This window comes from Carassius carassius, chromosome 15 (genome assembly GCF_963082965.1).
Source record: "Carassius carassius chromosome 15, fCarCar2.1, whole genome shotgun sequence".
Taxonomy (NCBI): domain Eukaryota; kingdom Metazoa; phylum Chordata; class Actinopteri; order Cypriniformes; family Cyprinidae; genus Carassius; species Carassius carassius.
The window spans coordinates 14,224,085-14,425,950 of record NC_081769.1 but is presented as its reverse complement, the minus strand read 5'-3'; the positions used below and the strand labels follow the sequence as shown (position 1 = coordinate 14,425,950).

The 201,866-nt window shown below is 37.5% G+C and overlaps 4 protein-coding genes and 1 pseudogene across 6 annotated transcripts; 3 read left to right on the top strand and 2 right to left on the bottom strand.

Annotated features, from left to right (window-relative positions):
• The first annotated feature begins 802 nt into the window (after nucleotides 1-802).
• Nucleotides 803-12,943, top strand: slc6a19b (solute carrier family 6 member 19b). Its single transcript, XM_059567513.1, has 12 exons — nucleotides 803-1,094; nucleotides 2,895-3,035; nucleotides 3,282-3,419; nucleotides 3,503-3,684; nucleotides 5,298-5,408; nucleotides 5,500-5,612; nucleotides 5,752-5,880; nucleotides 6,313-6,469; nucleotides 10,644-10,848; nucleotides 10,979-11,138; nucleotides 12,333-12,495; nucleotides 12,611-12,943. Exons 1-12 carry the CDS (start codon nucleotides 896-898, stop codon nucleotides 12,860-12,862), a joined length of 1,950 nt encoding a protein of 649 aa, XP_059423496.1. The 5' UTR covers nucleotides 803-895; the 3' UTR covers nucleotides 12,863-12,943.
• Nucleotides 12,944-14,205: 1,262 nt separating this feature from the next.
• On the top strand, nucleotides 14,206-21,253 carry si:ch211-254p10.2 (solute carrier family 40 member 1). Its single transcript, XM_059567512.1, has 9 exons — nucleotides 14,206-14,751; nucleotides 15,791-15,894; nucleotides 16,796-16,863; nucleotides 17,048-17,207; nucleotides 17,712-17,827; nucleotides 18,011-18,137; nucleotides 18,469-18,723; nucleotides 19,119-19,781; nucleotides 20,808-21,253. The coding sequence occupies exons 2-9, from the start codon at nucleotides 15,792-15,794 to the stop codon at nucleotides 21,065-21,067; spliced, it is 1,752 nt and encodes a 583-aa protein (XP_059423495.1). The 5' UTR covers nucleotides 14,206-14,751; nucleotide 15,791; the 3' UTR covers nucleotides 21,068-21,253.
• A 1,686-nt stretch (nucleotides 21,254-22,939) lies between these two features.
• Nucleotides 22,940-26,267, bottom strand: LOC132158191 (serine/threonine-protein kinase pim-2-like; annotated as a pseudogene).
• A 1,051-nt stretch (nucleotides 26,268-27,318) lies between these two features.
• On the top strand, nucleotides 27,319-85,718 carry LOC132158188 (rap guanine nucleotide exchange factor 5-like). Of its 2 annotated transcripts, XM_059567510.1 has the most exons (26): nucleotides 27,319-27,644; nucleotides 31,840-31,905; nucleotides 32,292-32,398; nucleotides 33,717-33,838; nucleotides 34,054-34,222; nucleotides 38,587-38,668; nucleotides 43,745-43,796; nucleotides 44,697-44,767; nucleotides 54,107-54,232; nucleotides 63,555-63,685; nucleotides 64,316-64,416; nucleotides 74,445-74,523; nucleotides 75,305-75,449; nucleotides 75,697-75,794; nucleotides 77,933-77,963; nucleotides 78,691-78,769; nucleotides 78,919-79,068; nucleotides 80,010-80,107; nucleotides 80,612-80,728; nucleotides 81,869-82,047; nucleotides 82,336-82,426; nucleotides 82,624-82,674; nucleotides 82,910-82,997; nucleotides 83,214-83,278; nucleotides 83,508-83,562; nucleotides 84,371-85,718. In XM_059567510.1, exons 1-26 carry the CDS (start codon nucleotides 27,516-27,518, stop codon nucleotides 84,487-84,489), a joined length of 2,601 nt encoding a protein of 866 aa, XP_059423493.1. In that variant the 5' UTR covers nucleotides 27,319-27,515; the 3' UTR covers nucleotides 84,490-85,718. The 2 variants fall into 2 exon arrangements, with proteins under 2 accessions (XP_059423493.1, XP_059423494.1); XM_059567511.1 differs by lacking the exon at nucleotides 54,107-54,232.
• A 1,261-nt stretch (nucleotides 85,719-86,979) lies between these two features.
• Nucleotides 86,980-162,433, bottom strand: si:dkey-233k19.3 (dynein axonemal heavy chain 11). 2 transcript variants are annotated; one of them, XM_059567508.1, is made up of 82 exons: nucleotides 162,091-162,433; nucleotides 161,798-161,941; nucleotides 161,348-161,544; nucleotides 160,540-160,729; nucleotides 160,360-160,459; nucleotides 160,015-160,226; nucleotides 158,779-159,012; nucleotides 158,478-158,645; nucleotides 157,756-157,872; nucleotides 157,404-157,541; nucleotides 157,204-157,328; nucleotides 156,919-157,114; nucleotides 156,684-156,788; nucleotides 156,201-156,596; nucleotides 155,785-156,117; nucleotides 155,267-155,521; nucleotides 154,941-155,110; nucleotides 154,586-154,808; nucleotides 153,948-154,064; nucleotides 153,699-153,785; nucleotides 153,439-153,597; nucleotides 153,266-153,349; nucleotides 153,005-153,163; nucleotides 151,586-151,708; nucleotides 151,384-151,506; nucleotides 145,695-145,919; nucleotides 142,021-142,112; nucleotides 141,773-141,899; nucleotides 140,983-141,132; nucleotides 140,152-140,385; nucleotides 137,905-138,036; nucleotides 137,499-137,659; nucleotides 136,911-137,067; nucleotides 136,501-136,646; nucleotides 136,304-136,420; nucleotides 135,283-135,421; nucleotides 135,106-135,198; nucleotides 134,830-135,024; nucleotides 134,645-134,722; nucleotides 134,084-134,216; nucleotides 133,830-133,957; nucleotides 133,524-133,672; nucleotides 133,277-133,427; nucleotides 133,061-133,192; nucleotides 132,595-132,768; nucleotides 131,497-131,701; nucleotides 130,887-131,052; nucleotides 130,672-130,774; nucleotides 127,526-127,765; nucleotides 127,276-127,437; nucleotides 125,470-125,663; nucleotides 125,216-125,378; nucleotides 123,307-123,430; nucleotides 121,779-121,921; nucleotides 121,497-121,658; nucleotides 118,665-118,898; nucleotides 117,432-117,578; nucleotides 117,230-117,343; nucleotides 115,914-116,057; nucleotides 114,283-114,465; nucleotides 113,719-113,820; nucleotides 113,462-113,596; nucleotides 111,415-111,588; nucleotides 110,887-111,122; nucleotides 110,666-110,788; nucleotides 108,753-108,957; nucleotides 108,177-108,341; nucleotides 107,774-107,914; nucleotides 106,751-106,921; nucleotides 106,188-106,310; nucleotides 104,908-105,101; nucleotides 104,626-104,774; nucleotides 104,423-104,550; nucleotides 103,603-103,830; nucleotides 103,234-103,425; nucleotides 101,677-101,796; nucleotides 98,555-98,797; nucleotides 95,874-96,056; nucleotides 88,203-88,318; nucleotides 88,012-88,124; nucleotides 87,797-87,937; nucleotides 86,980-87,723 (listed from the first exon to the last, which is right to left on the bottom strand). In XM_059567508.1, the coding sequence occupies exons 1-82, from the start codon at nucleotides 162,304-162,306 to the stop codon at nucleotides 87,476-87,478; spliced, it is 13,398 nt and encodes a 4,465-aa protein (XP_059423491.1). In that variant the 5' UTR covers nucleotides 162,307-162,433; the 3' UTR covers nucleotides 86,980-87,475. The 2 variants fall into 2 exon arrangements, with proteins under 2 accessions (XP_059423491.1, XP_059423492.1); XM_059567509.1 differs by lacking the exons at nucleotides 110,666-110,788; nucleotides 110,887-111,122; nucleotides 111,415-111,588; ... (60 more) ...; nucleotides 161,798-161,941; nucleotides 162,091-162,433 and adding an exon at nucleotides 109,281-109,428.
• Nucleotides 162,434-201,866: the final 39,433 nt, after the last annotated feature.

The following is a 201,866-nucleotide window of genomic DNA, read 5'->3' as shown; positions in this document are numbered from 1 at the left end:
GTGAAAAATCTATATGGAAAATTCCTTCATATTAACACAGTACTTTGGACCCCATTTTACAGACTTTTCTTAGAGTCAATAATTTTTTATTTATTTTTTTTCTTGTCCTTCGATCTTTATCTTTGCAGTAAAACCTTGCACTCGCCCAATATTTGCACTAAATACCTTGATGCAAATCGGTAAAAACATTTTGCCATTTCTTTTTCATTTTTCTTTCTTAGCTTTTTTTTTGTTTTTTGTTTTTTTACCAAACTCACCACAATCTTAAGAAACAGAAGTTGTCATCCCTCCTTCATTTCTATATATCTGACTAAGAAAAGACGTGATTTGAAAGTGGCTGATGAACACAGAATGTAAGTGTTTTGATAAAATAATCAGTTATTACACGGGAATTACAGGAAATAGTCACAAAAACATCATCCCTTATCAAGTGAACTGCTTTAAATGACTCAATGAAAACTTGATTATACTGCGCGCTGAATAAATATATTATCTGTCAAGTGACTTTTTTCCTACTCTTTGTGTGCTGATGGGACTGTTAAGGATCTTTGACTTACCTCCAAAGTGCCGTAAAGATCATTATCTTTAGTTATCAACCCCAAGAATGGGTACACAAAGACATGTACATGTAATCAGATTCTCAATCTCTGATAAGACATTAATTATTGCCATGCACAGAGTCTCAGTCACAGCCCTTCTTTTCATATTCAGCTGACAGGCCATTTTCCCCATCTTCAGGACAGTCCGTGACTCACTGGCCTGGTGGGACGATACCAAAGTTTACTACATATACTAACTGCATCCACTCAGACAGTCCTCATCTCCCACAGCTCCCTGCTGTCGACACCATCAGAGACTCCCCTACAGATACCCACCGCAGAGAGCCCAAGAGATCATGAAGCTGCAGCTGCCAAACCCAGGCCTGGAGGACAGGATCCTGAGCCATGATGAACTGGAACGGCTGGAGGTGGAGGAGGCTGGAGATAGACCCAAGTGGGACAACAAAGCCCAGTACATGCTGACCTGTGTGGGATTCTGTGTGGGTTTGGGCAACGTCTGGCGCTTCCCCTACCTGTGCCAGAGCCATGGAGGAGGTGAGTGCTTGCTTGGGCTTCGGAGGGGCTGAATTGTGGTGGATCTGTGTTCGAACCATTGAGAGGCTTTCATTCCTATCAGTTTAGAAATGAGGTGGACCATTATGTCAGATCTACACTCTACAAAAACATCTGTGAAAATAGGGCATTGTATTTTCTATATTCATTTACAGGTGTTTTACTGCATTTTTTTTTTTCTACTGCATTGCGTTGTGTTTTATATTTAACAGAAATGTCTGTAAAATTTATGGATAATGTGGTGCCAGGAATTTTTCTGTCATTTTAACAATTGACAGTGTACATACCAAAAATAATTACATTGTTAAATTAAATGTATAATAACTGGTTTGAATTAAATGTATACTAAATATGAGGTTGCTTTTTAGCTAGATATCTATATCTTATATCTGTCTATATCAGATATTTTCTATCTGTTTTTTTTTTCTTGCTGTTTTTTTCATAAGTGGTATGCAGTAACTTTTCACATATCTTTCTTTATTTTATTTTATCCCTCTGGCAAATCTAATTCAGCATATCAGGCCAAATTAACATTCATTGTCATCATCTCAAATTCAGGTGAATAATTTTTTTTTTTTTTTTAGCTAGTGTACCAAGAGACATCTATGAAAATATGAGACATTTGATGTGTCAAGTAAACAAAGCAAACAGGTCATTTTTTTAAATAAAATATTTTCAGTGCATATTAATTTGTTTAGGAAACAAATTTTCCTTAGCAGAAAATATTTTAAAATATATGTTTTACAGAATACTATTCATATGAACATTAACACAGTTATAAATTTAAATCAGAAACTGTATTTGTTGAGTTAAACAAAGGATTAGAAAACTTCTAATACTTCAATTATGCAATAAAATGAACTAATGAGAATAAGTTTTTTTTCTTTCCAGCTGAATAAATGATTCATTAATCACTTATTTATATAAAAATTATTATATAAATTTATATTACTTCTATTATTAACTTCAACAATGCAATTATTTAAAACAGCAAAAAATTTACACCTTGTAAAAGTTTACAAGAGCTTTCAAAATACTAAAATACTCTTGCTTTAATCTATTATGGTTTTACAGTAGAAAGAAAAACTATAGTGACTATGTAGCTATATTCATTAATATGGTTATAGACTTTGATTACTATGGTATCAATTTGTGTAAGGGATTTTCTTTTATGAGATGCTATCAAAAAGCTTTGGCTCTTAAAGCCTCATATTAATTTTCACAGGTTTCATGTATGCAACTTTTTTACCACTGACCTCAGCCCAAGGTTAACTAGACAGCGTGGCAAGATCACGTCAAGTGAGAACTCCTTAAGGGTCACAGCATGCCAGCCAACCATTAACTCAACTGTTGCAAAAAATGGCTGACAATGGCATCTGTTCCAGAAATGACTTTGCTCCTTTTAAGTAGCCAAAAAAAAAAAAAAAAAAACACACCTAATGGATTTTTACATGTAAATTAATTTACAGCTGAGTAACTGTATATTGTTAATATAGCCTATTATTTTATACAATGTATTAAAGGCATAGTTCGACAATTCTGTCATGAATTACTCCCCTATAGATGTTCCAGACCTGTATGAATTTCTTTCTTCTGTTCAACATAAAAGAAGATATTTGTCCCCATTGACTTCAATAGTATGAAAAAAATGTATTTGTTGTTGTATTTATAGAATATATTTGAGATTATGACACATCTGTGGTGCAAAACACAAACCACATGATGTGACAAGTATCAGTGACATTGTACATGCTAATGAAAATCATATTTCTTTTCTTTCAGGGGCCTTCATGATTCCTTTCCTAATCTTGCTGGTTTTTGAGGGAATCCCTCTTCTCCATCTGGAGTTTGCCATCGGTCAGCGGCTAAGGAAAGGAAGTGTTGGGGTGTGGAGAACTATTAACCCCTACATGCTTGGAGTTGGTGAGCTCAGTATTAAATATCGTATTAAATATAGAACAAATAATAGAAATTGTAGGCAAAGAGATGGGGTTAGTGTTTTATTTTTTATGATTATTATTTTATATTTTGAAAGAAATTTCTTTTTAGTAATAAATTGAGTAAAGACATTTCTAATTTTAATGGATGAATGAACGAATGATAGATTTGTAAGTAATGTGTCCATGTTGAGTATGTGATCTAAGCAGGTTACTTCCTGTTCTGTTGCAGGTATTGCATCTATGTGTGTGTCGTTTCTGGTCAGTCTGTACTATAACACCATCATAGCCTGGGTCATGTGGTACTTCTTTAACTCCTTCCAGGAGCCTCTGCCTTGGAGCCAGTGTCCCATCAATGCCAACAGGACAGGTACAGTATATGTGCACTGTGAGGAGGAACTCAATTCTGAATGTGCTTTTAAAAATGCTACCATGGACATTGATTATGGGCAGGACTGGTTTCGGAGTGTGAGAGGAGCTCACCTGTGGACTATTTCTGGTATCGTGAGACTCTGAACACCTCAGCAGCTATAGATGAGACGGGAGGTCTGCAGTGGTGGATGATCCTCTGTCTGATCTCGGCCTGGGGAGTGCTGTACGTCTGCTGCATCCGCGGAATAGAGACAACTGGAAAGGTAGAGCTGCTCTAATAACAGCACTGATGGAAAACAAGAATATTTTAGAATCTGAAACAGATTTACAGTTTATTTAGTGTGTGTGTGTACAGTATGTATACTGTATACTGTGTAAAAGTCTCAGACCACTAGTATTTTCACCAAAAAAAAAAAGGTTTTAAATCAGTTATTTCTATTTTTTGCTGTAGTGTGTCAGTAGTAAATATCAGTTTACATTTCCAAACATTATTTTTGCCCATAATTGTAATAATCAAGTGAGATTTTTGTTTGCACGAGGAGTCTGACAGCCTTTGCAGGATTCTTGAAGCATTGTGGAGACATATATATATGTATGTATGCATATATGTATGTATATATATATATATATATATATATATATATATATATATATATATATATATATATATATATATGTATGTATGTATGCATATATGTATTTATATATATATATATATATATATATATATATATATATATATTCATTTATTTATTCATAACAATATAAGGAAATATACTGTAAAATAAAATGCAATATATGAATAATACATTTCCATATATGCAAAAGTATTGCTTATGTTTTACACACACACACACACACACACACACACACACACACACATATACACATACATAAGTTACTATACATAAGGAAATTGTCCATACATACATATATATATATATATATATATATATATATATATATATATATATATATATATATATATATGGACAATTTGGTCTTTTCTTAAAGGCACGGGTTCCCCAGTACAACAGGCTGGACAACCATTCAAGGGACGTGGATAAACTCTTCTTTTTAATTAAAGAAAAACATGGTTTTTATTACCAAATGATCAATATACTCAAATTTAACAAAATTTTATTGTTAAACAAAATATTTAAATGTTATTATTTGACTACAGTGTATTCTACACTCATTCAAATTTTATGAGCAGTGCATGGGACATAGCAAAATAACATGCATCCACTAACACAAATAACACTACATAATAACACTAATAATAATTTCTATAATTTCTATTAAACAATTTCTATAAATAATTACAATTAAAATCAAAATAATCAAACTAAAAGTCTTAGAAAAAAAATGGGAATGTGAAATTAAATTATTGAAATATTAAGTTAAAATCTCAAGGGGTATTTCAAATAAATATTTTACATCTAAGGAGTTCAACTAACGAAAATGTTGGGAAGCCCTTTGCCTATCTGTTATCATTAATGGTCAAGTAAGACTTTACTCAATACAGTTGTCAAAGGTTATACCTTTTTATATCATGAGAATGCTATAAATGAATGTTGAAATAAAGAATAAAGATTGCAGTGATGTACTGTAAGGAGATATGCTTGTAAAAATGTTCAGCACAGAACAGCTTTACAGCTTTACAGCTCTTGTGAACAATTAAGCAGACAGTTTTGCTTTAACTGTTGCAATAAAAAGGATTATAATTCCAGAATGTCAAAGTGTTTATTGCTAAATCAAGAGCCACAAAACATAACGTTTGAACTCACTGTACCATACATAAAGTATCAGTCATCAGATATGATATTCAATCTCACATTAAGGTTGGTTTTTCTCTCCTCTTTTCTCTTTAAAGGCTGTTTACGTGACGTCTACATTGCCATATGTAGTTCTTACAATCTTCCTGATCAGAGGACTGACTCTGAAAGGATCCTTTGATGGCATTAAGTTCCTCTTCACTCCAGATGTGAGAGTCAAAATCAAACAAGTTCAACTTTCATAAGTTATAATACACATAGTGCTCTTCATGAAATGCTAAACTGTGTATCTGTTTGCAGCTAAACGAGTTAGCAAACCCAACCACATGGTTAGATGCAGGTGCACAAGTGTTTTATTCTTTTTCTCTGGCTTTTGGAGGTCTCATCTCCTTCTCTAGCTACAATTCTGTGCAGTAAGTTCATGGTTTAAGTGTTTTTGTGTATTGAGGCTGCTTTTACACATATATACATATACACACATTTAATATACACAACGTTTAATGCAGACACCTCAGTGATTAAGAGATTAATTATTCTTTCTCTTTCCATCAGCAATAATTGTGAGCAAGATGCAGTAATCATCTCCATTATTAACGCCTTTACCTCAATCTACGCTGCCACTGTCATCTACAGCATCATTGGTTTCAGAGCTACAGAGAGATTTGATGACTGTTTGAGTGGGTGAGTGTTTCTGTCACAACAATATCATCTGACCTTCTGTTTTGGGAAAAAGTGATTCATGACAATTCCACAGATAAGTATGAAGACATTCACTTGATTGACTCAGCTGTTGATATTTTGAAAACCCTTTTTCATCAAAAGACTGTATTGATGTATTATGTTACCACATTTACTGCAAAAGTTAACTATGCACAATATTTTTACAGTATTTGTTCATCTTGAGTAATGTTATTTCTACATAAACTAATATTTTACATTTAACATGTTATTTTTTTCATGATATAATTTCTTAAACATTTATAAAATATAAATTAACCAATTGTAATACAAATTATTTATGTTTGATACCTAACACATTAACTATTCTTAAAATATTACAATAGTGTTATTTAAACTCCATTCTGAAGCACTTATCTTAACTTTGTCCTGCAGGAACATCTTGACTCTTCTGAATACATTTGATCTGCCAGAAGGAAATATCACTGAGAGAAACTATCAAGAGGTTCTCCACAGCCTTAATAGTACAAACCCTGATATCATCAGCAGCCTCAATCTTAAGACCTGTGATCTAAACAGCTTCCTCAGTGAGGTACAGTATACAAATGGTTGATACCACCTTTATATTCCAACAAGTTCCTCCATGACCAACCTATACTGGTGTAAATATTTACGTCTCTAAAAATGAAATTATTTTGTTCTTTCTGGGGATAAAATGTGGAATTATAGCCATTTGTATTAAAAATTTTTAAATTCAACATTAACATTAAATAAACAAACTACTATATAGTTTTATATATATATATATATTGTTTACTATTATTATTAATAGTGAATAAGAAATAAAGTTACAGCATTACTTAAGTTAAAGTTTAGGCATATGCTCCGTAAGATTTTTACATGGTATGACTAAAAATAGTTACATTTTGAAATTTAATTTTTACTGTTTTCTATCTGAATATATTTTAAAATTTAATTTATTCATTTTCAGCAGCTACAGCTACAAAAGAACAGAATTTATATATATTTATATATATATATATTTATATATATATATATTATATATATACTTATAAGTGTTTATTTATTTATTTTTACAAGTTTACAAGTATTTTTACTATTTCTACAAGTGTCACTTCCCTGATGATAAAAAAAGCATATGCTGGTTAGGTATGTTTTGAAGCATGGTAGTTGGTTAGCTGGTTTAAGCTGGTCTTTAGTTGGTCATGAGCTGGTTTAAGCTTGTCCTGAGCAACTAGCCAGCAACTAGGATCAATTTAAACCAGTTCTTTACCAACTAAGGCCAGCTTAAACCAGCTCAAACCAGCTAGCATGCTTCAAAACATATCAGGTTACTTGCATAAACCCATGTTCTCTAAGCAGTGAATGAAATGCTGCGTAGCTTTATACAATGGGAACACCTCTCAGGTGTGACGATTATCTGAAGGCGGTATAGAATTACGGCAAATGGTGCGAGATACCACCCCTACTTCATACGTAATTGACATAGACCTGTGCCATCTTACCCCTCAGATTTTCGAAGAAGCAGGATGATAGCATGAGAGCACATGGGTTGTGTAAGTAACCCAAGACGTTCTCTTTCATAGGTTCACTTTACGCTGCGTAGCTTTACGCAATGGTAACGATATACTACACACGCCAAGCTACCACAATGTCAGGTCTGGCCCATTACAGACCAGAACACTAAAACACAGCTGACTCAAACAGAAGAACCTGGGAGCCAGGAACTGTGTTCACATCAGAGTATGTAAGTGGAGTGAAGTGTCAATAATTTCCCCTCAGCACTTCAATCACTTCAATCACTCCGCTCCAGGTTCACCACTTCTTGGTCCCGCTCCAATCCATGCTCACTTATCTCAGAAACACCTCTTCACCTTCACCCTTCACTCCACGGCTAAAGTATTTCAGTATGCTTGAAATATCACAGTTTTGTTCATAACATATAAAAAAATGTAAATAACAGGAGAGTTTAAAAGTGGCTTATTGGAACACTAGTGTGCAAAATCTTTTCCTTCCACATGACAAGCTAATAACATGGTTGTCAGCATTTAAAGGTATAGTTGCGGTGCAAATTTTGTTTGTGATGAAAATAACAGTACGTTTTCATCAGTTATTTTACCTATGGATCGATCCATTTCCTACAGATTTCTGCTCATTCGAAATCGGATACAGATGAAGTAGTACTGTAAGATTCAATTTTTTTTTAGTGTATTATTGAGAAAGCGATTGCATGTTGTAATACTTGTTTAAATCATGCTTTCAGCTGAAAATATTTAGTATCTAGAAGAACAAACAAATTCCTTGAGAACTATAACTTCTTGTTCATGTCCATTGTTGTCATCATAGCCTTCACATTATTTCTGATTTGAGTAATCCATCTCTATCAAGCTAGCTAAATATGTTTAACTTGTGAATTCTTGCTTTATATGCAGTCATATGAGGGGCCATTGGCAAGAATTGCACTTGTGATGGAGCGGTTGGTGGAGCTATTTTGGAGCGAGTGAAAACCAATACGCTCCGAAAAATCCACTCCAGTCAAAACCACACTGCTCCATTCCACACTCCGCTCCACTCACATAATCTGGTTCACATCAAGGCTATAGAACCTCACAAAAATATGGGGAGAGGACCAACCTGCCTCCATACAAATATCTTCCAGGGGAACCCCTCTAAACAAAGCTTAGGAGGAAGCCACCCCTGGTGGAATGAGCCCTGGTGTCTAGAGGTGAAGGCACCAGCAACACTCCAGCAACTGTATGGATTGGTCCACATACATCTTCAGGGCCCTGACAGGTCAGAGCGGATGAAGATAACCATCCTCACACAAAGAGGAGGGAGAGAAAGCCTGCAACACTACCACCTGTGAACGAATGCCTTGACCAGACCAGGAGTATACTGAATGTAGGGCTCACTGAAGCTCAAAAGGAGGCTCCAGCAACCGCTTCAGGACAACAGAAAAGGGAAACTAGCCTCAACGTAGACTCTCAGGGTGGTAGAGGTTGCTCCAACCGAAAACTTTTCTTGCAGAACTCCAGCACTGAACCAACTGGGCAGCTGACTGGGTCCACAGCATGAGCCAAGTATCAGAATTCAAAAACCCTCCATTTGGAGGAAAAAAGCTCCTAGTGGAAAGGACCCTGGCACTATTAATAGTCTCAGGGACTCCATCCGAGAGATCAAGGGCTAGGGGCAACCTCAGATCGGCCATAACCACAACTTTCATATCTCTGGACGTGGGTGCCAAATTCTGCCTTGGGAGCTGACTCAATAGGTCTTTCCTGATTGGAATCTCCCACGAATCACATTCCAGAAGGGGGAACAACTCAGAGTACCATGTCTGGGAAGGCTAGAACAGGGCTACAAGGAGAAGGCAGACTCTGCACGTCTCTAACCTGTACAAGACCACTGGAATGAGCTTGACTGAAGGGAAGTGTATAGTTTCATGTCCGGCCAGGGGTGCGCTAGTGCATCTGTCCCCAGAGACGTAGGGTGAGAAAGAGAGAACCGAAGGGGGACTGAGTTCACTTCTGAGATGCAAAGAGATCCACCTCTGCCACACTGGATTGTTCCCAAATCTGTGCAACCGTCCGGTGGTTCAGCATCCATTCCCCCAACTTGAATTCCTATCTCGATAAAAAGTCTCCCACTAAGTTCAGCAAGTGGGACTTGATGCTTTCAACTCGAGCAGGAGCCAGATGGGCCTGCATTAAGATTGAGTCCAGACAGACCCCCAAATATGTGGTCTGCTGAGCTAGAGTGAGCACGCTCTTCTGGCCATCCATCCAGAAGGTGGAGAAGGAAAGAGTCCCTGTGACGAATCACCTGTTTCTTGGAGCTTGCTAGAATGAGCCAGTTGTCCAGGTAGTTAAGATTTCGGACCCGCTGGAGCCTGAGTGGGGCCAAGCAGCATACATACACTTGGTGAACATCCTTGGGGCCAGTGCTAGCCCGAAGGGAAGAACCTTGTATTGGTAAGCCTTTTCCCCAAAGGCAAACATGAAGAACTGCGTGTGCTTCTGAACGACATGAATGTGGAAGTAGGCATCCTTCAAGTCAACAGTGATGAACCAGTCCTCCTCTTGGACTTGGGGGAATAATGCAGTAGAGGGAATAATGCAGTCTGTGTAGATCTAGAATAGGATGCAGGCCCCCATTCCTCTTGAGGACTAGAAAGCACCACCTGAAGAAGATTTACTTACCGTGGTGGTCATCATCACTCATGTTGAGACAAGAGCATGGTGGCTGGCACCAACGAAAGTACATTCCACTCACCACTCTGTTAATAATATTCCACAGATGCGGACGCTGAAGTGGAAAGAATATAAAACTAAAACGACAGTGAAAAATTGTCCAGAAAAAATGCGAGAAGTTAACACTTCTGAAGAGAGGAAAATCTGAGGGGTAAGATGGCATGTATGCAGGTCTGTGTCATTTGCATATGACGTAGGGGTGGTATCTCGTGCCATCAGCCAATTCATTGGCATGATTCCATATGGGCTTCAGAAGATCGTCACACCTGGGAGGTGTTCATATTGTGTAAAGCTACACAGCATTGAGTAAACCTTTGAAAGAGAACATACCTAACCAGCATATGCTGTTTTTTTTCAACAGGTTTTTTATCAATTGAATGCATATTTTTTTAATAAATGTAATATTTCATTTCTTTATTTTAAAAGTAATAATCCCAAATATTTTAATACAGCATAAAGGAACAGAAATAATCCAGTAACTTCAAACTTTCACAGGGTGTAGAAGGAACAGGCTTGGCCTTTATTGTGTTCACTGAGGCAATTACCAAGATGCCACTGTCTCCACTGTGGTCTGTTCTGTTCTTCATCATGCTCTTCTGTCTTGGCCTGTCCTCCATGTTTGGCAACATTGAGGGTGTTCTAGTTCCCCTGCAGGACCTGAAGGTCTTTCCCAAAAGCTGGCCCAAAGAGGTCATTTCAGGTATATATAGTAGACATACTTTGTGACCATCATAATACGAAGAATTTATTGCAGATTTTACATACCTCCATCTAAGTGATAATATGGTTTCAGAAGTAGTTTAAATTTCTCCCTTCATTGTTCAAAACAGGGGTAACGTGCTTGGTGTGCTGCCTGGTTGGGTTGATATTTGTGCAGGGCTCAGGGAACTATTGGCTAGCCCTGTTTGACAGCTTTGCCGGATCGATTCCTCTCCTCATCATTGCTTTCTGTGAGATGATTGGAGTTGTGTATGTTTATGGAATAGACAGGTAGGTTGGAGCCTAAGTTTAGCAGGTAAATTATATTTAAAAGAAAATAAAAATTTACTGAAAATTTACTAACTTCAGGCAATCCAAGATATAGATGAATTTGTTTCTTCAACAAAACAGATTTGGAGACATGCTCACCAATGGATCCTCTGCAGTGAATGGGTGCCGTCAGAATGAGAGCCCAAATATCTGATAAAAGCATTATAATAGGGTCTTCACAAGACATTAATTGATGAACTGGAGTCATGTGGATTACTTGTGGATTATTGTGATGTTCTTGGCAGCTGTTTGGACTGTTGTTCATATTATACATTCATCTTCTCATATTATATTTAAGCCATCTTCAAGAAACGGCTAAAAACACATCTGTTCCATCTTTACTTGACCCTCTAATACTAGCATTCTCTATTCTATTTCTATTCTCTCTACACGCACTCTTTACAATACCACTTGCACACATACAATACCACTTTAACACTTGCACTTTTTACAATACTTGCTTTCTTTTATTTTAAAAATAGAGCCTCTAACACTAGTATTCTCTATTCTTTGTCTGTTCTATGTACTTGTTTTCTTTTTATTTAAAAAACGATCCTCTAAAACTAACATTCTCAATTATTTTTCTATTCTTTCAACCTTTTAGTAAAAAAGACGCCCTCAAACACTAATGTTCTCTATTATTTTTCTATCTACTTGTTTTCATTTTATTTAATATATATATAAAATAAAAATAAGAACTTGCTACGTGTACTGTGTTAGGCTAACCGAGACTTGTAAGTCGCTTTGGATAAAAGCGTCTGCTAAATGCCTAAATGTAAATGTTATTCAGACAGCACCCATTCACTGCAGAGGGTCCATTAGTGAACAAGTGATGTAATGCTAAACCAAATGCTTTCCAAATCTGTTCTGATGGACAAAAAAAAAAAAAAATGTTTTCCTACATATCGGATGGGCTGAGTATACATTTTCAGCAGATTTTCATTTTTGGGTTAACTCTTACAAAACAATATGATTAGAATTGGTTATAGGACATAGATGAGTTACATCTTAGTAATGCCCTTAGAACAGTTTAACCACGTATCAGCAGTTCATGGATGTTTTCACGGTGACTAGACAATGCATTTATGACTTTATTGTTCAGATAAAGCTCACCGAAATCAGCCAAAAGTGATGTTATCTTCTGTTTATGAACAGGTTCAATGAAGACCTGATATTCATGATTGGACATAAGCCTAACATTTTTTGGCAAGCCACATGGAGAGTCATTAGTCCCCTCATCATGTTAGCCATCTTCATCTTTTACTTCTCCACCATTGTCACCAAGGAAATCTTCTACATCGCCTGGGATCCAGAATCGGTGATTTACAAGTTTAATCAATTGTTTAACATAAACTGATTATTGTTACAAAAAAAAAATAATAATTTGGAAAGCATTCATTTGGAATTTATTAAATGATCTTTTTCTCATATAGGAAAGCTTTCCAACTCTAGAGAAGAAGCCATATCCATCATGGATCTATGTAATAATCTTTCTCCTGGCTGGGATCCCTAGTTTGTCTGTACCCGGCACTGCTGTTTTCAGAGCCATACGAGAATACTGCTGCAAGAAACATTCCAGTGCCCCAGTTCAAGAAATTGATTCTGTATCGTATAAAGTTTATATAGAGGATGTAGACCTGAAGTCACAAAAGTCACAGAAATCTGACCAAAAATTCTACACATGAGGTCCAATTCAAAGTTCAGTAGTTTTATACATTCATAGATTATAAAAATGCCTTTTCCAAAACTGATAGAATAATGAATTTTTGGGGGTTTTTTTGCCATTGACCCTTAAAAATATTTTGTCCAAATATTTGTCCAAAATGTCACTAGAACGTTCAAAAATAATAATAAAAATAATAATAATAATTAAATTGCTCATTATATAAAAAAAATATGTAATTAAAAAGATATGCAAAATTATCATTTTGTGCCATATTTATTAGTTGACTTTTTTTTATATATAGATATTTATTTTTTCTAACAAATAATGGCAAATAATTTAAACTTTCGACTATATAGAAACTTTTTTTTGACTCATTTGATTTGACCCAATCATCTTTTTTTTTGGCCCCAATACAACTGTTTCACTGATTTTGAGAGGAATATAAGGCCATGTTTCTTGCAAGTGCAATAAATATTTATCTGTAATAAAAAATAAATGCATTTGTCTCATTGCATAATGTTCTCATAATGTGATTATTATTCATACTTTTTGGATTCAGCCATTAGGACAGTACTGTACATTTCTTTTCATTGATATTAAATGAAATCCTGCAAACATCAGGCTCTGAGACACCATTAAAGTGCCTGAGGTTGTTATTAAGAGCCCTTATAATATCAGGCATGTGTATTTATTTAGATTACAGAGGAACTGTTCTCATATCAATAGGTTGAAATGCAAAAACAGAACAATTGTAACATATTGCTTCCTGGTGAAATTTAACACCAGGCAAACATACTGTAAATAGATGAATAATAAAAGAGTAACCCATTAACAAGACTCTCCTCTAAAAAAAAGATGAAAAATGTGTTGTCAGACTCAGCATTTACATTAAAAAGAGCATGAAAGTGTTAACATCAAAATGTGTAAATTATAAGTGGTCCATTTTAGATATTTTGCTTTTCTAAGTACGCATGTTTTCTGAGCAACATAGTAAGTAAAGCACATCTGTTTATGGTGGTCAAGATAATAGACATGTAGCAGCCTTTTAATAACGTGCAGATAAGTTCCCATTTTTTATGAAACATCTGGGTCACTTAATCCACTGTAATTTGAGATGAATTATGTTCTTCTTTGGTCTGACAATAAGTGGTAGACTATAACATACATACAAATGAGAAACAACAACAATACAATTACAGAAGAATTTGTAGGTCAAAATTAATAGATATATAGCAACATGAAAACTGATTCATTTGATAAAGTATGCCAGTTTTGGACTTTTAAATGTATGTAAGTGTGCTGAGATAAACAGCATTCATTATACATATATTATATTATTATATTATATATAAGTTAATAAGTTAATTTGATGGGTTCAAGGTGCAACATGCAAGTTCAGATATTGTTCGGATTTCTATAATATGCTCATTGTTTAAACAGCACTTTGTGAATTACGGCCATAAAATCTGGTTTGACTGATTATTAATTGATTAAATATGTAATCATATCAGGGCATGGCAATAAAAAGGAACATATCAAAATGTAAACATCAATGTTGATGTGTTGAATGAGCATGTCAAGTGTTTTATTACTATATGATTTGAGTGACAGGGTGTTTTTTTTTTTTTTTGTGGTGTGGGGGGTGAACGGTGACATTGTCCCCCTTCGCTGTCACGTGCTGTGGAATATGCTGGCTGCCTTTGTCAGCCTGTGACTCGTTCTGCTTTTCTGGCAGTTTCATACAATGGTGCCCTCATGCACTATGATGTTATCAAGCCCCTCACAGTACGACTGCTGGAACTCAGGCCTGCATGCAAGCATCCTTACCTGGGACACATGGATAGCACAACCTTGAGACACAGCAAGCGCTCATAGCAGGGAGGACTCAAAGGAGGAGTCAAATATCAGGTGATTTTTTTTCTCTAGTTGTCTTTTTTTGGCTTTAGTATTTTAATATTATGTGTAATGTCTGGTCTTATAAGCTTGAGGTCACACTGAAAGTCTGGGAATCACATTTTGATTTTAAACTTAAAACTTAAAAAAAAAAGGTTATGATGCAAAATGAAGAAGAAATCTTTCATATTTTGTACAGTTTTATAGGTCAATCAAATTTGTAATATGTAGGCTATCATGTGACAGTCTTTGGTTCTGTTGAAGCTCAAGATGCTCTCTGGTTCATTTTCCAAATCAAATTCGCACTCAAACCATGATTATATATATTCCTCAAAAAAATCCTGAAGTATCACAGTGTCTACAAGAATAATAATTTTTAAATCAAGTTTTCAACATTAATAATAATTACAGATGTTTCATGAGCAACTAATTTGCATATTAGAATGATTTCTGAAAGATCATGTGACACTGAAGACTGGAGTAATGATGCTGAAAATTCTGCTTTGCTATCACAAGAATGCATATATGTTTTTTTTTACATTTATTCAAATTGAAAACTGTTATATTAAATTGTATTAATATTTCTCAATATTACTGTTTTGACAGTATTTATAATAAAATAAATGCATCTTTGGTGAGCATAAGACTTCTTTCGAAAAAATATTACAAATTTGACTCTAAACCTTTGAACGGTAGTCTATAATAACTGAAATCAATTCATGGCCATGGATTATGCTAAATAAATGACTTATATTTAATATTGTACTATGTACCCAGTATTTATTAGATGTGATAGAAAACAATACACATATTTAATAAGTGACACATGATTACTAAACATTATTTATTATTCACTAATGATTGCATATAATTTAGGATGCTTATAATTATTTTAAATATTTTGGTATTTTATTTTTTAAACACGTTTGCATGTACAGTATATTAAGCCTCATTGTAGTTCATGACAACCATGTCAAATTTTAAGCATTTTTAAGCAATTTATGCATTTACAATCTTTTACCCTGATTCTAATACAGTCATGCTGTTCACACAGGATGTCTCTCAGAACAGAGGGGGCCCAGTGTGGTGGTGTTGCTGTGGAGTTTGACGATGATAATGACAGAGATTCACCTGTGATCAAAGCCAGGAATATACCACGTATGTTTCTTTACTTGAACCAAACTATTTATATTGGACAGGTTTAATGCTTCAAACAAGTCAAATATCTGTGATATTTCCATATAACTACACACTCAGTTTCTTGACAGAATATGCAAGGAACAGTTCACACACATTTTGAGTCAATATTTAGTGAACATTCTGAGTCTTTTTAAACCAGCTTTCGTGAAACAAAAGAGGAAGGTCGTGCTTTTCCATAACACCAAAAAGAAGGTACAAAAAGCTTGATCTATTCAAGTGTGATATTACAGTTATACTGTACTGTATATATGTTTATTGTTTTGGGCTACAAACTGATTAAAATTGAATTACTGTAAATCCAGCCAAGCTTTTTATGTTTTTGACAGTTTGTGAGGAAAATATGTAAATGTCTGATTCACTTTAACTCATTCACAAAATGGTTTTCATGAATCAGAGTGATCCGGCTCTTGAGTTTATGGTTTATGAGACTAATATAAAATCCTATGTCCCCATTTATCACAATTATATGGAACGCCCAACGTAAATCTTCATAATTTTTTACTTTTGTGCTCCACTGAAACAAAACACAAAACAAAACACAAAAAACAAAACACAAAAGACAAAACAAAGCTAAACACAATAAACAAAACAAAACAAAACAAAACACAAAATACAAAACAAAACCCCAAATACGTTTAGAAAGTAAACAATCCTTTTGAAATTTTAAGGTAATGTTTATTAGAGTGTGATTAAAACAATGTCGTGATGATATAAACAATAGTGTGATTAAAACAAAAAGAGAAACAATAATCTGCTATTTTATATTAGAAGATGCTTGCTGTCTGGCTTTAAACAGTATATTATTCAACAACAAATGCACATACAAGTAATAAATCTTTCAAAACTGTTTATCTCATAGAATCAGCCCTCATCTACCTCAAGGGCCCCAAGTTCCTCATCTATGTGAGCGGAGCGTTATCTATGTGGGTAAGGAGCTGTTTTCGTATCTGCAATGCTGGCACTTGGTAAACAGGGCATGAGCTCTGGCACACTATTACAGTAGTGTTTTTACAAAGTATTTTTCATGATACTTTGAGGACCACACAAAAGATGTGAATTATGATATCTCAGGTATGATATCTTGAGCTGATCATGTGTTTTCGCGTGCCAGGGTGATCGCATGTGGCATTTCGCCATCTCTGTCTTCCTGATTGAGCTGTATGGGCATAACCTGCTGTTAACTGGCATCTTTGGACTGGTGGTGGCCGGATCAGTGCTCTTATTAGGGGCTTTGATTGGAGACTGGGTTGACCGCAACCCGAGAAACAAAGGTGAAAATCCATTATGTACTGTATTTATGGCTAAAAAAGAGAGAGACATATGTCATATCTGATTTATTTACTTATTTTGTAATATTATTATTTTTTGCATTAATATATCATAACTTTTCATGACAATCAAGTACCTTCCATATTCTCAAGATTAAATATTTCCCCATTTTAATTATTATTTAAATTGTCAAAAAATGTCATTAATGAAACTGATTGCATTAATGAGAATCGTCATGAAAAAATAGAAGAAAAAAACTAATCCACTAACTAAATTATTATAATATAAAATATAAAAAAATATAAATAATAATAATAACATCAGGTCCTTGAACAGGCTATAAAATAATAATAAAAATATATTGATATATATATATATATATATATATATATATATATATTATTTTGAGAAGAAATATGACAGATTTTTTTTTTCAATGGATGAAAGTATTTATTTATTTATTTATTTTATTTTAAGTATCATAATTCCTCTATCCATCTCAACAGTGGCCCACGCATCCCTATTCATTCAGAATATCTCAGTGACCATCTGCAGCATTGTGCTCATGTTGGTGTTCTCATACAAAAAGTGGATTGAGGAAATCTGGGATGGGTGGCTAACTGTAAGTCCCTCTTAAACTGTTTGTACCCTAAACATGTGTCATAATTATGCCCATTCAGAGTGCAATTATGTGTTCAGAGTGGCTCTGTGTGCCTACTGTCTCTGGCTAGTCATTGCTGAACATAAGCATTCCTGCTGTTATGACATAGCATAGTAACTTATTGCATCACACAACTCACACAAGGTGGTTTGTTATACGGTGGTGATCGTCCTGGCAGATTTGGCGAACCTCGCCAGCACAGCTCTCACCATTGCCATCCAGAGAGATTGGATAGTGGTGATCACAGGCTACAACCGTGGTCATCTCGCAGGTATGGCCTATACTTCTGTTAGCGTAATGCTAATCTGTGAATTGGAAATCATAAGTGTTTTAAAATTTACCAATACAATGCAGTAGAAACTATATATTACTTGCAAATAAACATGCACTGTATCTTCTCTACATAGGTAGCAATTCCACATGGTGCACAAAAACACTCCACACAAGAGAAAAAACTCAACTGATTTCAGCAGAGTTTGATGCTAGCATGTTGCTAAGCTAACAGTGCAATGCTCTAATAAGACTACAACTACCATGCACACACAAATATTCTGTAGAAAAGAAAAAAAAACTTTTTTGTGTTTTGATTACCTCCCTGATAGGAATGAATGCTACAATGAGACGGATCGATCAGGTGACCAACATCCTGGCTCCACTGGCGGTGGGTCAGGTAATGACCCTGGCCTCTAATGTGGTTGGCTGTGGCTTCATCTTAGGATGGAATCTGGTGTCCCTCATTGTAGAGTTCATCTTCCTCTCCAGAGTCTACCGGATTGTGCCAGCGCTGTCCGCCAAACCACCAGCTATGGAACATCAAAGCTATTTAGAGAAGAAAAGAGAAAGAAAACGCTCACAAAGTAATACAAGTTTCAAACTCATGAAATATAATGTACTGTATATTTAAAGCTGCCGTCAGTAGTTCAGTGTGCATTTTAGTCGATGTTGCAGTTATCGTCTCATACTGACACCTGATGGTGTGGATATAGCCTATTACAGAAAATTTTCAAAGATTGACATTCATATGACTAATTTTTAGCAAAAAAAAGGAAAAGGCAAATGCTAAATGTGGGATTAATAAGATAGATAGATTTAACATTTGAAGTGGAACAAAAATGTTCATAAACATTGTTTTAGGACAACTTTGATGAAATGTTTTGATCCACTTCAAATGTTGACTAGTGCCGACGGACAGACAGACAGATTAAATTACTGATATATATTTCAAATCTACAATCCATCTTGGTTTGTTCAGGCAGGACCTCAGCGTGTCCAGCTGCTGCCATCTCAGAGGAAAGCACCAGCTTGCATTTACAAGAAATAAGCCGAATCCCAGTGTGCCTTCATCGGCTGCGTGGGCTCCTCAGCACCTGCCAGGAAGGATGGAGGGCGTATTACAGACAGCCTGTTTTCTTCGCCGGCCTGGGCCTGGCCTTCCTTTACACCACAGTGCTGGGCTTTGACTGCATCACCACCGGCTACGCCTACACCCAGGGCATCAGTGGCTCGCTGCTCAGCATTTTGATGGGTGTGTCTGCTGTGGCGGGGCTTCTGGGTACTGTGCTTTTCACAAAGCTGCGCAAAGCATGTGGCCTGGTCAACACAGGGGTCATTTCCAGCGCTCTGCACCTAGTTTGCCTGTTGCTTTGTTTGTGGTCCGTGTTTGCCCCCGGTAGCCCCATGGACCTCAGCATACTAAATATAGGGAATGCATCAGATGTGGGAGGGATGACCGGAGGTCACCAGAGGCACGGATACCCACTGCGTGGAGGCAGCAACCAGCCTCTGCTGCCAGACCGTTCCTCCATTCACTGGACCAATAACACTGTGCTGTTTGAGAACGCGCCAGCAGGGACTGAGCCAGAGTCTTACGTCTCTATCATCCTGCTGTTCCTTGGAGTCATTACAGCTCGAGTTGGTGAGTAGATGCCTGTTTTGTCCTAAAATATAAAAATATATAAATAAAGTAACAAAAAAAAATTTATTCACCATTGTTTATATTTTTGTTTTTGTTTTTTGGGGGGGGGTCTCTTATGCTCACTAAGGTACTTTTTATATTTGAATATATTTTTTAAATGTAATTCATTCTTGTGATGGTAAAGCATTTCAGCATCAATTCTCCAGTCTTCAGTGTCACATGATCCTTCGGATAACATTCTAATATGTTGATTTTATCCTCAAGAAACATTTCTGATTATTATCTATGTTGGAAACAGATATGCTGCTTTTTGTGCGTGTGTGTTTGTATGGAAATTATAATAAAACACTTTTCAGCATTCTTTGGTGAATAGAATAAAAATAGAAATGAACAGAAATAGAAATAAAATAGAATACAAATAGAAATCTTTCTAACAATTTTTAATGTTACATTTGATAAATTTCATGTTTAATCTTTTTCATTAAAATAATTTATATATATTTTATATAAATATTTTATATAATTTTATATAATTTTGATCTCAACATTATGAAATTTTTCTTAAAATTCTGAAAAATTTGAGATATAAACTCAGCGTTGCGAGATACTTGCAAGATACTCTGAGAAAAAAAAGTCTTATGCAAGTTTGTTTGTAATTGTAAGATACAAACTTACAATGTTAAAAAGAAAAGTCCAAATTGTGAGAAATAAACTTGGATTCGCAAGAAACAAAAAGTCAGAATGGTGTGATAAAAATTCGCAATTAGCTTTTTCCTTTTTTTCAATTCGAAATTAATGTCTGCCAAAAATCTCCCAATTCTGACTTTTTTCCTCATAAAACATGGAAATGTTATTATAGAGATGACAACAAGTCAGAATGAGTAAAGTAAGATTATTTCTGGTTCTAAAATGTCACTCACTCACAAGAATCGTACGCTAACTGATTATATTACACGTTATATCACCATGACGTGTAACCTAAAATAATATATGTTGTGGTGTTAATAAGGTGTTGGTGTTTTCCAGGTCTCTGGTCCTTTGACCTGACAGTGACTCAGCTCTTGCAGGAAACCATTAGTGAATCAGAGCGTGGGGTGGTGAATGGAGTCCAGAGCTCCATGAACTACCTGATGGACCTGCTGCACTTCATCATGGTCATCTCTGCACCCCAGCCACAACACTTCGGCATCCTTGTCATCATCTCCATCCTGTTCATTTTCACGGGACACACCATGTACTTCCTGTATGCCAGGAAAATCAAGAGGAAACCACGTACAAACACATAAGCGACACAAATCTCTCTTGTGAATGTGTCTCAATCCCTGCGCTACACCATGTGTTAAGATTCACTTACACAAAACGCACTGTATCCAGCTCAGTACATTGAAAAAAGCTGTCGCAGTGATCTCTTCGGAAGAAAGAAAGGGTTAGGCAGCAGCGTAGTACTCAGGTGAACATAATCAGGAAACAGCGCCTCCTGTTGACAGTCAAAAGAAACACCATCATAATAAAATTCGTACAGCCAAGCTTTCCTGGTTGTTAATAAGTGTCTTAAAATGCACATTATTACAACAAGTACATAACTGAACATAGCTGACACAACATGTTCTCATGGATTATTAGCTAAGTAAACACCTTTTTTTATAAATCTCACATTTGTCAGCTAAACAGAAACCGGTTTTTAATAAAACGCCAGTAAATGTCTTCTTTTTTCCAAGATTACTTTTGAAAATTGGCACTTAGCACACAAACTACAAATCTCGTCCAACAGACAAAAGCTGCTTTTAACAGCATGTAAGGGGAATAGCTCTTTTTATTATTTGTGCTTTTGACTGACTGATTAATCTTTTAGTTTTATCCCTAACATTTCAAGTGATAAATTAGTGAGTTTTAACAAGACCGTGGACTGTATCTGTTCACCATTTATATAAGTATTATGTCAAGGTCTTTTAATTGACTACTTTAACTGAGTGTTACTTTTGAGTTCAAAGTGGATGAAGACAGAATCTTATACCTCAGCACTTAACTGTTATGTTCTGAACTCTAGCTTGAACTTATTTGTGGATAGTAACTACAGAAGTAATGGTTAACATATATGTACAGTACTCAGACTGCATTGCATCTGTTTCAATTGTGCTAATAATCTATTTTATGGATTATGAAACACATTTTATTTCTCAGATTATTTTTACTGCTGATGTGTTATGTTAAATGTTGTTTGAGGATCATTTAAGTGTCAAACAGTTCAGTGACAACCAATAAAACCACTTTCAGAAGGAATGCCTGTTGAAATTAATACTAAATGTGGCTTATCGTTCTGTGTATTTTGTTGAAATATATACTCCATCGAAAATACTTAATTAAAAAAAATATACTGTACATAAGGTTGTCATGACCTTATATGTGACCCTGGACCAGAAAACCAGTCTTAAGTGTAAATTTTTTGAAATGGGGATTTATACATCATCTGAAAGCTGAATAATTAAGCTTTCCATTGATGTATGGTTTATTAGGATTGGACAATATTTGAACAATATTATTTGACAATCTGAAATCTGAGGGTGCAAAAAAATCTAAATACTGAGAAAATCAGATTTGAAGTTGTCCAAATGAATTTTTAGTAATGCATATTACTAATCAAAAATAATTTTTTGATATATTTATGGTAGGAAATTTACAAAAATTCTTCATGGAACATGATCTTTACTTAATGTACTAATTATTTTTGGCATAAAAGTAAAATCAATAATTTTGACCAATACAACGTTTTTTTGGCTATTGCTAAAAATATACACCAGTGACTTAATACTGGTTTTGTGGTCCAGGGCTACATATTTCAAAAGATTTGTCACACTATATATAACTAGTAAGGAGCTGCAAAAAAAATTAAATGAAAATTTCAGTAACTAATATTTGTCCCAATCTATACATTCACTCAAAAGTAAATTAAAAATGCTAATTATACAGACAGTGAATCCTCTATAATGAACATGATTTCACTGTCTATATTTTTTATGAAACTGTTTTTTTGTTTTTAGGGACCTAATGGGCAGGTTTGTAATTCTGTCCTTTGTCCACCAGATGTTCCTAAAGACTACTACTACTACTACTACTACTACTACTACAAGAAAATACTTGTTTTTGTGACTTTTCCATATTGTCAACAAACATCCTCATTTGAATTATAGGGAAATAATGGAATGAGAAAAGTGTGGTATGTTTATGTGATGCAGTACTTTAAGTTCAATGGCAGTGAACATGGATGATAAACCAATGAACAAGTATTAGACTGTATGACTTTTAATTCTTAGTTAATTCTTCAGCAGATTATGAATAATATTGTCACTGTGAACACAGCCACTTTAATTAATTCATATTATGACATTTATTGTTTACTTTAATTGGAGATTGGTGCAGGACCAGGGCAGCTGAAGACAGTTTATCTGTCTTGTTTATCTATTTGACTGCTGGCTATGAAGATGGCAGTGACAGGACAGGGAAGGCCTTGGGCTCTGGTAGGGTCCATGACAGGAACGTATGACCTATGGCACTGTGACTGTGGTGGCCTGAGACACGGATATCTGAAACTGGAATGAGAGGCTCAGCAGGCAGCAACAGGACGATCTGAGGCAGTCCTAAAACTAGTATCTGAGTGGAATGGAACTCTTGGTCTAGAGCAGCCTGAGACAACAAGAAACAGGGAGCTCTGAAACCAAGGGAATGGCTTTGGCAAGGCTCATAACAAGAACCTATGGGGGACTTGTGACAGGAACATCACTGGAAAGGAGCTCTGAAAATTGGACAGACTAAGAAAGGGAGCTCTAGAACTAGGCTAGGCTAGCCTAGCTATAGAAGGGAGCAAAGAAAGTTACTTTCACATGAAGTTTAATGATTTCCCTAAAGACTACAAACCTGACACACTGACACAAACCACTCTGACCCAGGAAGCCCAAGACAGGGAGCTGTGGTACCAGGGCACCAACTTTGGAAGAAGTGTGATCTCTGCCACTTGCTCTGGGGCAGAAATCTTTAGGGCAAACATATGCCCTTGGAAGACAGCAGCCTTGGGAACCAGCTATGACTAGGGCCAAACAGATTGGAACATCTTGGGATGTGGAAGAAGACAGGCACTAGCTCTGAAGAAGCTCAACCTCAGAGACAACATTGACAGGAACATGTTGGGGGCTAGAACATGGAGCTCTGGGGTGAAGTCGCCTTGCTTGTTGATTTGACCAGAACCTCTGGGGCCATGGTAGGGGTCTTAGGGGCCGAAGCCACAACTGCAGAGCCACTCCATTGGTTCCTGTCCTTTTCTTTTACACTGTTTTTAGTTTCTCCACATCTGTGACCTAAAACAAAACACATTTTCAGAAGTGAATCAAGTATTATTGAAGCAAGTATGATTTAGCTGATCTTAGGCTTAGTACCTTGAACCAGTCGTGGAGAAGAATCTCTCTTAATCGAAGCCGCTGCTCTGGCTCTTGCTGGAGACAAGAACTAATCAACTGGCAGCATTCTATGAAGAACAAATGTAAAAAAAAATGTCTGATTATTACTTTGAACTTTACACTTTCTTTCGGATCATGTTGTTCTAAAATATCTTTATTCAACTTGCTTCATGAAAAGCTCACCTTCGGACAAGCCAGCTTTGGAGAAGTTGTTTGCATTGATCTTGTTCAAGTCATCAACGTTGGGAAAATCCCCACACACCAGTGCGAACAAGAGAACACCGAGGGACCAGACTGTTGCTGGCTTCGCATTGTACTCACCCTTCTCCTTAAACTCTGGGGGGGCAGTACTGATCAGTGCCTGGAGGAAAGTGATTTTGAAACATCTGTAATTTGCAATATCTAAATTTTTCTAAACATCCATTAGCATTTGGTGCTACAGGTACATGATTCACAACAATGGTTCCAATTTTATGGCTTGAGGTATAATACACACCAGCGAATATCTTGTAGGCCGATTTCTTAAGGAGGTTGCCACACCCAAAATCAATTAGCTTGACTTCATGGGTATCCTTATTAATGAGCAGATTTTCAAGTTTGATATCGCCATGTAGAACCCCACGGCGGCAGCACATGTGAGCAGCCTGTGTTGCCTGCCGCATGACGACACAAGCTAAGCCTTCATCAATGCTGCCTCCGTGGCCTTCTGCAAATTCAAACAGGTCCTCGCAGGGTGAGGGGCGCTCCATCACCATAACATAATGGTCATGCTGGTCCTGCCAGTCCAGCAGTTGGATTATTTCTGGGGCCTCTGTTAGCGAGGATTTGCAGTGCAACCTCTAGTGGAAGGGGCTTGGAATGACCCGGCTAGAGGAAATACATTTTTTATGATGGTTAGATGGATGTGGATTCCCAAATTAGGATTCAGACCAGTATTTCACAAAATGATCACAATGGCAACTTGTCAATTGAAAAATCAGCTATAGTAATATGAGATGTTTTACAGTAAATTGAATAGACAGAGGGAAAAGTAGAGAACACAGCCTACTTACGATACTGATGTATTCAACATTCTCCGTCTTTGCGACATATTTCACTGCTACCTAATAAATAAAAGAATAAACAGATTGTTAAATTTTTTTTACAATTAACATAAATGCAGAGATAAAATTAATCCAATTTAGATTATTAATCTGCTAGCTAGATAATGTAAACAAAAATGAAACCTTAAAGCCATCCTGCAGACGACTCCCTTCATACACGGCTCCAAAGGTTCCTTCACCCAGCATATCGCCAATCACATAGTGGCAGGAATTGATGACTAAAAACAGGGTTATTTGAAATATCAAGCATTGACTGCAGTATTGTCCGATTCTTATTAAATTAATAAACAAGTGACAATAAAATGGCCTGATATTGTATCAAGTGTGTGTTGTGTTATTGCAGCAGTAAACTTACCTTCAATTTTCATCCTTCCATTTTTCTCCAGCTGCCATGTCAGAGGTGATACAGAGACCTCTGTGGAACTAACTGAAGTTTGGATGACATTGACGCTCCAGTTTGATGTGGCATAGATTGGAGTCTGGGCAATGTCGTTGCTCCAGTTGAAAGGGGTGTGCCGGACTGGAGTCTGAGCGATATCAGTACTCCAATCAGAAGCTGTGCGGACTGGAGTTTGGGTGATGTCAATGCTCCAGTCTGACGCTGTGTGTACTGGAGTCTGTGTGACGTCAGTGCTCCAGTCTGACAGTGACATGGTTCATGCTGAAGTCAGGCCCACATAGATGTTCCAGTCAGATGACGTCCGGGCAAAATCACCATTCCAGTTCGATGCCGTAAAGACTGGAGTCAGGCGGGCATTAATGCTCCAGGCAGATGCAGTATGAAGGACTGGAGCCTGGGCAATGTCAGCGCTCCAGTCTGATGCGGTATCAACTGGTAATACTGGTGATTGGAGGACATCTGCATCAGGATGAACAGCAAGATGTTCTTCTACTCCAGGAGAGACTTCAGGGTCACTGCCTGAAGGTTCCTGATGATTCTGTAGTGAATTCTGATCTAATGAGGGGATATAAACCAAAACATTGTGTTAATCAAACAATATTAATTATTAATTGCATATTGCAGGATACTCATTTTACTGCATCTAAGATGTTATTTAGAATTTAACTTTTTGGATCCTTGTTCATATTCTTAAAACATGACATTTACCATCAGGACTTCTTCTAGGTGATACTGCTTCTGCATCAGTACCCTGAGTCTCATCTTCACCCTGAACTGAGCTGGCCTTCCTGCTGTTTTTTTTACCAGCTCTCCAACAAGAGCTCCACCTCCACAACCTGAACCTCTTTTTCTTTTTCTTAGAGGTGTCCTCCTGCCTCACTTTCTTATTTTTCCCATAAACATCCTCCTCTCCATCACCATCTGGATGTGAGTGGGCTTCCATCAAACAAGTGAAAGACTTTGGCTGTGTACCATGCAAATTGTACACACGGCCAAAATCTTTTTCTGCCTCTTCGCAACGAGAGCTACGTTGACCCATTGATGTCGTGATTTAGCAGCAGAATGCGCAAAACGAGCGTTGCAGAATTTTTTTTTACCTTTATAGAGTTTTTATGATGTCACAATCTACGTTTAGAACAACTTCCTTATTCTATGGAGCCTCTCACTGTCACGCGGAAAAACATGACGTTTCAATCTTCTCGTGCAGCTCCAAGCTCCAGTTTTAATGAAAGGCGCAAGCCCACAATTATTAATTAAGCGAATATTACACGCTTTGTCATTTATCTATTCGACTTCAAGTCGAATACAAGTAGAAATGATGTAGTAGAATTTACTGAGGATCATACAAAAACATGCGTCGCTTTATTATTAATTAGTACATGGTTGTTACACCGTACTACTGCATTTAATGTCATTCTGTAGCATGGATTTTAAGTAGTATCATAATGAGACATCCAAAAATATCCGTTTACCACAGTGCCATATTATGCAGTTACAAAAAAATATTTTAAATAATTGGCAACAGCTATCAGGGATCTCATAGGTACCACCCACTCAGGTCACGTGACATGTAACCTTTTTCAACCCCACACCTATGTTTACTCACGTGTCTGCCATTGTCACGGTGTCTGCTGTGTGTAAACGAGCCCTGTACTGGTTATTCAGTAGTAGAGGACTATCGGTTTCATGTGCACACCTGTTGGTCAACATTCGTCACTGATTTCTATGTGGGAATCCGAGCTTTTCACTTCCAACCTGTGCTGAACTTGTCCTGGACTTGGAGATGGTGGACGAGAGTCCAACTGTTTCTTTTAAGGGTCTCATAAGTAAAGTCCTTGAAGATAACAGGAGCAGAACTGGTCCTCCTCTCTTACCGAAGAATGGCTCTCAGTTTAAGAAGAACCTGGAAGTTGTAAGTGTTTTAAAGCTTATTTCGCTTGCGTTGTGGAACATTTAAGTGTAGTATTTGCTTAAAATTTGTTTTGGAAATGACTCCCAACAGTGACTTTGAGAACAGCTGAACTAATTCATCTCATTGGACAGGTTGTAATATGAGATTGGTTAAAGGGAAACCAGTTGGGTGGGATTTTAAACCTTGAATGAGATTTCTTCAACTCAAAGAGACAATGCCAGTGCAAGAAGATAATTCAGATATTTTATATGTAGCCGCATAACAAGTTGTTGGTACATACAGTTAGTTGGAAAATTGGTTATATGTAATGTATATGTATTGTAGAATAGTTTGATAGGGTCTGTAAGATTATTTTAAAATATGTATTTTATGCTCACCAAGGCTACATCTATTTGATCATGACTAGAGCTCAATAGTAATATTTATATTTAGAAGCTCAGTTCAAAAGTAAAAATGTTTTGCATTAAAATGTAATTTATTCCTGTGATGGCAAAGCAGCCATTACTCCAGTATGCAGTCACATGAGCCTCTTGAAATCATTCAAAAATGATTCAGAATCCAGAATCCCTTAATGAATATATATATTTATATACATACATACACACACACACACACACACACACACATACACACCGACACACACACACACACACACACACACACATATTCTGTTTTGATTTGTTGATGAATTAAAATAGGGACATAAAACTAATTATAGTCATAGTTATAAAGAAATTTGGAAGAAGTATATAATACTAATAATACTAATATTATATATATATATGTGTGTGTGTGTGTGTGTGTGTGCTTCAAACGATTAACTGTGATTAATCACATCCAAAATAAAAGTTTTTGTTTTATATATATATATATATATATATATATATATATATACAGTACAGACCAAAAGTTTGGAAACATTACTATTTTTAATGTTTTTGAAAGAAGTTTCTTCTGCTCATCAAGCCTGCATTTATTTGATCAAAAATACAGAAAAATTTGTTAATATTTTTTATATATTATTACAATTTAAAATAATTGTTTTTAAATTTATTATACTTTAAATTATCATTTATTTCTGTGATGCAAAGCTGAATTTTTAGGATCATTATCACATGATCCTTTAGAAATCATTCTAATATGATGATTCATTATCAAAGTTGGAAACTGTTCTGCTGCTTAATATTTTCTCAGAACATGTGATACTTTTTTAGGATACTTTGATGAATAAAAAGTTAAAAAAAAAAGAAGCTATGTTTTTAAAATATAAATATTTTGTAATAACAATATACACTACTGGTCAGTAATTTGGGGTCAGTAATTTTTTAGTTTTTTTTTTTAAATAAAATCAATACTTTTATTCAGCAAGGATGTGTTAAATTGATAAAAAGTGATAGTAAAGAAAATATATTATTCGAATTTTTTTTATTTTGAATAAATGCAGTTCTTTTTAACCTTTTATTCATCAAATATATTAGACAGCAGAACTGTTTCCAACACTCATAATAAATCAGAATATTAGAATGATTTCTAAATGATCATGTGATAGACTGGATGTTACATGTGACACTGAAGGCTGGAGTAATGATATTGAAAATTCAGCTTTGCATCACAGGAATAAATTTTTTTTTTAAGTATATTCAAATAGAAAACTATTATTTTAAGTTGTAATAATATTTCACAATATTACTGTTTTTTCTGTATTTTTGATAAAATAAATGCAGGCTTGATGAGCAGAAGAAACTTCTTTCAAAAACATTAAAAATAGTAATTTTCCAAACTTTTGGTCTGTACTGTATGCATATATATATATATCAGTGGTGCACGGGTTGATCCAAAATGAGCTGTTAACCGCTGTTACGAGTCATCCAAAAATATTTTTAATGATATTTGGGTGGCGGGCGGTCAGGTCGTTCAAAATAAAGATGCCAATTAAACCTTTGTAATTTATATAGTACCAATTTTGAAATACGTAGGCCTGCACTTTATTGGCTGAATAACTGGCGCGATTATAGAGTGACCACCTGTCCCGCTTTATGTTGTACTGTACAGCAATTTTACCCTTTGTCCCGCCTCACGTAAATTCAGCATCTGTCCCGCTTTTTCATTCGACTCGCCTAATAAATACATGGATACGTTAGTCGATAGGCTGAGTCGTACATCAATCAAACTTTTGCAGTTGTTTAAAGATTGATATATATTTTAATTTGTTTTGTGTAAATTGTTTAAATTTAACCTCTGATGTATTTTGAATAATAACTCATTTTATAAAATATAATAAAAATACTCCTGAGATTAAATGTCTTTCAACCTATGTATGTACAAACTGAACCACCTGGGTCTTATAACTGGTGGTGGTGGTGGTGTACCAGTGGATAAGTCATGCCTTTGGTGTGAGAGACCCAGGTTCGAATCCACTGTGAGACACCTGACCAAGACACTTAACCCCTAGTTGCTCCAGAGGCGTGCGACCTCTGACATATATAGCAATTGTAAGTCGCTTTGGATAAAAGCATCAGCTAAATGAATAAATATAAATGTAACTGCGGTCCTGAAACTGCAACCGTTGCTATATCATCCAGTTCGGTAGGTGGCGTTGTCACAAAAAACCAGGGTCCTAAAACTGCAGCCTCCAGCTGTGCAGGTCAGGAACATAATATTGGCAGGTTAGGGCCGTTCACATATTGCGTCTTTTGCGTGCTCAAGATCATTATTTCAAATGTAGGCGCGCTATGCGTGGCCACGAAAAAGAGAAGATGCACTTTTAATAGCGAATGGACTGCAACATACTCTTAGTTAAGACCTGTAGATGGTGCAGCAGAGAGAGCTTTTTGCTTTTTATGCAAAAGCAGTTTTTCTGTGGGACACGGTGGAGAATACGACGTGAAGCGACATGGTGCATGTGAGTACCACAGAAAAAAAGCAAATCATCAAGAAACATGCAAAGCAGTGCAATCGTTTTTCAATAAACAAAGTTTCGGCAGCAGAAGTGATGAGTATTTATCATGCCGTACATCACACACATTCATATCCCGACTGCATTAACAAGTTTGCCCCAGTAATTCTTCCAGATTCTGAAACAGAAAAAAAAGCTGTAGAAACTTTGGGTGATATTTTATTATCCTGTAGGCTTTAGCCTATTTAAGTAATTAAATTAATATAAAGGGCTGACACATTTACTACTTTAAAAAAAAAAGTCAGGAAGCGGGTCGGGTACAATATTTTCTTTTCTTTCGCGGTCCGAGTTGCGGGCGGGTTAGTTGAAAACGTCGGTCGGGTGCGGGTTGTTTATACATTGACCCGCGCATCACTGATTAATCATTTGACAGGATTAATATATATATATAAGTTTTTGTTAATTATATTTATGTTTTAGAAGTACATGTAATTTCAGCTACCTGAAAATTAATAATGATCAATAATATAATTCCAGTATTACATTTAGCATGTTTTGAATTTGCAAACAGTTTTTTTTTCACAGAGCACTATACTTTTCCTAAAGTAAAGTCAAATTTAACATCTTTGACAGCTGTTTATACAAATATAAAAAGTCTAAAAATAATTCTAATGCCTGACAGAATAATAATTAGAACTAGAGCAGCTTTCAGTTCATCACGTGTTGCTGATCTCTTCATAATGTAATAGTATTAATAAATGGCCCTGTTGTTTCAACAAATTCTAGACGTGGGGGTTAGAACTGATGTTTACACTGACAACAAAAATGACTTCACTGTGTGTTTCCCCAACAACCCACATGAGTCAATTAGCCAAAGTACACAATGAGCTTTCACTACAGGCTGCTTCGCTTTTTTTTTTAAATTTTTTTTTTTTAATGTGGTTTCTTTGGAGACACAATTCTGTCAGCTACCTGTATATTACACAATTCTGTTGCCTGTGTTTTGATAATATAACATAGCTTTTATTGTTCATATGGTCATTTTGTTGTGCAATCTGTATGTTCTCGCAGGTCTTATCACTGGATGTTTCAACCAATCTGATCTTTCACCAAACTGACATTTTGTGAAAAAAAAGTGGTTGAATCGGAAAACCTAGACATGATGTTGACATGAATGAATGTTTTATGTAATCGTCATCGCTGATGTTTTAAGATAAGAAACAGAAGACTAAGTGTATTGTCTCAGGACAAAGAGCTGTATTGTTTTTTAGATGTTTAACCTCTTTTGCTCTCTGTTAGATTATATCCCAGAAGCAGCCACCTGAGTCCATCTGCTGTTCAAATGCAGGACAGACTAGACACAAGGTATATCAGGCTTTTACCTCCTGTCATTGCTCTCAGCCGTTCAGTGACCTGAAAATCTGATTGTTTCATGGTGTTATAGTGTAATTCATTTGATTGATAGAATGGAGTTATTGTCATCACTTGTTTTAGGTTATATAACTGTTAAGATACAGCTTCCTAACCAAATGGGAGATTGAGATTATTTAACACACATCCTGGTAAAAACATGAAGAGTATTTACACAGCTCATGTTCTCTATATATTTGAATAAATAGTGTTTAATAATTTGTTCATGTTTAATTCTGACCCTCTGTTTCCTGTTTCTGTCCTGACAACGTTATCTAATTTTATTGTCAAAATCTTTCTGCTGTATCATGACTTAAGAATGCTCCCTATGTGTTTTGAAGGTTTGTGTGAATAATGTACCTTGTGCTGGCCGAGCACTGAGGAATGATTTCTTATCCAATGGCCAGGATAACTGGAAAGCACATATTAAACTGGCAAGAATCATCAGGTAGGCTTCACTGCAATAATGTATTTGTGGTTATAAAATATGGCCATTCACACCAAAGGCTGATAACTATAGCTATACAGTTTAACCTTTGTACACTGTTGGGTATTTCAGAACCATAAATGCTTAAACTACATAATCATTCACAAAATTATGGCACTCAGAAATGTAGACCTTTAAAGTGAATTATACATAAAATGATGGGATTTTCTATAAACTAGTGCTGTCAAACGATTAATCGTGATTATTCACATCTAAAATACAAGTTTTTATTTACATAATTTATGTACAGTATGTGTACTTTTGTATATGTATATATAAATACATACACATGCATGCATATATTTAAGAAAACTGTTGTACTGTTGTTTATACGGTATATTAAATATATTCATTTATAATACAAATTATAGACATAATGACATAAATGTATATATTTTTAAATACTATATAAATATACACAGAACACATGCATTATGCAAACAAAAACTTTTATTTTGTATGCGATTAATCATTTGACAGCACTAATATAAACATGTAAATAAAATTATTAGAAATTGAAGCAAACATTAAAAAGCACCATAAATCTAATTCTATAACTATAGGGAAGTCCACACCACAGCTACAATATAAACATAATGGCACAGAGGAATGAAAGCAATGGAATCACTTTCAGAACAATATTTTTCCTGTTGAAATATAAAACATTGACAGTCAGTAAGAATTCACCTGAATATAAGGATCCCAAGCATTTAAAACAGTGGACAACGTAACTGTAGCATTCTATCATAATAAACAGAACATTAACGTCTGTTTAACATTATCGTTATAGTTATCGTTTTTGATGTAAATGGGCCTTTAATTTGAAGGGTCACATATAGTTGGGCCCAAAATCTTGACACTGAAAATGTTGAAATTCATAAACTTTCAATTTAACTTTAAATCTTAACCAAATAAAATATTATGGGATTACGAATAATCTTAAAAGATATGTTATGATATAAAATAAGATACATTTCAGATTCAAAACTTGATTGTACAAAATACCACACATCTTTCATCAGAAAACTATTTGGAAATACAGCACATCACCCCATCTTGAAATATTTAACTTAAGACTGAGCAACTGAATGGAATTTACAAGTTTATTTACCAAGCCACATTAACAAATATTTTATGAATCTATATATTTCAAAATGTACAAAAATGTAAAAGTGGTTTATAAATCTTTTTTTAAGCAATATTGGCCAGTGTTTATTTACTGAAAGCATTATTATCATAGTTTTATTTTGTTTAGTAAAATGTTTTCCTATATTCTCAGGAGGACATATATTGGTCTAGAGCTTGTGGAATGGCTGATGGATCGTTGTGATTTTATCCAGAACCGGACGATAGCTTCCAAAATCTGGAACATTCTCCTAGACTTTGGCATTCTACTTTCAGGTGCATAGACATACTGTTACTGTGAATGACTGGATCAGACGCACAAGCATTTGCTGTAGAATTTGGATGATTAATTGATTATATAAAAGCACTACTGTATGTGCATATTGAATCTGCAAAACAGCCTGGCTCCCTATGAGGTGCCTGAGCAGAAAAGAAAGTCTAGACTGCTTTGTGTCAGATGTTTAAACCTGTTGTTCCCTTGTTGTGTCCAGTGGAGCAGAACAATGTATTTGAGGACTCCAGGTCTTTGTACCAGTTCACCTTTGAGGAATGTGAGGCCCAGAGCTGTGATTTCAGAAATCAGGTCAACTGGACGAATGCAGTACATCTGCTGCTGCAGCTGGTCCCATACGTGCAGCTCCGCGGTGGGACCCAGAAGCGGTGAGCACATGTTTACACATAAAGCTTAATGATAGTGCTTTTTCTTAGGTCGAAGGTCATTAAGTATCTTGTCCCACAGGACTGTAAAACATAATAGCTTTTAATTTAGCATCCAGCGCTAACAGAACGTGCCTAGACCTGACAACAACCTTTATTGATTACTTTAGCAGAGCTAAACATATACAAAGAGGCTTTTAATTACTATGTTTGTTGTGATTATTTACCACTTGGTTTGTTTTTCTTGCCCTGGGATCCAAAAGATTTTTTGATGCAGGCTAAAGTTTTACATCTGTTCTTGAATCAGCGCCTTTCCCAGTGGACCGCAACGTTTTTTTTTTCTTTTGTTAGTTGGAACTTTCACAACTTTCTTTGAATTAATTTCTAATTTCCTAAATTCAAATTAGAATTGTAATTCTAGTTCCTGTTTGCTACCCCTGTTCAGATTTAATACAAATCTAGGAGTAGAGTGCTGCAAGTCCTAAAACCCAGACATTAAAAAGATATTTTATTCTAGAACACAATATCCATGAATAATACCACATTTCTTTGTGAACTCTCCATGACACTGTGACTCATTTACTAAACAAAATACTCCAAACAATCCCCATTCATGACCTTGGATGTCATTAAAAATAAACTATGCAGTTGTTCCTTATGCTGGGTTCCTTCTGATATCTGTACAAAGACGTGAACAAGCTGTTTAAACCAAACGCATCAAAGCGAACATTCTTTCACTCCATTTGTCCTACTGATGAGAGACTCAAGCACGTGGACTGTGTCAGAAAGTGAACGCGCTTATGTATACTGTATCCAGTGTAGACAAGATACCTGCAGTTATTGTAATTTCTATTAGCATTTGACGCGATTTGACACTCATGTTCATGTTATTTACATTCAGTATGCGAATGCTTTCACTGATTGCAATCACCGATGTTTACGTTCAGTAGAGCACGTGTGCATGCCAAAAGTAAACAACGCTCATTATGTTTACAATCAATATCTTAATTTGTGTACCGATGATGGTGTTCTTACGGGTTTGAAACAACATGAGGGCGAGTAATTAATGACAGAATTTTCATTTTTGGGTGAACTTTCCCTTTAAGCAACTGAACACCAGTGGGTGGGGCCTATGGTAAGAAGATGACTATTCGTCGATGTGTTGCTCTGGAGGCGGTGTTTATGCAAATGTTTGTGCCTGGGTGATGTCATCTTGCACCCCAGATCCAAAAGCAGCCATATTTGGAGCTTGATTAAATAAATGCTTTGTTTATAATGAGGAGGATATTTTAAGCTATACAACTTGCAAGATGTTGTAATGGTATAAATACCTCTTATATGCCAAAAGATCAAGGCAAATTTGATTTCTTATGTCATTACCCCTTTAAGCTTCAAAATTCATAAAAGTTGTGTTTACTCGTGAAGACACTAAAAATCAAACGTTTTCTTATTTTCTGTAATAATCTAAAAGGCAATGGAAAAATCCTATTGGCTTTCTTTCAAGGCATCAGTTAATACACATCACTTTATTGGTTAAAATGATTAGGAATTAGAAACATAGTGTTTTCTTTTTCTTTTCTTTTTTTAACTTGAGATTACATCTGCATTTGCGAGGATGAACTGTCTCTTTAAGACACAAAATTACAGTAGACAAATGGGGCTTGTCATAATCTGCAAACTATATTTTACAAAACCAATGACCTGTAATATGGACAGTGCTTGTAGATGATTGTAGGGCTCATAGAAAATGTAATGTATTGTCATCATTCAGGATTACTCCATAAGCATACTAATGTAGTAACGTCAGCTGCAGTGCCAGCCTTCACCAGCAGATCTCGTTGTGAGAGTACGGGACAGATGAATGATTTCGCTCCAGGCTCTGTCTGTCTCACTTTCAGATATTCAGACAGACCCAACCTGTTCAGAGTGACCTCTCAGAGTCTCATTTTGACCTTCCACTGTCTGTCAAAGCATATCTCATCACTTCTCAGACATGTCAGTATAAGATGCAGCCTATCCGTCTGTTTCTTACTGCCTCTGCACTTCGGTTTGTGCTGTTATGCTTTGTTGACTTTTCATAACATCTTTTAAAAGTTTTGAAACATTACTGATAGCTCCTCAAGGAGGTTTAAAAGTTCTTACGTTTTTGGGTCTTTAGTAAGACAGCTTTTTCTCTATCTTTTGAGCTTTTTATTGTTATTATTATTATTATCATTTATTTATGAAATTGTGTATACACATCCAATAAGACCAGTTACACACCTAAAAATCATCTGTCAACTATTGAACCTGTCTTTGTCTGTGTCTTCTACCCACAACATACAAAAGGTTTAGTACAGAGCCCTTTCAGTTGCACAGAAGCCCTGTCTGCATGAGAGCCAGCAGCTTACAATTTCTAGCTGTTTAAAAAAAAAATAAATAAATAAAAAAAAAAATATATATATATATAATGTATAATATATTTTTAAAAGATAATACACAATTTTCTTTTTAAATACACAAATCTGTTTATATGTTAATAATATATGTCATAATAAAAGATTTTACATAACATTACAATAAATATTAAATGTAACCAAATTACTTTTTTTACCTTTAAAAATAAAATGTGAAAATTTGTAAAACAAACCTTTTGTCAAAAATATACTGTAATATATGAAAAAAAGTAAATTATTAAATGTAAAAATTATATGTAAAAATTGAAATGTAATATATGTGTAAATATATATTGAACAACATTTAATTAATCTACCCTTTAATAAAATAAACAGATACTTAAAACTGTCAAATTTTAGATAATAAATATAACTATAAAAACGATATTAACATGACAAATGTAAAATTTCACACACAAAAAATACTATTCTTTATAAATTAAATTTAACATTTTATTAAAAAAAACAAATTCATAATTTTTTATTAAATTAAATGTAACATTGCAACTTAAACTATTTATATATCAAAATGTATTATAAGTATAAATGTTTTAAATAATATTAAAATAAAATATAAAAAATTATACATTAAAAATCAGAATGTCAGAACATCAGGATATATATATATATATATATATATATATATATATATATATATATATATATATATATATATATATATATATACATATATATATATAAACTGGGTCCAGTTAAAATATTGGCAGGACAAGTAAAACTCTGAAAAAGAACTCAGTATTAAGTCTTGTTGACCTCCAATGAGACGTGCAGCTCTGGTCTCACTCACCCAGATCAATGACGTGTAGCACTTTGGTAAACACGTAATCAGGAGGTCAGGGGACGTAAATGGAAGTTGAGCTATAGGTCGTGTCCCTCTGCATCATTTCCTGTCTGCTGGGACTGGGAAAGTTGGTCAGATTCTGTCCTAATGGCTTTGTCTAGGCAGGATGTCCATCTTTAGCGAGATCAAACCTGTTTTTAGGTCCCTCTGTCTGCGCCTCCGTATGCCCTGATTAAGCTCAGTAAAGTGATTTTGATTTTAGTATTTGATGTGATTTTTAGAAATGTTTATACCATGCAGTAAAAGCTAGTAACATATTTTACTTTACATCTTGTGAGTGTAAGTGTACACATCTTAATCTGTTTTAAGTACATGATAAATTACTATTAAAAATGGAGGAATAATGTGTGATACTATTAGTTTAAAATAACTTCTGTTTGAATATATTTATATATTTATACTACACGCTTCAGAGTCGCATGAAAGCATGCTCGAATCATTCTAATATGCTGATTTAGTGCTCAATAAACATTTATTATTAATGCTGAAAAAAATGCTTAATAATTTTGTGGAAACCATGATAAAAAAAAAAAAAAATTCAGTATTGTTTGATTCATAGAATGTTTAAAAAATCAAAAGAAAAGTCACACTACAAGACACTACCTGAAGTGTGTGTGTATATATATATTTAAGGTAAAATTATTGGTTATTTTAAGACTTATTAACACTGTCATAATGGATTCTCCCTTTTTTGCATGTTGGTTACACCACATGACTTTAATCTAGTAGATAAAAGTTTTTCAAATAAGAAATAATTATGAAAAACTATGCCAAACTACTTGATAAGCATTTCCTTTTCTAAAAAAAAAACCTTTGACTTTGTCCCCTAAAAATATCTAAATGAATTTCAATTAAGAAACTAAAACAAGTTCATACTAGAAGAAATTGTATGTTTAAAATGACATTTTTAAACACATTAAGTGTTTACAATACAAAAATTATCCAGACGGAAGAAAAAAAACTATTATTGATCCATTAACGTAGTACCATGTCCAAGGAAAAACAAAAAACAAAACCGTTCAGATGACTGATGTTAAAGTGTTATAACAGTGTTTTATTTTGTTCTATAGCTATAAAGAAGATGCCCAGAAACCATCTGATGTTTGTAATCCAGTTCTTCAAATGAGAGCATTGGAGCATCTCACTTCAACAGTAAGACAGCTTTATCTCTATCTTTTGAGCTTTTTATTATTATTATTATTATTATTATTATTATCATTTATTTATGAAATTGAACTGAGGATACACATCCAGTTTCACACCTAAAAATCATCTGTCAACTATTGAACCTGTCTTTGTCTGTGTCTTCTACCCACAACATACAAAAGGTTTAGTACAGAGCCCTTTCAGTTGCACAGAAGCCCTGTCTGCATGAGAGCCAGCAGCTCTACTGTAATGACTGAATCAGTACATTATTGTGGCCATGTGGTGCATGCTTAGCTTCCAGCTATTAAGGTAATGTTGCTGAACCTCTCCTCAAGGTGGCCTTGTGCACCTGCAGTCACCTTGGTAACAGAAATAGGACACTTCCTGTGATTTAGAGAGGATCGCCATTTGCATCGGACACCCTGGGAAACTGATGATGCTCGCTATAAATTTCACCTGAACCTTTGCATTGCTGTGTTCAGCTGAACAGTTGAGATGTTCAGTTTGATGGCTTAGTCAGTTAACTGTATCTTTAGCGTGTAGCTTGTGGTGGTGTTTAGGACACAATGTACGCATAATCAGTAACTATAGGATTTAGAGCAAAACCTAATAGTAAAATCAACTTGGCAAAAAGATGCCATAGTGGTTTGGCAAAAGATAATATTTATGTCAAAGCACTGAATGCATCAAGAAGTGCTGCATGGGGTATGAAATCTCGGTGCTCTTTGGTTGTATGGGATAGTATATATTTAAAAACTTGAACTCCAAGGCACTCGAATTGTATAGTGAAAAGTTAAAAAGCCTTCATTGCATCACTGGCTTTATACAGTACATTAAAACTCTTTTGGTGAGAGGTACATCTATGCGTTACGGCTACAAGCCTTCATCAGGGTGTGTGTAATCAAAATCATCTCAGTTCATTTAACAGCAGTTAATTATTCAAATTAGAAACACTTGGTCACTCTGTGTAGAGCAGCTAGAAGAAAGAAACACATTTCAAAGAGCAAGTCTTACACAATAAAATAGAAAAGAAAAAAATGTTTTTGAACACTTTTTACAAAAATGGTACAAAGTCTAATTCACCATTTAAGCCTGGTAATGTAGTTGCTTTCAATGTATAAATCCAGAAAGACTCTCTCTGTAACAACCTTTTAGCCCTATCTCCTCCTCTTATAGATTTCAGGAATATGTTCAATGCCTATAATTTTTAATGTACTTGGACTACCATGATTCATATCTCTATAATGTAGGACCATGGGGTATAACGGATTGCAGACTCTAATTGCATATTTATGCTCTGATAATCTGGTCTTTAATTTTCTTGTAATCATCCCTATATAAAAACAGCCACATGGACACTCCAGCCTATACACCATGAATGAAGTATTACAATTAATGAACGATCTTATTTTAAAATCAGAACTAGAGGATACATCTCTAAACACATCAGTCTTAACCATATTATCACAATGATTGCAGTTACCGCACCTGTAATTTCCTACACTTGAATTTAACCAAGTATTTGATTTCTTTGCGGGAAGATGGCTTCTCACCAATTTGTCTTTGATTGTAGGTGCTTTTCGAAACGCAATTGAAGGAAATTCAGGCATGACTTCTCTTAGATAGGGATCACTCATAACTATTTGCCAATTACTTTTTATAATTTTCTTAATTCTGTTTGCCTCTGTGCTATATTGTGTCACAAAATAGACTGAGTTGTCTTTTTCTTGTGATTTTTGTTTTTGTCTTAATAGCTCATCTCTACTAATATTTTTTACTTTGTTGTATGCTTTATTAATCACCTTATTTTTATACCTTAAATCCTATACGTTCTTTAAATCTTTGAGTCATATCCTCTGCCCTGATGTTAAAATCGTCTTCCCTTTCATATTCTATTCAACCTCTGGAACTGTCCTACTGGAATGTTCTCAGTCATCCATAAAGGATGGGAACTGTCTGCTCTTAGTATAGTATTTCTGTCGGTTTCTTTTCTGAAGATAGTAGTATGTAATATCCCATCACTGTCTTTAAGTATCTTGACATCTAAAAAGTTAATCTCAGTGTGTGAATACTCTAAACTCAACTTCAAATTAATATTGGTATTATTTAGATATGTGTGAAAAGCTAACATATCAGCCTCTCCATATCAATATGATATCATCTATATATCTGCCCCACCATTCAACATACTTCAAATAAGGATTTGAGAATCAAAGTCGGAGAATACAAATCTCTTTTCCCAAAATCCCAAAAACAAATTGGCATAACTTGGGGCAAAACATGCGCCCATAGCTGTACCTTCAGTAATTGCACAGGAAGATGTTACCACCTGCTGGGCATTGCTGCCTGTCGCACCTCCTCCAGTGCCCATGGGTCAGCTGCAGGGTCAACAGCCAGAAACCACCATTCACCAACGTTTCGCTCCTTTAATTCTGGAATGTCTCCTTTAATTTGTTTATAGAAATCATTTTGAAAGAAGAAGATATTGTTATTCAATGTCCATTCTGCTAGCTGTACAAAAAAACAAGCAGGTGTACTTTCAACAGATGATCTCATATCTAGGTAATATGCTAACGCTTCCAGTCCATCCTTATGGTCTATGTTTGTATATAGTGACTCTACATCTATAGTCACCAATATAGATGATTCAGTAATTTTCACTTTTTAATTTTATTCAATACATGAGTAGTATCTTGGTTAAATGAAGGAAGTTTACAAACCATTGGTTCTAATTTGAATAATTAACTGCTGTTAAAAGAACTGAGATGATGTTGATCACACACCCTGATGAAGGCATGTAGCCGCAACGCATAGATGTACCTCTCACCAAAAGAGTTTTGATGTATAAAGTCAGTGATGCAATAAAGGCTTTTTAACTTTTCACTATACAATTCGAGTGCCTTGGAGTTCAAGTTTTTAAATATATTTTTTTATAATATTTATGTATTTAAGTTTAAGATGATCACTTAGGTTTTTCGTTTTATTCACAGATTAATGTGTCGAACATAATTAATTTATATGCCATTGTCCAATCCTAAGAAAGTTCCCATGTCAGTTCATTTGAAAAATGAAGCGGATACTGTGGTATATCAAAAAAAATATGTTTGTTGCTTTTTGTTTTAGTTACTGAGCTGTGGAAAGGTAAAAGATTGTAATAAAGATTGATAAAAAAAAAGTACTGTAATGAGCTTTTTCTAAATATTTTATTGTGTGTGGGTAAGGAGTTGTTTTTAAGAATTTGAGATTACGAATACATATACATCACATGAAAGTGAAAATACTACCATTCAGTTTTTAATCAATGAGATTATTCATTCATTAATTAATTCATTTAATTTTTTTTAAAGGAGGTCTCTTCTGCTCACCAAAGCTGCATTTATTTGATACAAAATACAGCAGTAATATTAAACAGCACAAGTAATACGATATTAAGTCTTTGTAGCATTGTAAATGTCATTATTGCCAATCAATTTAATGCAAATAAAATTATTAATTGCGTTAACTTCTTAAAAAACAAAACAAAAAAATTCTTATGGACCACAAACATTTGGATTTGTATTTCTCTTTCAGATAAATGCTGTTTTTGAACTTTCTATTCCTCAAATAATACTTGAAAAAATCATTGATAATAATAATAAATGTTTACTGAGCAGCAAATCAACATATTTAAATAATTTGTGAAGGATCATGTGACACTGAAGACTGGAATAATGGCTGCGGAAAATTCAGCTTTGCCAACATAGGAGTCTTAGATCGCTGTGGTATATTTGTAGCAATAGCCAAAATACATTGTATGGGTCAAACTTATTGATTTTTCTTTTATTCAAAAATCATTAGGATATTAAGTAAAGGTCATGTTCCATGAAGATAGTTTGTAAATTTCCTATTGTTAATATATAAAAACATAATATTTGATTACTAATATGCATTGCTAAGAATTCATTTGGACAACTTTAGAGGCCATTTTCTCCATATTGTTATTTGTTTGCACCCTCAGATTCCGGATTTTCAAATAGTTGTATCTCGACCAAATATTGTCAGATCCTAATAAACCATACATCAATGGAAAGCTTAATTATTCAGCTTTCAGATCATGAGCAGAACACTCTTTAATGTTTTCATAAAAACACTCTTTAATGTTTAAATATTTGCATAATAGCAGTTATTCCTTGTGTATTGGCCAGATTCATCCTTTAGGTACAATGCTATTGTGAATCAAATCAGGAAAAAAAGGTGGAGACAAAAATCATGTTCCCACTGTAAATGATGTTCATGTACACCGTTTAATTCTTTAGGTTTTTAGTGGAAATGGTTACTTGGTGCCGATCATTTGTATTTGGCCTGTGCAGGGTCACAGTGGCACGGGTCCCAGTCCAGCTCTGTTTATCTTTGGCCTGAGTCTGTACACTCAGAACAGGGGCTGTCACATCGGATGGCCCCATAGGACATGTAGATTTTATGGGCCACTAAGCACAGTTAAACAACTCCATTACATACCTGGTTTACCAATGCACAAACCTCCCCTGGTCAGACAGCAGATGGACTTCTCCTCATAAGTGACTGATATTTCCTTTCAGATGCTTGATGGATTGGATACATTTGTATTCATAATGTGCCGTGTGCTGTGGGATTTCAATGCAGAGTCTCTGCCTCAGATCACATGGATTTGGGAAGAGTGCAGTCAGATCACGAATAGACCACTTGAAAGTTTTGAGCTAAGTTTTTATGGATTCTCAAAGGAATAATACAGCAGTTGGGAAATCAAAGGCAGGCCCGCTTAAAAGAATAAGTAATGGTGTCTTTTTATCCCCATGCTAAAGAAAAAACTTCCAAGTATGAATCAATTTAGAGAAGTGAATGTTTTCCTCTGTAAAAACAGCGCTGAAGTTCAGTGCAGCACATGTTGAATCATAGCTTTAAAGTAGTATGTGTATCTTCAGAAACTGAAAAGCACAGACCCAGAGAATACAGTTTCCCAAGCAGCAGCATGCTTGTGATAAAAGGCTTCTGTAAGTTTTGAGTCCACTATATCTGAATGTTTGAAAGAAGAACTAACCATACAACGAATTTATCTTTTAATAGGTGCAGAATGAACTGTTGGCAGCTCTGGCTCGTAAGACACAGACTAAATCAAGTAAGGATTATTCTGTGTCACTTTTTTATTTGGCTTTTCAGCATTTTGTTTGCATTTGAGCATTGAGTAGCTTTAAGTCAGCTAAATGAATAAATGTAAATGTAAGTATTTGTCTAGATTCTTTGCCTATCAGCTGCATATATATAAATGTTTTTCCTCAGTGAACTGGTTTTTAGTTACCACTCAGTTAAAGCTGGGACTTTTATGTCACCTGTGGTATTTGCCAAGAATACAGTAAATGACTAATGGTCAAAAAAGATGTAACACTTTACTGTAAAATTTAGTTTGTTATTAAAAATGAAATAGTTGATTGTCATTGATAGTTCTTGAATCGTAATATACCAACTGAAGTAAACAAATTGACCTTTACTATAAAGTGTAGCCTATTTTTTTCTTGGACACTTTTTCTTAGGTGTTTCCTCTCACACTAAACTCTTATTAACATGCCTAGTATATGCGTCTAGTATTTTCAGTTATAACCAAACTTTTCCCAAAGTAACCCTAAGTCAAAATTAATTTTTGTGGTAATAATTAATATAAATAATATATATTATACTTTTTATACACATATTAGTTATATGTATTATGAATTACTGTATGAATGTGTGTGTATATATATTTATTTATTTCTGTTAATGTTCATTTTGTTTCAAGTAACATATTTTTATGTTTTATGGTTTTAGTTAACAATAATAATCCTGTATCAAATGGAATCCTGTTTTAGAGATTACTATAGTATAAAATTACCATAAAATGATAGTAATGTTGTTTTTGTTAATAGTGTAAGATGGTGTTCCACATGAACTGGAATAAAAATCTATATTGCTCCAAAGGAAAGCACAAAGCCAGACAGTCCATCACACCCCCCTGGTTCTCAGCTGTAAATTTCTTGTTTTCCAGTAATGGAGGAGAGCAGTCCACAGCACAATACCAACACCCCAGGATCCTCTCCCAGTCCTGCTGTGCGCAAGGTAATGAGAAAACAGATTCCAAGGCAACGGCTTAACATTGACAGTGTGTGTATGTGCTGGTCTGCATGTATGTTTTGCTGAGCTCAACAGCTGTCCAGGTTGTCCAGGGCTGTCCATATGTCCCCTGATTGAGCACCGCTTTCCTGCAGCTCAGTCATCAGTAGAAAGCCCTTGAACCGGCAGAAAGAAAAGGGCTTGTGATTGGAGATAGATGGATACTCTATACTGTGTGTCAGGACAGAGCCTTGTGCCTGACTGTGAGGTTCTCAGCTTTTCCACAGTGCAGTGTAATAGCTGATGGTTCACTGCAGCACATCTGACGGGACTGTGATCAAGACAACAAAATAGCAGCGCTTCACAAGGACAAATAATGTTTCAAAGGCAGCGCTGTACAGATTGTAACATACACCATCTTGTCAGAATACTATAAGCCGGTGTTTTTCAAACTCTTTGCTTAAAGCGGCAACCCAACAGAGAACCAAAATTGTTTATCGTACAAATGTAAACAAAATGTCTTTAAAATCAAACACAGGAATGTAGTAGTATTAACAAAAACTGCTTAGATCCAAAAATATTAAAAATAATTAATATGACATGGGCTAAATAGGAAAACGGCACAGATTTTTGGCAGCTATAAGCAATAATTATTTCTGTTTTTAAGCCCATACTGATATATTAACCCATGTTATATATCAAGACTTGCCTTTTTTTTTTTTTTTTTTTGAGGACACAGAAGTTCAGATATCTTGCTTGTTCATGCTTGTAATGACACAAAACATCATGTAGACTGGAAAACTGTATAATTTTAACAAATATAGTCCTATTGTGAACCACTGGGGTAAAGAAATTATGGCTAATGTGTTTTTTGTTTGTTTGTTTTCAATTGGTAGGCACGCTAAAAGAAATTATGGCCAGTAAATGTTTTTTTTGTTTTTTTTTAATGGGAAGGCCAACCAGAAAAAATAAATAAAAAATATGGCCAGAAATTGTATTTTTTTTTTTTTTTTCAGTAGGTAGGCCAGCTAAAAGAAATTGTGTTTTTTGTCGTCTTGCCTTGTTGTCATACCCCTGGACCTGTTTTGTTGTGTTTTCTGTCTCATGTGCCCCCCTTGACCCAGTTTCTGCCTTGTTTGATTGTGTTCATTTGGTTCAGGTGTGTCTCATCAATTACCATCGTTTAGTCCGGTATTTAAAGTGTAATCTATCCTGTGATTTTTTTTGTCCAGTGTCATCCATGCTATTTGATACGTGTGTGTTCCTGCTTGCCCTGTGTTACCCCTGGTTTTGGATTATTAAAGACTGTTATTTGTATTTCTCCTACATCTTTGCGTTCCTTGACTCCTCACAGTAGTGAGAGAAAGAACACCGGACCTACAAAAGAAGTTTATTTGTGTGTTCCCCTCTGTTTGTTTTCCGCATTTTGTTCAGTGTTTTGTTTACACTTTTATCCCCATGGATCCCTTCGACCCCTTCTCCTGTCTAGGAAATCTCCTCCTCCTGCTGGAGCAGGGTGGAGAGATCACTCGAGGGCCAAACCAGACTGTTTCTCTAAATCGCCCATATAACCAGCTATCACAGATAATGCACTTGCAGAGCACCATTGTCCGAAGATGTCCCTCTAGCAAATTTCACTGCCTTCCCACTGTGCGGATCTCAAGCCCGAGCCCACTGTTGACAGAGAGTCTGAGACCGCCGCAAACACCAAGTCATCACCGCATGGAGTGACAGAGCTGAGGATTGCTGCGGTGCCAGAGCTGATTATGATATCAGTTCAGGTGCGAGAACCAGCTACAATGCCCACCACGAGGGAGAACGGTAAGACATTCTGTTCCTGAGTCAACCCCGTTGACTGATTTACTCCCAAGCCCTATGATGACTGCAACTACCTCCTTCACCTCAGCCCAAAAGAGGAGAATGAGGAGGAAAATACTGTTGGTTCTAGCCCCTGGCCAGAGTCGAGAGATGGCTCTAGCCCCTGACCAGAGTCGAGAGAAGGCTCCTGTTCCCACATCTAGCCAAGAGAGGGCTATTGTTCCCACGTCAGGCCCAGGAAGGACCTCAGATCTCAAATCAAGCCCAGGGAGGGCTCCTGGTTCCACGTCCAGCCCAGAGAGAGCTAATTTTACCACATCCAGCCCGGAGAGGCCTGCGGTATCTGTGTATGGCCAAGTGAGGGCCTCATTTCCTGAGTCTAGCCCAAGGAGTGCATCTGTTTCCATGTCCGTCCCAGAGAGGGCTCCCATTCCTGAGTCCAGCCCTGAGCGGACTCGCGTCCCTGAGTTCAACAAAAAGAGAGCTTCAGTTCCCGAATTTGGCCCAGGGAGGGGTTTAAAGCCTTGAGATCCCGAAGGCACAGAAATGCTCACCTTCCCTCCTGCTTCTGCCTCCTCCACCACTGTTGTCTTGCAGCCTGCTCTGCCAGTCTCCATCATTGGCGTGGCCGGAGAATCCCTTGCCTCTGCCTCCACTCTGAGTTCCAGACTCTGCCTCAGCCTGTTGACCCAATGGCTCCACCATGGCTCCTAGCTCCCTCCTCTCTGCCGTGGCCCGGCAGTCCATTGGCTCCCTCGTCCCTCTGGCTCCCCCTTGGTCCGTGACTCCACTCCTCCAGCTGGGATTTGTCCCTCTGTGCCTCGGGCTCTGTCAGGCTCCTCCTTCCCTTCGGCTCCTCCTTAGTCCTCTGTTGCTCCGGCTCCACCACGGCCTTACGGATTGCTGCCTCCGCCTCGGTTCCCTGAGCCATCTGCTCTGCCTTGGCCCTCCAGATCCTCCCTGTTGCCCTGGCTCATCGGCTCTCCATCTGTGCCTTGGGCTCCTCCACCACCTGCTCCGCCACCATAGGTCTGCCCCATGGAGTCATCAACCCTTCCTCCACCATGACTCCTCTCTCCGTGGCATGGGTCCAAACTGGTTCCGCCTGCTCCAGTCCTCTCCTTTCTCCGTCTGGTACGCCCAGTCTCCTCCCATTTCTTCCTTGGCTGCCATCACCCTTCCGGGTGTCGGTGCTATTCCTGAGGCTCCTCCCAAGTTCCCACCCGTCCCTCACTCTGTTGTTCAAAGAAGGAAGGCATAACTTTATTGTTGCTGCCACCTCCACCGCCATGTTGAGATGATGCTGTGTGTTTCGTTTGTGAAACTAATACTACTGTTTGTCCTTCCAAAAGAGGACACGACTAGAATACACAACTGTATTTACAACACTGTTCCAGAATAGTTCAACCCAAATTCTCAGATGTTTGCAGCACATTTTATGTAACTGTTTACTGATCCTGGGAGAGTAGACTACAATGCCGGCTGTTCTGACTCACAGTCTAGAAGTACGTTTTCATATTTAATAGTGATGCACCAATCATGATTTTTCATGGCTGATTCCAGTACCGTTTTTTTTTTATGTTTGTTTGTTTTTTTGTTTTGTTTTTTTAGCAAGCAAACTAGTTGATACCGATACCGATTTCTTTTTATTTATTTTTTCAAGCAACAAACAAGAAAGAAGTTTTCTACATAAACAAGATGTTTATTTGGTATTCAACAGGCCAAACTGGCTTTGGCTATTGAAAACAATAACTGTAACCATCTGAAATTAACGGCAGTAACTGCGCAGTAAGTAGCCTACATTCAATACAAACATAGATGGTACAGACATCAGCATTTAGTTTTTGTTTTTAAATTGGGTTGAAACTACATAGAACTGGCCTTAAATGAAAACATTAACTATAACCATGTGAAATTAAAGGCAACAACTGCATAGTTCTACAATCCAAACAACACAATCAACACACATGCAAAAATTCAAACAATCTTTCTTATTCGGCATTCAGTATTTGTTTTAGTTTTTACATTTGGTGAAACTAAATAAAGTAGGCTATATAAATAAATTATTCCAAAATGTTAAATCAAATAATGTTTAGTGCGAGTAAAACAAAGATGCTACAGCAGGTAATTTTTAAAACAAATTAGGTGACTGTAATTTTAAAGGTCCCATGACATGGATTATTTTCTTTTTTTTAAATGCTTTTTAATGTTTCCTTAGGTGTACTTATATTGTTAGTATGATTTTTACATTTAAAATTTAGAAATAAAAAGCATTTTTTATATCCTGATATTAGCCGTCTGGCTTGAATGCTCTGTTTGAAGGGGTGTGTCTGCTGTGAGACTCCGAGTAAACGACAGCTGTTGTGATTGGCTGACATCTTTGCATTTGAAATGTGTATTACATGTGGACCCCTCTCAAAAATATATATATACTACAGCTGTCGAGATTAACGAATCGTGGATTTGTTGATTTATATAATTACTTTTTCGATCTTTTCCCATCACATGAAAGGCTGCAGTGATGAGCAGCATTGAATAGACAGAGTCTGTTTATCGCGTGAATGCAGGGATCTCGTCATTATTGCAACACGTTTTCTCTCACAAAATGCTTTCACCACAACTAACAGCAAACACATGAATACAGTAAGAGCTTTGTTGTGCAGCATAACAGCGTCATTCGTTGTAACGGCAGTTTATGTGTGCAGTGTGCAGATATACTCGCGATGTGTGAGAGCTCCGAAAAAAAGGGAGGGTTCTTTGATCGCTCTCTGTAGTTAAATCACAATTTAAATAACAGATTTGTTTCATGCTACTAAGAGAAACAACGTGAAGTTGATCGTTTAGTCACTGGCTTGATTCACTGATGCATAAAAAGTATTAAACGATTTAGAAAGAAAGTCTGTGTGAACTTGAATGATTAACTACACGTCAGAAATCACTGATCACAGATCAGGCATTAATGAACACTGTTACTCAACTGTTTGTGGCGGTGCTGTCGAATCCATATCATAAAAGTCTGTTTGTAACGCCTGTGCTGACATTGCGACTGAATTATATGTAAATATTTGGGCGGGCAAAGCAGAGAAAGGGGAGGTAACATTTCTCTTTACAACGTCACAAAGAGGAGATTCAAGATCAGCCCGTTTGAGCTTCCGTTTTCTCAGAGGCAGAGAAAGCAAAAACCTCGATTTGCACCGATTAAAATTTTTAGAAACTTGGGGACCACATAGATGCAAGGGGAAGTCATATTAATGTTAAAAAACCTCAGAAAGTGAAATTTTCATGTCATAGGACCTTTAAGGTAAAATACAAATAGTCATCCTATACAGAACTGACGTTTACTTCTGGCCTTTCAAAAGTGCATACAAGTTCTACTTTACAGAAAGAAGCATTTCAGCTTCATCACAGGTTAGTCTGTTTCGTTTCTCATCCAATACACGAGAAGCTGAGCTGAACCACCCTTCATTATCTACGTTTGTGCAAGGCAAGGGTACGCTTACGCAACTTCAGTGAGCGCAGGAAAGTGCCTCTTATTTGTGCGCGAGTACACCAATGGCTGACTGTTTGCTTCTTGCTGTCTGTGCCTCAGACAGGTAGCTCTGCATTTCCAGTGCTGTACAGCTGCCTGTGTTCTGCGCACAGATTTTCGAAATACTTCTACACAAATAACATGATAGCAAATTATTCCAATGGAGTCTGTGCATGCGGGCGTACTTCCGCAAAAGCAGTGTTAAAGCGCTTGTTGTTTGTAGTTTCTCCGAACACAAATGCAGACATGGTTTTATGTTTATGCGGCACGATGCAACGTGTAAAAAGATGTTATAAGTCATTATAATGTGAAATCATGTCCCCATTGGATGCAACAAATGCCTCATTTATAATGGGTTTTAATGTTTTTATCTGGTCGCTCTGGGACACGGCATCACAATATGGTAGGGGCATAACATTTCCATCACATGATTGAGGTATTCAGTCAATCACAACGCACAGCTGGCCAATCAGAGCACACCTCGCATTTCAGAACGATGAGCTTTGTGAAAATCGACACGTTTAAAAAAGGCGGGGCATGGAGAAACAATAATTTACACTAAGTGGAAAATAATGTGTTTTTCCTTAAACCGTATAAGCACATATCATTACACCAAATAACGTTCTTTTTAGCAACATCATATGACCCCTTTAATGATTGTTAGTTAAATTCAGTGCTGTGTTTGACCCTGTCGGAACATGCCTACAACCAATTTTTGTGTCATGACCCACCTTGAAGACTGCTGCTGCAAACCGTGATTAGTTTTTAGTAGGGGTGCACCGAAATTTCGCCCGCCGAAAATTTTCGGCCGAAATGGCATTACCGGTTTCGGGCCGAAATAAAAAAAACATCCGAAAACTTAAACCGAAAATGAATGTCACCCGCCCCTCTCATCCGTGAGCAAGCGCTTAGGTTTCACTCACGGTCGAGCTGTTATCACGTGTCTGCCTATCAAAGATTAAGCATGTCAAAGGGCTGTCACAATCAAAAAAAGCTTGTCACAAAAGCTGCACAATCGATCGGACCAACCAACACAATTTTCGAAAACGAAAATAGGGCATCGATTTTAACAGCCTTCTGTCGCAGCGCGTCCAGCTCGCCACTATACGCTCGCAGCGAACGCGCGTCACACAGCAGCTGCAGGTTCTGACACACACACACACACACACACACACACACACACACACACACACACACACACACAGAGCCTATTAGTGCATAATATCAATGTAGCCTTCAGTAATGTTTTTCATTGATGTTATGGCAGTCCACATTGCTGACTTGTGCGCGTCTCAAGCGCCCTCTTTACGTTCGCCCTAATGCCTGTTTAGTTGTCGGTGGATTTGCCTATATTTGGCGTTGAAAAACGGATCAACGCCAAATATAGGCAATTTACTAACGATTCAATGAACACTTTGCCTATGTCTCAAAAATCGAACAGGATATTTTTTTCACAAAAGTGACAGCCCTATACGAGAGGACACCAAAGTTGCAATATGTAGCATTTCAATAGTTCACGCTTACATATAATTAGCTGAGGTATGGAATGCGTATTTGGCGTGCTGTCCGGGGAAGGGCTCCGAGCTCGGGAATGGCCCGAACCTAGAGTACCCCCCCCTTCCCCGTCTATTTATAAAGTGAACTTGAAGTGAGGAGATGGGGTGGAGGAGGGATGCTGATAAACCGTCAATGGATAGAGGTAAGTCAGCGATATTTATACTATGGGATTGATTACTTGATTATGGTCCACCTGTGTTGATTAGGCTAAGTATCTGACGCGCTCCTCCCGAATCTTACTAATAAAATTACATTTGTTCTACAAAAATCTCCAAAATTGTGGATTTTTTTTGCACAATTTTTAAAAAACTATTTTATTTGATGGAACATAAAACTTGAAGAATAATTATTATTTATATTTATTGTTAAAAATATTTTAATTTTTGTTATGTAACTGTTAATAAAAGTTTGATTATTATATTGTGATTTTTCAATTCAGATCCATTAAATCCAAGCAATATATATATACGTTTTTAAAAGAAGCCATTTTCGGCTTCAGTTTCGGTTTTCGGCCAAGTGCATTCTAAATTTTCGGTTTCGGCGCAGAATTTTCATTTCGGTGCATCACTAGTTTTTAGCATAAAATGTGATCTGATTTTTTTGTTTTTTATGTCTCTAATGAAAGACAATGCTCTATTAGCCTGATTGTATTTGAGAGTTCCCATGAAATTTGTTTTGTCATGGTTGGGTCTCATCTCAATAGCTTATCATTTTGCCTTTTTCTGGTAATTCCCACTTATCAGTTTTATGCAATTAGTAAAGTTCAATCTAACCCTCCATTGTTTTCTATATTCATTGCTACACTGCAGTGCTAAAGAATGTCAGGGACTTTGCTTGTGTCGAATTTGTCCAGGATGAGGTATGATTCCTTATATAGCCAGCTGAGTTGATATGGAAATACTTTAGTGTGTTCAGAACAAATTCCTCTCTCCTTCTCTTACTTCAGAGAATGAGGTCACAGGTTTCTTCTCTGGATGTGTGGTATTTGCCATTGTGTTTAAATCTAAAGAGCAGGAAATCTAAATAGAATGGATCCTCAATTAATGCATTTAGTACTGCATTTAGTGATATACTACTATTTAGTATGTTTTGTAGGTTTTTCAATTTTTTGAGGGGAACTGAGTTTATAAATAAAATCACCATATCATGAATTGCAAAAAAAACTTATTGGGAAATTGGATCATTTGTTTGGAGATGTTGCTTATATATTTGTGTGTGTGTGTGTGTGTGTGTGTGTATATAATTAAAAAAATCTTAGAATTAATAAATTCTTAAACACCTTGGAAAGAAAATGAATTTGACTTAACCATTTACTATTATTATTATTATTATACAGATTTTATCAGAGCTGCTGCAAAAGCACAATATATGAAAAACTTTTGCCCACAATATGAATGTCATTTGACGCAAAAGACAAATCAGGTGGTTCCATCAACATGCAGCACAAAATAAAACAGGAAATTGTATCATAAAGACAGTCTCCAGATTATCATGACTGTGTGTAAAGGTCAGGAAGTTTCTTAAAGTATCAGATGGTTTGACCTTTTTATGACCAGGCAAAATTAGTTCATATTGTAAAATGTAGTGTGACTCGTAAAAAAGGTCATTATATTTATGTATTACCAGTTCATAGTATTTATTTAAAAAAGTGTTATAAAAAATATATTTAAAAACTTTTATTATCCTTAATCACAAAATGTTATTACTTTACTTGGTCACGTCGCATAACCTTTGTAGCATTACTACATTGAAATTTCTATTGAAAAAAAACTTTTTTTTTTTTTTTTCCTCAAAATCATATGAAACCAACAAACATACTAAGAGTTCATTTCTAAAACTTGTACATGTGTTTTAACATAGATTTTCAGACAATTTTTCACTTTCTTTATTGTGCACACTCTTATTTGTCATTGTCTCATATAATATTTGGATGGCACTTGACCTTATGAATGAATCACTTGTACCATTTTAGTTCACATGATGGGTAAACCCATCAGACCCCATGCTGGCCTTTCTCCCATTTTCTGGAGATTGCAATACTTCCTATTCAGGATTGGAGGGACTGCCAGATGTTTCCTGGTCGCCCCCACCCTGGCTATGTGCGTAAGAGCAAGAGAGAGAGAAAGACAGAGAGAGGCAAAGGAAAGAGAAAAGTCAGGTTCACTCTCCCCCTCAGGCAACACTGTCTCTAAGGCTTCACTTTTTGAAGCTTTCCCCCTGACTGGCCACACGCGTCTGGAGCTCACTAAACCTTCAGGACTAGCGTGACAATCTCAGCTACCTCAGAGTCAAGGGCTCTCAGTCTCACCTGAGTAAAGACACAGCGAGACGGGCTGTCAAACTCTCAGTGACTTTGAGAGCTCGCTGCTCGCGTGTGTTGCAGTCTCATGGCTTGGGACTGTGGCCTGAGGTATGTGTTTTCTGTGTCCCCTGCACTGCAGCAGGGCCCTGGAGCTGCTACACGCGATAGAGAGGATATCAGTCGATTGGAGATGGTCCAGAGACTGGCCAAGGACGGATGCCGCCTTCTACACAGCCCGCTCAGAGCTGCCGAAAGGCCTGCTGAGGTGAGGTGCAAAATAACAGTCGATCTACATACACAGTGTTGTTATTGGTTGTTTCTTCAAATTTCAAAATTTATTTTTCTGAACCAACAAATGTAATTCCTGACACAGTATGTTTCCAATTTGGGATGTGAAATATTAGAATAAAACACCTGGCTGATTTGTTTAGCCAAGTCTAATTTCATAGATAGCATTTTATATATCCACAAGTTTTGTTTATTTTGCTCTTTCTATATATTTTGTTTTTTTTAAAACGAAAATGATAAGGTCTGTGGTGAAAATCTAGGTCTGCGACAAGGGGAAAAATTTGCATTCAAAAAGTAGCAAAAATAAAATAAATGAAATACAATGAAAAAAAATTTACCAAATAAAATTAGGAAGATCTTGGATTATTTTGGTAAAAGCTTTCTAAAATGTTAATAAAATAAACATAAAAATGAATAGACATAAAATGCTATATTTATAAATAATAAAGTTATGTATGTTCGATATCATGCATGCTGGTTTTGTCTTTTGTGCAGCATTTGACTGAGGATTTGCTGTGTGTGTATTTGTTTAGAACAATTAGTATTATAATAACCCTATTGTTGTGGTTTATAAAGCAACACCCTTACATGTTAATATTATCTTCATTTCAATGAAACGTCATTGTTTGAAGTCCCCTTTTTCAGGGAATCTGTAATCAGATCCGAAGCTATAGTGCAGGAGAAACTTTCTAAAACCAAAAAGGGCACCAATCTCATGCTATTCTCTGATTGGTTGATCCTACAATAGCCCGGGTTCGCCTCTTCCTGATAGTGGGCCGCCACTCACAATGACAGGAAGAGTAGACGTGAGCGCCATAAGGTTGCCACAGCCAGTCATTCCTCTTGCACTGGGTGGCATATTTCTTTGACCTTTCTGAAAACAAAAGTAGAATTGTCTTTAATTTGAATCATAACCATCATAAAGAACTTTAATTTAAGACAAGCCACTTCTTGTCGTCATGTATTGTCATATTCAAAATCCTTTGATCCAAATACTTTTTGAGTTTCAGAAAATGTCACAGTATTTAAGGCTGGGCCTTATGAGTTTTCAGCCATCAGGATTGGCTGGGTTCACTCTGTGTTATCAAAAATATTAGATTGGTGTGACAAGAAGATACAAATAAAGATAAAAAATTATATGTAGTGATAACTTAACATCGTTATTTGTAATGGTATTTGTATTTTTTTGTTTTTCTTTAAAAAGAGCTTATTTAAAACCATTACTTGCTAATGATTTATACCAAATAACTAAATAAATATGTTAATGCTTTGTTTTTGAATATTGTTTACTTAAAAAATCACCCTGCATTAAAAAATTAAGTGGTTAAAACAATATTTCCTTCATGTTTTCTAGTAAAAAGTACCTAAACTTCCTTAAAACAAGAAGAAAAATGCTTTCTGCATTTTAAGAGATTTTAAGATTTGTTTTAAGTGCATCTTAGTAAAGAGATTTCTGCATAGTTTAATATTCATGTGATTAAAGATGGTCCGACCCATGAATGAAATGATGCATATCTATTCAAGCCACTTCTAAAATGAAATCCCATATGATCCATCTTTTCGTTTGTTAGTTTGTTTTATTCTGATTCATGGACAAATTCTTTATATGTTTGTAAGCTGAACAGTTCATTCTAATAGTTGTTTTCAGATAAATAAAAAAAATCAGCATCAGGCTAATGAAACTGAACTGTGTTGGTGTAAAAAAAAATATATATTTTACGTATGCCGTCCAGTCGCTTTCGACTTGTCATGAACATGCCTCAACACAGCAGATAGCTGTGAGACAAAGACGGGATGCGAGTAAAGATGTTGAACAGAGAGAAGAGGTCTGCTGTTTGATAAAGAAACCATTTTACAAGTGCATACCACACATTTTGCTTGTGCTTTGCTTTCACTCATGGCCTCAGTGATGTAATCTTCGGTGTTTAATAGTATGTGGAGCTTATTTGCAATGGCAAGGACATGGATAAAGTAAACTAAAGGCTTTAAGTAGAATACACGCTTTCAGTGTTCTGGTCTGTAAGTCAGTTTATGTGTCGGTTTTATTGGGAACCAAATGCATGAATTTAATTTAATGTTTTTTTTTTTCAGCAAGATACTGTGGGTCTGATTCCTAGGCACACACATAATGTATTTTTAATGAAGAATAATGCTTGTTATTGTTTTTTCGTTGTATGCTTTAATCTGTTTGTAGTGGGTTTGGTTATAGATCTGTATCCTATATCTATGTAGCCCTTAGGAGCTATAAATGAGATATATGAAAAAGTATGTCTTTTTTGTTTATTCCAGTAGGAATTATGGATGCCATCGCCAAAGCTATGTCAACAGACCAGGACATGATTTAAAATATCACATTGTCTTTTTGTCACTTACGTAAACACAGCACTGTTCCAGAGGCTTCTGCTCCTTGTTTCTGTGACTGAAGCATTTGCAATTTACATAACTGCACTCATGCAAGTTTCCATAATTCTTTGCAGTGTTTTTCATTTCTTTTCTTTTTTTTCATTTTGAAAGAGTGTGGCGACCTAGATTTTTCAAAACGTAATAAAAGAAATTTAAGAAATGGATAGATAGAGGTAGAGACATTTTAAGCTGAACCTTTTTCCTCTAGACAAGTTTGTCTGTGTAATATTTTAAATGGCTAATATATTATATAAAAATGTATTACAGTGTGCAAAAAAGGAGCAGATAGATAGATAGATAGATAGCTATGGCCACAGAATCAATAATTGATTGTATAGAAAGACCTCCTTTTGGCACAAGCATCCACAGACCATTGAGAATATGAAGGTATCTGATCTCTTTTGTTGCTTGATGTTACAAAGCAAAAGTCTGAAGTGACAGTATAAAACAAATGCCCCGTCGGAGTAATGTCACACACATGTTGTCTTGTGACAGTCTTTGAGCACAGTGGCTTTAATAAATGCATTATAATCATCTAACCCTCTCATATGCAGTATATCTGTATGAGGTGACTGGTTTTGTTGCTTTTGACTGAAGCTTGAAATAAGAGCGGCCCCTGTATAATCACAGAACTGGTCATCAAGAGCCAATCATGATGCATGCAGTCACTTCAGAAGGGAACGGGGGAAGCAGGAGACCTTTTAGTGTGATTGTAGTGTTTCTCTCAAGTCGAAAAGAACTTTCCTTGTGGAATATGACACTTGCAGTCTATAGTCGGGGAGTCGTGGCCTAATGGTTAGAGAGTCGGACTCCCAATCGAAAGGTTGTGAGTTCGAGTCCCGGGCCGGCAGGAATTGTGGGTGGGGGGAGTGCATGTACAGTTCTCTCTCCACCTTCAATACCACGACTTAGGTGCCCTTGAGCAAGGCATCGAACCCCCAACTGCTCCCCGGGCAGCATAAATGGCTGCCCACTGCTCCGGGTGTGTGTGCTCACAGTGTGTGTGTGTGTTCACTGCTCTGTGTGTGTGCATTTCGGATGGGTTAAATGCAGAGCACAAATTCTGAGTATGGGTCACCATACTTGGCTGAATGTCACTTCACTAGTCCAGTGAGATTTTGCTGTTTGATGGTTCCTGTACCCACCACTTTCCTTTTTAACCATCAACTGGATTTTAAATTCAACTTCCAGAAATTGTTTGCATGTTTGTTGTTGGTGAAGTTTACTGTCCTTATATAATGTTTGCCAATGACAAAAAAGAGTGCCAATGGTAAAGAGATAATCTAGTTTGAAGTCGTACACTTTCTTGTGTACTATGTAGTATTTGTAGTTATGTTGGTTTCTTTTATACTATTCTCAAGAAAAGTTTGATGTCATTTGGTGTAACCATAGAGTAATAAATAACAATTATTCTTTAAAGGGTGTAATTTTAGTTTACACCAAAATGAAAATTATCCCATGTTTTACTCAAGGCATCCTAGGTGTAAATGACTTTCTTCTTTCAGACGAATCCAATTGGAGTTATATTTAAAATTCCCCTTGCTCTTCCAAGCTTTACAGTGGCACTGGGCGGGTGTTTCTTGGTTTCAACAGTCCAAAAGAAATCAAATAAAGTGCATCCATCCATAATAAAATGTCCCTCACACGGCTCTGTGGGGTAAATAAAGGCCTCCTGTAGCGAATCTATGCATTTTTATGAGAAAAATATCCATATTTAAATGTTATAAACCCTTTTCTCTGATTTCCACTAACTGTTATACGTGTAAGCCGTTCCGGGAGGATGATGTAGGATACATGTGCAGCGCATGACTGTGAGATATGCTAGTCTTGCAAGTTTGTTTACAGAGGTAAATGAAGCAAAGAAAAAACAGTCTCCACTTGGCTTATATCGAAATCCTCTGACATTTTTCTTTACAAATCCTCATTTTGAACTTGTAATTCGTGAAGGGCGTTTTGTTTTGCTGTCTCTATTCCGCACTTTCGCATTTGTCACTAATCTTCGCTGCATGTGGTATGCCTACGGGGAAGTCGTGGCCTGGTGGTTAGAGAATCGGACTCCCAATCGAAGGGTTGTGGGTTCGAGTCCCGGGCCGGCAGGAATTGTGGGTGGGGTGAGTGCATGTACAGTTCTCTCACCACCCTCAATACCACGACTGAGGTGCCCTTGAGCAAGGCACCGAACCCCCAACTGCTCCCCGGGTGCCGCAGCATAAAAAAAAATGGCTGCCCACTGCTCCGGGTGTGTGTTCACAGTGTGTGTGTGTGTGCACTGCGGATGGGTTAAATGCAGAGCACAAATTCTGAGTATGGGTCACCATACTTGGCTGAATGTCACTTCACTTCACTTCACTTATGCGCTGGAAAGGCTTCTGTCTACAACAGTTAGCGGAAGTGAAAGAAAAGTGTTTATAACGTTTTAAATATGTATATCTTTCTTACAAAAACACACCCATTCACTACAGGAGGCATTTATTTTCCTCCCGGAGCCATGTGAGTCACGTTTTATTATGGATGGATGCGCTTTATTCGACTACTTTTGGACTGGTGAAAAAAAAAAAAAAATTATAAAGCTTGGAAGAGCAAGGACAATGTTTTATATAACTGGGTGAACTAGCCCTTTAAACTTTGAATACATGTGAGTGTACACATCTTAACAGAATAGCTCACCCAAAAAAGATTTTTGAGATTTTTTACTTTTTAAGAAATGACATCATACAGGTTTGGAACGACATGAGGGTGAGTAAATGATGACAAAAGTTACATTTTTGGGTGAACTACTCCTTTAATTTTGACATTTATTAGAATGACTTTCAAAATAATATCATTTACTTTTTTGAATTTGACATTTTACGACCTAAACTAACCTTGACTTGTCATAAAAAGGTAAAATTATTTTACATTTTAAGACACTTATTGAGCTTGACACACAGTATTGAGTGTCTGAAGGGGTCTTCTCATTTCCTTTTTAACATTCTTTTATTTATTTATTTTATTTATTTATTTTGGTCATACCATATGACTTTGATTTGGAGAAAGGTTTTTTAAAATGATATAATTTTCATCAGGACAGTTGTTTATGAAATGTAAAATGAATTTGATTTTTGCTAAGCAAAATTGGTATCACAAGACTAAAATGTGCCTTTACATTTACTATCCCTCTGCAATTTTCCACTGGTGAAATACAGTAACTTCAATAGGAATCTATGTAATTTTGAATTTTTGCATGAGGATGAAAGACCTTTCCACACAGATTTTGCAACTGATTCAGTTGATCAGTGAATTTGCCTGCCGCATTGACCAACAGAAAGCTGCTTGGTTTGAAAGTGACTTCTGTGTGACCTGTGCTTCTTACATCTACATTATTAAAAAAGTGTGACTGCACCTTTATGATGAAAACTCCTACTTTTTCATTTTCATTTGGTTTTATCTTATGTTGCCTCTGACATCAAATACGCTGCCACTGGTGCCCATTAAAAAAAATGCATGCAAATGGATACTCAGTGGGTAGAAAGAAAAGACGCAAATAGTTTCTTGCATCAAACAGGTGTAGCTCATTCAAGTTTGCCTCCAGCCCGCACTGATGCTATTAAAGCTGAAGAAGGTGGCATTTTAACAGCCCTGAAGTTTCACTTCACTTCCAGGTAAAGCCTTAGCACATCTTAATGCCACTGAATACCACATTTCAATCCTACGTAATGTTCCTCTGCCACTACTTAAACGTTCAAATTTCCTCCCCTGGAGTCTAGATATATGGGTAGGACTTGTTTATGATACGCTGCCATTAATGAAGCTTTTTGCCAGGCCAAAGCCAAGCAGAAACTTCTGCCTGGGGAGATGAGCCTGAGATTGTGGCTTTTTAAATGTAGTTAGTGCTGATCATCATAAGTGTGTGTGGGGGTTGCAGTGTGCACATACACGTGTGTGTGTGTGTGTGTGTGTGCATGCAAGATTACTGAAGGCCTCTCAATGCTTTAGTGCAATTGGCAATTAGAGCAGAAAAGTGCTGGTCTTTCCAGCCTGTCTGTCTGCCTAATTACGGCCGCACACGTGCCACATTGACTGATGTTCTGTTTGCTGTGGTCTGGGGACAGAGAGCATCAGCTCATTAAAACACACACACAAACCCTGAATGAACTATTCATTAATTACTGCTAACCTGAAATGCGCTTCTTTTAGTGTATCGTTGTAATGAGGATGTTTTTGTAGAGCAATGGCGAGATCCCGGTCCGTATGTTGTTGGCTGAAGCATTATGGAAGGCGTGAGAGGTTCACACCCATGTTTACACACACCAGTGAGTCACGCCAGCAGTTCACATGCTGGCTAAACTATAGCAAACAGACCATTTATTGGAGTTCAGAGTGGTTTTTAAGTATTAATATATAATCAAAGGTTCTTCTGGCTTTCCATTGCAGAGAGTTTATGAGGGTCTTTCGTATGGTTTAGTCTGCACTAGTAAATCAATGTTTGACCACCTAAATTAGCATTTTGTATACATAATTCTGTACAGCAATCGTTATGTCTGATGTAGTGGATTGTGTTTGTACATGTCTGTTGATTTTTGAGAGTATATGAATATTGAGTGTGTTCAGAGAGCTGTGTAAGATGAATAACACACAGGGCAAAGTGACAGGGCTTTTACAGGATAGTAACACTAAATGTTGGTTCCCAGAAATTCCCTTCATACACACACGCATTCTGTATACACACATGCACCTACAATATATATGCATTGTCCACTAAAAGTAGGCTATTTGACACTAAAGCCCCAGTTAAAAACGTGCATATCCAATTTGTCATGGGCCCAAATGTATTTTTTGCAACCCTGCTAATGTTAACTAGCTATCTATAAATATTTCATAAAAAGGCCAAGAAACAGAATATTCTATTTTCATAAAAAAAACCTATATATATACAGTACAGACCAAAAGTTTGGACACACCTTCTCATTCAAAGAGTTTTCTTTATTTTCATGACTATGAAAATTGTAGATTCACACTGAAGGCATCAAAACTATGAATTAACACGTGTGGAATTATACATGGAATTATATACATAACAAAAAAGTGTGAAACAACTGAAAATATGTCATATTCTAGGTTCTTCAAAGTAGCCACCTTTTGCTTTGATTACTGCTTTGCACACTCTTGGCATTCTCTTGATGAGCTTCAAGAGGTAGTCACCTGAAATGGTCTTCCAACAGTCTTGAAGGAGTTCCCCGAGAGATGCTTAGCACTTGTTGGCCCTTTTGCCTTCTGTCTGCGGTCCAGCTCACCCCTAAACCATCTCGATTGGGTTCAGGTCCGGTGACTGTGGAGGCCAGGTCATCTGGCGCAGCACCCCATCACTCTCCTTCTTGGTCAAATAGCCCTTGATGCCTTCAGTGTGACTCTACAATTTTATAGTCATGAAAATAAAGAAAACTCTTTGAATGAGAAGGTGTGTCCAAACTTTTGGTCTGTACTGTATATATATATATATATATATATATATATATATATATATATATATATATATATATATAGTCATTGTGACAATTATAGAATTATTGTTTATTTATTTATATTTTGCATATAATTGAAAATTATTGCCTGTCATTATGAAGCTCACATCATCAAATGATGTGCTAGTATTTTGCCTTGGTGATTCAGAGTTGTGGATATATACTTTTAAATCTCTTTCATAATACATGATTAGTTTATATTGAATCATGTATCATGTTGCAGGTCGTTATGAAATCACCTATAAGTTATTGCAAAGGTCTGTGGCATCTGCAAACAAATGTTGCTGTGAAAAGTCATAATCTTAGTTTTAACAGTATTTTTATTGCTTTATATTTAAAGGGGTCATGAACTGCCTTTTTTATTTTGTACTGTTCTCTGAGGTACCCTTATAATGTTGTCAAGATTTTTACATCAGAAAACATCAAAATTAAAAGTAATAATTGCCCCTCTATATTTACACTACATTTGCTAATCAGTGGGCGGAGCCAAACTGGCAGTGATGTAGAAGCAATCATTGATCATCTTCTGCGGAGGTGGTGCTTATCTCCACTATTACATTGAGTAAAACAATCCAAAAGCTGTCGTTTTGGCAGACTGCCTTCAGTGTTACCAGTTTTTAGGCGCTTTTAGTTCTAAAACGTAAATGTTTTTATAGTACAATGACCTTTTATAAGTGAAAAGGTCAAGAGAATTTTGGTTTCTCAGATCATGACCCCTTAAATACTTAAAATAATATATTTTTTTGTGAAGTGTGAAAAGTCGCTTTGGATAAAAGCATCTTCTAAATGACTAAATGTAAATGCGTTTCTTTTTTCTGCTGAACATGAAAGAACACATTTTAAAGGATGTTACTAAGCAAACAGTGCCAGTTCCTACTGACTTTCACCCTATTTTTGTCAATACAATGGAAGTCAATGAGAACCAAAACTGTTTAATTACCAACATTCTGCAAAATATCATCTTCTGTGCTCCACAGAAGAAAGAAATTAGATTTGAAGCAATATGAAGGCGAGTAAATAATGACATAATGTGTGGACTATCCCTGTTCAAATATGTTTTCATTATACATATACAGTCAACAAACCAGCTCACCACTCACAACATTTCAGCATAGTCTGATTGCAATTCATGATTATGCAATATCAAATAACCAAATTAGTGTTAATTAATTCACTTTTTCCATTGAGCAAATCATTCAAATATAATTGCAGCCTTGCGCTTACAGTAGCATTGTGTTGGGTCACGATAAAACGAACCCATTGAAAGCCTCCGTTTGATGTAGGCTGTTTAATTTAAAACTGTATTGTGATGGAAATCAGGGGAGGGAGACAGACATGGACGGGAAGACAGGGAATCTCCTTGGTGATAATGTAACCCCTCCCTCCCTCCCACAGCCCTCCAGTGACGTAGCAGTCCGTGTGTGTGAGAGAGAGAGGAGCCACGAGGTGCTGCTGCCTCAGAGGACGACGTCACCGAGAGCTCCCCCCTCCTGCTCTTCCTCCTCCTCCTCCTCCTGGACTGGGAGGTAAGCAGTCACACGCCCGCTCTCACATGCGAGCGGTGCTTGAGAGCACACACACCCTTTCTCTCTCTCTCTTCATTTCTCACTCTTGTCAGTCCGTCTTGCATGTAATCTGTCCAGCCCTGCCTCTTTGTCACTTTATTTTTATCTCTCATCTCCCCTAAGTCATTTTCTCTGGCATTCAATTACACACGCACATACTCGCCTGAGGATGTGCTGCATTGCTGTGCGCTCTTTCCTATGGATCCGTTTGGCTTAAACTAGAAGCTCCAGAGTGCAAAGAGGGGGACGTCAGGCTGTTGCACGAAGTCTCCTCGATTCCTCCAGGTCAATGTGGTAAGTCGGCGCTGATGCTGACATGGGCAGCAGGCGTACATTGGCCCCCGACCCGCACCTGGACGGCAGGATAATGCCGGCCGCTTTGGTGGAACAGGAGGAAGATGACGATGAGGACGAGTCCTCTGATACCAGCAGCGCCGACCGAGCTACCGTGCCCACGTTCGACGTGCCGTATTTCCGCTACATTGATGACGAGGGCACTGAGGAAGAGGGCGAGGAGGAAGGCTGGTGCAGCAGTCGCTCCCTGTCCTCCATCGAAGAGGAAGACTCCAGTGACTCTTCTGTTTCCCACAGGTACACTGCAGTGCCCGCCGCCCCCGAAAAGGTTCTGGAGCATCTGCTGGGCCACCTGAGGCTGGATGAGGAGCAGAAGAGCCCAACGAGCAGAGAGACAGGTAAGCCGTGACCTTTCACCTCAGGGGTGACACGCATATAGAGTCAGGTGTTATCTGCAGACTTTCTGCACTGGTTTTAAAGCAAAATTTGACAGGTGTTTATGCATTCTACAGACACAGGTTCTGTATTGGCCTGATTTTGTTAATTCGTGACTTCGTATGAGTGTCAGAAGTGTTTTTAGTTCTTCATAGAAATCTGAAACATTGTTATTATTGTTAACCAAATCTAAAACTACTCAAATTTTGTTTGCGTAAATATATATATATATATATATGCATCAGCAATGAAACCATACAATGAAAGTAGGTTTCAACAGAGTCTAATTGGTTTTTGGCTTTAAGTTTAATTAAATGGACAAAACAGTTTGAAATCTTTTCAAAATATCATATTTTGTGTTTTGCTGAAGAAAGAAAATCATACAGGGTTGGTATGTCATGAAAGTAGATGATGACAGAATTTACAATATTTTTTTTGGGTGAACTGTCCTTTTAATTACTCTTATTTTATTTAAGAATATTACTGTAGATCTAAATCTAGTACCTGGACTATTCAAGACCAGCTGGAATCCTACAAAAAATGAAGAAAGTGCAATTTTTCCCCCCAATCAGCGATGCACTTTAAATGTTGTCGCGTGTGCTTCAAACAGCAGTATATTTTCTGGATCTACTTTTAGCTGACTGCCCCACTATATTCTATCCTGCTGGTACTGAGTTATTATCTCCTGCTGGCTTCAGTGCCCTGCCGTCATGGATGGCATGCTGCACTCCATGTTTAGCTGCCAACAATTAAACAAGGTGTTTGAAAAGGGAGAAAGTAGGACTTCCACCTACTGAGATGTGAATTATATCATATAAATACTGTAAATTCTTGAACGATTATAGCGTAATCATATCTGGGTCATACTGTGTGATGTAAAACTATAGTACCATTGCATGTAATATTCTGCCTGCCAGGCTCAGATTATTTTTCATTTTCCAGCAGGAATGGTTGTTGTAAAAGTATTGATTTGGGTTCTCCATAGGTAACAGAACATCTCTGTAGCCCCAAAGCCATTAGGTCTGGGTCAAATATGGAGTGAAACTGTGGGATTTGTTAATCTTATAAAGCATGCTTCACAGTAATGTTTTGAAGCCGAACAAAGAAACATTCATTTTTTCAAGATTATTTAAAAGTAGTTTGAATGCACTCTGCTTTGGTATTCTAAATTGCTGATGTTGTGTGTGTTAGATATCAAGCTATTATGTCTCTCAGACTGGATTAAAGGAATGAGTAAGTGTTCTTCCCCTCAAAAAAAGCCTCACTCTGCGGAGACTAGTCCCCCTCCGTCTGCATGGCCAGCCAGTCCAGCAGAGTGAGTTCTAACCTCATTAAAGACATTGATAGCTAATCGCTATAGTTCAGATCACTTCTCTGTTGTGTGCAGTCTGGCTGTTTAAATCCTGCACTGCTGCTGCAGTTCTTCTGTTTGCTTTTAATGCAATTCCAGACCTTTCCTGCACTGCTGAACACAGGAGAAGATGTTGTTTGTACAGTAGAACCAGACCACTTATCCTCATATAAATGAACAAAACGACTGTCGTGGAGTGTGAATAGATATTTCATCCAAAAATATAATTTGTTGTTTAAATTTTCATTTATTCACACTCATGTTGTTTCAAACATGTATGACTGATTTTCTTTTGTGGAGCACGTGTTAAGGTGAATAAATGGTGTTAAGGTGTTTTTTTTCATACAATACACGTAAATGGGGTTTCAAGCTCCAAAGAGGACAAAAAGCAATATATGAAAAATACTTTTTTATCTTTTTTAAGACCCCTGTCACTTTCACTGCATGTAAATGAGCAGCTTGGACATTCTGCTAAACTTCTCCTTTTGCGTTCTACACAAGAAAGCAAGCCCATACATCTCCCGAAAGATATAAATTAATTTTGTAGTTGAACTATTGCTCTAAAAGCTTTGTGCTGATGTACAGTAGTACACCTCTTATCGTCACCATTCTATTATAAAAAATAAAAAAAAGATTTGTAGGTGTTGTCAGAATTAACAATGACATACTGCTTGTAAAAAAGGCTGCCATGATCTATGAACTGTCAGATGAAGTGGATTCACTCCTAACTGCCTGGTAAGCTTTATTCTTCTGGGAGGGTTTTGTCCACCCTTTAAAGCTATTATGGTTTAAATGGTGTGACAGATAATAAATTATTTTTCTTTTTTTTTTATGCAATTTTTTAAATGCACCATCATTGCATTGGCTCAGAATGCCTTGTGATCCATGCATAGATTTTCTAAGGCTTTTAGTGTGTCTGTGTGTGTCCATATTTCTTTGTTTTATGTGTTCTTGTGAACAGAGAGAGACAAAGAAAGAATCAGACAGACAGAAGGAGAGACGGAGATTCCCAGAGGACAGGTCTCAGGGGAGAAGAAGCTTGCCGGTGTGTTATATGGGATTGTCATGCTTGCACTCCCCTCACATTTGTAGGGAGTTTGATAGGGCTCAGTATTGATTTCATACCGCTTCTGATGTATCCATCAGCTGATCCCATATGAATTCTGTGTATGCATTCTGCAGGACAGGCAGCTTCTGAATACAAAGGGATTTAAATGTTTGTTGTTTAAGGTATGACGCCGAAGGGAAGCGTCCAGTAAAAATATCGATTCGTTTATGGAGAGCAGAGGTTGTTTTATTGTTTTTTTTTCCAAATGAAAGGTATCCAGCCAGCTGTATCTCCCTACAGAGCTGGAGCTGTTGGCATGTTTCAATGCTAGTAAATACAGAAAACAAGACGATTTGAAATGAAAGAAAGAAAGAGAGTGGTAGTGGTTTGGTACTTTTATGTGGTTCAATGCCTTTGTTTGTAAAAAAAAAAAAAATATTTTATGGTTACAATATTACTACAGGGTTTAATTGGGAATAGTGATTTGTTTTTTGTCATCTGTTTTCTGCTTTCAGTCTGCTTGTTGTTTGCATGAGGGTTGAAGGATTCCAGGAGAATGCTGCCCGATAGCAAAGAAACAGAAAGAAATCAGATCAATTTCATTGCTAATTCGTCTTTTATTATTTCGGTGATAATGTTTATTGATCCTCAAGCAAAGAGGATAGATCGGTTTATTGTATTTTTGGATTCTAGCATGTGTTTGATGAATGAAATGTTTCCTTTGTGTCCAATATGGACCGTTTTCTCCAATAATTTTCAGTTCCAAAAGTCTATTTACTGAACAATGATCTGATGTATCACAATGGTAAAAGTTCCTATATGAAATGCAGGTAGAAATGTTTAAATTGTTCATACAGCGATAAAGAGAAACTTATAACACTCATTGGGGTCTAAGAGTCTAAGACCACTTTGAAAATCTGAAGAAAACAATATTAAACAGAGCGTCTTGGAACATTTGGTTTTAAAACCAAAAATTGGATATGACAATAAAAAAGATAAAAAGACTAAGAAAATAAAAAAATCATTATATATATATATAATTTTTTATTTTTATTTTTTTTGTGTGTGTGTGTGTTTGTGATTAAAAAAGTATACTTTTATTCAGCAGATACATATTAAATTGAGTAATATCTGTTAATAAAAAGTGACAGAAAAGTCATTTATATTTTTCTAAGATTTCTATTTCAAATAAAAGCTTTCCTTTTGAACTTTGTATTAAAAAAAGAAAAAGAAAAAAAATTATGCCCATCACATTTTTCCAAATAATTATGAAGCAGCACAACTGTTTTCAACATTAATAATTACAAGGAATATATCCAATGTCTGCTCAAAATTCAGCTTTAACATCACAGGAATAAATGAAAATAAATATCATTTATATTTACATTTTTAAATATAAACGTATGCAAAAGTATTTTAAATTGTAACAATATTCCACTATATTACTGTTTTTTTTAATAAATAAATGCAGCCTTGACGAGCATAAAAAAACTTTTCCTTTAAATTAAAATTGCAATAATATAATCTGTAGTAAAAATATGAATCAACTTCTCATTTAAAAAGTAAAAATGTTTAGATTAACATCTAGATCAGGCAATGATGTTAGTAAAATGTATTTATTGTTCTTAAACAGTCCGATAGTCCTTCAGGAAGGGATGTAAATTGGTTTTCCCTGATCCAATATCTTCTACTCGTGTCTTAAATGAAGTCAATCAGCTGAGCAGCGCTCTGGTCAGATCTGTGTTCAAGGCCTGCTGAGGGTAATTGGCGAGCTCTGGTCGATGAGCGATAATCAAACCTTGACCACATGGTTGAGGGAGAGACTTGTGGGAATGGCTTCATTGATGATTATACTGAAGCTGAGCTCACACCAGAATTGCTGAACACTCCCACACGAACCCTGAGCATATTGGGCCCGAAGCCGTCAGAGCTTATTATCCATGCTCTATGAGCATGATTTATGCAAAACGGGAATAATTTGAGTAAAACCCTTCCTCCAGACATCAAAAACAAAAGGAGGGGAGTGAGTTTGTACGTGTGCTTTTCAAGAATGCTGGTTAATCTGGTGCAAACACTTAATGAAAGGAAGTTGTTTAAAGTCAGTCATCTGTCTCATTTTCTTTTTTCTGCATGATTCTGTCAATAACATAAGCAGCTGACCGGGTCTGTGCCTGCAAAGCCATGAACCGTACCATCCCACAGCTGTCCATCAAAGAATCAGACAGCAGCTTGTTTGACCTCCAGGGTTTGCCGCTGTCATTGAGGTGGTCATTAACTTCAGCTTTTTTACATCATGTTTTCAAGTCAAGCTGACATAGTCTGTCTGATGTGTGGGTGGAAGAGCTTGAAAGAGCTCAGAAGATGCAAGAGACACCGAGAATGTAGTCAGACCTACTTTCTCACTGTGAGAGGAAACACAAAATATTGTTTTTATTCCATCATTTGGCCAAGGTTTTTGCAACAAAATTCTCTTGCTAAACAATTTATCATACAATGAGAGTTTCCAGATGTTTCAGTATTATAATGATTGCAAATAGCATCTTCTCAGGAACTTTTAGGATGAATCTCATAAATGGATATAACCATTAAACTTTTTGTAATTTGACATTATTGTTATCATGATGGATGGTTTATGTATTTATTTATTTTCATGTTCTTTTTCAAAGAATTCTAGTTCAAATTTACATGAATACATTTCAAACAGTTTAAATAAGTGTCAAATTTGTGTGAAAAGGCAGAATTTTTTTAAAGGTTATTAAATAAGGTTAATTTCTTTTTAAACTAAATCAAATGTTACACTTTGTGTTATGGAGACCTGGATATGACCTTTATAGACTTTGTAAGAGTTGTCTCTGACTTATCTCACTGCACTCTTTATATCTTATAGACCTTATGCGAGTTTTGTGCTTGAACTTTAGTTTTTGCGGTATCTCTATCAACGCTGTTGAAGAGTAATCTGGTGAAGTGAAATGTATTATTGTAGAGTTAATGAGTTATAGTAATGTTTGAAGTGGATGTCATAATGCCAGTAGACTGGGAAGATTTAAAAATGAGCAATTGATTCATACATTTGTACGACCTTACCTTCATGTTGTGGAAATACAAATGGAAGACAAGACAATGAACAAAGATAGTGCTGAAAAGGGGCGGGGCTACACAAGGGCTATAGAAATCGGATTGTAAGTTAAACCTACCTTCTTAGTAACGGTCAGTTTATTGGTTTGCTACATGCACAATTACCAAAAAAGTGAAAAAAAAGGCTTTGCTAGAGAAGTCAAGTACGTCTAATCCTTTGCTGGTCTTGCACTTTCTCATGGCAGGAAAAGTGGCATGTTGAGCTGTATGAAGTCCTTCTTTCTTTAGATAATGAAAATGCACCAGGTTTTAGTGGTAGCTGAAAAAAAAAATTGAAGTAAAGTGCGAGCGAGTTTTATTTGCTGCTGCAGAGTGAGAGTGTTAATGGGAATTTTTGTGAAAGTGTCTCTGCGAATTAGTGTGTGTACTGTATGCGTGTGTGTTTGCATGGAGCTGCTGATTGGATGATTGGATTTAGTTTAACTAGTTTAGCACCGCTTCCAGATGCACAGCACAACAAAACTAGAGCATAAAGATGCACTCTTGCAGTGTAGACAGTTTCAATGATTACAGTGAGACTGATCACGCTTTGTTTCTTCAATGGTTTGCAGAATAACAAGGTGTGAGTAGGAGTGAATGTCTTTTTCTGTTAAAGCAGTTTGTTTGAGGCTATCATTTTGGGTTGTTAATAATTTAAAGCTATCTGACTGCTTCTGAATTCCAATTCTTTCGTGAAGAATAGACAATACAAACAATGTTTTCGCAGGTGTAGAAAAAAAGTACACGCATACTATATTCACCATATTGGCATAGATTGTTGCTAATATTTTCATACCGACACCAAATCAAATCTGACAGTTTAAGTGGTATTATGGGATAGCTTTGTTTTGCTTTATTCCAATGATTCAGTGATGATTTCACAAAGAAATATTCAAGTCGTGTGAGCAAAGTGTCCCCTCATTGGTCAGAATATCTAGTTCACAAGTGCTTTTCTGAATTTCTGAAGGTATCGACAGAAGCTCTACTGTAAATGCCTGTGCCAAGATGAAAAAAAGTGCAACAATTTGATTCTGAACTACTAGGATCCCAAAATAAGCAAGAAAACAAACCTAATTTTGAACTAAATGTGAAAATGACCATAGATTATCATGACTACTGTGTTTTCTGAAGTCATACCCATTTGACAAACTCTGTTTTGCATTCTGTCGCAGTGTTGGAAAGTATGCATATTCGGACACAGTATCTGTCTGTGTGTGTGCATGTGTGTGTGTGTGAGCGAGCGAGCACCATTGGCGGTGGTGTGTAGAGCTGCTCGCTTTAGATTACCATAATGATGCAAGCAGTTCAGTAGAGCAGAAAGCATAAAGCTCAAGGAAGTAAGTGTGAAATTAAGGAAGAATTTACAACTCTTGCCAATGCAGCATGCTCACACCACACAGCCCACAGGAAGAGTGTCACTAATAGGATTTACAGCTTATGGAGGAATCCCTCTGTCGCTATACACTGCTTTAGAAAACACTCAACTCATTCATTATGCTCTCTTTATCTCCATTCCACCCTCCTTTCCTGCTACTTCGCTGTCTGGGTTGCATAAGTCTAATTTAGTGGTAATTAGAAAAAACATCAGACTGTCTTAAATCTGACTGTGAGAAACGGCTGCAGTCTGTTAATTTGGCTCTATTTAATTACATTTACCGGGAATTCTAAGAGCTACATTTATGCTAACCTTTTACTTAGAATTTACACACAAAATCACTTACACTTTATATCTCCTCTGATTTTTAATTGCATAATAATTTTACACAGCTTACATATATACGTATATATCAATACTTTGTTGAAGAACCTTTGGCACCAATTACAGCCTCAAATCTTTTTGGGTATGATGATGCGACAAGCTTTGATCATCATCTGGCAATTTTGTTTTTAAACATGAGTGTCTTTTGAAGGCTTAGAAATAATTCATAATAATGGTTTGAGGGACAAATTACCAGTTCATATTTGATTTTGGTGATAATGTTTATTGATCCTCTAGCCAAGAGGGTGAATTGGTTTATTGTATTTTTGCATTCGGGCATGTGTTCGGTGAATGTAATGTTTCCTCTGTGTCTAATTATGAGACATTTTCTCCTATAATGATTAGAACTCCAATTTAAAGTGCCAAAGTCACTTTGAAAATCATTGAAGCACAACATCAGGTTTTGCTCAGTGTTGTTACATTTGTTAAAAGGTGTTCGGAACAGAAGTTTAAAGCATCTGAATTACTCACAAGCCAAAACCAGATTATGATGTGATGTGTGATTCGGAAGCTTAGACGTAGAGATTCTGTCGATCCGCGGATCAGAAGAGAATATCGATTGATGTCTGCGAGAGCGAATGGTGAAATTTAGATTCCTGCAGAGCAAATTAAAGTGGATTGAACAGTGAATGCGCATCAGTCATTACGGCCTTATCAGAGTAATAGTGTCATTATGAGAGTAATAGTGTGTTTCAGTGGGATCAGCAAAGAGGTCAGGCGTATTAAGGGCCATTTAATGTTCTACTCTCCCTTTCTCTTCTTGTTCATTTTCTCTAGATTTTGTCTCTGTGTTACTAGCTGTGGGGATATAGTGGGGATGGTGTGTAGAACTGGGAAGAGCTCAGTAACCACAAGATGCAAGCAGCATTTTTACCCAATAGCAAGAGAGTTGAGACTCTGTAATATGTTTGTGACTGGTGTCAAAGTCATAGAAAGTAGAAAAGTTCTCTTCTTTCTTGAGCTGTGTGGAGCAGTGTGCATGTTGTACAAACAAAATTCTTAGGTATACTTTAAATAATGTCTTGCTGGATATTCACAAACATAGAGTGGCCCCAAAAAGTAATTGGATACTTGTAAATCTAAAATCATTGGAAAAGTAACTAAATATTAATATATCAAGTGTCATTTGCAAATTAAATTAGGTATTATTATAATAAAAAACAGTAACAGTAACAAAAAACAATTGAAAGAAAACAAAAATGAAAGAAGTCTTTGCTAACCAAGGCTGCATTTGTTTGCATTTATTTAAAGTAATATTGTGAAATATTGTTACAACTTAAAATAAATTAAATATTTGAAATTTTATTATAAATAAACTGTCACTTTTGTAAGTAATGTGTACCTGCTGAATAAAAATATAAAGAGATTATGTCATGGTTTCCACAAAAATATTAGCTGACAAAATTGTTTTAAATATATATAAAAATGTATGTAAAGCATATATAATGTACAACAAGAATTATTATTATATGCAATATGCCACATATAATTAATCCTAATAAACTTTCATCTTTATTTGTTTTGTTATGTATGTGTGTGAAATGTGTTTTTTTTTTTGTTTTTTTATAGTGCTGATCAGATCTGTTTGGATTCTATTCATTCATGAAATATTCTACTGTGGCTTTATAATACGTATTGAATTGTTGTTCTATCAAGAATTATTGCCTGTTGGTGAAATAATGGAAACGGAAAGAATTCCTGCATTTCAAATGGGGTTACAACAAGGTGAATGATGAAGGGTTGTTTGTCGTTTCCAGAATGAAATAAATCTCTTTAACAAAGGTTACACAGCATATGGTTAAATGTGGCCCATTACTTTACACAGAGGAAACGTTCTGTCGTTCTGCGAGGCAGATAAGGACTGCCACCATCGCTCTGCAGTGGGATTAAAAACATTTAGCAGTCTTGCTCAAGGTCACCATGCACCGAGCGCTCGTTCCTTCAGTCATACTTTCACAGCGAGATGATGCATGAACAGCGGCACCGAACGCTTCCAGGCAAACACAACTCTAATTAAAGTGGTGCAATAGCAAAGTGTCATAATGTAGGAGAAAGGAGGTCAGGAGGAAAGAGAGAGAACAGAGGAAAACAAACAAGAGCACATGTAAACTGCCTGTTGGGTTTGAATTTTTTATGACACCACACACACCAGAGCCTTAACGTTTATCGTCTCAATGTAGCTGCAGTGTTAAACTTTGTTAAAAAAGCAGGTTTTAAGGAATAGATTGGCCCAAAATTTAATTACTCCTCTTCATGTCTTTTCCAAAGTGTATAACCATTTTTCTTTCATAGAACATTTTTTGACAGAATGTTCAAGCTGCTCTATTCAATACAGTGAAAGTGAATGGTGACTACAGATTTTCAGCAAATTGTCTTCAGTGAATTATATTTAGTTATAAACACACACAAAGACATTTGATGACTTGAAGACTTTGACTATAACACTTCAGTCATATGAAATGATCATTTGATGCTTTTATGTTGTGTTTTTGTCTTTTTCAAGTCCCATGTCTCTTTATTTGAAAAAAAGCAGCATGAATATTCTTCAAAACATCTCCTTTGTGTTTCACAAGAACAAATAAAACTGCAATGACAAGGACGACCTGTTCCTTTAAATTCCTTAAGACGTTCTTCATTATGATATGCTTCTCCAGAGGTTTTTATGATTTTGTGTTGTTTTCTTACTAAAATGTGTATTACATGTTCTGTTCATTTTCAGAGAATCTATTGGATGACTTCCTGTTGACATACCCTGTGTTCATGTCCACCAGTGACCTGTGCCAAGCACTACTCGGTCAATATCCTTCTCATCAAATGAGTCATTGCTGATGCTGTTTTTGTTATAATAGCTGTCTGCTTTCATTTGTAAAGGTGAACTGTGTTTACAATACAATATTAACAACAATTTAAAAGTTTGGGGTTGGTAATATTAATGTTTTTAAAAGTAGACTCTTATGCTAACCCAGATTGCATTTTTTTGATCAAAAATACAGTAAAAACTGTTATATTGCAATATATTAATAATTATAATAATATATTTTTTATATATATTTTTTCTGTCATGCAAAGCTGACTTTTCAGCAGCCATTACTCCAGTCTTTAGTGTCACATGATCCTTCAGAAATCATGCTGATATATATATATATATATATATACTGTATACCAACACACACAAAAAAATAAAATAAAAAGACTTTAAGCATAAGACCTTCAAAACTAGTGTCCAGTGACGTGTAGTGTATATAATCCTCTGTCATGGATTCTCTATAAGGTAATGTCAGATGATCTGAGACCCCCACGAAACAATAAGCAATTAATAGAACTGTACTGTGACCAAGCAGAACTATGTTATACATGTTCTTTTACATGATCTTAACAACACAACCTATCTGGTGTTAAACCACTTAACCATTACCACGCTGTTTAGCCGAGGGCATGCAATTAATTCTCTGTTACTGAACCCCTGTTAATTTAATACAGAGAATTCAGCCGCAGGCGTTTCCTCCTTCCTCTGAACTGTGTATCTGTGCAGTCTAGTGTGCTGGAATAGATTTGATGCCTTAACTGCTCCTGGTCCACCTATTGTTCAAAGAAAGGCCGGATGAAAGAGGAGGGGAGAGACACTCTGCTTAGGAAACGAAAAGTGCTGCACCTGCTGTCCCAGTGGAGCTCGCTGTGCGCAGACCTGCCACGGGACGACGAGCACGCCAAACTATTCCTCAAGGTACGGATGGAGAGAAGGGAGGGAATTATTTTTGGAAATACAAAAATGCCACCACCCCTACTGCTCTTGATTCCTTAATGCCACATAATGAGGACAAGATCGTGAGATTATTGCTGGTTTCAGAGGATTTCGAAATGCCCTCAGACATTTTCATTATCATAAACTGAATGTGAACATGTGAACACCAATCCGGTTTACATTTCCCATTTACAACCTAAAATGTCAATCTTGTGCTTCACATTTGCAGACTCTGTACAGATATGTTCTGGATGATCTCTATGAGTTTCCCTCACTGGAGAAGGATCTGAAAGAACTTCAGAAACTTCTACGGATGCAAAGGAGACAGTGAGTCACCTCATGATTGAGTTTCATGTTCATAACCGATTTCTGGGAAGCTGGTAGATATTTTAAGATGCATTATTTATGTTCGCACAAATACGTCCTTTATTCACCCTCCTAAAATCAAAATGAGAGCCAGAAAAAGACAGAGCAGTGTTCTATTAACTCTCATCTACATTTTGAATAAATCAAGCCGGAGAAGTTTTTATCCATGCAGCCATTTTTCCAGCCCAACTTGACATGGTTTTCCTCGACTTCCTCCCTTTGAGTGTTCCCTGGGAGACATGATGAGAAATAGAGTAACAGAGAGATGATAACGGTACGCAGAAGCTCTGCTGTGTGTGATCCTCGTCCCACAGTCTGTTGACAGATGAAACCCTCATCAGTCAGTCCCAGATGACAGATTTTGTTGTGGGTGATAACTGAGATTTCATTTGTTGAAAATGATTTAAAAGACTTGGGCTTCTTTTCAATATCTCTGAGCATAGATTAAATGCAACTAGCGGATACATCCAAGAATCTACAAAATGCACATTATTTTATACCAGAAGGTAAAGACAGACAATCTTTGACAGCAATAATGACAAAATATAGCACCAAGTACCGCCTTTGCCCCCTTTTTTATTTAATGCAGCTACCATACTTCTAAAATGACTATATTGTATATTAAAATTATTATAATTATTTTATATTTGCTTATTTAAGAGTTGCACTTTTACAATACAATGTGTGCCAATCACTGGCTGTCAGCTTATTGTAATATTAAAAGATAAATTTTAAATGCTATTATTGTTATTATATTTTAAAGTAAATCATTAATTGTGTTGCAATACTGATATAGAGGTGTGTGTCATAAAAGATATTCATTTAATCACTGTAATCACTTTTCTTTTGAAAAAAAGTAAAATAAGGGAATACTCTTAAATTTTACTGTCATTTAATTACTGTTAATTCTACTGTAATTGGATTAAATACTGTATAGACTGTAGAACAATTATGTATATATAAAAAACAACGGTAGATTTAACATCAAAATCTAACATCTAATGTTAAAATGTATGTTTTTTTAATGTAACCTTCTCCCTTTAAATACTTTGGTCAATTCAAGAATAATTTATGCAGCTTTATGCTGTTCATTTGAAAGAATCAAAAGAGCAGTTTCATGTGCTCAACTGGTCAAGGCTGATATGGTATTTAGAAAGTATTTAGTAATAACTAATGCATTACTTATTAAAGAGAGTAATTAGTACAGTAATCTAAATACACTGTTGATGTAACCAGTACTTGAAATATATGTATATAGGTTTATAATGTTTTACTAAATTATTGTATGTCTGTATTTATGTAGCACCTTATGTAGGTCCTGTGAGGCACGACATTTTGACCCACTGTATGTCCACACATGTAGTGGAATGACAGTAAAGCTCAACTTGAACTTAATACATTTTTTAGAGTAACTAACACAACACTGTATGTGTGTGTGTGTATACAGTACAGTACAGTGTTGAGTTAGTTACTCTAAAAAGTAATTAATTACTAGCCTGGACCGTGTTTATGCAGTAACTAGAGTAAGGTCAGGGTCCTGCTTCTTTAGTGCATAAGCTTTGAACTTTAATAAGAGAGAATTAGGAAAGTGGCTTTGTAATATTCAGATCAGGAGCGAACAGAATGAATAAATTCTGCTTCGCATATAAGCTCTTATCCAATATTTCTGTTTAGTAAGCAGAAGTCCTGGCTTTGACCTCTCGGCTATACATCACTCGCCTGCTGGTGCTTGGTAAAAGGCCAATGATTAATTAGAGAGGCATCAGATGGGGAATATGGAGACTATAAAGCTCCCTCCGATTGCCCGTTTTTATCAGGCTGTAATCAGAATGAGGTGTGCATGGATGAGGACGCTGCACGCTTTCATTTAGATGAGGCAATCAGTAAATCACATCGTGTCAGACTTTAATGTTAGCGCTGATGATTCAGGCCTGATCTGAATGAGAAAAGGCTTTTTACGAGCGCTCCTCGCTGCGGGTGGAAGATGCCATCTTGCAGTATTGATATAATGGCACATTTATATTTCAAGCGATCCCTTTGGCTCATTCTTCTCTATTTCTTTCTGTCTCCCTCATCTCCCTACCCCTCTCATCTCTCAGCACGATAGATGAATACTCTCCGCAGAGGAAGGTAAGAGTTAAGACCGGCCGCTGTATTACCTGCACAGAATCTCAATTGAAACCACCTCAATGTACTTTGATTGAACTCCGTGTGTTTTAAAGAGGCTATCATAACATATTTCAGCCCCCATTTACAGTATATACAGTAAATGTGAGGAACACTGATAGCTATCAAAAGTCAGCTCATTAGAAAAACCTAACAGCAAAAGATAACTGCATTCACATTAGACTTTTCTCCAAAAGAAAAACGTTCACAGCACTGTAATATAAACACACTGTATAAACTGTAAACCTGACCATCCTAAAGTAACTTGCAGTTTCATGTTTTGACCAAAGATGGTGATAGAGAGCTTATCAAAAATGGACTTCAGAAATATTATAACAATTTGATATATGGGTCCGGTCGAACCAAGGATGATAAGTAACTATAAAGCTTTAATTCCACACCACAACTATAACGATAACAACGCAGAAGAACAGTATAGTTGGATTCATTTTCAAAAGCCAATCAGCCAATCAGAATCCATCCTTCTTTAAAGAGCTCAAACATTTCAATGGCTTACAACAAAACTGCAGTGCATGGTTACAATAAACTGAACGATATCACATATTGATGTGGATGCTAATATGAATTATCCAGCATAAGGCTTTCCCCATTGTCTTAAGGTGTGTGTGTTAGCATGTGTATAACTCCTAAACAATAATATTCTCAAATCCACGTGTTAACTATCTTCCAGAATAAAGCTCTCTTCCACCAGCTGAGTCTGAAGGAGAGCTGGCACCCTGTGAGAGGAGGTCATAGGGACAGGAAGGAAGGTATGCTCATAAAATATCTCTCATAGCGTTCTGACTGCCTACAGAGCTGCAGAATAACACTGTGTGAGAATCTTGTTTTATGGCATTTTTATGTGAATTGGTGGCTGATTGATGCAGCGCTGGGTGTTTGTGTGTGTGTTTCTCCTCAGTGTTGTGTCGTGTGTACATGACCATAGACTCATACGTGAGTGTGAGGACACACAGCGAGGTGTCCGTTCAGGAACTGCTGAACACTGTGGCCGAAAGGCTCGACTGTGCCGAGGACGACATGGTGCTGATGGCCGTCACATATCCTGGAGGTCTGAACAAGTTCATACATCTTTCTATTATCATATTGATTGCTTTGTGTTTGTTCGAGACATCCTGCAGGGGTGCCATCATGCTTTTAAACAAGTTATTAAGGTACAACAGAGCTAAAAGCCTTTCTTGAAGGTGCTGTGTAATTGTTTTGACTGTTCTAAAGCATAAAAAAATACCATAATATGTTTGTAGATATTTAGGAAATGTTAAGCTCACATACTGGTTTATCCCAAAAAGCAATGATAAAGCCAGTTATTCTACTTTGAATGTGCATTCTTTGTCAGAATGTCTGTTTTTGTTTTGGACCGTGTGATTCCACCCACTGCCAGTTCAACCAATAGTATTTTGATACACTGGGTTGCCAGTATACTGCATTGTTCCTGTTACATGTCCTCAATTTGGCAACCCAGCATTAAGTTTGAGGAGGAGATAGCGGGAAAAACTACTTTCTCCAACATTTTGAATTTGAGCTGCAGTGCCTATTTCAACCGATAACTGTCAATATTATAAACTTTTTATTTTTGCTGCTCACAGTGTATATGATTATTGAAAAATATGTTTCTGGTTATTTAAAATTATCAAGCAATTTGTCTTACAACAAATGGTAAAGAATGATAAAAGATTATAATTAAGTTATACAATCAGAAATATAAAGGGCCGCTAGAGGGCTATCCACGTTTGAGCCAAAAGGCTCCCAGAGGGACATAGTACAGACATTGGTGGAAACGTGATATGGCAAAATGTGTCTTCATATGCAAATATATTTGATATAGAAAGAGATTTTTGGAGTAACATTTAATTTTTTTAATTAACCACTTCAGCAAAATAATGCACCAATGTTTAGTGGTTCTCCAGTTTGTTTACTCACTTTTGGCATATCATGACCTCAAGTATTTTGTAAGAACTCTTTTATTATTTTTTTTTTCCTCTCTCTCTGCAGAGAAGGTTCTGCTTCAGTCGGATCAGTGTGTGTTCTCGTCTTCACTCAGTGCCGCTGAGCGGCTGCACGTCTGCAGAAGAGACCTGACTGAGATCATGGTGAGAGTCAGAATGCTGTTCTCTGAACTGCTTTTAAAAGAAATCTGCTTTCCACTCCATTAGTTCAAGTCTACACACAACTGTACAACTGTTCTTGCACCAAAGTTTCGGAGTTATACCAGAAACAAACTCTATGCAAGTACAAAAATACATTTGAATAGTATACAGAAATAATATGTTTCGTAACAAACCTCACTACTCAGGAGAGCTAGTAGTATTACATTATCATTATGCTGGATCAGTTTGCAGATTATCAAATAGGTGTTGATATGCAGTGGTCATATGTTAATATGCTTGTGGTTCTAATTTGTGATTGACCCACTTTATCTTTGTATTCATAAATGTTTTTTTTTCAACTGGGAAGGGACTATGTATACATATTACATTAAACTCAATCTAAAAGAACAAGTAAAATCTTTTGTTCATGATATGGCCCCTTTAAATCAGACAAAAAACAATGCACTTGTTAATTATAAGCAGAGTGTCTGTCTTCTGTTCATCCAGAGTCCCTTCACTGATAACGGGCAGCAGCGCTCAGTAAAGATGCTGAGCATGAACACGTGGGATGTAGCCGTTTCGCTCACCAACTGTGACTGGAGTCTCTTTAGTAATGTCCATGAGGTAAAGTCTTCACATTTCAGACAGTGCAGCACTAGAAGAAGGTCTCCTAGAAAGGATATCTTTGAAATACAAACTAAACTATAGCAAAATTTTAATTTAAAATCAGCCAATTAGGTAGTGAGTATTGAAAGAGCCAGTTTAAACAACTACAGCATTAAAGGGATACTTCACCCCAAAATGAAAATTTTGTCATTAATAACTTACCCCCATGTTATTCCAAACCCATAAAAGCTTTGTTTGTCTTCGGAACACAATTTAAGATATTTGGATGAAAACCGGGAGGCTTGTGGCTGTCCCATTTACTGCCAAGTGAGTTACACTGAATAGTCCATCTGCCATCAGTGGTTCAACCGTAACATTATGAAGCGACGAGAATACTGTTTGTAAGCGAAGAAAACAAAAGTAACAATTTTATTCAACAATTCCTTTGTCAACAGTTTCCTCCTAGTCTCTCCAGATCACTCAAACTGCCTACACTCTTCTGTGTCAGCCGCACCACAAGGATGTGCTGTTTTCTTTCAAATCAAAGTATATATGACTGCAGAAACAGCTCATTCTTTACTTGGCAGTTTATGGGACAGTCATAAGCCTCCCCGGTTTTATCCAAATATCTTAAATTGTGTTCCGAAGATGAACAAAGCTTTTATGGGTTTGGAATGACATGAGGTGTAAGTGATCAATGACAAAATTTTCTTTTTAGGGTGTAGTATCCCTTTAAATAAATAAATAAATAAAACAATGTTGCTTTATATAATATCTGTCTAGAATGAAAGGAAATATTTCCTACAAAACACTTGAGATTCAATTTAGCTATCTAATGATGCATAAACCAGCATTAAAGGGTTAGTTCACTTCAAAATGAAAAATTAGTAACACTTTATTTTAAGGTTCAAATTTTCACTATTTTTTATTTACCTATTAGCATGAATATTACTAGCATGTTCATACTTTTATTAGTATTCATAAAGCATATATTAAAATGTAAAATTTTTGGGTGAATTCAACATGAGCGCGGTCATTTTAAGAACACAGTTGATTTGTAATCAAACATACTCAGTTGTCTTAATTTAATACTGATTTAAAAAATAAAGAAATCATCTAAAATATCCAACAGCCATGTCATTTTTCCTTTCTCTGCAGCAAGAGCTGGTATACTTTACTCTGAGCCGTGACACAAGCACTGGCCACACGGTGGCGCTGGAGCAGATGTTGCAGCGCTGCAATGAGACCCAGCAGTGGGTGATGACCGAAGCGCTCCTGTGCCCGACCCTCTGCAAACGTGTGCAGCTCTTCAAGAAATTCATCAAGATCGCAGCACAGTAAGTATATGCTCATAAACAGAAAATGATCTCACGGACTTGTGCTGAAGCAACACAGCCATAACCAAGCTCAAGAATATCATACACCTTTTCACTTGGGCCGACAAGGAACCACCTAACAACCCAAAACATCCTAGCAATCACATAGTAACGTGCTAAAACATCTAAGAACACCCAGACATTGTGGCGGTATGTTTCTTAAAATGTGAAATTATTTGTTGTTATTTCTTTCTACTCAAATGGTTCAGGTGGTGAACATGCTCATGTTATCTTCCTTTCTTTATTTAGCTGTAAAGCACAGAGGAACTTGAACTCATTCTTTGCTATTATTATGGGTCTGAACAGTCCCGCCATCAGTCGACTCACTCAGACATGGGAGGTAGGACAACACCAACTCCAATGCACAGAAGCATACTCCTAAATATTCAGAAGTGGTAGAGTTGCACTTAGATTTCTGACATCAGTCTGTTTTTAGAAGCAAGAACCTAGAGTGTACTGCAAACTCTGTTAAACAGGTACTGCATTGGCTTCAATTCTTCTGTTTTTTTTTTGTTTTTTAATCTGTCCTCATTTCAGAAAGTCCCTGGGAAGTTCAGGAAGCTGTTCTCTGAGCTGGAGAGTCTGACGGTAAGTGATTGTCTCACCCCAATCTTAACTTGCCTCCTGCGAGTTCACCTCCTGCTAAAGGGTGTATTAGGATGTAATATATGAAGCTGTAATCATATCAGAGCCTCTGGCCTCCAGGGAGGAAACAGCAGGTGGTGTTACAGGGGAAGAGATTTGAGACAAACCAGATGGTTTCAGTGTGAAATAAAACAAACGCACAAATATGTACACATGAATGCTTTTTCATGACCCGCAGGATCCTTCTTTAAATCACAAAGCCTACAGAGATGCCTTCAGGAAGATGAAGTCTCCCAAGATCCCTTTCCTACCTCTGCTTCTGAAAGGTGCAGTAAGCAAATTTATGCTACTTGACATACATATCATCAGATTATTACAAATTAGCACTTGACACCATGGGTTTGGATTTATGTGGAAGACATGATTGGAGAAGTCCAGTATAAATCACGAAAGAGAAGTCCGTCTCAAGGAGAGTCTCAGTAACTCTTAGAGAGTGCAAGTAATGTGTGTACTAAAGTCAACAACCATTTCTATCTGAACAGATATTACCTTCATTCACGAGGGCAACAAAACATTTCTCGACAACCTAGTCAACTTTGACAAACTAGTAAGTGAACAATTAGACCTTATAGATGTTTTTTTTATTAGTATTATTAAAGAGCGTGTTCACCCAAAAATGAGAATTGTCATCATTTGTTAAACCCTCACAAGTTTGGAATGACATGAGCGTGAGTAAACAATGACAATTCTAATTTTTGGGCTAACTCTTCTTTTAATATAATTCATGTCCCATCAAATGACCAAAACAAGCTAATGTGAATGTATTTTATGTACAGCACATGATTGCAGACACAGTGCGGATTATCAGGCAGTGTCGGACAGATCACATGGGTAAGTGCTCAAATCACACCAATTTATACATTTAATAGTTCCTACCTTGATGAAGTATGTAATCTCTGCCCAACTGATCCCAAACAGGTTTTTGCAAAAAAACCTGCCCAGTTGCTACTCAAAACTAGCCCAATGGCATTTCGAGGGGGGTCCCCCAGTAAAAACTGCATTCCAGGGAATAAATTGCATGTTTTTTGGAGAGGTTCCTCTGGTAAAATTCACATCGCAGGGCCTAAATATCATGTTATTGGGGTCACTTAAACCCGCGGACATGAAAAACAACGCTCATGTCGACAGTTTTAAAGTAGCCTAATTCCACCGGAAAACTGCAGCCTTGGCAACTATGAACCAAAATGAAGTTGAAAAAAAAGCAACAGGTTTCCCATCCAACCCACAAATTCCTATTGGCCAGATAAACAGATAATCCCAGCACAAACTCGTTCCATTGGTTGAGCCAGTGTTGCTATGTCTAGTTGCTGGTCGGACTACTTAAACAACCAAAACATTTTTGATTGCGCCACAATGTTTACATTTCTCAGAGGAATCAGCCTACAAATGGTCTCTTCAGAAATTGTCTCTTCATTTTAAGCCTAGGTAACAGAAATTGTTAGCTTTTAAAACAATGACCACTTGCACTTGAATTTGAACAAATAGAACGTATATTACTGCATAACCCAGATCTGTCTCCACACTTAAAAAATAGTTTTGTCCCAGTTTAGTATTTTCAAGTACACTGAAAGTCATCCTCACTACTGTTGTGTTGATTTCCATAGGTTGTAATAATTATCTTTGGCTTTTTGTCCATTAGGAAACATGTTGTCCCAGAAGGACAGCGTGGAAGTGAGAACGTACATCAATTACCTGCACGTCATCGACAATCAACAGACTCTGTTTGAGCTCTCACACAGACTTGAGCCCAGGACATAAAACAATTCAATATACCCCAAAACCACTACTGAAGACTGGACGGTGTCCTTCCTCTAACGCAAGACTGTGACGAGTACGTCCTCCACTAGGGGGAAACACAATCACGCCAACCACACAGAACAGATTATGGCAGAACAGATTATGGAGAGTATGGCACAGCCAAAGAAATCTCAGCCAGTTCAGCCCACCATATGAAAGGAACTAAGAAGCTAAATCATGCAAGAAAACAGCAAGACTGAACAGTTATAACAGTGATCCAGTATTCTTTAAGTTACAGTACAGAAAGATCATGTTGAGAATTCCGATATCTCCATAAAGCACATTTTTCACTCAGTAGTATAGGGCAGATTTGAGTTACTTTTAGCCACTGCAAAATATGTAGCTTCACTAATAAATAAGAGCATATTCATATATGAGAAGTTAATAGGCACATCTATATTTCTGTGTAGTCCAGTTAGTCTGAATTTTGAGCTAAATGGACATATAACAAAACAATGTGATGCCTTTTTAGATCAAGGCCATCAAACAATTTGTAGACAATCAGAAAGATATCCCAATCACACTGTATTTTAGGTGCAGAATTGCTAGCAGAAGCTAGTAGAAGTTTAGATTAAAGCGACAATTAGTTGAACTTGCATAAACCGTAAGGACATCTTAAAAATTATGCATATCTTTGAGGAAAAAAATATATATATCTGTGTAATTATTAAGCAGACTGTCATAGAAATAATTGGGTTTTAATGTATTTTCCAATGTATTTTATTGGAAAAGCCTTGCTAAAAATAACTAAGCAATGGTTCTGTAATGCTTATTTGAGATAGTGCTTGAAGAAAGCAAATGTATAGATTTATTGTATAAGTTGTACTTTGCATTGTGAGACATTGAGATATTTATTGAACAACAAACTTGTCCCTGATTCAGAAGGACGACAAGGCAAGTTTTAAATACAAAGAAAAGATGTAATGTACTGTAAATGTGATCAGATGGTCTGAAGGATTTGGCTACGCCATTGATTGACCAGTCTGATAATGCCTGTGACGTTCACATGTGAACTCTGTAAATACGAAGACTTTGTTTTTAAGAAATAATGATAAACAGGCCATAAAGCAATAGCAAGGTGTACATCTCACCTTCAGAAAAAAATTGTTAGCAGTGACTGACTGTAGCAGCTGTTTGCACTAGTTTTCTTCACAAAGAGCCTGACATAAAAAAAGAAAAAAAAGAAACAATTGACACTGTCTTTTTTTTTCAGGTGCACGCATGCTGTAAAATCCTTCTTTTGTTTAATATTTTTCTCATTTTTATACAGTATGTTTGAAAATGTTAAACGTAAACTAGCCACTTACCGCCACCTAGTGGTTTGTTAACTTTTAAGTATACATTAGCTCATAGAGACTAACAGGAAATGCCACAAAACACTCATTTTGATTCATTGGGTCTACAAATCGTGACTTCCTACTAAACCCCAGACGTCATAAGTGTGAATATTCTCTGTGACGCTCGATTGGCTTACTGTCTAAACTGTTACAGATCCATCCTGTTCTGGGCCATTATAACCTGCTGCGAGGCCGCTGCTGGACTCACTGAGAGGGGAGGAACAGCTCCACAGCTTGTGCTAACCTCTCATTTCCCTCTCTAGGACAGATGTATCATTTTCTCATCTCCTGACAAGGTCTGCGTCATAGCAAAGAACCATACAGACAATCCCAGACCAACAGCAGATGTTGTGTTTCGTGATTGGTTACTGTGTGGAATTTGATGTTTAATGGTTTACTTACCTTCTGAACACTATTGAAAAAAAAATCACATTTGTTCAGTTCAGCAGTATACTGTAGTTAGTTATTAAATCCCATCAAGGGACACGTGGAGGGGGGGGGGGGGTGGACTTGACCAAGGATGTCATTCAGAGATGATAACAAATTGGTTTCTGTCCCGACGTGAGATGAATCACACTATCTCTGTATTCAGCAGGAGAGGAAGGTCAAACACACCTCATTTGAAAATCAGTGTCAGCCTGGTTCATAATCTACTGGGAGTCTCATTGTTGCGGCGCTGGAGGAGATTGTGTCATTCAGTGAGCACAGAGTTGTCTAGAACCAGGTTTTAATTGAATTAAGCTAATAACAACATCAATATTGCAAAGTGTTAATACTTACAATACTTATGCCAATAATGGCTACTTTTCTACGGTATACTGATGTTTCTGTAAAACTAGGGCTGCACGATTTGGTAAAAATATAATTGTGATTTTTCTGATTAAAAAAAGTGTTTAAAAAAAAAATCCACAGTTGCTTTACTTGTTTGTGGGGTGGACAATTTGGCCCAATTTTTGAGATTCTACATAAAAAAACGAAGAAGTAAAAATATTTAATGTTTACTTACTAACTTCTAAACAAAATCCTAAAATAAGAAAAAGTACTATTGAAATATCTCACTGTGATATATATATATATATATATATATATATATATATATATATATATGTATACACGCACACACACACAGTGTATAATGTCATTTTTAAACATTGAATTATCATGCTTTTTTGTCAAAAAACTGCATTTTATTGCAGTATTGCAAATGTGTCTATTTATGATGACAACCACTTGTTTATAATCTTTCATTACAATTTTGGGAAGATGGCTGGCGAATGTTGCGTTTCCAAATACATGAACGACATAATGCACAGCAAAATCATTTACTGTGAACTGAACTACTCTGAGACACTAAAAACATGGATAGTGACAGGTTTGTATGTAAAAGATGTGCTTCACCTGAAACTTCGCGTGTATCTATATTTAATTAAATTGCAGCATTTGCGATTTATGATTTTGGTTTTATTTTGCCTGATCGTGCAGCCCCGCATCAAACAACATAACATCTTATTTGCATTTAATATGAAACAAAACACATTTTTCAGCTAAAAATGATGATATATTATGTATACGAGTCAACCTCTGTGAGCAGATTGGAGTCGGTCGTTTGTTTACACGGACAGAAGCAGTGCTGTTCCTGCCAGAACCCACTTTGCAGGCGGCTGGTGTGTTTTGAGACGGAAGCTCCAGATGTAGGTGGAGCCGCGGTGTTTTGTGCGGTAAACTGGGCACTCGTAGGTGTTCCTCACATCCTGCTGGTCGATGGGTATCGCGCGGATGTACAGCACTGGCATAGCTGGAGTCAGCTCCTTCAGAACAGCCTCTGATAACAGACCCAAGGAGCTATCCCAGCGAGCACCTGCAGGAGGAGAGCAGGGTCACATTCATCCTCACAAACAGGAAATTCATGCTGGAATGGAGATTATGCTCACCCTCAATGAAGAGTCCATGAATGTATGCTCCCTCTCGAGGGGGATGGCCATAATCATCCTTGGTTTTCTTGGTGACGTCCACACACAGACTCATCCGATCTAAAGGCCACTTGTTTTTTCGAGCTATACTCTGCAGAATTGCTGCAAAGCAGAATGTTTCAGTACAATAGCAGCAAATCTGGTTTTGGATGTGTTTATGTGTGCATTTGTCTTACCTGTGAGAAATGACTGAGGACTAAAGAGTCCAGAGATCCAAACCACAGCAGGAAACACAAAGTCTTGAGTCCATGTGTCCAACTCTCGACACTGAGCCAGAACGTCACTGAACCTGCAGGATATGATCATGTAGACCTTACAGTGAAACAGTTGAGATTCTTTCTGTAATGTGAAGTGATGGTTACTGTACCACAGAGCCAGTGTTTTGGTTGAAAGGAAGGCCAGCCTGCTCCAGCTCTCTGGAACGCTGTCATAGAACAGAGCCGTCTGGAGATGCTCCATGTCTGAGGAGAGACTCCGTTCACCCTGTAATATCATGTTAAAGACCAGTCATACGCTTCACACTTGCTGTATACATATGTGCGTGTAGAAGATAGTGAGCAAAGGCAGACAGTAGCAACAGGGTTCTTTAGTTCTCTTACGAGAGCTCTCTCGTACTGCGTCTTAGCTAAGACGCTACGGGAAAAGTCTCTTTTCACGAAATACTGAAGCAAAAAATTATCCTTAATTTTGTATTTTTGTAAAGCGCATTTGCAGCAGTACACAGCCATAGGCGAGATGGCTCGCTCGCTCATTGGCTTGTTCTGCGGCAACTGCACAGCCTATCGAGCGCAGGCTGATGCAACACCCGCCGAAACGGGTGTGGCCCAACCTATAAAAGGAGCTCGAAAAGGCTGACTCACCTGATTTTTCATCTCTTCAGCGAAGCTCACGCATCGCTGGATCACGAGGAAGCAAGCGCCGTCTGGAAGAGCATATCAGCAGGACGAGCCATCCTGAAGCCGCTGGCACCGCCGCCTTCCACTGCTGTCCTGCTGCGCTATCCGGCACCCATATCCTTTATAATCCTTGTTCTGTGATATTCTGTGTGTGTGTTCGCCCTGCGACGCACATTCACAAAAGAGCTGCGTCTTTTTAAAGATGCCTTCGTGCGGCTCGTGCAGAACCCCGCTCAGCGAAGGAGATCGTCATGTCATCTGCGTCTCCTGTCTGGGTGAAGACTATGCAGCGCTCGCGCTCGCTGATGGCGGATGTCCTCATTGCGAGTTGATGCCTATGGTGACTCTGAGGACTCGCCTGGCATCCTTCTCGAAGCCTGCATCATCCGCTGCGCCGCAGCGCCGTAAGAAGCGCCGCTCGCAGCGCCGCTCGCAGCGCCGCTCGCAGCGCCTACCAGAACCGCCTCCAGCACGGCCGAGCTTGCCGGTTCCCTCCGCTTCGCCGGTCTCCCCTGCATCGCTTCCCGATGCTCAGCGTCCGCTGCTTGCCGACGCGTCATCGGAGGAAGTGGATCTCAGGCCCGCGTCGGAGGAAGAAGACACGTGCTCTCTGCTTGCTTCGGGCAGTGAGGGTTGGGCGAGCTCCGTGGATCTCGCGCCCGCTGCTCAGAGGCCCAGCAGACGGGGGGATATCGATAAGGAGCTGATGCGTGTACTCTCGTTGGCCGCGGCGAGCCTCGGCCTCGAGTGGTCTGCACCAGCGCCCCCTTCACGTTCCCGGCTGGATGGTAGCTATCTTCCGGATGAGCGCTCTTCCTCAAGCTCAAAACACGCCCCTTTTCTTCCTGAGCTTCACGAAGAAGTGGCGAAGGCTTGGGACGCTCCATTCTCGGCGAGAATCCGCTCATCTGTTTCGTCAGCATTCTCCACACTGGACGGTGCTAAGAACAGAGGCTACCTGTCACTTCCGCCGGTGGAACAGGCTATAGCAGCGCACCTTTGCCCGCCCTCTGCTGGACGGCGGACTAAGGCGGCGTTGCCATCCAAAGCCTGCCGCATGACGTCATCGCTGCTCGCACGGATATTCTCTGCTGCTGGGCAGGCTGTGTCTGCGTTACACACCATGGCGACACTACAGATTTTCCAGGGCGATCTTCTCCGCAAGCTGGATGAGATGGGACCTGAAGGGATCTGAGGACTGCTTCGGATCTCTCCCTCCGCGCTACTAAGTCCGCTGCACAGGCCATGGGACGGGTTATGGCTTCCGCTACGGTGGCTGAGAGGCATTTGTGGCTGACGCTTTCTGACATCAAGGAGTCTGAGCGCGCTGCGTTTCTTGACGCTCTGCTAACTCCTGCCGGCCTCTTTGGATCTTCCGTCAACGAGTTTGTGGAGAGATTCGCCGAGGACCAGAAAGCTTCACAGGCATTCAAGCACTTCTTGCCGAAGCGCTCCAGTTCTGCAGCTAGCCGCTCTAGACCGGCCCCACAGAGCTCTCAGTCACGCCCACCGCCTCCTGCTGCGCCATCACGACAGCGTCAGCAAGCCAGAAGCCCCGAAAGCATCCTAGCACTGCTGGGAAAGCGCCGGTGTTCGAGTTCCGCTGCGGCCGAGCTCTCACCCAAGCGCGCCGCTGTTGCAGTTCCAAGAGTTGCGACTGCCTCAGTGTCTTCTGCAATGCGCAAGCCTGCACGAGTGCCCGCTTGCCTGTACACAAAAGCCGTTATCACGGCTACCCAGATGTTTCACAAAAACAGTGTTTTTTCTGGTGTTCCGGCCACGGCCGATGGTGCTATAAATGTTGTGACGATGCCCACTCCTCAGTGCCCATCTCCACATGTAAGCACAGCCCTATACACAGGGCCTGCGCTCATAATGTCGACTCAAGCCGGTCTCGCACACTACATAGTAAACGTGCCCACCCCTCAGTGCCCACAATTACTATGTCACACGCGTCATGTGGTTTCTGTAAAAACGAAACCCGTGCACGCTCGTCCGGCCACGGCCGATGGTGCTTTAAATGCAGTGACGATGCCCACTACCCAGTGCCCATCCCCGCATGTAAGCACAGCCTTGCACACAGGGCTGGCGCACATAAGATCGACACAGATCGGTCGAGCGCGCCGCATAGTAAACGTGCCCACTTCCCAGTGCCCACATACACTATGTCACTTACGGTGCGGGGCTTCTGTAAAAACGAGGCCCGTGCACGTACATTCTGCACAGGCAGACGGCGAGTTGGAAGTGGTAAAAGTGCACACATGCAGCCCACGGTTACTCGCAGATATATTGAGTCCCACGGGACCCGCTCAGCCTCCCTCCAGTCGGTTAAGCGCCGGAACGGGGTCGAGGATGAGCGATCTGCCCGCTGTGATCAGCGCGCTCCCCGCCTCAGATGCGCAGCACACTCGAGCGCCGCCGTTGCCCAGTCAACAGAGCGCGTGTCACATCCAGCCCTTAGCCATTCATGCAGATGCATGGTCAGCGCTTCCAGGGGTTTCGGATTGGGTGCTAGGCATTATAAAGAGAGGCTACTCGCTACAGTTTTCTCGACGCCCACCGCGCTTCTCAGCGCGCGTCGAAACTACGGTCAAAACAGAAGTAGCACACATACTTCGGGCCGAAATATCAAAACTGTTGAGCAAAGGGGCTGTAGAGCCTGTGTCTCAAGCTCAAAGCGAGGGGGGGGCTGTACAGCAGATACTTTCTGGTGCCCAAGAGAGACGGGGGTCTCAGGCCCATACTGGATCTAAGACAGCTGAACAAGGCATTGATGAAACGCAGTTTCAAAATGCTCACGACCAGGAAGCTCCTCGCGCAGATTCGCGGAGGGGACTGGTTCATGTCAATGGATCTGAAGGACGCGTATTTTCAAATACAGATAGCGTCAAACCACAGGCGGTTTTTGAGATTCGCCTTCGAGGGCCAGGCATACCAGTTTGCAGTCCTGCCATTCGGCTTGTCCGTAGCTCCTCGTACGTTTACGAGGTGCATGGATGCAGCGCTTGCTCCTCTCAGACTCAGTGGCATACGAGTGCTGAATTATTTGGACGACTGGCTGGTTCTGGCCCAATCACGAGCGGAGCTTGTGGACCACAGGGCCGTTTTACTCGATCACCTCGAGAAGCTCGGCCTCAGTGTCAATTGGGCGAAGAGTTCGCTGAACCCCAGTCAGACGATCCTGTTTCTGGGTATAGTTCTGAACTCGTGTTCCATGACGGCGCGACTGTCACCACAGCGCACGATGGGCATTCAGCGCGCAGCGAGTTCTTTCCGCTGCGGCGCGACTGTGTCGCTCAAACACTGTCAAAAGATGCTGGGTCTCATGGCCTCAGCATCTCCGGTTCTGCGGCTGGGCCTGCTCCGCATGCGCCCCCTGCAGTTCTGGCTGAAGGCTCGGGTGCCGCGCAGAGCGTGGGCGTCTGGCCGGCTGCATTTCAAGGTCGATCAGAGCTGTGTTGCGGCTCTAGCAACTTGGACAGCGAACGGCTGGTACCGATCAGGTGTAAGCCTGGGGACTTCCCCGAGTGTGAAAATGGGATGGGGATGGGGAGCGCTGCTCGAAGGCAGACCGTCCTTTGGCCTATGGTCAGAACGGGAAAAGCTCCATCATATCAACTGCCTGGAAATGCTGGCAGTGGAGAACGCGCTGACGCGCTTTTGTCCCCATATCAAGGATCACCACGTCGTAGTCCGTTCGGACAACATGTCCGTGGTGTCCTATATAAATCGCCAGGGCGGTCTCGGGTCCCGAAACCTGTACAGGCTGACGGAACGCCTCCTGATTTGGGCTCAACGCAACGTGCGCTCGCTGAGAGCAGTGCATGTGCCTGGACTGCAGAATCTGGGTCCAGACAGGCTGTCCAGAGGCAATGTCCCTACGGGCGAATGGTCTCTACACCCGCAAACAGTTCGGCTGTTGTGGGAGAGATTTGTCATGGCGGAGGTGGACCTCTTCGCGTCCCACGAAAACGCTCACTGCCCCGTGTTCTTTTCCAAGAACGAAAGCGCGCTGTCATGGAAATGGCCGTGCTGCCCGCTTTATGCGTTCCCTCCCGTCTCCCTCCTTCCGCAGGTGATAGAACGGGTGAGAGAAACGAGATGTTCAATACTGCTTGTGGCACCTCTTTGGAAGAACCAACCATGGTTCCCAGATTTGATGCAATTAGCAGATGTCGCCCCATGGCCGGTACCGTTGAGGAGAGATCTCCTCTCGCAGGCCAGGGGCTCGATTTGGCACCCTCAACCGGAGTTGTGGTCCCTCCATGTATGGGCACTCAACGGTTAACCGCTGATCTCGCAGTGGGAGTGCTAAATACCATCACTCAGGCTAGAGCTCCGTCGACACAACGTCTGTATACCTCGAAGTGGTCGGTGTTCTCCAGCTGGTGCACAGCTCGAGGTTATTCACCCCTTAGTTGTGAGGTGACGGAGGTCCTTCCTACAGGAGCTGTTGGATAAGGGCAGAGCCCCATCCACGCTCAAAGTTTATGTGGCGGCCATCGCGGCGTTTTCTGAAACGGCGTCCGGTCAGTCAATAGGAAGGACAGTTTAGTCATCCAGTTCCTCAGAGGAGCTAGGAGGCTGAATCCTCCCAGACCTCCGTCAGTCCCTATGTGGGACCTCGCGGCGGTTTTGGAGGCCTTGAAGGGTCCCCCTTTGGAGCCTATCCAATCGGTTAGCCTTCAGCATCTGTCGTTCAAGACAGTATTCTTGTTGGCTCTCGCTTCTGTGAAGCGTGTGGGTGATTTGCACGCGCTCTCGGTGAGCCAGTCGTGCTTGGAGTTTGGGCCCAATGACTCAAGGGTCATACTCAAACCTAGGCACGGTTATGTGCCGAAATCACTCAACACACCGTTTCGGGCTCAGGTTATTGCCCTGTCTGCCCTGCCGGTGTCAGGGGAGGATGGAGACTCGAGTCTTCTTTGCCCTGTCAGGGTTTTAAGAGCTTATGTGTCTCGCTCTGCTGCCTTTCGGCAGACGGAGCAGCTATTTGTCTCGTTCGGTGGACGTTCCAAAGGAATGGCTGTTTCAAGACAGACTCTATCCAGATGGATAGTTGACGCCATAGCGTTAGCTTACGCTTCCAGGGGCCTTCAGTGCCCGTTGGGCGTCAGAGCACACTCCACAAGAGGCGTCGCCTCGTCGTGGGTGTGGTCTACTGGGATCTCCTTGCAGGATATATGTATGGCGGCGGGTTGGGCCTCGCCGTCTACATTTATCAGGTTCTATAACCTGGAGGTTCCCGCCTTGCAAGCAAGGCTGCTGTCGGTATAGAAGAATCAGGGCCCTGAGGGGAATTCTGAATTCATGAGCGCTATGCGCTGCCGACTGTTATATGGGCAGTATTGCGTAAGACCCGCATTGCCACATTGGTCAGGCCTTGCCTCGGCTGTGTGATGTCATATTGCCGCATCTACGGATGCTGCTAGATATGGGACGGAGGGCTTTCCCCCTTTTCTGTCCCGGACTCTCTGTGAGTCCCTCAGGTGACTGTGCACTGTAAATCCTGGGCGTTGCTTCAGGTTTATTGGTGTGTGATCCCTGCGCGCACGGCTTTTACATCGGGTTCCCGTAGCGTCTTAGCTAAGACGCAGTACGAGAGAGCTCTCGTAAGAGAACATACTCGGTTACTAAACGTAACCTCGGTTCACTCTAGAAGAGCGAACGAGTACTGCGTTCTCTGCCGTGCGTACGATTCACTCTGGTTCGCTTCGGCGATGAAATAAATCAGGTGAGTCAGTTTTTTCGAGCTCCTTTTATAGGTTGGGCCACACCCGTTTCGGCGGGAAGTGGCAAGAAGGGCGCGAAGCGCCCTTATTGGTCTGATGTTGCATCAGCCTGCGCTCGATAGGCTGTGCAGTTGCCGCAGAACAAGCCAATGAGCGAGCGAGCCGTCTCGCCTATGGCTGTGTACTGCTGCAAATGCGCTTTACAAAAATACAAAATTAAGGATAATTTTTTGCTTCAGTATTTCGTGAAAAGAGACTTTTCCCGTAGCGTCTTAGCTAAGACGCAGTACTCGTTCGCTCTTCTAGAGAGAACCGAGGTTACGTTTAGTAACCGAGTACGTTTTCTCACAGTAAATACAAAACTTCAAATTCAACACTCATCTACAATAATGAAATAATACATCACCTGTGGAATGTTAATTGGTTTCATGAATAATTGTTAATTATATATATATGTAAATTATATATATATAAATAAAACTTAAGAATAATATTATAACTATATATATTATTATTAATTGGTATTATTATTATATTATTTATTACTACTATTAGTAGTAGTAGTAGTATTAACACAAATCATGTCGAATCAAAACCCATTGTTTCTAAATAATCATAATTTATCTAAATGTATTCATATATTGGTAATTATATTCATTCATTTTTATTAATTTCTATATTATTATTTAATCATTTAAATCTATTTTTTGTTTAATATATTTATTTGTATTCATACGCATAAAATCATTTTATAAAAAGACATCGTTAGAAAAGATTTCTGTTTTGAATATGCTGTTCTTTTTAACCTTTTATTCATCAACGAATCCTGAAATTATTATCATAGGTTCCACAAAGCAAATATTAAGCAGCAACAACGGTTTCCAACATTGATAATAAAGCAGCATATTGATAATAAATCTGAAGGATTTCTGAAGGATCATGTGACACTAAAGACTGGAGTAATGGCGGACGATCATTCAGCTTTGCGTCACAGAAATAAAATCTATTTTAAAGTATAATAAAATAGAAAACAAGTTCACATTGTAATAATATTTCACAATATTACAGTTTTGTTTCTATTTTTAATCAAATAAATGCAGCCTTGATGAGCAAGAGATACTTCTTTAATAAAACATTTAAAATCTTGCTGATCCCAAACAACAGTGTATATGTATATTCATGGAGAAGTGTATTAATTAATATACTGTATTATAGACTCATTATAGAGGATGCCAAGCAATATCTATGGTACCTAATTGATATTCATGAATCACAATTATTGTCATTAGTATAAAAACTTTTTAAAAACTTTCCCCAAACAAAGTTGAGAAATCCATGCAGGTGCAGTACTCAAATACAGCTGGGTCTGAATAATCACTAATCATCTGTATTGATTGTTTCGTCTCCTACCTTCAGTCCCAGGTCCAGCTCTGTTAATGATCTGTGTATCTCTGCCAGCAGCTGATTCATTCGCTCACACTCCTGCAGGCACACCAGGATGTAGGGGCTCCTCTCGGATGTTTTAGACATGAGCTCTGCCAGATCATACTCCTCCGGTAACTTCTCCAGCAGCTCATCCACAGCACTCTTCACCTGCCCAAGGAAAAAGAAAAACTGAGTATCAAAAGTGACTACATTCCAAACACAGCTTTCTAAAAGAATCAAAAGGTTTTTTGCAGCTATATAGGCGAAATCGTTGTTATGTATTCACTAGTAGAAAAATGTTCGAAAACCATTTAAGGGATAGTTCAGCCAAAAATGAAAATTCAGTTTCGTTCTTCTACTGAACACAAAGGATATTTTGAACCGTGATGATAACCAGACAGCTGACAGTAGCCACTGACTTCCATAGTATTTTTTATTATCAAAGTACCGTATTTTCCGGACTATAAGTCACACTTTTTTTTCATAGTTTGGCTGGTCCTGCGACTTATAGTCAGGTGCGACTTATTTATCAAAATTAATTTGACATGAACCGAGAGAAATGAACCAAGAGAAATGAACCAATAGAAAACATTACCGTATCCAGACGCGAGAGGGCGCTCTATGCTGCTCAGTGCTCCTGTAGTCTACAGTCATGGCCAAAAGTTTTGAGAATTACATAAATATTGGAAATTGGAAAAGTTGCTGCTTAAGTTTTTATAATAGCAATTTGCATATACTCCAGAATGTTATGAAGAGTGATCAGATGAATTGCATAGTCCTTCTTTGCCATGAAAATTAACTTAATCCCAAAAAAACTTTTCCACTGCATTTCATTGCTGTTATTAAAGGACCTGCTGAGATCATTTCAGTAATCGTCTTGTTAACTCAGGTGAGAATGTTGACGAGAACAAGGCTGGAGATCATTATGTCAGGCTGATTGGGTTAGAATGGCAGACTTGACATGTTAAAAGGTGGGTGATGCTTGAAATCATTGTTCTTCCATTGTTAACCATGGTGACCTGCAAAGAAACGTGTGCAGCCATCATTGCGTTGCATAAAAATGGCTACACAGGCAAGGATATTGTGGCTACTAAGATTGTACCTAAATCAAAAATTTATAGGATCATCAAGAACTTCAAGGAAAGAGGTTCAATTCTTGTAAAGAAGGCTTCAGGGCGTCCAAGAAAGTCCAGCAAGCCCCAGGATCGTCTCCTAAAGAGGATTCAGCTGCGGGATCGGAGTGCCACCAGTGCAGAGCTTGCTCAGGAATGGCAGCAGGCAGGTGTGAGCGCATCTGCACGCACAGTGAGGCCAAGACTTTTGGAAGATGGCCTGGTGTCAAGAAGGGCAGCAAAGAAGCCACTTCTCTCCAAAAAAAACATCAGGGACAGATTGATCTTCTGCAGAAAGTATAGTGAATGGATTGCTGAGGACTGGGGCAAAATCATATTCTCCGATGAAGCCCCTTTCCGATTGTTTGGGGCATCTTGAAAAAGGCTTTCCGGAGAAGAAAAGGTGAGCGCTACCATCAGTCCTGTGTCATGCCAACAGTAAAGCATCCTGACACCATTCATGTGTGGGGTTGCTTCTCATCCAAGGGAGTGGGCTCACTCACAATTTTGCCCAAAAACACAGCCATGAATAAAGAATGGTACCAAAACACCATCCAACAGCAACTTCTTCCAACAATCCAACAACAGTTTGGTGAAGAACAATGCATTTTCCAGCACGATGGAGCACCGTGCCATAAGGCAAAAGTGATAACTAAGTGGCTCGGGGACCAGAATGTTGAAATGTTGGGTCCATGGACTGGAAACTCCCCAGATCTTAATCCCATTGAGAACTTGTGGTCAATCCTCAAGAAGCGGGTGGACAAACAAAAACCCACTAATTCTGACAAACTCCAAGAAGTGATTATGAAAGAATGGGTTGCTATCAGTCAGGATTTGGCCCAGAAGTTGATTGAGAGCATGCCCAGTCGAATTGCAGAGGTCCTGAAAAAGAAGGGCCAACACTGCAAATACTGACTCTTTGCATAAATGTCATGTAATTGTCGATAAAAGCCTTTGAAACGTATGAAGTGCTTGTAATTATATTTCAGTACATCACAGAAACAACTGAAACAAAGATCTAAAAGCAGTTTAGCAGCAAACTTTTTGAAAACTAATATTTATGTAATTTTCAAAACTTTTGGCCACGACTGTACACTGAAGACATAGAGCGCCCTCTCGCGGCTGTAGACGGTAATGTTTTCTATTGGTTCTTGGTTCTAAATAAATGCGACTTATAGTCCAGTGCGACTTACATGTTTTTTTCCTCATCATGACGTTTTTTTTGGACTGATGCGACTTATACTCGGGTGCGACTTATAGTCCGAAAAATACGGTATTTCCATACTGTGTACTATGGAAGTCAATGGCTACAACATTCTTCAGAATATTTTCTTTTTTGTTCCGCTTTGACAAAACTCGAGGGTTATTAAATAACTTGGATTTTTCAGTAACAATATACTGAATGAATAGCTTTTATTTGCATTGCATCAGAAATCTTTTGTAATATTATAAAGGTCTTTACTTTCACTGACAGTAAAAACAAGCTGCACTTCTGTTTTCAAGATTGATAAAGATGATGTTGATTACAATAATAATAATGATACATAGTTTTACCTTCTCCTCTGTGCACTGTGATGCTCCTTCTCCTGTCGATGAGTCTCTAGGTTGGAGTTCCAGTAAAGTTTTGAAGAGGGCATCAGATGTGGCCGTCATAAACTCAATCTCAGCATTAGGGTGCATGCTGTAGAGACAAGGGCTTTCCGAGGGCAATCTCTCATCCACATAGCTGTGATACCCAGTTAGGTCCAGATCAGGAGGAGCTAGAAACCCAGGACACAGGAACAGCTCTCCTTCAAACTGCGGAGAGAGATCGTGGAGGAACAGGAAGATGAGAGGACAGTCTTTCGGGATTCATGAGGGTGAGAATAGTGGTTAAAGATCTTGTCTGGTAACAAAAAGACAGATTCAAACAACAAGTCAAGTGACTCAACAGGATTTTAGGTTGCGAATACAGTAATTCGTTTTTCTTCTCCACAATATTTTGTCCTGATAAGCATTGTAACATTTAACACGTTAAACCTTTGAGTATTGTGTGGTAATCGATAGCAGGGCTGGTGCTGGACACGGGGAGAGTAATGCAGCTCTGTGGAAAGGTTAAAGACAAGCTCTGTGATTGATGGCTGCTCATCCTGGGGGCTAATGAGACTCAGTGAGGAAACACTGGGCTGCATGCCTGACCACTGCACAAACACCACTCCAGAAAAGATGAAAATATGATGTCAAGGAATACACCCTGCCCTGAACATAACAAACGTGTCCTCAGTATGTGGGAACAGAAATATATTTAATACATTCAGCTTCTATTTTGTTATCTATGCTTATAAACTGCATCACAAGGAAAACTGTGTTATGCAATGTAGATCCTCACCACTAGAGAGCACCACAGAGCTGCAGTATTTATATGTACAAACATGATCTGTTTAAAGGTAGTTGTGTGAGTTCCACAGACAAACATTTAACATGCTGTCTGCAGAACTTGAATGAAGCACTTGAAAAGGCTAGATAAATTGAGGTCTCTTTGCAGATCTACATAACCTTTAAAAATCTGCAGACTTTTCCAGATTTCACTCATTTGAAAAAGTAATTCTGATTTTATTTCTCACTATTACTGCTTTATACCTCAACATGACATTAAATTCTGCCCTATCCATGCGTCTATGTAAATGCACGTCATTTCTTATTGTGACTGATTCAACCATATGTTTATTTTTTTTAAACCTTTTTGACCAAGTTTTGAACAAGAAACAAGATATCATAACTCGATCTGTGTGCAGCAACAAACATCTCTCTGATGATGTACGGTGTATAGGACATATCCAATCATTTACTTCGCTTAAAGAGATAGTTCACCCAAAAATGAAATTTCTGTCAATTACTCACCCTCATGTCGTTAGAAACCCATAAGACCATCTTCGGAACACAAATTAATATATTTTTGATGAAATCCGAGAGCTTTCTGACCCTCTATAGACAGCAAGTGAACTACCACGTTCAAGGCCCAGAAAGGTAGTAAGGACATCGTTAAAATAGTCCATGTGCCATCAGTGGTTCAACCTTAATTTTATGAAGCTACAAGAATAGTTTTTGTGTGCAAAGAAAACAAAAACAACTCAGTCTCCGCCGCCATTCATGAGAAAATCACGACACATGCATGTGCATTCCTCAGCTTGTAAACTTTTTTGATGATGTCCTTAATACCTTTCTGGGCCTGACAACATGGTAGCTGTTTGGCTGTTTATGCAGGGTCAAAAAGCTCTCAGATTTAATCAAAAATATCTTAATTTGTGTCCTGAAGATGAACGAATGTCTTAAGGGTTTGGAAAGATGTAAGGGTGAGTAATTAAAGGTACAATTTGTAAGATATTTGTAGTAAAACATCCAAAAACCACTAGGCTAATGTTATATATTTTGTCCAGCTGATTACTAACAATATCTCTAATGTTTTCGACTACTTGTAAATCATGAGAAAATTCCCATTCTAAACAGTGACACGGGGCAGTGCAGTCGCCTGTCAATGACGTTAGTTACCCTTTCCACTGAAGAAGAAAACCACATGACAACAGTGTCATGGACAAATGCGGAAGTAGTGTCTAGCGTCCACTAGCTTGCTTCAAGCAGTTCCTTATTTACTTCTTCTTGCACGTTTTATGGTGAATTGTTACTTATTTATGGAACATAATTACTGTTTACCATCTGCCGCTGGTTCTGTCGACAAGGACAGCTCCCGTAAACGTAAGCGTACGGGCCAACCAAATGACCCAAAAAGAGTTTGGGACAAGAGGAGAGAAAGAGTGAGGATCAACATCGGTGTTGCATTTTCTAGATGGAGAGAGCTTCGCGACAAACTTCAACTAGAAAGAAATGCCGATCTCGCTTGTGTTTTACTCGACAGGTGAGTTGTTTAGATTCGTATCTTTACAGAAAACGTATGCTATTATAACAAGCAACAAGATTAGTATTATGGGGCATATACGCCAAACACAGGCCATCGCGTCTCTAGACCCGCGCGAGGATGCGTCTGATCCATAGCCTGATCACGTCTTTGCATTGACTTTGAATGTAATCTACTTGTGAAAATCATTGAACTCGCGTTTGCTATGTATACCCAATTATTGTGTTTGAAAGTACACGAGTGTATATATTTGTTGAACAAGTGGTAATCGTTTTCATATCATCTGATTGATGGCCGTCAGCGGTTGGGTAGAAGACAACAAATCCCATCATTCCACGCTCCTCCTTAGCGTCATCAAACCACGCGATTGTTATTGTTTTGGTAGTGTGCCCTCTAGTGGCAGGTCCTACAACCTCTACTGTACCTTTAATGACAGAATTTTCATTTTTGGATGAACTGTCCCTTTAAATCCTGTCCCTGCAAGCTCACATTAATCAACCGCCAACATCTCAAACTAAACAAATAATACAAAAGAAATCCATAATACCTATCTGTTAATATCTCACAATTACATTGATTTCTCGCTATTGTATTTATTAAAAACTCTGGTTGAGAACTACTGTTGTGCATCTCTTAGTTAACTTCAAAATTTACTTCTGAAATGTTTGTTTTCAGCTGTAAGACCTGTCTGTCTTGAAGCTAAATCAGATGATATAACAGTGCTTTTATCAACTATGTTTGGTGCAGCGTTGTTCTATATTTACAGTGCTCTGAATGTCTTTACCATCTTGGGATTGATGAACTCCTGGAGGTACGTACGGCAGAGCTTCCTGTCCCACTCGTCAGTGATGTGTCCTCCGTATATGATCTCTCCGAACAGATAACACAGATCCTCCCACGGTACCTGAGCCACACATATTAACACACCAAAATGTCAAACCTCCAGCACAAACTGATCCCTCAGTGCCCTGCGTTTAATACCCACAGCATTATTTTCAGCCAGGCTGGCAAGTTCTGACAGAGGGGGAAAAAAATACATGGTGAAAACTGCTAAAGGGGCTAGATGTTGGGATTTTCTCACGAGTATGAGTTGAGGAACTGATGTTGGGTGATGGGAGCATCCTGTAGTGAGTTTATTATTTCAAATGGCTCTACACCAGACAAAAAGAAATTCAGTTCATGTATAATTCAAGCAAAGATCAAGCTCTTCCTGAACTCCTGCTGTGCTTGGCTCAAGTCTAGCCTGAGAATAGAGCAAATGTTGTATAATTGTAAAGGAGAGAAGAACAAGGAAGTGTGTGTCTTATAACCAATGACAGACGCTAGAGGTTCACCATCATTTGTACCTGTATTGTTTTGCAAATTGCTTCTTTCATCAGCTCTAATTGCAGTGATCACTTATAAAGCATTGTAAGGTGTCACGCACAACGCGTGTAATTACATTTAGCATGACGCTTCATTTGCCGCCTAATGAATCCTCAGTGTACGCACATACAGGTTACTGTTTGGTTAACATAATGAAGGACATTCATTTTTTGAGGGGAGGGGTGAAATCTAGAGCTGCCATAATTGCTTGTGAGTGATGTTGCGAGAGGAAAACAAGATTTTTTTGGACACCTTGAGATTGTGACTGTTCGCTTTGTGTGATTAAATTATACAGCACTGTGGGAAAAGTAATAAAAAATATTTATTTAGTTCATAAGCAGCTGCGAGCATATAAAACTAGTAGAATTAGATTTTTTTTTTAAAGTGTACATGAATGTGAAAGCGCTTTTGTTGTCTAAATTTCTCCTTTTAGAGGAGACCGTTAATAGTATCTACAACTTACAATAGAAAGCACTGAGGGAATGGGGGGGCGGGGTCACGAATGGACATTGAGTGAAGACAACTGAGGCATTCATATTAAAACACTACTATTCAAACATTATGTAAGTCTTGTAAAAAAAATATAAATACAGTAAAATTGTCAAGTATTATTATAATTTAAAAGAACCGTTTTCATTTTCAATGTATTTTAACATATTTATTCCTATGATGATGAAGCTAAATTTTCAGCAGCCATTACTCCTGTCTTTAGTGTTACATGATCCTTCAGAGATCATTCTAATATGATGATTTGGTGTGTAAGAAACATTTATTATTACCAATGTTAAAACCTGTTTTAAAACGAATATGATACTTCAAAATGTGAATAAAACAAGGTGATTGAAACATGGCTACTGTCATTATTAATCCGTTTTATGCATTCTTGCAGAAAGCATAATTTTTCAAAAAATATAATTCACTGATATTAGGATGGAATCATTATATTTTTTCAGGTTAATGAATGCTGGTCTCTTACTTGAGTATTGGCCTCCAGGTAGTTGTACAGAACACTGGAAGAGATGGTCAGATCTCCAGTGTTAAAAGGGTATCTGTGGTTCCAACCCTGAGGCCCAAACTTCCTCCTCTCAGTAACACAGGCGTGGAAGTAACACAGTGAGAACACAAGTCCTTTAAACTCCTGCTCATGAGAACACATTTCCAGAGTGTCCTGCAGAATGGAAATTAAGAGTCAGAAGTGTGGACACCTCATTCTTTTGTGACTTCATTCTACTCATTCGATATGATCACTAGTTTCCACTTTTTCTATTAATAGTAAGCAGAATAGAATGTCTGACTTGTCCACATGTGAATTCACTGATTTTGTCTGTGTCAAGTGTGTGGAGACCTGAGTGAAGTTGTCCAGAGCTGCATGTAGGCTGGAGTTCATGCCGGTGGGTGGTTCAGTAGTCAGTTTGAGGGCGTTCTCCAGGATGGTGCGAGGGATGAGGTGCTCATGGGAGCTGGAGGACGGTTCTCCACTCATAAACACTCTGTAGTTTGAGTGAGCATCGCTGCCTGTGTTCTCCAACAGCTCCTCCAGACGACCCAACCACCGCTCCAGCAGGTGAACATTCTAAACCGGAATGAAATTTAGAAGAACATACATATGTGAGCTTAATTATATGTGAATAATTAAGCTTTCCATTGATCTATGGTTTGTTAGGATCAGACAATATTTGGTCAAGATACAACTATTTGAAAATCTGGAATCTGAGGATGCAGAAAAATCGAAATAATGAGAAAGCCACCTTTAAAGTTGTCCAAATGAAGTTCTTAGCAATGGTAGGAAATTTGGTATGGTAGGAAATTTACAATATATATTCATGAAAGATGATCTTTCCTTAACATCCTAATGATTTTCGGCATAAAGAAAAAAATGCTCATTTTGACCCATACAGTGTATTGTTGGCTATTGCTACAGATCAACCTGTGCTACTTATGACTGGTTTTGTGGTCCGGGGTCACATATCCATATGTATCAGAATTACATTTTTTCCTTTGGACTGGTCAATTGTTGAATTAAGTGGTCAAATATTTCTAAATAATGACTGCTCTGCAGGGTAACACATGACCTTTATTCTGTTTGTAGTTTTCTAATGGTGTCCATGTTTAGGACCCTTTATTGTAGGTTGGTTTTAGTAAGAAATGAACCAAAAATGTTCTACCTGCAGTATGACCCAATGTCCTTTTTTGGCTGCGGTTTCCAACGCTCTCTCAGCCACGATCTCTTGTCCTTGACCCAAGGATACGTTATGGAGGTTCCCGTGGTCTGTGGTAAATCCAAGCTTCAGCCCTAGTTAACAGATATAAGTTTAATACTCTGATTACGTTACAAGTTAGGCAGAGTGTAAAGAGAATCTGTGTTTACCAAGTGTTTCTACATCCTTGACAGGGTTGACTCCAGGGGAAAGGATGAAGAACACCGGTGTAGAGGGATTGCACTCCTCAAAACACTTTTCAAACTCCATTCGACTGACATCTACATACTTGGAGTCCAGACTGTCCTCAATGAAATTTCTATATAAAAAGACAATGTTTAAGGACCAAAACAATTGGCGTTTCAAACCTAGCCACCTCCAGCTGAATTTAAAGTAGCATTTTCGACAGATATCGGTTGTTCTCTGAGGGTTCTCTGAAGAATGCTTATTACCGGAGAGCGTAGGTCATCCTGTCAGGCCGAAAGGCTCTGAGAATGATGAGTCTCTGGAGGGGACTCTTATTCTTCCAGTCCTGAGGGAGACGTTCTCTTTCTGGACACTCTGACTCCACCAGCTTCCTCCAGCGTTTGGCAGAACCTTCCACATCCCTGTCCAGACCCCTGAATGCATCCAACATGGACAAGCTCTGCAATGAAATTAGGTTTTAGGTTTGGTACTTATGGGGAATATAATGATAATAATAATGATATTATTATAGCATATAATAATAATGGATTTTATTTATCATGTGCTTTTCTTAACCCAAAGTGCTACAACAACAACAAGCATAATAGTACTGTATATAACAATAAGCAACACAAAAAAGAAACAAGATAAAACATGCTCAATTACAGTAAGCAGTTTTAAAAGATGAGTGTTTAAAGATTTATTAAAATCCTCTTAAATTGTTATATCCTCCATATATTTTATATGAATATTCACATTCTAAATTATTTACTTCTACTGCTATTTTTAGATAAAAAAAAAATAAAAAAACTGAGTAGATCTAGATTTTAAACTTAGTTTCCAGAGACCCCAATAGAATTGCAAGGCCAAAAAAAAAGCATAACTGTTTTTAGGGATGTAAAAGTTAATCTGTTAAAATTATTATTATCAAATTTAAAATCAATTTAAAATGTGCATTTTCATACATATTATATAATAAAAAAATTAATAATGTAAATGAACGTTAAATAAAATAAATTATGAAAATAATTGTATTACATTCACAGAACTTTAATTTAAAACAAAGTATTACGGTATCAATCTGCTTTTTCAATCTGCAAATTATTTTTTAATATAATATATTTTATATTTATACTAGTCCTGGGCAATGATTATTCGTGATTAATATGATTATATCATATTTATGTTTAATTTATTCTGTATTTTCCATATAATATTTTAATATTTTAATATTTTAATAATCTACAGCATTATAAACCAAATATTTTAATAATCTACAGCATTATTGACAAAATAAAAGGCATTTAAATTTAGGACCAAACACATTGTCTTTATAGTATCAGAGTATAAATGTAGCCACCTTTATATTTTAGGAAAGGGGTAACATATTTGGGGGTCCTTCCATTTCAAACGCCGCTGGGCTAGATGGGTTGAGTTATTTAAAGGTTGAAAAGGTGCTTCAGACTAATCATTTTTTTAAATGGCAATGTTAAATGACATCTGAACACATGAAAGAGAGGGATTTTCAGCCACAGGCAGTTCTTACCCTAATGGCACCCCAGGCCTGTGGAGACAGGAAGCAGACGGGACTGCTCTGACAAACCTCCACAGGAAATCGCAGCAGAAGTTCCAGATCCTGAGCCTCAATGAAGCCCCTCACCAGAAGAATCTGAATAAAACACCAGAGGCACAATGTAATGAGGATATTAGGCCTCAGGTCTGTTGAATACAGATGTCTCCATCCATCAGAGAAGGACAAGCGGATCTCAGAACAGCTTTACTCTGTTTGATGTGGACGTGTGAAGGACAGGCAGTGGAGACAGACAGCAGCAGGGAAAACAGGTGCTGTCCTGACAGGTATTTGCATTCTGCCACTGCGGCCCACCCTCCTGTCAGAGCTGACCAGTTGAGGGAGAGGGGTGCCCGGGCTGTGAGGGTTAATCAATAGGAACGCACCCGACTCCACTGACAAGGCCTAATGGAACTTAATGTAAGGGCAGAAAAGTGGAGTGATTGATGTGAATGACAAAATGCAGGAGGAGGAAGGGAAGAGGTGGTGGTGGGTGGATGGGAGGTGTTTCTATTCTGCCAGTGTCCCGTCCCACTCACCTGGAGGGCGGTGTGGGTGACGAAGGTGAGTCGGTCTCTCTGGAAAAGCCCCTGGCAGGTGTACTGAAGGGCCGAGTGGGTGATGGCCTCAGTGAGAGATAAAACACGTACTGATACGTCTTCATCACCAGGAGCTCTCGCAATGGCTTTGAGGAACACTTTGTTGAAGGCCTTAAATGTAAAATAAAGTTCAGTTGAGCTGAAATAATAACATTATTTGGAAAAGAAGGAAGCATGTTGCTTAGAATGGAATAGTGAACATATGCAGTGTGTTTTGTATGTTATGGATTTATCTATGAACAGCCTACTGTTTTTCTCTGTCTGTAATATATTGAGGTAACACCTAAAAATGCTTAGCATTGAGATGAATGGGAATGCAAATTAATTGTGCCCACTGTATTATTATACTGGAATTCCTTTCAGTGGTGATACGATATTAGATTTCTATTACGGTGATTATGATGTTGCGTTTTTTTTTTTTTTTAAGAGTACTTGTACATGTACAATCAGAATTTTATGATATTTTAACATGTTTTATTTAGGCCGAGATATAGTTTAATATGACTGAATCAACATATATAGTTACAGCAAAAATATTATTGTTAAATAAACAAGTCAAAAGTTCAAAAGTTTGAGGTCAGTCATTTTAATTTTCAACAAGGATGCACTAATTGATCAAAAGTGACAGTAAAGACTATGAAATGGTTACAAACCAACATATATTTAAAATAAATGCTGTTCTTTTGAACTTTTCTATGCATCAAACTTCTTGGAAATCACATTGATAATGAGAATAAACATTTCCTGAGCACCAAATCAGCATATCAGAATGATTTCTGAAGGATCATGTGATACTGAAGACTAGGAGTAATGGCTGTTGAAATAAATGACATTTTAAAATGTATTTAGAAAACAGTATTTTACATAGTAATAATGTTTCACAATATAACTGTTTTTCTGTGTTTCGATCAATTAAATGCAGCTACCACTACACAAATTCACTTTTCCAGTATAGTGTGTTACCTTGAGAGAGTACTGGTACATGGGGTTAATGTTGTGGAGCTCTTTAATGATGAAGTAGAGTAGGGCGGCTCTCTCAGCCGCTGGCCTGTAAAGATCTCGCGCATCATTGGTCTTTATCTCGTTCTCTCGAGCTGCAACAGCCTGTGTAAACATCACAATTGTTGAGATATAAAATCAGATACTAATTCTTAGAAGAATGTACAGGTACATAATGATTATGCACTTTACTATGGCATGCTATTGGAATAAATGCTGGTTTTCTTTTCTTATTGCAGTGCATTTTTTGAGCATTTTTTTTAACACACACACATTGGTTGTGAGCCCATCTTGCGCGAACAATGCAAAAAAATTTGATCTGAGCAAGCAACAACAAGATGAGGTAAATTGACAGTTTGGACCATACCTTGTTATGGATGTGTCTGGCTGTATTCTTAGTATATTCCAGCTGTTCCACTAAGGCGGTATCTCGCAGGAAGTTTCCCTCTGCTGCGGACAGTTTGCTCAGCAGCTCATCCTCCAGTCTCTTCAGCTCAATCTGACACAAGTTCTGCTGGGTGCTTAATTCCAACTGAAGCAATCAGAAATAGACGATGTAAGGACAGACAGTTGTCTAATTAAATTACATTTTTGAGATTTAATTTAGTATTAAATAGGACATAAACAGTGCAATAAAATGAATAAAAAACGGGGGACATTCACAAATATTGCATTGCATGCTTTTATTTATTTATTTGCATTTTATTACAATTTTTATTTTCTCAGACATTTTTTAAATAAAAAGTTAAGATTCAAGTTTGAAAATCTCTCATTTATGAAAGATGGAAAAACAGATTATTTTCTTTCTGGTCTTTTCTTCCCTGCAAAAACGTTCACACTATTCTGCCTTGTAAATGCTTTTATTGCCTTTGGGAAATGCTAATCTAATTTATTTAGCTTTTTATATAATGTGAGATCATTATGAGCAACGTCTGTAACTGACCTTCATGGTCTCCAGCTCGGGCCTTTCATGCGTGACCACTTGCCCCAGTAGCTGCTCCTCCAGGCCAGCGCGGGTCACTGTGAAGTTTATAAGTGTGGTCTGGGCCTGCAGCTCCGGGGGGAAGTGAGGGTTGGCTTGCTTCGTGTGTAGAAGGAGACGGAAACTGCTGTTATACTCGCACTCCTTATCACCCAGTCTGATGTACCTGTAGAAACACCACACTGTGTTATGAATTCAGAATGTGACTGCACTAAATGACACTAAACAGCGCTCTTTGAAAAAAGCTTGCTATCTACACAATGAGCCAGAAAGAGCATTTCCACCCGTACTAGACACCAGTCTCACCAACATGTCTAATTGAAGCAAACAGAAAAGCATGACAAATGCTCCCAACAGCCACCACAGGCAAAGGCGTTAAATAAAACTGGAAGATGATATTCCCAGCAGCCAATATTTATCCCAATCTGCATTTCAATTAAATCAGGGCTGGCTGGCCAAAGTGGCTGGTTTTAATTTTTCCCTAATTACCCCGTGCCTGTCAGCCAGCGGCAACAACTCTCATGCCAAAGGTCCCGCCAAGGCCCGGGTCCGCTCTGGCTCTATTTCTTCAAAAGATGGAATTAATGTACTATTGATAGAACCATTACTTCACCAAATTAAAGTCCCAGCTGATGGATTGGCTCATGCTCCTCCGTCAGACATGAAAGGAATAATTAGTATTCATTACTTCACACTCTGCAACATTCCAATTATTAATGAACTTCAGCCAAGAAGCCGCACCAGATCCATCATGGCTGCCGTGGCCAGGCCGGATTAATCACAGGAATGGACCGGTGTGTGCATGGGTCAGGCGCTGGAATAAACTTATAATCAAATGAAACATCGGGCCACAGTTATGGGTCAGAAGAGGGGGACTGTGGGTGTCCCCGTGGTACAATGCTACAAGGTCAAAAAAATACTGGAAAGAGATGAATAAGAGCTGAGAAATTAATAACTCTGCACGCTAGAAAAACAAGAAAAACAGATGAGGTGTTGCATCTATTCACACATCCTAAATACCTAATGAACACTGATTATTTTAATTATTCTGTTGAAGAATATAAATGTGAAGTTAACAATAGCTTCTACCATTTTATTTTTCATTATTTATTTGAGAAATTACTGATTTATAAATATTTTAGACTATGATCTCTCTAGTGACAAACTGGTTTAGCTGTACTTTGTTCAGATTCAGAGAAAACAGTGTAAATAACATTTTTAACCAATAAAAATTTAACCATTGAGTTCATAAAAAAGAATAGGTTTTTGGTAACCGTGTTGGCACAGGTTTTTTTTTTTCTTTTTGTAGTACAAAACCAAATAATTATAATTGATATACTTTAGTTTTCTTCGCACATTCAGATTCAGAAACAAAAAAAACAACAGCAAAGATCCCATATAATTTAGATGTCTGCACTGTAAAAAAAGAATGAGAAAAGAAAAACAGATTAAAAAATTTAACTGTTCAAAAATGATTATATAATTTAACATATTTTTGGGGAAAACAAGCATGCATATGCATATATACATGTCTCAGGGTTGAAACACAACACTGGCTACCCAAAACTGATCCGTATTCAACACACATAAAGAAAAAGAGCAAACAAATGCACATTTATCAGCTTCTGTGAGTGCAGAATCAATACCACTGCCTTCACCTCTATTCAAATCACACAACCCTAATTCATCTTCCATTCTAGTTTTCATACTGCACAGAGCAAAAAATGGAGCTCTTAAGAGCTTGGTAAAAGTTGTATGCTAAAATCTGCTGCAGTACAAGAAAGCATTTTTCTGAGCAATTTTTATGCAGTGCACTCAATGAGAGAATGCAGTGGTATAAAATAAGTAAACATCTCAGAGATGGTTAAACCTGCCTTCCTTTCTTTAAGGTTTGTCGTCCTAGCAGTGGCTCCAAAAGAGGGTCCACTCTCTTCTTCATGTTTTCAATCAGGACCACCTCACCAGCAGCCAAAGCCTGCTCAATAACATCCAGATACCTGTACGATAACATTAACAGTCCAGGACAAGACAAGTCAGCCTCTTTGCCTTCTTTATATTATTTCATATAAATAATCTTTGTCCAAACTAATATCACCCTTTCTGGCCATACTGCAGCACCCTCAGGTTGGGCCTGTACAGATTTCGGATCCACTTGCTGGCCTGCTGCTGAGGATCCACGATCAGAGGCCAGCGCTGGCTGGCCATCAGGATGGCTGCATTTTCAACGGACAGCCGATCAGCTGGCAGGCCCTGGTTCTGCCAGCCTGCCACGGTGGCCTGGTCAGTCAGCGTAAGTACAGGGTCCAGACCATCTGTCAGCGGGATAGGGGTCTGGATCGCAAAGTGTGAGGAGAGGAAGACAGACAGTGATGCTATTCAATTCAACGCTCCACTGGAGTGCAGACACAGTAGTACAGTAACAGGATTTTACAGCAGACAGCTCAGGAAGAAACAATGATCCAAAACACTCTTAACCTTGACGAGTGAAACAAGAGTTGGCAAAAGCCGTAACATGAAATTTAAAATCGAATTATTATTAAATAAAACATTAATGCAGCGAATAATTACATGATGGAAAACACTATAGAATTCAAATCATGGACAGGCCGAGCAGGAATCATACTTGAAGTTCTCGGAGGAAAGGAATGAGTATGTCGTGAAGGAGCTGATGACGGTACGGCTGTGTGAAGTATCCAGCGTAAGAGACGAAAGCAGCAGCCACAAGCACATCACCACACACCGTCTTCAGCTGAGACTCCAGCTCCAGCTGTCCCTCCGACCAACGCACGTTTTCTGCCTACAGAGAGAAAATGCCTGGGTGAACCGAATTTAAACTTGATCCAAAAATGATCACACACTTATGAATGCCGTTGACGTTTAGAAAAGCTTAAGCCATTTGTTTGCAGAAGTCACTTGGTTTGGTATTTTGCATCTAATGCAATGAAATTCAGTTGTTTTAAGTGTGGCTTTTGTGTACAAAAACGTTTTTATAACAATCATATATTTTACTTTATCAATTTTCATAACTCTTACACAGTAATTTTTAAAATATCAATTATATATTATGTTTTTTATATATTTATATTATATTTTGTATATATTTAATTTTATATTTATATTTTTGAAAATGCACATTAATTTCATTTCAATATAAAAAGGCAGTTTGATGAAAATCATGATGTATCAATACTTACTGAGAATATGAATTTTTGCTTTTCCATCATTAAATTTCTAAATTTAAACATGAAAATAATGTAATGTCACAGTGTAAAATATCAGAAAGTAAAATATAATTTTTTATGAAAGAAATCAATACTTTTATTCTGCAAGACTGCATTAAATTCAGCGAAACTTAAAGAGGTCATTGGATGCTCATTAATTAATGGCTGCTTGAAATTCAACTTTACTGTCACAGGAATAAACTAGATTTTAAAAATCGAAAATGGTTATTTTAAACTAATAATATTTCGCAATATTTGTGTTTTTTCTCTATGTGTGATCAAATAAATGCATGAGCATTAGAGACTTCAAAAACATTACCATTTAAAACTTTGGGGTCGATGATTTTTAGTGTACATTTATGTGCAAATACGAAATTAATACAGAAAGTAATATTCAGACATAAAACAGGAAGACAGAAACAGAAGAAACACTTAAAGTTATGCCTTCAGACCCAGATATAAACCTCACTCTTAACCCTTCCACTGTCTCTGTCCTCTCTATTGATCATAAACACAGAAAGAACATGAGCGATAATGTATACAGTCACAATTCACCTAAACTGCCTTTGAAAGTTTAGTTACATTTTCACTCAGCATCAATTTAGCACTCATTTAAGACTTCAATAATATCGCAGAGATGCTCCCGCAACGATAAATCTTGTCTGACATTGCCTTTGCAGGGGCTGCGCTTCCAGAACATGTCGCATAATAAATTCTCCGACAGTTAAAAATCACTATAATTTTAGCCTAATGCATTATGGATTGCTTGGAATATCACTCAGTCCTGGGTGAAGCGTTTTTAATTTCCAACAGCTGTTAAGGCTTTGAGGTAAGTTAATGATTACATATAGACGGCCTGATTTATTAGTCTAAACACTATTGCTTCCAGGTCAATGGCATAAAGACAAATCATTTGTCTTGATATGTTTAAAAGCCAAGCTGTCCCATTGTAGCCCTATTCATTTCTCTGAATAAGAAAGTCGAACGTTTCAAATAAAAGCGCTAAAAGAAACATTACGCTATTATTATTTTTTGCATCAACGGCGGTAAAGATTTTAGATAATCTCACCGGGATATATATGACCAATGTCACTGGGAGTGAAAATGGGAAAAACTATTTAAAGTTTCTTTTTCCAAGTTGGGCATGTACACAACAAATCCAGCTCATCCCTCATAATCGCATCGTTCAGGAAAACAGATAGCAGATGAATATATGCCCTTCTTGTTTCGCTGTCCCGAACTGGCCAACAGCCATCTAGCCCCTTGCCCAGATCAATGGTGCATTTGCCGTGGTGCGCCCCTTCCTTCCGAGCACTCAATCTGAGCGTCTGGCCAAACATTTAAGCCATGGCCACCTCCCCATCAAATCAAGCCAAACTCATGTTGAGATTAGGTCTGTTAGTGCGCTTCCCTAAACACAGACCCTGTCCTCTCACAGCCGCCCAGTACCTGCAGGCCTCCCACCAGCCGATTGGCCAGCTCAATGGTCTGGCTGGTGCGTGTCACTTCCTCCTGGCAGCGCAGTTTCTCAGCCGCCGCCCTCTCAAACTGAGCTGTTAGGCTTTGCAGGTGCCTGTCCAGATCCTGTCAGTACAAAGCCACTATGAGTTGGTACTACTATATATCTTAATATGGAATATTATTGAATGGTTATGGTGAACAGATTTTTTTTTTTAATCGTGCTGTATAAAAAAAGTTTCACTTACTTCCAGTTTCTTTCTAACACTGAATAGTTTTGCAGTAGCAGTTTCCAGTTCAGTATTGGCTTGTGCCAGAGCCAGACGCTTTGGTGCAACCTCACAATAAACCTGAAAAACCCCACAGACATTCTCTTTCATATAAACAATAGGATGAATTCTTGAAATAAATGACTGGCTTGATTGTAAAGCTACAAACCTCTTTGACTTAAAGAAAGTTACAACTTTTGATTTTTACAAATATTTACAAATTTTTTAAGTTAGATGTCATTTTTATGTCATTAAAAAAAAAGAGCTGAAAATCACTTAAAGAAAGGTAGCGGTTAATATTTTCAAAATATCTCTCAAATATATATTTATTTTTAATTTATTAGAAAGTTAAGATTTTATTTAAACATGTCATTTTAACCAATTTTAAAACATAACATTTATAGAATACATTATTAATTGAATTAATAATGAAATACCTCAAACTACATTATATACGCATATATACAGTATACATTATATTATATTCTATTTATATTTCAAATACTTTCTTTTTTTCTTTGTTGTCTCATTGGTCACATTCACCTCATAGTAGCGCACTATGTTGATGGCCCATGCACAGAGGCCAGCAGCAGCGTAGGACTTGGTCCGGACGTGATCGGGATGGAACTCTGGGTTTCTCAGGTATTCCTGCTTCAGCACACTCAGACTGGACTCAGGGATGTGCTCTTTATCATAAGTAAGCAGGGCCTGCAGAAAGACATCCACCTAAAGAACAACAGCGTTATTATATCATATGTAGATAAGCCAATGATGTTTGACTTATTTAATTTAAATGTACAACATATTGTAGAAACATTAAATACAATACCCTTCAAAAGTTTGGGGTTGGTAAGGTTTCTTTAATGGTTTTGAAAGAAATCTCTTATGCTCACCAAAGCATTTATTTGAACAAAATCACAGTAAATAATACTCTGAACAACATTATATAACTATATATTGTGAAATATTATTAATAATTATTAATATTATGAACATACTTAAAACCCCATTTTATATATATATATATTTAAAAATGTATGTGTGTGTATATATATTTTTTTTTTTGGAAATTAGTTACAGCAATTAATAACTTTATTTAGCGAAGACACATAAAATTTATCAAAAGTGACAATAAAGATATTTATAATGTTACAAAGTCTTAATATCGTATTACTTTTGATGTTTAATATTACTGTTTTGCTGTATTTTCAAGCAAATAAATGCAGCCTCGGTGAGCAGAATTGTATTTTTTGATATAATTGTTAAGTATTCTTTGATGAATATATAAAGTTTCAAAGAACAGCATTTATTGAACAATATAAATATATCTCTTTACTGTCAATTTTGATCTATTTAATGTGCCCTTGCTGAATAAATGTGTTCATTAAAAAAATATTTGTTTTTTATTATTAAAATGTATTAATAAATATATAAATATATATATAAATATATATATATATATATACACACACACACACACATATATATTTACACTTCCTGACCCCAGTATTTTGAACTATAAATTTATATATTTCAGTGCATTTAGGAACATACATTCAAAATTAGCTTAGAAAAAAAAAAAATATATATATATATATATATATATATATATATATATATATATATATATATATATAAATTAGAGGACACTAACAGTATTAGCTTATTATTAGACATTATTAGCTGTGATGCTTTATTATCTACACACAAAATGTTAAGTATACACTAAATTGCACACATTTTATTCACAGCAGCTTAAAGCACAGTAAATGTACAAATGCTGGACCTGGAACAACGCAGGTGAAATCTTGTACTCAAGGCCACTGAAGTAATAAAGCACAATTATGACCTTTTGCGTTCTGGGGTCATCTCTACTTTAGGACTCAACTTGCAGCCTCTGAATTTGCATCCCAATTCTTTATCCATCCGATATATCACACAACAAACTTTCAAAAGCCATCTCCTCCCCTTCATGCTGACCTCATAAATCAGCCTTTGCCTAATATTTCCATGTCTATTTCATGTGACATGTTTTTAATATTCTCTTCCACACAAGTGCTTTCATAATGTAGTGTATTCATGACACGTCAGCGGGTTAGTGGGGTCTGCGGGTCAAGGGCTGCTTGTGGATTGCACTAGAATGAGGTGTGTTGTTGTCATAGCAATGCCTTCACCTTGCCCATGAAGACTCTGGCGGCCTTCCACCCGCGGTCTCTTGGAATTCGCCCACACGGCGCCAGCAGCACCATCACAGCCGCGGTGACGTTAATCACAGCCTCGGGGGGATTCGGGAACGTCTTTAACTCTGTCAGATTTACCTGCAGGAAACAAAGGAGAAAGAAACAAGATCTTTCATGGACTGCTAATTGGGTAAGTGTTACCCTTTCAACCATCAAGTTCAGGTGACACAAATATTTGAACAGGTTGGGCTGTGATTTACGGTGCACGGGACAAAATATGCCATTACTTTTTAAAATAGCAACATTTCCACCTTGAAACACAAATGTACTTTTCTTTTTATTCTTATTTTATTGAAAGTATAATATTACATATCTGCTATATTTTGCTTAAGATATCACTCACTACAGCTAAAATTGGTCTGTATCACAGACCTAAAGTCAGTTATTTCTATCTTTTGCTGTAGTGTGTCAGTAGGAAATATCAGATTACATTTCCAAACATTCATTTTGATTTAATAATCCAGTGAGATTTCTGTTTGCACAAGCAAAGAGTCTAACAACAGCCAGTGCTCCACACAGAGATCTGGGGCCTCATGTATGAAACGTTAAATAGATTTCATCCTTAAACCTTGGACTGTTTGATCAAGCACATCCTTGTGTCTGTCATTACGGTCTATGTTCCAAACCCATCAAACAAAGTCAAATTCACATCAATAATCATCATTCGTGCAAAAATATTTTCTCAATCTCTTAGAAATCATTCTATTTGCTTCGTTATTTTGCTCGCTCCAGTAAAAGAGTGCGTTATGCATGGTCTAGAGTGTCCATACGGTGCGCACATATATACTATAAATGTGTAATAATGTAAATATCTAGTTTATTTTTTATAAATCCCAATTTTATGCCCATTTCATGTGTATGCAATGTTTATACACAGGGCCCCAGATCTCATCATCATCCAGTCTGTCTGAGACTACATGAAGAAACAGAACAAGCTGGATCAGACTAGCTCCAGAAGAATTGTGGCATCGTCTCCAAGATGCTTCATATATAAATAAAGTTTTTTCTTTAATTGTTATATTTTAAATATATATAATAATTGTTTTAAAATGGCATGCGTCAAAGTAATTTTCTTTGAAATGGAAATTATCTGTAACATTACAAATGACTTTACTGTCACTTTCAATCTATTTAATGCATCTTTGCAGAATAAAAGAAAAACTATTGAATGGTAATACAGTATGTTTATATTTAAACAAATACTTTTCTCCCTAACTAAAAGGGCTTCTTTAGTACATTTGACATTTGACCTTGTTGAGAGTTTGCAGAGCAGCTGTAGCCGCCTCTAAAGCAGGTTCAGCCTTAGCCAGATCCCGTTCACATTCTCTCAGTCTTCGTGACACCTCTGCTTGCATGGCAGCCACCTGCAGGTGAATAAACACTCTCATACTTGATGGAATACGGTAAAGAGAGATCTCAGATATTCCAGCTGTAAGACTTTGGTTGCTCTACCTTTTGCTCCTCTAGGTCAGCATCCTGTCTCTTCTGGCTCAGTCGTTCTGTCTGCAGGCCGATCCTGGCCATGAGAGCCTCAGTGGCCTGGTTCTTCAGTGTCAGCTCCACTTCCTGTGAGTTCAGCTTGACTGTCAGATCCTCAACCTGATGTAAATGTTTGAAGTTGACATTAAGTATATGATAACCTCTGATTAATTCATAATTACCTTCAATAATTCATGATTAAAACTGGCAACAGTTTCTGTTTCTACTCAACTATACAACACCATTCTATTTGATTTATTTATTCTTCTTATTTTCTTTTTGGGGATGTTAACATTTGCATTATGCAAAGATGCATTCATTTGATTAAATGTGAATAGTAAATAGTTATAATGTTTCAAAAGATGCTGTTGAATTAATTCAGGTTTACAGAAAAAACAGTTTTCAACATTATTAATAATAATAATAAGAAAAATTAATTATTCTCAAGCTCCAAATCAGCATATCAGAATAATTTCTATTGGATCATGTGTCTGGAGATTGGAGTCTTTTCCATCACAGAAACAAATTACATTTTAAAATGTATTAAAGAATATTAAATATATTTAGTTTTTAAATATGATGCCCTTAAATTAATGCAGCCTTGGTGAGCATAAGAAGCTTCTTTCAAAAAACATAATTGGGCCAAAAAACATTAGACTACTAATTCTAATTGGATGTTATTCTTCTGTTTTTTTTTTTGTTTTTTTTATCAAATTATATTATATTGTTAACTTTTTGGTTTAAAATGTGAAATGCTATTTGTTTTTGTTTTTTTACGTATTTCCAGGTTTAAATTTGAATTTTAAATATGTCCCATACTTTTAAAGGTAAGATTTAAAAATTTCTTAGAGTACTTTCAACAAACACAAAATGTAATGATCAAATTTTATCTCATAATCAAAGTTCGACAAGACCTCACAAACAGCTTTTTACAACTTACTAGAAGTTGTAAAAGCAACTTTTTTTAATCTAGATCCCATTACCAGGTAAAACTCTGCAACATTTGAATACTAAACCCTATATCACAAAGGCAAGCAATCATCAGACTATCAGACTCAAGGTTTACGAGTCCCTCAGCCTTCGGTGAGTGATCTTGGGGCATATTAACTAGCAGTAACTACATTCCTTCACAATTCCACAACTCCAGCCTTGAGGAGCCTACACTGGCCGGTTACGAACTCTGTGGTGCTGATGAGCTCTACACACCTGAGAGGCCGTCGTCTTGAGTTTCTGAAGGCCACACTGAAGCCTGCCATGTCTCAGATGCAGTTCCCTCTCTCTCTTTCCCAGCAGACTCTTGTAAAGCCTCAGCTGCTCCAGGAAGCTCTTGGGCGTGCTGTAGTTGTGCCTCCTCTCATTGCGGCAGTAACGCTCACTAACCCACTTGACGCTCACATGAGCGTGGGCCATGAAAAGACTGATGGATTCCTGAATGGCCGGCTGTAAAGACGAGAGTAAGAGAGGGTAAGAGAGGGACCTGTACGGATTAAATGCTCTTTAACACCCTCGGCTGTCACGGTCCCTGAAATATCATCTTCATAAATCCTGAATTCATCTCCAAGTTTGTATGCCTTTTGCCAGCTTCTGGACTTACTCAATCTGAAATTTAGGCGCAGGGTGCCGAGGGGAAGATTAAGCAGGTAGAGGGCTGGGAAAATAATGGCCGAGGTTGGTGACACCCAGTTTAAAGTAGGGCGAGTGTTTAGGTCACACGGCTTCGAACTTTCTGAGACTGGACGTTGTGTTTTGTTTATTGGTTATTTATGATGTACACTGCTGTCTGATGACTGACTCATTTATCAGACTGTTAAGGATCAATTTACGCAAAGGCAAATGCATTTTAAAAGATGCAAGAACACAGATCATAATTCACTGGAAAGCAATAAAACATGTACATGTGGCTGTAAGAAAAAGAAAAAAAGAGATGGTTATAAATGAAGATCTGACATAATGCTATTTGATGAACAATTTACTGTGTTAAATGCATGTAAATAATCCAATAATCCAATAATCCATCTCTTAAACTCAAAGGTCACAGTTACCAGTGTCAGAAAAAAGGTAATAAAGCTATTTTTTTCTGCTGTTCTGCTTTTTACACTTATAAACACATTTAGATAAAAAATGTTGCACAAAGGTGGGATTTGATCATTCATTTAATCCAATAGCAAATATATAAAAGATTTAGATATATAGTCATTTAAAGTATAAAAATAGTTAGAATGGCTTTAAGAACTGTTTCTTCCAACATACATTTAAAAGTTTTAGAGTAGCAATTGAAAAGTATGGCTAACGTTAATATGTTAAGAAAGGCAAATTATAAAATACAATAAGGTTTTTTTTCCACTTTTAGTGAATTCATTTATTTTGACATCATAACTGTTCTGTGTAAATTCTAAAAACAAAACAAAAACTGGTGAAACCTTTTGGAGCTGGTAGAAAAGTCCTTAGCGTATCACTAATTTATGAGTAAATGATGGGTTTAATTAAACAATAAACCTAGTCAAATGTTTACCAAAGGTAAAGTAATTTGCATTGTTTGTTTATAGAAATTTAATTGACATCAAGCTCATCATGCAAAATATAGCCCATGAGCAAAACTTTGTTCATTAAAATTCAACACCGGGGAAGAACTGCAGGGCAGCAGCAAAAACATTTTAACACATGTGAAATTACTTCAATAAAGTGGGCAAGTTGTTTTATTACTGAATTGCAATTACTTAATTTTATTATTATTGTTATTATTATTTTATATATATGTGCGTGTGTGTGTGTGTGTGTGTGTGTATATTTATATAATATGTGTGACCCTGGAACACAAAACCAGTCATAAGTAGCACTGTATATTTGTAGCAATAGCCAACAATACATTGTACAAAAACAAAAAATGTATGCCAAAAATCATTAGGATATTAAGTAAAGATCATGTTCCATGAAGATTTGTAAATTTCCTACCATAAATATATCGAAACATTTTTGATTAGTAATATGCATTGCTAAGAATTAATTTGTACAACTTTAATGGTGATTTTCTCAATATTTAGATTTTTTTTTCAAATAGATGTATCTCGGCCAAATATTGTCCCATCCTAACAAACCATAGATCAATGGATACCTTATTTATTCAGCATTCAACAATCTCAAATTCCTAAAATTTACCCTAATGACTGGTTTTGTGGTCCAGGGTCAGATTTATTTATTTTTTGAAAGTTTCCTGTTTGCATTTCCTGTGCGTTTTGATGCGGTCTTGATGCAGTCTGAGAAGATGTTTGTGTGAGATCTTTTCCTTCTCATTTACTCAAATTGCTTAGTTACGCCAAGACCTATAATTTATTTTACGTCCCTTAAAAAGCAACTGAATTTGAACATTGAACATTATGAGATTAATTGTGATTACATCTTTTAATTGACTGACAGCCCAACATTCAGTACTCCAGCATTATAGTCCAACACTGAGTGAAATGCACAAAGAGGAAACAAACCCACAGCTGGTCACGACTCAACACACACACTGCCACATCCCCATACATACTCTCAGCACACGCACACAGTCTGGCTGAAACAGCTGTGGCTTCTCTGAGGGTCAGTCTGTGTGTATTAATCACTGTTGCTTTATTAGCATAAATGATCCTGCTTAGTGATCGTTCCACCGGTGCAGGGAAAACAACAACGCTGAGAGAGAGAGAAACTGCGTCTGTCATTAAGCTCACTGTGCATGTGATCAGCCATTTGTCTTCACTTCAGAGTCGAGCTAATGATGAGGAATCTGGTGCACTTGTAATTGTGAGGAGAGAAAACTCATCAAAAGAATTACAGTGTCTTTTAGCCTTTAGTGTTTTGCGAAATGAAAAATTAAACCTGATTTTGCTAAGCCTATTGAAAGAAATGATTTAAAACCACTTCCTGTAAACTATAAAATCAATATGGCTTTAATGACTAATAGAAATATAAGAATTAAACTTATATAGAATTATACTTATACAACAGTATATCCCATGGCTTTAAAGCTACTTCAACTGGCTGACTGAGGCTCAGGTTTACCTGAATACTTGGAATGTCCTGCAGGAACTTCAAGCTGACAGACTGGAGGGCCTCCAGGGGCCATTCCTGGAACCAGTCCAGAGTGGTGCAGTTCAGCAGAGCCGGGAACCGCCGAGCACGTAGACGCAAAATATTACCTACTGGAGACATGCAGAGCACGACCTACACACAAATACAGTACGCACACACTTTAGACACTGATCCAAACCAGATATGCCATATATATAATAACTGCTGTGTATAAAAAAATAATAATAATAATATGAATCAGTGATGTGGGACCTTGAGCTGTTGTCGCACTCGATTCATAAAAAAGCTCCAGCAGTTCTCGTTGTTGTCCAGCAGACCCAGTTCCCGCACCTCGCTCCTCACAGCTTTTCTAACACCATCCACCTCCTCTTCACTCAACAGATCAGGGATCTCACCTGGGGTCAGACCACCGATAAACACATTACTTTCACTTAAACAGGGGTCATGTGGATTTGTGTATTTACACAGCTTTATACTGCAGCAGGTGACATTTAGATACTAAAGCTAATGTTAGATACTAGCTAGATAACATTTTAGTCTATATACAGATCTATGAAATTTCTACTGTATTCTGACATACAATCAAGCGTAGTGGATTATTAAGAAAGAACAAAAAAAAGTAAAGCTGGGCTTTGGTTCTATGCAGTGGTTGTTGAGATCATGAACTCAAATATGAAAGCAGATAAATGTGGACTAAATGATTGAAGAAATCTGTCCTTTTCACATTTTGATTAAATATTCTGAGGTCAAAAAATCTTGAAATGAAACAAATGCATGGATATTTTCACAAGAAGATCTATGATGATTATTTAGAAAATATAAAGGGTGAATCTTCTTTTCATGCCAACTAAAAAATTAAATGGATTAAAAAACTGTTTTGTTAATTAAAATGACTGAAAAAATATGTAAATATTACACAAAAAAACTTGAAATTTTTTATAAAATAAATAGTGAAGTACTAAAAATGACTAACCTAAAACTATTTAGAACCCCCCCCCCAAGAAAAATATTAATAAATGATAATTTATTAATAATATAGATAAATGTAAATGCATGTAAATGTAAATTACTAAAAATGTAAATAATAACAAAACATAATTCAAAATACTAATAATACTATTATAGTAACTAAAATAAAAACTGAAATTATAAAATCAAATCAAAATATATTAATAAAACTTTTATAGTATATATATGTATGGTTCAAGTCATTCATTCATAACTTTAATTGCAGTAAATTCAAATTCTTCAGAATTAAATATGTAATTATTTATAGCTGTATTTACATGTCTCTCATTCAAATAAAAACCATCTAAATAAAAAAGTGGTTTGTGTGTGTGTACAGTATATATTTACACACACACATACATACATAGACATATATATATATATATATATATATATATAATAAATATACAATAAAATGCTATTCAAACAAATCCTTTATGGCATGTAGGAATAAACACACTCTTGAGCAATTTAAGCATTAGCAATTACACACGCATCAGTTAAATGATGTTTCACTTGTTAACTCTGATGCTTTATCCTGGTTCAAGCACTAAGTGGGTCTCCGACCTCTGTGCTTGACATCAGTGACAGATGAGAGCCACCATCTGTGTTCTGAGGGTCTTGATCCAATGACACGCAGGCATGTTCCAGTCACCCTTAATCTACTTCACCGGCTCCGCTCCATTTACATATGTTTCCCATTCATCAGACCAACACACAATGAGCCCCCCTGTGGCGTATATAAATGTGTGCGTGTGCAGGAGGGTCTGACCTGATGAGATCAGGGTGCTGATGATGACGAGAAAACTGTCCTCTGGGATCTGAGCGTCTGTCAGGAGCAGGATTGTGGGTATGTTTTTCACCCCCGTCTTCAAGTACAGTTCAGCCAAATCTGCCTGAAAAAATACATGAGAGATAGCTGAGAACACTTACAATATGGAAGAGAGCACAACCAGTCTCCAAAAACAGTCTGAGCTGTGGCTTAGAGGTTAGAAGAGTAATGGTGCTCATGTGGGAAATTTGATTTTCAATCTGGTCCGCACACATATTCCAATCCCATTTTACACTATTCTTTCTATCACTTCTTGTCACTTTTCCTTTCAAATAATCACAAAAAATCATACAAATCAAAACGATGTAAACTGTTCAAAAAAAACATAAAACAAAATTTGGTGGATTCTGATTGGCTATTAATGTTTTTATCATTCTTCAGATGAAAAATAAATTCCAGTGACTCTGCGTCAGTATCGTTATAGGTGTGGTGTGGACTTCCCTATTCTTATCTAATTAAAGTGATTTTTTCAAAACACTATAGTTATAGTTATAGTTATAGTCAGAGCTGGATAGTAACTGATTACATGTAATCTGGATTATGTAATCAGATTACAAATTAGATTGAACTATATTTTAAAATGCTCCAAATAAGACCACATTTACTTTTTATTGATTGCATGATTACATTTTATTCACACAATAGCAATAAATAAATCATATTTTGTTGATTTCTCAAATTCCTCTTATTCATCTTTTAAATGTTTGTTTTTTTAGAAAGTAATACACAAATTCACAATATCTCTTGTTTGCATTAAATGCAGGCGTTCCCAAACTTTTTTATAATCGGAACATCTGTCACTTAATACATTTACTTGGAAGTACACCTCAGATTTTAATATAAAATAAATATTTTAATAATGAAGAATCACATTTGCATATCTGTGGTTCTCTGACGTTGGTTAATGGTCACATTACATGCAGGGTAAGCAATTTTATTATTCTTTTTTCGCTCAACAAGTTCATCTGTAGAACACATAAGGAGCATTCAGAAAACCTGTATGAAAATAATTATTTTTACAACTCTGGTGCTTCTAGCAGCAAACTTCGACTTTAAATATATTGTTGCACAAGTGAAATCCATACATTTCAAAAGGATGTCCTGTGGGGGCTAAGGATTTCATCAGGCAGATTTTGCAACAGGTTCAAGTTGGTCACATGGCAGACACAAAGCTGCTTGGTTTGAAACGACTTTTCTGTTTGCTGTGCTATAGCTATAAAGTGTTGCACTATTGACAATAGACAAAGGACCCCAAAACATAGTCAAATTACGCTAATGTGATCTTAACAAAAGGAAATATGTTCAACTTGACTACTCTTTTGTAATACTGCATATTTACATATAAGCATAGGAACAGGATGAGCCCAAGATGAAGTGTCTCTCCATGATTATGCGTAGAGGGCATCAAACAGTGAGTGTTGAGTGTATAGAGATCAATGCAGCTCAGCCAACTGGCCTCAGATTTACCACACACTGATGAATGAAATGATAGCAGCGGCCGCATCAATAGGGCATTGAAATATTTGCCTTGGTTCTTTAATAGGATCTGGCAATTACTCCCCATTGCATCCGGGCGGGACTAAATGAGATCGATGGAGCCGGACAGGGTATTGATCAGGGAAAGTGTTGTCTAAAAGAAAGCTTGATCTCTGGTAATGAATCACCGCCATTTTAGATTTATCCTCGCCTCACAGCAGCGATGGGTACTACGATTTGGGCAGCTGATGTGGGTTATGATGGTTTAGCACAATATCAAAGTCGCATCTGTTGTGGTTTCTGCTGTATGTGGATTTCTCATTTTCATCTTGTATGCCAATGATTGTATTGTGCTGTCTACTGAGGTGGTTACCTTTAGGTCCTGTATGTTGTAGCCCTTGCTGAGGGTGGGCTGGAACACATCCATGTTGGAGAGGTGGGCGGCAAGGCGGGTCAGGCTTTGTTTGCCACTGCCCCCCACACCTACGAGGAGGGCATGGCCTCTAGGACATGCCAGGATGCGACTGATCCGACACCTGCAGAAACCAGTCAAAAAAAAAAAACCGTGTGTGTAAGTACAGTTAAATCTGTATTCACTAAAGCACATACTGCAGGCATAGCACTCACACATGCTGCATGGCTTCCTGGAACAGAACCAGGTTCATGGCAGAGTGGAGCTCGTTGTAGCTGTCCAAAGCCTCATTGAGGATACAGCTGAGCTGCTTCCATCCAGCTACGGGCATGTAGGAAGGTTCTGCAGAGCCCACACTGCTGTGCAGGTATATTAGTGGCTCCTGCAACACTGCCTCTTCCTCTATTTCCTTTAGGAGACAAACAGAAAACAACTGCAATTTAAAGAACAATAGTATTAACATACTGTATATATTTAAATCGCATAATAAAGAGCCTGGAGTTTTAATGATGATAATTCAAGGAGGAATCAGGATAAATTTTTCATTATATATTTATTTATATTCTTTGATTGTGTACGGTATATATAATATTATAATTTGTAGTAATTACAAATATTTATTTGTTGCATTTATTACTTACTCGTTTACATTTATTACTGCTATAGATATTTATATATCTCAGGGGTGGGGGGGGGGGGGGGGGCGCCAGGGACGTGTCCCTACCAATATCCAGTGAGTGCCAAACTGTCCCTAGCAATAATTTTGATCAAACAATTAAATATATGTATATGTTTTTGTAATTTTCTACGCATCTGAAATGTCATACTACTGATATTACCTAAAAAGTTAAAATAAAGTTTTATGTAGAAAACAGTGCACTTTCAAGGACGCGCATTTAATACATGGCAAATGTAGTAGTTCACCGGAAGAGAAGCGCAGCACCACAATTAGAACAACTCAAGGTTATTTTACCCAATTTAAGACAGCAGTCCAAAACAGTTAATATGGAAGTTCACTTCAGGAATTAACAAAGCTGCATCGATGAGTTTGAAGTTTTGTAGTTGTTTGACAAAATAGAGCAAACGGAAACAGAAAGCACAATATATGGCTATTATTAGCTCCCTATATAAAGCATGCGGACAGAAAAAGGTTGTGCGGTAAGATACACAATCGTCCAGTCTAGGATAAAGTCATTATGAACATTAACAATAATTTGGGACAAACATAATGTGATTTTATTGTAACAAAATATGAAGGTGGCACTCAGAATCCTGAGACAAACTTTATCTTTAAATTGATGTTGTTTAACAAATCAAATAGCTGAAATATCCACAATATAGAAAAAAAACCCTGAAATAAGAGAGTGCGGTTCAATCAGATGCGCATGAAAGTTGTGTTCATTATTACAGCAGAGTATTCTTTCAGAATTATTCTGGGACCAATTTGATTAATATTCAAATAAAGTGATGCATGATAAAGACAGCCAGTACTCTGATGCTGATGTTGTTGGTTCACAAAATAACAATTGTGTACTTATTGTCTGATAAACATACTAGACTGTTTAAGAGTTATGTATACTTGGGTTTATGTCTCCACCAGTGTCAAAAGGAAACCTACACCCTTGAGATAGATAGATGTATATATATATATATATATATATATATATATATATATATATATATATATATATATGTGTGTGTGTGTGTGTGTGTGTATATATATAAATAAAATATATATTTCTAACAAAGGAGTGGGGAATTATTTTTTATTTATTTGTTTGTTTGTTTGTTTGTTTTTAAATATAACATTATTATAATTTAACTACAATTATACATTTATTTACTTATTTTATTTTAATATTTAAAATACAGTATTTTGGTGTATTTCTTATTCCATTGCTGTCTTCTTTTTATAAAACAGAAAAAAAGAAAAGAAAAAAAATTGAATTGACATTTTTTGTGTAAGATGCTGATTCATTGAGGCCTTTCACAGAAGTAAACATGTCGTTTATGTTGTTTACCTCCGAGGCCTGTCGTGCGATGTCCGCCTGCAGCCTTTGAAAAAGCTGAATGTCAGATGCTTCAGAAAAGCGATCTGAATATACTCTTCTGGATTCATGGATCCAAAGTCGAACCAGATCTGCACCCTGTCTAACACACTCTGGCCTGGAGAACAGGAGACCCTAGATGCACAAACAAACAAAGGTACAAAGTGTTGGCTAATTCAAGATATTTAAAGTTAAAATTACTGAGCACAGAGGGAATGTTTACCTGGAACAGCCGAGAGAGATCCCACAGGTTGAAGAGATAGTAAAACTTTATAGAGGTGGGGAGGAAGTGCCGGAGCACTGTGTTATGGAGGGCTACAGCTGCTTTCACCACAGCTCGAGCACTCCTCACCACAGCTGGGCTGAACGGCAACCTCTGCAGGTGGAAGCTCAGGATAGAGCCAAAGATGGAGCTGAGGGTCTCACAGCTGGGTGTGCTGAACGCTAACACTGTGAAATGCCTCTGATGAAAATTAAGGTGAAGATTTGTCAGTGATGTCCCTCAAACACAATTTCATATATTATAACATACAATAAACTTTTTGGGTAGCCCTTTATTTTACAGTCCAGTTCCTCATGTACATACTATGTATTTATTATAGTAATTACAATAAGTAGGTACCAACCCTGAACCTACCCCGTGTAGTTACCTTATATTACCAGAACTTTACACTGTATATACAAGGTAAGTACACTGTAAATACAAACCTTTTTACCTTTTTTACTACAATATATTTTCAGATAATTCTGCATTTTTTTAATCAGTGCCGCTAGTGGATTTTGTATACCTGACCCAATCCCTGTGCATATGGGTATAATTAGGCGACAGGTGCATACCACCATTCAGATTTTTGCTTCAGAGCTTAGTGGGTGACTGAAGCTGCGTTCGTGGATGACTCATGCATTCATTGCAGGCATATAAGCATGGCTTCGCTGCGATCTCACTTCTTTCTCCTCACGGGGAACGGAGCAGCACCCTCTGTTTTTACACGTCCCGATTTTCCTCTCAGGAGCAGGGGACCACCAGCTAGAGTTCTGGGATATCTGAGGGTCACAGTGAGAGCTTCTTCATCAGACACATCCCCAAGGACCTTTCACTCCTCCCACAGCGAATTTCCCGTAATGCTCCAGAGTAATTTCACTGGCCCAACTCGTGACAGTCCCAGCATTTCATTTGGTGAACCACAGGAGGATCGGATGTCGATCACAACATCGGGAGATGAGATATCGTCCTCAGAGGATGTAGATTCGGCGGGGTTGCGTCCCTCATGTGTTGTTGCCACAGCCGAATCGGACCTGGAGTTGACTGCCATGAGCATCAGGCTGGAGGTATCAGGCTGGAGGTGAACACACCGCCCAGTAGTGTTGTCAAAAGTACCGGCCAAGATACCATTTGGTACTGAAGTTTTAAAAACATCCATTTCCCACTAAGATTTGAGCACTGTTGAGCAGATTTTTAAACAGCGCTGATTGGTCATTGTTTTCACATGCTCAACAGATATGTCTGTGATTGGCTTCAATGCTCATTGCTTCATGCTCTTTACCGCATGCTCACACGACCGCAATACCATTCTGTACTGAAATGTTAAAAATGGATCCGTCACTGTCAGCGGATCCCTAATATATCTGCACATAGATGGATCCACTGATAGACGTGGCTTTCAAACACTCTTGTGTGTTTCTGTGTGAGCACTCGGTGAAGAGCATGAAGCAAAGAGCATTGAAGCCAATCACAGACATATCTGTTGAGCATGTGAAAACAATGACCAATCAGCACAGTTTAAGAATCTTCGTGCCTTCATGACTGGATAATTGGTTTATCAGCGCAGGGTGTGGCTTAAAACAGCGCCCTGCGATGGTGCCTTTTTTTCCCCAGAGATGTATGGGGAGCTGACGAATTTGTGGACAGCCCCTTTTTCGGCCAAAAGCCACATGTCATCTTCCTCTGTCCTCACTACCCATGATGGCGGGGCGGCTAGGGGGTATGTAGACATACCCCAGGTGGAGAGAGCAGCTGCTGTGCACCTGTGCCCACAAAACGCTGCCGCTTGGAGGAATCGTCTGTATCTCCCATCCAAAGCCTGTAAGCTGATGGCCACTCTCGAGGCCCTCTCTGCCCTGCATGCCATGCCACCAAACCAAGGCAATCAAACAAATGCACAAGGGTAGTTCCAACCCGGGGTTGATGCAGGAACTGCACACAGCAACTGACTTTGCACTCGGGGTGACGAAAGTTGCAGCCCATACCCTTGGGAAGATGATTCTTCCTCAACATAGGCCGTTTCTATGGTTTGAGTTCGAGGGTCGGGCATGGCTGTACATGGTCCTCCCCTTCGGGCTATCCCTGTCTCCCCATATCTTTTTGCCCCATAATGGGAAGTAGGCATCACAGGGACCTGGTGCTCTGGCACCTCAGCCAGTTGGGGCTACGGGTCAACTGGGAAAAGAGCAAACCCCATGCAGAAGATCTCTTTTCTCGGTATGGAGTTAGACTCGGTGAGAATGACAGCGCATCTCACCAACGAGTGCACACAGTCAGTGCTGAACTGCCTGAGTTCCTTCAGAGGCAGAAACGTGGCATCTCTTAAACACTTTCAGAGGCTCCTGGGGCATATGGCATCCGCAGCCGCAATCCTGCCACTCGGATTGCTTCATATGAGACCACTTCAGCACTGGTTACACTCCCGAGTCCCGAGATGGGCATGGCATCAAGGTACACTTTGTGTGACCATCACACCATCCACATTCCGGAGAAGCTCAATCATGCAACTGACTACTTTCACGACAGTTCACATTCCCCAGATAATGACGAATCCATCCCAAAACGACCCGGTTGATCTGGAGTCGATTTAGGGAAACACCCAGATAGACCTGTTTGCTTCCCATGAGTCCTCCCACTGCCAGCTGTATTAGGAAGAAATCATCATCGTGCACCTGTCGCCTATTCATACCCATATGCACGGGGAGAGGCTCAGGTATGAAAAACCCACTAACCAAAATTCATTTGTCGTTTTCTCTGAAATTCCGTTTCTTACTTCAATTATAATACATGAACTTGTAAATAAGAAATTAATATTCAAGCTATTCTAAACTGCGAAAAATAGAGTGCCACAAACTGCCCATGATATTTTATGGAATTTTATGGAAATATATGGCAATATTTATTACATACAGGTGATTTTTCATTTATTAGATTTTATTTTGTATCACAAATACATATTATTACACATTTCTATAGGTGGTATAGAAACTGACGATTAATGATTATTAATATTAGCAAATGCAAAATATATGGTTTGTACAACAAAAAGCTTATATTCTCTTCTGAATGCTGCGATAAAGAAGCTTCCACAAAAGAAATGAAAATACCTGCAGTCTGGGGTTAATTGTAAAACTCCCCGATGTTGGATTCATACAAGAGAGATAATGGGTGTTGTGTATGTCTTTCATTGTTAACTTGTTACTGTCATACCTAGAAACAAGACAAAAAATTGTTATAGAATGTTTTGAATAGAATAGAGTGTTTTGACAAGTAATATCTCCCTTAAGTGGAATGAATGAAAGAAATGGTGATGTTGCATAACCAGTGCTTGTAATCCAGATGCTGGCGAATAAGAGCATGTGGCTGAGAGGTCCCGTAACTGTCCACAGCTGCCATATTCATGTCATCAATGAAATAGATGAGTCTCTTGTTTCTCGGGGGTGCGTAACTCCTGCCAGCCTTCCTTTCGAGAGGTTTCTCCATTGCCTCTGATAATAACAATAAAAAGTATTGTTTTAAAAGAACTGACTACAAATTTGCATAAGGCCTAATTTTCAAAGAAAACCTATAACTAGTACAAGTGAATTTTTACACAGTGTTATAAACTTCTGGGATAAATTTTAAATAATCCATTTTCTATCAGTCCATATAAGGGCAGACTTTTTTGTCTAAAATTTGTATGGCTTGATATGTATGAACAAATCCATCTGTTTCAGTTTGTTTTAAAGGTTTAATAAAGCAAACATGTACTCAACATCTATTCAAGTACACCATGAGGAGCACTTGGATGGAATCACTGGATTAACTGTTACTTCTATTATTACTATAACCGGATGAAATGAAATTTGGCATATTGACCACAAGGAGGTGCTGTTCCACACATAGGATGACCTTTAGGAAAATGTGATAAAAATGCACGATGTTACACTCACTTTGCAGCATGGTTGCAGTGATATGAAAGTGAAGGGGAACTTTTGCGGTTACAAGGTTCCCCGGTAGTGTTTCCAGAAGATTCCTGACCAGAGCAGATTTCCCAGTGCCTGCTCCACCAATCAGCATAAGAGGCTGAGATGTCTCCAACAACATGCGCATGAAATACTGCAGTCTGACCGTCTCAACTGTTGGGTAGAACATAGACTGTAGACAAAAAAAAAGAAGCTTTTGATTACTCAAGTCATATTCAGCTTACCTAAATCAACAAATAACACTATAAATTAATCTATAAATAACAATATAAAATCTATATATCTATCCACCCATCCATTAAAATCAATATATATAAAAAACTTTTAGACTGTTTAAAAAAACTTCTATTTTTTTTTCTTGAGCACCAAAACAAAATTCAAAAACATAAAAAACTTATCCAACCCCAGAATTTTAATCAGTGGTGTATATATAATTTATCCAATGCTTAATCGGTGATGAAAATTTTGTAGACCCATTAAAAAAAAAGAGTATAAAAGCATTTACACAGTTAAATCAGTTTAAATACTTGTATTTCAAAAAGCTGTGGGATACTTTGCAAGAGCATTTCGAGTGAACTTTTATGAACTTTTAGAATATAGTTCTGCAATGAGACATGACAAACCTGTAGGCCCAGTTCATCACTATGACTACCCTATTATCAACATTAAGTCTTTATCTTCCAAGTATAAAAACAGAGACAATGGCCTCACACACACACATACTTCTGATTACTTTGAACGGTAATCAGATCCAAAACTCCATTGACTGCAGGTTCAGCTCATGATGGAGGGAGGTTGTTTTCTCTGTATCTGTTCACTGACCCACTCTAATGCACTAACTGCACTAAATTAGCATGCCATTATTCAGAAATTAAAGTAGTTCTCTGTAAGAGTGAATTTTCTCAGGAGAATTCTCTCAGCGGATCACAAAGAAATACATTGCGTTGTAAAGAATATGTTCACAACGTGATGTTCTGTATGTAACAGGAAAGTACTGGTGTATTCAAAGAGTCTTTACATCATACTTGGACTTCAGCGTCTTGCAATACATGATCCTGTCCTCACCTGTACAGGTGTATCAGGGTCCATCTCAAACATGAGCATCATGTCGGTCCATGGCAGGAAGCGTCTGGAACGAGGATCTAAATAGTAGTCAAACACAGAACCCTGTACAGGAAACTTCACACTCTTCATCTCTTTGATCCACCACTGACTGAACTCAGCCCGAAAATCATGGAGCTGAGAGATCAAAAAAGACAACATAAACAGAGACACTCTCAAGTGGTATAAATATTAATTTATCTATATATATATATATATATCTAAACAACACAAAAAACATTTACAAAACAACATAAAATCAAACCGAAACAAACCAAAAAAAAAACAATACAAAACAACATAAAACCAAACCAAAACAAAAAACAATACAAAACAACATAAAACCAAACCAAAACAAAAAACAACATAAAAAAAAACTAAACAAAACACCAAACCAAACAAAACAAATAAAACACAAAAACAAAAATACCTGATCCTGGAATGTGGCTCCACCAAAAGCCCACACACATGCAAACACAAAGTATGTCTCGTAGATTTCCCGTGGAGTGTCTGCCGGAATGTTCGCCGGCGTTAACAGACAATCCAGCAAGGAGCACAGAGTCTGAGAAAGAGAGAGACATCAGTAAAGATTTGAAAACCACAATATAGGCCTGTATGAATGAGTGCATCTGTGTGAATGGTAAACCTGAACCATGCTGTTCTCAGTAATAGGAATGATCGTCTTAAAGGAGCTTCTCATTTTTTCAATACAGCGAGGGATGTATTTGTCAAACAGAATGGTCAGGTGTGCTCTCTCAGTTTGTCTCTCCCTCCGATCAATCCAACTCGTAACATATCTAGACATTGAAGAAAAAAGGCGAATCCTAATCCATCACAAGTATGAACCACTATGTATTAAATGGTCTAATTTCGCAAGAAAGTGAATTTCTCACAGGTTCCAGCTAAGCTCCTGAGGATTGATGTGCAGAATGCCAGCTCGGGACACGGTGGCAGGCGTGGCATGTTTCAAGTGACTGATCTCAAACAGTAGTCTCATCGAGGGGGTGAGTGGGATACGTTCATTATTAGCCAGAGTAAGCACCTGCACAGACATGCACAACATAACTAGATCAATATTCATAATTCACTGTTTGCTGCAAGTGGAGTGTTTAAATGTGTCCGAATGCAATTTTAGTGCTCTGATTAATCAGCTGGATGCAAATGTCCTCATAAAGACATGCACAAACTGTGTGGGGTACCTTGTTGTCATCCATGACAGTGTTGAGAGACTCAATCCACATGGGGTCAATGTCTCCATCCAGAACAATCCACTTTGGCCCCGAGTGAGAGTTACTGGCTTGATCCCGCATGAAATGTGACAATAAACCTGCCACATGAAGAGATTTACAATCTCAAAGTCTTACAGGGGAGAATGGATCTCTTGTCTAAACCATAAGTTATGTACTGTGAATTGGACAGGATCAGCTCTACAAAACACTGGATGCTAATGTACCATCTTTCCATTCCCGAGTGGTTGGATGAAAGAATCCAAACAGTTCATCGTTGCTTATAGCTTTTGGGTTCAGATCATTCCAAAAAGGCTTCTTTCCCATGTTGAAGTAGGTTTTGTGAAGAGTTTTCAGGATCTGTTTAGAGATTTTTTGTGATTATTGCTTTAAATTAATCAACTTTCTATGTATTAATCAATTAATCAATTAATAAATAAAAATGTACAATAAACTTTATCTGATAATATTTGGATAATTGCATTCTAGTAAAACCAAAGAATTTAGCACAATTAATGAATATATAACTACAGAACAATATAAATGAGTTCACACCCGTGCAATATGTTTATAAAGCCATGAAAAAAAAAAAGATTTTATATATATAAAATATCTGTCCACAAAAGCAGAAAATAATAATGCATGACAACTGATTATCAGGCAAAATGTCATAATCAAATAGAGAGATATTTTACATTATAAGAATTAGTGGATTGTTTTAAATCATCAGGGGAAGTGGACAGTGGGGTATACAAACAGGTTTGTATTCATGTGTTCTGTGTTCTGACCTGGCTTTTTCCAGTCCCAGCATCACCAACCACAAACACTGAGTGATGGACAGATAGAAGCTCATCAAGCTGAACAACCTTCATTAAAAATGGCATTAAAAAATAAGAAGTTAGCAAGGGCTATAAAACAGTATGATAACTTAATGCTAAACCATTTAAATGACACACTGTGCGGAGTTTCTTACTTTCAGAACAAACGTGTCCTCAGGTTGAAGCTTTAACTCTAGACTAGTCTGACGGACTATCAGCTCAAACTCTGCATCAGTCCGCCTTTCCACCTCCAAACCAGGGAACAAATCTCTTATCAGACCCAGAAATACTGGAACGTCTTCCGAAACGATCTTCGGCATGTTGAAATCTCTCAAAGCCTGCATCAAGACCTACATAATGTAAAAGGAAGCGTCAAAACACAAGACTGCTTTAGATCTTAGATGCATCTAGCAAAAACACATTTCCATTACTTGATCTTCTGGCCTAGTCCGATCTGCTCTTTTGAGAGCTCCAGCAACCACCAGGACAGGTTTGACAGCTCGCAGTCCCCAGTCATAGTGATCCTACAGCAGAGAACATACAGTACATGTAGTTCAAGAGCAAGCACAAACAGGAGAAGTGGCACCTTTATTCTTAGCTCAGCGTACCTGTTTAGAGAGCAGCTCCTTACAGAGCCTGTAGAGGGTGATGAACTTGTTGCCCAGAACCCGAGCACTCTGAAATCCCTCAGACATCAACATGATCTCACAGATCAACTCCATGTCAGGAACCACCATTGCACATGGCCTGCCAAACACATTCATGAACTCTCTCCGTACACTGCTGTATTTTACACAACATGTGACATTAAATATAATCTGATGCAATATGTTAGGTCAGCTGGTGCAAACTGCTTAAATCTAGTCTTTTACTTAGTTGGGGACACTTCATTTCCAGTGATATCGTTGACTTGATGATATCGCATACTATTTAAACTGAACTGAGCTGGATGATGACATCACCGAAGTCAATGATGAACTGCCTTTAATTGAAACATGGGTGTTTGCTATTGTCATTTTTACATTACTGACACACTATTTTCCCAATTAATGCTGTACAGTTGCTTTGACAATCTGTATTTTTAAAAGCGCTATATACTGTAAATAAAGGTGACTTGACTTGATGGTTTGTTATGTTATATTAATTAATTTTAGTTCATTTTACTCCATTTCTTTTTGTTGGTCTAACTAACATTTGAGTTTTCCACAATTGTAATATCAACTGATAATTATAATATTAACAACATTCAAAAATGTAATATATATATAAAACATTTTTTTTTTTTTTATAAATTAAAACTTTTACTCAGGAAGGATGCATGCAATTAAGTGATTAAAAGTGACAGTAAATACTGTATTATTGTCATAAAAATCATTGCTTGATAACTTTCTATTTATCATAAAAATTGAAAAGGTGTATTAAGGTTTTCACAAAAAAAGCAGCAACAATCTATAATATAGTAGATAACAATCTCTACTATATTTTTGATCAAATGAAATAAACACAGCCTTGATGAGCATACAAGACTTAATTTCAAAACAAAAATCTCTCAAACTGTTCCACTGCATAAACATACAAATTTTGACTAATGATTTTGGTTGAAAACTTTTTATTTGGATCAAGCTGTACCTGAAAAGTGCTTTGAGGTTCTCTGGTAGCTCAGTTCGTCCAGCATATCCAGGGTTCATTGTGATGAAGATCCCAACAGTGTGTTTCAAGCCAATCTCTTCCTCCAGGAACAGAAACCTGCAGGTGACAACAGTTAAAACATGCCTTAATAATTCATATGAACCGTTCAAAATATCTAAAAATGAAAGAAACCTTACCTCTTCCTCTTGTTGCGAATGGCATCCTGTATGGTCTTCACCTGTACTGCCACCACTGAGAGCACTTCTACAGCGATTCGGTTAAACTCATCAAAGCAGCCCCAAGCTCCAGTTTGTGCCAGACCTTTAAAGATGTTCCCTATGGACTGAACGATGAAACAAGCGAAGGAAACACTTCACCGTTAAAGACTTAAAAGAACTTAACCAACAGTAGTTAAGTACAAAACTCACAAAACAAAACATCAGCCAACTGTGACAAAGTTTCAAACAATCACTCATTGATTTCTTTCAATTAAGAAGCAGAATCCTATTCAGCAAAGTAATTATATGGATTAGGAGCTCCTCTGAAGCGAGAATACACTCATAATTGGCCTGAGGTTGCAGAGTCCCATTTCTGCTGGTATGTTTACCTTATAGTCCATCTGCTCCGAGCAGTTGAAGACGTACACCATGACCCCCAGAGCTCTGCCCAGGTCTTTAGTGGTTTCAGTCTTTCCTGTGCCAGCAGGACCCACTGGAGCACCGCTCATCGTCAGGTGCAGTGACTGAGTCAGTGTTATATAGCATCTGAAAAAAAAAAAAAAAAATTACGTTTCAAACATTGTATAGATACAGTTATGGTGAGGCTTGTTTATAATATTAACAAACATACCTTTCACATTTTGTTTCCAAAAGTCATAAACGTCATATCACTTCCATCTCAAATTACTGTATGTTTTGTGATTAACTGCATTATACGGTGGAAATGATGTGGATGGGAAAGACTTTTAACTGATAATTTAACAAAATTACAGCTAAAATGTATAATAAAAATATACTATTTACCTTGATTTTTCTGTTTTCATTACATTTTATGCCTCAAATTAAATCCAAATCTCTTTAACAATATTTTTTTCTCCCTAACCAAATAAATATATATATATCCCCTGTATTTCCTTAATACTACATAATACATTTAAGTAAAAAAAATGATTGTAAACCATTAGCTGTTAAGGTACCTGTCTGTAAGAGGTGTGATGACCAGACGAGGCGTGTTGCCCAGATATTCATAGGAGTATCTAAACTGAGCATCACATATGTTGATGAAGCAGTGGTTCTGCTCCTCATCCCAGCTGTGGCGGAGCTGAGAAACCCAGGCAAACGCCTGAGCACTGCTCACCTGGATAAAAACAGTCTTAAACACTTAATAAAACAACTCTGAAAAACACATTCCAGCACTTCAAGAGAGATAAAAAGTCTAAATGCTCCCAACTCAATTAATTAATCAACTACTGCTTGTCAATTTAAAACCCATTAAAATAATGACTGATTGCCTAATACCACTAAATGATTTAAAACAAGGAAACAGATCATCTTTTAGTCGACATGATCATTATTTACGAAGCGCAGTAAACATGACCCAACCTTCTGAGCGATGAGTTTGGAGACCACATCTCTGGCGTGAACATCTATGGTGCAAAGGGTCATGATCTTCTGCCTGTCACCCGGGTTCAGTTCCCCCAATAACATGTTTATCAAGGAGTTTAGTTGGGCAATCTGGAGAAGCAACGCAGATATTTTAGAGTTTCAGAGGGCACAATGATGGCTTGTGAGAGCATACAGTGAGCTTTGTGGCCCCTGCTTACAGTAATTATATCAATTTACATGCCAGAGAGAAGTGGATGGTAATAACTGCACTGACAGGGGCTCAGGGTCATGTGTTCATCAGAGAAATCCCCCCACGTTTATGGAACAAGGTCATATATTCCAGTCGGGAGGCCAAATAAGCACAGAGCTCATTTATCAATGTTGGGGGGAACTGTGAGTGTGTAGGACTGTTTGACTATGAATAAGAGCGGCCAGCTGGTGTGTGTGTGTGTGTGTGTGTGTGTGTGTGTGTGTGTGTGTGTGTGTGTGTGTGTGTGAATTGGGGGGAGGCAGTAAAGAGGTGATACCGTGGATCCCTGTCACAGACAGGCAAATGAGATGTAATCTTCCTGCCTGTATTTGGTGTAAAAGCAGCTTAGGTTGTACTGCATTTATCACCCCATGCTGTCTGACAGCGACTCCAATCAGGGGCTTGAAGGGAAAGAGGCAGATTATTCAAACGCCGGCCAAGGACATGCTAACCTTCCCTGCGCTTGATGACAGATCCTGACGCTGCATGGACGATGTAAACATGCTTGTGGCAGTCTACACGGATCAGCACTATTCACTTCATCACACTTACAATGAAGAAGCTGGAGTGTGTTTTCGACGGCTTCATCATTGCCTCGTTCATAGTCAAGTCACCTTTATTTATATAGTGCTTTTGACAATACAGATTGTGTCAAAGCACTTTACAGTATTAAATAGGAAAATAGGGTGTCAATAATACAAAATTACAATAGTAAACAATCAATTTTCAGTTAAAGGCAGTTCATCATTGAATTCAGTTGATGTCATCATCCAGCTCAGTTCAGTTTAAATGGTATCTGTGCAATCAAGTCGACGATAGTACTGGAAATTAAATGTCCCCAACTAAGCAAGCCAGAGGCGACAGAGACAAGGAAACCAATCGGTGACAGAATGGAGAAAAAACCTTGGGAGAAACCAGACTCAGTCGGGGGCCAGTTCTGCTCTGGCCAGACGAAACCAGCAGTTCAATTCCAGGCTGCAGCAAAGTCACATTGTGCAGAGGACTCATCTGGTTCCTGTGTTCTTGTCCCGATGGCCATCTAGGAGACAAGGTCTTCACTGGGGATCTGTCTCTGAGGCTCATTTAGTTGTCCTGGTCTCCGCTGACATTCAGGGTCATCGATAGGTGCTGATCCACCATCTGGGCTGGATATGTACTGGATCCGGATGACTGCAGCGACCATCTGATCTGGATACAGACTGGATACTCATACTTCAGATGTGCTCTATCTGTGCCTGAAAAAAGTCTAGCGCTACCTAGAAAAGTAAAAGGTCTATGTACAGGAGGAGGAAGGATCGGTGAAGTTAAGGATCTGCAATAATGTAAATCTCCTGTTCAAAATGAAAGGGTGTTAGGAGTTATTTGCTCCTGAAATGGACAGCACATGGCATGTTTTTGATTCACTAAAACAGGGGCTCATAAAAATCATTTGTTTGTAAATCGTACTACAGTGGTTGTTTGATATGTTTCTGATTCACTAAAAACAGCTCATAAGAGTAATGTATTTGTAAACCAGACCACTCGTAACACTGTTTTCCATTCACCGGCTTAGTAGAGTCAACTGTTTGCTAAACTGACTACGATTGTTGCCCTGTATATTTCTGATTCAGCAAAAATGTCTTATAATTTTTTTTTTTTCATGAACCACATTAAACCGTTTGTGCAGTGTATTTTTGATTCACTAAAAATAACTGGCTCATGAGAATCATTTGTTTGTGAACCACACTACACTGGATGAGCTTTATGTCTCTGATTCACTAAAAGAACTGGCTCATGAAATCACGATACCAACACGGGTGAAGTCACAATACTTGACCACACATCACATCCTTTTCTTTCCTTTCCTTCCTTTCCTAATAAGTCAATGTTTTCAGTGTGAATAAAAGAGACGAAGAGACATCTAATTCATGAATAAGAATCTACTCTGTGTAATTCGTTCAGTCGATTCACAATTCGTATTGTGTGCAATATTGTATGACTGATGACTGACTGACCTGTTTCTTGTTGTAGTCTCTGAGTGCCGTCTCAAATCCCTCGGCCAGCCGCTCAAATGCAAGATTCATGTCAGCGGACCACCAGATCTGAGAGACGGTGAGAACCACCTGAGCCGGCAGCTCCAAGACCCAATGTTCCCGCGAACGTTCCTCGTAGACGACCACAGCCTCGGCTATGTGCCTCCTCATTCCCTCCCTCATCACATCCTCCAGACACTTCAACCAGAGCTCAACCTGACAGGAAACACAGCTCACTCCGTAAAAAATAATCTTTAATATTTTATTTATATATATATATATATATATATATATATATATATATATAATATAATATATATATATATATATAATATAATATATATATATATATATATATATATATATATATATATATATATATATATATATATATATATATATATATATATATACATACACACACTCACACAGAGACACACATAATACCTATGTGTAAAGGCTGGGATATCCTCATTTTTACATTAAAGTTATTTATACCTGTATTTATATTTCAGAGTGTAGCTGGTGTATATGTAGTTTTAATTAAACTCATATTTAATAAAAAATATTTTATCATATTTATTAGATAAATGATCAACATATTTTAACATATATACATAAATATATATATATATATATATATATATATATATATATATATATATATATATATATATATATATATATATATATATATGTGTGTGTATGTTTTTTTTTTTTTTAGTTACAACTAAACTAAACTTTTTTAGTTACAACTTTAATATCAGAGTTTGATTTAATTAGATGCCAGACTGATTTGAATGTGGGTTTTACCGGGCCAACGCAGTCACACGGTGAATAGAAGGGAACATATTCTCCATCTCTACTGAACATTCCCACCGCTGCTGTGGCCTTTTCCCCCTCCTTGTCAGAAAACTCCAGATCAGTCATACTGTCAAACAGCTTACCCAAGTGACAGGTTACCTAGAAAGCAATGAACCATAAAGCATTATTTTCACAGAACAATATATTGTACCCAGCACCTCTGTGAATCACTCTGCACAGTTATGTATGGTTAAGTACGGGCATATCTGCAGATAATGATATGATTGTGGATGTTTTTGCAATTCTTATCATAACCGAGGTACAATGAGAACAAGATGAAGCACTTTGACCCTGTTCTGGTTGAACGGTTCAGGAGAAAACCTGCACATAAGTGGGAGGATCGGCTCAAAGGAGGAGGTTGCCAGGGTCAGAATCAATCCAAGTGTAGAACTTACTTTTATTTTATCATAATGATATTTCACAGAGAAACGCTGCCCTTGGAATTATCACAGTGATGATAAAAAAGGTTTAATCATGAAGATAAAGGTTACTGTATGCAAATGAGAAGAAAGATGAGGGAATATGGTACAATGTAAAACATTTCTGTGAATCTCTGTCACCATTATTACAAATACCAGTTAAGACTGCATCATTTATAGTTGACCTGTTTATGGATTACTGCGAAACTGAAATGAGCTGTATAATTAGAGAAATCTGAAACTAATTAAACTTTCAAACTAATAGACAGACTGTTATATGAAAGTTAAATGAAGTTTAACACTAACTTATACAGCAGTACCTGTCTGGGCTGTCTGCCTTTAGAAAGGATGTCCAGTAAGTCTGCTGAAGACAGGAAATAGAACCGTGGAAAAGCCATCCTCTTGGTCTCCAGGTATCTGGCTAGTGCCTTCTCACATACAGCCAGTCTAGAACGGATTGCATGAAATCAACAGAATTATCTTTGCAACTCTCTTGAGACAAGTGTAACAATGCAAAGTTCTTAAAAAGAGTTTACTTATAAAGAGTTAACTTAAAATTTTCACAGACCTCTTTTGCAGATCTTCAAGCATCGGTAGAAGATTGGGCTTGTTGGTGGCAGCAATTACATTTTGTGTTTTGCCACTTTTGAACATAAGGTCCTTCACACATCAACACAAAAAAGTAAATATATAAAAGTATTTACATACTTGGTTTTCATCATTATAACATCTTTAACTTAATTAAATTTTTATTTAAATAATGACTTGTCCCACTTAAACTACTATCTACTTATGTCAAATAAAACCATTGTTAGGTACAACATACTTGCTAAACACTTTTGCTGCCATTTAAGTGGGATATGGTTAAGGTTAAGAACAGGTTTAATGGTATAAGTTGGTTTAAGGGAGGGTTAAGGAGTCAAACATGAATTACTGATATTACTGATTCACACACATATACACACCTTCATAGATACACACACACACACACACACACACATATATATATATAAAATGTTTAAACATTCATACACAATGCACTGTATCAAATAATTTATTAATAATAATAATAATAATAATAATAACTAGATAGTAAAGTTTGTGGTCAAACTTTAAGTTGGCTTGAAAAAGCCTGGCCAAAAAGTCTGAAAAATTTAGAAAGTTTGAAAAGTTAAAAAGTTTAAAAAAGAAAGTGATTAACATATTGCTAGCATTAAAAGCAAGTGACTACCATGTCATTAGCATGATTAGCAAAGTTGCTAGCATGTTTGCTAGCATGATTAACAGATGACTAGCATGTCTCTAGCATGATTAGCATGTTGTTAGCATGTTTTTAGTATGTTGCTAGAATGTTTATAGCATGATTAGCATGTTCCTATTATGTTGCTAACATGTTTATAACATGATTATCATGTGACTAGCATGTTTCTAGCATGATAAGCATGCGGTTAGTATGTCTCTAGCATGATAAGCATGTTGCTAGCATGTTTCTAGTATGTTGCTAACATGTTTCTAGCATGATTAGCATGTTCCTAGTATGTTGCTAACATGTTTATAGCATTATTCTCATGTGACTAACCTGTTGATGGCATTATTAGCATGTTGTTAGCATGTTTCTAGCATGATTAGCATGTTGCTAGCATGTCGCTAGCATGTTTCTAGCATGATTAGCATGCGGCTAGCATGTCTCTACCATGATTAGCATGTTGGTAGCATGTTTCTAGCATGATTAGCAAGTAAATAACATGTCGCTAGCATGTTTGTAGCATGATTAGCAAGTGACTGGCATGTCACTAGCATGTTACTAGCATGTTCCTAGCATGATTAGCATGTTGCTAGCATGTTTCTAGCATGATTAGCATTTTGGTAGCATGTCGTTAGCATGTTGTTAGCATGATAAGCATGTTGCTAACATGTTGTTTACATTATAAGCATGTTGCTAGCATGTCTCTGGCATGATTAGCATGTTTCTAGCATGATAAGCAAAGTGACTAGCATGTCGCTAGCATGTTTGTAACATGATTAGCAAGTGACTAGCAGGTTGGCTAGCATGTTACTAGCATGATTAGCATGTTGCTAGCATGTTTCTAGCATGATTAGCATATAGTTAGCATTGTCGCTAGCATGATTAGCATGTTTGCTAGCATGTTTCTAGCATGATTAGCATGTTGCTAGCATTTTTTAGCATGATTAACATGTTGATAACATGTTTCTAGCATGATAAGCATGTTGTTAGCATGATTAGCATGTTGCTAGCATGTTTCTAGCATGATTAGCATGTCGCTAGCATGTTGCTAGCATGATTAACATGTTGCTAGCATGTTTCTAGCATGATTAACATGTTGCGAACATGTTACTAGCATGTTCCTAGCATGATTAGCATGTTGCTAGCATTATTAGCATGTTGCTAGCATGTTTCTAGCATGAGTAGCATGTTGCTAGTATGTCACTAGCAAGTCGCTAGCATTATTAGCATGTTGCTAGCATGTTCCTAGCAAGATTAACATGTTGCTAGCATGATTAGCATGAATAGTATTTTGCTAGTACGTCACTAACATGTTGCTAGCATGATTAGCATGTTGCTAGTATGTCGCTAGCATGTTTTTAGCATGATTAGAATGTGACTAGGTTGTTGCTAGCATTATTAGCATTCGACTAGCATGTCGCTAACATGATTAGCAAAGTTACTAGCATGTTGCTAGCATGACTCTTGCATGTTGCTAGCATGATTAGTAAAGTGACTAGCATGTTTCAATGCTAATCCACGTAAAACCAGTTGATTCCGATAGAATCCAGCTACGACCAGCGTGACAGTGGCCAAAACTACTTTAAAACCATGTTAAAAGCATGTTTCTAACCTGATTATCAAGTTACTAACATGTTGTTAACATGTTTCTATGATAATCTAGCTAAAACCAGTTGATTTAGTAAAGAAAACCAGCTAAGGCCAGCGTTACAGTGGCCAACACCACTTTAAACCATGTTAGAAGTATGTTTCTAGTCTGATTAACAAGTAACTAGCATGTTATTAACATTTTTCTATACTAAACCAGCTAAAACCAGTTTATTCAGTAAAGAAAACCAGCTAAAACCAGCTAAGACCAGCCAAGGCCAGCTTGTTGTTAGCATGTTTCTATGCTAATCTGGCCAAAACCAGCTAAAACCAGTGGACTCAGTAAAAACCAGCTAAAACCCAGCTAAGACCAGCGTAAGAGTGGTCAAAACCACTTAAAAACCAGCTTGGGAGACTAGCTAAAACAACTGATCAGCTTAGGCTGGTTTTAGCTGTATTCTCAGTAGAGAGTTTTTATGGTTTGCTATGGTAGTAGACAGCTTAAATACATTAGAAGTCTTATTTTGTAAAAGTTTGCACCCCCTCAATGAAAGTCTATGGGATTTAAGGTGGTTTTGGTAGTCTGGTTTACGAAAACCATAGGCTGGATCAGTTAGAAAAGATATAGCAACCCGAGTCAGACCAGTCTGAAGGTCTGACCCGAGTTTGGTGGTTCTAGCTTGAAAGCTCTAGGAGGAGATAGTTTAAAATTTTGCTCAGAAGAAGAATAATAAGATTAAATAGATCAGTAAGTTGGCTTTTTCAAGCCAACTTAATAATATTAATATCTAATAATAAAATACTAATTTAAATATTAGCAAGTAGTAATTAAATACACTTTATATTAAATTGTGCCTTAATTTCATTGAAGTAATTATTTTACCAATTTCTCTTTCAGTAATTAAATAAAAAATGGTCAAAAGTGGAATGAACATCACTGCAATTGGTCACTTTTAAAAGTTTACTTTTAATATATGTTAATACGGTTTAATATAATATAAATATAATATTAAAATGGCATTTTTTTTTACTTGTAGTACTTTTTTTTTTTTTTTACATTGAAACATTAATGTTACATTTGATCAGTACTTTTAGTCCTTAGGAATTAAACCCATGAGCAAGGCATTGTGTCAGTGCTCTTACATAATATACAATTTATAACAACGATTTACTAATCTGTACAGAAAAAGAGACATATCTTGGTTTTTACGATGCACTACGTGTTGTGTTATGTTTAATTTCAATAGAATATTTTTCAATCTTAACATTTCGAAATCAGCTTAACAAAAATAAATTTTTCTGAATATTATTCTGAATAAACAAACCTTTACAAAAATCACATACCTTAACCTTAAACTTTTCATGCAGGGCACCAGTAATCGATGCATGCAAGAGGAATTCAAGCATACCTTAAAGTCAGAATCAATGGAGCTGAACTGATGTGCCTCGTCCGGCAGTTGATGAAGAATGTCTTCAGAGCCCATGAAGATGCTCTCCAGGTGAGCCCAGGTCCTCTGCACCTCCAGCCAGAGCAACAGCACTGAGTCAGCCCGAGTCAGCTGGGCCTGTAGCCCCAACACCTGCTCATGGAAGAACGCCGCCTGCTTACTGTGCAGCAACACCTGCAGCTGCACCTGAGAGACAAACATATAGAGAAGCATATAGTTTCTGTCCAGTTTCTTGTACAGTTCCTTATAGTTATAAATCTTATCTTGTATCTATCTTTTATAAAGTTATCTTATCTATTTTATATCATATATCTTTTATGATCTATGAACTTAAGTTGGTCCCCCTTAACTGATACAACTCAACTGTCAGTGAGTGATTCAGACTCCCATTAAAGGGGTCATATGATGCTTTTTTAAAGATCAATATGTTGTGTATTTGGTGTAACAGAATATGTTGACATGCTTTAATGTTTCAAAAAACATTCTTTTTCAAATAATTTACATTATTATAGGTCCTCTATGCCCCGCCTCTCTCAAATGCATCGTTTTCTAATAGAGCTGCATGATAAATCATATGCGATATTTAATGCGCATCTCGTCAGTAAAGCCGGTCGGCTCTGTGTAGTTAATGCTGCTCCATGTGTAAACACACACACGTGTAGAGATTTACCGCTGATTACAGAACCGGCTTTACTGACGAGATGCACATTAAATAATCGCATGCAATTTATCGTGTAGCCCTATTTTCTACAAAGTCCCTCCTTCTGACAAGCACAGTCTGCTCTGATTGGCCAGCTGACCCAGTGCATTGTGACTGACCGAACACCGCAAGCACTCGTCGGAAATGTAACGCCCCTTTCCATAATCGTGAACTTCACCTTTCAAAATAAATGTAAAGACAGTTAATAATGTTCTTAGGTTTACCATCAGTTCAAGCCCGAAAGGGGAACAGAGTCACGTGACAAGCCACGGATGGTTAAGACAGCTGACTCTGCATTTGAACATTCAATAACAAATACTTAAACTAATAATAAAACATTCTTACAGTAGCTGATTCGGAAGCACCAGATTGTCGTAGCAAAGTCAGAATTACCTAGGTTACGAGGTTCACAAAACGCTCGTCCATAACATGCACTGCTATTCTCTTGTAAGTAATCTTAATCCTAAATGCATCTACTTTCAGAAGGCCAAATAAAGTGCTTTTGCTTTCGCCGAGATACACAGCATCTCCCTGACATGACTGCTTCAACACTAACTGTGGTTACTGAAAACAGGCCTTCTTTCATTGTGTGAACATTTGGACGGCATTACGCAAATATTTCCACATAGTGACGTAGACGTGGGGACGTGTTTGAATGAGCCGTTTTAGGAGGGTGTGGCAGAGTCTTAACTTTGATAAAGAAGATCTCTTTGGATTTGAGACTTTAGTCTTTGCAACTTTACAGATCTTCTTTATGCACCAAGAGCTTGTAGCACTCCAAAGAGAAAGGAAAACTTGAAATCATATGACCCCTTTAAGACACAAGAAATTAGAGGCCCACAATTTTCAAAAATTCTATTGTATGCATTAAGATATGCCTTCACTGGAATCCCTGGAAAAGCCAAACAAGTTTAAAAAAGTGTCATACTTTTGGTAAATGGAGTTATGTAGAAAATGGAGTTGTATACAAAGTCCAAAGAAAATAAAATGCATTTTCAGTGAATATATATTGTTTAATAAATAAAAACCTTAACAATGAGTCTAAAATGAAATTATATTTTTTATATTATTCTGAGGTTAGTTGATTAATTTATTTAAACTGCAAACAATTAATTTAGGTATCCAAATGTTTTCAGAGAAAATGCATTGGAAATAGTGTGACAAAACATATTAATAGAATAATTAGTCTTAGAAAGTGTAACGTCCATAGGGACGTCTGTGTACTTTCATTTGCTTGTGTAAAATGTAGTGCTTGTCTTTGTATGTTTTCTGTTGTGCTTCTCTGTTGCTCTTTAACATGCCCTTTTGTGAATGCCTGCCCATGCCCAATCTAAATATTAGTAAAATTTATTAATAATAATTTAGCCGTAAATAAAATGACCCACATGATGACCTGTCACATGATGACCTTTCATATATATATATATATATATATATATATATATATATATATATATATATATATATATATTTTTTTTTTTAATCTGACACCTGACATCAAAGTGCAGTGTGAAGGAAATTCATGAATAACACTTGTAGCCTGTCATTTGTTTACATTGCAAAGGTGTTCAATTTTAAACAACAACTGAAACAGTAATAATAATATTAATCACTATATTCCAGTGTATCAGTTGTTTAATGTTTTGTATCAATATTTAAGGTGAACTTATTGATTAGGTGCAAGAGTAGACAGTAGTGATGGTTAAAATAATAGATTAATGCTGAAATAGTAAATTATGCCTTGTTTCTAAATGGACAGAGAGTTGAAAGTAATAGAGCTGGGGCCCGTTTCACTAAGGAGGTTCAACCAACTCTGAGTTTAAACTTGAACTCCGAGTTGACTTACCCTGAGATGGGAAACTCTGAGTTTTCGGTTACAGAACAGCTGAAATGAGTTGGTTTAATCAACTCTAAATTGACTGACTCTGAGTTAAGAGCGTGCACCACTACTATAAAAAGCCATTTTCAATGGAGCGCCAATATTACGATTCACCATGGCAACAGCTCCCGCCAAAAATCCATCTGCATACTTCAGACTCGATACAAATGTAATTCTTATCAGTGTTATAATATCACAGGTGAAAACTGGCAGAACATTAGATTAATGAATTAATAGCTAATCATTTTATGGTATCTCATGGGCAAAAAATATATATAAGATAATCATATTAATAATAATATTTTAAGTGTATTTTTCTTATTTTACAAATGATCCGTCAATAGAGTAAGAAAAATACGGCAGTGGCTATTTACACTAAGTGGAATTTACATACTTTCTTAGCGATGGATCCTATTTACAGTAGGCTAAGTGCAAGTAGCTCTAGATGCTAGTTACAGAAAAAAAATGTACAGTGAAAATCGTGATATATTCTATTTACCATGTAAAAGTAGCAGTTCTTTGCAACAGACTAAGTGTAAATAATAATTAGATGCTAGTTATACTTTATACTGGCGGATACATTTGTACCTCAGTATTGTTATACATTAACAGGATGCAATAATAACATTGTAAATGATTATATTTATTACAATTATAAATAGTTGTATCATTATTAAACACTCGTTAGGCACTTTACTTCCACTTTTAGAACATTTTGTTCATTTTTATTGAAAATAAATTCTAATGTGACATGTGATGGGAAAAGTGAGAAGAATGAGCTCGGCAAAAGCCTGACTCTAACCCAATCAATAGCGTTACAAGCTAGTTTCCGTGCCAAAAACATTACTGCCTAGTGCCTACACCACTGAAGCCGTTATTCACATGTGTCATATTTAACATTATGTGTCGATGGAGGGCGGAGCTACAGTAGATTTGCACTTAGTAATAGACACTCAGAATAAGGTTTACCATTTGCATTAAGATTATTTTTATTACCACATTGGCATATAATTTTGCTTAAATTATATGCCAATGTGGTAATAAACCCCCCCCCCCCCCCCCCCAGGAAACAAGACAAAATTTCTTATATCATTTTCTTATATAGAAAATCTTTATTTCATAATTTTTTTTTATATTTGTACTTGGGCAAAAAAGAAAAAAAAAACACTTAGTAAGAAGAGCATTTTCCAGCGTGCATTAATGAAGTGTTTAAAAAGGGGGAGTAGAGCGAAAGAAACTCTGGGTTTATCGAAGAAAACCTGCTCCCATCCAGGTTAGGTTCATAGTGTAAGTTACCATGGTAAACTGAGTGTAAGTTACCTCTCTTTCAGAAACGGGCTTTACTTACCCTGCTTTCTCAGGTTTGACAAACCTCCCATTCTGAAACCGAAAACCTAGAGTTTCCCTCATTTCAGGGTAAACATACTCTTTTTAGAGTTTTCACTTAACCTCCTTTGTGAAGCGGGCCCCAGATGAGAAGATGGAGACAGAGGAAGAAAAATAGGGAAATGTAGAGGCACAAGTGACAGAAAGGGAGCAGGGAACAGCAAGCACTTTTATACTTTGAGCACCTGCCCCTCCAAAGGTCTCTGCACGGCCCTGAGCCACCTGAATTGTGTTCCAGCTCGTTATGGTGTGGGTGGAGCACTATATAAAAGATTCAGAGACCTCCAAACAGAGAGAGAGAGAGAGAGAGAGAGAGAGAGAGAGAGAGAGAGAGACTGAGGCTTGCTTCTGAGAGACTGTCACCTTCAGGTCCCAGCACTTGTCACTTTCAGAGTGTTTTGTTGTAACTTGTGGGGTGGTGTAAACACTAAAGAAGGTATGCTGTGTGCTAACTTCTTTAGAGTATGGTAACTCTGTGTGAATAGTTGCCATTAATAGTTGGAGTGTTACAGTAACCCCTAGTTGTATGCTGTTGTGCTATGTTGGCCTGTGTGGCCAGATGTACCATTAAGATTATGTTTGTCAAAATAGAACAACTGTTATTGTGATATCATTTGTAGGGAGGAGGATGCCCTTTAACTTGAGAATCCGTTTTCCCCAGTGTTTGATCAGAGAGGGATTAAGGGAAGTGTTTGTCTTTTTGTTTCATTTCTTTTAATGCTAGGGAAGGTAGTTTTATAAACCCTCAGTTAGAGTTCCTTTTGTTTGTTGTTTTAGCTTTTCCCCTCCCGAAGCCTTATGTTTGTATCCCATTGATTAATTTAAAATAAACCTTGTATGTCTTTTTATATTTACAACTGGTGTGACGATTTGTGTTTGTCCTGGGACCTGGAGACGGGAGTTCTCTCACTCTCTCCCCACAATTTTTGTTACGCTTTCCCCCAGCCCCTAGATTAGAAAGGGGGGAATGTAACAAAAGAAACAGTTAGAATTTACATTTTAAGTTTGTATTACCTACTGTATTACAGTTACTGCAATTATGTCTGAACTTTTTATTTGCTTTGATGTTGCTGTATTGTTACTGTGTTCATAATGGCAAAATAAACAAATATAAAAAATAATAATAACACTAAAACATTAAAATAAAATTAAAAAGATGAATAGTGTACAGCCTAAAGTTCAATTCCCATTTGGAGGTGATAAGGCTTGACTCTTGTTAGGCTTGCAAAAAGTAATCCAAAAATTATTTGAGTTTTGGTTTCTCCAGTGCGATGTGCCCATGTTGTTTTTGTGTCCAGGTTGTGTTAGTGCCCTTCTGTTGTCTTTAATGTTTTCAGACATGTGGGTGTAAGGGGGCCGGTTTCGCACAGACGGCAGACTTATTGTCAACAGTGATGTGTTTGGCTAGATTTTGGCCCCTACACATACAGCGTGATAACAAAGCCAGCAATGTGTGGTCTCTATAAATCAGCCGTGTGAATACAGGCGGCTGACAATGAAAGATCGTTCTCTCGGCATAGTGGGATGGTCTTAGAGAAGGAGATAAAGACCCCTGCCGCACCGCTTATTTTGCCAAGCAACAGCTTGTTAACATTTTCTGATATGCTAAGTGAGCATGATATCAGTGTAAGATTTGGTGCAAACCATCCAGCTAATTCCATGTGACATTTCAGCAGTGTTCATACCTGACTGTCCTCCAGATTCTCAATAAATTCCTCACTGCATTTCAGCATTGGTGTAGCAGTACGGTAATGCTCTTCATAGGAAAACTCCATCCGTGTCCACATCTGGCTGATTTCAGTCAAAACCTTTAAGTTAAATGAATAAATCATTACTCTTATTTTCAGAAATGTATCGAAGCAAATAAAGGCTTGCGAGAGATCGAACCTTCTCAGTGGACATCTCTTTGACTGCTCTCTCAACTGTACTGTGTACCACATCTTCATATCTGTGCAGCTGCAAAGCCAGTAAATCCTCAAGAGATGTTTCTTCAGTCAGAGTGAAATCAACCTAAGAGATCAGCATAAAAACATGTGAAAACTAATATTGAACATGAGTAAAAAATGATGACAGAAATATCACTTATCACTATCACAAAAGTATCACTATCGTCATCATTTACTGGCCTGCATGTGGTGTATTGCACTAATAAAAAGAATAATAATAATAATAAATATAATAGCTATTGTCTTCCAGAAAAATATGTAAACATCCCTAAATCAAATATTTAAGGAGCAAAATGACATGATAGTAAGTGTTGTTTTCAACTAAATGTAACAAAATTTTGTCAGGCAAAATATCATATTAAAAAAATCTGATTTTTATTTTATTAAGTAATACAATTAAGAATGAAAAGTAAAATATGAATGTTTTTTTTTATTTTTTTTATTTTTTTTTTAAATGGTAATAAATTTTTACTGAAAAACAAGAATGTCTGATGAAAGTCAAATGCCCAAATGCTATAGCAGTGTGCAGGATGCATCATACCATTTTAATATATTTTTACTGAACACAAATAAAAAGTTTAGCAGAATGCTGAAGTGGTGTTTTACTAGTGTTGTCAAATGATTAATCACATCAAAAATAAAAGTTTTTGTTTACATAATATATGCATGTTTACTGTGTTTATTTATTATGTATATATAAATACACACACATTCAGTATATTTTGAAAATATTTACATATATGTTTATATATTTTTATTATTATATTTTATATCATATATAAATATTGAATAGATAAACATTTTCTTAAATATATAATGTACAGTACATGCATGTGTTAGTATTTATATATACATAAATATTCACAGAACAGACTCATATGTAAAAAAAAATAATAATAATTCTGAATGTGATTACTCATTTGACAGCACTACTTTTTACATGCAAAATAAGTTATTGCCATCAACCTCAAAAATGACAAAAAGCAAACAAAAAAGTAAACAACTTTGTTTTTTTTCAACATTACTGGAGTCATTATTGTACTTTTATGATACTTTAATGATGACATTTTTGGTCATAATTCACTTTCTATGTAGAAAAGCAGCATTACTATTCTCATTACTATTCAACATTCTCATTGTTTTTGTGTTCAAGGAAAGAAAGAAAAACCTGACTTTAGAATAATGAAAAGACAAAGTAAAAAATAAAATAATAATAAAAAAATATATATCCTTTAATTGTTTTAGACTAAAATTTGACCATGAGTGATATAGGCTTGTTTAATCTACACATTTGAAATAGTTCATAAAATACGGTACAGTAAATAAGTTTTCCGGTCTCATTTGCAACCCTCTTTCTCACCCCAGTAGTCCTGACCAGCTGGGCCCAGTGTCTGTCTCGCATGGCCGGGTTCAGAAGCTCTGTCACAGCCCTCAGAGAAGCCAACAGATCCCTGAGCACACAGTCCAGACTCACATACACATCCCAAACACGGGCCTCTTTATCAAGAATCCGCATTTCCTGGACAAACATGAAGTCAGATGTTAGAAAAACAGTTGATAGACGAGCACTAAAATCCCTTCCAAAAGGGTTTTCCTATGAGACTGATACATGCATTCTTACTTTTGTAAACCTCTTCAGCTCTGTCTCCATATGTTCTACATTGATCTCTCGCCATATTGTCCCTGTCCATTCTGCTATACTGCACTGTGAGGACACAGCATTAGGTTAGATGGACACTTCAAGCAAAACTGAAAGCTCAAGTATTTTATTTTTGGTAAAAATTCAATCACCACCTGCGCACAAAGCAGCAGATCCCAGAGCTGTTTCAAAACAGCAATGTCTCTCTGACAGAGCCTGAGCTGCTTAGTATCAGGGCTGCTCACTTCAAACAGCTTACAGGACTCCTGGAGATCTGCGTTTTCTTCCTCTAAACCTAGCATCTCCCTGTGACACTAACAAACACAGCATAAACAAAAGGTCAATGTATGTAAATGAATGAAAATTACTTCTGTGGTATGATGGTTTGTGTGAATTAGAATAAATAATCATTTACTTTATCTAGGCAAGCATATGGTTTCTCTGTGTTGTACTGGAGAGGAGCTTCTCTTTTAAACCTTTCTCGAAACTGACTCAGCTTTTTCTGTAACGAGAGACATAAATCAGCAAAAACATAAGCATATTTATCCTCAAGTTTCAATAAAAAAACTTCAGACTTTTAAACCTAAAAACCTTTAATTTTACTTAAAGAACTGAAAGTTTACAGTTGAATCACTATTAAGCCATCAGGAAAAGAGAACCTCACCTCAAAGTCCACACACTTCCTGCGAATAACAGCCACCTCTGCAGTATGAAGAGGAGCAACCTCATGTTTCAATGACCAGGCAAATTTCTTCATGTTGTTCCACTTCTCTGGCAACTCCTGAGACGGTTAAATGCATTACAGTTTAGTAAACGTTCCTCATCCAGAACATTTTAGTAATGCAAGCATATTAAAATTCTGGGAAAAATAATAAACTGCTAATTATTTAGACAGCATGGCCTATGCTAAAAACTTTAATTAATCATTCCAAATCCTACAAGTGAATTTAGGCATCACAATAATAGAATGTACGGTACGAAAGACTGATATTAATGTTGAAATTTGCTAGAAAATTAATAGAAATAGAATTGTCTATCTTATTAAGTTAATAATTGGTCCTCCAGCTGTTCCTTATATGTACATTTAACTTTTCCGGCCTCTTATTGCTACCTGCCCCAACTTTTTTGGAATGTGTAGCTCTTTGTGAAATCCAAAATGAGCCAATGCTGCCAATAAAGTTGACAGAACTTTACAAAAAAGGTAATAACAAAACAGATATACAAATATGACATCCTTAAAATGGCCACCTCATTACATAATTCCTGTTTCATAGTTAGTGTTAAGAGCTGTCAAATTCACACCTCAAGCTGCATGTGAACACACTCAGGTAGGGTTTCTCCATACTGCTCCAGAAGATTGACCACATCAATGACAGGTTCAAAAAGCTGGTCTGTACTAGTCTGCCTGTCTCTGATCTCCAGCAGGTAACCCATCACCTGCACAAGAGCCTGGTAGTCTCCACCACACCCCGGCTCCTTAAGCCTGGATTCCGCCCGGAGCATGAACTCCTCTAGTTCACCAATACTGAACAAAACCAAGATCACAAACCCAGCAAAAAATCTATTGCTTTTATTGACTAAGGAAAGCATTTGGAATTTGAAGGAAAATTGGGACATTAAATTGATTTTTCTAGGTAATTACGAAAGGGGCTCTCACCTGCCGGTAACATAAGACATCAGGTGCTCTTTAAACATCCAGCTCCATTTTTTGATTATGTTTAAAAGGCTCATCTTGAATGAACGGATATCCACTCTAAACCAACCGTCAAACACCTGACAGTCTTCCAAACGGCTGACCTCTGCATACACTTCTTCATAATGATTCATCTGTTGTGAAAGGAGACAGCTTACTAATAAAATGACAAACCTTTCTTACTACTATCAGAAAACAGGTATCTATGTACATCTAGATTTAATGCTGAATTAATACGTTGTTCAAAACCTGATATTCAAGAAGAAACATTAAAAGCTGCATAGTTTCACCTGTTCTTTGAATTGTGTTGTGCTGGGAGGATTTTCTGGAAATGCATCTTCTCCATAGGCTTCCAAATCTTCAGCTGTCAGTGCATGACCATAGAGGAGGAACTGCCTGAGAAATTCAACCCTGTCATCAAGCCACAGGGGACTGTAGCTGATAAGCGTGTCCTGGTATTGCAAGGCTTTCTTCATCACTTCATCAACTCTCTCCATCACTTCATGTCGGAGATCTATTAGGTCTAGCATGTCCTCGACGTCAGCCTAAACAACGTACCAAAAAACCAAAAAATTTCTGCATATTCAGAAATAAAGAGAAAGAGCAGGGATACAAATGTCTGAGATCACTAGTGAAAATGATTATAATTTGTAATTTGAAAATGTAATAATTTAGAAAAATGTATTATATTAACCAATTAATATATGTAATAAATATATTTCCAGGTATACATTTTATTTTGAATCCCATATTTTCAATGTGGTCTCAGATATTTGGAAGCCACTCTAAATTCATTAACTGTCAATACCTGATAGTCCTCCACGCTTAGGTGAGGTGCCACCCTCTTCACCTGAGCAGACATCTTGAACACATCTCCTAGTAATTCTTCCACCAATTCATAAAGACCATCACCACCATCTCGATCCAGAGACGGTTTAAACTTTATCTCAGATCCCATCAGTAGTATTTGAGCCTCAAACAAAGGAGCTTGCCTCACTGATCCCTCCATATTCTCGATGAAAAACTCCAGAGAAGTTGAGACAGCACTGAAAAACCCCTCCACCACCATGTCATCTACATACTCCAAGTAGGCCTTCCATGCATCAGAAGAACTATCCGCTGCAAAAAGGACCATGCTTTCCTGGGAAAGAAACAAACCAGAAAAAATTAATGTTAGAGAAATATGGTGTAGCAAAAACCATCTATAAAAAGACGCTCCCTCACCTGTAACAAATTATGGATAGTTTCTCCATCTTTCCTGAGACTGCTGTAGCATTTAGCCCTTCTTCCTGCTTTATCATCCAGTTGTAGTGTTGCTTCTTTCTTATGGTCTTTTCTGCAGAACATTGGCTGTTTGCTCCAACCATTCATCATAACTTTCATCATCTCAATATTGTCTTTAGTTTTTTGTAGTCTTCTCTCCAGCTGGTAGACAGTGTCCTTCAGTGTGCAGATGTAGTTCCTGCAGTTCTGGTCTTGCCATGTAAGCTCAGTTTCTGCTTGATGGATTTGTAGGTCAACAGTCTCCATCTCCTCTTTCATAAGAGGAGCCTCCACTTCAAGAGTTGTCTGCTTCACCTTGTTATACCACTGCACCAGTAAATGTAGGCTCCCAAGGTTCTAATGGAGATCAGGTAAAAATGTTCATATTCATGCCATAGAGTAACCAAATTTAACTGATACTAAACAAACTACACATTTACTAACCTTAAAGAACATCTTTCTATTTTCATACACCTTCATGGCAGCAGAAGGGATGTTCATCTGATCAAAGATTTTCAGGTGTTTCACGTCCTTGAGCACTGCAATCAGCTAAGGTGAAAAAGTTCAGTATTATGCAAATGAATACACTGAAGGATTCCTCAAAATTAGTCGCTTTAACAATTTAAATGAATGCCTTATGCTGTTATAGATTTAAACACACTACATTTATGTTCTTCACCTCTTGATTGACGTTTACCGACAGCAGGTCAGTGCTGGGATCTCTTTTGATTAGGGGCTGACCCAGGTTCATCTGGCAGACCTGGTTAATATTGCCACACCAGCTCAAATAGACCTGATTCTCATACTCATCTAAATGAGAGGACATCTCCAGGTACTTATGATAGACCAGTTCCATTTCCGCTCCTTCGATACTCCTGTAAAATAAATGCACCATCATCTTTCATTATTAGCATTAAAGAAAAGAGAAAACTGTAACAATCTGAATAGAATTTAAAACTCTTACATATCCAGAACAAACTGAAAGTTGTTCCAAGGGATCTGAATTCTGTCTCTAAGCATTTTTGCCAACTTCAGGCAACCTGTCATAGCAGGCATGTTCTTGCTCAAATGCAGTTTGTTCCTCTTTTTCTGGAATTAAATTATGAATTAAACAAGGTCCTCTTTGTTCAAGAACAAAAATCTGTTGAAAAACAACTACTTTACCTGCTCAAGATGAGAATCAAATAGGTGTTTGCATCTGTCCAAATCGTCTGCAAAAAGCTGAATCACTTTGGAGAAATTAGGAACAAACATTTCCTTTATGATGTCTCTCTCCAAGAGGGGTTTGAGCACAGCAACCAGCTTCAAACATAAAGATTAAAGGTTATACAGGTTTGGATATTTTACAGTACCTTAATTTTTTTGTCTCATTTTGTTATGTTGCAGCCATATGTTAAACTGCTTTAAATAACTTCTATTTTGAATACAATACAATGTGAAAAAAAGGACTTTTGCAAGGCACTGTATGCTTTTTCCGATTAATTTGAACTAAATCGGTCTCACCAGAATTGCTTACTTTGAAAACTGATTCCAATCCTGAACAATCTTGAAAGGCAAGGCACAAAATACTGGACAGCTGTCGATCAAAGTCTGCAACTCTTTCTTGGAAACTTGAAAAGTCTTTTTCGAATTCCTTTACACAAAATGTAAAATTTAAGAAAATCAATACTTTAACGTCTTTCATAAGTTAAATGCTAAATATAATATTATATCCAGGTCAAATTCATATAAATTATAATTAATTCCTTAATCATTTGTTTTTGATTGTACATTAAGTAACAGTGCGTTGAACAATATATGCTGATATTTAAATAATTTTTCATAGTGACATATTTGGTTTTAAACATTACTATAAATGTGTTACCAAAAAGTTACATGACAAACAGCACAAAAATGATGATTTATGGGAACAATTAAGCCTTTGAGAAGGTTGCCAAATATCAGGCATGTTGGATCCAAACATACCCTATACTTACAAGAAAGCCCCAGGAACACCATAAAATTGAACTATAGCAACTAAAACAAACAGTGAGAGTTATATCTGCTATTGTACCAAGCACTCATACATCACATTATCTACACTGACATATTCACTGAGGCATTATTATCATACTATCAGACATCAAGTTGTTTAAGCTACCATTGAAAATACGTGTTTCTATATGACTTATTGGGAATGTTATCTTATGGCTGATTCTGTTCAATCCCAAGCAAGAAATACACTCCATGTAACCATACCTGAGAAGTCAAATCGAGTGGATTGTATTCTTGATCCCTTATGGTTTTGCAAAGCTGGAGAAACTCTGCATATAGTCGGGAGACCTGCTCAGTGTAAACCCTTCCTCTGAGACCTCCAAAAACAAGCTTCTCCAACCTTTCGAACTCAAGCATAGTGGAGAAAAGAGCCTGGAAAACATCGCCATTTTTCAATGTCTCACAAAATTAAAGTTAAAAGAACATTATTGCTCACATGAATAAGACTGAATTGCGGCTGAAAGTGGAAGTGTATTTGGATCCCTTCAAAAGATGTACTACTCACCTTCAAATGTAAAACACGAGCCAAGAAGCCATCAATTCGAGTAAAAACAAGAGCCGAAGGGAAATCCCAGCACTGTGGTGTACAATAATGACTGGCCAAAGCAGCCACCTTCTGTCTGTATGTCTTGAATGTTTCCCTGACACACCTGAAAACTCCCACCACAGTCTGTAACTTCTCCAAACCATCTTCAGTCTCTGCTCTCAGCAGCTGCTCTGCACAGAGATATGAAGTGGCCTAGATGGAGCAAAGATTTACATTTTGGTTACAAGAACAAAATTTTAATCTGTATTCTAATTCTACTCTCCTTAATAGAACTTGCAGTTAATACACGACTCTTCTGCAAAACAGATAAATAGTAAAAGATTTGTAATTGACTGATGCATGGGTAAATTGTGCATATGACTGCCCATACAGTGAACAAAAATAACAAAATCAAATAAATAAATATATATATAAATATATTTTAAAATTGAAAACACATTTCATGTCAACCTTCATATAAAAACATTCAAATAACATATTGAAATATATTTCAAAATGTATTTCAGGAGCAAGAAAACACAAACAAGACATAAAAAAAAAAAATGCCCCAAAAATATATTGGTGGAACAAATATTGAAGCACATTTATTTTAAAACATATTTGAGCAAATACATTTTTGGACTTGTTTTGGGTATTTTGAGATCTATTTAAAAAAATGGAAAAATATTTAAAGTATAGGGGTCCATTACAAATGGAAAGGAACACTATTATAAAATTTAGGTCCAGGGAATGTATTTTTTTGTATTCATGTTGGTTTTATATGACTTTGATACTATTTTCAAGATTATTTTTTAATTTAAAGATTTAGCCAGTAACCAGTAAAATGTACTACGCAAAATTATGTAAAATTTATGTTTTTCTTACACCTTGAATACATGTGAGTGTACACATCGTAATCATTATTTTCAATCTTTTTGTTTTTATAATTTTATTTTTTTCTACAAATATCATTAATTATTATTTCCAAAATATAATTTCATTTTTGGAGTAGTCGCTCCACATGACATTTTAAAACCTAAACTAACCTTGCCTTGTCATAAAGGCTAAATAATCTTATCTTAAGAGACTTGTTCACCTTGACACAGTTATGAGCAGGTTTCTGCATGTTCGTCGCACCACATGACCGATTTGGCAACCGAACATTTTCAAATAACACACTAAGCATAAATTAGAAGACTGGCACATATGTCATACCTGCCGAATGAAGAGGTTGCAGAGCTCCTGCAGCAGAGCAACGATGCGAGCAGGTGAACGATAGAATGAACAGTGAGTCCAGACCAGAAATATAAGATGAAAGACTGGTGGAATGAGTGTATGGAACGATGAAAACTCATCCTCCTCCAGTTGAGAGATCAATGATCTAAGAGGTTGAAGGTGAAGATCTATAGCTCTGGCTTCCTGCAAAGCTGAGAGACAAATACACATAAATGATAAATGATAACTAGGCAAAATATTAACAGAATGGTATTATGTAGTAGGAAGAAAAGTAGAAAACTCATCTGTATTAATCAAACGTATTGGGAAAATCACGTGCCTTACCATCAAAAACAGCCTCTGTCAGAGCCTTGAATGATGGGAAATAACTGCTGTCTATAATTTCCAGAATCCTCATCATTTTCTGAACACAAGGACTGTGTAGCTGAGATTTACAAAGATTTAGTATATTAGAAAACATTTCTGCTTGCTTATACTCTATGAAATGCTTGTTTCTAGACGAACCTGATCATGAATACTCTGTATGTTCGTTTTCCTGGATTTCCAGTAATCAAGTTCAGCTTTTGGTCCAGGGTTCAATTCTGTCACAATCAAGTCAGCAGAATCTGCTCTTAAGACTTTGTGGATCATGTGCATCCAGCTGATGACCATGGACTCAATTGCATGTATCATGGCTCTGTTGTGACTGTCTTGGCTTGTTTGAAAATGAGAAATTGATTGTTGTTTTAGACAAAACGAAGACACTTCATGCTTTTTAATCTTACTCTTAAGAGTCAGACTACAAGACAATAACCAGAAAAAATATAGCATATTAATTCATCTTAAAACAAGACTAAGATTTTCGTTTTTTAGAGTTACTGTTTTAAAGTCTGATTTATCTTGGTTGGTAAGATTTGTTTTTTAAATGTATTTGAAAGTCTCTTACGCTGGCCAATGCTTTGTTTATTTAATTAAAAATACATTAAAACAGTAATATTTTGAAACTTTATTACAATTTAAAATAATTGTTTCCTATTACAATATATTTTAACATGATTTATTTATTCCTTTGAAGTCATATCTGAATTTTCAGCAGGCAGTACTTAAGTGTTCAAGAAACATTTTTTATTATCAGTGTTAATAATATTTATAATTATTTATATTTTATCTTATATTTTATATATGAAAGTGCACATCTTTACTGCTACTTTTGATCAATTAAATGCATCCTTGCTATATAAAAGCATACATTTCTTCTTAAAAAAAAATTATTAACTCCAAACCAATAACGGTTTTGTATATCATTCCCAAACAAACAAAAAAACATTCATACAGTGTGATCGATGTCTCTTGACACAGCTCTATCCATTCTCCGAGGGCAGGAACAGGAAGGACGGTTTTGCCATAATACTGTCCCCTCACCACGGTGAGCTTGCTTTGCAAATTCTCTATATGTTGCCTCACATCCCGTGATATTATATTCGGCCACATTTGGTGATTCTTCTTGTTCAACAGAAGCGGCAGACAGACCTGGATGCAAAATATTGACAAATTTTACAGCCATTTTTACAGGCTGATGACCATGTACTCAACTGCATGCATCACACCAGTGTTTAACAATGTAAATCACATGTTCAAATTGTATACTTCTATTCACTTATGCTGAATAAAGAAAAGAAAAGGTGGGTGTTCCTGCTAATATTCAGTTTCATTGTGTATTTATTTACTTTTTTGACAGCAAATCAAACAGTTGTGGACTTTGGAGGTTATAAGTGTTCATTACCTTCTCCATGGTGTCTGACAGCTGTGGCAGAAAGGAGGGTGACAGCACCCCAAAGAGTAAAGAACCCCTACAGGTTTCTGGCAGGATGGGGGAATTTCCTTTTTTGAGAATGTAAACTTTCTTGTCTTTAGAGAGATGACCAACCTGAAGTGTACACGTAAAACAACGGCTTATTGTTGCTGTATAGTATTAAAGGAACACACCTGTGGTCTATTTTGCATGGATTCAACAGGCCTATTAGGCTAATATAAGACACAAGGATATGTAAACACAAGGCCTTTTTGCTGACTTACCTCTGGAGAAACAGTTGGAGCGTTGGACGCGTTCACGCTGAAAAATAGCAGTCTAACACGCGCTTCGAAAAACGTTGCAAAAAGCATTTTATTTTTTTCAACATTGACAAATTTGTCCCACGCATCAGTTTTGAGTTTGAGCATCCGGCAGAGTATGTCGCCTAAATACCGCACCCTGGGGTCTTCGGAAAACGCTGCTTCTTCCTCTTCTGACATGTTTGTTGTCCTTGTGGAACAGAAGCAAACTGTCCAAACCTTAAAAGAAAAAGTTGATGCGTATTTTCTAAAGCAGGTGGAACGCAATCAGTGTCACGTGTTTACATATTGCTCGTTCAGCTTCATGCGCGCTGAAGAGATTTAATTCAGAGAAAGTGCAAAAAGGGGCGGTACAGCGTCCGGTTGCCTTGGTTTCCATCCAACATGCTACATTATGTACCCCTCCACCCAGACCACAAGTCAGTCATGACCAAAATGTTTGTTCCACCTGTCAACAGCAGCGATTAAATTAATATAGTCAATTTGCACCAAACTCGCACGCATTAATGTTCCCAAAGTTTTCCAAAAAAGTTCTTTTTAAAACTTGTTAAATTCTGAAGAATTCTCTTATTCATTCTTATTTTATGCAGGATCATGCCCAATAGCATTTCAGAGTGAACTCAACAAACAAACAAACAAATAAAAACAAATACATTTGACCAAAGAAGTGAAAAAATGTCAAGGTCGTCGCGATTGTAAAGAATATTCAGTAATATGAATATTACTCTTAAACCCTGTTTTTCTTATTTTATCTAAAAAATAATGATGGATACATTATGATGAAATGAACTGTAGCCTACTGCACAACCAGAATGACCCAACTATGCCCTTATAGTGAGATTCTTGAGAATTTGAATTGTAACGTTCTAAATATTTCAATGTGATATTGTCAGTAATTGATAGAATAGCATTATAAATAATAATAATAATCATCATCATCATCATCATTCATTAGACATTAAAATAAAACTCCAGAACTGAGGATTAAATGCACATTTGATATTAAATTCTTAACTGTATATGTCTCACTTACAGACTTCCACTGTTGCACACAACTGATTGTTCACAGGTCGTGTAAGTGTGAGGTGTATTAAAATGAGGTCTCTGCTGACTTTCACGTGAGTGCACCAATAATGCCCTCTAGGGGCCTGGACCATTGAAACACACTAATGAACGCTGTCTGCTGACTACAAACCAGACATGCTGTGCCTGACGACACTGCTTTATGAGGTTCCTTAATTCTGCCCTCCTTTTGGGAGCTGTTTTCCACAGAACTCATAGTTTATTAAAAATAAGGTAGGCTACATATTTAAGCATTTAGAGTCAATATAAAAACTAGCAGAGCTGGTAAATAGGCTATCCGGCACATTCGCGTCTCAGCCAGCAGCAACTCTCAAAATGATTGCATTTTATAAACCTTGTTTTCAGTTTTTTTTATATTATTAAATAAATTAATCATAAAATATCAGTAAAATATATATTTTTTTAATCATAATATATATATATATATATATATATTATACTATATTATACTTTTTATTTTATTTTATTTTTTCTTTACAGATTTTATTCGTTTGTGACTTTTTTTCTTTTACAAATTGACTATACTAAATAATTTACATTACATAATTATCCTGTTTATGTATTATGCCCTCAGTTATTGTTATTTTTGTATTATTTATTTATTTATTTTGCTTATTCGTTTCCAAAGCTATATGGCGCAATATTCCGATTTCCAATCATTTGCGACACAGAATCTAGCAAACGTTCTGAAACTTGGCGCCAAAGCACGTCAAGTTAACACTCTTGGAAACCATGGGAATGTCGTTTGAACTGAACAGAATGCGATATCCGGCCACATGCGGCCGTCCTATGAGTACCCCTGCGGTGTCATGCAAGCTTCATAAAAGAACAAATTTGTTATCCTCCACCCGAGGGCATCTGTTGATGGATACGTCCTCCCAGGGGTCGAGAGGAAGTAACCATTCAACAACCGCTGCTTATCTCTCTTTACTTGTTTTAAGTGTTCCTCACTTAAGATATGACAGACTGAAGTGCTCCACTTGGAAGGTAAAAAACGCATTTTTTTTTTATTCATTTCGACGGCGAGTTGCAACGTATTCCTTCCTTAACTGAGCAAAGCGTCTGCTGTTCGGGATCTGTGTGATATAGGTTACTGTATATTTCCTTGAGGCTGGAAACTAATTCCAAGAGTTTCAAAATGTCATTAAAGAATAAATAAAAATGCAGGAGCATGCTTGTTGGAAAAGCACATGCTAACATAAACCATAATGTCAGAACTCTATAGTGCAAAAGTATTTGTGTAGAAAGTAGATGAAGAGCCAGATACAAGGGTTGTGGGCATTCCCACGGGGAAAACACTTGGCCGCATGTGTCTAGTGGTAAGCTTTATCCTTTTTAATAAACCTCCAAAAGACTGGTGCTACCCTATTGACCTTAAAGAAGATTAAAACAGGATAGGCCTCATAACTGTTCCTCATAAACCAAGTGCATTATTACACATGGAATAATGTGAATCAGTATTAAACCATTCAAGTTATTTTAACCTTTAACATGATTGTTTTCTATAACTTTAAATGATGAGACCATTTATTTATTTATTGTTACACTTGTTGTGTTCCCTGTCAAAAATGGCCATCCTACAAATAATTGCTTGTTTAATTGCCGAATAATGTTTTCAAACTTGTTTTTTTCAATCAGCACAGGTTTTGTATTTTTTTTTTATGAACTGAATCATCATAGGCCTCATTTTTAGTGAACAAATTCTGCTTTTTACTCATTAAATGAGGAGCATAAGCTCACATCAATGAGGCTTATGATCAGTCAGTTCCAAATAAATACATGTTTTGTGAATTTTTTATTTATTTATTGCAATTTATGCATATGCAGACACCTCATTGGCCGTATTGCCAGCTTCCCCCTTCTGGATGACAGAGTGTGGGGTGCAGGGTCTGTGGCACTGAACCGTTTTGTCTCAGATTCCTCAGGGGCCTGTGTGGCATTAGTCTATACATGGCCTTTTGATTCCTTATAATCCCAGCGCAGGCGGCCCGACGCTGGCAGCCTGATGAGATATTCCCCTCACAGCTCGTGATTTACGACCTTGCAGCCCGGCACTTAGTACAGAGAGATCAGAGGTGCTTCTGAGGCCAGTATAAAAGTTTTAATATGCACACCTCGTGATCCCAACACATTCTGCACTCTGGCTTTACTGCCCAAAGAGGATGGGTCAATAAATGTTGAAAAAATACATACAAGACTGCATAGGAGACTCTGCTATCTAACCACAGCCAAAGTCTAAAATCATTTTCCTATTTTATAAAGAGTGTTTCTAAAAGCAAGCTTACTCTAAATTGCTGAAGTGTTTTTGCTGGATGAAAAACATGTACTCAAATAACCCTTCTGGCTTGGACATGTTTTTCAGATGTGTGATGTGAATCATTGTTTTGATAAACTTTCATTTTTACTCTTAAATTCTTCAGTAAAATAACAGGTTTCCAATCACTTTAAACAAGGAAATGCTTAACAAGATTTTCTTACAGAATATGTCAACAAAACATTAAGACTTAGAACAGAGTAAAAAATTCACAAACCAGGCCTTAGTCTTCTACATTTATGAGTTCATCTGTATGGTAATTTAATGGCGTTTACTGTTTGCTTTCCTCTTCAGCATGCACTTCCCGCAATGGTGTCCTTTTTACAAGGGAACTAAAGACTCAAGTGCACATCTTTTGTGAGTGTGAAGCCAGACTTTGCCAGCAGCATCTTAAAGTTCTGCCTGTGGATCGTGGAGTGAAGATGTCATTGTGTTTTTAGAGCCGTAGCCACATAGTTGCGAGATTTGCCAGCAGGGTTGTGAATGAAACGCTTTGACTTCGATGACTACATTCTAAGGGAGTTTTGTCCCTACATGAAAATACATAAATCTCATTTTAACATAAACTGATCTCTAAACCTCCTGCCTAACTTTAAAAAAAAAACAACAACAACACTTCATGTTTGTATTGCCACGGGCAGATAATAAAGTAGAATGTTTTTTTGTTTTTTGTTTTCAATGATACATAGAACATAAATGATTGTTATATCTAAATATAGAGTTAATTATTTGAATTCATATATGTTTTATATAAATATCATAGGTCTATACCATATTAAGAGTAAGTCAAAACACCATACTCAGAAAGTAATGACTTCAAAACATACAATGAAATCTACCAAATAATAATAATAAAAAAAATTAACCTATTCATTTGACCAGTTATCCAAAAAAGGCGAGTCTGTTAAGCCAATATGACTAAAGTGTGAACCGAATGGAAATGCTCAGCATGTAAATTCAAGTTCAAACTGATTGTCTATATTGAGTGTCCTGGTATTGTGCGCATCTCAGAAATCACAAAACATAAGCACAAAAACTTTGTATTTATAAAAATACATTTTATTTCTGAAGTTGGACATTCATCTAATTATTATGAATGTTACTACTTTTTTTCAGAATGTTCAGAAAAAGCTCAAATCTAACATTCCCTTTATGTTTGCAAAATAATAAATAGGAATGTTGCCTTAAAGAGTTCACCCAAAAATGCACTTGTCGCCACCTACTGGCGCAATGATGCAAACAAATTTGAATTAAGCATTTTGGTGAATTGATTCAAAAGAGCCAAATCACTGAGAGTAATCAAAGCATATATTTTACATACAATAGCTTCATTACACATAAAGGTTGTAATAAAAAATAAGTAGGCTAATTTTATGAATGATACAAGGCATATTTACTAAATAGAAAATGTAAACTATAAATGGGCTTGACACACTATTTTTATACATCAAAAGTGTTAGGGTAAAGATACAGATAATGGCTTTGCTGCAAACCACTTATATATATATTTATAAGTATTTTCTGCCTCCTACCTTTTTAAGGTTTTACACCGCTGAAAGACTCCCAAATCAATGTTTTCACCACACTGTCACGATGTGATACAAACAGTCTGATTTGCATTGATAGCCCCACGCTCTGATTTAGTAACAGTGATATCAGAGCTTGTCTTCCCCTTTCCCTCCCCTCAATCCTCCCCTCTTTTTCCCTCTATTTCTGTCTGTATGCCAGGGGGGTGTGCTGTAAATGGCAATACCAATTCACCTGGACTTTACTAGCTTGTAATGGGCACATTTGCTCCAGCCCCCCATCATGTGCCTATCATAAGGCACAGAGGTCAGCTCTCTACTCCCAGCACTTGATTGAAGGCATTTATGCCAATTATGGGAAACAGCCTTTCTAGGCTAATGACCTCAGCAACCTTGGACTTTTTCTCCAATGGCCTCTGTGACCACACTACCTAAGGTCACCGTCTCTTTATGGGTCTTCTCTCCCTTTTGGAGCCACTGAATTGAGACACATTTGCATTTTTCTGTATTCCAATGTGATACACACAGCTGGTCTTTGTTATGCATATTCATCATGGATATGTATGTAATTGTGCCGCCTTATATTGTCTGTAACAATTACAATCCCCCATTCAGATGAGGCTGAGCATCTGAATACTCAAAAAAAAATTATTTCTATGTATTTGTAACGGTTAAACTATAACCTAAAGAAACAAGACAATCGTTTTCTCAAACAGCATAATGGACGCATTGCCATATACAGCTGACATGACACTAAAACCACAAAACACTGTGAGCATGAGTCAAATCAATAACCTGCATTTCATTCAATTTCCTCTATGAAATTAAAATGAGTTTTTTAACTTTTCCCATTAAATATAATTGCAGTTCATCTAGTTTCATGAAAACTAATGATGAAAAGAGGCCTGTGGTTAAGATTTGGGTAAATGATGGGGCAGGAGTTTGCTTATAGGGCCCCATCATTACCACGATTACCCTCTGTTTGTAGGATAGAAGACGCAGACTATTACTGAGGCACCATATACTGCTATTTCATCGGGTCAGTTTGGGTGAGGAAAACATGATTATTTTTCTTTTTTTTTCCCTCATCAATTTGTTATAATGGATACAAATAAAATATATAAAATGATCCGTTTAATATAATATCTAAAACATTTGTATAAATTATAATAACATTTTTGTTAATATAATAATATAAAAATATATTAAAAATATTTTCATGATTAGATCGTAATTACATTTGTAAGCTAAGCACCCTAATAGTACTGATATTTTATTGGGTCAGTTTGGGTGAGAAAAACATGACACTTTTTTATTTATTTTTTATTTTTTTGTGGTTCTCATTTATATGTTGTATTAATTTGATATCATTAAATATAAAATATATAATTGTATATTAAACAAAACCATTGTAATATATTTTTTAATGTTGAAATATTTGATTAAAAATAAATAAAATAATACATAATTATAAGTTTAATATAATGTACTAAAACATTTTATGTTGTAATACTATGTTAATAATAATAATATAAAATGATTTAAAAAAAATTACTCAATATTTTCTCAACAAAGGGGCCACAAGGTACCTTATAATCTTTTTAAAATGCTTTAACACAAAAATCTCTCAGTAACTACTGTTTTTTATTGAAAAAAACACACATTTGAATTCGCTGGAATCACAAAATTAATTGTGGGTAAAAATGTCCCCAGTTTGTGTTCATTCAAAAATTTGCAAACAAACATCATTATCATATGTATAGCAGAGATACTAGACAAAATACTGTAACCAATACAGTTTCCGTTATAATCCCTGAAATATTTTATTTTTAAATATGGACTTAGGGAATGTATTTTGGGCCCTGAAACACTGAAATCTCTAAAAACCATGATGCTAGGATTTTTATTCCCATAGGAACCAGACCTAATGGTTTAATCCCCCCGTTCCCTGTGTATCTCTCCCCTGCTCCCTCTTTAAACGCTCTCTCGCTCTCTCACAGACCTTGCAGCCTAATCGAGCAGCACCTATTGCTCTCGCTGTGAGATTATTAAGTAAATTATTTTAAGATCAAACGACCAGCAGTAACAATGAAGCTCAGTGCAAAAACCTCTGGTCTTCCATCCCCCCCATCCACCATCCCCACCTCCCTGTTCCTCTCAAATTAAAGCTCTGTGGGGATCTCTCCACACCTCTCAGGTGAATTCCCCCAGTGCCCTACATCCTCCCATTAGTAGCCTTTTAGCTGCAGGCCAAGGTAGGGCTCGCTAATTGGCCTCGGGAACAAAACTAACCCACTGACAGGCACAAACTCGCAGGGAGCTAAAATGGGCAAATTGCCCCTGTCCCGGGCAGCTGCTGTGTGACCAGTGTGGCCAGAGGCAGACTGGACTTTCCCGGATCATGAACTGTATCAGGTGGCAGTTTAACGTGGCTGGGATGGAGTTTAATAACTACAGTGTTTCAGTTTTTTTGTTCAGTGAACGGCAGAGAAAGAGTTTTAAAATCAGCTCACCAATATTTTATAGTTAATTTTAGATCTCATTTGATGTAAACATTATGTCACAAGCTCTACCCCCAAGTGAAACATATAAATACTAAAATGTATTTGAAATAGATTATTTCAGGCTTAGTATACACTACAAATTCATTAACATATTTATGTGCTTAATAAAAATACCCAGCAATTAGCATACTAATCTGTTAAAGTGTGCTAAGCTGAAACAAATAATTTTGTACTTAATGCACTTTAATTGTGCAGAAGTAGTGCTGATGTCCAACTAAAGATATACTGAAGTATATTTAATTGTGCTAAAGTGGAACTATTGCAAGAAAGGTACACTTTAAATATCTTGCATTTAAAGACCGATATATAAGTTCATACAACTCTCATCAATAGTGGCATTGAAACATATTTTAGGCTTAAATGGGTCATATGATGCTGATAAGAACATTATTTGGTGTAATGAAATGTGTTTATGCGGTTTAAGGTTCAAAAAACATTATTTTCCACACAGTGTACATTATTACTTCTCCTCTATGCCCCGCCTTCTGAAACACGTACATTTTTACAAGGCTTATCGGTCTGAAAAGCGAGGTGTGCTCTTATTGGCCAGCTATCCAGTGCATTGTGATTGGCCGAAAACCTCAAAAGTGTGATGGAAATGTTACACTCCTTATCATATTGTGATGCCCTGTCCAGCCGGAGCTATGAGACATAAACATAAAACCCATTATAAATGTGATATAAACATGATTTCTAGTCATGTCCTCTTTTGGAAGGCCAAACAAAGTAGTTTCGCTTTCTCAACAAAACAGTGTCACACACCGCGCGCGGCCTTGAGTGAGCAGAGGCTGGCTTGAATGAGCAGAGACAGGCGAGCTTGAGAACGGCGCGGCCGGCGGTTTCTACGAAGGAGCGTACGTTGGGCTTGTGGCAACCACATGTGACGACCTTGGGCTGGACTCCGCTTCATCTACGGTGAAAGCCGATCCAGCGATCCACAGTGCAAAGTTGATGTTTTTCCTCAGCGACCAGCACGGATCAGCTCCAGGCAAGACGAAGCGGATATCATCCTCTTTTGGAAGGCCAAACAAAGTAGTTTCGCTTTCACTATGAAACACACAGCGCCTATATGACATGAAGTCGGTGGCAACAATACTACAATGAGAATAAAAGGTCCGCCTTCTTTCATTGCTTGAACATCTGGACGGCATTATGCAAATCTTCCCACATAGTGACGTAGAGATGTGGGAGCGTGTTAGAACAAGCTGTTTAAGGAGGGTGTGGACCAGTCTTAATTTTGGTTAAAAAATATATCTCTTTGGATTTGAGACTTTAGTCTTTGTAACTTTACAGATCTTCTTTCCTTCTTACAAGAGCTTGTAACACTCCAAAGAGAAAGGAAAAATTTTAATCACGTAATATGACCTCTTTAATATTAAGAAATGTGCATTGCGCACAAGTAGAACTCCAAATAAAGTTCAATTATAATTTTTATATCAGTAAGTCTTGAGCTATATGTCAGTAAATTTAGGTTAACAGATTTGAACTACACTTAGTATGAAATTTTTTTATTTTAACTTTTTTACCAGGGACTTTAGTCTCTTCATACATAGCTTAAAGAAAAATATTACAGATATCACATGAAACACTTAAAAGATCAACAGGGTAAAGCATTCAGTGTCGGCAACAAAAGTTTTCCTTCCATTGTGATGCAATTTTAATGCAAATTAGCCAAACTGCCAAAAAATCACACAATGCCTTTTGAACCTGCTACTGCTGGTCATAAAATCTGGTGTCATCTGGTGCCCACATCCTTATTCCTTTGTGGATCTTATGAATTCAGACTAAAATGTTTATTTTAATCATCCTATGACTCTATGACATTTATTTGAAATAAAGAAAATAAGTTTTAGGCTGCAAGCTACTTTAACACACTGTAATTAAGAAGTATTTTACATTTTGGTGAATATTTTTGTATTTGTAGTCGCATTTGATTTTCCTACAATTTGTCTGTTTGAAAATGGAAATGCTGCTTCATAAAATAGTTATGTTTTTTTCATGAAATCAGACTGAGCTATTCAGAATTCATAATTTAAAGCAGTTAAGCTAAACCTTAAAAACAACACTGACCCTCAAGCTCTTTTTTTTTAATTTTTTTTAAAAGTATTTAAAAGTATTTCCCTGGCACAAAACTATATCTCATTTAGGACGACAACTTGAACTCATAAATTTACACTAAATGAAACAAGCAAACTTAACTAAAACCACTGAATCAGAGACGGAAATAAACAGCAGTGCTTAACTAAATATGCATTTTGCTACATAAAAGCATACCAATGAATCCTGATGTTAAATCTGCATCCAAAACCAAATGATTTGCTGAATCAGACTTCACTACTAAGATGTTATGGTTTGCCGATACTATATTCTAATTGTCTTGCCAATAAAGCTTTATCAAATTTATTTGAATTGAGAATTATGAAAGCATGTTTGATTACACTAAGTGTGGCATACTCAAAAATCAATGTTTTTTTGAAAGTAGCTGCTGAAAAGTCCAATAAAATTAGAGGCATCACTAGTTATTTACTCTTTAACATTTTAGTGCTGAATACCTTGGAATATCTACATTTTCTATTGTCTAAAACAACACTTAAAGCGTGTGTGAGAGAGAAAAAGAGAGAGAGAGAGAGAGAAAATGTGTGCCATTAGGTAAGTTCTCAACCCATTATACAGTGATTACCCAAAGAGCTTATGAAAGGTTGCTTTGATAGTGTGTTTTTAAATGGGTCAAAGAAAGCTTCTTGCGGCTCAGGGTAATTGGAACTTGAATCAATTGTTTGTAATGTATGTCAGCATCACACTTCAAAGTCATTAATTTAACTCCACCGAATGAGATCTGTGGATTGTCAAGGTGTTTCTAGAGCAATGGGAAATTATTAGTGCAGTCAATTCCTGTGATACCTTGACAAAACACAAACATGAAATAACTAATACAAAAGCAAGAACTAATTTCCAAAGAGCAGGAGGAGCTACAGCCAGTGTCTTTCGTCAGATTTTTGGGATGCAGTGTCATCCATCACATGCTCTAATTCCCGATGGCCTCCCATTGAGAGTTTGAAATGTGCATGTAATTTAATTTGAAGCCCCCCGGTCACTCTCGGCATCCTCCCTGCATGTTTGTCAATGTGCTGTAATCTCATGCTCAGTGGGACCTTAAGTGCTGATGAAATCAGATTGTTGAGTGTCACGTCATTAAGGAACGCTGCAAATCAAATGGCGAGTGAAGTGTTCAACACCTTTCATCACCTTGTTACTGAGATATTTGCCTATGGCTGTTTGTTTAAATTTTGCATTCTTAAAGGAAAGGTTAACCCAGAAATGGAAAAAAGCATTATTTACTCGTGCTCAAATTCCAAACATATATGGTGTTAACTTTTCTGTTAATTTTTTATTTTATGTTATTTATTTTAATTTTTATGTAGCTCTTGTCATACAATGAGTCATACAAGAATATAATTTCTTTTATGGACTTTTTTAAACTTGAATATGGGCTTGGGAAACATATGCTGATTTCATGCCTTCTTTTCTTCTTTTGTTAATTTTGATAAGTAACTACCCTCTTTGTATTTGCATGCATGCATTTGGCAGATGCTTTGATCTGAAGAAACTTGCACTGCATTGACGTACATATCAGTTTACACATGTTCACACTGATGCCACCACAACATGGTGGCTTTCACACATGATAAGCAGATTTTGTCCTGGAGCTGACCCCATCATTAGGCCCTAATAATCCAGTCCTTCACTGAGATCGCCAGACCACTGCCTGGGAAATGCAGCTCTCAGTCGTGTCTGGTCCTGACGACCGCAGGGCTGCGGGAGGTCGTGGTAAATAGCGACGAGAGTCATATTCGGGACACAATGACAAGTTGTCCTCTATCATTAGTGCCGTGTGGGTGCCGGTAGCTGCGGAGCGGGGTAGCAATGCAAGCAGATGGAACCGTAGGAATGGCAGTGAAGGGACTTTGTTGCTGTGTTTGCTGTTGTAGCTCATCAGCACTGACCACCTAAACACACATGTGTTAGATGAGATGTACTACAGTATACGCTATTGTGATCAAGCAGCTATTCAGAATCTATCTCATGTTCTTTCACATAAAAATGCACAATTACACATTTAATAAAAAACTCTGCAATTCATACACACAATGACTTGAATATACCTTTTCTATGATTAATTTATTTTTTAATTCCTTAATTAAAATGTATTTATTTATAAAGTCAGAAAAACCAGGGTGATGCAAATGTGACCCTAGGACAATATATGACAATATATGGGTGAGATACAACTATTTGAAAATCTGGAATATGAGAAATATTGAGAAAACTGCCTTTAAAGTTGTCCAAATGAAGTTCTTAGCAATGCACATTACTAATCAAAAATAAGTTTTTACATATTTGGGGTAGAAAATTTACAAAATATCTTCATGGAACATGATTTTTACTCAATATACCAATGATTTTTGGTATAAAAGAAAAATGGATAATTTCCACCCATACAATGTATTTGCTGGCTATTGCTACAAATATATGGCCATTCTACTTGTGACTGGTTTTGTGGTCCAGGTTTTTTTAAAGAAATTATGTCAAGTTATGATGATGTTTGGGTTTAAATAAAAGTCATGTTATACCATTGCCTTAAAAGTGCAATGATATTTATAAATTAACAACTCACAATATTTATGAAAAAAAAAATCTATTTAAAAATTATTTTATTTTGAAAAAATGATTCACGTGTGTACACACAAAATATAAATGTTTCATTTTACTTGATGGTTACACCACATGACTTTTCAATAAACTATTTCTATGAACTTGGCACGTTTTCTTTTTCACTCATTTGAATCAGTTTTCATTATTGAGCACCATTTTGATAAAATGTATATGTTCAGAGAATTAAGTTACTTGGTATAAACGCATTTTCCAATTGAATAAATCAAATTAATATATATATTTTTAAACAATTATATAAAATAAATAATGCAAATCGTCTTTTAATTTTCTCCTGTCATATTTTAATTTCTCCTGTAGTTCTTCTCGCACACTATGTACACAGGTCTTCCTGTCATTTAGCGCGCTGCAAGACAGCATCTCCGTTATCTTCACTTTGACACCTTTGAAAGTAAACCATTAAAATAACAATAAACGGATGCAAAAACAAAACAAAAAAGAGCCAAATGTCTTTGATTTACAAAAGCAGGGCTTCTTGTCCTTAATTTTAATGTTGGGACCTTTGATTTCCTCTTGAATGGAAGGCTTAACTGATGCTAAGAGTATAGGGCAGTAACTGAAGACAATGAGAGCTTTCAAAGTTTAAGTGCCCATTCAAATGCTAAGAAAGCAATGGCTAATTATATAGTTCTAAGACGCTTGAAAGTCTCTTATCTGTCTTACATTAATGCCGAGTCACTGATGTGCTGTTTATTTCCCAGCAGTCATCTGGTTTCCTGCCCAATGAATGACAAGAGAGGAAGAAGGAGGTCCAAGCCTCTAATGATTCCAGTGAATTTAGATTTCAATAGGGCACTGCTCTTAATGACAGTCTTCACAGCTTTGCTGCATGGTAGAAACCACACTCTTCTCTTTCTGTACAAGGTTTCATCTGCTGTCATTTTACAAACATTTCTTGTTTTGAAGCGTAAACCAAAGAGTCCTGGCTTTTTAGGCCGTTTCTTGTGTTTTGATATTGGGAAAAATGCGTCAGTGTTTGCCTTGACTCTAAATGAGCGCTTGGCACTCTGACATGAATGAAGTCATTCATCTCTCGACCATTATCTCAGTATCTACTCAATTATATTAGCAAGTCAAAGCTGTTTTTAAAGCAGTTTGCAATCTTTCTAAATTCTAACATTCAGTGCTTTATGATACACTGAGCCTTTTAAGATAGTTTGTTCATTCTTGTCCTCCAAATTCCTTTTTTTACACTCTTAATATCTAAAGACCGGCCAATTTCTAACCCCTCTGGCTTTCCAAATCCCCTGTGAGTTCTCCCCAGGGATACGGATGTGCAAAATTTTTTTCCTTTTTTTCCAGCCAAATAAAAAAAGTACCATATCACACAAAGCCAGCTTAAATTAGTTGTTGCCGAGCAACCAGCATCAAAAGGTCCATTGCTTAGGGTTGAGGATGCCTGTAATTTAACACTTTGTGGGCACACTGAAATCACAATCAGCTAGCCAGAGTTTTCCGCAATTAGACCATCCGCACTCCCCAATTTAACACCGCTGCCTTTAGACAGTGTTCTGTTCAGACTGAAAGCGGTTCATCCACTGAATAACAGGAAGATGGGTATTGTTGGTCACATTTACCGATATGATACCTTAACAGTTTTCATTCATTCTTTATTTATTTTTAATTTTTTTCATTGTGTGTCTAATTTTTTACACATTACGATAAATGTTCCAGTATACACTCTTAAAAATAAAGTTTTTTTTTTTTTTTTGCCTTCTATGGTTCCACGAAGAACCTTCAACATCCATGGAATTCATATTCATGGAAACTTATCGTGACACAAAACATTCTTCATGGAAAACGGTTCATTATATTGTTAACATGTTCTTCACATGTTTCAATTTATACTTTTTTAAAATAAAGAAGTCTTTATCTATGGTTTCATGAAGAACCTTTAACATCCAGGCAACCTTTCCATTCCTCTACCAAGGTTTTTTTTTTTTTTTTTATCAACTGCAAGGACATTATCCTATACGAAACAAAAAATACAACGAATACATTGTCATTTGCATAGTAGAAAATGTTTCTGTGATGATGCAAATCCTAATTTGCATCTCTCACAAATCATGTGAACATTTGTTCCATGATATCTTAATTTTTTGTAAAGTTCAGCTTGGTGATTATTCTCCTGCTGCCCAGATGAAGATTGTTTGTTGATTGCGCTCAGTATTTACGTCTGTCCTGTCTGATGACGGTAGATGAGGCCTTGAGCTCCGGCTGGGACGAAGATGCTTGCCGCAATCACAGTCTTTTACTCTCCTTATGAAAATTCAGTTTTTGCAGTGGCCAGCCTGCTAAACCAAACCAGACAGACGTGTGTGAAGGTGGTCTGGAGGTACATTGGAGACTGGAGTGCTTTTCTTTCCCCCTGTTGATTGACTCATCAAATCCCAACAGTTATCTAGCTGTCTGGTGGGACTTGTTTGCTATTGATTGATTTGATGGGAGAAAGAAATCATTAGGACATTGAAAGCAGAGAAGGAAATCTTGTGATTCGCTGAAGTGGTCTGAGTGAGTTGATGATACACAGACATTTACAGAATATTTTATGAGCTGATACATTTTTCAGGCACTTTGCTGAATACTAGACAGTTGAACAGAACAGCATTTAATGGAAATATCAATATTTTGTAACAGTGTATATATCTTTACTGTCACGTTTGATCAGTTTAATTATTATTGAATTTTTTTTTATCCATTTGTCATGATTTATTTAATTTATTAACCAGGTGTGCCAGGATTGCCACTGTTGCCCTCTCAAAATCGTTGCATGTCAACTTTCGTTAAGTCTGTCCACACAGTTAAAAGTGCTTTGACACGTTTAACATGTTTTTGTGGGTGTGCCGTTTTTAAAAGTTCCTTTTTGAAGGCCTTATTCTGAGTCTTATTCCTGTGCTTCACCAGGAGGAAATTTACTGGGCTGTAAGTGGTAGGTAGCTAGCATGAAAAATTACAGGAAAGGAAAAAAGAGAAATGAAGCAGAGGAGCATGTTTTGGCATGTGACTGTGGCGTGTAGAGATGTTGTACGCTACATCTGGGAGAGACAGATCTTCGACTCCTCGCTTTTCAGTTGAAAGCTGTAGGAAAAATCCAACTAGTTGGAAGATAACAATCAATAAAATTAGCATAACCGAAAATAAAACTCTTGAGTGAAAAATGGAAATGGGGGCTCAGACAAGTACTTCCTACTGGTGATGCATCTTAGTCTCTCTCAGACTCTTTGACTTTTGTAATAACCGAATGAGGATGATCACAGGGGCCGCCACTACACACAAACCTCTGACCCCAGCTTCAAACGGAGAGCAACAGTAAATCATGCCACGGCAGATGCCCTTATACATTCCCATTGAGCAGCCAACTCCCCTCGGGCCAAGTTTAAAGGAATGCCAGTAATGTTAACCGACTACCTCAATAGAGCCTCAGGAGAGAGACACACTTTTATACTGAAAATATAGTCTAGCTGATGTGTTTTCAAAGTAAATGGTTAAAGGAATAGTTCTTCCAAAATGAAAATGCATGAGTTTAGTTTTTTGAGTAATTTAGTATTACATCACTTTCTCAGCACTGGATCTTCTGCATTGAATGGGTGCCGACAGAATGAGAGTCCAAACAGCTGATAAAAACATCACAATAATCCACGCGACTCCAGATGCTGGGTGTTTGTAAAAACAAAACAAATCCATCATAACAACATTTTTAAAGAGTGAACCTAAAATATGAGTCCTCCAGTGAAAAAGTTATCAGCTGAATCAGGAGAGAAATACGCACAGATCAAGCACAAGCAAAAAACTGTTTTAGACAAACATGTCAGTGGCTTTTGATGTGAGGAAAAACAAATGATGGAGGTAAAGTTATTGTTGATTATGGACTCGTATTTTGGCTGGCTTAAAGTTAAAACATCTTTAAGATGGATCTGTTTCCTACAAACATGTGGCTTTTCACTTTACAAGACATTACCTGATGGACTGGAAAAAATTGCGCGATTTCTAAATCACTTTATAGCATGATTTTCCGCAGCCCCGACCTCCCACAGTATGTTATCTGAACCAATCAGGATGCAGCAGACCTAAGTGGAGCGCGAGAACAGAGCAGACTGGGCATATGCCTAACTCCAGGTTCAGACACTTTGTCTGTGATGCGTAGCCTTTTTTTTCAAGCCCCGGTTAACGGATCAGAACGTTCACACTGCACGTGGTAAAAGATGAGAACAGAAAAGGTTATAAATAGAAAGGTGCGAAAAGATATAATATCTTGCGCATGACCTCAGAGAGAGTTGTGAGTGCACAGGACACAGGTTGAGTGAGAGGAGACACGTTTTAAGGCAGCGTAAGTAAGGCAAAAAAACCTTCCCTGAACACGGTTTTATTTTATTTTTTTATTAGAATTTTTTGCCATATGTCTAGATTTTGTTTGCAATCTTTACTTAGTGATTATTTTGACTTAAATCTGTTCTAGAGACATGTTGCAACTTTTTGATAAAGCTCTCACTGGTTTTCTTTTGGAAATATGTTTCAAATTTATACTGAATGCATTTATGACTGTAAAGCATGCCTGTGTGTGTCAAAATCGTGATTAAAATCGAAATCGCTAAATTGATAAAAAAATTGTGATAGGTTTTTTTTGTCCATATCGCACAGCCCTAGACTGGAGTCATGTGAATTACTTGTTTTTAGCAGCTGTTTAGACTCTCATTCTGACAGCACCCATTCACTGCAGAGGATCCATTGGTGAGCAAGTGATGTACTTAAAAAATTTCCCAAATCTGTTCCAAAAAGAAACCAAAATCATCAAATTTAATTTTGGGGTGAACTATTCCTTTAATAATTTAAAGGTTAATCACAGTAATGGTGACTATTCGAATTAAACTGTCATGTTATATTTATGTAAAATGGTTATTTCTCTTACAGATGTTTTCACAGCTAGCCTGCAGAGATTACAAAATATATATATTTTTAAATATTTTACTCCAATAAATTACTTTAAAAGCCTGGCTCTTTGGCATTCATTCTGTCTAATTGAATTTGTTTACTGTCCACACGGTTTCTTTAATAATTTCGGAAAATAAGCTTGTATATCTAACAGTGTAGCCATTGTTATAGGCCGTTTTGATGTTTCTAAAGAGCAGTCTACCGTGGATAAAAAGATGCGACTACGTGACCAGCACCGCTTACACTTGAACTCACTCAAATGCAGGTTGTCGTGACGGTTTTGGCCTCCACTCTACTGTCATTTCTGTGGATGCTTCATTCATAGACATCATTCAAAGAGCCAAGGTCAGCGAGAGTCCTCTGTTTTACATACCCGCATAGCAAATGAAGGCCTTTCAATCAGATGGGAGAGTGTGTGCCTGACCACAAACAGGCCCGCCATGACGGATGAAGGGATAAATCAGTTAAGCTTTAAGAGAGGCCGCAAGCTGTCACATTCACACTCGCCGCATAAAATCTGTTGCATACAGTACTTTCATTAACATATTGCAGCCATAACATTTATTAAAAGTGAGCTGATTGAAGTTCTGATTCTCACACACATGCACCTGGCAAGTGTCTAATACAATCTGCAGCATAACTTTCAAAGCAATATACATATCAGAGAAATGAGACGATCTTGTGCTACTTATCAATTCAGCGATGGACAAATTGAAGTCTTGCTCTCTCATTTGTCAAAAGTTTGTTCAATTTTTATACTGCACAAGAGGCCAGCCAGCGCGCACAAGTCCTTCAACGATCGATACATTATCTCCAACCAGGCTTTGATAAGCAAGGTCCTAATACCCGTTTTTCTTTCCTTTTGCTCAAACCAAGTAAAACAAATTAAAAACACAACAAGTCAGTAAAAGACCAATTCATAAAGCTACAGCAGCTGCCTAAGGCCCATGACAGGATGCTGAGGTGAAAAATCAGCACTGACCTCTCCCCCGGCTCATCTATCTCCTCTTACTGTCCACCAAAGGGGCTTCACAACACTGATTTATGAGCCAAAGAAAAATCCCACGCTGGAATGGGCTTTTGATAAAATTGTTCAAGAGATTCCAGGCTATAAATCCTGATCTTTTACGTCCAGGTCGCTAGCTACTTTCATATTCTTCTGCCATCAATAAGAGGATGCTGGACATGACAACAAATCTATAATGCAACAATATTCCTGGCAAACAGTAACATTTATATTTCTCTAGTAAAGATTCTGTGCTTATGGATCTAGGATGTCTGATTTAAAGATGAACTGAAATGTGCTCTGATATTTGCAACATTCTATATATCATTTAAGAAGCAATATATATTATAATTAATAGTCAAGAAAAAAAAACAAAGGACCTGTTTGTATATTTAGGGGGGGGGGTGATATATCGTATATAAAATTGATGTATATACATACACTTTTATGTATATACAATATTTTTTGCATATTTGTCCCACTTAAGAGATTCAGATCATCAAATAAAATTTTATATTACACAAAGATAATGCAAGTAAATACAAAATGCAGTTTTTAAATGATGATTTAATTCATTAGGGAATAAAGCTGTTCAAACCTACCTGGCTCTACATGAAAAATGTATTGCATCCTCCTGTTAAATCATGAAAGAACTGTGATTAACCACATTATTTTAGAAAGATGAGTAAAATTTTACTAGCCACACCCAGGCCTGATTACTGCCAGACCTGTTGAATCAAGAAATCACTTAAATAGAGCCTGTATGACAAAGTGTACCATGCTTAAAGAGCAACACGTCATGCTGCGATCTAAAGAAATTCAAGAACAGAAGAGAAACAAAATAGTCGATGTATCAGTCTGGAAAGGGTTATTAAGCCATTTCTAAGGCTTTGGGACTCCAGTGAACCACCGTCAGAGCCATTATCCACATATGAAGAAATCTTGGAACTCTGGTGAACCTTCTCAGGAGTGGCCGGCCTACCAAAATTACTTCAAGAGCAAAACTACGACTCATCCCGGAGGTCAAGAAGAACCAAGAAATACTTCTAAAAAACTGCAGGCCTCACTTGCCTCAGTAAAGGTCAGCATTCATGATTCAACAAAAAGAAAGAGACTGGGCAAAAATGGCATCCTTGGGAGAGTTCCAAGGCAAAAGCCATTGCTGACCAAAAAGAACACAAAGTCTTGTCTCACATTTGCCAAAAAAAAAAATCTTGATTATCCCCTAGACTTTTGGGCAAATATTCTATAGACTGATGCAACAAAAGTTGAACTTTTTGGAAAGTGTGTGCTGTTACATCTGGCGTAAAACCAACACAGCATTTCATAAACAGTAATCATACCAACAGTCAAACATGGTGGTGGTAGTGTAATGTCTGGGGCTGTTTTGCAGCTTCAGGACCTGGATGACTTGCCATAATTGATGGAACCATGAATTCTAAACTCTATCAGAAAATCCTGAAGAATAATGTCCGGCTGTCAGTTTGTGACCTTAAGCTCAAGCGCACTTGGGTTATGCAGCAGGACAATGATACCTGTATACCAATGATACCAATGAAAGCCTTTGTGCACACTCAGCTGTGCCACTTCCTCTCTGTAGTGCATTTCATTACTGTTAATGATGAGACCTAACACAGTTGTGTCTTGAACTTGGCTGAACTTGGCATTGCAGTCGTGAGTCAGCATTGTGAAGAGCAGCGGGCTGAGCATACAGCCTTTTGGAGCACCTGTGCTCAGTGTGGTAGTGCTGGAGGTGTTGAAGCCGACATGGATAAAATCTTCCAGTTAGAAAATCCAATTACAGAGGGAGGTATTTAGGCCCAGCAAGTTTAGTTTTTAATGATCTGTTGTGAAGTCGATGAACAGCATTTTAACATAGGAGTCTTTATTTTCTAGGTGGGTAAGAGCCAGGTGAAGGAAAGTGCATCGTCTGTAGAGCGCTTTGGACAGTATGCAAACTGGAGTGGAACGAGTGTGTTGGGGAGGCTGGTTTTGTTGTCCTTCATGACTAACCTCTCAAAGCACTTCATCATGATTGGAGTCAGTGCTATGGGACAGTAATCGTTTAGACAGGACACAAGTGATTTCTTTGATACCGTTATGATTGTTGTGGATTTGAGACATGGGGGACGATTGCCTGACTCAGCAAGGTGTTGAAGATATCTGTTAGGACATCTGTCAGCTGTGTAGCACAGTCTCTTAGTACACGGGCAAGTATGTTGTCAGGACCCGCAGGCTTGCTTGGGTTAATTCTAGATAGGGTCTTCCTTACATCGGCTGCAGACAGACAGAGCTGGTTTGCATGTGTGGTAATGGTCTTGGTGACTGTCACATCATCAATGCACTTTTTGATATAAGCAGTCACTGTTTCAGTGTACTCCTGCTGGTCTGTGTGGTTGTTGTAGGTGGCTGCCTCTTTAAGCATGTTCCAGTCTGTGCACTGAAAGCAGTCCTGTAGTGTTGAGGTAGCATCATCTGGCCAAATTGTGATCAGTTTTTGAACCAGTTTGGCGAGTTTCAGAAGTGGTCTGTATGCTGAAATTAGCATAACAGAGATGTGATCCGAGTACCCGAGGTGGGGCGGGGTACAGCCTTGTGCGCGTTCTTTTCTGTTGTATACACAAAGTCCAGTGTGTTTTTTACCCTTGTTGCAAAGTTCACATGTTGGTAGAACTTTGGCAAAACTGTCTTTAAGTTTGTGTGGTTGAAGTCACCGGCTATTATGAAAAAGCCATTAGGGTTATTTGTTTGTTGTTCAGTGATGGTGCTGTACAACTCGCGAAAGTGCATTCTTGGCATTTGCACATGGGGGGGGATATAAACTGTGACAATAACAATGGCCATGAACTCCCACGGCAGATAGAACGGTTAACACTTCACAAACATATACTCCACCAGCGATGAACAGTGTTTTGTCCCTACCACAGCATTGTTACACCACTCATTGTTGACGTACACATACACATGCTGTGTAGACTGACTGAATTGAAAAAAGTAAATTTATTTTCCAGAGAGCGAACGTTTGAGAGCATGAGTGACAGAATGACTGGTCTAGTAGGGTTAGCCCTTAGCCTAGCTCGTGTGCCTCCACGCTTGCTGCGCTTCAATGCCCTCTCACACCACCAGCATTGCCGGTTTGTCCGGGCAGTGTCAGTAGTCGAGGCTGTGGTCTCGGGGTTCGGCTTCTGCAGCAGACAGAGGCCTCGTAGCTTCTCAGTAGTCACCGGTGAAAGCTGATGTTTCTACACACTGCTGATTTTTTCAGGACCTGGAGTAGCCACTGTGTCCAATCGCGCCGCCATCTCTGTTCTTCTACACACAACTTGGTTCTTCTACACACACACACACAGCTATAAAAATTGCCATACATTTTCTATAAACATTACATATATAATCTATACTTTATATAAAGTGTATACCACATTTATATATTTGCATATAATAATTACTACACCACATCTATAAAATACATATCACACACACACATATTTATATATATTTACATACATATGTACACTGTATATGTGTAATTTACTTCCAAAACATAGGTTTTTTTGTGTGTAAATTAAATAATGAAGCAATCAAATTTAATCGAAAATGTCATGCATTAAAAAGGTAAATTATTGAAATTAAAATCTGACATCTGCCATGAGCCAGACATCATTCACCACTAAACAGAAAAAAAACAAAACAAAACAAAAAACATCTTGCAACAACTTGCAAACTGCAATGCTTTGAGATGTTGCTTTAATGTCAGAAACCTGTCGGTGTGTGTAACTGAAGTGCGGTTCACATATTTGAAGTCGCCCCAAGCCAAAGCTGTTGAATTTATGGTGACAGGTACGATTAGCATCTGGAAACTCAAGTCCTCTGAATCACATGACCAGCTTTTTTAAGTGGTGGCAGGAAGCATACTGTCAGCGAGCTGGCGCCAGAAAGGAGGAGTGAGTCAGTGAGAGCCTCCTGCTGTCGTTTCTTTGGTCTCTCAATCTTTATGATCGAAGGAGGAGAAAAACAATGAGACAACCACTGCGCACAGGTGTTTCGAGGAAGGAGGGGACGTGTAAAAACAGGTAGCTGCTTATCCACACCAGGATTCATTGTCTCTCATAAAAGAGAGGGGGGGGAAGACAGAAAAACAGCTCTTCCAAGAGAGCTCGGCGCTGGCTGTTTTCCCAGGGTAATTGCAGTTGTAAGGGATTGTAATTTAGTTCTGCCGAGCTATGTTGAGTTACAGTATGCAAATGTAATTTCCCTCCATCATCAGCACAGAGGGACAGCGGAGACTGAAGCGGTTCGCTCAGGCTTCAGTGATAAACATTTGGCAGGAAGGCAAGCGATCGTCACCAGGGAATCATATGCCACTTCCATTGAGATGTTTTCTTAAGAGCCATTTTAAAAGACAATGACTTGGGCAAACGAACTGGGAGGACGACAAACACAGCAGGGCTGGACTGGAGTGGCTCAGCCGAGTTTGGCGAATAGGAACGGCATAACTTGCTGGGATGCAGAGGCAGGGGGGACAACAGTGTCCTCAATGAGAAAAGGAAGATGAAGTGGCTAATCTACAAGAGTGAGTTTGCGTTTCAGATTAGGGGCCCTGCCAACAAGCACAGGGCAAAGACGCTACTGACAGGACAAGGAAATGAAATGTTTACTGATGGGAGGGGGGTGAGGACGACACACGTCCCAGCTCTGGCTGTGCTCGAGCCCTCTGGTATCATTACAGAATGAGAAAGAGCGGAGAAGAGGGGGGAGTGATGAAAACAGGTGTTACAGGAAGAGCGGGGGGCTGTTTTAACTACAAGATTCCTGAAATCTGCCCATTTAATGACTTTACATCTTAGCCAGAAGAAGAGTGAAGTAAGCTGAAAATACTCACTGAAGTAAAACAAACTGGCGATAAAAACAAAATGGCTTAAATAATCATTTGAAAAAGCTTTACCGTTGTAAAGAAAAGAACACTTGAGCATAATTAAAAAAAGAGTACTTAGTATGGAATTAATATACTTTAAAAGAATATACTTATGTGCAAACTGAATATTTTTGGAAACTTGTAATTTTAATTAAATAAAAGTGTATTATAGTTTGAATTTATATTAAAGTTTTGACCTAAAACTTACTTGGCCCAATACTTGCGTACATCTAAATATATAATTTCATAATTACTTCTATTGTCTTTTAAAGTATGATTAAAGTATACTGCTATATACTATATCTATGGTGATCTCAAATATACTTTGTCATTTCTATTCAAAATTGTATGTCATGTATTCAAATATATTTGTAATTACATTTTCAATTAAGTTGAAATTTACTGAATTTCAAATACATTATCTTTAAATGTAATATGAATAAGTGCTTTACACGTGCTTCATTACTTTAGTAAGCATAAAATAAAAAGTTTATTTCATGAATCTAAAATGTACTTTAAAGTAAAACCTTTAATCTGACAATATTATAAAGTTCAATGTTTAACAGTCATGAAAATGTTCTTCTTTTAAATAGACTTAAATGGCTTTTTATTTTATTACTTTTCTTTTTTTTTTCTTTTTTGCTAGTACAATAATACTTTTAAGATTTGAAGTGCACTTCAAGTGCACCTTCAGTATATTTAAGTGCACTTTTCACAATTGATGTTAGCAGTCATCATATTCGTGAATGGAAGGGAACAGAAACACTGTGTCATAGGTTAAATGACGATAACAGATGTAGAATGTCCAGACTGTATTTATACAACAGACATGCATACTTACATAATGCATTTTTTACATCCAGAACTAAATACTACATCAAATGTAGTACATATTCAAAAAGCAAAGGTTTTCACAAACAATTAATTTATTCCATGAGCTGGTGTCTAAAAATTCTAGTGATGTGACCAGAATTTGCGTACAGAGTAGCTACTACATTTTATTATAAACTAACTTTGCAACTGTATGCACTACATCCCTCATGTTATCATGACATGACTTGCAGTGTCAATCGTGTCCCTTCACTATCTTAACAATCACTCTCCTGTGGCCTCATGGGATAGTTGGTGTCAAATGAAATGTGGACTTCAGTGTCTTGGAGAAAGAAGTAGTTTGTCCATTTACTCTTCACCTACTGCTCTTACAACTAATAGGAAATTAGTTATAGTGTTTGATTATAAGGAAAGTGAGCAGTATTTAGCTGGCCATACCTCAATATTGCCCAATGTACGCAAAGTCATTTTTTAACCTAAAAAACTATTTTTAAACCAGGATGAATTACTTGAGTGCATCATTAAATGGTGGTAAAGTGTGTCACTCAGTCTGTGAGAGAAATAAAAGCTGCATAAATTACTTTTTATGATGGAGTCCATGCACATATATCTTTCATTATGATTGTCACAGAAGCAGGTGACATTACCCCTAATTTCCACCAGATGCGTAACGGCTGCGTTACGGCTCCGTCACGGTGGCGGAGTCAATAGGTTTCCATTAAAGTCAATGAGTGTATTTCCACTGAATGCGTTACAGCTGCGTTCCGACTTCGGCGATCCGCAGCCCTCCGGAGCAGATACGCAGAGCTTCTATTTTTGCCGGATGCCGGAGCGCTCCGCAGCACTACAGGGCAGAGTACGCAGGACAGGGAGTCGAGTGACAAAACAGAACAGCCAGAAACAAAATAAAAGATCCGTTTAATTTTCAAAATAAAATACACCGCGCTCATATTTCCCTACACTACACCTTGAAAACGTCATAATGGGTGGAGACAGGCTTGTTGAAGTTTTAACCCCGTTGACACGATGGATGAAGAAATGAAAAGAGAAAAGAAAAGAAAAGAGTTCTATCCTATACTCCTTCAGATGGAAAACTGTTCCTGGTTTGGTAGTTCTGTTTATAGAAACTACATATCGCGCGATCACACCAGAATTCGCGAGATTACATGGGGCATCGTGACGTCAGCTGTCAGTCATGACCGCAGCCGTTACGCAACAAATACGGACCTGGTGGGTATTGACGGACGACGGAACACGGAGCTGTCACGCAGCGGAGCCGTTACGCATCTGGTGGAAATTGGGGGTTATAGTGCTGCAAAAGATCATAAAGGCTGCTGGCTTTAATGACTGAGAGACGAAACAATCACTGCTTGTGGTTAACCTCAAGGATTCTTTGTGCTAATTCTTGCTTTCTTCAGTGATATCTGGATGTGAATCAAAGAACGTGTCTTGAAAGATAAAAGTGCAGATGGAATGCCTTAACATCCTCAAAATATCAAGAGAAGATTGGTTGTCAACACTGGATATCACATCTTTGTACAACCTATCCATCAATCACAAATCCATTAATCTCACAGGACAAAAAGGGTAGACCAAAGGAAAAGCCTTGCATTCAAGCCTTTCCATGAAGAAATTTGAGTTCTGGAGCCATTCTGAAAAAGAGAATTTGAATTTGAGAATTTTCCAAATTCAACAGGAAAATATTCAGTAAAACCATCTATTCTGTCAGTTCATAGTAACAGAAAACTTGACTGTCAACTGAAATAAGTGATTATCTCAAGGCCCTCTTGAACGTTCACTGGGGATGAAGTGAGAAAGTGCTGTTAATTTCATCTCCCTCAGCCCAGTGCCACTGCACCGCGTGGAAAACACCAAACGCTCCGAAGGTGTCTTTGTAATCACAGTACTGAGAGCAGAGGCCAGACGTCCCCTGTGTCTCATCTCCACACTAATCTTTCATTTCCGAGGCTGCTGCACCATATCAAACACCCCACTTGGATACACACACACACACACTCAAACGACTCAATTTGCATGGCAGAGGGGGATTTGTAGCAGGGGCAAATCTGGTGTCAGCCTCGATTAAATGTTACACCGGTGTGCTATCATAATCAGGCAACTAATGAGCGACGTGAAGCACAGTGGCTTGACATTAGATGAAGGGAATTCAGCTTGCTGGAGTTTGGGATTAAACCCTTTCTGCTCTCACCAGGAAGCGTCGTCGTTACTATTTCCTGTCAAGATGGCAATCCTGGGGAAGAATTTTCAAAAACAAACTGCAGAATGGTAAGACTTCTGACCACTAATTTGTGACAGCGAGTCTTGTTAATACATTTTTGTATGTACAGTATAAGGGCAGTGGCATGATGCACCTACTGTGTTATTATTATTATTATTTTTTATTACTTTTTGAAAGGGCCTACTTACTTAGTGTCACAGTCCTAATATATATGCTAAAAAATGTAGGTATAAGACATTTCAGTATAGCGGTGCTGTACTAATTCAGTACCCGTGGACCTGGGTTCAAATTAGAATATGAACCTCATTAGAATTAAACAAACAAATCTATTTTATACAGTTAATATGCAAAATTTCTTTTGAAATCTGAGGAGGCTTCTGGATCAAAATCAGTACCTATGGACCTGGATCCAAATTAGAATTTAAATTTAATTAGAATTTACAAAAAAAAAAAAAAAAAAAAATTCAGTACCTGTGGACCTGTGTTTATAGAATATATATATATATATATATATATATATATATATATATATATATATATATATATTATTTCCTTTTAAGCTGCACTGAAATACCACAAGGCTTTAAATTTTTGAGGAGGCTTCTGGATGCAATCATTATTCCGTTTTTTGGAATGCAAAAAGCAACATATATTTACATACAGATGTAGATTGGACACTGATAATCATGGCATGAGCACCTGACGCTTGGATCTAACGTGCCAGTAAACACAGGACCGCAGCTTCCTCCTGGAACACAGAAACCTCAAATTATAAAAGATTACAGTGGGCAAAAAATAATGTGTACTTAAGATGAAGAACATTTAATTAATCAAATGAATAAAAGTAATTGAATTGAATTGACTCATCCTGAAGTACTTCACCTGTATTGACTTGATTAGAGGGTGAAAAGTGAAGAAAGAGGAAGTGAAAATGTTCTTTACACACAGAATTCTTCCCTTCCCATCTTCACTTTCACCTCCCTCCCACTAAGATACGCTAACGTGTGCAGTGTTTCCCCTCTGCCTTTCTCTCGCCTCTTGACGCTGAATCTAAACTGATGCTAATGTCCCCGGAAACTGGTTTTGATTCCCCCAGTCCACACATCCCTTTCTGTTGCTTACCAGCAATGCACCACACACACGTATTGCTCGGCTGACCCCTGGACACTGTACCAAGGGTCCTTCGCAACCCAGAATCTGTCAGCGGCCCCTTCCCTTCCCATGAGTGGCCCACACAATAGAGAAAGGGTCCCGACTGCGGAGTTCAGTCGCCATTAACCCCCACCAGCTGTTCCTGCTGGGGCCATTGGCCGCTCAATACATCCCCCCCACCCCAAGAGGGGCCCTCACGTTGCCTAATCTAGCCATTGTTGGCCAGGAATGCTGACAGAAAGAAAAGAGTTTTTTCTACTTTTCCTTGTGTCCATGCAAGCGTGTGTAGCCAAGTGTGAGAGCTCAGAGAAGGCAAGGGCTAATTTCTATAGTTGCCCGTGAAGGAAAGGGGGCTGCCATGGAGAATAGGCCTGTTTAGCTGCTTGACAAAATTCTTTTTTTCAGTTTTTTTTTTTCTCTCTCTCTCTTTTTTGCAAATGCAGTGTGATTGTTAGATGCGGATTCACCCCCCACCGTCCGTATCTCGTAATTCCTTTTTGGGACTTTTGGCAATAGAATTAGATTAAATGTATTAAAAGGTGCTTTTCCCGTTATCAAAAGCCTTTATCTTAGCTAAAAAGATCATGAATCCTTTATTTCGTAACAATATCAGGAAAATAAGAATTGTAATTTATTAGAAATCATGGAATATGTAGTGCGGTCACCTCAACAGCTGGGCAGTGCTAATATTCAATTTTAATCAGTGGAAAAATAAAACTAATAAAACTGGTTATTTTTTTGTCATTTACTGATTGTTATTTGCCATGTAGAGCCAATATGATTTCGACAGAAATCAAAATCCCATTTTAGTTTGGTACTTTCGCCTTGTGAATATATTAACAATTAGTCCATTTCAATTAACATGAAAATTAAAACAGCATTTTCCAGTCAATTTAACCTCGAAGCAGTTAGGCAGCCATTATGATGAGCACAGGCAGAGGCCTCTGCAGGGTTTGAACATGTGTGCCACAGTCATTTGTGCACAGCAGAACAAAAAACAAGCTCTCAACACTTGCAGAAAATCATTAGATGGGATATTTTCCCACTTTTTTGTTTTAATTACCCAATTCGGAGATCGAGGAGAAGGACGGTTATAAACTTTCATAAATGGTGAAAGGAGTCCCATTCTCAGACGCTTTCACATCACAGATGGAGCGAACATGCTTTGATTTCAAAACAGTGAAAACTATGCATTTTTGCATTCTAAAAGCTACAAAACCTTGGCAAGGGTCTTGCGCACAAGCCGCTTCAGTTTCATCTCAATCCATCGCCACTAGTTAAAACGCCACCGGGTGACGAAGCACTCAGATCAGGATGTGGGAGGAAAAGCTGCAAGCGAATGGAGGAAAGAGTGCAAACTGTTAATGGAATGTGATGGGACGTGTTTGTATCATGTCATTGAAGGTGGAGGGGTGGGGATGGGGTGTACCGTGTGTGTGCCGCGCTCAAGGAACTGTTGTGACAGACTCTGGGGGAGTGATAGTTGAATCTGCCTCAGTCAATTATCTGTCGGCGCTAGACGTTTTTGTGCTAATGAGCTCGCCGGGTCCCGTGGGCAGACTTCCCCTGTCTTGCGGCTAAAGATCACTTTCATTGCTTTTGCAGAACTAATTCAGGCCCACAAAAAGTGGGAGCTTCACCGGTGCAGCCCCCTTTTACTGCTCCTTTTGTGGAGCTTTTAGAGGCGTGCTGAAGAGAGTGAGGGCTCTAACGCTGCCTCCTCTTCATCCCCACTCCATTGCCTTCCATTACCATACATATCCATATGAAAAGTCAGGCAAGGCCTGAACAGCTGTCCAGCAAAAGCACCCACAGAGAAAGCCAGGTCCTACGGCCCCTCCTCTCCCACAGGCCTAACAGAGGATCACTTTAGCCCTCAGTGGGCAATAATAAACCACAACCATTTAAACAGTCTTTGAGAGAGAGAGAGAGAGAGTGATGGGACCAGAATGCAATATTTCACAGGCCAGCGGAGAGCCCTCATTGGCTGGTTCCGACCTCTGGTCAGCCCCCACAGAAGTCAAGAGAGCGAGGGAGGGACAGCCCAATTGCCCACACAAAACCAAATCCCTCTATCTCTTTAGACAGAGAGCAAAATCCCCCCCATCTCTTAAGAGAGAGCATCATGAATGGCAATTGTGTCCCATTAATCCCTTGTTTTTGAAAACCTCTCAACAATAAGAGGAAATGTTTCATATCTTATCTAGAATCACGTAATGACAACATTTATGAAGCTATATAACCCACAATTGTCATTACAGAGATATGCCATTCATGAGGGATTTCCCAGCTCAGATATTTCAGCTCTTCCCACCTAAGGCACTCAATGAACTAGTCCGGGTGGGACCCCAAAAGTGCATCAACCGTTGAAATCCCTGTGTTAGCAAGGCTTGCAGGCACAGTGAGGGGTTAAATGAGAGCCCCGGGGTCACTCAGGGCGTCTTTTAGTAGGATAGGATTTGAGAACCTCACCCTGCAAAGGTCTCCTTCATGCTGGGATGATGAGGAGGGTGATTCCCCATCAGCACTGCCGCAGACAAGCTTGTGCGGTAAACTCCTGCTGTGATGGGTGATGTTAAATCGTGAGTGTTGTCATGCGGGGCAACTTAAGGCAACTTGTGGGTAATTGTAAATGATCTCTGATCATTATTGCTCTCTGTTCCCATTTGTGATCCATTCATTTATTCTAATGCCTGTCCTGAAGTCTGTAACTTATAATATTTGATTTCAGCTACATAGTTTTGGTATGGTTCAGGTGTGCTTTCTTACTCTGAGAGGGAACAAAGGGAATAGAAGACAAATGTGGATCTAATGAAGATGAAAAGTCAAACCTGCTTGGTTTCTTCATGCACTAGGATAAGAGTGTGTGTTAAAGTGAAGGTCCTGTCTCATAAATCCCAACACCCACATCCTGCACAAACCAACTGACCCCAGAGTCATCACACACAAAGCCCTGCACCTTCTCCCTCTGAATGTCCATTTTAAAATGAGGAGCAGTGAGTTTGAGTCCATAATAGTGACTTTGACATGCACCTGATTATAGTGAGCTTCCCACCCAATAGGCTTACCAGCCACTCAACCAGTCCAGCCGTCCTTCCCATCAAGACCTGTTGCTTTCTCCCGGTCAGTCGGAAGTGTTTCTACATGCATTGCCGCTCACTTACCTACTCCACCTCCTCAACCAAAACCACATTGAACCTGCAACCCTGTTTGTTGTCTTTGCATAACTGTGCAACTCAATAAAAGGAAAAGGGTGTAGAGGAACGGGGGTGTAGGAAATGGACTCGAGAGGGTGTGTGGGATCAGAATGACTTCTTGAACGCATCTCTCCCTATGGCTGCAATTAAACAAAGTACGGTGGTGATTAGTTCAGCGCAAGGAGCACAGAAAGAGACACTCTTGAATCCAAATGGAGGGACCTGACTGGCCTTTCTAGGGGGACAATGGGCTGAGTTTATTGCAGAAACCTGCTTACCCTCCTGCATGGCAAACCATGGGAACTCCAGTCAGGTGGAAACTTTTCTCTCTTTCTCGCTCTTTCTCTCCCTCCGACATCCTTCCCCTCCTCCCCCGGTGACTATGGATGTTCTCAAGGGCCACAAGGGTGAGGGGGTAATGTCCCCCAATTGATGGGTGGATTTTTTCCTCTGTCTTTCTCTCTCTTCATCCCATTCTTTGCTATTGTTTGTGCAAAGCTAGTTAATTATTAGCCTTCCCATCATGTTTTCTCTCTCGAAAGCATCTCTTTCTCTTTTTTTTCTCTCATTTTCCAGGCTTGGAGTTTGTTTAAGTGAAATTTCTCTTTTTGGATCTGTGGGAAGCTCTTGCATGGTCCGAGTGTGAAGGCATAATGAAAACAATTTTACGCTGCTGAGGCAAGTGGGGACCAATTACAGACCTAACAGCCACCTGCAGAATCAAAACCCAAGTACCCCACCCCTTCTCTCCCCACCAGCCAATCCCCCTCCCTCTTGTCCTTAAGCTCATGAATATTTAATAGGCTGATGATGTTATGAATGGCTGGGCCAGGTGAGGGGGGTGGGAGTAATAAGTCTCGCAGCTGGAGGTGATGTAGTGGGCCCCCGTCTCCCTGCGCCAGTCCTTGTAGCCGGCGCTCTAGGACAGCTGACCCGGGGCGGGAGCGGTGCGTCGGGAAAGGGGGAGTGAAGTGACAAGGGCGTGTGATGCTGTGTGGTGCTCCCTATCCATAACCAGCACCACCCCAAATCTCTTGTTGGCCGATTTTACACATGCTGCCCAGTCCAAAAGGAATGTCCATCAGTCTGGACAGAAACCCCAGCCCCTAACCCCCCCACCCCCACACTTTAATTTGATAAGAAGCACACCCAATGGGAATTAAACAAGTATTACACGCCGCAGTTCTCGTTCACTCGTCATTTATCCACATCTCTCTCTCTCTCTCTGCACAAACTCTTGAGGGGGCTTGTCCTTGTGATTAACACATGCTGGTGATGGTCATAAATAATCTACTGAGCACAAGCACCAATTGTTACTAGATTATGAGAGAGTACAAGAGGGAATTACATTTGTATTTGATCTGCACTCCCTGGGGACTCAATATCAAAAGTACAAAACTTTTCATACAGTTCCATTCAAAGAGTGAAAATAATTTTTTTGCAGTGTATATACCAGGTATTAAATATCAAGGGCAATCATATAAAAACACACATTTCCCACTAGAGTGTCTAATTTATTAATAAATACTGCTGAAAATATTCTGGCATTTCCACCAATGTCATTTCCATCATATTTAAAATCATGTATTGTGTTTAACAGCATTTTTTGCTAAAGGTTAATTATATAGCTAGGATTTTATATATCCTGAATACACACAATTAAATATAATTTTATACTTTTTCATTAAAAAAATGGCATTGTTTGACTTTATGCAAAATTATGCATAATTACAATATTCTAATCCAAACAGTTTCAGTAACACTTTAGAATAAGGTTTCATTAGTTAATTACTTTAGTTAACATAAACTAAGCAAGAACAATTCTTATTAATCTTAGTTAATGTTAATTTCAACATTTACTAATGCATAATTCAAATCAAAAGTTGTGCTTGTTAACATTAGTTGATGCACTCTGAATTAGCATGAACTAACAATGAATAACTGTATTTTCATTAACTAACATTAACAAATATTAATAAATACAGTAAAAAAATGTATTGCTAATTGTTTGTTCATGTTAATTAATACATTTACTAACATTACCTAATAGAACCTTATTCTAAAACATTACCAAAGTTTCTTTTAAATTAGAATTTTGAATCTTTTTTAAAGTTCAAATCTTTATGATGGCTTTTCAGAATTTTCATAATATTGAAAGTCTACATCTGGCAAAAGGTTAAAACAATCAAATATATCAATAAAACATTTTAATGTATTAATATTATTACTTTAGTTAGAAATAGGCAAAAGTATCTGACGCTGAAAACACTTTGATTTAGAATTTTTTATACAAGTTTTTATACAAGTTTATTTTGCTTAATATGATGTACTCATGTCAGCAGTTAATCAGTGTTTCCTGGGGGTCCGTCAAAAATGCTGGGTTAAATACAACCCAGTGCTGGGTAAAATATGGACAAACCCATCGATAGGGTTGTTTTCAACCAGCAGTTGGTTTAAATGTTTAACCCAACCTTCTGAGCAGTAACCCAACCGCTGGGTTTTTGTTAAGCTGCCCTGAAGAATGCCTGTATATTTCAGAGGCTCTCATGATTCAAATCATAAAAAATATAATTTGCTATGTGTACACAGACACTGTCTAGAGATCTGCTCTGTGTGCCAGGAGAATAAACAGCTCTGTACCTTGAAAAATATCTCCATAATTCTAAGAACAAATCAAAAAGATTGAAAAAAAGTCCACACATAAAAATTATTAAGTTAATTAAGCAATTAAAATTATAATAATTTATGTATATTTATGATTAAGCATTTTGTTGCAAACATTTTAATTCAATAAAAAAAAAACATTACCATCCCAAACTATGTAGTGAAGTCCCATCCATGTGGAATGTCAGAGAGATTTACTCAGTCACTTGTCACTGTATATTGCATAAGCATGTGTGTATTAATATTTGATAAATGAGTGATGCTCTTCCGAGCACACACTCCCACACAAACACACTCCCAAGATGAGTCCACATCAGAAGAACCAGCAGAGGCAATGGGTGAAAAATGGCCCAGAAAAAATTAAGATTATGCAATGGTTTTCTCCCACCATCAATCCAGCGAAGGCATGACGATCGTGTTTCGCACGCGAGGCCCGTGTGGAGATGCGCTTTAATAGATGAGCCGGTGAAGGTTAAACAGGGGCCCACGGGGAGCGCGGCACATCTCCGACGCAGCAATACAAGAGGCGACAGAGTAGACAGAGAGCGGAAGAGGAGAGAGACAAGAAGCACTATATTAATCTTCTCCTAATCTCAGCATCGCAGACAGCCGAAAAGCACCGCTGACTTTATTTCATGTAACAACCAGAGACAAATGAGCATGCTTGTTACATTAGTTTTGATAAAGGACACACGAGAAAGACAATGGCCCTCGATTTTTGATTTAATCAACCCCTCGGCGTGATGTATTTCGGCAAATGATGAAACAGATCAATCAAGGTGGATCAGACACGAGAGGGGAAAGGGGCAAATATTTGATTTTAACATGTCGGCTGATATGGATGAAATATACATGGGATAATGAAGAGGCCTCTGCAGACGGTGTGTGGGTCCGGGCTAATACAGCATGCCAGAGATTGAAGCCGGCTGCAGGTTCTGCTAGTCGAACCCGGGCAAGGCGGGATTGATGAAAGAGAGGCAGGTTGAGATCTGTGGAGTCTTAATCTATCTCCTCAGAGCGGCTCATTCGTTACAAAAATGACAGTGTCTTCTTATCGATTTTACAATGAGAGATCAATCAGCTTCTACCCTGCACCAGGCAAAATTTACAGTCTATGCCCTGAAGTCCAGACACAAACACACACACACACACACACCCTGTCTGAAAACAAATCAAAATTAGCTAATCTGAGCAGAGGAATCTGTTGCTCTGGGTTTCATCCTGCAGGAAAACACACATGCGCCTGCAGCCAGTCCCTCTATCAATCACACAAACTCACAAACAGACACACACACACACACACACACAGTTCATTGTTCATGCCATTGCAGTATAGTTATTAAAGTGCACATCTCATCCCTTTACCATTTCCAAAGCAGTCCCGGCTCAGTTTCACACTCCTGCAACATAAACAAAAATCACTTTATGAATAGACATCATGTAAGATTATATAACAAACTTAGCATGTGCAATGGCCAACTTTTTTTTTGTTTTCCAACCGCACTACGTGATATGCCTCTTCTAACTAGAGGCTAACATGTTAACCCTGATAGCAAATAGGTTACTCTTAAGAATAGGGAACACTATATTCACATATTCACTGTTTATTAAGATTATTCCCTCAATAAACTCTATAATAATATTCTGCTTATTAATAGTTAGTAAGGTATTTGTTTAGTTTAGGTATGGGGTAGGTCTAAAGGATCTAAAACATGGTCATGCAGAATAAGATATTAATATGTGCTGTGTAAGTACTAATAAAAAAGCAATATGCTAGTAATATGCATGCTAACAGCCATCTAGTCCTTAAAATAAAGTGTTAACATTATATCAGGCAAATATATTAAATCCAAGCATTGCAATGGGATGAATGTATGATTCAACACATGTTGCAAACTTGGTGATATTCAACACAAGTTAATTCAGTAAAAATATGAACTATATATAAATTTTTATTAACGTTTACTTTATTTCTGCAAACACAAAGACAATACTTTCAGACAAAACACAAAAAAATGTATCTTTTGTGTTCCACAGTGGAAAAAATTGTGAATAAAGAATTTACATTTTTGGCTGAACCTGTTCCTTCTACTTGAAGATACAGTCCCAGAAAAAAAATAGTCTGTCATGGAAGCAGCATAGTGATATGATGAAAAGGTCAAAGCTGTTACTATACCCTGTTTTGACCAATCGGTTTCATAAAACATAATTAATTGCCCATATATGCTTATTCTGAGTTGCATTGCACCATGTCTTTAACAAACTGTATGTGCTTCAAATAAATTTGACGGGGTCATCTACCAAAAAAAAAAAAAACACACATGTCTTTGGTGAAAGTATAATGTTTACATTTTTAAAAATCTTACTAATTATACAGTAGGTCTTGATTTACAGCAACATACATAAATATGAATGAGACATAAAGCAGTCCGTTTGCCGAGAGTAGATTAAATGCCTGCTTTACCACAGATAAAACATTCATTTGAATCCCAAGCTAATATACTTGTTTTCAAGAATCTGACAAAATATTTCACCAGCTGAGGCCGTAATTGGTCCCCGGCAAGGGAAAGCGGCGCTAAATGAGGGGTCAGTCAAAAGCAGGGCACGACTTTGTGGCTTTTGCGCCTCCATTTGCTTTGACAGTCTCAGCCTCAAAGAGCTTTCAAATGCAACATCATAGCAAACAAATGACTCTTTATCCTCCATCAGTTATATAAAGAAATAATTCGAATCTGAAAGTTCATTTACAAAGGACTAGCCATCGCAATCACCGCTATAATGTATGGGTGTGGGGCGAGAAAAAAAGGCATAATTGGTTTGGTAAAGATCGCTTTCCATTACACCATAAAGCACTACACAATAGAAAAGGTCACCAATTAAGCAATCATGAATACCAAGTACTGTGGCTGATGAAAATAGGCCAGTGGTTTAAATAGATTTGCAAGCAATTTACCTTTTCACAATGTTGGCAATCTGATGCAATTTGCTTGCAATTTTGCCGGCTTTCAGTAGCACTCCAAGCTGACACTACACGGACCAAATGGCCGAGCGGCGCACGCAGAGAAAATGTAAAACTATCTTGGCTGCATCAAGGTATCAGGACACCGCTTCATCAGGAAAATTACAACAATTAGCATAAGTGGTTAGGAAGCAACATTTTAAATGTCAGCCACTGAGGCAGTGGCAGAGGTTTGGGCCAGGGACAGACGAGAGAGCACCGTGTCCTCTCCGATGGACTCGCGGGAAACACATGAGGCAATCACCCATCATGCGGTTAGCCGTGATGGGCCCGCAATTGCCGTGACATTCTACTCATCGCTGGCTGTCATTCTCTGCCACTCACGTTTTTTTTTTCCCTTCTAGCTGACGCTTTCCTGTTTTCTTTTGCTGCAGAATTACCCCACATAATTGTCAACGCACGGACGCTTCGGAAGCATTTTCCTACATTTGTGGCTATAAATGTCCAAAACTTCCCCTGCGATGTGTGACACTTCAGCACTTTTGTGCCTTAGGAAACAAAGCAGAATCTCGGTCGGTTTTGCTAACAAACTTCATAGAAATATAGAGATAAAAGGTCATCGATGAGCTGCTTTTCTGGAGTAGCTACAGATACTGTATGTATGATTAAGCATTTAAGTTAATTTTAACCTTCTAAAATGTCATTATCATAGAGTTTAAGGCTTCTCATTAGCAGGAACACCAAAAGTTACTATGTGAGTGACAGTATTTTTGTAGGCCGAACTCTGAAAATCTGTGCATTTCTGGTTTGCATTTCCAATTGCTTCAGAAGTTAATGATTATTGTTTAATAAATGGCTGAAATAATGTCTATGGTTAACATGAGCTCAGGATATTTTCGAATTTTATTCTGTGACATAAAATACAGTAAGACCCCTTTCTTTTTTAAAAGGAAAAAAAAGAGTTTTACATAAAAAGGCAATTGCTAGAAAGTGGCTAAAAGGGGCTACAGAGGTTGTTGGGGACATTAAATGTCATCACACCGAACAGAAAAAACTCATCTACTCAGATTTCTGCTTTCATGGGTCTTTGAAAACTAATCTAACGATCACATTTTTTAGGGAAAATGTTTTTAAAGACTGAATGAGTTATAAAGCTTAAGTCATGCAACTGTGGTGTAGGCAACAAAATCTGTTAGATGTATAAACATTTGTTTGTCACAGAGCTTATTTTCTGCAATAATCCAAAAGCTGAAACAATAATAATCCAACTGAAACACCCTATTGGGAATTTGTAGAGGAACTTCTGGGTGTGCTTTTAAAAACAGGTCAGCACTGCAGCACTATATTACCAGAGCAATAAGATTTCATGAACAATCAACCCTTGAACATCACTCAAAAATGTAATTGAATCTATTAAATAATGCTGCAAACAATATAGCATTTACATGCAAAAAAAATGCATAATGCATGATTCTGCTTTCCTTTTATTTTTTTAAGTTGAACCAATAAAACTTCATAGAATGGATAATTGTTAAAATAATGGCAAATATCGCAGCTTTACGTTTTAGCATCAGTAAACACATTTGTGAAAGATGAATTGAAAGACTGTTGTATTGTAAAACAGCTAAGTTCTTACAGTCCACGTGCCATAATCTCAGGAACAATTAAAGGAAGAGACTTGCAAAGTACATTATTTCAGATGGCAGAGATGGCACCATCTAAATTTTTCATAGTTTAGGTAATATCTTTAACATCTCCATGGACTGATTATGGTCCGTCAGTCAGTGTGCAGGTGCCACTGAAACCTGTCCATCATGCCAGCAGCGTAGCCACAGTTTAAAACCTGTTCAAATTGATTAGGGTGAAGATGTCCACAATATGGTGACATAAATTGAGTATTTACATCAAGTGCATATCCTCATCCATGTGTGTGTCAGGTCTGTGTGACACGGACCTTGAAGTTTCAAATGCATTGTTATTGACATTCTCCACAGTGCCGGCACAGAGCATAAATGCCTAAGATGGCCCTAATAGCTTTGCTGTAATTATGTTTCAGTTGTTAGAGATTCAAGCCTTACGTGAGCCAAGTAGGAGGTCTTGACTCGTGTCATGGTGAGTTTAAAAGCAAGCGTGGGCAGTGCTACAATTACAGAACAACAGTTCTCTTCATCAACTTTTTTTTCAATCTAATAACCGCTAGTGGAGGATTATCAGCATGCGTATCTTGCAGGGTTAGTGGTCCACTTGGCCCTGGTAGAGAAATCTGCCTACTGAGGGTCCTTGATTAAAACATATGGATTTACAGTAAGAATCAAGAGTCATCAATAGGAGGAGGTATGTTTGTTTGTGGGTTTCAGGTAATAAATTATGGCAGGAACTACAAACTTCCTATAGTGGGGTGTTATCGGTCAATGACACGTACGAGTATAGACGAGGAAAAATCTAGTTTAAAACACGTGCCACATTCGTAGAAATGTACTATGTATATATACTGTATATATTTATAGACAGACCGACAGAAAGATATATCGATTTTTTCAAACATTATCATCCATTATTAGTTCAATAAATGTTATATAATATAAAATATAAAAATACAGAAAAAACTGTAATATTGTGAAATATTATTACAACTTAAAATAATAGTTTTTTATTTGAATATACTTTTAACAAATGCATTTTAAGTTGTAATAATATTTCACAATATTACAGTTTGTTCTGTATTTTTGATCAAATAAATGCAGGGTTGATGAGCAGAAGAAACTTTTTTCAAAAACAATAAAAATAGTAATGTTTCCAAACTTTTGGTCTGTACTGTATATATATATATATATATATATATATATATATATATATATATATATATATAAAAGAGCGAAAGAGAGAATGAGAGAGAGATGTAGATATAATGATATATAGATAGCACCAATTATTAATTCAATAAATATCATCATTTTCTTTACCGGAGTTTAACCAGAATTAATTATGCCTTGTTGTAAAAAGATAAAATTATCCAGAATTTTTAAGTGTCTTCAGGGGGTCATTATTTTTATGATATAATTTCTTATTTTACGGTTTACTGTCTTTTTTTCTGAATATTAGTCGGATCATATGGATTCTGTGGACATAATATTGAAAAAAATTCATTATAATATCCAAACATTGCATCACCCTGTCATTATTTACTTTACAACATTATCCCCCCACCCCCCAAAAATATCAGAATTGACTTTAATACAGAAATTAAAGACATGCGTTCCATAGAAGAGGTGTATTCAAGTAATGCATTGCTTTTTAAATGTATTTTTGAATAAATTAATAGATGCAAAAAAAATAAATAAAATGTCACTGACCCTAATGCCATTTTCAATAGATAAGAGTAATTACACTTCTACAAATCAGCTCTTGAATGCTGAAATATAGACATTCTGCTCACATCAAATGGTGCAAAAGTTGGGATGGGTCAACACGGTACCCATAGTTCCCATGTTTCAGGGTTAGTATGTGTATATGTGCCTGTACAGATGGACATAGCTTGTTCCCCTCCATTCTACTCTTTTGTGTCAGTGTTCTCCATAATTACATCTGATGAGTGGTGGTAGCAGGGGGAGGGAGGGCGGTCGGGCAGGT

What these genes read in the sequence shown, in the direction of transcription:
- si:ch211-254p10.2 (XM_059567512.1), top strand. Translation starts at nt 15,792, where the DNA reads ATGTCTCTCAGAACAGAGGGGGCCCAGTGTGGTGGTGTTGCTGTGGAG. An exon ending in CCGCAACCCGAGAAACAAAG is followed by an intron (nt 17,208 to 17,711) that starts GTGAAAATCCAT and finishes CCATCTCAACAG; the next exon opens with TGGCCCACGCATCCCTATTC. An exon ending in CAACCGTGGTCATCTCGCAG is followed by an intron (nt 18,138 to 18,468) that starts GTATGGCCTATA and finishes CCTCCCTGATAG; the next exon opens with GAATGAATGCTACAATGAGA.
- LOC132158188 (XM_059567510.1), top strand. Translation starts at nt 27,516, where the DNA reads ATGGTGGACGAGAGTCCAACTGTTTCTTTTAAGGGTCTCATAAGTAAA. An exon ending in CTTTGGCATTCTACTTTCAG is followed by an intron (nt 33,839 to 34,053) that starts GTGCATAGACAT and finishes TGTTGTGTCCAG; the next exon opens with TGGAGCAGAACAATGTATTT. An exon ending in GACTCACTCAGACATGGGAG is followed by an intron (nt 82,427 to 82,623) that starts GTAGGACAACAC and finishes TCCTCATTTCAG; the next exon opens with AAAGTCCCTGGGAAGTTCAG.
- slc6a19b (XM_059567513.1), top strand. Translation starts at nt 896, where the DNA reads ATGAAGCTGCAGCTGCCAAACCCAGGCCTGGAGGACAGGATCCTGAGC. An exon ending in CCCCTACATGCTTGGAGTTG is followed by an intron (nt 3,036 to 3,281) that starts GTGAGCTCAGTA and finishes GTTCTGTTGCAG; the next exon opens with GTATTGCATCTATGTGTGTG. An exon ending in GAATAGAGACAACTGGAAAG is followed by an intron (nt 3,685 to 5,297) that starts GTAGAGCTGCTC and finishes TTCTCTTTAAAG; the next exon opens with GCTGTTTACGTGACGTCTAC.
- si:dkey-233k19.3 (XM_059567508.1), bottom strand. Translation starts at nt 162,306, where the DNA reads ATGTCAGAAGAGGAAGAAGCAGCGTTTTCCGAAGACCCCAGGGTGCGG. An exon ending in TTTCAGTTTGTTCTGGATAT is followed by an intron (nt 157,115 to 157,203) that starts GTAAGAGTTTTA and finishes TTTATTTTACAG; the next exon opens with GAGTATCGAAGGAGCGGAAA. An exon ending in GAGTGCGACAACAGCTCAAG is followed by an intron (nt 121,659 to 121,778) that starts GTCCCACATCAC and finishes ATTTGTGTGTAG; the next exon opens with GTCGTGCTCTGCATGTCTCC.